The 211,457-nt window shown below is 36.1% G+C and overlaps 5 protein-coding genes across 5 annotated transcripts; 3 read left to right on the forward strand and 2 right to left on the reverse strand.

The window, feature by feature from the left end:
- The first annotated feature begins 3,592 nt into the window (after window positions 1–3,592).
- On the forward strand, window positions 3,593–4,478 carry LOC150095033 (proteasome subunit beta type-4-like). The gene has a single exon (XM_090411107.1). The coding sequence runs from the start codon at window positions 3,605–3,607 to the stop codon at window positions 4,370–4,372; it is 768 nt and encodes a 255-aa protein (XP_090267233.1). The 5' UTR covers window positions 3,593–3,604; the 3' UTR covers window positions 4,373–4,478.
- Window positions 4,479–27,156: 22,678 nt separating this feature from the next.
- LOC150095034 (succinate dehydrogenase cytochrome b560 subunit, mitochondrial-like) lies at window positions 27,157–27,951 on the reverse strand. The gene has a single exon (XM_090411332.1). The coding sequence runs from the start codon at window positions 27,905–27,907 to the stop codon at window positions 27,389–27,391; it is 519 nt and encodes a 172-aa protein (XP_090267458.1). The 5' UTR covers window positions 27,908–27,951; the 3' UTR covers window positions 27,157–27,388.
- An 8,758-nt stretch (window positions 27,952–36,709) lies between these two features.
- On the forward strand, window positions 36,710–39,268 carry LOC150095035 (lysosomal cholesterol signaling protein-like). Its single transcript, XM_090411178.1, has one exon. The coding sequence runs from the start codon at window positions 36,710–36,712 to the stop codon at window positions 39,266–39,268; it is 2,559 nt and encodes an 852-aa protein (XP_090267304.1).
- Window positions 39,269–50,874: 11,606 nt separating this feature from the next.
- Window positions 50,875–146,787, reverse strand: Arl6IP1 (ADP-ribosylation factor-like 6 interacting protein 1). The gene is made up of 6 exons (XM_090410873.1): window positions 146,551–146,787; window positions 128,043–128,173; window positions 100,789–100,908; window positions 79,484–79,601; window positions 66,223–66,307; window positions 50,875–55,111 (listed from the first exon to the last, which is right to left on the reverse strand). Exons 1-6 carry the CDS (start codon window positions 146,599–146,601, stop codon window positions 54,996–54,998), a joined length of 621 nt encoding a protein of 206 aa, XP_090266999.1. The 5' UTR covers window positions 146,602–146,787; the 3' UTR covers window positions 50,875–54,995.
- Window positions 146,788–146,867: 80 nt separating this feature from the next.
- LOC150095037 (ubiquitin-conjugating enzyme E2 S) lies at window positions 146,868–205,787 on the forward strand. Its single transcript, XM_090410872.1, has 4 exons — window positions 146,868–147,025; window positions 162,590–162,737; window positions 191,740–191,930; window positions 204,772–205,787. Exons 1-4 carry the CDS (start codon window positions 147,017–147,019, stop codon window positions 205,078–205,080), a joined length of 657 nt encoding a protein of 218 aa, XP_090266998.1. The 5' UTR covers window positions 146,868–147,016; the 3' UTR covers window positions 205,081–205,787.
- Window positions 205,788–211,457: the final 5,670 nt, after the last annotated feature.

Here is a 211,457-nt window from a genome sequence, read left to right on the forward strand (position 1 = left end):
TCAGCATTCCAAAATATAGCTATGAACAATTTCGAACTGTATTATTTTGTTTGTAAACAAATATATTAGTTATGTTATAATAAAGTTTATTTAGCCAAATGCATTCGATTCAGTGTGTACAATTTTCGTTTTCAAGGCATTTACAACAAAACTTGCAGATGCATTTTGATGATGACCATGCCATTTAAACGACTGAATCTCTATAGGAATTTGACATATTAATGCAGCCAGCTTGTAATTATTCTGTAGCAAGAAATAAGTGCATTATGTGTTTATATACTCTGCATTCTCTGGCTGGTTAATCTACGATGTAATCGGTGAAAATCGGGAGAAAAATTTTCATCAGTAATCTTCAATATCAATATTAGTTTATATTGATATTGTCAATAATTGCATGTCAATTAAGAAGATTGCACAGGCTATTTGGTAGCTGTGTGTTTTTACATGGATTTTCGTCATTCCTTTAGTAGTATTTTAGCATTAATTTATAAATATATATAATAAGTGTTTGTTCTATAATTACAAGTGCTTTCGGAGAACCGTGAATAGTTCGAATAAATCCATAAGATTCTTCGTTTTAAGCGTAGAACTTATCGCTCAGCAAGTCGCGTTTTTGGTGGTGTGATATGGGTTGTCGCAATTACTGTAGATTGCTATAAATATATAACATACATTATCTACCAATAATTGTTCCGACACTTTATAACTGATACCAGCAGGCGATCACCAGGAGGTGATCAAAGCCATTCGGCTTTGATCACCTCCTGCACCTTTTGAGGGAGGCTTTCCACCAATATACGACAGACATCAGATGGAATTTGTCTCCGTTCCTCTATCAAAGCAGCACAGAGTTTAGTGACAGATGGATCTGAACCTCAATTGCCGCTCCAATTCGTCCCACACTATTCGATAGGGTTAAGGTCAGGTCTCTATGCAGGCCAAGACAGTCGTTTAACACCCATCCCTTCATATCATTCCATAACAGCTGCAGCTTTGTGACATGGGACATTGTTATCTTGATAGTAACAAGAGTTAGTTCCATAAAAGCTGCACAGTGTAGTCAGCACTTGATTATCCAGAATATCATGGTACTGAGCTATCTTCATGGAACTACAGACAACGACCAGTGGTCTTACTCCAAACCAACTGAATGCACTCCACACTATCATTCCACCACCAACAAACTTTACTGTAGGTAAAAAACACTGTGGTAACAAGCGTTCACCAGGTTGCCTCCATGCTCACAACCTGCCATCAGATTGGAAACAGGTGAACCTTGATTCATCGCTCCAGAGTATCGTTTTCCACTGGTGAATTGTCCAGTTCACATGTATTTTTCCCAGGCCAGAAGAGCTGCCTTGTTCGTTATTGCGATGTTCGACTTGTGAGCTGCTGCGCTTCCGTGGAAACCCAGTAAATGAAGTTCTTTCGTACAGTATTAGTGCTCACTATGTTGTTATTAGCGCTTTGGAACTCATCACCAGGGATAGTCTGTGATGATTGTAACCCGTTTTTACATGCCACCAGTTTTAATACCCCCCTGTCACTTGGCGGCCCCCTGGGTGGTTTTCTGCACTAGTGATGCCAGATCGTCTCCAATTGTTGATCACATCGCCAGCAGTTGATTTTGGATGCGCCAGTTGAGCGGCAATGGCGCGTATGGACATGTCACTAATGTGACAGCCCATGATGACACCTCTCTCGAAGTCACTGAGTTCACGTCGTTTGGCCATACCACCTGTATGCAACTGCTACGATGAAATACTTCTTCCCGCTATCTGTAGACCGGCTTTTATGTTATTAACAAACTGAAGTGTTCCATAACTTCAAATAACAGGGTATCCAGACAATTATTGGTAGATCGCGTATATTCATATGAAGTAAATAGCTGGATGTAGTTCATAAAAATGGGAACGCAATAAATTTGTTTAAAATGGAACGATCACTCGGACAATATCTTAACTGCTTTGTGTCAACTGGTTTCTAGTACATGCACACACAGACACACATAGGAAAAGAGAGAGAGCGAGAGAGAGAGAGCGATACTCAGCAAAGTCTTCAGTAGAGTGACTTGCATGACTAAGATAAAATCAGAATACGATAGGGTTGGCCGTGTCTTTGATCACATTGTTTAATTTGATTCTTAGCCGTAGCAGAGTCCAAGGGAGTGGAAAAGTGGAAATATTTTCGTTGCACAAAGGAGACTTGAAGACAGAAATAGCTAGATATCGGCCAGGCGGCATTTCAGAAGTGATAGTGAAGGTATGGAGAAGTTGGTTAAAAACAAAATTCAGGAATGGAAGGAATAAGATACTGCATTGGAAAGTGTAGTTTTCTGATGCTGGATCATCCTGGTAAATTAACAAAACTAAGTTTGATAAGAGGAATGGCGATATTTCTGTAATTTGCAGGTGCGTTTTACAAGATACAACGAATTTTGTTGCATAAATTTGAGCAATTAGAGCTGTTGAGGTGGATATGATGGTGTCCCCCAGGAGTGTACATGCTTTCTCCTAGATTCTGCTTTTCCATCAGAGAGTATTCTAGTTTATTGAGAAGGCTCATAATTAGCGAACTCAGTCTCCAAAAGTTAGATAGGATAAACGACCCCGCCTACTCCCTATACGGGAACAAATAGGCGTTAGCTTATCATAATTAGCGTTGTATCAGAGGGCTAAGTATCCAAGGCGTTACTAATTTGTACATTACTTATTTAGAAAGTGGTCCGAGGGAAAACATTCGGTTATTTGCTGGTGATGTGAAGTTAGAGCAATAGTTAATAAAGATAATATTGGGATCTTGTAGAGTGATTTAAATAGACTGACCGTGTGGACAAGAGAGGGTGACTTATCTACACAAATCTTCAATCTATTCTTATGAGGAAAGATTGAAGATATCCGGGTTCAAGTTTTGGTAGATAAGCGGAAAAGGAGAGTGGGACATGATAGAGATATATGTTTTATAGGATTGATTCAAAGAAAATTTTTCACTGCTTGACTGATGTGAGAGAATTAGGAGTAATCCCTAGAAATTGAATAAGATTGTAGATATAAAAAAAATCAACTAACGCCTTTTATTCCTTTATAGGGAGTGTGGCTATTTATTTATTTATTTTTATTTATTTTATTTTATTTGGAGAGTGGTGAATCACTGGAATGGATTCCCAGAGTCAGCTGTGAGTGCTTTGTCGATCAGTGAGTTCAAGGTTAAGAATGACAGGTACTGTGCTAATCATGGTTGGTTCTTGGTGAAATTTTAGTAGTCCTACTTTGATATTAATCTACGGACTCCACGTGGAGGTGCTCGTATAATATTAATCGTAATGATAAGAATGATTTAAAAAATCGAGGGCTAATTTTTGCAACTGTTGATATGGATGCAAAAATATAAGATTATAATTGTTTCGATAAATTCTTGGATTTTGATTTCAATGAAAATTTTTTGTGTAATACGATGATCTGTTAACGAAAAGTAGGATATAATTGAAATTTTCTAATATGACATTTTGTGCGAATTTGGCGAATTTATATTCCAGATTTTAATGTTGAGGGCGTTAAAGCACCTCAAACGAAAAGAGCATCATCATCTTCATTATTGTGTCAAAATGGCGTTTGTCAGTGGTAGTAGCGTTTTGTTGGATAATGTTACAAAAGATGTTTTTCCAGCGAGTAGTGATTCAAAGTGGTCTTTTTTAAATGCAGATAAACAAAGAACTTTGCAACCAATTTCCACAGGCACTTCTGTCTTGGGAATAATATTTGACGGTGGAGTAATGATTGCAGCTGATATGTTGGCATCTTATGGATCTATGGCTCGTTTTCGTGAATGTCCTCGAGTTATGAAAGTTAATAACAACACGATTCTTGGTGCTGGAGGTGATTATGCAGATTATCAGTTTCTTTCTGCTATTATTGAACAAAAAGTGATTGATGAAGAGTGCTTAAATGACGGCTTTAATCTCAAGCCCAAATCATTATACTGCTGGCTTACTAGAGTTCTTTACAATCGACGCTCCAAGTTCGATCCTTACTGGAATACTTTTGTTGTAGGTGGTCTTCACGATGGTATACCGTTTCTTGGCCATGTGGATAAGATTGGTACGGCATTTGAAGCTCCAACTATAGCTACCGGCTATGGCGGTTATATTGCTCAACCTCTTCTGAGAGAAGCACACGAAAAGAATCCCAATATAGCGCATTCGGAAGCAAGAGAATTGCTGATTCAGTGTATGCGAATTCTTTATTATCGTGATGCACGTTCGTTTTATAAATACCAGATAGCAACAGTTACTAAGGATGGAGCTGTAGTTGAAGGACCACTTGAATTAGACACTAATTGGGATGTGGGTTTAGCTGTTTCTGGTTATGAATGAAAATTGTAAGCACCTAAACTAGTTTTGGCATAATATACATGACATGATTATGTTATGATGTGAATTGTCATGCTTCTCAAATTTTAATAAATTGATTTTAATTTTAGTTACTGCTCCTTAAAATTCTGTTACTGTAAATCAGCTTTCTAGCCAAAATGTTCTGTTATGTGCAAGTTGAAAAAAAAAAAAAACTTCAAAAAAAATCTTGCTTTGTTTTCATCACAGATAAATAGCTGGTAGAGTTTTTAGATTGTTTAACTTGTGTTGGGGCACCAACTTTCAGATAATTTCTTTCTCATAAGTTTCTTTAATAGTAATTATTATATTATTTTATCTCAGTTTTTAAATTCCAGTTTTGGCATTGGTAAATGTCACAGATAAAGAAAATAAAACGTTTGATTTGATAAAGACCTTAACACTTAATCATTAAAATATTAGTAACACTAAAGATTGATAGGAATGGCATTTTCCATAAAGTGTTTTGAAAAATTCCAATATATATTCTTTTAGCAATATATTGCTTTTATGGTTAATCCTTTTTATATATAAATTATAAAAACTGCATGTTGTATGCTTGCCATATAGAACACCTTGCATCCATGTCCAAGTTACACATCAAATATTCTGAAGAGCTTAATTTCTGTAGTATTTAAAGATGCTCATTCATATGTATATCACCCACAGATGGCATTTATTTACTATAGGCCCTTCTTCCTTTTGTGTGAGGAATGTTTTTTTTTTTTTTAAATTAGAAGTATAGTGAATTTTTTATATGTTGTAATATGTATTCATATTACAACATATAAAAGCATACAAAAGTCACAGTGATACTCTCTTTTCATGTCTATATATGTTTCTTTCTCTTTTGCCTAACAGTTCTACTATAATATATTCCTTACCAACCATTTATCATGCAGTTCAGGATGCTTTTTATTTATGGTTATCATAAAGTACTTTTCTCAATGGATAAAAATACTATTCCTTTGACATTATCAACCATCTAATTTATTGCAGACTGTAATAAATAGTATTAAAATATTCAAGATTATTTATATTTACTCATTTATTTTGGAAAACCAAAATAGAACCACAAGGTAAATGAACTGACAGTGATGTGAAATGAATACAAGCTAGCCATGTCCTACTGTGGGTTCTATTGAGTTCCTTCTCTCTCCTCCTTTCTACATGTTTAAGATTGATATATAAAAAGTTCATTTGGGTTTTGTTCTGTTTCCTTTCTTCTTATTGCATCTTTGCTTTCTGCTACTGTATTTGTAAGTAAATGTAATAATTAATGTATTAGATTCCTAAAAACAGTTGCATATTCAAAATATAAATGTAATAATGCATGCATCAAAGTATGTCAAGTGTAGAGGTAGTGGACAGGCAAAAAATACATGATATTATAGAGACCTTTAAGTTGGTGAGGGAATTTTTACAGGATTAATATAGAAGGATTATATGTAATCGTCTAAGATGTGTGATAAAGAAAGGAGTAGGTAGAGAATGGTGTGTGAGTAGAATGTGGTGTCCTTATTGAGTGAGACATGCAGTATGCCATGGAAATTTGTTGTGAATAATAATGGTTTGCTGGGAATATAATTTCTTTAGATGTGTATAAACAAGTTTAAACATAAAGCCAGCGAATATATATAAAATAGAAAGAAGTCATGACCTTTATTAATGGAAATGTTATTTTTGGACCTCCTTACAACAAGCTTTCAGTGGGTCTATTGAGAGCAGATTCTTGTGGTACTCCTGTAATGTTTTCTCCTCCTTCTATATTGAATCCCATATTTTCAAATTTCATAGTATGGCAGTGGTATTACTGAAGTGTCATGCAATAACAATTTGTGTGTGCGCATGCATGAAAATCATGCAGAAAAGAAAAGTGATAAGTATGTAAAGATAATATTTTTTATGGATTAAAACTTAGTAATTATAATACAAAAGTGAAATTAACTATTCTGTGTGCATAAGAACTGTTAGTCAACCCGGTTGCTGAAAATGATGAGTGAAAATAAACCATTCACAAAGATTTATATATATTGGAATTTTTGACTTCATGTGTCACATTTTTTTGTTACCTAAATATTTGCGGAATTACCTGAATTGTCTGTTGGTAATGGGGTTAAGTTCCTCTGTTTATGCATTTTCTCCATCTTTATTAGTTCTTTCTTTCATGTTATAACTGTTTATATATCTTCAGTCTTACTCTATTATTATTTTTTTTTAGTATTAACCCCAAATACCGAGATATCCCAGAGGGTATAATACAAGTATTGTGCCAGCAGGAAGTCAAGGATAAAAAAGGAATCTATTAACAAGTTTCTTGAAAATTTGAATGTTATGTTAATTGAGAAAAGTAGTCTGTTCCAAAGAACAAAGGCAGACAGAATGAAAAAAGATGAGAATCTGGTTTGATGTTTGGAGTTGAATTGTGTAGGAATTTTGACCAGTGGTTGTTCATGTTCTTACATGAGTGGCCAGGGAGCAATGCCAATGAAAGTACCCATAAAAAAGCATGTTGAAGAAAAAGAGTGCCTACAGAAAGTACTGGAAGGAGTCTGTGTGTGTGTGGGGGGGAATCGGCTATTAGGCAGATTGTCTTCTTTATATAATCAAGAATTCTTAGTGAGGTTTAGGATGTACCACCCCAAATCTGAGAACAGTATGCTAATGTTGGTCGGATTTGGGATTTATAATGTGTTAGGAGCTGAGTAGAAGAGAGACAGTTTGAACAAAAAAAAAAAGTTTTTGAATCTGAGGAAGATATATATGAATATGTTATTTTATGCCAGGGTAAGCTAGTTGTCATGCAACTAGCTTAAAAGTTAGCCCAAAAAGAGATCTTGACTGGAAATCTGAACATTATAAAAACTAAGATGGCATGAAGTAGAATTCTTTTAGGTAATAAGACAGGACTGTGTTTTGATAGCATCAAAATTTCCTAGATTATCTTTCACCCCAATTAAGAATAGTGAGATCAGTATTTTAGACATTGTTTATGAAAGATCTTGAAGCTTGAATCATTTGAGTACTACAAGGTTACTTTAATGAAGTAAGGGAATGGAGATCAGCAAACATATAGACAGAATTTGAGATAGTCATTGATAATATATATATATATATGTATATATATATTGTTTTTTAACTTATTTTTTCCAGTCTTCTTGTAATTATTTACACACCTGAAGAAGTCGGCGTTTTGATGAAACTAGTCGTGTTTTATTAAAGTTTTTATCATACCTTTCTTGGTGTTCCTAGTCAGTATAATTATTTTTTTAAAATATCTACAAGCCGAGTGAATAGAAGTTATAATATATATATATATATATATATATATATATATATATATATATATATATATATGAGGAAGATTGTAGGGTACTCTCTGTCCATTTGAGATCTTCATTGTATTCATCTTTCTTTTCTTCCACTGAATGAACGCTTTTTTTTGGAAATAAATTCATATTACATAGCCAATTCATAGTTTTCATTGGTGATTTTTTTTTTTTTTTAAATCTCACATTTTGTGCTCTCTTTAGTTTGCTATTTTATTTTCCTTTGGCATTTTATCTCTAATCTCTTGCACAAATAAATAAAAAAATTGGAAATAAAAATATATCCAAAAAATCTTCCATGTCAACTTTACTAACATCAGTAATGAGTGCCACCACTTACAAACATCGAAACTTGATCTGTTATTCGTCACTGAACCTCATCATCATATATGACTACAAGCTACCTTAAACTTTCCACCATTATTGGTCTGCAAACATGGCATCCTATAACAACCTCTTTGAGACTCAGTCAGTTCCCTTGCAGCCATTTCACTCAGACACGGTTGCACTGATTTGAGAGCAATATTCCTCCAATTTATACAATACGTGATTCATTACATGGCATGATGCACCCTGTCCATTCACTTCTTTTCAAGCAGTGTATATTCACTGTTAATAACATTCTTTTTTTTTTTTTTTTCCAGATTATGCCATGCTAGGATGATTGTGAATGCTAGGTATTAGACGCATTTCATTGTTTGGAGTAAGACCATTGCCCTGTTTTATTCTGAAGGCCTTAGGCGGCTTGAAAAAAGTTCCATGTTTGATTTCTAGAGCAAGGTTTTTTGGATTGTGTAAAACTAATCCACAGTACTAATGTGGGTTATCTAGGCCAGATGGCTTGTTCAGTCTTGGTCTAACATTTTACAGATCTGCTTCTGTTTCTTCTTTACATGGTTTTACATTTGTTTCTTTGTTTTGTAATTCATCATCTTCCTGGGTATTCTTTCATATTTCATTTGTTCTAAGTGCTTTTCAGTTTAATATATACTAATTAAAATTGTAGAACTTATCTGAGGAAGAAGAGTTTCATCATTAAAAACCTTTACAAATCATTACTGTAATTTTTTAGTTGAATAACTTAACAAAGCAAAAGGGGCAGTTATATTAAATTCACCTATTCTGCCTAAATGCAAATTTCAGTTAGTACAGTGTAAGCATTATTTCATGAAACATCACTATCAATTATAAAATTATTGATCTTTAGGCATATTTCCCAACAATTCCATTCTGGCTGAAGGAATTTTGTGAAAATTTATGTTACTGACTAATATTTACTCTTTCATATGAGACAGTTTAATCTCCCACTTATATAAAATCTTGTACTTGATATGAAATTGGCCTATTTATGATATTCAGCAACTCAAGAAATGTAGAATTAGGTAGAAAAACTTGGTCCTACTAGGAAATGATATTTAAATAATGAACATTAAATAAGTCTAATGTATTTCAAAGGTTAGGAGGTTAAATAATGTGCTTGAAAAAAAAAGAATGAAGATTAAGCATGAAATTCTGGAAGAAAGTGATATATAATGTGTGAGAGGAAGCTAAGACTGAAACACAATTGATCAGGAAAGAGTGCATCCAGTAGTAACAGCCATTTTGTGAACAAAAAATCTCAGGGGGTTCTTTCACTATATGGCTGGGAAGGGGGAAAATTATGCAAGGATAATATTACTAGATGAAAAAAGTAGACAAATAACCATTGCAGAGAACATAGCAGAAGTATTTAATTGGCAGTTCATTATGGTTATTCTTGTAAATAAACTAATACATCCAAGTAATCCTTTGAGCTATTTTACCAATTTTTGCAATATGCCCTCTGAACTTCAACCCTCTGTCCACCATTATCCCCAAGTTTCTAGCCTCTATAATTTCCTCCAATCCAGTACTATCAATGTTACATTAAATTGACAGTCATTATCCTTTGCCCAATGCCAATTTATTCAAATTGCATTGCAGGATATCTCATCAACTATTGCCCTCCCCAATTTTGCTTCTTCAGCAACAACTGACTATCCCCTCTTAAATCTTTCCCTATTACAAATTAAAGAGTACTGGCCCTAGTACAGAGATACCTCCACTAATCATACTCATTCTTCTAGATTCCACTCCACCATATACTACTCTCTGGCATCTAAATGTCAGCCCCCCCCCCCCCCAACCATGCTATAAGCTTTGTATCCATTCCCATTTGCTTCAACTTTTGTAATAGTTTTGGCTGTATACTTCAATAATTTTAATATTTCCACTTTCACTTCAAAATGACAATACGAAAACACTTCATTAGATGTAAAAAATCAGAAAGTACTAATGCAGTTGCCATCCAAAGCACATTTCATATAAGAATTGAACACTAGTGGATAGCATTTAGAACGTATGCATGAATCACATTTTAAAACACGGGCTGACGAAAATATGGAACCTTCAAGTAGCTCAAAAGAATTAAGGTTGATTAGTCAATTTTAAACTTTTGTAAAACAAAATTAAGAGAAGATTGTATCTAGATTGACTGCTGAAGATGGAATCAAAAATTGAACAATTGTCAATAATTCTTTTATACATAAATCAATTTCTAAGTAGAATTATGTATTACCAAAAAACTAGTCAGGAATCCTTATACAGGCTTTTTCGATTGAAGGTGAGTTAGCTGATCCTGTGCAGAAGTAGCAAAGTTTTTCATCCTGCATACAGACAAATTGGCCTTCAGAATACACACAACTTACAACAAAAAATACTGTTGTTTGATGGTAGTAGTAGGAGAATTAATTAGTAATGGTGAAAGTGAGATGTATTTAGCGAAGTAGAATGCCCTCCTACAATGAGTCCTTGGACTCTGGAGGTGTCACGTAATAATAATATCTTAATTTAGGACATAAAAAAAAAGAAGAGTAATCAAAAATTAAAGAATTAGCAGAATCAAATCACTGTTTTAGTCTTCCTTTGGATGAGTGGACCAGTATTAGAAATAAAATACATTTCAGTACATGTTTTCTATTCAGATGATACAAAAAATTTTAATTTAGGATTAGTTCATTTATATATACAGTATATACCTGAAAAAATGTTTGTCAGTGGATATTCAAAATATTGTGGACTCATGAATGCAAGAATAGTTGTCATTAGGAAACTGTGTAGTCCTGGGAATATTTGGGGTGGATGTTTTGATTCCAGGGAACAGTAAAAGTAACCAAGACTTAGAAACACTAGTATTTATACTCTTTGCACAATTTACTGGTTTTTGACTCAAATATATAAGGTTGTCTTTGAATATTATGACACACACAGGGTTCTAGAATCATGGAAAGAGGGAGGAAATACCCTATTACACAAAGATGCCAAGATAGATACAAATTTTAGCTCATATAGAATGGGGAGGATATACAGAATTGATACTCTATATAAGGATCATAAAGGACGTCAGCGAATCTATTCGACTGCAAAAACAGAGGGTGAAAGAGATGATAATCGTGGCAGGAACGAATGATTTGAAACAGGACAAAATGGAAATGATAGAGGATGTGAGGGAGTTGTTTGAGGTAGCAAAAGGGAAGAGTGAGAGAGTTAGGATGGTGAGTATCTTACCGCGGTATGACAGTGAAGTGTTTAGAAGGAGGGCCATAATTGCCAATGACTTTATGCGTGGGTTATGCATGGAGAGTGGTGTGGAATTTGTGGATGTGTGGAATGAGTTCGATGGGTGAAAGGACTTATATAAGATGGATGGATTGCATTTGAATGGAGTTGGTGTACGGAGACTTGAAAGAGTGTTGATGAATGATGTGGAAGTGGATGTACAGACTCAGGGAAACTAGATTTATTAAGAGGGGGGGGAGTAGATATGCTGACTTTAGGGGGGCAGTTAAGTGTATGAATGAGTATATTATGTTATGCCTTAGCGAGTACGACGGACAACAAATCAGAATGGGATAGTTAGTATAAGGCATCAAAGTAAGGATGGGACAAATGGGCTTCTGCGATTCATGTACACTAATGCCAGGAGTATTAGGAACAAGAAGGAAGAGTTTTTGGCCATGGTTGGCACTTCCAGGCCAGAGGTTGTCGGTATTAGTGAAACATGGCTGACAGAAGATGATAAAGCTAGTGGGATTGAATGCGACGGGTATAGCGTGTTCAGGAGTGACAGGGTGAATAAAAAGGGGGGAGGAGTGTTATTGATGATAGCTGATGATCTTCAGCCAAGGAGTATAGAAGTTGAACTGCATGATGGGAAAAAAAGCGCATTTGAGGCTGTTTGGTGTGAGATACAATCCAGCAGAACAAAATATACAATTGGGTGCTGCTATAGACCGGGTGATGGAGTGGATGGTGGGGATAGTATGCATAAGCAAATAGAAGAAATGAGTGGAAGGAGGGTAATTATTATGGGTGATTTCAATTATGGTAACATTGACTGGAAAGAGGAGAGGGCACATGGGAGGAAGGAATTGGATTTTATGCGGTTATTAAGGGACAACTATCTACGGCAACATGTATTGGAAAATACCAGGGGGCAGAGAGTGCTGGACCTAGTAATTGCAACCGAGAATGTGGCTGTAATGAACATGACCATGTTGCCACCAATTGGTGAGAGTGACCATAAAGTCATGACTTGGGAGGTGGCTAAAGGAGTTGAATTTACAATTAAGACAGGGTACATGCGGAATTACCGGGCTGGTAAGTATGACAAGCTTAGGTGTGTGCTTGGCTCAATGCCATGGCATGTAAAACTGCAAGGGCTGGATGTTGATAGTGAATGGGAGGTGGTTAAGAACTGTTTGCAGGAGGCAATGGTTGACTGTATACCAAGAGTCCGAATAATAAATCAATTAGGGGTTAAATGGATGAATAACACTATTAAGCTTGAGCTGCAAAAAAAGAAACAATTGTGGAGGAATTTTAAGGAGAAGGGTGACCATCAGGTGCAGGAACAGTATACAGCTCAGGCCAGGATGGTAACAAGGGTGGTAAGAAAAGCAAAAGCAGATTACGAAAGGAAATTGGCCACGCAGGCTAAAGAGAATCCCAAACAGTTTTTTCAATATGTTGCAAGTAAAAGGAGAAATGCTCATGGTAGAATGATCTTAAAAAATGCTGAGGGTAGGGAGGTAACTGAATCAGTCGATATTGTGGAATTACTGAGCGAGCACTTTGCAAGAGTATATCATCCAGGTGGAGACTTTGCAGGAATGGAACCAACAGCTTATACTGGAATTGTGATGAATGAAGTAGAGGTAACTAGTCTATTACAGAACCTCAATGTCAATACATCTGTGGGATTGGATGGTATACCAGCTCGTGTCGTACGTGAAGCGGCCAAAGAATTGTCAGTGCCCTTGACCATTTTGTTTAATTTGAGCCTCAGGACTGGGTCAGTCCCAAGGGGGTGGAAAGAGGGGAAAATAGTTCCACTGCACAAAGGTGGTTCCAAGGCTGCTGTTGAAAATTACCGGCCAATCAGCATAACAGGAATCATTATCAAGGTCTTAGAGAAAATAGTCAAGAGGAAAATACAAGATTGGATAGAAGAAAATGGGATACTGTATCGGGGACAGCATGGTTTTGTGAAGGGTAGGTCATGCCTCAGTAACTTGCTCACGTATTATAACACAGTGACGGCTGAACTGGATAAGGGTAATGGGTTTACGGTGATTCTACTGGACCTTGCCAAGGCCTTTGACAGGATACCACATGGAATTCTAATCAGTAAATTGGGGCATATGGGGATGGACATAGGGTTGGTGAGATGGATAGGAGGGTGGTTGACGGAGAGATATCAGAGAGTGGTTTACTCAGGAGTAGAGTCCACAAGACGGCCTGTGACTAGTGGTGTGCCACAAGGATCTGTTCTTGGACCACTGCTGTTTAATTTGTTCATAAATGATATAGGAAAGGATCTGAGAGGAACAGTTCATTTGTTTGCGGATGATGCGAAGTTGGGTAGGGCAATAGTGAATGCAGATGACGTCAAAATTTTGCAGGATGATTTGGATAGATTGGAGGTCTGGGCTAAGGAGAATGGATGTCAGTTTAATGTGGCAAAATGTAAGGTTATGCATTTTGGGGTGAAAAGATTGGCGGCAGTTTACTGCATTGGTGGAACCGTGCTCCAGGAAATTGATGAGGCACGAGATTTAGGAGTGTTGGTAGATAAGGAATTGAAATTTAGGGGACACATTGCAAAAGTGGCCAAATCAGCTCATCAAATCACTTGGTTGCTGAAGAATACGTTGACAAGCAGGTTATTGTTCCTCTGTATCGAGCCTTGATAAGACCCCATCTAGACTACTGTGCTCAGATTTGGTCACCTAGGTTTCTTCTTGATGGGGAGGAGGTGGAGAGGATCCAGAGGCGAGTGACCAAGATGATAGCAGGTCTGTGGAATGAACCGTATGAGAACAGGTTGAGGATTTCTGGGTTGCAAAAATTGGTTGATAGGCGGAGGAGGGGAGATATGATTGAAACATTCAAATTACTGAAGGGTTTCTATAAAATTAATTCAGAAGATATTTTTGAGAATAGGGCTGGTTGTGGGAGGACTAGGGGACATCCATGGAAACTGGGCAAAAGTGTGGTTAGTAAAGGTGTTAGAGCTGGGTTCTTTACGTTTAGAGTAGTGAATGAGTGGAATGCGCTCCCTGAGTCTGTGGTGGATGCTGTGACAGTGAATGAGTTTAAGGCGAGGTATGATAGATACTGTATGCATGTCAAATAGTTGTGATGAACATGATTTGGGGCCTCCCTCGATGAGTCTAATGACTCCCTGGAGTTGCCCGTAATAATAGTAATAGTAATAAGACAATATGGTTTTGCTAAAGGAAGGTCTTGTCTCTAATTTCCTCACATTTTATAATAATTACATTCAATAATGGAAATACCATATCACTGGATTTTTCTGAAGTGTTTAACATGTATGATTTTTGTAATTAATAAATTTATTTATATTAATATCAGACCCCCACACAGTCAAAGACATTTTGGGAGATCTGCTGTCACAAAACTCATTGAACCATGCCTTACTCACTCACACTCAGCATATTCTTGGACAATGCTTTCCACTCTCCATGCTAATGACCTGCTCTCACATCCTCCACGGTGGCCTCTTGTTCTACTCTGCTCCTTCCTTGCTATGAAATCTCTTCCACATTAATTTGGTAATAATCTTTCACCTGTTAGTAAATGAGTTTTAGGCAAGGTATTAATATTAGACCTCCAGGTACTCACTGAGGGAGCATTCTATGAAAGAAAAATTGAACTCTCATCCTTTTCTTGATCGATTCATTTTCAACTTTTTGTAGAAGGCAGAGAGAGTATAAGAGGTCATCTTTACTCTCTCTGCCTTCTACAAAAAGAAAAATTCCATTTACCAGTATGCTATATGACCCTTTCAGAAGTTTGTCTATCACTCTTCTTTCTCATGTCTGCAAATTCACACAATTTCAATCTGTTCCCATAATTACACATCTTCCTTTACATCCTCTATGTATGCATCACCTAAAAAACCACAAGACTAGCACAAAATGCTTTCCTTAACCTTACAAGTCTTATGTTCATTTCAGCATTGCAATATATATCCTCTTGGTTATATATGCAATTTTTGTTATATCCTTGAACTTCAGCTTCCTATCTATCAAAACTCCAAGATACTTAGCTCGATTTATTATAAAATGATAACAATGTAATACACCATTGGAGATCTCATTACGCCTTAATGCATAATTCAACTAGCATCACATCATTTTTCAAGTGCTCCATGTCACTTGCATTTCTAATTCTTATTACATGATGCCTCCAAGGAGTCCACAGGCTCATTATGAGAGGTACTCTACTCCAAGCCACTCCATACATCTGACTGTCTCCCATACTATGCAACTCTCCCACTAGACACAACCACCATCAACTGCCCATCATCACCAACAACAGTATTTTTTGTCTGTAAATTGCATGTGTTATAATTACCCTGCCTGTTTGACAGGAGACAAACAGCTGTATGTCTCCTGTCAAAATCAGCTCCCATGTCATTAATGTACAAACTGAATAATAACAGACTAAGAACTGATCCCTGGGAGTGCACCACCACTGGTCACTTGAATTTTGCAGACTCTCACCCCAACACACCACTTTTTTGATATATGTCAATCACTCTTATGAACAATTTATGATCCAATTCCATATCCTCCAACTTATGCAATAGCCTTCTGTATTATATCCTGTCAAAACACTTATTAACCATAACTTTATTATAAAATGTAACCAAGCTCTTCCCTTAGTAAACTCGTGCCATTCATTGAAAACTATAGATTCTTTGTCAATCTATTTCTGTATGTGAGCTCTCACCAACTTTACCCATATCTTTGGTGCCACTCCAAAGATAATGATAGGCTGACAGTTACATATTTCAGCCTTTGCACCACCCATTGTGGAATTATCATACATTATTTCCACTCTTGTGGAATCTTCCCTATGTTGAGACTCAAGTTATACAGCCAGGTAAAGAGCACAGCTAGTTCTGCTGAACATAGCATCCGTGCTGAAATTCCATTAGCGCCTATAAAATGCTTATTTATGTAACAGCTCTAGTGTTTCTTCGTCATATGCGTAAGTCACATCATTCAATGAAGATGTAGCATTCAGCTCCAAATCACTTACTCCAGGTTGATATCTCTTAGCAAAGTGAACACTAAATGGCTGAACACTTCTACCACTGCATTCAATAGAGTTTCACAATCATTCTACTGAATGCAGTGGTAGAAATCACTTACAGCATAATGATATTATTCTTTTGAGCTTTCCTTTGCATGCAGAACCAGTTAACCTCTGTATTCAGACTTAGCTTTCCATACAATAATTATAGCTTTTTCCTGACCGAGCTTTGTAATTTTTGTAACTAACATCATCCCTTATGCATATGGTATTCCTACCACATATTTTTCTTGAGAAACTCTCCTAATAAGATTGCACATTCATTTCACACCAACCCAATTTATTCTTCCAACTCTATGAATGCATTCTGATATTGTACCATTTAAGTATTTTTAATGCTTCCTGTGCCAATATTCTTCCCAGTCAGCAACTGATACCATGGGATCAAACCATATTCCCCTCAGTTTGTCATAATTTTCTGCCTTGTAATTTAGCAAGTAATCTTGGGACATTCATATACTTGGCCACTTCCCAAGTAAGTACAGCATGGTCACTAACTAATGACAGAACAGTTGCAGTTTTAACTGAAAGCTCCTCTGACACATCAGATACAATACTTCCTGACCTCAACTTCTTACGAAATTTCTTCACTACACAATCAATATTTGGATAATTAAAGTCCTCCATGATAATTACTCATTTAACACCCATCACCAATAATTAGACAGTGCATTTCATCTTCACTAGCAACTCATCCAGTAGATCTCTACCAATACTGCACCTCATACACACACACACTAGAAAGCTTCAAACTCGCTGCTACATGGGATATTTGTTTTTAACATTGCATTCATAGCTTCAAATCCTGATATCATCAGCACATCCCCCTACTCTTTTATCATTTCTAAAAATACTGTATCATTTACACACAACTCCAGTTAACATATCTGCATCTCAAAGCCATCTTACTAATGCCCACAGTTTGTGGCTGAAACATAAACACCAAGGCAAGTTATTTCTGATGCTATTAGCATTTGTATACATTTGTAAGTTACGTTCCAGTCTCTTTGTATACTACTTCTGTAGCCTGCTTGGTTCAGTTTGACAACTTACAGATCTTTATTCATATTTAATATCTGACATATAAATTACAGATGCCAAAAAATTATATTCTTGATTTAATCTTTTATCCAAGTGTAAGCAAATAAAGTTTGCACATGAAATATCTTCATGACTGGGTTATTTGTATATAGAAGCTGATGACTTCACATCAATTGTCTTAATGTCCCATAATGCAAAGCACACCTCCTTTGGGACATGTATAACACTATACATTATGAGAGCGGCCATACCCAGACAGGTTTCAACTTTTATTGAGATCTCATTAGTGGGAGCCAGATTCACAAGAGATACCAAGGTTGAAGTAATGCAGAATCATATATTTTCTATATATACAAGTAGCAAAAAGGTGTTTCATCTTATTATTAAAATACTCTGGATCAGAGATGTTTTTTCACTTGGTTATCATCCTCACATATACCTAATAAGTCTGAACCTGGCAAGTCCACAATCATTCTTCATCAACTCCCTTACTGTGCACATTGATATCATTATCACATGATTAACTTATTACATAAGCTAATCATGCTTATGTATAGATACTCTCCAATCTTCCCAAACATGATATAATTTCTCTGACTCTTCATATTAGGATTCACACCAATGAGTAATTTATACAGACACCTAATAGCAAATTATTATTATTAGACACCTCCAGGAAGTCCAAGTACTCATCGAGGGAGGGCCCTGCTCTGCAACTCCGTCTCCACCATTCAACGTGCAGTTTTTTTTTCTTATACATCTCTAATCCAGGGTTTTCCAAATTGTGTGGAAAGTGAATAAATATTCCGTGAAAAATTATCCAAGTTAATATTCACATGAGCTTGGAATGATTTTAAATGCTGTGACTCTAACCAAGATGTTCCATTAAAATTTCAGGAATTTGTGAAGTGTTCTGTCTTAGGAAAAATTTAGGAAATGCTGCTCTAATCCATGGTAGGCATTGTGTAAATAATGATTATTGTGTGCCTCTTATGATGAGTCTTCAGACTCCACAGAGATGCCCGTGTAATAATAATGCAGAAGAAATAAGTCCTTCGTGTAGCCAATTAAATGTAGAATTAGTGGGTTTTGAACCATGCTTAACTTGATAAATCAACTCAGTAATAATGAGGATATTTTGTACTGTGAACCTGTTAAGAATTTGTTTTCCCATCTTCCACTATATGGTATAACACTCCAATAGGTTGCATAGAGATAGGATGACACTATTCTCAGTGCTGAGTCTGTCTTTAACTGAGAAGTGAAGATTGCATTAACATTGATGTTCTGTTAATATTTTCAATATGGAATTTCATTTAGTGTCACCTTCATTTTAGGTGACTGATTCAAACTGTAGGTAGTTCTGCCCATAACTGTTTTAACTGCAGATTTTATGAAGTGTTAATTCAAATCATATTTATGGTTTGAATTAACCCTTTGTTTGGATTTTTTTAAGTGCTGGATTGGTTGGCTGAGTGGATAGCATACCTTGTGTCCAATGCACAGGCTGTGGTTTCAAATCCTGTAAGTTATGGGCATTTGTGAAGGCCTGCTCTGGATGATCTTGTATAGTTAAGTTTATAAGGCATATGTTTTAATTTAAGTTTAAAAATGAAGAAAGGTTGTGGCATATGTTTAGTGTTGCCATCCTCAAAAATGAACTAATAAACTTAAATTAAAAACATATATATATATATATATATATATATATATATATAAGAAATGTTGGAAAGATAACAAACTTGCAAAATCCAATCATTACTTTAAGAACAGATTGGTCTTAAAAGTGAATTATTATCATCATCATCATTAGACTTCCATGGAGTCAAGAGAATCATACGGGGTCCCACTCTCTCTCACACACAGATCATCATACCATGGGTTAAATGTATTCACTGTTTCCATGCTCAAGGAATTTTCAGGCAATGCATTCCAATCATCCATTGCTCTCCACACAAAAAACTTACTCCTCACCTCCTTATATGGCTTCCAGGGATAGCCTCTTGTTCTCCACTGGAATTGTCTTATCATACTGATATCACCCAATACAAAAATAATAATACGTGGAATAAGAATAAAATTAATGTTTAAGGACTCATCCTTAAGTATTACTATATTTTATTTTAAAGTTTTCAGGCTCTCCTATCATGAGTCTCATGCAATAAGTCAATGTCAATAAAAATCAAGCATTGTGACTAATAGTCACCTGAAGAACAGGGAGTGACTACTTTTGGGTTTGATGCCTCTGCTTTGAGGGGATAGTGAATTACAAATGCAATGTTCTGATGGCTTTAAATATTCCTTCATGTTCACTAACTGAATTGGTACTACTAATATTGTAACAACAGTCTTTAGTTTTTTACTAAATAATTTAAGGAAATTATGTCAACTAGGATATACATTAAAATAAATTTTAATATACTTCAATATTTCGGCAATGTCATGTTGCCATTTTCAAGAAACTTAAGAACAAGACACGTGCACGCAGGCACAACAAACAGTAAGTGAGGAAGAAGCAGGAAGCTATTATTTCTCCTAAAGTCCTGATGGTGCCCCCTAGTGGGCAATGTTGGTATTCTTGGGCGATTGGGCTGAAGGTCTTCTGATGTAGGTTTCCCAAATTTGAGGCAGTCTCATGCAGCCAAATTTGTTGAGGTTTGGACTGTTTCTTAGAGCTGAAGCTGATTCCATGAAAAGCCTTTCATATTTGTATTTACTATGGTGTGTTATCGTGGCTTTCTTCCGCCGTATTCTATGGCAGGTATCCAGCGCATGGTCAGCAAGACCAGCTGGCTGTATTGGTGAAACTGGATGTAGTCCTTGTGTTTTGATATTTGCTGTCCTGCCTGTTTGGCCAAAGTAGGGCAGCTTACAGCTGCAAGGGACCTGGTATACACCAGGTAGGTCTGGGGGGGGGGGGGGAGGTTGGTCTTTAGTGCAGATAAGGGATGCCAATTTTTTATATGGTCTGTAACAAGAAGTCATGTTTTTTTAGGATTTTTGTAATTTTTTCTGTAGGGTATGGTGATGGATTTAGAGTAATCCTTGTTGTGAGGGGTGGGGGTTTACTGGTTTCAATATTTTTTGGATTTTTTTGGGAGAATAGCCATTGGCTGAGAAAGTGTTGAGAATGTGGTTTAGTTCTGTAGTTAGGGCACTGTCATTTGAACAGATAAGTTTAGTCCTGTTGTTTAGTGTCTTAATGACTCCATATTGTTGCAAGGAGGGGTGGTGAGATTGTTGGTGAATGTATCTGCCTGTATGGGTGGGTTTTCTATAGACTGAGAAAACCAAGGTTCCATCAGGCTGGCGGGTGACTAATGTGTCTAAGAAAGGAAGGCAGTTGTTTTTTCTTTTTCCAGGGTGAATTTGATTCTGGGGTGGTTGTTTAAGTGTGTTAGAAAAGAGAGGAGTGCATTGGAGCCATGTGGCCAAATAGTGAACACATCATCAACATAGCGAAGCCAAATGGTTGGTTTTTGCGGGGAAGAGTTTAAGGCTTTCTCTTCAAAAGTCTCCATATTAAAGTTGGCCAAGGGTGAGGAGAGTGGAGAACCCATGGCTGTCCCCTCTATTTGTTTGTAGAATTTTCCTTGCCAAACAAAATAGCCTGAGTTCATTGTGAACTGAAATAGGGCTGTGATATCAGGAGGAAATTTAGCTTGGATTAGCTCTAAGAATTCTTTGAGTGGGACATTTGTGAATAAGGAGGAGACATCAAAACTGACCATTATGTCAGTGTGTTTGAGTGTAAGGTTTTCTATGCTGGCTTTGAAGTGGGCTGAGTTTTTTATGTGTGAAGCTGTGGTGCCAGTATAGTGTGAGAGAGCTTTGGCCACATGTTCAGCTAGTGTTTGTATGTGGGGGAATCAATGCCATCCACTATGGGACGTTTTCCTTATGTATTTTTGGGAGTCCATAAATACGGGGGGGGGGGGGGGTATGGAGTTAAATAGTTTTAATTTGTTAGTGATTTCCACAGGCCAAGAAGTGACCTTCTTAAGGAGCCTGTGGAGTTCTCTAATTTGTGAGTTGGTGGGATTGTACTCGATAGGGAGGTAAGTAGACCGATCTAACAATAGAGCTTTCAGTTTACCTGTGTAATCCTTTTGGTTAAGCAATACTGTGGCATTCCCTTTATCAGCTTTGATGATTATTATTTTCTTGTTTTTCTTTAATTCTAGTAGAGATTTAATTTCTTTACTGGGCATGTTGGCTTTTGGTGGTTTAGCTCTGGTCAGAACACAAGCCGCATCCAGTCTAATATCGTTGGCGATGTGGTTTGGAAGGTGTCATATCCTGCGTTCAATTCGCATCATAATATCTTCAGCAGGTATTCTTCTGGGCAGAACGGCGAAGTTGTGGCCACGTGCGAGGGCGTCGAGTGCTTCAGATTTCACACTAAGTGACAAAAGGTTGACTACCGTTTCGGTAGGAAGTTTAATGTTTTTTAATGTTTAAGGAAGTTTAATAGCAGTCTTTAATGTTCCCCCATCATGGGGGAACATTAAAGCACATAGAGCATTTGGTAGCAGCATAACCTCATGATTCAGCATTTGGTGATAAAGTTTCAAGAAATCATTTTCAATACACTGATTCCTTGGTTACATGACTAATAAAAAATAGTCTCTTTCTTTCATACTTTAAACAATTTTAGGAGTATCAGGACTTCTTCAGAAATTTTACAGTATTAATATATATATAAGATATTTTTGAAATTATAAGACAATCAAATGCTAGGCTGGTTGGCTGAATGATTAGCATATCGTCTTTCAGCCAACAGGCTCTCAGTTCAAATCCCACAAAATGAAAGATTGCCACCTTGCTTAATAGAGATGTGAAAGTGGCTTGAAAACATTCCACAGAAGAGCAGGATTTCTGGATTATCTTACCATTAGCCCATCCACACTAATACTACACTATAGCTTAGCAGTTTTTCATGGACGAGATTCACATTAAAAAAATAATAATAAGCAGAGATGATGGTATCAAATTAAATTATCCTAGGAATGTCGTTGTAAATCCTCTCTCAGCAATGCTATCTTACCATCAACAATGAAATGTCAGAATTTGTGCTTCTAGAGAAGCAATGGCATTCAGTTCTATACTTTCCAGTTCATATAGATTTAAAATGTGTATTAACTTTGACACCAGAACTGTTAAGCAGTTCTGGAGGGTGCAGCCATTGTTTCAAAGCCCTTACGAGAGTCCACTATACTATGCACTGTTCCGTTTGTAGGTTCTTATTATACAACTGTAAACATTTCGGTACCAAATGGGATATTTGTAATTTATAAAAGCGTTATAACAGCAGCTTATAAATTATGTGGTTAATGACACTTAGCCTACAAAAGGTAAATTCTCTTAAGGATTATCTAATGGATTTTATGACTGCTCACTGACAATGTGAGATGAAAGAAAACAGATAAACTAACTACATTTTCTGTGCAAATGGAGGCAGTCTGAATACCTTCATGCTATCTACACTATATGCAATTTTAACTACTATATGATATATGATGTTTAACTTGCAATAAAGGTTAACTTTGATAAACTTCATTGGAGTCTTACTAAGTAATAATAAAAAAAAAATATTAAAAAACAAACAGCTTCACTAATTCCTGAATTAGTAACGACTTCATGAAAGGAATGTTTTTTTAACTGCAAACTAACATTTGATGACTGACTTAAATTATCTTTGTGGAATAGGAGAACAGATCCCCATCTAATGGAATGTATTGTGGTGAACTGCTCTTATGATTCTTGGTTAAGTATCAAGCAAACTTCCCAACTAGTACAATCTCTTCATATACTTCCCACTTTCATATCATTCCAGAATTTAAGTAGTTTACCTTTATGGCATATTAGAATAGGATCACATTGAAAGAACGACTTCTTGCTTTAAAACTAATGCACAAGGAATCTGCATCATAAATTATCCTGTTTCAGTATTGAGTACTGTATTGTAATATAAATAAAGGCATATAAAGTCCAAATTAATACATAATATGCAAGTGATGAAAGAAAATGAAAACTTTTTGGCCAACAGTCACTGGTTAAAACTTTCAGTGTAAAGTACAGTATGGGTAATAGATTGTGTACATAGCCATACTGTAGTATGATATAATATATATATATATATATATATATATATAAAATCTAAATATGGAGTAGTCGCAGATTCAGAATTCAGTTATGAGAGGGGTGACTGAAAATATTTAACTTCATTAGTATTTTATTTTAATTTCATCTAACATCTTCCATTTTCAAGTTTGTAGTATAATTCAAAAATATCATGTTATTTAATTGAAAACTTATTTTTTTTCAGATATATTAGTATCAGATATTGATGAACTTTAAGCCTCACTGTCAAAAACATTGCTGATCAAACCATATCTTAAAGTGGTTTACTGTTTCTGCAGCCCTCACACTTTCAGGTAATACATTCCACTCAACTCCCATCTCTCTCTCTCCAACCAAAAATCCTGCTCCTCATCCCCCCCTCCCTTGTACAACTTTCAAAGATGGTTCTATCATCATTATCACTTCACTTCCCTTTTTACCTTCATGGAAAACATCATACCCTTCTCTATTCCTGTCAGGATATCATCCTTATCCGACCATGTCTCGCTTATTCCAACAATTTTTTGGGTGAATGATCTTAATCAATGCAACCATTTAATTTCCCTTATTTCTGATACTTTTAGCATTCATATAGACATAACAGCTCATCTTTGAATCTATAATAAGTTTCGCTGGTACCACCTGAGCCATTCCTCTCCCTCTCTCTCTCTCATTATCCATCCGAGTATCCTTTTCAAACCCAACTGTTCCTCTTACATGCCAGGCCATCCCATTCCTGTTTTGTCTACTCATACTTTCACTTGCTCTATGAGCGCTGACTTTTCTCATGTGTTCCCCTGTCCACTCTGAGTCCTCCCTCTCCCATTTCCCTGTTAGTCTTGCACACTTGTTCTCTCATTCTCTACACTCATGCTACCCACTTCTCCATTCATGTACACCACTTCAATCCTTCCTTCTGCTCTTCCACATTGCTTCTTACTTGCTCAGCTCCATTCTCGGCACTAATTACTCTTCCTTCCAGCAGCAGTCTCTCCAAATGACTCGCATTCAAATGCAGTCCATCACTTTCATACAGTTCAATTCCCCTTTCAAACTCATTCCACACATTAACAAACTTCATTCCTTTCTCTTCATACATTTCCAGTAACATATCATTCATTATCCTTGCTCTCTGCCTCATCTCATCACTGTCATACCTGGGCAACACACTGACCTGTCTTTCTTATCACACTATTATGTTCTTATCCTTCTCAACAATCCCCTGATATCCAGTCTTACATTGTCATTCTCAGTCAAGTCATTTATTCCTACTACCAACCCTTTTGCCCACCCACATATACCTCATATCATGATTCAATCACTATTCATTTTACCTCCCAGAAAACAAACTTTGTGCATCTTCTCGTTCATCACACCTCTAATAATTGAATTACCCATACATTGCCACTTGTGAGTCTTTCATACCAACATCATTTCCGTCTTCTTCACTCTTCAATGCATATCTAGAATTCTCTTCATTTTAATCTGTATCCTCTTCATCCATTTGCAAAGTAGCAACGTATATTTTGTAAAAGAGTTTACGAATGGTTTTTAAACTGTGAGACATCCCCTCTGGGAAGGTACATTCATCAGTTTAGAGTATGCAGCCAAGTGATATTTTTGCATAACATAAGCTCAAGTCCCAAAAAGTGAAAATATTCATTGCTATTATACAAATGAATAATTTCAACTTTTGGTTCAGGCTCCTAATAACTTAGGTATTATACTGTAGTACTCAGTCCAGAAGTTACCAAGAAAAACAAGCCAAACCTATAAACTATATGCAAGAAATACATTAGCTTCAATGCACTATTGTTCAAAAAAAAAAAATAGGCACTGCCTAGGTTTTTATATCACATACCTAGTACTCTTACCAATACTGACAAAACTGTCAACATTTTTCTTAATTCTGTTGTAGTTTTCTTGGATCAGAAGACTGATAAAACTACAACTAAAACTATTATTCACTGACAAAATTTGCAATTATCTGACATCCTGAATTTAATTGCTAACCCTTATTAGCAAGCAGCGTATATCACAACAGTTATTTTGTACAATTGGGATATCATTTTCTGAAACTATTTATTTAACCAGTTGCTTTGATTAATGGAACTATTTAAATAATTTTAGAACAAGTTTACACTGGGTTTTTTTGACCAATAAATTGAATGATAAATTATGCCAACAAATTTCACCAACTGGGCTGTTTGGCTTCTTCAGGGCATACAAACGGTAAAGACAACTTAAACTCGCTAGGACCAATAAATTTATTAGTCCAAAAATATCCCAGTGTAATCTTATTCAAAAATTAATAAAGTTAGAGGCCAAAAAAATATACAAGAAACCATTTAAAGCAAACCAACATAAATATTTGAACTCCATATGCAATAACCCTATATATAAACAATTTGAGGCATTTTTACTCGATTTCATTGTTGCTCCCACCCACGAAAGGCCTAATGTGGGTAAGCTAAGGATTTGTTTTTCTAATCTTTTTTATCAATTTTATATTTCATTTTATTCAATAATTTTTTATTTATTTTTTTACATACTCTGAGAACCATGCTCTAGAGACATGGAACTTTTTAAAGCGACTTCAGGCCTTCAATAAACAGAATCTCACAATGGGGAATGAAATTCATCTCCCACTTAAAGAGAATCACAAACATCCATGTCTGTGGCAGGATTCACACATGCAGCCTATTGGTTGGAGAGTAGGTATGCTAACCACCCAGCCATCCCAGATTGATGGATAACTTTGATGTCATTAAAGAATTCGGTCTGTCAAAGACAGTTCCCAGATTATCTATATCCTTCACTAACCTATAGCACATTAGTACTATGTTAGTACTATGGGTTAATGAAGCGTGGACTGCGATAAAAAAAAAAAGGGGGGGGGTCAACTTGAATGAGGGTCCCAAGCATCGCACTTGGACATTTAAAGCCAGCACATACACATGGAAAGTTGCTCAACATCTTGGTGAGCCACTGGATGCTGTCTTAAAAAAAATTATTGAATAAATGAACCTTCATTCTATTTTGAAGAATGTTATTCAGAATTACAGCCAAAGCAACAAAGGTTATGATACTAGCATATTTATGTCTGTTGTGTTCTTACCAATTTGCATATATTTTTCCTGTAGGATAAAAAAAAAATTAGTTTTTTCTGAGTATTAACAAAAATGCCATCTCTGTACGGGTTTGGCTAACTCTCTGTCAGTTGCTATGTGGGGATGAAATAGTGGGCATAAGGTACAAAATTTGAATCATTAGTTCATAAGACAAGCTGCACACACATACTGAGTAGCTTGCATTTCTGATTGCTATCTGATAGCAATATAGGTGGGTACTTCCACTACTCCGTAGTTCCCACCCACGAAAGGTTATTGGTAAATCTATAGTACATTTGTACTGTTGGTGGACTAATAATCTTTCCCCAGTTTTATCAATTTCATATATATATTTGTAATTTCCCCAAAATGTTTTCCAGTAACAAGTTGTGATTCTTTCCTAATGATATATTGTAAAATCATGTTTATTTACTATGTATTAACTTTGTACAAAATCCACAACTTGAAAAGCTGGTAGCAAAAATTTATTGCCTTACAGAAAGTAAACACTCACTACATTCCTTGTCCTCCAAAATGTCTTTTGCATAAACAAACTGACTTCAATTAATTTATACTCCTAGGCTAGCATTCCTACTGAAAACTGTATAAATACATACAATTAAAGATGAATACTTAAAACTTTGAACATTTAAGTAAACATTATTGTTACTGTAGAAGTAATAATTTTATCATTATTACCAAAAGACAGCAAGACCGCCTAGTAATACCGATGCTGCTACAACTAAATATCCACTTGTATACAGATTTTTTAATTCAAATCCGTAACCAAGATCCCAGGCGAGATGTCTAATACCATTTAAAAAATGATAGAAGAATGTCCATGCTAAAGCAAACTTCACAGTACAAATGATCGGAGGTCCGATATGCATTGACTGCAACATGTCGACATAATGCGGAAAGTTACCTGGTAATATTAGCATTCCAAGAGATAAACCATACAATGCTGATGCCATTGTCATACCAGTAAATCTATGGGTTATAGACATAATCGATGTAATTTGGTACTTATATATAGTGAGATGTGGTGACATTGGCCGTTTAAGACGGCTGTTTTTATCCCAAAAATTTTCTTCCTTCTTTAACTTCAAAGGAGATGTTACTATGGACTGAGCACATTGTGTTACAGATGGATACAAACTTTTCCATAAATATGGCTTAGATGCAATCCTAAGGCTTCCAAAAAGATATGCCATTATAAATTTTGAAAAGCGACCTCAATTTACAACAATCTCTAAGAAGTTACGTTACTAACTCTCTATTACAAAGTTTCTCAATAGAGGCGCTCGATGAAACGAACATCTTTTTTTATTTTCTTCCTTTCTTTTTTATGGAAAATTTTTTGCCGTAGATAATAAGTTGATAATTTATTTTGAAATGATCTTTACTCATTTTAAAATCATATTTTGTTCATTTACTGATAGATTATTTTTAATTAATCATTATCAATTTAACGAATAAGATAGATCACTAGATTAAATGTTTCACATTTATTCTAGGATTTCGCAGATATATATTTTGAAATGATCTTTACTCATTTTAAAATCATATTTTGTTCATTTACTGATAGATTATTTTTAATTAATCATTACCAATTTAACGAATAAGACAGATCACTAGATTCAATGTTTCACATTTATTCTAGGATTTCGCAGATATATAGTATGCAATTACTGCGGCAACATTTATGATGCTAGACTGCCAGAAGATAAACTATTACAAATTCGATTCCATTACAAGTTCTAGTCACCAATTGATGATTATTATTATCATTATTACATGACACCTCCAGGGAGTTCAAAGACTCATCAACGGAGGGCACCTTCTCTATAACTCTGTTTCCATCACTCAATCCACCAACGTCACTACTGCCCACCACCACTAGTATTTTCAGACAATCACAAACATCCATGCCTACCACGAAATTCGAATCCTCAGCCTTTTGGCCGGGGAGAGGATTCGCTACCCACTTGACAACCAGGCTGGTGTGGTTAGATTAGATTAGATTAAAGGTACTTTCTTTGGGCATTTTTTCCATTCAGTTTCCAATCTCTGACAGGCAACTCTCTCTCACGGAAACTCGAGTTTTCGGCACAGCACGTGTTTAGACATTTATCTGCCTAGGATTTAGCAACATAAGATGAAGGCACTCTTCCGCACTCTGTTTCCAAACTCTTCGAAATCATTAGCCATGAACTGGTGAAGATTAAAAGTCGAAACTAGCTGCTTACCATTTTCCAAAAAAGGTAGGGCTAAAAGCTCTGCTTATCCCTTTTAAGGAACTAAAAGCGTAAGACGATTTATTTATTTATTTTTATACGGGTATCTCCACGAAGTTTAAAGACTCATCAAGCCGATTATTAATTACCTCATAAAATAGCTATTATACCTCTCGAACCCATTCATTGTTAGTGTACTCACAACAGCCTCTGGCACTCATTCATCCAAAAAATTCCTCATACGCCCTTACTAAGTACTCTCTTTACAGAACGTCCAGAGATGATCACTTCTCTCCTGGCTTGTCGTATGTTGAAACTTCCTTCTGCATAAATCTTATAACATTCATTTAGCTCCGTATTGTTTCTGTCATATATCCTCTTTACTGCATATACTTTGTGATCCCATAATCATCACATTGTCAAGCTGTCCTCATAGAGTGTATTCCACACGCCTATTACAAACCTTTTCACTAGCCTCCGGATCCTAGTATCACTCCAGTTTACTCAAGAAACCCAAGTGATCAAATCTGTGCACAGTAGACAAGATGTAGCCATATTATACATTAGAAACAGAGAAAATAGCTTATCTGTCTCTTTCAATATCCAAGTGATCATTTGAGCTGTTTGTTCCAAATTTTGCAATATATTGTCTGATTCCATCTATATAATCAAAATATATAATATTACACTTTGCTACATTAAAATACATTATTATCTGATTGCACTGCCAATCTATTTAAATCATCCTGAAGAACCTGCTTGGCTTTTATTATTGTCTTCCCCAATTTTCCAACATCTGCGAAAAAAGTGAATGTTTCCTCTCAAACCATTTCCTATATCATTAATATACAAAGTAAATAGCAACGCCGTCTTTACAGAGCAATGCAGTACACCATTCCTCTCCTCCTTCGTTATACGTATATTAGGCCTAGCGGCCTGTTACGTTCGTATTAGGCATGGCCTATTACTATTTTAATATTCGAAACCACGATTGCCTCGAGGATAAGTTGGTTAACCCTGTGCCTCCAGGTATGTCTGTAGATGCATGTGTTCAGGGGTGACGGTTTGACTGTTCTGGGGGACGAAAAACCTGAGTTTCCGGGTAAACAAAACCTTACCCCTATGAGACCGGCTAACTCACCTTTAGTGGAAAGAGACCAGATAAAGGTGTCTTGGACGGGAATCGAAGCCAAGTATTTCCGACCAAAGGGCTTCGTCTATACCGGCTGAGCTATGGAGGCTCCGCAGTACACCACTAGTTATCTGCATTCTTGGGGATTTTATTCTGCTATATAACTTCACTTTAATGTCTATCTGTAAACGACTCTCATACATTCATTAAGTTTTATATCCATTTCCATTTTCTCCGGAATAGAAATGGCTGTATCGTGTAGCCATTTCTTTATTCAACTCAACTGTCACTTTACCATAAAACGTGAGTAAATTACTAATGCAGTATCCACCCTTCACAAAGTCATTCTTCCTCCTCCAATGGAGTTTTATATTCCACATCTGACTTCCCATTTCCAAGCTCTTTGCTATTCTCCCATAGAATATCACATTCCTGACCATCCATTTCTGAATTCTGTCCCTAACCACAGTTACTGACCAGTCTATAATTTGCCATATCTGTTTTGAAGCTTCCTTTAGAAGTATTTTGTTCCCTTCCACTCCCTTGGACATTCCAGAGTGGAAACTTAAATTTAACAGCATGGTCGGAGATCGCTGACAGTTCTTTTGAACTTTCTCAAATACACCGGTCGACATCCCATCGAAATTCATCGTTGGATTCACACTGAGAGTTTAAAATATCTTTATCATCTCGAGTTCCTCTACCTTTATGGTCACATTAGTCCCCATGACATTAGCTACTTCATTATCTCCACCTGGATGATCATTCCAGGTGGAGATGATGAACCATTTTTCTTTCATATGCTTTGCACTCTCTTCCTGGACTTGCTGATCTTATTTTGCTTATTTTCTCTCCCCACAACACTGAACATTTCATTTATTATTATTATTATTTCAATCTTCTGCTTAATGATACAACATCCATTTCACTTCCAATTGATTTATCCTCCTGACCCTTGAGCATACATTCTCATAAATCACTTCCACTGCACTAATTACATCCTTCCCTTTCAGTTTCTTGTACCATGAATGGCTTCAAGCTACTTCCTAAATAAATCCCATATTGCCTTTTACTTCTTATAAGGAGGGTGCAAAGCATTTTAACTCTACTCTGGAGACTGAGAGTGGGGGGTTCAGTTTCCTCCAGTAGCCAATCAGAGATAACTCGCCCGGGGATGTCAATAATTATAAACTGCATCCGATGAAGAAAGGCAGACAAGTGCTGCCATCTTATGGTCCTAACAGAGTATATTATTTGTCTGAAATAGTCTGGGTTCTACAGTCGACTTTCTTGAGTTTATGGGACGAAAACCCCGATTTTGCAAGAGAAAAAACCTGCTTGGCCTAGCCCGAGATTGACTAACTTCGAGATGGGTCAAAGAAAGGGCTAGAAAAAAGTTCCTATAGTCAGCGGGTAGATTTGAACTGAGAATAGCTTTCTTCGATCAATCTAGCGCTATGGATATAAACGTTACTTTCACAGGCCTTACTTCCTCCTACGTTTGTTGTAATCACCCATTTTCTATACTTTCACATATATACCTTGTCAACAAAAAAACTTCACATGCTTAGAAATATCCTAGGTCGAGAATACATAAACGCTCTCAGTTTGGCGGAAGTGCCTAATGCACTACTAGTAGGGTGACCAACTTTTGAACATGAAAAATAAGGGAGACTGGGAATATTTTAAATTATATTTAAAATTTTAGCACATCAAAAGGATCAGTTATAGCTTCTATAACTGATGTTGTGTTTTACAGTGTAAAAAACTAATTAGCTCACCTACAGTGTTGTTTAAGTCCTTACTTGTGTTACTGAGAAACAGTTTCAACTTCGAAGAAGTCTTCACATCTTTCTCTCTCTCCCTTTATGTCCTTCAGTGGTAGAATGTTGCTCGCAGTCATTATTATCCCCATGGGCGATACTGGTCACGTTTATATAATATATAATTTGCTTTGTGAACGTTGGATGGCACGGGTTTTAGCCAAGAGTACTGTTCTTTCCATTTCTTCAGATAAACACACATATATTTACATTTCTTTCTTGGTGGCATTTTTACATTATTACTTTCCATTTCACCGTCACTATCCATCACGAAAATATACTATGGCACTTGATGTTCAAGAATACTGAAAATACTTTGAGAATGAATGCGGACACAACAGCTGGTAACAACGCAAGATAGGAAACAGACAAACAAAATCCGGAAGTGTGTATCGAAAATCGCTACCAGCGATTTGATTATTCCGAATGGGTATCGATTATTAAAAAGGCGCCAAAGGTGAAGATCAACGCAACGATATAAAATCTTTGCCAGAACACCCATGTTGACCGGAACAGAATTGTATCGATTAGAATTTTCCAAACTATCGATATTAGTGTCAAATTGTATTTGGTTGTTATAATATACATTGCAAAATTAACGACAATGATTGATTATGAAAAATACGGGAATATTTGAAGTTCAATACGGGTGCCGGGATGATCCAAAAAAAAATAGCTAAAATATGGGAGAGTTGGTCACCCCAACTACTACATACAACGCTTTCAAGCTTTAGCTTTCTTCTATCACCCACACTGAAGGCGAATTAGCCTGTCTCTTACAGAGTGGCAAGAATTTTCCTCACAGAAAGTTCGGGATTTTATGCCGCAAAGGCAATACAAGAGCCTTCAAAACAACTCAACCCAACCCTCCATCACATAATTATCTCTTATTAGCTGCATCAATTTAATTTCCTTCAGCTGTGATTTTTTTCTCGTTCCAATCTTTTTACCCACAAATGATATCCTCCAATAATTTCTCAGAATACTCGTGATAATCTGCTGATGCATCTACATTTATATCCTTCTTTGCAACCTATGAGCTGTAGCAGCTAACTAAACATTATGTTGTTGTGGGTCCCATCTCACACTATGTAGACCACAGTGCACTCCTTCATTTTATCAATAGTTGCATATCTTCTTTATCTTATCTGTCATCAGCAACAGTACCCCTTCCTCCATGCTGTTTTCTTTATCGCCCCTGAAACTAAATACATTTTATATATTCTATCCTGATAACTAAGTAATTTTCCATCAGCTAAGTCTTACTAACGCCGATAATTTTTTACCAAGTAGCTAACCAATGCCAAAAATGTCATTTTCTAATTTCTGACGCTTCAAGCATTAGTACATATAAATAAAATATCCACTCAAACTAGTACTTCTCAACAGCAATTCTTCACATTAATTGAGGAAGTCAGCAAGTTTTATCCATTATTAATGCGAAGAATTGATTCAAAACAAGATTAGGAATAGCTAAAACAACAGACTTGTCTAAAATCTAGAAGGATGGATCTATCTCCATGGGAACAAAGTTGAGGATTTTGGATGCAGTTGTTTTTCCAACAACGACTTATGGATGTGAGACTTGAAACCTAAAGAAATCAGATAAGAAAAGGATAACTGCTTTTAAGATGTGGTGTTAGCGAAGACTGTTGAGGATATCATATACTGAAAGGCATACAAATGAATGGGTGTTAGAAAAGATTAGTAGAACTTTAAGACTCCTTAAGGTTACTGACATTAAAATATTTTGAACACATTGAAAGGATGGAAGGAGGACTTCTCAGAACAGTAATAGAAGGTAATGTTCCTGGAAAAAGAGGAATAGGTAGACCGTCAATGAGATGGATGGTGTGGAGTGACTGCTCTTCAGAGATTTGAAGCCTCCAGAAAAGCATACGACAGAACTACATGGCGAGGACTGGTGTGGCACATCACCGACGTTAGTGTGACCATACGGCATCTGTGGATGCCCAATGAACAGATAACTTTCGAACACTGCATTTTCCCTTAATAGTCCTAGCTTTCCTGACTTTGCATTTCCAAACTATAACTAAAAAACACTTTCGGCGAGAAAGAGTTATTTAATTTTATTTAGTTGCTAATTTCACTCTACAAACCTTCATGTAAACTTCATACTATTCCTACAGAAACATCATATCATTCCTTCTACACTGCCTGCACATTGACTGATTTGCTGTCATAGTGCATCTTTTCGGTTTGTTCCTATCATATCTAACAGCAACTTACCGTCTTTTTTCTCTCACTCTCCTTTTTCTCTTCTTTCAATAACTTCCTCATACCACACATATCACCATCTAAATCATTTTTAGTTGCCAAAGGAATCATCTCCTGGTTTCCTGTTTTGCATTCTAATGGCGTCAAGAACATCCTTAATTTTTGCACCCTGAAAACACAATTTCATTCCTCTCTCTGAACAACTATTTATGATGAAAGGGGGGGGGGGTACTTAATTAATTACAAAACAACAGATTCCCAGGCCAGTATGGATGTTGTTTCTGTTGACTCTCTTTGTTCTTTTCGGCGTTTACCTGTTCTGCGGGATGAAAAGGTTTGTCCTCTCCATCTGAAATCTACTAACTTACTGTTAATGGAAGGCCTTTCTAAAGATTCCTTAGCGGGAAGAAAAAAATGGTCATCATTCATACTGAGTGAGCTATGGAAGCTCAGTTATTATCAAGGAATCACAATACAATCTCTTGTTATTTTTCATCTTGCTCTTTCATACTCTTCCATATCACGTCTTCTCTTTTTTCCACTCTCTACTGAATATAATACAGTATTTTGTCATAAATGTAAATTACATTTTGGCCAACCAAAATCAAATTTCAGTATAATATATCCGCTAATTAGTGCTGAGGCCCTAACGTTTGAAGAGTAGTAGGCATCCAGCCACTAAAAGTGAACCCTTAACCACGCAGATAGGCTATCCATGATTTTAATTTCTCCGAGAAGATGACACAACAGATATCTGCCGTCATCTCGTGGTTCCCAACCTTGATACTATATATTATTGTTCGAAATCGTGTGAATTCTACGATCAGTTTTCTTGATTTGTAGGATTAAAAACTTGATAGGAAAAAACCCTACTTGTCTTTTCCAGAGATTTCATCCCCTTTTCATTTCAGTGTATTTCTATGGCGTGGTAGACAGAATCTGTGTTTCTAATCCTAACTAGTATTCATTTGTACGCATTCGTTTTTGTTCTATAGCTGATTGTGCTGAATACCACTGGATTATTCCGGGAGTATGGAGGAAACACGTGCTCCAAAGATTGACTACTTCTGAAATCGACAGAAAAATCTCTGACCTGTAAACTATAATTAAACTTAGGTCTTTCTTCTGCAGGTCCAGTCATGAAATTATCATGAAACTTACCACGAGGCTATGCTGGAGTAATCATCATGACAATAACATAATTAATTTTTTTAAGTGAATCCAATCAGGAAAGTTTGCAAACCGATAGTATATGTAACAGCGCCGATGGATTAACGGTTCCATAAACCGGAAACTCCGCCCTAGAGACCAAATATGAAACTTCTCCAGCAAGCCACTTGCTGGCCTGGTTCGAAGAGTGATTATCGTATCCGCTCTCCATCCAAAACATTGCTGGTTCGAATCTCACAATGAGCATGGACGTTTGTGATTGTCCAACTAACTTTGTGTAGAAAGGGTATCTGTGACCTTCTTCTTCTAAAAAAAAAAGCAGCACTCTCAAAATGAGAGTGAAGATACAGTCATTCCCGTACCCTATGAGGTACGGGAATGACCATACGGCGTGAATTGATGTCAAATACCGACAGCGAGATAATTTGCTAACAAACCGTGAAGGTTCTTAATACATTATGATTAGAAACTACATTTATCTTTATAGGATTAACGTTTTGAAGATATTGAAGATATAATGGAATGGATCTTGAATTTTCATGATGCTCATCGTAACAAAAAACATCATTCATATTACATGACAAACTTTTGTAGAATCTAACCTTGATATTGAACTTTTCTGTATCCTCAGCATAATCTATTTAATGCTCTGTTGGTTGGCTATTTTGTATTTACAGACGATGCAACTTAGGATACTGTGCCATTGTGTTATGTTTGTTAGTTATGCATATTGTTAATGGCTGGTTTGCCTGTTTAGAGAAAATAAAAACTCGTTTCCAAGAGGAAAAATTCTGCTTCTCCATATGATACTGGCTAACTTGCGTTCAATTGTTAGCTTTGTGTATTCTGCAGCACCTTATGTAGGATAAACAATTTTCTATTTCTTTCATTAAGGATCATTCTTTAGATAATACTAACTTTCATATTCATCTCGGATGAAATTTTGCTATTCCAGTTGATAATTTTTTTTATTTATTTATTTTAGAACCATCGCAAATAATTTGTTTTTATGAAGATAACTCCAAGAATTCTGAATGTTTAAATATAATTTTTTAAGAGAAAATTTAGTCCTAGGTCTAGTCCTAATCGTTTTGGTTAATAATATCCAAAACAAGATCTAGTATTATGCACGAAAAGCTAACAGATCTCAATATCATCAGGACATCTTCACACAAATGGTGTTTTATTTATTTATTTATTTTTGTCAACAAAAATCAATGATTTAGTTTAATTTTTATCAGATTGTTGCTAATATATTTTTTCATTTTCTCTCAAGGTAAAAGAGGTTCGTATTTTATAAAGTGAAAGATGTGTTTGGAATGAAGAACGTGAACTAAGAAGTAGAAAGAGAACAGAGAAGAGAAGCATTACGAAAGATTAAGAACATTAATCAAAAGTGGAATATTAAGAAAGATTATGGTACTTTCCACTTCAACCCTTTTGCCATCTAGTAGCTACCCGATTCTTGATAATTTTCACATGACAACAAATGTAACATCATCTGCAACAAATTTAACGTCATCTGCAGAAAGTATTGCTTACAACAAACTGCTTCCGGTATTAGCGCAGTGTTTCTGTGTTATAATTACAGGTTATTTGGCTGCTAGATACGATGTAATATCCAGTAGAGAAGCACAAGGATTGAATGCTTTTGTCAGACACTTCTCCTTGCCTTCTTTAATTTTTCTCTCTGTATCAGAAACTAAGCTCTCTTGTGTTCATTGGAGTCTTTTAATTTGTTTAAGTTTAGGAAAACTATTCATATTCCTTATAGTTCTTTTTACAACTTTATTACTTACTAAGCCAACCAATACTGGAAAAGCTGGTCTTTATGCCATATTCTGTACGCAAAGTAATGACCTTTCTTTGGGACTACCATTAATTTCAGCAGTTTACGACCACCGTCCAGAATTTAAGTATTATTTGTATTTACTTGCTCCAATCCAATTTCTTATAATCAATCCAGTGGGATTTTTATTGATGGAATTACAGCGCCAGAAAGAAAAGGATCCAAACTATCAGAAGAAACTTAAAAAACAACTTCTGAATGCTCTTTGGAAAAGTATTTTTATTAATCCGTTAATTTTTATGACATTTTTTGGTATTGTTTTGAACGCGATATTTCATCATCGACTTCCGCTTGTTTTGCAAAAATTTGTAGAAGTCCTTGGATTAACTTTTCCCGGAACTGCTCTGTTCCTATTAGGACACAGTTTATCCGGTAAGTTTAGTGCCTTGAGAGGAGCAAAACTGCTTACTCCAGTTTTGCTAGTCATCATGAAGATCTTGGTATTGCCTCTTATCATACGAGAAATTGCTAATGCACTTGTCATAGGAACAAACTCAGAAGAAACCAAGGAGTTGAGTAGCTTTGGGTTTCTTTATGGAACTTTTCCGTCTTCGCCCACAGTATTCATCTTTGCATTGCAATTTGAAATGCCAACAGAAGTGGTGGCAGCTGGAATGATTGCTGCTACTTTTTTCTCAGCTCCTTTAATGTTTGTCTCTGCCAGCATGACCACTATTTCTGTTGCTGAAGCTTTGCAGTTGTTTCACTCTGATTTAATGAATACCATGATGTATACTAGTAGTGTCTCTTTGTTGTGTACTTTGTGGGTAATACTTATACTTGTAGTCGGCAAAAAATGGAGAAAAGTAACTCACGAGATTACCCTGTATCTAGCCATTGCACAGTTCTTTACGTGCATTGGTGGAATAATCACAACACTTAATTTAAAGGAAACATGGATGTTACGCTTCCAACATGTATTGACTCTGGGTAGTTTATTGGCTACACGCATATGGACTGCTTTTCTTGCTTTGCTTTTAGCAATTCTTCGTCGGCGAGGTTTGTGTTTTGCATTGAGAAAACGCTTTATAATCATTAGTGTTGGATATGGTACATCTTTAATCTTAATGACTGCTATTGCTACAAATAAAAATGCTCCTACAAAAGGGATTGGTGATCCTAATTTTCAGTTTGGATATATAGAAGCAATGCTTACACTAGTACTAGTCTTCACCTGTTTTGCGACAACTGTAATATGTCTAATGATTCAACAAATTACTCAGAATTCCTACTGGACAGCAGGTTACCAATCGTTACTTCTTGAGGGCGAAAGCTCCGACACAGATAGCAGCAACGTAGGGACATCTACCAATCCCCAGAAGTCTAGTATCAGTAACAATTGTCAGGAAAGCCAAGATATATCCGATATCGAAGATTCTCATCTAAGAAATGAAAATACCAAAAACAACTCATCTTCAAATATGCAGCCTACATTTTCATATTTCTGTTCTCCTAACGCTAAATGCACTCCAGAACAACGTTATTTCTGTGAGAAATTAGTTAAATCATATGCATGTAATGCAAAACAGCGAGTTCGAGATCTATCAATGTATGAAGATGGTGATAGTCATCAGATGATTCGACATATCACTCTTCTAATTTTATTATGTATCACTATGATAATTGAAATTGCCGTTTCCTTCTGGAGGTTAGTAATGGAGGCTAAAACAGGTATTTATGTAGAACTTGAATTCCTCGACGTCATCCTAAAATATGGCCAAGGTATTTTTACCTTTGCTCTTTTTGGTCTTGACCCAGGACTCATAATTACTGCTTGTAGGAGAACGTGGCAGCAAGTTTTTTATGGCAGCAACACTCTGGTTCTTCCGGAGTTTGAGGAATTGCCGCCAGCCAGCCGAGTTACGTGCCAACAGTTTCTGACCTATCACTACGATAAATGTGTGAAGGAATTGGTGCACAATAAAAGAATTGGAAGAAAAAAATATACCTCCGTTTTTTCAGGTAACGATTTTGTTGACTGGTTACTAGCAGTAGGATTAGCTCTCGATAGAAAAGAGGCAGTTGAATACGGGCAACATCTATTATTAGGAAGAATAATAGAACACGTGAAAAGGAAATTATATTTTCACGATGCACCTTATTTATACAAATTTAATCCAAAATAAATAGTTTGCTTTGTTATTATTATATACTCTGTTTAAATAATTCTAAAAATTTAATCCTCATTCAAATAAACATCGTTTAAGCAATTGTTTTCAAGGATTTTCTTTTCTTTGCACATCATCATCATCATCATAGTTTATTCACAATATGATACAGTGTGAAAAAGGAAAAGAGATTTATATTGAAAATTAAATATTGCAAATGATTGTCTTCCTAAGTGGTAGATGTCAGATGAAGTTTTACAGTTCATCTTACAGATGGTTTTACATATGTATTGCCAAAATTGTTTGCATGGCCTTCCTCTACTGCGTTTGCCATCTTCTGGTTTGTACAGGATGAGGGATTCCAAAACGGGTGAGATTTCAAGATGTCTGAGCTGATGTCCACGTCATCTGAGCTGTAGTTTTTTTGACTATTAATTCAATATTTCAGACGCGAGTGTAGATCGTGGTAAATTCTATGATTCTATGTCACGCGAAAGACCGTCTTCCCCCCCCCTCCCCGCGTATTCCAGAAATAGGTGACTTATCCAAAGCTAACTTTTTCTGACAAAATGGAAATCCTGGATTTTATTTTTACAAATCAACAAAATCGAGTCTATAAACACACACACACACACACGCGCACGCACGCACGCACACACACACACACACACACACACACACACACACACACACACACACACACACACACACACACACACACACACACACACACACACACACACACACACACACACACACACACACACACACACACAATATATATATATATATATAGAAATGTTAATCAGCACTTATAAGCTACATGTAATATAAGCATTGTATGCAATGGAGCATGTAGAAATAAATTACCTCCTGGTAGGGTTACTATTAGGAGGAAAACGCAAAACACACACACACACACACGCACGCACGCACACAGCGAGATGAAGAGACTGAGTTACTATCGATTTCCAAAACACCAGGTTATTTGGTGCTCTATTATTGTATAGATTGAACAATAATGGCCTGAGGACTGAAGCCCGAGGTACACCACTGGTTACCTTAAATCTGGCAGATTCACACCCAATGTATACCACTTTTTGATATCTGTCTGTCAACCATCCCCTGATCCAAGTCAATAGATCATATTCCAATCCCATATTCTTCAGTTTATGCAACAGCCTATCATGTGGTATCCTATCAAATGCCTTAGAAAAATCCCACATTATCATAGTGTATACATTTCCTTTATCAAACTCGGCTGTAACACTGTTATAAAATATGTATGAGCAAATTTCTAAACCATGACGTTCCTTTCGTAAACCCATACTGTTCCCTACAGAGTATAGAATGCTTGTCTACCCATTTCTGTATGTGAGTTCTTACTAACTTCTATAAAATCTTCACTATCACACCAGAGATACTAATTGGTCGATAGTTCGACACATCAGTTTTTGCACCACCCTTGTGCAATGGAACTATATTACATTCCTTCCATTCCTGTAGTATCATTCCTGAGCTGAGACTCAAGTTATACAAATGTGTGAAAGGTCTAGCTAATTCAGCTGAACATTCCTTTAGCAAACGGGCTGATATTCCATCTGTCCCTATTGACAAATTCTTATCCAGATTATGCAAGAGCTCTTCAACCTCATTTCCATAAACCTCTAACTCTTCATCTAATATAGCATTAGTACTGTGCATCATGCCACATACACCTAGTTGATATATCTTTGCTAAGATATATCAACTAGGTGTATGTAGCATGGTGCTAAGTGAGCACTCATTAACTGAACAATCTCCTTAGCTTCCGACACTCGTGTACCATCTACATTCAATAAAGTTATTTTTCCACATTTTTTCTTTTGCTTGCGGCTTAACGATAAAATTCTTTTGAATTGCCTTTAGCTTGCATGGCCAATGTCTTTTCATACTCCGTTTTAGCTTTTTTCACAATACTCGTTACTTTTCTGGCCTGGACTTTATATATTTCATAACTCTTCTCACTATTATTCTCACGATGTTCTTTCCACACCGTCTTCTTCTTGTGGATCGTTTGCTTAATAAGACTGCACATCCATTTCACTCCCAACCTATTTATTCTTCGAACACTAGGGATACATTCAGATACCGCCTCATTAACGGCTTTTTCAAAGATTCCCATGCATTGTTGACATATTTTCCATTCAGTAACTGGTACCATGGACCAAAGATAGTATTCTTCTAAGTCAATCATAATTTCCAGCTTTGTAGTTCAGCGTGAAGCCTGTTTTAATTGAAGCTTCAATACAAGTAGATACTTCCCAAGAAAGAAAAGCATGATTACTGTCACCATTTGGTGGTAAAATAGCCATATTCTTGACAGAGATCCCTTCTGACGCTATGATTAAATCTAACACTCTTTGACCTCGAGTTCCTTCTTTCATGCTACTTGAGAAAGTTGTCTCGCAACAACTGAATAAATTCCTGTTCTTTCTTATCATGAGATTTCTCTTCTACCCAATCGATGTTTGGAAAATTAAGGTCACCCATAATGTTCATTCACTTGGTACCCATCAGGCTAAACTGGCGATGCATTTCTTCGTCCCCTACAACTGAGTTGCCAGGTCTGTAGCAACACCCCACCATATATTTCACTCTGTTAACCTCCACTTCACACCAGATAGACTCAAACATATCGCTATATGGGGCATTGTTACCTTTATTGTTTTCTTGTATTTCTACCCTAACTGGACTTATGTCATCCGATATCATTATCAGTACTCCTCTTCCTCTCCTATCTTTCTGTCATTCCTAAAAATAGTATATCCGTTACACACGATCCCACTTACCATATCTGATTCTGATAGCCAGGTTTCACTAATGCCAACAATCTTAGGCCACGTCGTATTCAATAAAGCAACAAATTCAACTCCTTTGTTTCTAATGCATTTGTATATAGACATAATAAATTACGACCTAGCCTATTCTTATAATTAGATATGCAATGTATTTGGTCTTGTTCTAGAATTTTCTCTTTTCCCTCCCCAGACATACTTAAAACGTCCGAACCCAAAGAATATTTTCCCACTCCTTCGCCACATACATAACCATGTTCAAAGGCATTCATATCTTTATCACGTTTGTATACCATAGCTGAACTTTCACACATTTTTCCCATTTCTCCCTTGATGATCTAGTTTCCCTGATTTCTTCATTTGGTCTCATGATGACAAACAAAAAAAAAAAAAAAAAACGAACAAGAAAAACTTGATTACAGAAGTCTATCCAACGATGAAAACCAAATTGCTGAAAACCGGCGTTAAAATGCTGTGGAGAATTTGCCATTGTGCAGACTATGTAAGCGATCTGAGTTATTTTAACTGCAATCAATTCCACCATCATATATGAGACTGCAGGAAAAAAATCCATCTGCCCATTCTGCTCTAAAGAACATAAGTTCAGCCACTGCTCATGAAATAAGTTCGAGATGAACTGAATAAATTGCCAAAATAACAAGCATGTCAAAACCAAAAACAACTGGATACAGATACACATGGCACTAAGCAAAGACTGCCCGACATACTATTACTATATATAAACAGCTGAAAATTCAAAACATAGATAGAAAGCAATAATAAATCTAGCGGAAACAGCACTACTTCCTTGGCATGCCTTCAAATAAATCTTCAACGCTTTATCAAGGCTGTAAATAACTTAATATAACTCATAAATAGAAGAAAAAATGGACTGGCATTAATACAAGAACCCTACAACATGAACAACAAAGTATGCGGCTTTCCAACTAACTATAAAATATTTTCAAAAGAATCAGAAAGAAAGAGAGCTGCAATACTTGTATCATCCCTGAAGTCCAGGCAATATTAATTTCTCAACACAGCAACGAGGACTCGGTATTTATTTGAAATTACGTACAGAGGAATTAAAACTTTTGCTGCAAGTATGTATCTAAACTATCATGCTGACAATAAAATACGACTTAGAAAAAATGGACAACATCGTGGATTTTGCCATCAACCACGGCCTAATTCTTGTAATAGATAGTAACGTTCATTCGATTTTATGGTTTAATGAGTGTACAAACAATAGAGGTAAAAATTTGGAAGAGTTCTTAGCATCATATTCCCTACACATGTACTTAATGACGACTGTAACACTCCATCATTTGAAAATACCAGAAGAAGCAACTTCATTGATCTAACAATAGCAAACAACGCTATTTTACCCCGAGTTTTTGAATGGAGCGGAAACTTGTTCTGATCATGGCATATTAAGTTTCATTATCAGTAACACAAATTTAAACGGAATACACAACACAAACCATCGCATTAACATCAAGTATTTTATCAATAAAACTAATCGAGAGAAATTTGTAAAAGCATCAAAAAGAGGATTTTCACGCTTAGTCTCTGAACATCACTTTAATGCGAACAGTTTAGCTTAGACAAGAACCTATACATCTGGGCATCGGTACAAGTCGATATAGACTTTCTTCCTTCTGCGCTGGATTTTTTCATGTCTGAAAAAATCAAGCGACCAAACACTCAGAACAACCAAGAAGCTAAAAGCCAGTACCTTGGTGGAACAACGAACTAAGAGTCCTAAGAAAACGTGTCAACGCACTCAGACGACTATATCAAAGAACATACAATAACCAAGATTTAAGAAAGAATAGAAGACAGAACTACTATAAAGCCAAATACAGCTATCAGTCCAAAATTACAAAAGCGAAAACAGAATCATGGAAAAAATTCTGTACTGATTCAACCGTATCGAATCCTTGGAATTGCATATATAAATTAGCAGTAAGCAAGAATAAGATAACGCCTATATTATCAACTATTAAGAAAACAGGCACCTACACTAAAAACTTAGCAGGAACTGCAGCTATTATGATATAGCTGCAGTTCGCTCGAAATTTTCCAAATTCGCTCGAAAACCTAGAATATGGGAATGAGTCTGAGCAGATAGACACCGTAAAGGCCGCGTTTCAAGCCGCTATGCCTGATAGCATAACAGAAGTGGGGCTTAGCCCTCCAAACTCAGAAGTTTTGGCGCCTATCTTTCTGATAAAAACCAATAACTCATGGGAGAAACTTACACCCAGCAACACCAACAAGATCTACAGCACACTAACACAACAGTCGAACCAAAGCACTTTGTTGGAAAATCCTGCATCATCTGATCAAACACTATTTCAATGGGATCTACCATATCGCACAAGAGCCATCAAACCTGACGCAGATATTCAGTGGAGAATGTGGCATAATATATTACCCACTCCTACTATATTACGAAAATTTAACTCAAACGTCTCAGATAACTGCCTCTTCTGCTACCAATTAGGAACGGTCCGGCATATCTACTTGGAATGCCCAGTCAACACTAAATTAATCAGTTTGACTCGGGAAACGGCAGCTCTTACCTGTGGTAATCTTCATACAGAAGAGGAATATTTCAATCTCGTCCATGTGGAGTCAAATAACCATTCATTCTGCAATTACCTTTTCATCACCGCAAAAGCAGTAATATACAACTTCTACCTCAGACATACAAGACCAGACAGCACAGCAACTTCACAGAGAGAGGCAACTGACCAACTCACTGCAGCCTTCCAACAAAAGGTGAGATGTCGGATCCTACACGAGCATCACCACCATAGGCAAAACAACACCTTAGATCTTTTCCACCAAGAATGGAATCCACGGAATCAACTCCTGGCTGAGCAGGGCGACTGCATTATAATCCACTTTCCAGCATAGAAGTGACACCTTTACCCCCCCCCAAAAAAAGAAAGGGGGAAGAAAGAAGGACTGTTGTGCTTAACAGTGCGAAAGTTAATCAGCTGGCACCCTCATGATAATAGATAATATTGTGCAATAGTAACTTCTGTGTTCTTCCACATTTATGTTCTTATGTTAAAATAAGATCTTATGTTATCATGATAAAATAACTCTTAATGGCTTTAATTTATTTAAAAAAAAAAAAAATGTAATTAGCCTTATAAGTGACTTGGATGTAACATACCTCAACAAGAGTATGAGCATGTAACCTCTCTGTCTGACTGCAGAGAACCAAAAACCGGTTAATCCTGTATATAAGATTGTTATGTTTACAATAAAAAAAAAAAAAAAAAATATTATGATATAGTTCGCCCACCGATTAGAGGTCCCTCGACACTTCTGCGCATGTCAGAAAAAGGAGAATCCATTCCGATAATAGGGTAATCAATCTGTCTTCTGGGATGTGTTTGTTTATTATTACAGGTAGAAAAATTTAGCTTTTCTTTTACGAACATTGTAGTTTTTAAAGTGTAACTGTTTTGCTTGTATAACAGTTGGAAAAATGTACGTAGAGTATTAACAAAATTAAAAAAGTATAGCATAAAACAAAAATTTAACTAATTTTATTTTTAAGAAAGTTTTCTATAAAATAAAAAAAAATAAAAAAAAAATCAGCTAACGCCTTTTTATTCCCGTATACGGGGAATCGGCGAGGCCATTTATCCCTATCTAACTTTTGGAGACTGAGTGGGCAGTTCAATCTCCACTGGTACCAATCAGAGATAGATGGCCCAAGGCTATCACTAATTAAGCGGTACTAAGTGAAGAGAGACGGCTCAAATGTGCCGCCATCTCGTGGTCCCTAACACAATATACTTAATGTGTGAAATAATGTGGGTTCTACGGTCGATTTTCTTGAGTTTACAGGACGAAAAACCCGAGTTTCCGGGAGGTAAAACCTGCTTGCCCGTGCCAGAGATCGACTAACTCAGGAACCGGTCGAAAAAAGGCTTAGAAAAATTTCTAGTCGCCGACTAGACTCGAAACCAAGTCTTCCTTCGTGCGGCCAAGCGCCGTGGTTGGCAAACGCCACATCCACTGAGCTACACAGGCTCAAAAATAATAAAAAAATAAATAAAAATAAAAATTATTATACAGAAAAACAGAAATTTTTTCAAATGAACGTAGATATTCTAACCTTACAGTTGAGAGAACTGAGACACTTTAATGTCCTAAACCGATTAATTATTTATGACTTGTTGTGACTCTTTTAACAAACCCATGCAAAAAAAAGGTTGGAAAAAAATACCATTATCAAATCCTTTTAATCTTCATAGTCATTTGAATCGGTATCCGAATCGCCATCAGTTTCACTTAAACTGATCATCAAAGGTTCGCATAATTCTTCGATAATTCCGTCTCTGTCCCAATACATATTTTCCAGTGAGGTGTCATGAAAGCAACATTTTCCCGTCTTGAACTCTAATACTTTCAATCGCCTGTTCTGAAAGCTTAAAAAGTTTCGACATTTCAATATCTCAAGCAGTGGCGCACCCAGAGGGGGCCAGGGGGCCCGGGCACCCCCCAAAGAAAAGGAAAAAACACTAGAAAAATTTCCAAAAATCTTTTCCTAATTAAAATTCATTTTTTTTATTTATGTTGTGTGCTACTTATGAATTAGCGATCACTGCAGATGCTCAGTTATAGGTCGTATGCGATGTGTAGTGTATTCGCAAAACGTCTACTCAACTCTCCCCCCAAGGTTAAATCCTGAGCTCTCGGCCCCCTCCAAGATTAAATCCTGAGTGCGCCACTGATCTCCAGTTACGTTGCGATGGCGAATGAAACTTTTCACTTCTGCCCAAACATACTCAATAGTATTAATATCGCAATGATATGGTGGTAGCCTCAAAGCTAGAAATCCATGCTTTTTGAGCATCGTGTCGAATTTAAATAGTTTAGTTGTGGGCGAGTTTCTTTTGACTAAATTAAGCAATTCAATTTTCCGCATATCTGGGGAATTAGAAATGTTATTTGCAGAGAGCCAATCCATAAGAACTTGCTTCTTATTAGACCAATTTGGAACTTTGTTTGATCGAATAGAGTGATATGAAGTGTTATCAATTATAACAACAGCATTTTTAGGAAGGTTTGGAATCAGTTTTTCTTCTGCCAACTTTTCGAAGATCGTAGAATTAATTTGCCTATGGTAATTGGCTTTGTATAGTAAGTTTGAATTCGGTAAAAAAAAACATTTCTCCACCCGCAGACAAAATTATGCGCCACGAGGCATTTCCGGTTTGTAGCACTCCACATTCTTCTTTAGACTGCCAACATTTTCCATAAGTTAAATTACTATCAATCCAAGTTTCATCTAGATACACAATCGGTTTTTTCTCCTCCCTGAAACGTCTTATTGCTTTCAAATACTGCGTTCTAGATAAAACAATGTCACTTCGCTCCATGATAAGTTTCCTTTTGTTCTGGGACTTTTTGAAACAAAATCCGATTTCATGAAATATTTTCCTTAAAGTTTCTCTTTTCCAAGGAAAATTATTTTTTTTCTTTAAGCACAGGAATCAATTTCGGAACAGTTGGCACTCTTTTCTCGACCATGTAAAATTCGTGAATAGTTCTTATAACGTCTACATCAAAATCATTCAAAGCTACGGTTTCGATGGTTTTCTTTACTTTGGCGGTTTTTTTTTTTTTTTTTTTTTTTTCAGGAGATTAAAATTTTGGCTTACCTTCACCTTTTGATTCCCTACGAATTCTTTTAACAGTCGACCCCGATACGCCCGCAATTGCACTTGCACGTTTTATGACTTGAGAAAGCGGAACAAGAAGACGGCCTTCTGACGATTCTTTTTCGCAGAATATCAGCACATTATTCAATATTCTTTTGCAAGAGCTACTGAAACGTTTAACAACAGAACTTGTTGACTGTACTGGATCCGTCATACAAATTAATAATAAAAAAATAATGCAAAAAAAGCGACAACAAAAATCAAGCTAGTACTAGTACAGCGACAGACAAGAAAGCACGTGATTTCGCATGTTGGCGACCAATTCGTACATCCTTCATTTTTTTCTCCCCTTCAGCATGAATCGACTATTCTTGGTAAAATGCCAAGGAGAAATCTACAAACGGTGAGCGAACTATAAACAAATTTATTCCCGATGACGATGAATTAACAGGTGAAAAAATCCACGAAACTTTCAGACAAAGAAAGAAAACAGATATAGACACTCCTAACGACGACTTATTTACAACAATTGAAATTGAGTCAGTATTAAGATCAATGGATTTAAGAAAAACTTCCGGAGAGGACGGAATAAAAGCGATATACTCCTAAGAGCGTTTGTCAAATTCCCTGAATTCATAACACCAGTTTACAACGAATGCCTAAAAAGGCGATTTCCACTAGTATGGAAACGCCCTAAAATTATAGCCATAATCAAACCAGGAAAAGAAGATCCGACGAAATTACAAATACAGGCCAATCAGTCTCAAACGTTGCCAGTAAGGTGCTAGAAAAACTGATAAACTGAATAATGTCCTTTGTCTACTCATGAAACCTATTAAGCAGCAATCAACATGCATTTGGACTTCAATCAAGCACAATAGACACAATTATGGAGGCTAAAGAGTTCACAGACGACAGTCTACAGAAAAAAAAAAAAAAAAAAACCCGTACTATTGATCTCACTCGATGTACAAGGAGCCTTCGTGCTGCGTGGTAGCCAGCCATAATCAATCAATTAAGAGATTTATAATGTCCAAAAAAAAATATTTTACAGACAGAAGAGCAACCATTACAATGAAAACCACAGCTGTAACGAAAGAAGTGAAACAAGGCTGTCTGCAAGGTTCCTGCTGTGGACCAGGCTTCAGGAACATCCAGAACGACTCACTATTAAGACTTCATTTCACTAATGAAACAAAAGTCATAGTTTTCGTCGATGATAATGATTCGGGGACGCGACGGCTTGGAGTTAGAAGTAACGGCCAACGAAGAGCTGTTTAAAATTGCAGAGTGGGCATGACAAGAAAGTTACCTTTAATAGCACCAAGTCTAAAGTGCTCCACTTCTCACGTAAAAAATCAAACAACCTGTAACGGTGTTCCTACACAGGGAAGTTCTCGAGGTAGCCAGTGACCTAAAATATTAGGGGTAACAATAGATGAAAAATTTACGTTCAACAAGCATATCATATGTTGCCGAAAAAGGATCACAAATAGTAAACCAATCAAAAATAGTAAGCAGTCAGCAAGAATTAAGTGGGGATTAGGCCGAGCGCTGAAAAAAATATATACCGCAGCTATACTTCCGTTGATATCTTAAGCTGCACCTGCCTGGAAACATACACTAAAATCAAAGAAAAACCGAAAAAAGCTAGGCAACTTGCGTCATTGCATCTCTAACACTGATCTGCCTGAAAATACAATTCTTTCTTATGTATGGTCACTTCCGCAAGATATAACTAAATTACAACATTGATCCAAATTGCTACGAACGTCCGCTGCACTACAGTACTCGTATAAATAAAATATAAATCAGTTAACACCTTTTATTCCCTTATAGGGAGTATGCAAGACCTTTTAACCCTATCTAGCTTTTGGAGACTGAGTGGTCAGTTCAATCTCCACTGGTAGCCAATCACATAGCTTGCTCAAGACTATCACTAAATATATATGCTGCAACCGATGAAGAGACAGGAAAACAAGTGTTGTCATCTTAAGTTTACAAGAAGAAAAACCTGATTTTACAGGAAAAAAAAACACCTTGCAGGTACCAGAGATCTATTAACTTGGGAACCAGTTGAAGTAAACTTCCTCGCTTCGGTGACTAGAATTGATCTTGAGATGCTCTTATTTCTGGTGATCTAGAGTTGTGGACAGCACACACACACTTCTGCTGAGCTACACAAACGACGACGACGAACCAAATTTTATTAATCGTCTGCACAAGCCTTATAGTCACTTTACACCTAGATGATGTATTATATTATACATTATATTATATGTATACTGTATGAATTTTTGCGCTGGGTTTTTCTTGACACTTCGGATCTCTTAAAACATATTCCTGACATACTATTCATCCACCTCGGTGATTCCTCGTTTCTTATACCTTTTATGATTGTTTTGAGAAATCAACCTTCCATTCTTTCTATATGTTCAAAGTATTTCTTAAGGAATCTTAGTTAGAAATGCTTAAAAAAGTTTCTCCAGTCGGCGACTAGACTTGAACTTAAATCTATCTTGGGGCGGCCTAGCGCAGAGGATGCAAGTGTCACTTCCACTGAACTACTACACAGGCCTCAGATTTGTTTTATGTATAATTTCTAGGCAAATTTAATTTAATTTGATCTGGGATGTACTTGAAATTTTACACAAGGATCCCAAGGTTACTTTGTTGGGTTTGGTTCTATGCAAGTACATGTTTTTCGTCATTATCCGCTGTTTAATAATTATTTTCTTTATTTACATATTATTTCCCCCAGATAGACGTAAACTATTGAAAAGATGCTATAAAATGGTGCTTGTATGATATAAACAAAACTATAGTGCCATTATATCAGTGTCCAATTATTCCTAATCCTTACCAGAGGGGAACAGAGTTTGGCTGGTAGTTAGGAATAACTAGAACATTAAGATGAAAAACACGAGAAAGATCAACAGGATAACAAGCCTATTTCAATACGAGATTGTAAGCTGAGTAGATAACAGGAAGAATGAGATCAGATATCATTCAACTCACAACATGCTAGTATGCTTAATATACTTCTTTAGCCTTTGTGCTACATGAGATTAAACAAATGAGACACACAAAGAAAAACATTCACAAGATTCTTATTTATTATCAGCATAAAATAATGATACATGAAAAGCATCTCTGAACAAAGTGTTAATGGATAAATAATGGGGATAGTGAAATGAATTACAGGGCGAAACTTCACACTACAATCAGGAATTCACCGCATTTCCATTTTATCAGGATAACTGCTAAGGAACTAAACGTAGATACAAAATAGATATAATTGAACAAACATTACCTACAACATCACACATAACATAACACTGCTTTATTCTTTCTCAGCTAAAGAAAACTGATGCCAAAAAAGCTGGACTAGTTAAGGTGCAGTCTTCTCTTTCTTATTAAATGCCTTCACACCAATTATGTATATTTTTAAAATCACTTCTTATAGTAGAACATAATTATAGCACAACCACTTTTTGTGAATGCAATAAACTTTTAAATTTCTCCCATTAAAAAAAAAAAAAAAAATCGACATGTACAGAAAATTAAGATTAAACCCAGATCAATAACTGAAATCAATTTAAAATTAAATAAAATTATAATTTTTGTATTAATTTCAAAACTAAAAAATTCTCCTTTACTCAGGGGGGAAAAAAAACCGATAATACAAAAAGAACACATTCATGCAAAATTAGTTAAATAGATCCTGACAGTTTTGTATGTGCGAAATCTTCCATCTCACTCATAATTTATATTCAAATATTTCAAATAATGCACATTTCAAAAATTTGAATATATTTCTTTAAATTACAAAGTTATATGCTTTTGGTGTTTATTGAAATACTGGGGCTTAAAATCCCAACACTATTTCAATCAAAGGAAATGTAAATGAAGTATCTGAATGTAAACTTTCATCAAAAGAAACATCCAATTAAAATCCAATCACTCTGGGTTAAAACTAACAGAGAAAGCTGAATCAATTCCTGACTGAGAATTTTTTTAAATTCTTCATTCACAAAGCCAAGTTATAACACAAGCTAAGTGGTTGTCAAAGTGTTTATAAAGCACTTTCAAAGTAGAAAATCAGTACACAGAAAGGAATGACAGTAATTCACCTATAACAGAATATTCTCAATACCTGCAATAAAAATCACGAATGACAGGTTAAGTTGAAATACACTGGTGAGATCAGCTGATGTACGAGGTGTAGGGTGAAGGCATGATAAATGCTGGGGGTAAAAACCACATTTGATGGTACAAGAAATTAGAAATCTTAAACAAAAATTTAGCTTAATAGCCTTTTATAAAATCTTCTTGAAGTATTACTTATTTTATACAGGATCTTTAATTTGCATAACATGGGACAAAATTCTCTTCCAATCATCACCAGCACTTAAATTCACTTGTGATCTGCATACATTAACATAACCATTTTCAAGCAGTTTTCAGTATTCTTACTTCATGACTGTATCCATTTCTTTTTCTGACTTCTCTGAATTAATACTTTTCATGAAATGCACTTTTTGTGTCTGTATCAGCTTCAGTGCACTTCAATTGATTACTAGGTGAAGACCCGGTCATCAATTTGTTATCAGTGTCAAGCAATCACTACAAATGTATCATAGTTAATAACTAACTTTCAACCATCATTATCAACAAATACAGAGTTGTAGCTGAAGGTTGTTTCCATGCATATGTCAAGAATGAGTTTTATTAATGACATTTGTTCTGCAAAATACTTGGGTCTGGATCATGTCAAGCTACAACAAACCTTTATAAGTGTTTTTTTTTTGTTGAAGGCATTCACTGGTCTCATAGACAGGCAACATGGCTTTCTTCCTGTAAAGCAGCCAGAAAACACAAGTAATAGGCATAATATAATAGCTCCATAACCAAAGTTGCTTCAGCATAATTCTAGCAATAAACACTATACAGATGGCCTTAAATTTCTCAAAAACCACCTCAAAGTTACATGCCTTCAACTTCCCCCCCATACAATAAATGTTTTGGATAAGAGAAATACAGTTAGGAGGCCAACAGGTAACAAAATATATGATAACTTGTAAAACTCTTTGCTTCTGGAGACAATGTTTAGGTACTTGCATCTCTAGCAAAAATGTGATCAACAAAGAATTCACGTTTATTGCATCCTGGTAACCAACAGATGGCTGCTATGTATGATGGCGATGCAAATGGATCTACATAATAGGTGAATTACTGGATTACAGTTCCTGAGTAAACTCTTAGAATTCTGCAATTAATTAGGGTACTGAATTAATTCCATTATCAGACTTACACCTTAATTTCTTTTTGACAAAAACTATGAGATTTCTGCTAATATCTTACTGTGTGTATATATATATTATCACAGACACACATGGCAACTATCAAAAACAAAGAACTAAATCATAAACAATAAAGAATGTCTTTGTTTCAATTATTTTTATGTATTAGAAACTCATTTCAGGTATGATTCACTCCTTATTTGCAAAGTAATTCAATTACATTTAAGAATCTTAACTGTCCTCTGTAACCAATTAAAACATTTCAAAGATCTTAATATATGTATAAGAAAAAGCAACAAAAACAACTGAAATATCACATAACTATTCCTCTAGTTAGTCTCTGCACAGTCTTAGTTTAGGTAGTTTCAAAATCATAATGAATAAGTTATAGGCATTTTTCAAAAAATGATAAAACAGGCAGGGATAATTTAATATTTTGAATAATTGAAAACCAATTGGTGAAACTGTTTTTACAAAAATAAATTTCAACAAAATAAAATGTGGTTTTCCAACATTTTTATATTACGAAATCATATCTTCCATTAAGTTATTCTCTTTTCTGCATTAACAACTGACAAAGGATCCCTAACCCACTCTGTCCATCACAAAAAATCTTTTTTAAGAATTGTTCATTCATTAAAGATTAACTTGTCTAATATCAATTCTAAACAAAACACTTGTAATTTCTACCCTTACTATATTTAAATTGTGATTGACTGGCTGTAAGATTAATAAATTTTTCTCACATCTTGAGAATGCAAAAGCAAATTGAAAATAAATGCAAAGAGACCAGAAAGTTCAAGCAAGTTACAATGAGGAAACATAATATAAGCTATTTTAAAATGTGAAGATGTTATTTCTTTCAAGATTAAATCTTGAAGAAAGTAGTTTTGTAACTTTGATTATTTTAACTGCTCACTATAAAAAGAAAACAAACAATATACTTTGAAATATAAATATGTAATGCATATTGTTATCTGGAGATAAAATTGTTAGTTAATTATCTCCAGTTTATTTGGCATTATACTTTGAAATATGAGTCATGCTGACCTTAAAATTCAGTCTTTTCCTGGCTAGCACCAGGATATCAAATGATGTGCATAGTTATTGAGAGGCAGAGAAATGAATTATTTTAATAAGTTTAAGACACAAAATAAACAGAAAAACAGTTCTACTCTGGATTAATGTGCTTAGCAAAATAAGTATACAAAAATAGGCATATTATGCAAAACAGATTATGATAAAAAAAATGAGGTTAACAATGAAACTTCTAATATATGAATATTGTGATATACTGATAATTGTATTCCTTCTATTAATTTGAAGTAAAGAAAAAACTTTTTTTTTTTCTTTTTTTAGAAAAATGTTTAGTGAACAAGGCACATCAAATTCCAGAGTGAAGGATATATTTTGATAGTTATGCATGTTTTTATTCATTTATTTTAGAGGTGAAAGCTTTATTTATATTAAGTATTCTAGTTGGATGTGGTACAAAGCATAAGTAGACTAAAAGTGCTCCCAGTTGATATCTGTTCTTTTCTTTCTTTAATATGGAACACACTTTCACATTAACAAAGACAACTGAAACCAAACATAGTATACATAAACATAAATAAAACATCACAATGACCAGATGAGGAACCTATTTTCTAAAAAAAAAAATTATATTCTACTTACATATCAAAATTTAATTTAAGAACACAATAAATATAGAATTCCATATTAGACACAAGCTATACAAATTTTCCAGCAAATCCTGCAAATTTCATAATGAAGAATTCTGGTGCATAAGTCAGTAGGTAATTTTTCACAACCACACATCTGCATTGGTGTTTGTAGCCAATTATTACTGAAAGTTGAGCTATCATGAAATTTATCTAAAAATATTTGCATGGCACAATATGGACTGTAACTAATTCTTTTTCTCTTTCTGTCCCACAGCATTTTTTATAGCAAGGACTGTTTTCGTGACATACTGTTGGAGGATGCCATTGTGCTTCATACCCGGGAGGAGTACCAACAGAAGGACTAAAAAAAAATAAAAATAAAAATAAATAAAATAATAATAAACAAGCAAACTAAGGTTATTAATATCTGAACTATCATAAATTTTATCAAAAACATACTAATTTCCATACAAAGAAATCAAATTTCTGACCTCTAAAAATTTGCTCTAAATTATCTCTTATTGCTGCTAAAATATTCAAATGGTTATCTGAGGAATCATGACTGTTGAATCATTTGTTTTTTGCCATCAGTGATAAAAAAAACTATCATTATATCATTTTGAGTGAGAAAACAAAAAAGAAATACATGTCATACAAAGTTTCAACACAAGGAAATGAGTTTCTATTGGTTTTTGATTATAAATTTCATTGAGGCTTTCATAGATAATGGATGTTGTCATACTGATTTATTTGCCGATACAGTCAGCAACCTATGGTCACATGTGGTACTAGAATCTATTTATGGAACCTAAGTGAAATCTTGCAATGTTCCACATGAAGTCAAATATGAAACCTGTCCTCTCCCCCACTCCTTTAACCACCCAACTGGCTTAGATATGCATATTAAACTTGTAATACTACTGATATAACATTGTGGACATCAGAAGTGATATGTATTTCATCCATAACGACATCGATGTGGTTAATACTTAACATGTAGATTAGATTATTTTTGGTATTTTAAAAACAAAAATTTTTTCGTATTATGGCTCAGTTTTTATAAATGTTTGCTGATTTACTGTTGAGTTGCATAAAAGGAGTTGATGGGATCACATAGGGAAAAAAAAAAAATTTTGATCTGCTGTAGAAATGATGGGTTAATTGTCAAACCTACAAAATTCCACAAATCTGTGGATACAGCAGTAAGCCAGATTAAAAGTCATTCTAGCCATTTTGTGTAAAGTGATGTTTTCACAAGATCTACTATTATTACTGAACTATGGAATTGAACAATCAAAATGATGATGAAGATATCTAAATAAATAAAGTCAAAGCAGGCAAATCCAGGGATGCAGATGCTTACTTATTTATACAGTAGAACAACAACAAAAACCAGAAAGCCCTTTATCTGATTCTGAATCTTTATTAGTTGTGGCTGAACAAGTCTGTGTTCACATAGGAAAGAAACAAAAACCAGACAAATTTTATGTATATGTGCAAGAAGAAGAATTAAAGATCAAATTTTATTTGAACAAGCATGAAAACAAAGGAACACACACACACATGTTCATCCATTCATCAGTGGTTCTAACAGCCACTTAAGTGCCCACGACCTTCCAACTATTCTTGGATTTCTTAACCTTAATACAAGGATAAGGTGGTTAAGTCCTATACCTCCCAGAGTGTCCTTGTCTGTAGATGCACGTGTTCACAGGACCAATTTGCATGTTCTGAGGGACGAAAAACCAGAGTTTGGGTGACCCCCCTCCATATGAGACCAGCTAACTCACCTTGAGTCAAAAGAGACCAGTTAAAGGTCCCTCACGTCAAGGACAGGAAACCAACACAGGTCTTTTTAACCAAAGGGCTTGGTCTATACTGACTGAGCTACGGAGGGTTATATATATAATTTTTAAATTGTATACTCTAAAATACACAGATAAATAACCTTTATAATCAGCACATCAATAACTGATATATAGAGGATACTATGACATAAGTTTACCTTATCACTAGTTTCTTATGAATAAATTTTCTTTCAAATTAAACCGTTATTTGTCATGTTTCCAATATTTTCAATTTTACAATGTAGTCTTGTAAGGTATATTAAATACATCAATTCACCTAGATCATGGTCTTTCTCTGGACCTTTCCCTTGCTCAATTCTAGCATAAAAAAATGTTTTGCTAACCTTTTTTTTTCATTTTTTTAAATGAACTGCTCACACATTCTTGAATACTGATGATTTCTAGTAATCAATTAAAAAAAAAAAAAAGATTCTACTACCGATGTCACCCATTTAATTCCCTAATTTTTCTCAGAACTCTCATATCAGTTATCTCTAAGTCTTCTAATGAATGTTTTATTTTTAACCCAACTCATTCAGTTAAAAAAACTCTCTTGAATAATGAGTTCAGTGTCTTGGATTATTCTCTTTTTAATTCGATATAACTTTATTCATTTGATTTTCCCACATCACCTTTGCTTATTCTATTATTTCTATATTTAATTTTCCATCATCATAATGAAAACACATTAAATAAGTAAAATACTTTAACTTGTTCCATAGATTTTCAACTGAGAACACAATGTTTTCCATATTCCTACCTATTTTCATAGTTTGTCTTTTTGTTGATTTTTAAGTAAAATATGTGATTGAGTACTGGATTTATTTAGGATATAACATCATGCACATAGAATAAAGAGTTGAATTTAATAGCTCCCAATTTTGATAACAGGTTTAATGTAATTTTCTTTCAAAACATGATACAAAAAAATGATGAGTAATAAGGAAATGGTTATTACCCTGGTCTTACATCTGTAAGACCAGGGTATTATTAATTCTACTGTTTTGAATGGCATTTCTATCACACATTATACCTATTCCCAAATTCACAAAAAACTTAAATTATAAATTATATTCCAGATTTCTTGACTTGATTTGAGGTAAAAATTTGATCCCTAGTAGCTATGTGGCCTGAATTCAGCTAACTAAGACTATGAAGCCAATGTATCATCATCATCATGACATGTACCTTCAGGGAATGTACAGGAAATTATGATAGTGCTAAATGAAAAACTTACAACATTATTCACCATCATCAGATGCCATATGGTCACTCTGTTGCTTGGTGATCTGCCACACCAGTCTTTGCCATGTGGTCCTGTTGTATGCTTTTATAGAGGCTTCAACTCTCTTGAAGATCAGTCACTCCAGAAGCACACCATCTGTCCATCTCAATGATAGCACAACCTTTCCTTTTTCCTCCCAAGGAACTTTATCTTCTATTACTGTTTTGAGAAGTCCTTCTATCCTTTCAATGTGTCCAAAATATTTCAACTTTCTTCTGTCAATATCCTTTAGAGGCCTTAAAGTTCCATTGATCCTTTCTTTAGATTCCAAGTCAAATCTATAAGTCGCTGTTATATCCAGAATACTCGACTTTGTTCCTGTGGAAATAGATCCATCCTTCCAGATTTTAGATTCCGTTTATTAGCCATTCCTAATCTTCTGATATCTTGTGAACAGCAATTTTTCACATTAATAATGGATCCCAGGTACTGGCACCTCCTTCTCAGTGTTGGCCGGTAAAAATTTTAAGTGGGTGTGCTGCAGATACAAAATAAAATTAAAAAAAAATTCTTCTTTCCTAATCAGTAACCAATTTATTAATAATTAAATTTACATGTTAAAAATTGCTTTATGACCTAGCTAATCCTTCTGCCTGCTATCTCCACTTGGGCCTGGCTCCCACTGAAGAGATCTCAATAAAGGTCGAAACTAGTCTGGGTAGTGGCCCTTCCCTTAATGCATAACATTATACATATCCGCAAGGAGATGTGTTTTGCATTATGGGAGATACTGAGAGAGGAGTGAGGTTAGCTTGCTCTGCCTTTGCAACGAGTTGCCCTGTGTTGTACCACCTTACCCCAGTCCTGAAGATACTTTCAGGTGCAAACTTTGTTTGCTCACACCTGGATAAAGGATTAAACTAAATTTATTATAGTCTAACCAAGTGAAAAATAAACTTTCAACATCTTTCTCTAAATCCAGAGTAATTTAATAAAAAGGTGGCACACCGTTTGGCAACTCCTACAGATGACCTTGCTAATGCTTCTGCCTGGTATCTCCACTTGGGACTGGCTCCCACTGAAGAGACCTCAATAAAGGTCGAAACTAGTCTGGGTAGCGGCCCTTCCCTTAATGCTTTTTTTTTTTTTTTGCATTATGGAAGATACTGAGAAAGGAGTGATGTTAGCTTGCTCCACCTTCCGGTGTTGTACAACCTTACCCCAGTCTTGAAGATACTTTCAGGCACAAACTTTGTTTGCTCACACTTGGATAAAGGTTTAAACTAAATTTATTATAGTCTAACCAAGGGGTGCTTAAGGGTCAAAGCCGTATAACTGAGAGAAGACCTCCACATAGCCTTTAAAAGAAATCGGAGAACCGAACAGAGCTTTTGACCAATTGTCCAATCCTCATCTTCTCGTGGTACACCCTGTTGGGTATCTACCTGGATACTGAACGAACGAGGATGGGCTGGAAATTTGGGATTTAGCCGACCAAATTGTATTCTTATTGGCTTAAACCAATATAGAAATTGATGGTACAACATGACAAAATTTCATGCCGGCTGGGGCGTTGCCCGGTTAAACAAGGCCCCCATTGTTTTCGCAAGGGAACCAGAACGAACATCGAAAAGTCAGCTACTGGAACAAATCTGAAAGCACACCCCAACTCAACATCACCAGAGTTAAAGATCGGTACTATCAACATAAGAAACCTGAATGGCAAAGTAAGGGAGCTAGCTGAAGAATTAGATAAGTACCAGATCGACATAACAAGGGTGACTGAAAAAAGACAAAAACTGGTGAGATCTTTCTGAGCAATAAATACAAAATGTTATATTCAGGAAATGACAATCAAGGAAAAGAAGGAGTAGCCATAGTATTCAACACAAAATACGAGGCTAATCTTCTTGAATGGCAAATTGGACAATGAGACTTATTTGTGCCTATGGTCCCACAAAAGGTTCTACTATGGTAGAAATGGAAGAATTTTTTGATGCTTTAGAAAAAGCAACTGACACAATGAAAAAGGAAAAGTTGGTCCTTGTTGGGGATCTAAATAGCAGAGTAGGAAATGATTGTGAGACATACAAAAATATTTTGGGAAAATTTGGAGAAAAGAGCAAAGCTAATAAAAATATGCACAAATTCACATGGAGAGAAGAGGCAAGGAATAAGAAAAGTCTCATTGACTATGTAATTGTTGATAGTGATGTTTTCTCTCTGGTGCAAGACACCAGAGTGTACACAGGATTTGAAATTAAAAGCGATCACTAATTAGTCTTGAGCAGGATAAAATTGAATTTCGTATTGAAAAGAATAACATGTAAGAAAGTTTTAAAGCGAATAAAAGTTGAGCAGCTCTCAGATCTGAACTATAGACTAAAATACACAAAGATTATTGAAGAAAAAATGAAACAGTTTGAGAACAGGAACCAAACCTTGGAGATTCAGTGGCAAGCCTCGAAGAAAAGAAAACCCTGATTGATTCAGCCAGAGAGGCATGTGGTGAGATTGTCCGCAAGGATAGAAAAATCAGAACCCATTGTGGACACAGGAAGTTATAGAGGTAGTGAAGGAAAAGAAAAAAGCATATCAAACGTTCCAGGCAAATAAGTCAGCTTGTGCTCTTAGAGAATACAGAGACAAATGTAAGAAAGCTAAACACTGTAAAACTAGCTAAACAAAAGTCATAGGAAGACTTTGGTAAGAACATAGAAAATAAATATCAAGAAGGTGGCAAGATATTCTGGAGGTTGTTGAAGAAGCTCAGAAATGGAGAAAAGAGTGCTGTAAAAGAAGTTACAGATGATAAAAGTGACATGAAAACGAGAGAAAAAGATATCCTTGAAGTATGGAGTAATTACTTCGAAAAATTGCTAAATGAAACAAGCAGTGAGAACACAGTGGTAAAAAACACTCAACAGGCATACAGTCAGGAATACATATCCATACTTGAAGTAGAAAAAGCCATCAAAGGCTTGAAATGTGGAAAGGCAGCAGGAGTAGATAATATTCGACCAGAAATGCTGAAGTATGGTAGTATAAAAGTCTTACAGTGGCTGCACTGCATAGTTCAGAAAGCCTGGACAGAGGGACGAATTCCCGACGATTGGAGAAGAGCTCTAATAGTACCCATATATAAAAAGGAAAATAAAACTAAATGTGAGAATTACAGAGGTATTTCCTTACTGAGTGTTCCTGGCAAGAGCTATGCAAGTATACTTGAGAAACGGTTGAGAAGAATTGTGGAAGAAAAGCTGGATTCAGGCCAAATAGAGGCTGTCAGGATCAGATTTTCACTTTATGACAAATAGTTGAGAAATCATGGGAATATAACAAAGATCTGTATTTAAGTTTTGTCGATCTGGAAAAGGCATATGACAAGGTACCAAGAGAGAAGCTATTCAATATGCTAGAGTTATATGGTGTCAATGGGGCATTATATCAAGCAATACTTAGTCTTTATTTGAGTTGTAAGTCAGCAGTTAGAATTGAAGTACAGGAAGATGGTTTAAAGTTAAATCTGGTGTGAGACAAGGATGTACATTATCCCCCCTGTTATTCATTATCTATATGGATCACATTATGAAGGAAAGTGGTATTAAACGTGATATCAGAATTGGAGATGTTAATATCAGCTCTTTGCTTTATGCGGACGATGTTATACTTCTAAATAAATCCACTACAAGTTTGCAAGATTCCCTGACTAAATTGAATAACTGTTGTAATAGATATGGTATGAAGGTCAGCATTAAAAAGACAAAGACAATGAAAATAGGTAGAATTGTTGGAAATGTCAACTGTGTTGTGAATGGGGAACCTGTGAAACAAGTAAAACATTTCAGCTACTTAAGCACGATTTTTACTGAAGATGGTAAATTAAATATGGAAATAGACAGCAGAATCAACAAAGCTGGTATGGTATGCAGTTGATTGAATAAATTCATATGGAATAAGAGAGAAATTAGTTGGAACACTAAATTAGCTGTTGTTTAAACAACAGCTAATTTAATTTTGCTGGTTTGAACAAGACAGTGTTCAAACCAGTTTTAACTTATGGATCTGAGAGCTGGGTCAGAAGTAAAACACTTGACCAAAGACTAGAAAACGCAGATATGAGAGTCCTGAGAAAGATTAGAGGCATCAACAGATACCATATTAAAAATGAGGATATTAGGAAAGAACTTGACATTGTCAACATCCAGGAATGCGTTAGCAGAGCTAATCTCAGGTGGTATGGTCACTTAAACAGAATGGGCGAGGAAAGATTAGCAAAACAAGTGTTCTCTGCCAGGTTGGCTGGAAAATGATCCAGAGGAAGACCAAGATATAGGTGGATTGATACGGTATAAAGTGCCTTAGACGATAGAAATATAAGATCTGATAATGTTGGAGTAACAGACTGATTTGGAGGAAAATTGTAGATAGGAAGTTGGTAATGATGTAAAATTTTCATGTATTGCTATCATATCCTGTACACCCCTTGAGGGTACATGTCAGGAATTTGATGATGATGATGATGAGGTACTTAAAATTGCTGACTTTCTCAATTCTTTCTCCATTTGGTACACTTGTTTCTCAGGAGCTTCCCTGTCTGTACTTCCTTTGAGAACCCAATCTTTGTCTTGCTTGGACTGAGTTGAAGTCCTCTGTTCTTACTGATCTCATTAACTTTTTCAAGGATTTGTCCTAGTACTTCCTTATCATTACAAAGGAGTACAAATTTTAATAATTCTAAAATACTAAGTTTCGTTAAATTTCATTATGACAGTGGGAAATCATTAACATAAATTTAAATTGTCAACTAGTTAGAGCACCATTATTGCAATATACAATTCTGACAAATTTTGATACATGGTATCCTCATAAAACTGGTGCTATCAAAATGAAAACTGGAATGAGTCAAATTTTCTAAGAATTCCAAATGCAAATCTGAATAAAATATCCATCTGATCAGCCATAGAATAACTTGCCTTCATATGGAGGAAGAAAATTCTCTTATAAGTGGTTACACATTTCGCAAAACATTTCTAAAATGAGGTGTGTGTGTGTTAATGTGAATTCTGCCACACACAAGATTGTAAACCTAACTTAAGCATTATGGGCTGAGGATCACAGTCTACAAATCCAGTCCTGTATTCAAAAATGTATAAACAGAATTAAGTCAACACAGTTACCTATTCAGTATAAGAGATGAAAGATTTGCAAAACAAGCATTTGAAGCTAAATTGGCAGGAAAATGACTAAGAGGTTGATCCAGATCTACAGCGATTCATACAGTTTGGCATGTCTTAGAAGACAACAGATCATTATTGAGAAGTGATAGGAAACAGAAGCAAAACCTTAACTGTGCTATCCCCCCCCCCCACACACATGGCTACATTCCATTAAATTATTATGATGAACGAAGGTTTTATTGTTTCAGGCTTTATGATGAAGAATGTCATTAGTTTTGCCAGACAGCTGAGCTCAAAAGAGAAGATAGACTACCAAGAGTCCTAGTGCTCCTACTGTGAAGTTCATGGTTAATCTTTCAGAAAATGCAGTATATCACATGAAATGCTCAAATGTAAACACTAAATGTATATAGTTTCATGCAAAATTCCTTTATTTCAGAAGTTTAATTTTCAAAGGACGGTTTTAAAAAGACTATCCCCCCCTTTTACACTGCCATTTTTTCCCCTCCTTTATGTTGAATAAGACTAAGCTGTTTTTACTTGTCAACTAAATATTTATAATTTTAAACAAACAATACACAGCCAGGGTGTGACAAAGTCCGACAACCTTTTTCAGGGAATTACAGGAAAAGAAAGTGCCTAACAACAATAAGCATACCAGATAAATACAATATTACATAAAAGCCAAATTGCACCTGGCAAACATAACAGATGTAATATAAACTTGATATCTTTAAAGTGATGGCATCTAATTCACTGTTGCCTGTAACATAAAATGCATCGCTTACTTGTTCTGTTAGAAAAAGACAAAGTAGATGAACAAATGATGACAAATGCTTAATTCAACGTCCTACTTTTATTATTTTTTTTTTTTCAATACTAAAATGGTTATCTTAAAAAGACATTAATACAGTCTTCTTTCTCCTCTCAGCTTTATGAATAGTTAAAGATACAAAACTTTCTAGAAACTTGAATATTTACGGGTCTGCGCAGTTAGCCTAGTGGCTGGGTGCTTCGCAACTGTTACATCCTGAATGACGAACTTAAAAAAAAAAAAGAAACAATTCATTCAGGATTTAACAAGTCAGAAAAATCAGCTGAGAGAAAAAACTTGTACTCGAGCAGAAGAAATAAAGTACTAGCTGTAAATAGAAATACTTCCTTTTAGTAGAATTGTAATACCATGTAAAGAACTTTGAGTATAAATTAGTATTATATGAATGCATCATGTATACAATGAATGGGTAAATTAGATGTAAACAGTAGTCCAAAGGTCACGGGCAGGCCTGAGGCATTGGCAATCTTGGAAAGCGACGCACATTCGTTTTCCGGAAGGCGCTGCCAGAGATCTCGTGATGTGTCGAAATTCCCACGGGCGGAAAAAAGATCGCAAAAAGTAAGAGGGCGCTATCGCAGCTAATAACAGGGTGCTAAAAGGAGGGGAGTAAAGGGAGAATAAAAAGTGTTTTCACCCCTTTCTCAAGGCTTTTTTTTGGCCTATTGGATGATGATTCAACTTCTCCCGTAGACCGGTAGTTCCTGATGGCGTTTCTTGGCGATTGTACAATGCGCCTTTCCCTCCGATGTCTGAATTTTTGCCGGTAAAGCGTGAGATGGCGGCATATGCGATCTTCGCTGAAAGTTCCGATGGAATAATATTGCGCACATGTCCTATGAAACCGGCAGCAGAAACGACGATGGCCTGAAACAGATCTAGAATAGACAAAGGAAAAATGCCAGTTGCAGAGCATAGCTTAATCTGATGACCATAGTGACCCACCATGTGGACGCAGGCTTATGGAAGTATCGAGAGGTAATACAAACAAAGAAGGATAGTTCAGACGGACCTGAAGATCCTGCCCCAAGAAATGGTAAAGTACAGATTTTGTTGTATAATTACCCAGTCGGTAAAAGGAAAAGATCATAGTAGTGTAATAATCGAGTATGGATAGTATTTTTAAGAACTTTAAGTGATTATTTAGCAGTGGCTAATGTCCATAAGACAAATTGTCTGGAATGATTATAGATGACTGTAACTAGTTTAATATGCAAGACTAACATAGTAGGTAGAATATTGATTAGAAGTGTATAATGTGTATATTATGTGTGTTTAATCTCTAACTTAAAAGAAGGATTTATTGTTCATGCATTAGAGTATTAATCAGTTTGATTTAGCATGTCATTGAACTAATTGAAAGTGAGATTTGTCTAAGTGTATATATATTATGTCTTTAGATTCCAATAAATGTTTTTTCTTCTATACCTGAGTTTTGCCTGTGATAAGAACCAAAACTACCACTCATTAATCTGAACCATAGGGGGGGGGGGGGGTTTGAAAGAAAGGTATAACATGTTGTTATAGAGGTTACGACTGCAAACCAGAATTTCCTTAGCCACAGTAAAGCATTTTATTTATGAGTATAAGCTGAAGAGGAGACGGCCCCAGAAAGAAATTAGAGGATTCGTTTCTTTTAGCAAGGAATAACCTTTAACAGTCAGGGTAAGCACGGGAGTAAAATTAGGAATCGGCTAGAGATATAGAATTTGCTTTCCTTATAGAATGAACATGTAAGAAGTGATACAGATATTAGAGTCAGGGAAATTTTGTAAGTCTTGTAGTTATTGTAGAGAGGTAAATTCATAAAGGAAGTAAAATTATTATAGAAAAAAAAGTAACGACATGACAATGGCAGAGAGCAGATAAAATATAACACAACCATATGCCTGGGTCAGTGACATGAGGAGCTGAAGGATCTTCCTCAGCCATAGCCAAGTTAGCCGGTCTTGGGCGTGGACAGTAGGGTTTTTTCCCAAGTTTATCCTAGGGTTTTTCATCCTACAAAGGGGTAAACCGGCCTTGAGAACTCAACACTACAGACATAGGATACACCGCGGAGTATGGCTGACCACGTTATCCTGTGAACGGTTTGAGGTCCGATGATTAATAAACCCTTGACACTGCAAGGTAAAAGAGAGAAAGGAAGACGAGACGAGGAGGAGAATATTTACGGAAAGTTTGCAAACACAGAATACTTTTTAATTAGACTTTTCCATATAACATTTCAAGCAATGGCAGTCACCTAAAACTATGGTATTGTAATTCTATTATATATCAGATGACAATAGTCTTCAAAAATGTACAAAAACATGTGCAATGACAATATAAATTTTCTTATATCCAGTAATACATAGTTACAAAACTGACTACAAAAGAACTTACCTACAAGATATGTTAAGAAAAGATTATCTACCACATTTCCAATCCATGCCATCATTATTAGTGTAGCCAACACAATCACAAAGTACTTGAAAGAACAAATTAAAGGAAAAATAATTTCATTATTGACAAGTAAAGTTCATCTCCCCCACCCCAAGAATAACATGTACAGTAAATCTTTCAAATCAAAATCATCCTTCAATAGTTTTATTATGAAAAGAAGATCTTGCAACTCAAACACTATAAAAATGCAGGGTTACCCCCCCCCACACACACAAGTGATTTGAAAGTTTGATAATAGCTAAAAATATGCACAAAATTATTTCATATCTATATTTTATAAAATTCTTCAAAAAAACAGTAAACTAGTTCTGAAATGAGTTTAACAGTATTTAGAAAATTTAAAATTTTTTCATAACATTAGAGATTTTGAAAAGGCTATTGCCATTTAGCTGAGTGATTTTCAGAATTAATAATAACCCAGCAAAAAATTGTCCACAAAAATGGCATCTTGATTCCTGATCTGCTGTCCACTAGCTCAAATGTTTGATAATATTTTAGGACTAAAATTTAAAATCAAAACTTGTTCAACATTTTTTTTGCTATTTTCTTTAATGCATACATTTCTCACATGTTTTTATTTTCAATGTGAATCTAATTTTTATCCTATTCAACACACGGCTGTAGAAGATGAAGACATCACTATCAATACATTGTTGAGACTTTTATGCTCATTTAATGTGAATTTATGCTCATTTTTATGTTGGGCAAGAAATTATTAATACCATGCCACATCATATCTTGAACAAATACCTAGCAGGTACTTGCCATTATTATTATTATTAGCACTGCCTTTTTCTAAATTTTTTACAAAGCACTTCTGTGCTATCCAGGAGTGATTTCGTACTCTGCTGCTTGTCTCTAACAAGAACTAGTTTTTCTTTTATATTAGCTGCCTTCTCAAATGACGCAAAGAAAAAACAATTTTTTTTTTCTTCCTTTCCTGAACAATTGTCTGATCACAGATGATAGTATCATTGTCCAATTTTCCATTTGAAAAATTTGCCTGCACCATAGCAGGAAGTTGTTAAATTTGTACACATCAATAAACCAAAATCCAGATGTACAATATTTGTTATCAAGTATGAGACCACCAACTTTCTTAGTGGAGGTGTGAAAGCACTTTGAGAACAAGGAACAACTTCCTGCTTCAAACTTTTAAAAGTTTGATTTAACAGATTAAATAATCTAACAGGGTTGCTGAATCATTTAATCCATAGCCCACACACAGAACTAAACTGTACGATAAGCAGTTATAATCTTTTATAAGTGGGATTGACATTTAAAAATAATGAATTCTGAAAACGAAGCCAGAAACTAAAAATTAAGACACAACAGAAAACTTTGACATTTAATGTCAAAACATTTAAAAGCATTCATAACAAATATTCATGCTCCCCACATTTATGTACCACTGTATGTTCTTGACATCAGATATTAAACAAATCACTATATTATGCTCCTGCTTAAAATCCATATTATTAAAATTTTTATTATTATTATTTTTTTTTCTTTATGTGACTCTTACCACAAAGGTTCTAAACCTATATACATTAGTACCATGGGCAGGTTAGAGATTTTTTTCTTTTCTATTTTTATTAATTTATTTTATTCCTAATCCAAGACAAATCACAAACATTCATGCCCATGTCAGGATTCAAACCTACACCTTGTTGGGTGGAGGACAGATATGCTAACCACTCAGCCAATCGACACCTTTTGATAGTTGATCACAAAGCTGGCTAGTCTCTTACATAATAGGTGCCTGTACTGCCCACAGTACTAGATTGCCCAAAGAAAGAGCATCGTAAGTTCAATTCTAGTTGCTAACCAAAAGAAACTTTTACAAAGCATTTTTTAGACTGGTTGCTGAGTTTGTCGATCTCTGGCACAGACAAGTGTTTTTTTTTCTCTCCCAGAAACTCAGGTTTTTTGCCACACAAACTCAAGAAAATCGACCATAGAATCCATACTATTTTCAGAAAGTAAGCAGTGTTAGGATTAATAATCACAATATGGTAGGACTTGTCAGCCAACTCTCTTCACCAGATGCCATGTATAATTAGTGATTATCTTGGGTCAGCTATGTCTGCTTGGCTACAATTGGAGATTGAACTGCCCCCTCAGTCTCTGAAAGTTAGATAGGGCTGAAACGGCCTCACCTACTCCTCTATAGGAGGGAGAATAAAAGGCATTGGTTCATTTATTTTTTTCTTTCTCTCTCTTACACATGCAACCAAAGCTATATGAATGTCTTTCACATTAGCTACTAGCAGGTTATTTCAGACAATCTGTGAGTGTATACATGTAATTTGATTATTATTATTATCATCATTGTCTTTGGACAGTGAAGAATTAATATCTCCTTTACTTTCATTTCTCAAACTTAGCCAAACTCTCTTTATATTAAAAACTACCCATAGAGACATGTTTCATAATAGCATTCATTCATTGATTATAAGATCCTGATCACAGCAAGTGAACCAAAAGCTTTCTGGTTTATGCACTGTAGACTTGGCAAAGCCATGTCAGGCCAGTGAGCCTAATAAAGCCTGCAAGAGCAAGAGTAGAATTCTGTTTAGAAAAATATTACCAATTAGATCAATTGGATTGTAATTAGAATGGGGTGCTTAAGGATCAAAGCTGTGTAACTGAGATGAGACCTCCACATAGCCTTGAAAGGAATGCAGAGAACCGACCAGGGAATCTGATCTAATGTCCAATCCTAACCTTCTCGTGGTGCACCCTGTTGGTTATCTACCTGGATACTGAACGAACGAGGATGGGCTGGCAATTTGGGATTTAGCCAACCAAATTGCATTCTTATTGGTTTAAATCAAAATACAAAATGATGGTATAACAAAAAAATTTCATGCCAGCTGGGGCATCGCTTGGTTAAACAAGGCCCCCTGTTGTTTTTGTCATGGAACCTAGGAGAACAGTGAAAAGTCAGCTACTGGAACAAATCTGAAAACACACCCCAACTCAATATCGCCAGAGTTAAAGATCGGTACTATCAACATAAGAATCTTGAATGGCAAAGAAATGGTGCTAGCTGAGGAATTAGATAAGTACCAGATCGACATAATAGGGGTGACTGAAACAAAAACTGGTGAGATCTTTCTGAGCAATAAATATAATGTTATATTCAGGCAATGACAATCAAGGAAAAGGAGTAGCCATAGAATACAACACTAAATACGAGGCAAATCTTTTTTGAATGGCAAGCAGTTTCAAATAATGTGGGCAAATATGAGAATGGGGAACTGGACAATGACCTATATTTGTGCCTATGATCCCACAGAAGATTCTACTAAGGTAGAAGTGGAGGAATTTTTTGGGACTTTAGAGAAAGCAACTGACACAATGAAAAAAGAAAAGTCCTTGTTAGGAATGTAAATAGCAGAGTAGGAAATGATTGTGAGACATACAAAAATATTTTGGGAAAATTTGGAGAAAAGAGCAAAGCTAATAATAATGGCAAATAACTGTTGGATTTCTGCTCAGGACATGAACTGGTTATTACTAACACCGTGTTCCAACATAAAAATGTGCACAAATTCATATGGAGAGAAGAGGCAAGGAATAAGAAAAGTCTCATTGACTATGTTATTGTTGATAGTGATGTTTTCTCTCTGGTGCAAGACACCAGAGTGTACACAGGATTTGAAATTAAAAGCGATCACTAATTAGTTTTGAGCAGGATAAAATTGAATTTCGTATTGAAAAGAATAACATGTAAGAAAGTTTTAAAGCGAATAAAAGTTGAGCAGCTCTCAGATCTGAACTATAGACTAAAATACACAAAGATTATTGAAGAAAAAATGAAAGAGTTTGAGAACAGGAACCAAACCTTGGAGATTCAGTGGCAAGCCTTCAAGAAAAGCTCGATTGATTCAGCCAGAGAGCCATGTGGTGAGGTTGTCTGCAAGGATAGAAAAATGAGAACTCCATGGTGGACACAGGAAGTTAAAGAGGTAGTGAAGGAAAAGAAGAAAGCATTTCAAAAGTTCCTGGCAAATAAGTAAGCTTGTGCTCTTAGAGAATATAGAGACAAATGCAAGAATGCTAAACACTGTGTAAAACTAGCTAAACAAAAGTCATGGGAGGACTTTGGCAAGAACATAGAAAATAAAAATCAAGAAGGTGGCAAAATATTCTAGAGGTTGTTGAAGAAGTTTAGAAATGGAGGAAAGAGTGCTGTAAAAGGAGTTAGAGATGATAAATGTGACATGAAAACAGGAGAAAAAGATATCCTTGAAGTATTGAGTAATTACTTCGAAAAATTGCAAAATGAAACAAGCAGTGAGAGCACAGTGGTAAAAAACACTCAACAGGCATAGTCAGGAATACATATCCATACTTGAAGTAGAAAAAGCCATCAAAGGCTTGAAATATGGAAAGGCAGCAGGAGCAGATGATATTCGACCAGAAATGCTGAAGTATGGTAATATAAGTCTTACAGTGGCTGCACTGCATAGTTCAGAAGGCCTGGACAGAGGGACGAATTCCTGATGATTGGAGCAGAGCTCTCATAGTACCCATATATAAAAAGGGAAATAAAACAGAATGTGAGAATTACAGAGGTATTTCCATACTGAGTGTTGGATTCGGGCCAAAGAGAGGCTGTCAAGATCAGATCTTCTTTACGACAAATAGTAGAGAAAGCATGGGAATATAACAAAGATCTGTATTTAAGTTTTGTCGATCTGGAAAAGGCATACGAGAAGATGCCAAGAGAGAGAAGCTATTCAAAACGCTACTGTCATATGGTGTCAATGGGGCATTATATCAAGCAATACTTAGTCTTTATTTGAGTTGTAAGTCAGCAGTTAGAATTGAAAGAAGCATAGGAAGATGGTTCAATGTTAAATCTGGTGTCAGACAAGGATGTACATTATCCCCCCTGTTATTCATTATCTATATGGATCACATTATGAGGAAAGTGGTATTAAACCTGATATCAAAATTGCAGATGTTAATATCAGCTGTTTGCTTTATGCGGATGATGTTATACTTCTAAATAAATCTGCTACAAGTCTGCAAGATTCCCTGACTAAATTGAATAACTGTTGTAACAGATATGGTATGAAGGTCAGCAATAAAAAGACAAAGACAGTGGAATAAGAGAGAAATAAGTCAGAACATTAAATTAGCTGTATACAAGACAGTGTTTAAATCAGTTTTAACTTATGGATCTGAGAGCTTGGTCAGAAGTAAAACACTTGACCAAACTAAAGACCGCAGATATGAGAGTCCTGAGAAAGATTAGAGGCATCAACAGACAGCATCAATGGCAATATCATATTAAATACGATGATATTAGGAAGGGGTGCTTAAGGGTCAAAGCTGTATAACTGAGAGGAGACCTCCACATAGCCTTTAAAGGAATGCGGAGAACCGATCAGGGCTTCTGACCTAATGTCCAATCCTCACCTTCTCGTGGTGCACCCTGTTGGGTATCTACTTGGATAGTGAATGGACGAGGATGGGCTGGCAATTTGGGATTTAGCCGACCAAATTGTATTCTTATTGGTTAAACCAAAATATAGAATGATGGTACAACATGACAAAATTTCATGCCGGCTGGGGCGTCGCCCGGTTAAACAAGGCCCCCGTTGTTTTCGCCAGGGAACCAGGGAGAACAGCGAAAAGCCAGCTACTGGAACAAATCTGAAAATAAACCCCAACTCAACATCACCAGAGTTAAAGATCGGTACTATCAACGTAAGAAGCCTGAATGGCAAAGAAATAGAGCTAGCTGAGGAATTAGATAAGTACCAGATCGACATAATAGGGGTGACTGAAACAAAAAAGTCCAAAACTGGTGAGATCTTTCTGAGCAATAAATACAAAATGTTATATTCAGGCAATGACAATCAAGGAAAAGAAGGAGTAGCCATAGTATTCAACACAAAATACGAGGCTAATCTTCTTGAATGGCAGTCAGTCTCAAGTAGAGTAATGTGGGCAAATATGAGAATGGGGAACTGGACAATGAGACTTATTTGTGCCTATGGTCCCACAGAAGGTTCTACTAAGGTAGAAGTGGAGGAATTTTTTGAGGCTTTAGAAAAAGCAACTGACACAATGAAAAAGGAAAAGTTGGTCCTTGTTGGGGATCTAAATAGCAGAGTAGGAAATGATTGTGAGACATACAAAAATATTTTGGGAAAATTTGGAGAAAAGAGCAAAGCTAATAATAATGGCAAATATCTGTTAGATTTCTGCTCAGGACATGGACTTGTTATTACTAACACCATGTTCCAACATAAAAATGTGCACAAATTCACATGGAGAGAAGAGGCTAGGAATAAGAAAAGTCTCATTGACTATGTTATTGTTGATAGTGATGTTTTCTTCCTGGTGCAGGACACCAGAGTGTACAGAGGATTTGAAATTGGAAGTGATCACTATTTAGTCTTGAGCAGGATAAAATTGAATTTCATATTGAAAAGAATAACATGTAAGAAAGTTTTAAAGCGAATAAAAGTTGAGCAGGTCTCAGATGTGAGCTGTGGACTAAAATATACAAAGATTATTGAAGGAAAAATGAAAGAGTTTGAGAACAGGAATCAAACCTTGGAGATTCATTGGCAAACTCTGAAGAATAACATTGATTGATTCTGCCAGAGAGGCATGTGGTGAGGTTTTTTGTAAGGATAAAAAACTCAGAACTCCCTGGTGGACACAGGAGGTTAAAGAGGCAGTGAAGGAAAAGAAGAAAGCATACCAAAAGTTCCTGGCAAATAAGTCAGCTTGTGCTGTTAGAGAATATAGAGACAAATGCAAGAATGCTAAACACTGTGTAAAACTAGCTAAACAAAAGTCATGGGAGGACTTTGGCAAGAATATAGAAAATAAATATCAAGAAGGTGGCAAAATATTCTGAAGGTTGTTGAAGAAGCTTAAGAATGCAGGAAAGAGTGCTATAAAAGGAATTAGAGATGATAAAGGTGACATGAAAACGGGAGAAAAAGATATCCTTGAAGTATGGAGTAATTACTTTGAAAAACTGCTAAATGAAACAAGCAGTGATGACAGCACAGTGGTAAAAAACACTGACCAGGCATGCAGTCAGGAATACATATCCATACTTGAAGTAGAAAAAGCCATCAAAGGCTTGAAATGTGGAAAGGCAGCAGGAGTACATGATATTCGACCAGAAATGCTGAAGTATGGTGGTACAAGAGTCTTACAGTGGCTGCACTGCATAGTTCAGAAAGCCTGGACAGAGGGACGAATTCCCGATGATTGGAGTAGAGCTCTCATAGTACCCGTATATAAAAAGGGAAATAAAACTGCATGTGAGAATTACAGAGGTATTTCCCCACTGAGTGTTCCTGGCAAGATCTATGCAAGTATACTTGAGAAACAGTTGAGAAGAATTGTGGAAGAAAAGCTTGGTGAAGAACAAGCTGGATTCAGGCCAAATAGAGGCTGTCAGGATCAGATCTTCACTTTACGACAAATAGTCGAGAAAGCATGGGAATATAACAAAGATCTGTATTTAAGTTTTGTCGATCTGGAAAAGGCATATGACAAGGTGCCAAGAGAGAAGCTATTCAATACGCTGCAGTTATATGGTGTCAATGGGACATTATATCAAGCAATACTTAGTCTTTATTTGAGGTGTAAGTCAGCAGTTAGAATTGAAGGAAGTACAGGATGATGGTTTAATGTTAAATCTGGTGTGAGACAAGGATGTACATTATCCCCTCTGTTATTCATTATCTATATGGATCGCATTATGAAGGAAAGTGTTATTAAACATGATATCGAAATTGGAGATGTTAATGTCAGCTCTTTGCTTTATGCGGATGATGTTATACTTCTAAATAAATACACTACAAGTCTGCAAGATTCTCTGACTAAATTGAATAGCTCTTGTAATAGATATGGTATGAAGGTCAGCAATAAAAAGACAAAGAAAATAGGCAGAATCATTGAAAATGTCAACTGTGTTGTGAATGGAGAACCTGTGGAACAAGTAAAACATTTCAGCTATTTAGGCACGATTTTTACTGAAGATGGCAAATTAAATATAGAAATAGACAACAGAATCAGTAAAGCTGGTATGGTGGGAAGTCAATTGAATAAATTCATATGGAATAAGAGAAATTAGTCGCAACACTAAATTAGCTGTATACAAGACAGTGTTCAAACCAGTTTTAACTTATTGATCTGAGAGCTGGGTCAGAAGTAAAACACTTGACCAAAGACTAGAGACTTCAGATATGAGAGTCCTGAGAAAGATTATAGGCGTGAACAGATGGCATCAATGGCAGTATCATATTAAAAACGAGGATATTAGGAAAGAACTTGACATTGTCAGCATCCAGGAATGCATTAGCATAGCTAATCTCAGGTGGCATGGTCACTTAAACAGAATGGGCGAGGAAAGATTAGCAAAACAAGTGTTCTCTGCCAGGTTGGCAGGAAAACGACCCAGAGGAAGACCAAGATATAGGTGGATTGATACGGTACAAAGTGCTTTAGACGATAGAAATATAAGAGCTGATAATATTGGAGTGTTGACAAGTAACAGACTGATTTGGAGGAAAATTGTAGATAGGAAATTAATAATGATGTAATTTTTTTCATGTAGTACTATCATATCCTGTACACCCCTTGAGGGTACATGGCAGGAATTTGATGATGATGATGATATTAGGAAAGAACTTGACATTGTCAGCATCCAAGAATGCATTAGCAGAGCTAATCTCAGGTGGTATGGTCACTTAAACAGAATGGGAGAGGAAAGATTAGCAAAACAAGTATTCTCTGACAGGTCAGCAGAAAAAAATGACCCAGAGGAAGACCAAGATATAGGTGGATTGATATGGTACAAAGTGCCTTAGACGATAGAAATATTAGATCTGATAATGTTGGAGTCTTGGCAAGTAACAGACTGATTTGGAGGAAAATTGTAGACAGGTAGTTAGTAATGATGTAAATTTTTCATGTAGTACTATCATATGCTGTACACCCCTTGAGGGTACATGGCAGGAATTTGATGATGATAAAATAGAATTGAGGACACATTTCAGAGTACATACATATAAATACCAAATTAATTAAATTTCTTCTAGCTAGAGTGGTGTTACTACTTTGGCACTGGAAATGTGTTGCCTAATTTTGCCCTTGGAAGCAGTCTGAGTGAAACTAAAATTTTGAGTGACCGACTGATGATGTTTCTAAGTATTCCAAATACTAAATTCTAATAAAATCTGTTCAGCTGATAAAAGAGTAATTTGTGTGTGGATGGATGGATGAATAAACCAAAAAAATCTAATAAGATGCTTATGCATTTTGCCATGCATTTTCATGCATCTAAAAATGTATGAAAATACATGAACTATATTTTCCTTTTTTAATTCAGAAAAAAGACAAAATATATTGACAAATAGAAAGCATTTTTTTTCTTTTTTTTGATAAGTTAACCTTTTGTTTCTGAAAAACAGTCACCAAAACATTTTTACTGTAAAACAGCTCTCACACTGCATAAAAGCCAGGTAGATTTCTTCCTGTTTTATTCTCCCCCACCCTTCCTATCTAAAGATTCATTTCTTTTATGTGATGAGGCTTAAGCGCTGAAGAATTGTTGTTAGAGGTTTAATGGAAAACAGCACTGAGAAAGGATTAAAACTAATTTTAATACTTCCAATATTTCGTCTCTGTCAGAGAGACATCTTCAGGGATTACAAAAACTTTTTGTAACAACACACACACAAATACAATACAAAGTGAAACTAAAGTCCTATCTAGGTGGTGCGCCCTCTATAGGTGGCCTGGGATGTAAAGAAGGATCTCTGATAATTAAAGTTTCCCAAATTTTGGAAAGTTTAATGCAACCGTATTTGTTTAAATTAGGTTTATTCCTGAGTGCAGATGCAGATTCAAAGAATAGTCTTTCTTTTTTGAATTTAGTATGGTGGAGCATGGTAGTTTTTTTCCAGGAGATCCTGTGGAATGTATCCAAAACATAGTCTGCAAGGCCAGACTGACCATAATCATGTTTGCAGATGTAAGAACTGCGTTCTTCTAACCCGATGGATGCTGACCTGCCTGTTTGTCCAGAGTAGGCAAGTTTACAGGAATAAGGTATTCTATATATAGACAAGGCACTGAAAGAGAAGGGAGCTGGTCTTTAGTGGAGCAGATAAGGGTGGGAAGTTTATGGTGGAGCTTAAAAGCTGTATGGACAGCGGCGGCGCCTAGTCTTTTTCTTGTGTGCACGATTAATGTTTGGCACCTTTCCAAAAAAGTTTTTTTTGAATAAAGTGTGAATAAAAAGAACAGGAAATGAAAAACAAATGAAAACCGCTTTACAGTATAATGTTACCTACGGATTAGACCTGCTTATACAAATGTTTTTTTACATGGAACTCAACAATTAATCATAAGTTGATTTATGATACATCAAAAAATAAAAAAGAACTATTTTAGGTATATTTTCATAAATTTTAATAAAAAATCACAGTGATATAATCGGGTCTCCCGGATACAATTTCAGAATTTATTTGTTCATTTCTGGGAAGATCTGAAGGGGCCCGAATGGAAAACGACGTACATTCATAATTATATGTACCATTCTGTACCATTCATTGTTCGTTTAAACTCTTATCTCATATTTTTTGACATCTTTTAAGCGCCTTTTCTTCTGCGGTGTCTGTGTATATTGCACACTTCGAACATGCCACCAGCCGGCCCTGTGTATGGAGGTTGTACTTTTTTAATGATCTGGCTATTTTTTCTGAAGTACCACGGATGTAAGGAATGGTGATGGCATTTCTGAAGTCCTTCTGAAGAGATGGTCGGGGAATGGGGAAGGACTTAATTATTTTTTTAATTCTGTAGTCATTATAGCCATTGGTAAGGAAGGTGTTGTGTATGTGTTTGAGTTCGGTTGAAAGCTCAGTTTTACTGGAACAAAGATTGTGGGCCCTATTGGTCAGAGTTTTAATAATGCCATATTGCTGGGAGGGGTGGTGGTGGGAGAGTTTGAATGTATCTGCCTGTATGAGTAGGTTTTCTATATACAGAGAAAGAAAGGTTACCATTAGGAAGGCGTGTTACTAAGGTGTCTAGGAAGGGTAAACTATTGTTATTTTCCTTTTCCATCGTAAACTGGATTCTTGGATGTACACTATTGAGGTGACTGAGGAAGGAATCTAATGTGTCTGGGCCATGAGGCCAAATAGAGAACACATCATCTACATATCTTAGCCAGATAGAAGTTTTTAGAGGGGAAGAGTCAATGGCTCATTTTTCAAAATTTTCCATGTAATAATTGGCAAGAGGTGGTGAGAAGGGAGAACCCATGGCAGTTCCCTCTATCTGTCAATAGATTTTGTTCTTCCACGAGAAATAACCAGAGTTGATGGCAAAGGAAAAGAGTCTAAGATATCAGAAGGAAAAACGTATTCCCGTATTACAAAAAATCCCCTAATTGACACCTTAACACTTTTAAGAGTGTTAAGGTGTCAATTAGGGGAATATTTGTAAACAAAGAGATGATGTCAAAGTGACCAATATATCTGTATTATTTAAAGTAAGATTTTCGATTAAGTTTTTAAAATGGGTGGAGTTTTTTTACATAAGATGAGGTAAGACCAGTGATGGGGAAGGGGTCAAAGAGTTAGCTAGCTTCTTTGATAATTTGTAGCAAGGTGCATTCGTGGCATCTACTAAAGATCTTAGGGGAGAATTAGGTTTGTGGATTTTGGGTAAACCACATATCCAGGGGGGGGGAGGAAGGGCAAGAACAGAATGGTTTGAGTTTTTTTGTAATGTCAGGAGGCCAGGAAGAAACATTTTTAAGTAGGTTTTTTAATTTTTTTAACTTGAGTTTTTGTGGGATTGTGTTCCAGTGGCATATAGGTAGTGCGATCACGGAGAATAATATCAATTTTCCGATTATATTCTGAGGCATTGAGAACAACAGTGGCATTACCCTTATCAGCTCTGGTGATGACAATACTTTTTTCTTTCCGTAATTTTTTGAGGGCAGAGAGTTGACTGGAAGATAAATTAACTTTAGGAGGTGAAGAACGGGAGAGAATGTAAGTTAGTCTGATGTTATTGGCTGTTTCTGGAGCTAAGTGACAAATTCTGCATTCGATGTTGTACATAATATCAAATACCAGAACTTCAATAGGCGCGATGGCAAAATTGTTTGAGGCTTAGAGCACTAATGGTATCTTAGCTAAGTCTTTTAGAAGATAGGTTGACTACTGTATGGAACGGTTGAACTCCAGGAAGCGGTTTAGATTTGCAAAGGTTATTGAACTTTTTGATGTGCTTATTTTTTATTTTCTGGAATTCTTTTTGAGAGGAAGCTTCTGAAATGCAACAAATATAGTTGCATTAAACTTCCCAAAATTTGGAAAACTTTAATTTTCAGAGATCCTTCTTTATATCTGAGGCCACCTGCAAATGCCCATAGAGGGTGCACCATCTAGATAGGACTTCAGTTTCACTTTGTATTGTATTTGTGTGTTGTTACAAAAAGTTTTTGTAATCCCCGAAGATGTCTCTGTGACGGAGACGAAATATTGGAAGTATTAAAATTAGTTTTAATACTTTCTCAGTGCTGTTAATATTCCATTAAACCTCTAACATGAATTCATTTCTTTTCCTGATTATTCAAATACTTATATCATGTGACATGCAACACAGACTCTTCACATCTGATTTTTATTCTTGGTTGCTTATTTATCCCATCAGTTTCAAAAACACAATATACTCAAAACAGCTTAATGTTCTGTTCTTACTTAGGAGGGATTTTTGGTCCAAACAGTGTGTGGTTTTCCTCTAAACAAAATGTGGAAGCCATGCAGATTTAATAGTGGTAGGCAGTTCAAATTTGCATAGCAGACAAGTCAACATAAAAAATTTATTTTTATATATGTCATTTATTCTAGAATACTGCTTGGTGAGAAAAACGTTACCCTTCCATCTAACTCAATAAAAGATATGATTTTACTGAAATGATTTGAAATAAAAATGATTTTACTAAATTCAAATCTAGATGCTTTCTAGATTTGAATTTTAAGTGGTTTTGAGTTGCAAAAATTGTCATACTTCTGGCAATTTAGAATTAAGGTAATAAAGCAAGTTATATTTTTAAGGTACACTAGATGATCATTCAGTTAGTTATAGAATAACACTATTCATGCCATATTAAAATAACTATGCTCACCACTTTTGGTTTTGTATCTTTCAGATGGTTCATGGAATCCCAAGTGAACAGAATATACAAATACGTACGGACAACACCTTTGCATATTTCTTCATAACCACGTTCCTGAGTACCAGTCCTAAAGAAATTATAGTTATTACAAATATATTAATCTCTTTTACTTAAAGTGAATCTATAAAAAGAATATGGAGCATTTTTAGCATTCAAGCTTGTGGGACCAGTTTAATATGGAACAGTCATTAAAACAGATCCAATTAAGAATTTCTTTGAAGTGACAGGCTGACCAAATATAAAACTCTAACAAATAATAAACCAATTCAGAATGAAAAACTGTCATTAGGAACTAATAATGAAATCTGCTTAAGGCTCACAGTATCATGTATATGTTTGAGGATATACATTTCAAGAAATGATTTATGACAGCAGTTAATTTTCATTAGCAAGTTCACAGGATTCAAAGAAATAGTTTGCAGCAAATTTCTTTAAACTTCATTAACAAATAATATCCCATTTAACAAAAAAAAAAATGCAATATTTCTGAAATGCTTTAAAACAACAGTCATTGTTATTCTGAGGAACTCATTTTTTGTATCGTAGGAAATTACAAAACAAAAGATGATGATAAAAGAATGATTGACTAATTTTGCTACTAGATAAATAATTCAGCTGGTAGCTTCCAAGGGTCTAATTAAGTATATATATACACGAAATACATACAATATAGCTTAATCTGAAATGAAACCTATGTTGTAAACAAGGGGTCTTCAATGCATGGACCACAGGCCACCTGTGGTCTGCCAGCCATTTTGAAAAAATAAATACTTAACATTAAAACATGATTAAATAAAAAATAATTTCAATGAGCCCGCAGACCACTAAGCTATACTGTGGTATTTAGAATTGTAAGATGCTTTCTAGATTCACAAGAAATGCTATGCATGTGATACTTTACATAAAATCCTATAAAAATAAATATTAAATAGACATGCTTCTTCAGCCATCTACCAGTGGTGGTGGTACTTAAGTACTAGTACTAACGTCGCAGGTAGATGGCCGAAGCAGTAGTTCATTCAAGTGCGCTGTCTAGTGCCTTCCAGATACATCTCGAAAGTTCTCGATACTTCATTATTTTCATATAAATACAAGAAGATCTCATCCATATTCAGTCAGTCAGTCGTGAACAGTGCGATATTTGTGCATAAGTGGATGCAGGTTCGTCATGTCACCCATAGCCTATTGTGGTTTTATATTGCCAGACTTTTTTCATTAGTGTGAGACATATGATGCAGTGGATAATAACCATTACATGGCCATTTTGGATCCACCTTCCATCACTATGGTGTCTATGAGTAAAAAGCATAAATCAAGTGAATCTTGTCAGGTTTTTTAATGAAAAGTGAACCAATCTGTACTTTTTTGTGTCGATAGACGATAAGCCAATGTGTTTCATTTGTCTTGAGTCAGCATCAGTATCAAAAGAATACAATATAAATCGACACTATGAAACAAAGCACAAGACCAATTTCAATCACCTTCGTGTGGACAAAGTGAACCATCTCCAAATTGATTTAAAATGCCAGCAGGGTACGTTTAAAAGGCAGAGGGAAGAGAGCAAAGCGCACGTCAAAGTAAGTTATGTTATAACAGCTGAAAAAATTGCTAAAAAAATCAAAAGCCTTCTTGGACGGCGAGTTTGTGAAAGAGTGTCTCATCGCTGCTGGGGAAATTCTGTGCCCAATTAATAAGGAAGAGTTTAAAAAAACGAGTTTGTCTGGGGTAACTGTAGCAAGACATGTTGAAAAACTTGCCAATGACATTGAAGGAACTTTAAAACTGCCAAGGAAATGCCCAGCGTTTCAACCTCAGCTTAACCAACCTCGAGGGCGTGGTAACTGATGGTGCCCCTGCTATGGTGGGAAAGAATGAAGAATTTGTTGCGATGCTATGGAAAGAACCAGAACTAAAAGGAAAAGATTTCATCCAATACCACTGTTTAATCCACCAGGAGAATTTGTGCCCAAAAACTATTGGATCTGAGAATGTCATGAAAGTTATTGCGACTGTCGTCAACATTATTAGGGCAAGAGGATTGAATCATAGTCAATTCCAAGAATTTTTGACCGAAGAATGCGAAGTGGATCACAGCGATGTGGTTTATTATAGTGATGTGCATTGGTTGAGCAGAGGGAAGGTTCTTAAAAGTGTCTTTGACTTAAGAAGCGAAATACAGCAGTTCATGCAAACCAAGGGGAAGCCGATTGCAGAATTCAACGATCCGAAGTGGATGACAGACTTTGCCTTTGTGACCGACATCTAGTTGCATATGAATGACCTAAATATGCACCAAAGATCAACTGGTGCACACTCTGTTTGATCATATCAAAGCTTTTGTGGCCAAGCTCAAACTTTGGGAGGCACAACTCGCAAAAAAAGACAACTCATTTCAAGCTTCTTGCTGAGTTCAACTGTTCGTCTCTTGATGAATACGCTACAAAATTAGCGTGTTGCAAAGAGAGATTTATTGATTTTCATCACCAACAGCAAGGAGTCCTTAGACTCATCGAGGGAGGCCCAACATCATGTCGAGAACAACTATTCAACATTCACACAGTATGTATCATACTTCACCTTGAACTTATTTAGAGTCATGGCACCCACAACAGACTCTGGCAGCTTATTCCACTCATTTACCACCCTCCAAGTAAAAAACCTAGCTCTAACACCCTTGCTAACCACACTCTTACCAAGCTTCCATGGATGGCCCCTAGTCCTTCCACTACCAGTTCTATTCTCAAAAATATCTTCTGCATTAATCTTATAGAAACCCTTCAGTAATTTGAATGTCTTAATCATACCACCCCTTTTCCGCCTATCAACCAATTTCTGCAGCCCACAAATCTTCAACCTGTTCTCATAAGGTTCATTCCATAGTCTTGCTATTATCGTTGTCACTTGTCTCTGGATCCTCTCCACCTCCTCCCCATGAAGAAGAAACCCTGGCACCCATATCTGGGCACAGTAGTCAAGATGGGGTTTTATCAAGGCTCGATATAGAGGAACAATAAAAAAACACTTTAATTAACTGTCTGTCTCAGTTAATTAAAGTGTTTTTCAGCAACCAAGTGATTTGATAAGCTGATTTTGCCACTTTTACGATGTGTCCCCTAAACTTCAACTCCCTATCCACCAACACACCCAAATCCCTGGGTGTGTCGGTGGTAATCTTTTCACCACAAAATGCAAAACCTTACATTTTTCCACATTAAATAGACATCCATTCTTCTTAGCCCAGTCCTCCAAACTATCCAAATCATCCTGCAAAATTTTGACATCCTGAGCATTCACTATTGCTCTACCCAACTTTGCATCATCTGCAAACAGATGCACAGTTCTTCTCAGATCCTTTCCTATATCGTTAATGAACAAATTAAACAGTAGTGGTCCAAGAACAGAACCCTGCAGCACACCACTTGTCACAGACCATCTTTTGGACTCTACTCCCGAATAAACCACTCTCTGATGTCTCTCCATCAACCATCCTCTTATCCATCTCACCAACCCTATATCCATTCTCATATGCTGCAGTTTACTGATTAGAATTCCATGTGGTATCCTATCAAAGGCTTTAGCAAGGCCCAGTAGAATCACTGTAAACCCGTTACCCTTATCCAGTTCAGCCGTCACTGTGTTATAGAATGTTAGCAAGTTACTGAGGCATGATCTACCCTTCACAAAACCATGCTGTCCCTATACAGTATTTTCACCTATCCAATCTTGTATTTTCCTTTTGACTATTTTCTTCAAGACCTTGACAACAATTCCCGATATGCTGATCTGCCGGAAATTTTTAACAGCAGTCTTGGAACCTCCTTTATGCAGTGGAACTATTTTCCCCTCTTTCCACCCCACTGGGACTAACCCAGACCCGAGACTCAAATTAAACAAAATAGTCAAAGGCACTGACAATTCTTTAGCCACTTCTCAAATGACACAAGCTGGTATACCATCCAATCCCGCAGATGAATTGACACTGAGGTTTTGTAATATAAACTATTCACCTCCACTTCATTCGCCACAATTCCTGTTTAAGCTGTTTGTTCTTCCATTTCTGCAATGTCACCACCTCGATGATATACTCTTGCAAATTGCTCACTCAGTAATTCTACTATATCAACTGATTCGGTTACCTCCCTACCATCAGCATTCTTTAAAATCAATCTGCCGTATACATTTTTTCTTTTACTTGCAACATATCAAAAAAACTGTTTGGGATTCTCTTTAGCCTGCATGGCTAATGTTCTTTCATAATCCGCTTTCGCTTTTCTTACCACACTTGTTACCCTTCTGGCCTGGACTTTATACCGTTCATGTGCTTGCAGGTCACCTTTCTCCTTAAATTCCCTCCACAGTTGTTTCTTTTTTTGCAGCTCAAGCTTAATGGTGTTATTCATCCATTTAATCCCTACTTGATTTATTATTCGGACTCTAGGTATACAATCAGCCATTGCCTCCTGCAAACACTTTTTAACCACCTCCCATGCACTATCAACATCCAGCCCTTGTAGTTTTACGTGCCATGGCAATGAGCCAATCAATCTCCTAAGCTTGTCATACTTACCAGCCCAATAATTCCACATGTACCCTGTCTTAATTGTAAATTCCACACCTTTAGCCACCTCACAAGTCAAGATCCTATGATCACTCTCACCAATTGGTGGCAATGTGGTCATATTCGTTACAATCAAATCCTCAGATGCAATTACTAGGTCAAGCACTCTCTGACCCCTAGTATTTTCCATTACATGCTGTTGCAGATAGTTATCCCTTAATAACTGCATAAAATCCAATTCCTTCCACTCATTTCTTCTATTTGCTTATGCATACTATCTCCATCACCTGGTCTATAGCAGCACCCAATTGTATATTTTGTTCTGCTAGCCTCAATCTCACACCAAATAGCCTCAAATGTGCTCTTTTCTCTATCCTGCAATTCAACTTCTGTTCTCTTTGGCTGCAGCTCATCGGCTATCATCAATAATACTTCTCCCCCCAGCATGCTGAAATGCTAGGCTCGGTACAAATGGAGCTGCTTGAACTCCAAAACAACTCTTCTTTGATAGAAAAATGATTCAACGTGCCCTTGCTTACGTTTTACAAAGACTACATTTCTGAGGACGCATTCCCTAATCTTCGCCAGCATGCTTTGAAGATGTGTGTTTTGTTAGGAAGCACATACTTATGTGAGCAGTTCTCCAGAATGAAGCATCTGAAGTCCAAGACAAGAACTCAGATTATGGACCAACATCTCGAGAAAACTTTGCACATAGCAACTTCCAACATTGATGCCAACATCGATGTATGGTATACAAATGGAGCTGCTTGAACTCCAAAACAACTCTTCTTTGATAGAAAAATGATTCAACGTGCCCTTGCTTACATTTTACAAAGACTACATTTCTGAGGATGCATTCCCTAATCTTCGCCGGCATGCTTTGAAGATGTGTGCTTTGTTAGGAAGCACATGTGAGCAGTTCTCCAGAATGAAGCATCTGAAGTCCAAGACAAGAACTCAGATTATGGACCAACATCTCGAGAAAACTTTGCACATAGCAACTTCCAACATTGATGCCAACATCGACAAGCTGGTCAAGGAAAAGCATTGCCAACTTTCCCACTGACATTGTAAAAAATGAATGTTTTCTTCATTAAATTATCTTTTTTCAAGTATTGATTGTATTTACTTATCATGAACCTGACTCCTACCTATGCTCTTAAAGCTGACTTTGTTTATTTTTATAGGATTTTATGTAAAGTATCAAATGCACAGCATTCCTTGTGAATCTGGAAAGTATCTTACAATTCTAAGATAAGCAGTATAGCTCAGTGGCCCTCGGGCCTCATTGAACTGTTTAATGCAGCCCGCACTGTCTGAAAGGTTGAAGACCCTGTTGTAAACAGTGTACATGATATCTGCTTTGTTTACAACATAGGTTTCAATTTCAGATTTGGTCCGTATTAGATATCCACATTTGGGTGCGGAACGAGCAGAGGAATATTTGGCATTGGTTGGCTCATCTTGACCAAAGGTTATTGACATTAATGAGACATGGCTAACAGAAGGTGAGATAGAATGTGAAGGATATAGTGTGTTCAGGGAGGACAAAGAGAAAAGAATAGGGGAAGGGGAAGTGTTATTGATGATAGCCAATGAACTACAACCAAAGAGAGTAGAAGTTCAAATGCAGGCAGTGAAAATAGCACATTTGAGGATATCTGGTGTGAGATTGAGCCAAGCAGAACAAAATAAACAGTTGGATGCTGCTATAGACGAAGGGATGGAAAAGATAGTATGTATCGGCAAATAGACTCAATGAATAGTGGACAGGTAATTATTATGGGTGATTTCAACTATGGGAATATAGATTGGAAGGAGGAGAGGACACATGGGAGGAAGGAAATGGAATTTCTGTAGTTACTAAGGGATAATTACCTAAGACATCATGTGATGGAATACACTAGGGGGTTTGAGAGTGCTCAATTTAGTAACTGCATCTGAGAATTTGTCTATAACAAATATGACCACATTGCACCAGTTAGTGAGAGCAATAATATGGCTTTGACCTGGGAGGTGGCTAAATGTGTGGAATTTAAAGTTAAGATGGGATATATGTAGAATTACAGGTTTGATAAGTATGACAAGAAGATTGCTTGGATCAGTGCCATGGCATGTGAAACTGCAAGAGCTGGATGTTGATAGTGCATGGAAAGTGGTAAAGGGGTGTTTGAGAGAGGTAATGGCAGACTGCATAGCCTGCGTCAGAAGAGTAAATCAAGTGAGAGTTAAATGGAATGAATATCATCAAGCTGAAGCTGCAAAAAAAGAAACAATTGCAGAGGGAATTTAAGGAGAAAGGTGACTTGCAGGCACAAAAACAGTACAAGGCACAGGCCAGAAGGATAACTAGTGTGGTAAGAAAGGCAAAAGCAGATTATGAAAGGAAGTTAGAAAAGTAGGCTAAAGATAATCCCAAACAGTGCTTTCGATATGCTGCTAGTAAAAGAAAGAATGTATATAGCAGAATGATTTTAATGAATGCCAATGGTAGGGAGGTAACTGAATCAGTCAAAATAATAGAATCACTAAGTGAACACTTTGCAAGAGTATATACTGCAGGAACGAGAGAGTCAAAGGCTTATGTGGGAAATCAGGTAAATGAAATGGAGGTGCATTGCATATTACATAACCTCAATGTGAATACAGTAGTGGGATTGGATGGTATACCAGCTCGAGTTTTTACGTGAAGCGATGAGGGAATTGTCAGTGCCCTTGACCATATTGTTTAATCTAAGTCTCAGCTCTGGGTAGGTCCTGAGGGGATGAAAAGAGAGAGAGAGAGAGAGGGGGGGAAATAGTTCCATTGCATAAAGGAGGTTCCTAGACTGATGTAGCAAATTACCAACTGATTAGCACATCAGGAGTCAAAGTATTGAAGTTGGTCAAGAGCAAAATACAGAAATGGATAGATGGAAATTGGATACTGTATGGGGGACAGCATGGTTTTGTGAAGGGTAGGTCATGCCTCAGTAATTTGCTCACGTTTTATAATACAGTGACAGCTGAGTTGGATAAAGGTAATGGGTTCACAGTGATAACGTTGGATTTTGCAAAGGCCTCTGACAGGATACCACATGGAATTCTAATCAGTAAACTGCAGAATATGGGGATGGATATAGAGTTGGTGAGATGGATAGGAGAGATATCAGAGAGTAGTTTATTCAAGAGTAGAATTCAAACGAAGGCCTGTGACTAGTGTTGTGCTGCAGGGTTCTGTTCTTGGACTGCTACTGTTTAATTTGTCCATTAACAATATAGGAAAGTATCTGAAAGAACTGTTCAGTTATTTGCCAATAATGCAAAGTTGAATAGAGCAATAGTTAATACAGATTATGTCAAAATTTTGCAGGATGATTTGAATAGTTTGGCAGACTGGGCAAAGGAGAATGAATGTCAGTTTAATGTGGCAAAGTGTAAGGTTATGCATTTTGGGGTGAAAAAGATTACCAGCTGAGTGGAACTGTGCTCCAGGAAATTGACAAAGCCAGAGACTTGAGTGTTAGTGGATAGGGAGTTAAAGTTTAGGAATCATATAGCAAAAGTGGCTAAAACAGCTCATCAGATCACTTGAAGAATACTTTGACAAGCAGGTTATTGTTCCTCTTTATCAAGCCTTGATAAGACCCAATCTTGACTAATGCATGGCAAGGTTTCTTGGTGATGAGAAGGAGGCTGAGAGGATACAGAGGTGAGTGACCACTCACCTCTGGATCTATGGAATGAACCTTGTGAGAACAGGTTGAAGATGTGTAGGTTACAGAAACTGGTTGATAGGCAGAAAAGGGGTGATTATGACTGAGACATACAAATTACTGAATGTTTTTTTTTTTTTTTTAACAAGATTAATTCAGAGGAAAATTTTCAGAACAAGTCTGGTGATGGGAGAACTAGGGACCATCCATGGAAATTGAGTAAGAGTAGTTAACAAGGGTGCTGTTAGGAGGAGGTTTTTGCTTGGAGGGTAGTGAATGAGTGGAATAGGTTGCCAGAGTCTGTTGTGGGTACCATGACTGTAAATGAGTTCAAAGCTAAGTATGATAGATACTGTGCAAATGTTGGATAATTCTTGACATGATGTTTAGGGCTTCTCTCTCGATGAGTCTAAGGACTCCTTGGAGTTGCCTGTAATAATAATAATGCATGATGTGGACAGTCTACCAACATACGGAATATATACGAAGTCTGTATTAGATATCCATATTGGGCAAGGAGTTTTTTTTTTTTTTTTTTTTAATCACAAAGAGTAATTCTATAGCCTGAAGTTTATGAATAAATATTAAGGATGAAATGACAGAATAATAACTCTAGCTCTTTTTCTTTATTTTTATTATCTTTTATAACAGCTTTATGCTTTCTTTTTTTTTTAAAGATGTTTGTAATGTCAAATTTCTTTGAAGAGTGATGAAAGGATGATTGGAAACAAGTGTATCCAAACATCAAAATGGGGTGCTTAAGGGTCAAAGCTGTATAACTGAGAGGAGACCTCCACATAGCCTTTAAAGGAATGCGGAGAACCGACCAGGACTTCTGACCTAATGTCCAATCCTCACCTTCTCGTGGTGCACTCTGTTGGGTATCTTTGATACCCAACTAACGAGGATGGGCTGGCAATTTGGGATTTAGCCGACCAAATTGTATTCTTATTGGTTAAACCAAAATAAAAAACGATGGTACAACATGACAAAATTTCATGCCGGCTGGGGCGTCGCCCGGTTAAACAAGGCCCCCGTTGTTTTCGCCAGGGAACCAGGGCGAACAGCGAAAAGTCAGCTACTGGAACAAATCTGAAAACAAACCCCAACTCAACATCACCAGAGTTAAAGATCGGTACTATCAACATAAGAAGCCTGAATGGCAAAGAAATGGAGCTAGCTGAGGAATTAGATAAGTACCAGATCGACATAATAGGGGTAACTGAAACAAAAAAGACCAAAACTGGTGAGATCTTTCTGAGCAATAAATACAAAATGTTATATTCAGGCAATGACAATCAAGGAAAAGAAGGAGTAGCCATAGTATTCAACACAAAATATGAGGCTAATCTTCTTGAATGGCAGCCAGTCTCAAGTAGAGTAATGTGGGCAAATATGAGAATGGGGAACTGGACAATGAGACTTATTTGTGCCTATGGTCCCACAGAAGGTTCTACTAAGGTAGAAGTGGAGGAATTTTTTGAGGCTTTAGAAAAAGCAACTGACACAATGAAAAAGGAAAAGTTGGTCCTTGTTAGGGATCTAAATAGCAGAGTAGGAAATGATTGTCAGACATACAAAAATATTTTGGGAAAATTTGGAGAAAAGAGCAAAGCTAATAATAATGGCAAATATCTGTTGGATTTCTGCTCAGGACATGGACTGGTTATTACTAACACCGTGTTCCAACATAAAAATGTGCACAAATTCACATGGAGAGAAGAGGCTAGGAATAAGAAAAGTCTCATTGACTATGTTATTGTTGATAGTGATGTTTTCTCCCTGGTGCAGGACACCAGAGTGTACAGAGGATCTGAAATTGGAAGTGATCACTATTTAGTCTTGAGCAGGATAAAATTGAATTTCATATTGAAAAGAATAACATGTAAGAAAGTTTTAAAGCGAATAAAAGTTGAGCAGCTCTCAGATGTGAACTGTAGACTAAAATACAGAAAGATTATTGAAAAGAAAATGAAAGAGTTTGAGAACAGGAATCAAACCTTGGAGATTCATTGGCAAACTCTGAAGAATAACATTGATTGATTCTGCCAGAGAGGCATGTGGTGAGGTTTTTTGTAAGGATAAAAAACTCAGAACTCCCTGGTGGACACAGGAAATTAAAGAGGCAGTGAAGGAAAAGATGAAAGCATATCAAAAGTTCCTGGCAAATAAGTCAGCTTTTACTCTTACAGAATACAGAGACAAATGTAAGAAAGCTAAACAGTGTGTAAAACTAGCTAAACAAAAGTCATGGGAGGACTTTGGCAAGAATATAGAAAATAAATGTCAAGAAGGTGGCAAAATATTCTGGAGGTTGTTGAAGAAGCTTAGGAATGGAGGAAAGATTGCTGTAAAAGGAGTTAGAGATGATAAAAACGTGACATGAAAACAGGAGAAAAAGCTATCAAAGGTTTGAAATATGGAAAGGCAGCAGGAGTAGATGATATTCGACCAGAAATGCTGAAGTATGGTGGTATAAAAGTCTTACAGTGGCTGCACTGCATAGTTCAGAAAGCCTGGACAGAGTGACCAATTCCCGACTATTGGAGAAGAGCTCTCATAGTACCCATATATAAAAAGGGAAATAAAACTGAATGTGAGAATTACCGAGGTATTTCCCTACTGAGTGTTCCTGGCAAGATCTATGCAAGTATACTTGAGAAACGGTTGATAAGAATTTTGGAAGAAAAGCTTGCTGAAGAACAAGCTGGATTCAGGGCAAATAGAGGCTGTCAGGATCAGATCTTCACTTTACGACAAATAGTTGAGAAAGCATGGGAATACAACAAAGATCTGTATTTAAGTTTTGTCGATTTGGAAAAGGCATATGAAAAGGTGCCAAGAGAGAAGCTATTCAATACGCTGCAGTTATATGGTGTCAATGGGGCATTATATCAAGCAATACTTAGTCTTTATTTGAGTTGTAAGTCAGCAATTAGAATTGAAGTACAGGAAGATGGTTTAATGTTAAATCTGGTGTGAGACAAGGATGTACATTATCCCCTCTGTTATTCATTATCTATATGGATCACATTATGAAGGAATGCTGAAGGAATTATGAAGGAATTTTAATATGTGGTATTAAACCTGATATCAAAATTGGAGATGTTAATGTCAGCTCTTTGCTTTATGCAGATGATGTTATACTTCTAAATAAATCCGCTACAAGTCTGCAAGATTCTCTGACTAAATTGAGTAGCTGTTGTAACAGATATGGTATGAAGGTCAGCAATAAAAAGACAAAGACAATGAAAATAGGCAGAATCATTGAAAATGTCAACTGTGTTGTCAATGGAGAACCTGTGGAACAAATTAAACAATTCAGCTACTTAGGCACGATTTTTACTGAAGATGGTAAATTAAATATAGAAATAGACAACAGAATCAGCAAAGCTGGTATGGTGGGAAGTCAATTGAATAAATTCATATGGAATAAGAAAGAAATTAGTCGGAACACTAAATTAGCTGTATACAAGATAGTGTTCAAACCAGTTTTAACTTATGGATCTGAGAGCTGGGTCAGAAGTAAAACACTTGACCAAAGACTAGAGACCGCAGATATGAGGGTCCTGAGAAAGATTAGAGGCGTGAACAGATGGCATCAATGGCAATATCATATTAAAAATGAGGATATTAGGAAAGAACTTGACATTGTCGGCATCCAGGAATGAGTTAGCAGAGCTAATCTCAGATGGTATGGTCACTTAAATAGAATGGGAGAGGAAAGATTAGCAAAACAAGTGTTCTCTGCCAGGTTGGCAGGAAAACAACCCAGAGGAAGACCAAGATATAGGTGGATTGATACGGTACAAAGTGCCTTAGACGATAGAAATATAAGATCTGATAATGTTGGAGTCTTGACAAGTAACAGACTGATTTGGAGGAAAATTGTAGATAGGAAGTTAGTAATGATGTAATTTTTTCATGTAGTAATGTCATATCCTGTACACCCCTTGAGGGTACATGGCAGGAATTTGATGGTGATGATGATGAAACATCAAAATTGCTTGCATACAAATCCAGGATATGAATAAACTTTTACAATCTCTGAAAGGCAACAATCCTTTTCAAAAGTACCTAGGAGTTTATAAAAATTGTCACTGTAGATTACCCCACACCAGTTGGATTGGCAGAAATTTTGGGATAAAAAAGAAGGAAAAATCAGGCCTAATAGTAAATATTTCTCTTTTATAACCATGGAAAATGGGATAAAGCCATGATGCCCACTTAAAAATTTATTTCTTATTGTGAAATACCAAAGAATCTACAGAGGTTATCCACATGGTTCTCTTGAAAGGAACGAAAAATTTGCATGGAAGTTTCTCATACTATCTCAAAATACCAGAGACTTCAGTCATGACAACACTCATCTGAAGATACTATGACAGAAGAGATGATATATGTCCTGTTTAAAACATAGGTCTTATTTCTTTCCATGTAACGACTTAGTTACATTGTGTGCACTTTGTATCGCGTTTTTAAACTGTATTAGGCTCAATGGCTGTCAGTCAAGTAACCATGATAGGGCAGTTAATCTGATCTGCATTGTCTGAATATCTGTACATAGTGTTTTCATGGCTGGTTTGCTGTTTTATGGGCAAAACAGGCAAACCTGATGAAAAAACCCTTGATAAAAGTTCAAGTCTTACATGAGATTCAATGAGAGGTCCTGTTAACCAAAAGTGCATGATCAATACTGACTTAAGAAAGCTCATGATATTTTGTTTATATATATGTATTAAAATTAGACTTTCAGGAAGCAACCAGCTATGAGTAACAAAATTAATCATTCATTGTATTGTAACAAAATAACTCACCTCATGCTTTATAATTTCTAACAATACAAATAAACTCTCGTTAATTTTAGAATATCATATGTAACATTAGTTATGGACAGATGAAGTTCACAGCTTATATTTAATTAATTTCAAAATATTTAATGAAAATAAAAGCATTAACATAAAAATAATTTATATTCATCAGATTACTAACACATCCATAACTGGCATATTTCCTGCCTTTCTCAACAATTTGTAAATTTATAAAAATGCAATACATCTTAAGGATTCATACTGCATTTTGTCTTATGTTTCCATTTTATTTCCTGAAGATGTTTTAATTCCATTAAAAACAAATTCTATACCAACTACCAAACTTTAAACCAACTAGATAGGAATCATAAATAATTCAAGACTGCTTACTAATAAATAAATTTAGTTTAATCCTTTATCCAAGTGTAAGCAAACAAAGTTTTCACCTGAAGAATCTTCTGGACTAAGGCAACTTGTGATAAAGGTGGACCAAGCTCTCATCACTCCTTGTCTCGGTATCTCCCATAATGCAAAGCACATCTCCTTGCAGACATGTATAATGCTATGCATTAAGGAGAAGAGCCACTACCCAGACCAGTTTCGACCTTTATTGAGGTCAAAACCAGTCTGGGTAGTGGCCCTTCCCTTAATGCATAACATTATACATGTCTGCAAGGAGATGTGCTTTGCATTATGGGAGATACCGAGACAAGGAGTGATGAGAGCTTGGTCCACCTTTATCACGAGTTGCCTTAGTCCTGAAGATACTTCAGGTGCAAACTTTGTTTGCTTACACTTGGATAAAGGATGAAACTAAATTTATTATAGTCTAACCAGGTGAGAAAAAATTTCCAACATGATTTTCTAAATCCAGAGTAATTTAATAATAAGGTGAGACACCTTTTGGCAACTTGTATAGGTAAACATGACTTCTCCATTGCTTCCACCCATCACCACCTCTGGGTCTGGCTCTCACTGATGAGACCTCAATAAAGGTCGAAACTGGTATGGGTAGTGGCCCTTCCCTTAATGCATAGTATTATACTTATTCGCAGATGTGCTTTGCATTATGGGAGATACTAAGACAAGGAGTGATGAGAGCTTGGTCCACCTTTACCACGAGTTGTCTTATTCCTGAAGATACTTCAGGTGCAAACTTTGTTTGCTTACACTTGGATAAAGGATTAAACTAAATTTATTATAAGTCTAACCAAGTGGAAAAAATCTTCCAACTGCTTACTAATATCAAGTCGATCAGTTTAACTATTTGGGCTCATCTTTGCTAATGGAATCATATGGAGAAAGAAAGAAGACAAATTACAATGGGAAGATCTACAATGACTCAGCTCATTCTGGAAAAATATCTATCAGCACAAAGATCAGACTGGCTAGATTCTTGGTATTCTTTATGGTTCAGAGTTTTGGATACTGAACAAGGCAATTAAGAAGATCAATATTTTTGAAATGTAGGCATGGAGTAGGATGCTTCAAGTTCCTTGGATAAAGATCCTCAGATATTTTGGACACATCTCGAGAAGGGAGGGATAGAATGCTGAAAAACTCTGCAGGGTAACATGTCAGGAGCTAGAAGCAGATCCCCCATCGGAGATGGCTGGATCAAATTCCTGTTCCAATTGAACTAAGATTGGAGGTTGTGCTCACAAGGGGAGATCTGGAAAGTTCAGATAAACACCTAGAACAAAAGTGATATTAAAGCAACTGATGTACCACAAGAAAGAACATATGAGGTTATAAGAATATAAGAACATAAGTTACCTTCATAACTGTTACAAGTATGTTCTTTCTTGTGATATTATCAGTTGCTTTAATATCATTTTTGTCTAGATATTTATCAGACCTTTCCAGACCCCACCCCCCCTTGAAGAATAAAGAGATATGAAGAAAACTAAAACATTGGATCACAAGTATTCAGCCATGGGGAAATTGGTAATTTCTGATATATACTGCACTACTACTTGGAGCTCTTTAGAGAAAGTTCTTTCTTTCTCTAAAGCAGTGAGTAATATGCTGGGGCAGAGAGGATTATTGGCTAGTATTTCTAAGACAAAGCTTATTTCAAAAATGGCAACCAGCAGTAGAAATACTAACATTCTGAACTTTTTTTTAAGAAAAAAAAAGTACATTCAAAAGTAAACTATTTTTTATGACATAAATATAAATGAATTTCATATAGTGAAAATGCATTTGTAAAACTGAGAATAATTTTGGCACCTGAACAGATGGAAAAGAAGGTAGTGAATGGAAGAGATTGCAAAGAAACAGTTCCAAATTTTGAAATACATGCTTCGGCTACAGAGCATTATTATTCTTTTATTTCTTTCTTCAAAGCAGCAAAACGAAATAACAGTTTTAAAATACTCCTCATGCAATTAGAGTAGTTAATAATTCAGCTCATGGAGGATGCAACTGGAATTCTTAAAAATGAGCATTTTTTTTTTTTTTTAATCAGTCTGTATAGGATATGTTTCAGATATTTCAGCAGTTAAGCATATTATTAATCAAATACTGAAATAAGCAACAATCATAAAAACTGTTGTAATTTTAAGCTAAAGGACCAAGGTTCTGAAATATTACTGGATATAATTTTTGGATATTAAGAAAAAAGTTTCACAATTGGAAAGTGAATAATGGAATTTAACAACATTTGTTCAAACAAAGGAACCACTCATATCTAAAATTGCAAGCAAGATAGTTGATATAATGGAGGGGGGGGGGGATGTTCATATCTTATTTCAACAAACTATTTGAAAACACATTATTTGTATTATTTAAATTAAGGGGATATTAAATCCCACATTGTTTTAAAACCAAATAAGAAACTCAAAGATCGAAATCAAAGAGTTTCATGCCGAATATAGTAACTATAAAAGTATCGACGACTACTAGTGTAAGCTGAAGCACGTAGTCCAAGTACGTAGTACAAACTAGGGCAACTCGTACCAAAGGTGGGAAAAGTTCTTATTGCTATTCTTAGTATGTCCCATAATGTAAAACCCATCTCCTAGGAGATGTATCATGTTGTACATTACGGTGGGAGGTCACTACCCAGACCAAAATAATACCAAGGGTATAGCGAAAAGAACTTATGTATTCTGCTATATGAGTTGTCAAAAATGTGCACCCATAAATTATTTAAAATAAAGAGCCAATAGGCTTCATTTCGGCGAGGCAAAACATTATTTAAATTAGTTTGTACTACGTACTTGGACTACATGCTTCAGCTTACGCTAGTAGTCGCCGATAATTCTATAGTTACTATATTCGTCACGAAACCGTTTGATTCCGATCTTTGATTTTCTTATTCGGTTTTAAAACAATGTGGGATTTAATATCCCCTTAATTTAAATAATGTTTTATATCACCGAAATGAAGCCTATTGGCTCTTTATTTTAAATACATTATTTATAAATATTATTTAACAAAGAGTTTCAACGCAAGGATTTGAAAATAGCAAATTTCTACATTGTAAATGAAATGAAAGAAGAAATAAATTATGTTGTTCCACTCTAATACGAAAAATACAAAACAAGTAGGGAGCTTAATCTGGAAAACATAGTTATGTACACTCATGTTCATAGAAACTATATCACTTTACATAAATATAGTTTTTGGTTTATTTACTTTATTATGGCAAAAGCAACTCACGAACTATGAGGCCAGTGTATGACATACGTTAATTAATTGCATGTATTCTAATGGCTGGTTTGACTTCTAATGGACGAAAAACCTGAGTTTCCGAGAGGGGAAAAAAACCTACCTCCGTATGAGACAGGCTAACTCACCTTCAAAAAGGTTCTTTGAGTTCTATCATCATCAAATTCCTGACATTTATCCCCAAGGGTTGTACAGGATATGATAGTACAACATGAAAAATTTACATCATTACTAACTTTTCTACAATAACTTTACTACAATTTTCCTCCAAATCACTCTTACTTGTCAAGACTCCAACATTGTCAGATGTTATATTTCTATCTTCTAAGGCACTTTTTACTGTATCAATCCACCCATATCTTGGTCTTGGTATGGGTCTATTTTCTGCCAACCTGGCAGAGAACACATGTTTTGCTAATCTTTCCTCTCCCATTCTGTTTAAGTGACCATTCCACCTGAGATTAGCTCTGCTAATGCATTCCTGGATGCTAACAATGTCAAGTTCTTTCCTAATATCCTCGTTTTTAATACGATATTGCCATTGATGCCACCTGTTCATGCCCCTAATCTTTCTCATATCTGCAGTCTCTAGTCTTTGGTCAAGTGTTTTACTTCTGACCCAGTTCTCAGATCCATAAGTTAAAATTGGTTTGAACACTGTCTTGCATACAGCTAATTTAGTGTTTTGACTAATTTCTCTCTTATTCCATATAAATTTATTCAATTGACTTCCTACCATACCAGCTTTGTTGATTCTGTTGTCTATTTCCATATTTAATTTACCATCTTCACTAAAAAATTGTGCCTAAGTAGCTGAAATGTTTTACTTGTTCAGGTTCTTCATTCAAAATACAGTTGATATTTTAAATGCTTCTGCCTATTTTCATTGTCTTGTTATTGCTGACCTTCATACCATATCTATTACAGCAGTTATTCAATTTAGTCAGGGAATCTTACAAACTTGTAGCAGATTTATTTAGAAGTATAACATCATCCGCATAAAGCAAAGAACTGATATTAACATCTCCAATTTTGATATCAGGTTTAATACCACTTTCCTTCATAATGTGATCCATATAGATAATGAATAACAGAGGGGATAATGTACATCCTTGTCTCACACCAGATTTAACATTAAACCATCTTCCTATGCTTCTTTCAATTCTAACTGCTGACTTACAACTCAAATAAAGACTAAGTATTGCTTGATATAATGCCCCATTGACACCATATAATGGTAGCATTTTGAATAGCTTCTCTCTTGGCACCTTGTCATATGCTTTCTCCAGATCTACAAAACTTAAATAGCGATCTTTGTTATATTCCCATGATTTCTCAACTATTTGTCATAAAGTGAAAATCTGATCCTGACAGACTCTATTTGGCCTGAATCCAGCTTGTTCTTCACCAAGCTTCTCTTCCACAATCCTTCTCAACCGTTTCTCAAGTATACTGGCAAAATCTTACCAGGAACACTCAGTAGAGATATACCTCTGTAATTCTCATAATCAGTTTTATTTCCCTTTTTATACATGGGTACCATGAGAGCTCTATTCCAATCATCTGGTTTTCGTCCCTCTGTCCAGGCATTCTGAACTATGCAGTGCAGCCACTGTAAGACTTTTATACCACCATACTTCAGCATTTCTGGTCGAATATCATCTACTCCTGCTGCCTTTCCACATTTCAAGCCTTTGATGGCTTTTTCTACTTCTAGTATGGATTCCTGACTGCATGCCTGGTCAGTGTTTTTTAGCACTGTGCTGTCATCACTGTTTGTTTCATTTAGCAAATTTTCAAAGTAATTACTCCATACTTCAAGGATATCTTTTTCTCCAGTTTTCATATCACCTTTATCATCTCTACTTCCTTTTACAGCACTCTTTACTCCATTTCTGAGCTTCTTCAACAACCTCCATAATATCTTGCCACCTTCTTGATATTTATGTTCTATGTTCTTACCAAAGTCTTCCTATAACTTTTGTTTAGCTAGTTTTAGTGTTTAGCTTTCTTACATTTGTCTCTGTATTCTCTAAGAGCACAAGCTGACTTATTTGCCAGGAACGTTTGATATGCTTTCTTCTTTGCTTTCACTGCCTCTTTAACTTCCTGTGTTCATCATGGAGTTCTGATTTTTCTATCCTTACAGACAACCTCACCACATGCCTCTCTGGCTTAATCGATCAATGTTTTCTTCAGAGCTCGGGATTCAAGCCCCAAGTCCTTTCGACAATGTCCTTTCCAACTAAAAGACATTGCCGAAACTGACTGAGCTATGGAGGCTATAGTTTTTTAGTAATGAAATGGTCATTTTCGTTTGTTTATCATTAGATATCTCATTATATTACATCATCTATCATTCCCATGGGTTTCTGTATAATGTAATAGTTGCTGCTATTGTATTAGAATTATTTATGCTATAAATCGACAGCAAGAGCTACTTTGCCTTTTTGTGCCGAGATCACTATTTCCAGTTACATGCAGTCAACACCTCGCAGAAAAAAGTGTGATTCAAGCTTTGAATAGAGAAAGCATTCCTTTTGTGAAAAAGCTAAAAAAGTGTCCTGTAGTCAATCTACTGTAGTCAATTCTGCTGTCAAAAGTGAACATAAATGGATCTGCTGAAAGGAAGAAGAGGACAGGAAAAAGGCACAAGTTCTAAAGCGGTTCTGCTTCAGAATTCCTGTGCATCATCCAGAGAGCTGAAATGGGACTGGGAAGAACAATGGGAGTTGTGGCAAGCTCTGTAACTGTCAAGAGAAGACTCATTCGACAGGGACTGATAGTCAGGCACCCTAAAAAGAAGTCCTTTAAAAAAAAGATTGGCTCAGGTTTCAAAACAGACCCCTGATCAGTGGAGAAGAATAATTTTTTCTGATGAGAAAAAGTATAACCTGCAGGGCACCGATGGCAGACAGACAGTTTGAAGACGATGCGGGGAAAAATTCAACCGACTGTCTGGTGTCAACAGTGAAATTCTCTGACAGTCAGATGATCTGTCTGCATGTTGAATCATGGTGTTGGTCGCTTGCATTTCACAAAAGGTTCAGTGAATGCACAAATTTACCAAAAAATTTAGAACTGCTGCCTACTATCAGAGAACACTTTACCATAATGATGAACAACATTTTTCAGGAAGATTCTGCCCCTTGTCATATGGCAAGAATTGTAAGTAATGCTACTGTAACTCTAAAATGTACCATACAAGTTAAGTTTAGTAATTAAAAAAGCTTTAGTTTTTGTTGGTGGTTAATAAGTGGCTCGATGAACACTTGATTCAGCACCTACCATGGCCAGGAAACAACTTAGATCACAATCCCATTGAGAATTTGTGGTAACAAATGAAGACTGAAATACACAAGAAGAAAAGTTAAAAACATTTTGGGGCTCCAAGAAGCAATTATAAGGGTATGGAACCATGAAATGACAGTTGCATCCATTAGGAAATTTTTTTTTGTCAGTGTCCCACTGATGCCAATCAGTAATAAAGGCAGAGGAGGCCCCACGAAGTACTAAACAGCAAAAAGTGAATGTTTAGCTTTGAATGTCAGTAAAACTGTGTAGTCAAACTAAATTTTGATACTGGTATTTGTTTTTCCAGTAAAAAGATCACTGTCCACTCCATTTTGAAATATTTGCAAAGTTGTCAAGTTTGTCGTCATTTCCTAATTATGTTACATCTTGTACTAAAAAGAGCCAAATATTAATCAAAATAAAAATTACCTTCTTCATTATTTGTGACAATTATTGTGTTATTATCCATTTTCAAATAGGCATTCAAATTTAATTACCAAAAAAAAACATGGTTACAGCAGGTGATGCCGTTTCTATGAACACGAGCACATTTTGAGGATTTAAGCTACACATATTGAGAAACTGTATTGTAGGAAAGTGATAAAACTAGGCATCTGGGGGGGGGGGGGGCATTAGCAGATAGAGTAGAAGTTTGGAGGGCATATCGCAAAGGTGGCCATTCAATAAATTATTACATTAAATATAAACAAAATTGGATACAACAACATCTAAATAGAATGGATAATAGCATACTTTCAAAATTATTATTGTATACTTATATAATTAACAGGAAAAGAAATGGAAGAACAAGAAATCAACAGCACAAGACTAGAATAGGCCACCTGGCCTAAAATCCATATTTGGATGGAGAATTCCTTCAAGATTATGAAATCGGTTTATCTTTAGTTAAATATATGTACTGGTAAGTCTCAACGATTAGTAATTTCCATTCTTATAGTAATTCTTATCTTGAAGTAGCTAACCAAAGAGTAGGAGAAACTAATAGAACTATAATAAAAGAAACGTTGGCTTACATAGCAAACCACTGAAAAATCCTGACCAAAGCCCATAAGTACAACAAATATTATAATAAAAGAAATTCATTACAGTAAATTCTTCCTGTGGTCCCCAGGCATTTTTGCTATGAGTCAACTGTACGTGTAGTGATGGTTACATCACTACACGTAAATGGTGTGTATTCAAAAAAAACAAACTTACCATTTGTTAGGATCAAAGAAACTTGAACTGAGCATTGGTACAAAATAGTCCAGTAAGCAAGCAACAATGCCTAACAAGGACACTGTTGTCAGCACAGATGGTTCAGTACACCAAAGTATGCTGTAAAGATAACAATGAACATTTAGTCATTCTGAAACAAGAGTAATAATATTTTATTTATCAAATTGTATTATTTATAAAATAAAAGGAAAACTAGCTTTCCCAGCAGTGAATAATGACATGCATCCTGATTAAAGAATTCATGTCCATTCTTTCACTATCTTGTATTATTACAAAATGGAGAAAGACACGCTATGGGAATAGAAATAGCCTTTTATTTAAAAAAAAAATATATACATACATACATACATAACAATTCTGTACTCAAGAATATATCGATAAAGTAAAAATTGGCAGCATATGCTACTCCACTAATTGCAAGTATGTTTTTAGTTAAAAATGAAAACCATTTGAACAAAGAAGTCTTTGTTCAAATAGCTTCATGTATATAAATAATATAATATAAATAAATGCTTAAAAGAGAAAGAATGGAAAATTCCCCTTCTACTTCTGTTTATGGCAATCAAAATTCAACACTTCTATAACAAAGGAAATTTAGTAATTCATAACTGTTGTCATTTGATTACCTAAATGCAGTTCTGGTAAGAAATGTGCCAATGCATATAACACAGATGCAAATACAAGGCTGCTAACTATGGCTCAAAATATTTAACCTCGGTATTAATTCCATGAATTTATGCAAATCTCACCCATGTAAGGTCGTAAACCCATTATGCACTAATACAGTTGCTAGGGCTTGGTACTGATAGATAAATCAGAAATCCTGCTCTAGAAACCATACACTTTTCAAGTCACTTTAGGCTTTCAACCTGTGACTGGTTGGAAAGCAGAAGTGTTACCAAATTGGTCAACTAAGCTAGCATACTTAACCTTGCCAATTATATATGTTATCAATGAATCCTAGAATAAAAGTTGTCCTGCTAATTTAGGATGAACAATAATATATCTAGAGTATATGATAGAAAATAAGCATAAAAGGAATAATTAATCGTATAAAGTAGCAAATTCTCCATAAGGAAAACGATGCTCACTATTAGCAATTTAACACACATGCACTCACTATATGTGAGTATATCTGAATCATATTGCTGGCTATGTTGGCCGAGTAGGTAGTGTATCCACTCTCAAACTAACAGGCTGTGGGTCTGAATCCTGAGGTGGGCATGAATGTTTGTGTACCAAACATTCATGTCTTTAGGTGAGAGATGAATTTCACTGCCTAGTGTGAGGCAACTGTCCACAAACTCTATGGTACAAATGTACGTAGGCTATTCAATAAGTTATAAGACTATATTTATACAGAAACAGATTACCTTTAATCGTCATCATTTACATGGTCTTTTTCGAAGTAACTACCTTGAGACACGATGCATTTGTCCCAACGTTGCATCCACTTCTTAAACACATGTGAAAGTCTTTTTTTGAGAGTTCTTTCAAAACCGCCTCCGCAGCTTTTACACATGCTTTGTTGCTTTCGAAATGGCAGCCTCTTAGTGGTTTCTTGAGCTGAGGAAACAGCCAGAAATCGCACGGTGCGAGATCAGGACTGTATGGAGGGTGTGGTAGGATATCTATGTTGTTCTTCTGCAAAACATCCACTACACAACCAGCAATATGTGGCCTTGCATTATCGTGGTGCAATAAGAAGCCATTTTTCAGCAATGGACACTTCCTTTTGACGTGCTGTACCATTGTCAGTAAAACATCCGCATAGTATGAGCCGTTTACAGTATTCGCGGGTTCTACAGCGTGTTGGTAAACAATGCCTTCGTAGTAAAAAAACATTACGGTCATAACTTTACCAGCCGATTTTACAGTTTTTGCTTTCTTGGGGGTAGGCGAAGACAGATGCTTCCATTCACTGCTTTGATGTTTCATTGTAGGGTCTTAGTGATACAACCAAGCTTCATCTGCTGTAATGATGCGTTTTAAGAAGTTGTCGCCCTCTTGTTCCAGTCTTTCTTTCCATTTTGTGCACACATCCACTCGATGCTGCATTTGCTCTGGTGTCAAGAGTTTGGGAATCCATCGGGTGCAAACACGTTTCAGTCCCAAATGTTCAGCCATGATTGAGTGAATACTTCCCACAGAAATATTCAGGACAACATGCAGCTGGCATACTGTAATTCTGCGATCCTCCTTGATGATAATCGCTGCTGTGTTGATAATCCCTCACGTTCGAGATCTTCCACATTTTGCCTTCCTTCCTTAAAAGTTTTACACCAGCAAAAAACACTTGCCCTTGACATTGCTTCATTGTGGAAAGCTTCACGTATCATGTTAAAAGTATCCAATGCTGATTTTTGCAAATGCACACAAAATTTAATTGCATAACGCTGTTCCAAGGACGCTTTCATTTCGACGACTGGTCGCGGCTCGTAGGCATGCCAAAACAAGCTTGCATTTAGTCACGTGACACTCGGCACATCAGCCCATATACGCCATTTATCACCTTCTTTTGTTAATACAGACAGCAACGTTTCTTTATTCCACAGAAATTAATATTGTGATGAGTGGTTTCGCGACAGTAAAATTAGTCTTATTACTTATTGAACAGCCCTCGTACTATAGGTTTAGAGAAATCTTTTATGGAGGAAAGCACAGCACATAGAACACACGAAACATTATTGAAAACTAATTATTATTATTAAAAGAGACCTTCAGGGACTCATCGAGAGAGAGGCCACATACTACATGTACCAACTATCAATACTTATTCTTGAATTTATTCACACTGCTTGCACTCATAACATCCAATGGCAATCTGTTCCAATCACACACATCATCCTATGAGAGAAAAATCTAGCTCTTATCCCCTTCTTAGCAGCATCCATTTTCAGCTTCCAATGATGATCCCCTGTCCTTTCCACACTCTCCATAAGATGAAAAATCCTGTATGACCCTTTCAGAAGTTTGTAAGTCTCAATCATATTACCCCTCTTTCTCCTGTTTGCTAGTATCTGCAGTCTACAAATTCTCAATCTGTCTTCATAATCAATATTCCACATTCCTGATATCATATTTAGCACTCTCTATACTATACATCAGAATCACAATGGAAACCAGGAGACCACACCTGTGCACAATAGTCCTAGTGAGGTCTTATCAACGCCTTGTAAAGAGGCAAAATGACATCCTTATCTTTACATGTGAATGTTCGTTTCAGCATCGCAATTATTTTTTGAGTTGTATTTGCAATCTTTGCTATATGGTCCCTAAATTTCAACTTCCTATCCAGTAACACTCCAAGATCCCTAGCCTCATCAGTTTTCTTCAGGCATAATCCCTCCAATATAACATGACACTGGATATTTAATAATGCCAACGTGCATGACTTTACATTTACTGACATTGAACTGACATCCATTTTCCCATGCCAAAATTCCAGCCTATTCAAATCATTCTGCAAGTACTGCATATCAACAGCATTCCTAATTACCCTACCTATCTTTGCATCATCAGCAAATAGCTGTATGTTGCTTGTCAACTCCATCCCAATATCATTAATGTATAGATTGAATAAAAGTGGACTAAGCACTGATCCATGTGATACACCACTGGTTACCTTAACTCTTGTAGACTTGTACCCCCATATACCACTTTATGATATCTGTCAGTCATCAAATATTCTATAATCCAAACCCATATTCTCCAATTTATGCAACAGTCTACCATTCTGTCAAAAGCTTTAACAAAATCCAAAAGTATTACGGTATATCCATTCCCCTTGTCTTCTTCAATGATAACATTGTCATAGAATGTGAGCAAGTTGCTAAAACACGACCTTCCCTTAGTAAACCCATGTTCCTCAATGCAAAGTAGAGATTCAGTGTCAACCCATTTCTGAATGCGAGCCCTAACCAATTTTTCCAAAATCTTCACCACTACTCCTGAGATACTAATTGGTCGATAGTTAGATACATCGATCTTTGCACCCCCCCTTATGCAATGGAATGGAATTACCATATATTCTTTCCATTCCTATGGAATCTTCCCTGTTCTGACTCATATTAAACAGCCTGGTGAAAGGAATAGCCAGTTCAGCAGAACACTCTTTTAGCACACGTGCTAATATCACATCAGTCTGTATTGCTGAATTCTTATTCAGTTTGTGCAAAAGCTCTTATACCTCATCCTCATACACATGAATTTCTTCATCCAATGAAGCAGTAGCAGTGAGCTCAATGTCACTTACACCAGGTTGATAGCTTTTAACAAAATAGGCACTCATTAGTTGAACAACCTCTTCTGCATCTGTAACCTTCACGCCATCTGCATTTAGAAGTTATTCTTTCATTTATTTGCAGCATATCAACAGAATTTTTGTGGGTCGTCTTTAGTACAAAGAGCCAGTTTCTTTTCATACTCAGACTTTGCTTTCTGTACGACAGTTGTGACTATTGTAGCCTGTTGCTTATAATTTTCATAATGCACACCATCCTTATGCACACAGTATTCCTTCCACATCATCTTTTTCTTATGAATCTCTTGCTTAATAAGATTACAAATCCATTTATCCTACCGTATTTATTCTTCAAACTTTCGGGACACTCTGATATTCACCATTTAAGTATTGTTTAAATGCTTCCCATGTACTGTCGAGATTCTTCCTATCCATCAAACTGTCCCATTTTACTGAACTGGGTATATTCCTCAGTTGGTCATAATTTCCTGCTTTGTAGTTCAAGCATGTAACCTTTTCTAAATGGAACATTCATAAACTAGTGATGCATTTCTTCATCACTAGTCACTTCAGAGTGGGTACTACATGATCACTCATACCAACCAGAGGCAGAATAGTTACATCTTTAACTGACTATAATCAAATCACTCTTTGACCTAGAGTTCCTTCAGTCACATGCTGCTTGAGGAAGTTGTCCCACAACAGCTCAAAAAATGCATTTTCATTCTTCTCATGTGTTCTGCTACCCAATCAATATTTGGATAATTAAAGTCTCCCATTACGATTACTCTTTTCTCACTCATCTTGTGTATTTAGTGATGCATTTCTTCATCACTAGCAACCGATCCACTAGGTCTGTAACAACTACCTACTATGCAATTGATCTAGTTGGATTCCACCTCCCATCAGATAGCTTCAAACTCATTGCCACATGAAATACTGTTAATAGTAGTACTACAATCATAGGTCTCAATAAGTTTTAAAAGAGGTATACCGTGAGTAGACATATCGATACAAAATTAATAACGGAAAAAACTCACGTACAAAGATTATTTAATAGTATAATTTTCGCCTGTGTGTCACAGGCATCTTCAGTACATTAAGCTCAAATTAAACAATAACTGACAATTCCAAAAAGCACCACCTAAGTAGCTGGTGTAAGATAACTAAAAAGGTCAATAACTTTCCTAAAATTAAATAAATAAAAAAAAAATCAATACAATAAAAAGTTAGGAAAGATTAGCTGATTTGTAAAGTACTATCGCCCATAAAGGGGATAGACATAAGCCGTCGGATCTGTTTAAGTTAGGAGAATGAAGTAGAGTTTCACATGTTTCTTTATAAAGGCATTCCATGAGAAACTGACTTTTGTGAAGAACTCGTCTTTCTCCAATGAACTCTGTGTCTAGTGAAGATGGCATGTTCTGCAAGTCCAGACTTTTCAGGTTTAAAGTATTCAATATAAGGTTGGTGTTCTTCTAGCCGAATAGAGGCAGATCTTCCCGTTTGTCCGAAATAAGATAATCCACAAGAGCACGGAATCTGGTAGACACCTGGATGATTAAGATGTGGAAGCTTGTCCTTAGGAGAAGTGAGAATGGTGGAGATTTTTCTAAACGGTTGAAAGGCAACAAAAATTTCCAGTGGTTTTAAAACTTTTGCTATACGTTCACTGATGCCTTGTACATAAGGGATAGTAATGCGCATTATTTCTTCTGTGTTTGAAGAGGAAGACATATTAAAACTACTCAAAATTCTTTTAATGAAGCAATTCTTATAACCATTAGATAGAAAGGAAGAAGTTATATATTATAGTTCTTTCTGTAAAAGATCGTCTGAAAAACAAAAGGAGTGGGCCCGATGAACCAGTGTTTTAATAGTTCCTGCCTTTTGACTGGGATGGTGATGAGATTCTGCATTGCATGGATATAATCGCCTGTATGAGTCTTCTTTCTGATTTTCCATCTGGTTGGCAAAGAATTAGAAGATCTAAAAAGGCTAACTGCTTATTTGATTCTACTTCTAGGGTAAACTTGCTGAAGTTCATCCTAAGAGCCATTCCATACAGCAAAAATGTTCATCGACATATCTGAACCAATGAGTACGTCTGGGAGAAATGTTGTCAAAGATACATTGTTCAAAATGTTCCATAAAGAAATTGGAGATAGCAGGAGAAAGAGGATTACCCATTGCTGTTCCTTCAATTTGTTGATACAACTTATTTTTAAAGGAAAAATAACCAGAATTTATTACAAAATCAAATACGTTTACAATGTCTGAAGGAAATTCCTGTTGTGGTAATTCAATGCTTTCCGAAATAGGCACATTTGTAAATAAAGAAACAACATCTAAATTGATCATGATATCAGAAACGTCCAAATGAAGATCTGAAATTTTATTTTTGAAATCCAAAGTATTTTTTATATAAGTATCAGTTCTTCTAGTTGAAGAGAGTAAATTTGATAAAAATTTTGAGATTTTGTAAATGGGGGCAACCTATACAATCTACGACTGGTCTTAACGGAATGCCTGGTTGAGACCTATAATCATAGGTCTCAACTCTGACTGGATTCAAGTCATCCAATATCATTAGCAGCATGTTCTCTCCTCTCCTATCCTTCCTAAAAATAGTGTACCCTTTTTATACTCGATACCAGTTAGTATGTCTGATTCTGATAGCTAGGTCTCACTAATGGCTACAACCTGAGGTCCCAACATATTGACTAAGGCAACAAAATCCAGCCCTTTGTTTCTGATACTCCTAGCATTCGTGTACAGACATAATAATCTACTTGCATGTTCTTTTTGTATGCTCTTGTCTAAAGTCTGCATGACACAGTTGGACAGATCTCTATTCTTCTCTAGTGCCTTATACATACAGACATCTTTGTACACATTTGATGGGTCCAATCTAGACAAAACCAAAGTCAAAATCTTTCTCTCCTAGTCAACATTTCCATGACAAAGCCCATTCCCATCATTAACACAGTTATATAACAGTGTCGCTCTAACACTCACATTCTCACTATTCCTTTCTTTACAATTTAGTTTCCTCGACTCTCTCTGTTAGGTCTTGTACCAGTTATTAGTTTTTCTAGACTCCTGATACCAAACGCATTCAGGTGTAGGCTGTCCCTCTTATACAATACAAATCCAATCTACCTCAAACTCACTCAACACATTCAAAAACTTGCATCCATTCCTTCTGCACAGCATACGCATCGAATCGTTAGCCATCATAGCCTTTCTTCTTAATTCATTTTTATCATATCGAGGTAAAATACTGATGATTTTCACTTTCTCACTCTTCTCTCTTGCCTCTTCCAAAACCCCTTTCATGTCCTCTCTCATACTGAACTTATCGCTGGTTAAGTCGTTAGTACCTACAACAATTACGATCTCATTTACTTTTCTTTTCTGTTTTTGAATTGTCTTCCTTCATATTCTTAATTTTTGCTTTGGGAAAACTCAAAGTTATAACCTGCTCATCAATAGCGTGTTTTATTATATCATACCAAATAACTTTTTTCTTTTTACTAACAACGTCATTTACCCGATTTCCGTTACTTTCTGACTTACCTGTTTCCGTGCTTTGTTGTTTCTTATTTTGCTGCTTATTTTTCATTTTCTCCCTATGCTCATTTAAACGTCTCTTGACTTTTTGTAATTCTCGCATCATTTCTCTGATGATCTGCTTTAATAAATTTAGTTTAATCCTTTATCCAAGTGTGAACAAACAAAGTTTGTGCCTGAAGTATCTTCAGGAGTGAGGCAGCTCGCAGTAAAGGTGGACCAAGCTCTCATCACTCCTTGTCTCAGTACCTCCCATAATGCGAAGTACATCTCCTTGCAGACATGTATAATGCTATGCATTAAAGGAAGGACCACTACCCAGACCCAGAAGTGGTGATACTAAGGCAGAAGCAATAGAGAGGTCATATTTACCTATACGAGTTGCCAAAAGGTGTACCACCTTATTATTAAATTACTCTGGAAATTTAGAGAAAGATGTTGGAAGTTTATTTTCCACTTGGTTAGATTATAATAAATTTAGTTTAATATTATAAAATAATTAGTATTAAATTAATACTAAATCCAGGAATTAAACTAAATTTATTATAGTCTAACCAAGTGGAAAATTAACTTCCAACATCTTTCTCTAAATCCAGAGTAATTTAATAATAAGGTGGTACACCTTTTGGCAACTCGTATAAGTAAATATGACCTCGCCATTGCTTCTGCTTTAGTATCACCACTTCTAGATCTGGTTCCCACTGACGAGAGCTCAATAATGGTCGAAACCGGTCTGGATAGTGGCCCTTCCCTTAATGCATAGCATTATACATGTCCGCAAGGAGTGAGAGCTTGGTCCACCTTTACTACGAGTTGCCTCAGTTCTGAAGATACTTTCAGGTGCAAACTTTGTTTGCTCACACTTGGATAAAGGATTAAACTAAATTTATTATAGTCTAACCAAGCAGAAAATAAACTTCCATGATCTGCTTTAATTTTGCTATTTTGGAGGTTAATTAATTTTCATTAACCTCCTCCACAACTCCAATACCCTCATAAGCAGGGCTAGTCTTCTTGTTCTCACCTGCAGGGCTCTTTTTAGCATTACTTTCCTTCTGTATTTTTGGTGCCATTTTAAACTTACACTTATTGTTGAAATATCTTAATAAAAAATATTTTATAAAATACTAGGTTTTATTGTGTTAAAAAAACACAATGAAAACAGATAAAAATCACAAATTTTACAGCAGTGCTAAATTCACTGACTAACCGCAATGTATCCTCGAATCAAAAATCCATGAGCTTTTTTTATTACATAAAATACTAACAAAGAGTATAAATTTAGAACCTGTAACTGATGATAGACTCAGGAAATGTTATGAGAAAGTGTTTGTTGGCAAGCAGAAAGCATGTCAACAAACGCTTTCTCATAACAAGTAACAGGATGACTTTGATAAGAATACATAAAATAAATATCAGGAAGATAGCAAAATGTCCTAGAGGCTACTGAAAAAGCATAGAGATGGAGGAAAATACTGTTAAAGAAATTAGAGATGACAAATTCAACATGATATTCTAAGCAATATCATGTTATCATATCATGTTTCAAAGTAATTACTCCATATGTCTGGAGTAATTACTATGAAAGATTGCTAAATGAAACAAGAAGTGACAGAACAATGGTAGAAAACATTCAAAAGGAAAGGATTATCATCTGCATAAAGCAAAGAGCTAAGCTGTTTGACATCAGCAATTCTAATATTCAGGCCTAATGCACTTTCATAATGTGATTCATATAGATGATGAATAAGAGTGGAGGTGCATCCTTGTCTTACCTCTGATTTCACATCAAATCATCTTCCTGTATTTCTTTCAATTCTAGCCATTGACTTACAGCTTTCCAGGCAAACTTAAGTACAGATCCTTGTTATATTTCCATGATTTCTCCACTATTTGTCGTAAAGTGAAATCCTGCGACAACCTCTATTTTGCACGAACCTGGTTTATCCTTCTCCAAGTTTCTCTTCCACAATCTGACCTGGCCACTTAGAAGAGAAATTCCTCAATTCTCACATTCAGCTTCACCCCCCCCCCCCCCATATATATATATATATATATATATATATATATATATATATATATGGGAGATATGAGAGCTCTATTCCAGTCATCTGGAATTTAACCTTCTGACCAGACCCTCCAAGTTTTGATGGCTTTTTCTGCCTCAAGTATTGATATGTACTCCTCTTTGCATTCCTCTTGAAAATTTTCTAGTGCAGTTATCACTGCTTGTTTCATTTAAATCTTTCAAAGTAATTACTCCAAACATATAGGATATCCTTTTCTTTAGTTTCCATGTCAACTTTATCATCTTTGATTTATTTCACAGTACTTCTAAGCTTTTTCAATAGCTTTTAGAACATTTTGCCACCCTCTGGCTATTTCTTCTTTATTCTTCCCATGATTTTTGTTTAGATACTTTTACACTGCTTCGCTGTCTTACATTTTTCTCTATATTCTTTTAGGGAATCTGCCAACTTATTTGCAAGGAACTTTTGGTGTGCTTTCTTCTTTTCAAGGACTGCTTCTTTAACTTCTTGTGTCAGCCATGAGATTCTTATTTGGTATCCTTCTAGAGAACTTCACCACAAAGTGCCCTAGCCTAAACAGTCAATGTCTTCAGAATTTGCCAGTGAGCCTCCAGGTTTCATTCTTTGGTATAAAAAGGACATTATAATGAGCAACACAATCTATGTTTGAGTTGTAACTAAGCACTTAGAATTGAAGGAAGTATATAGGAAGATGGTTTAATGTTAAATCAGGTGTAAGAAACAGGTACATGAAAACTGAAGAAAAGGATCTTACATGTTTGGAGTAAAATTACTTTGAAAAATTGTTAAATGAAAAAAAAAAGTAGTGACCGAACAGCACTAAAAATTTTTCAAGAGGAATGCAAAGAGGAGTACATATCAACACTTGAGGTAGAAAAACTCAGATCCATATGTTCAAATTGGTTTGAACACCATCTTGTATACAGTTAGTTTACTGTTTTGATTAATTTCTCTCTTATTCCACATAAATTTATTCAGTTGACTTCCTACCATACCAGCTTTGCTAATTTATTGTCCATTTCCAAATTTAATTTGCTATCTCTACTAAATATTTTGTCTAAATACCTGATACGTTTTACTTGTTCTATAGGTTCTCCATTCAGGATGCAATTGATGTTTTTTCATTGTGTTTGTTTTTTTTTAATTTTGATTTTTTTAGTCAACGGAATCATAGTCATAGTAGGTAAAAACGATTTAACTGGCGATAAGTTCAGTATGAGAGAGGACATGAAAGGGTTGCTGGAAGAGGCGAGAGTGAAAAGCGGGAAAGTGAAAATCGTTAGTATTTTACCTAGCTATGATAAAAATGAATTAAAAAGAAGGGCTATGATGGCAAATGATTCAATGCATAGGCTATGTAAAAGGAATGGATGAGAGCTTTTGGATGTGTGGAGTGAGTTTGAGAGAATACTGGATTTGTATAAGAGGGATAGTCTACACCTGAATGTGCTTGGTATTAGGAGTCTGGAAAAACTAATAACTGGTATGAGACCTAACACAGAGAGTCAGGGAGACTAAATCATAAAGGTAGGAATGGGTGTGAATGTGAGTGTAAGAGCGACAATGGGATATAACTGTGTTAATGACAGGAATGGGCTTTGTCATGGAAATGTTGACGAGGCAAGAATGATTTCAGGTTTGTGTTCGTCTGGTTCAGACCCATCATATGTGTGCAAAGATGTTTACATGTGTAAGGCATCAGACAAGAATAGAGATCTGCAAGATGTCCAACTGTGTCAGGCAGAGTGCAAACAAGAGTATACAAAAGAACATGCAGGTAGATTATTATGTCTGTACACGAATGCTAGGAGTATCAGAAACAAAGGGGTAGCATTTGTTGCCTTAGTCAATATGTTGCGACCTCAGATTGTAGGAATTAGTGAGAATCAGAATCAGACCTGGCTATCAGAATCAGACCTACTAACTGGTATCGAGTGCCATGGTTACAGTATTTTTAGGAAGGACAGAGTGGATAGGAGGGGAGGTGGGGGGATGTGCTGCTAATGATATTGGATGACTTAAATCCAGTTAGAGTTGAGACCTACGAATATAGTAATACTACTAACAATATTTTATGTGGCAGTGAGTTTGAAGCCATCTGGTGTGAGGTGGAATCTAACAAGACAAATTACATAGTGGGGTGTTGTTACAGACCTGGTGGATCAGTTGCTGGTGATGAAGAAATGCATCACCAAATAGAAAAGGTGAGCGCAAAAAGAGTAATCATAATGGGAGAATACTGATTGGGTAACAGTAGAATCTCATGAGAAGAATGAAAATGCACTTGTTGAGCTGTTGCAGGACAACTTCCTCAAGCAGCATGTGACAGAAGGAACTCTAGGTCAAAGAGTGTTAGATTTGATTATAGTGTCAGAGGGCATTTCAGTTAAAGACGTAACTATTTTGCCTGCAGTTGCTGACAGTGATCATGCAGTATTCACTTGGGAAGTGACTAAGTTTATGAATGTTCCATTCAGAAAAGGTTACATGTTGAACTACAAAGCAGGAAATTATGACCAACTGTGGAGTATACTGAGTTCAGTGAAATGGGACAGTTTGATGGATAGGAAGAATATCGACAATGCATGGGAAGCATTTAAACAATACTTAAATGATGCGATATCAGAATGTGTTCCGAGAGTTCGAAGAATAAATAGAGTAGGAGTCAAATACATGGGTAAGCTTATTAAGCAAGAGATTCATAAGAAAAGGATGATGTGGAAGGAACACCCTTTGCATAAGGATGGTGTACTATGAATGTTATAAGCAGCAGACTAGATTAGTCACAATTGTTGTATGAAAAGCAAAGTCTGATTATGAAAAGGAACTGGCTCTGTGTGCTAAAGACAACCCACAAGAATTTTATCGGTATGCTGCAAGTAAAAGAAAGAATGAATATGAAAGAATAACTCTTCTAAATCCAGACGGCATGCGGATTATAGATGTAGAAGAGATTGCTCAGTTAATTAGTGCCCATTTTGTTAAAGTTATCAACCTGATGAACGCAACAATGAGCTCACTGTTACCTTTCACTAGATGAAGAAATGCAGGTGTGTGAGGCTGAGGTATTAGAGATGTTGCACAAACTGAATAAGAATTCAGCAGTAGGGACTGATGGAATATCAGCATGTGCTAAAAGAGTTCAGCTGAACTGGCTATTCCTTTCACCAGACTGTTTAATATGAGTCAGAACAGGGAAGATTCCATAGGAATGGAAAGAATGTATGGTAATTCCATTCCATTGCATAAGGGTGGCGCAAAGATCGATGTATCTAACTATCGACCATTAGTATCTCAAGAGTAGTGGTGAAGATTTTGGAAAAAATTGGTTAGGTTCCGCATTCAGAAATGGGTTGACAGTGAATCTTTACTTTGCAATGAACAACATGGGTTTACTAAGGGAAGGTAATGTTTAGCAACTTGCTCACATTCTATAACATTGTTACCACTGAAGTAGACAAGGGGAATGGATACACCATGATAATTCTGGATTTTGCTAAGGCTTTTGACAGAATACAGCATGGCAGACTGCTGCATAAATTGGAGAAAATGGGTTTGGGTTATACAATATCATCATCATCATCATCAAATTCCTGCCATGTACCCTCAAGGGGTGTACAGGATATGACATTACTACATGAAAAAATTACATCATTACTAACTTCCTATCTACAATTTTCCTCCAAATCAGTCTGTTACTTGTCAAGACTCCAACATTATCAGATCTTATATTTCTATCGTCTAAGGCACTTTGTACCGTATCAATCCACCTATATCTTGGTCTTCCTCTGGGTCGTTTTCCTGCCAACCTGGCAGAGAACACTTGTTTTGCTAATCTTTCCTCTCCCATTCTATTTAAGTGACCATACCATCTGAGATTAGCTCTGCTAACGCATTCCTGGATGCCAACAATGTCAAGTTCTTTCCTAATATCCTCATTTTTAATATGATATTGTCATTGATGCCATCTGTTCACGCGTATAATCTTTCTCAGAACTCTCATATCTGCGGTCTCTAGTCTTTGGTCAAGTGTTTTACTTCTGACCCAGCTCTCAGATCCATAAGTTAAAATTGGTTTGAACACAGTCTTGTATACAGCTAATTTAGTGTTCCGACTAATTTCTTTCTTATTCCATATGAATTTATTCAATTGACTTCCCACGATACCAGCTTTGCTGATTCTGTTGTCTATTTCTATATTTAGTTTACCATCTTCAGTAAAAATTGTGCCTAAGTAGCTGAAATGTTTTACTTGTTCCACAGGTTCTCCATTCACAACACAGTTGACATTTTCAATGATTCTGCCTATTTTCATTATCTTTGTCTTTTTATTGCTGACCTTCATACCATATCTATTACAACAGCTATTCAATTTAGTCAGAGAATCTTGCAGACTTGTAGCGGATTTATTTAGAAGTATAACATCATCTGCATAAAGCAAACAGCTGACATTAACATCTCCAATTTTGATATCAGGTTTAATACCACATTCCTTCATAATGTGATCCATATAGATAATGAATAACAGAGGGGATAATGTACATTCTTGTCTCACACCAGATTTAACATTAAACCATCTTCCTGTACTTCCTTCAATTCTAACTGCTGACTCACAACTCAAATAAAGACTAAGTATTGCTTGATATAATGCCCCATTGACACCATATAACTGCAGCGTATTGAATAGCTTCTCTCTTGGCACCTTGTCATATGCCTTTTCCAGATCGACAAAACTTAAATACAGATCTTTGTTATATTCCCATGCTTTCTCGACTATTTGTCGTAAAGTGAAGATCTGATCCTGACAGCCTCTATTTGGCCTGAATCCAGCTTGTTCTTCACCAAGCTTTTCTTCCACAATTCTTCTCAACCGTTTCTCAAGTATACTTGCATAGATCTTGCCAGGAACACTCAGTAGGGAAATACCTCTGTAATTCTCACATTCAGTTTTATTTCCCTTTTTATATATGGGTACTATGAGAGCTCTACTCCAATCATCGGGAATTCGTCCCTCTGTCCAGGCTTTCTGAACTATGCAGTGCAGCCACTGTAAGACTCTTATACCACCATACTTCAGCATTTCTGGTTAAATATCATCTACTCCTGCTGCCTTTCCACATTTCAAGCCTTTGATGGCTTTTTCTACTTCAAATATGGATATGTATTCCTGACTGCATGCCTGGTCAGTGTTTTTTACCACTGTGCTGTCATCACTGCTTGTTTCATTTAGCAGTTTTTCAAAGTAATTACTCCATACTTCAAGGATATCTTTTTCTCCTGTTTTCATTTCACCTTTATCATCTCTAATTCCTTTTACAGCACTCTTTCCATTCCTAAGCTTCTTCAACAACCTCCAGAATATTTTGCCACCTTCTTGATATTTATTTTCTATATTCTTGCCAAAGTCCTCCCATGACTTTTGTTTAGCTAGTTTTACACACTGTTTAGCTTTCTTACATTTGTCTCTGTATTCTGTAAGAGTAAAAGCTGACTTATTTGCCAGGAACTTTTGATATGCTTTCTTCTTTTCCTTCACTGCCTCTTTAACTTCCTGTGTCCACCAGGGAGTTCTGATTTTTTTATCTTTGCACACAACCTCACCACATGCCTCTCTGGCAGAATCAATCAATGTTTCCTTCAGAGTTTGCCACTGAATCTCCAAGGTTTGATTCCTGTTCTCAAACTCTTTCATTTTCTTTTCAATAATATTTCTGTATTTTAGTCTACAGTTTACATCTGAGAGCTGCTCAACTTTTATTCGCTTTAAAACTTTCTTACATGTTATTCTTTTCAATATGAAATTCAATTTTATCCTGCTCAAGACTAAATAGTGATCACTTCCAATTTCAAATCCTCTGTACACTCTGGTGTCCTGCACCAGGGAGAAAACATCACTATCAACAATAACATAGTCAATGAGACTTTTCTTATTCCTAGCCTCTTCTCTCCATGTGAATTTGTGCACATTTTTATGTTGGAACATGGTGTTAGTAATAACCAGTCCATGTCCTGAGCAGAAATCCAACAGATATTTGCCATTATTATTAGCTTTGCTCTTTTCTCCAAATTTTCCCCAAATATTTTTGTATGTCTCACAATCATTTCCTACTCTGCTATTTAGATCCCATACAAGGACCAACTTTTCCTTTTTCATTGTGTCAGTTGCTTTTTCTAAAGCCTCAAAAAATTCCTCCACTTCTACCTTAGTAGAACCTTCTGTGGGACCATAGGCACAAATAAGTCTCATTGTCCAGTTCTCCATTCTCATATTTGCCCACATCACTCTACTTGAGACTGACTGCCATTCAAGAAGATTAGCCTCGTATTTTGTGTTGAATACTATGGCTACTCCTTCTTTTCCTTGATTGTTATTGCCTGAATATAACATTTTGTATTTATTGCTCAGAAAGATCTCACCAGTTTTGGTCTTTTTTGTTTCAGTCACCCCTATTATGTCGATCTGGTACTTATCTAATTCCTCAGCTAGCTCCATTTCTTTGCCATTCAGGCTTCTTACGTTGACAGTACCGATCTTTAACTCTGGTGATGTTGAGTTGGGGTTTGTTTTCAGATTTGTTCCAGTAGCTGACTTTTCGCTGTTCGCCCTGGTTCCCTGGCGAAAACAACGGGGGCCTTGTTTAACCGGGCGACGCCCCAGCCGGCATGAAATTTTGTCATGTTGTACCATCGTTTTTTATTTTGGTTTAACCAATAAGAATACAATTTGGTCGGCTAAATCCCAAATTGCCAGCCCATCCTCGTTCGTTCAGTATCAAAGTAGATACCCAACAGGGTGCACCACGAGAAGGTGAGGATTGGACATTAGGTCAGAAGCCCTGGTCGGTTCTCCGCATTCCTTTAAAGGCTATGTGGAGGTCTCCTCTCAGTTATACAGCTTTGACCCTTAAGCACCCCGATATGACAGATATCAAAAAGTGGTATACGGGGAATCTGAGTGTTGTTGTCTCGGCTTGAACATCCCCTGAGACACTTCGCAAGTGCAACAGTAGGCAGCCTCCTAGGGGCGATTCCTGGACACCTTCGGGTGACTGACTGGCCTGCTACGCTATTGCTCCCTTACAGGGTTAGCAGCCCTGGTTATACAATATTAGCATGGATAAGAGGATGGCTGACTGACAGATATCAAAAAGTGGTATACGGGGAATCTGAGTGTTGTTGTCTCGGCTTGAACATCCCCTGAGACACTTCGCAAGTGCAACAGTAGGCAGCCTCCTAGGGGCGATTCCTGGACACCTTCGGGTGACTGACTGGCCCGCTACACTATTGCTCCCTTACAGGGTTAGCAGCCCTGGTTAAGTTTCCTCGCTTGCAATAACTCATCAGATGAAGGCTCTGACTCTTATAGGTCGGAGCCAGGAAACTCGTCAAGTGTGAACCCAGATGTCTCTTTCTTGTTTGGAGATGATCCTGCCACCCGTCCCAACGGTGTCCTCAAGAAGAAAATTTAAGAAAGCTCTGCAAAGACTGTCAACAACCCATTTATTCAAGTTCTCATCATGCTTGTTCTGGCGGTCAAGGAGTTCCCAATCTCAGACACTTCATATGTCAGGTCTGCGATCGTGCATTCTCTACTGCAGTTGGCCTTGGCATGCATCGCACGGAAACATCCAGCCGAAGCCAACGCTGCAATAAGAACAGAGCACGTTGGACTGCCAAAAAAGAAAAGATCCTCGCCACTCATGAGATCAAGTTGACGGCTCAAGGGATAAAGAAAATCAATGAGGCTTTATTTGAGGCGTTCCCATTAAGATCCTTGGATGCCATCAAGTGTCATAGATGGAAAGCCAGTTACAAAGCCTTACTTCAAGAATTGGCAGCCCATCCGCCACAGGTAAGGACAGGTAATATCTCCGTATCTCCTGTCCCTGCCTTTCCCTCTTCCGGCCACCATCCTGCTGTAGAAGAAGAGGCTTTGATTCTCAGACTGACAACATCTCTCTAGATGATGCTCCTCTTCCAGAATATAACCATTAAATTGTTAAATATCTCACCCGTGCAACTTCTATTCCCGCAGTGCAGGGTGTTCGCAAGGGTGATCCTCTATCTCCCCTTTTCTTTAACTGCATCATAGATGGGTTTCTTCATTGTCTTTCTAGCCATATAGGCTACTCGCTAGGCGCTTCTTCCTTTATTGCTATGGCTTTTGCGGACGATCCTATTCTCGTAGCCTCTACTAAGATAGGCTTGCAGGAACTCCTTGACCGGGCAGTTGACTTCTTCTCTATTCGAGGCCTTTCTATTAATGTAGAGAAGTCCTGCTCTTTAGCTCTTGTCCCCTCTGGTCGTGACAAGAAGCTTAAGGTTGAGACTATAGAGTTGTCCCTGCATGGGAGGCCGTTGCATACTTTGACCATCCTGGAAGAGTGGAGATACCTCGGTATCATGTTCACCCCAAAGGGAAGGTCTTCTGTCCCTTCTATCTCAGAAGATGGGATCGCTTCTTTGAGGAAAGCTCCTCTCAAGCCCCAGCAAAGACTATTTCTCCTTTCCTACTATCTCCTACCTTACTTTTACAAGTTGGTGCTTGGTAGGACATATACCTCGGTACTGTCCCAAATGGACAGGGCTATCCGTTCAGCCATGAGATCATAGCTCCAACTGCCACTTGACACTCCTACTGCATATTTCCATGCGAGGGTGAAGGATGGTGGGCTTGGGATTCCATCACTTAGATGGCTGATCCCACGCCTGCGGCTGTCAAGAATCGCGCAGTCAGAACCATCTTCTTCTCCCATATGCAGAGAGGCTTTCTATAGCCCATTAATACAAGAAGACTTTAGGCGGGCTAAAGTCCCATTCTCGAGGTACTTTAATCAAGTCAGCACCCGCAGAACACAAGAGATGAGGTGCTCCTTTAAAAGTCATTTCTGATGCCTCCCCAGCATGATTGGGTAAGGGATGCACCAGACTCCTCCCTGGGTTCGAGTATATTGACCTTATCAGGATGAGGGTCAATGCCCTGCCTACCCGAGCCCGCACAGCTCAATGGGATAGTGACAACTCCAACTGTAGGGCTGGTTGCCATTACAGTGAGACATTGTCTCATATAGCCCAGTGTTGCTTCCGCACCCATGGGGTCCACGTGAGGAGGCATGATTCCATGGTCTCCATTCTGAACAACAGCTTTAAGAACAAAGGTTGGGAGACTGCAGTGGAACCACATTATAGGCCCACTGCGGATTTGTGTAAGCAAGACTTAGTGATTAAAAGAGATGGTGACGTTTGGGTAGTTGATGCTCAGGTGGCGGGAACAGAGCGTCCACTAGCCTATAACCATAATAATAAAGTAAATTATTATAAAAATAATCAAGATCTAGTTAGTAAGATACGGGAGGAGCATGGGGCAACTCCGAGGTTTACCAGTGCCACCATCTCTTTACATGGCGTATAGAGTGCAGATAGTTATAAGGACAAAACAGCTTGGGCTTACGCAAAGGGATATAAAAGTTTTTTCTTTGAGGGCCCTACAGGGCACACTGGTGACATGGCGTTGTCACCAGAGAATGACTACAATGATAACTCAAACAGGCATAGGGTAAAACACTTGTAAAGGCTTAGGCCTATATCAAGTCTGGACATGATGTAAGGGTAATACTGCCCGTAACCAGTACAAAAAAAAAAGGTGTACCACAAGGATCAGTGCTTGGGCCACTGTTATTCAATCTGTACATTAACGATATTGGGAAGGATTTGACAAGTGACATACAGTTAATTGCTGATGACACAAAGATAGGTAGGGTAATCAGGAATGCTGCTGATATGCAGTCTTTGCAGAATGATTTGAATAGGCTGGAATTGTGGGCATGGGAAAATGGGTATCAGTTTAATGTCAGTAAATGTAGTTATTCACTTCAGCACGATTAGATATCCAATGTCGTATTATATTAGTGGGATTAGGCTAGAAGAAACTGATGAGGCTAGGGATCTTGGAGCGTTAATAGATAGGAAGTTGTAATTTAGGGGCCATGTGGCAAAGATTGCAAATACAACTCAAAAGATAATTGCAATGCTGAAACAAACATTCACATATAAAGATAAGGATGTTATTTTGCCTCTTTACAAGGCCTTGATAAGACCTCACTTGGACTATTGTGTGCAAGTCTGGTCTCCTGTTTTCTGCTGTGATTCTGATATATTGGAGAGAGTACAAAGGAGAGTGTTAAAAATGATATCAGGATTGTGGAATACTAATTATGAAGACAGATTGAGAATTTGTAGACTGCAGACAGCAGCAAACAGGAGAAAGAGGGGTGATATGATATGATTGAGACTTACAAACTTCTGAAAGGGTCATACAGGATTTCAGTTGGAGGGTAGGGAAAGGACGAGAGGGCACCCTTGGAAGCTGAGAATGAAGGCTGCCAAGAAGGGTGTGAGGGCTAGATTTTTCTCTCTCAGGGTAGTGCATGATTGGAATGGATTGCCATTAGATGTTGTGAGTGCAAGCAGTGCAAATGAATTCAAGAATAAGTATGATAGCTGGTGTGTGTAGTATGTGGCCTCCCTCGATGAGTCTGACTGCCTGGAGGTCTCTCTTAATAATAATAATTTTCATAACAAATTTATTACCACAGTTATTTAGTTTAGTGAGGGAATCCTGCAGACTTGCACTGGGTTTATTTAGAAATATAACATCTGCATGTAAAGAACTGAGATTAACATCTCCAATTTTGATATCAGGCCTGATGCCACTTTGCTTCATAATGTGATCCATATAGGTAATGAATAATAGTGGAGATAATGTGCACCTGATTTAACATGAAACCATCTTCCTATACCTCCTTCAATTCTAAGTGCTGAGTTCCAACTCAAATATAGACTGTGTAGCTCAGTATAACGTTCCATTTACATCACATAACTGTAGCATTTTGAGCAGCTTTTCTTTTGCCAAATTGACAAATGATATTCATTTTCAAAATCTACAAAACTAAAATATGATCATTGTAATACTTGTACATGATTTTACAACTATTTGTCTTCAAGTGAATCTATGTGGCCAGAACCCAGATGTCATACTCTTAAGATCAGTACAAATTTGCCGGATTCCTTAACAAAACTGGACAACTACTGTAATGAATTCTCCATCTTTCTATGGGATTGGCTAAGTCTTCTTAAACTGGCTAATCAGCAATCTCAATTATGTTGAAATATCAACTGAAATGTGTTAGATGGCACTGAAACTAATTTTAACGTACTCTGAGAGTCAGGATACTGGCAGTTACAAGGAGAAACAAATTTGTCGTTATTAGTATTCGCAAAAGCATTAGAACAACCAATATAATGGTATAGTCCACTGAACAAAACAGAAAAGTTTTTTTTTAAAAGCAAAAAAGGGAAAAGATCCAGATGTGCAGCCTTTTGCAGGAATGTTAAATTTATAATATTCAAATTTTAACAAATCCCAAATAAATAAATAAAACGAAAAATAAAATGGCTTGTCTGTAGTAGACAATCAGTCAACCCCCCCCCCTCCATATTCCAAAAAATTTGGTATTTTAACTCTACAACAAAAAAAAATTAAAAAAACCTTGAATATTTTTTCAAACAATAATGCAAATAGGGATTTAAGATGACAAGATAACAACAGTTTTCTGTAATCTTGCCTTCAATTATCAATCCATGAGTTCAACTAGTATTAATAAAGTTTAGATCAAATCAGAGACCTTACAGAAAAAAAAAAAAAAAGTTTTAGGAAACTGAAACTTGGATCTTATAGTATCTTACATCCACTAAGTATACACACAAGCACACATAGGAAAGTTTTTTTCACTTGTTGCAAATCAGATTAAACTTGCCAAAAAAATTATATTCATGTTCTATTCTTGATCCAAGCGTATGCAAACAGAGTTTGGGCATGAATTACATTCATGACTATGCTACTTGTATACAGAAACTAACGATTTCATGTTAATTTCCTTTGTATCCAATAATTATGGGAAGGGCCACTATCTAGAAGAGATACTGAGGTTGAATTAATGAAGATGCGATTTAGATAGTGAACAGTTGTCAAACAAGAAAGAAAAATGTAATGTATTATCATTAAACAAAACCTTCCTGGAAAGGATTTGCAGTCAAGTGAATCAATGATACACAAGAAGGAAGAGGATGGGCAAAGGAAAAAACAAGCGAGTTATACTTCAGCATTAGTTGGCAATTTTTTTTTTTTAAATTATTTATAGGGATATTTCATGGAGTCAAAAGACTCATCACACTATCAATTAACACAATATCTATCATACATCTCCAACTTATTCACTTGTTGAAGCACTGACAACCACCTTTGGCAATCCATTCCACTCATTCACCACTCTCCAAATAAAGAATCTAGTCCACACACCATTACTAACAACGCTTTGAGACAACGTCCTAGTGTAATCCCTTGTTTTCCCCTACTCTTCACATATCGAAAAATTTCTTTTTTGTTAATTTTAAAGAATCTCTTTAGTAACTTATCAGTTTATATCAAATACCCTCTCCTCCACTTGCAACCCATACATCTTCAATCTATCTTCATAGGGAACATTCTAAAAACATGTCACGAGCTTGATCACTCATCTCCGAATCCTTTCCACTACCTTCCGGTACCCTAGAAATGCAGGTGACAAAATTTGTGCACAGTAGTCAACATGTGGCCAAATCACAGCCTTATAAAGAGGGATAATAACCTCTTTATCTTTACTTGTCATCGATGTGTTCTCCAACACATCCAAGTAACCTTCTAAGCCAGGGGCGGCCACCTTTTACATTCCATGCAACAATTATTTCAAGTTCAGATGCACCATACAGCTCTTGTATCCTTAAAAACTCCCAGTAAAAATATGTTGATATAGACGTGATATATTGATTTAATATAAAAACAAGATAAACATTACTTACCTGAAGACTTTTGAGTCTGTTTTGATTTTGCCAATCTTTTAATGTTTAGAGTTAGTTACTGATAGCAGCAGAGAATTCTTCAAATCTGAATCAGTGAATTGTGACCTCATTTTGTTTTTAATCATTTTAATGGCTGAAAATGCTTGTTTATATCTTTATTCCGAAACGACAGATATAACTCTGGGCAACTTTTCTTAATTCTGGAAAATATTTGCCAGAAATTGTTGGAAGCATTTGAGATTGAGGGAAGCTCATCAAATTTCATGTTTGATAATGATTTGTTTTCAAGTCAATAAGTTCCATTTGTATGTTACTAGGCATCTTCATGATTTTTTGCATTTACTTGCATTTATAAACCCATTTTCACTAAGTGAAAATGGGTTTATAAATGCAAGTATGTGGTCCTCTTCTTTAGCAAAATCATGAAAATTACTTTCAACTGACTCTTGCAATAACCTGATTTTTGCAATATATTTTCTAAAATTGCCCATTATCTTCAGTTCATTCACTCTGCTCTTTTTAAGTGTGGTAACTGGCACAAATCCTCATTTTCTAACTGAGAGGTAAACAGTTTTAACTCCATCTTGAATGTATTGATATCATTTACTAAGCTAAGAAATAATTTGTTCTTGCTTTGCAGTTCCAAATTTAGATCACTGAGACGGCTGGTAACGAACTAAAAATGCTAAATCAAACAGCCAATTGTTATCACATTAAAAAGGCTCTTTCCTCAGGCAGCTCATTTTTCTCTTCTAGAAAATTATGAACAGTATTTTCCAGTTTCCAAATCTACTTAAAACCTGTCCTCTAGAAAACCAACCCACCTCACAATGAAGAACGAGATCACCATATTCCAAATCCAACATTTCATGATATTCTTTGAATTCTCTTCTGTTTAATCCTCTTGCTTTAATTTTATTTACGCATTTCACAACCAGTAATATAACATAACATGCTGCAAATTTAACATTTTTTCACACAGTGACTCTTGGTGTATAATGCAGTGATATTTTATTAAAGAATGACAGAAAGTTTTCAAGCAAAGTTGTAGTCCAAGCAGCTTTACCTATCCTTGACAGTGCTTTGCCAGTACAAACACTAATGAGTTTGGTAGAATCAAATCTACTTGTAAATTTTCTAGGCATGATTTTACTTTCTCAAATATGTCTGTTCCTCTTGTTTTTCCATGAAGCGATTCAAGACCGATAAGTTCTTCAAAAACATTAAAATTATCAATTCCTCTTATAAAAATGCTTATCTGGACTACATCATATATACTAGTAGATTCATCCAAAGCAATGGACAAGGTCTTTCAGTTGCTCAGAAACATCATGAGAGAGTTTCTCAGTGTGTCTTGTAACTGTTTGCTTTGAGAGATCAATCTCATCTACTTTCCTTTCAATATTTTTATCACCAAGACATCTTGCAAATATTTGAAGCTTAACAAATTCAATTTTTTGGCCAATGCTAAAGCCATTTTGTAGGATGCTTCTGTCATCGCCAAACTTTCAAAACTTTTTTTAACAACATATTTCATCTTCTATTGAATTCTTCCTTCATCATCACATATTCTCTCCATAACTCAGACCCAAATACTATCTTCAGTTTTCCTTCTATTTCAGTCTGATGTTTTATATTTGAGAAAGTGTTTTCACAAACAATACACAACAGTTTTCCTTATCGATTCGCTATAAATAAGAACTAATTTTCCCACTATTGACTAAATTCAAGCTTACTATCACCTTGTTTTTCTTTTGCACTGTGATGAATAACTGAACAAAATAAAAAAGAAGGCTTAATTTTTGAAAAAGTACAAAAACTGCAAATGTTCACAAAGGACGAACAAAGAATAACTTCGTAGCACACGAGTATCAATTGTAAGCCGACAGACAAAAACCTGCAACGCACCACTATTGCTAACACTTGGTACCTCAGGATCAAACAAGTGAATGAGCAAAAGATGTGCACGAAACAATAAAATTGCTAAATATAACTATTAAGTTTTAGCTCCCCCCCCCATAAAAATTCAGTTTTTGATTAATACAGTTTGCATAAATAAGCTCTTTTTTATCATCATCATTGGAGTCCAATGTGCCACTTTTGGTGCATGTGCCAAAAGTGGCACATTGGTTGGCCATCCCTGCTCTAAGCTATTTTGCCAACTCTTGCAATATAGCTTCTGAATTTCACTCTATCTACCATCACTCCCAGATTCCCCATCCTCATCAATTTCCTGTAATCTAGCACCATCAATATGATACAAAGTATGTAATCCTTTCATACCAAAGTGCATTACCTTACATTTTACAATATTAAATTGACAACCATTGTTCTTTGCTCACACTGCCAATTTATTTAAATCATCCTGCAACATATTATTTACATCACCATTGCTGACTATTGCCCTTCCCAGTTTTGCATCATTAGCATACAACTGCAACTCCCCCCTCCCCCCCAAAAAACTTCCATTATATCTTTAACACTTTCATTGCCAAGCTGAAAATTGGAATTTCGTGTGGTGGCCAAATTTATTATTATTATTTTTTTATTTAGTTAGCGACGTCCACGCGATAACGCTTGATCGGCCATTTGGTGAGAGCTCGCATCGCGCGATATCGCGTGTTTGGCAATGAACATGTTAATGAAAAATTAGAGTAGTGGTCCTAGTACCGAGTCCTCGGGTACTCAACTAGTCACCATCATTTGGTTTGATTCTGAGTGAAATTGAAGTGAATTTGTGACTAGTGTGAACCACCCACTGATGTCTACCAGTCACCCCTGTCCATGCCACCAACCTCATATCCATTTTCCCATTTGCTTCAACTTATGTAATAATTTATGTGGTATTCTGTCAAATACTTTTGCAAAGTCCAGCAGTATCATCATATAACCATTTCCTTGATCCAATTCCACTGGAACTTTATTATAAAATTGAATAAATTACTGAGGTAGGACCTCCTTTTTACAAAACTATGCTGCCCTCTAGAGCATCATATTCCTATCCACCCATTTCTGAATGTTACTTTTAACAACTTTTCCAATACTTCAACCACCACTCCAGAGATACTAATTTGTTACTTCTGTATTGGAGCAACATTTATGTAATAGAACTATCTTATATCCTCTTTCCATTCCCTTGGAATCTTGTCAAAGCTGAGATTAAACAACTTCATCAGAGGTACTGTCAGTTCACTTGCACATTCTTGTAGCACACAAGCTGAATATACCACCCAGGCACAATAATTTCAATCCTTTATCCTCAAATTCAATTTGAGGATAAAGATCTATTTAACAATAACATTTAACTGCAATCAGAGAGAAAGCTGGCAACACACATCATAAGCTGAGGGCTTGCTTAGGCCTTCAAAATATCAAATACTTGAGTTTCAAATTTTTCTGTTGTATTTGTCTAAAGATAGGTAACACACACAATTCGCTTTGTTGATCCAGTGTCACGGAATTCACACTAGCGATCATTTATTAACTGAGAATATTTCAAGTAACACATGATAAATACTAATGGGAAAACAGAGTATAAAAGGAACTTTTAGAACCAAAGAAATGCCAAATTCTTCGAATCTCTTTCAAGTGAAAAATCAGAAAGAACTGAATGTTGTGTTTTTGGAATGTTAGAAAGAATTTATTAGGATTGTCAATACAAGAATTCCAAGAAAAATTAAGAGGCCAGGAAATTAACTTTTTCCATAGGTAATGATGCAATACGCAATGAAAGATTACTTCTTTTGGTCCTTTCAAAATATTTTGGATGTGTGGATAATTTGCTTGCAAATATTTCAAGCTAGTAAGGTAGAAAGTACTGGTAGGAAAGAAGACAGATTTTAATGAAAGCCCACTACCTATCTTACAACAGCCTTGGCACTCTTTTAGGAGAAACAAAAGTTAAGGAGAAGAATTTAAAGTGAAATTTAAATGAATCTTTCCATACCTACAAGAATTATTTCAATGGAGCATTCAGCCAAAATGTGTGGATCAGAAAACTAGAAACAATAACCCAATTCAGGAAATGAAACTAAGAAATCATGAAAATATGATAAGATAATCTTCATGATTTCTTTGCTTCATGAGAAAATAAATAAATTTTTCTCCATGAGATAATATATCAATGCTAGATTGTGATGTGAAGTGCCTAAAGGACAAACAACATCTATGGTACAGTTAGGATTGATGGCAAGGAAGTGACCAAAAGTGCTTGTAGTGGAGCAGTAGGATTATCTGGTATCAATGTGACCAAATGTGTAGACTTAATTATTTTTTATAGCTGGTCACTATAAGGAAGGACATTCATTGAATCTTCTGCTTTCCTTTTTGAATAGAACTAACAGAATACTCAAGGGGTTTACCCAGAAAAGTCTAATCAAGTATTTTCAAATTCTTCAAGCAATCTAATTTCAGATAAGTAATAAAAATATTTTTAATTAGCATTTTAAAAAGATAGACAATTTACTTACATAAAAAAGAAAGTGACTCCAGCTGCCAATATCCATGGATAGAAAGATTTCTCCCACATAAGCACCGAGTTAATAGGTAATAAAACTTCTCTCCATCCTTCCAAGTTTCTCTTAACTTGTTTTACTATTTCCTAAAATAATAAATAAATTATATATTATTAATATCATTAAAAAGTTTTAATGACTGATACTGAGAGATGACATGGTTTATTTCAAAAGATACTACTAGTTTACTAGTTTTGTTGAACTGATCAACATCTTCAGGTATCACAATCAAAGTAATATATAAAAAATTACAGAGACTTAAAATTGCATAAACAGAACAAGTACAAAAGACAGTAGCACGTTTGAAAACAAAATGCGAGCTGGAGTTCCAAATAAATAGACTAAGCGCTGTCACGAGTGCGCCAATACTGAACAGAGGCAACGTGTGCGTCTGTTGTCCCATATCAACAACAGTCTTAGGCTGTTGCTGATATGGGAAGAATTTCTCTAGATTCGACAATCTTTCTCTCAAGCTCATCATAGCACACATGGATGTTAGAAGTTTGAGTCCAATTCACAATGTGTTGGCGGCCTTCGTCTGAGTTAACTGAAAAGAGAACGTGGCTAGAGAGAGAGAGAGAGCACTGGCTCTAGTCCTGTTGTAGGAGATATCTCTACAGTGTTCTTCAAAACGTAGAAGGATGGATTTTAGTAGTCTGGCCAGAGTATGGCTTTCCACAATCATATCAAATCTTGTACACTCCTAGAAACTGAGTTGGAAGATATTTCTCTTTAGGTTTACTAAGTATTGAATGAAGTTTTGGGACCATATATACATATACACACACATATATATATATATATAAAAAAAGATTACTTCATATAAACACGAATCTCCCTCAAGAAAAGTTGAAAAACTATAGTACATAAGTACAAAGGACGGTATAAAAGTATATAATCCAGAAACCCAGCTTTAAAGAACAAACATGAGCTTTTTTTCAAGACACTTCAGATGTATAGTAAGAAGAGTGGTGGTATTAAACTAGAAAATTAAATTATACCACTGAAAGCCCTCCATTTCCACAATGGGTATTCAAACCAACAACAGTCTGTCTGTCAACCAGGATAATAACAGAAATATTTAAACATCTCCTCATCTGAAACAGCACAACTATAAAATTCTTGGGTCACTTTCTCCCAGATGGGGAAAGGAACTGAAAAGATAAGATTTGTCCATCAAAATTACAGGTTTTGCAATTCTAAAAGGGGTTTTAAGGGTCAAAGTCAAATAACTGGGAGGAAACCTCCAAATCACCTTTAAGGAATGTAGAAAACCGACTGAGACTTCTGACCTAATGTTGTTGTGTCCTGAATAATCAAAAAAATAAGTAGGGCAAAACATTAATTTATTCAGGAACAACTGACCTTGACTGTAGGTAGAGAATATGGTGTTTTGACAATGAACGGCGTGTATATATATGTATAAATAACACTAAGATAGAAGTGAAGAAATATTTAACATGTGAGGCTTTGCAGGAAGTCTAATAAAGAAATCTATTTAGGGTATTAATTTATTCAAAGCAATTTGTTCATGTATTATAAGAAAGCAAAATGTATAAGCTAGGGTCCAAGGGTCACATTTTAGCCGTCCAGAATAACACATGGCTGGAGGGAAAGTGAAGTTATATGAAAAAGAAGCTGGAACGCTTTCTAAGAAAACATGGCATGTGCACGTGGAGGTGTGCGATAAACAACATGGCGAAGTGCATGAATCTCCGAGATTGAAGCGGGCAATGTAAACGCCCCCCCCCCACATACACACCACAACTCACCCACCCACCCACCCACACACACACACGAGGCTTTTTGGTTCCTGTTTCCTGACCTCGTGGATGTTGGTTCTCGGTCTCCGCCAGCGGAGAAGATTCTAGGCTGGCCGTGGAAGTTATGAGTCATCTGCCGTAGCATGCGAGTTAGGGCTAGCAATTTCCTCAGACCAGGATAGCTATGCTATATCGTGCATCGGTAATCCAGATGTGTGTCTGCGATACTAGTGAAAGTCCTGAGCGGCACATAGCCTTTCCAATTCAGAGAATCTGGCCATGCAGCTATCGTGTGTGTGACCCAGGGAATTATAGACCTTAAAGGAGCCTTGATGTCCAGACAAGGCTGAAGAAAGAACTGAAAGTCATTCTAGGAACAGTAATGTAGATTGTCATATTCTGTTTTCCAGTTGAAGATTTATGTGCGAAATCTTTAGGATATTTTGTGTAATGGACTTATTGTAAGAAACTTTAGGAACCATCCCTAATTTAGCATTGAACTGTCCCTGTTAGAGAAATGTTTCCCTAGAAGAGATGATTGTGATATGTTGAGAAATATAACAAGTGACCACTTGAGTGATAAAGGATAGGCTACATAAGCTAGAAGTTTGTTAAATTATACATAGAAGTGGTCCAAGTAATTTGTTCATGTAATGTAATGTTAATATTGAAATTGAGGTCTTGCTAGCAACACAATATAGTTAACCATGCATTTATGTTTTCTCATGTATAATTTCTTGATTTAATAAATGTTTCATAGCATTTGCCTGTGTCCAGCTTGTTATTTAAATTCAAATAGCCACTCATAAAATTACCATCGAACCTAGCGGGAGGGACCCGCGAGTATAATTTGATATCTAGAGCCACGACTGCATGCTAAGATAAAGAGAACAGGAATTAGTTTATTTATTGTTGGAAGTTTATTATTGTGTATCACTCTCAGAGTGATACACAATAATAAACCTTGGATAAGAACCTCGTCTATCCTCAGTATTGGCTGGCGCAGTTAAAATATAAATTTGTCAATATTTATCAGGTGAACTGTCTCAGAGGATATGTTTAAGAGCAGTGTAATTTAATTTAATCATAAATTAAATTACACGTGACTAAATTTAAGAATGGCCTAAATTTAGCTTGTTTAAAGAAGGGGAAATTTGTATGAGTGCGTAGGGTATATATAACTAACAAGATCAGATAAAGATATAAAGGTAATATAGTTAAAGAATATGCAAACCATATAAAGAATTGGTACACAACCATGTCCAATCCTCACATTCATATGGTGCATACCATTAGTAGAGGGATAAATTATACACTCTATTTTCTTAAACTACAAATAATATGATGTAACATTATGAGATTTCATGCTGGCTGGGGACTTGCCTAGTTAACAAGGTCCCCACTGTTTTCACCATGGAACCATAGTGGGTAGTGAAAAGTCAGCTACTGGAACAGACTCAAGACATCCAGAAGAAGAAGAATAAACCCAATGTCAGAAGAACTGAAGATAGCAACAATCAATATAAGTAGTATTAATGGAAAGGAAACCAAGCTTGCAGAAGAACTGGAAAAGTACCACACAGATATAATTGGCATCACAGAAACAAAGAAGACAAAAAACAGGTGAGATCTTACTAAATCATAAGTATAGGATGTTATATTTGGGCAATAATGATCAAGGAAAAGAAGTAGTGATAGCATTCAACACCAAACATGAATTCTTGATTGGAAGGCAGTTTCAAGTAGAGTTTTGTGAGCAAACTCCAAAATGAGAAAACGGGCAATGAAACTTATTTGTGCCACAAAAGGTTCGCCTAAGGAAGAACTGGAGGAATTGTTTAAGTCACTAGCAGCAATTGACAAAGAAAATGGAAAAAAAGTGGTACTTGTTGGAGATCTAAATAGCAGAGCAGGAATACAGAAATGTTTTGGGAACATTTGGAGTAAAGGGCAAGGGTAATAATAATGGTAAGTATCTGCTGGATTTTTGCACAAAATATAGACTAGCCATTGCTAACACCAGTTTTTTGGTTACTGAGGAGGCTACTGATGTAATGCGTTTATGCCAGGAGAGACGAGGTAAGCATCAGTCCAAACAGATATCTGATCTTGTCTGGTGATTTGTGTATTATTGAAGGTAAGGAAGCTGCAATTTCTTAAACATTGATCTGCATACTATCCTTCAGTGGGGCAAGGACAACCTTATGTTCAGTGCCACCAAAACAGTCTCACCTTTTCTAGTGGTTAGTGGTGGCACTGAACATAAGGTTGTCCTTGCCCCACTGAAGGATAGTATGCAGATCAATGTTTAAGGCACTAGTTGTAGACAATCTTGTAGTCTGGGATGTCAGAGTATTGCATGGTTTGTTTAATGGCTATGTGAGTAGGCGATTTATGTACAGGAGAAAGAGAGTAGTCCAGAATGGGTCGTGAAGCTTGAAGAGAGGGAGCCATTTACCATGACATGAAGAGAATGACCATACAGAAAGCTGGCTAGCCAATTATAGAGGGTGGCAGGGAGACCAAAAGATGGCAATTTGTTTAGTAGGCTTTGATGTCAGAGTCCAAGGCTTTGGAAATGTCGAGGGCGACAGTAAGTTTCTCCGTACCTTTCTATGGTACATGTCCAGTGGCAAGTGATATAAGCTATGGATCTTAAATGGCAGAATACGTCTGGTGGTCACTGATTAATTGGTAGAAGTAGCAGAGGAGTTGTCTATTGATAACATTCTCCATTATTTTACAGAATAGTTTGACAGCAGACTTCTATTGCTTTTTTTTTTGGAATAGGATGGATATAAGATTGCTTTCATCCATTGGGTTAAGTACCAGATATATAATAAATTATAGAGATGATGCAGGATGGGTGTTAGCTCTGGAGCACAATGTTTGAGAACTGGAGAGATGCCATCAAGACCCAAAGACTTTTTTAGTATCCAAGTTATTTAGTAGTTTTCTGATGACTTTTTTTTGTTGAAAAACTACAGGAGATATACGGTGCTTGAATTCCAGTATGGTAGGAGATGATTTCCCTTGCTCATCTACATGCAGTAGTTTGAGGAAAAGTGATGCCAGGAGGTCAGCTGAGTTAAGTAACAGTGGTGCCAGTAGGATGAGAGAGAAATGAAAGTGCAGGAGAGCAGAAGTTCTGTCCAACAGCATTAGCAAGTAACCAAAAGGCACGACTTCCATCTGGACAGGAGACAAGTTTCTGCTGGTAGCCTTTAAAGATCAGACTTGGATTTGTTGATAACTGATTATAGGCAGAGGCAAGTTGAATTTTTTTGTTTCAACTGGTCTGACACATTTTTGGTTGAACCAAGGCTTGGAAAGTGGATGTGGATTATGGGTTGAATAGGGGATGAAAGCATTCATACCAGTGAGAATAATTTCTATGAATCGCTTACAGCAGATGTTAGGATCAGGTGAGTAGAAGCAATAGTCAGATCAAGGAAAGGAGGAGTAGAAATTTCAGTCCATCCCAAGTGGCTCCTTTGTAGTGCCAGGAGGTGTGAGGGCAGAGTGGTTGGAGAAGGGACTTGTACAAGTTTGTGGTCTGAGTTGCTGAGAGGAGAGGTGAGTTCTATGGTGTATCTGGGAAGTGAAGAAGGTTACAGAGATTCTAGTAGGTAAATGTGCAATTTGTGCTAGGTCATTACTAATAGCAGAGACCTGCTTCACGTCCTGCTTGGTCAGTGGCATCAGAGTAGGGAAGCCAGCTGGAATTGTGGATGTTGAGGTTGCCCAAGAAGATGACCTCATTATTTGGATAGCTGGATTGCATGTGGTCAATCATTTGTGAGATGCAGATGGGAGAAATCCAAGTGGTTACCAGTGTTTGGAGACTGGTAAATGCAACAAATGAAAGTTATTAAATGGAGGCAAGGAAGCCTTGAGCCGAGAAGGTTAAAAGCAGGGTATTCGAAATGAGTCATTCTCTAGCATGCTATGCCAGATTTCACAAAGGCACAGGTTGTAGCCCTTGTGGTGAAAGAAACTGTGAAGAATGTAGTTTGCACTGAAAGTGGACAGCAGTAGATGCAACTGAAATCTGGGCTTCCATCAAGAATAAGATGTCTGGTCTGGAAGGATGAAAGTGATGGTGGATGTCATTTATATTTGTGCTAATGCTATGAATGTTAGCAAAGTGGATGTGAAAGTCAGTTCATAATGAAGAGATTCTGGCTTGGTTGTATGTTGTGATCAGACATTTTTGATAGGATTAGTGTACGAGGGGATTTGCTTTTGTTGCAGTGTCACTGTTATTGTTTCTGTGAGTCTTCATAAGTGATAGAAGATACTCTTGGATTTGACTTCTATAAAGAGAAACCAGTCTCCATGCCATGACCTTGACAGTGACCCCCCCCCCTGACATACCACTACTCGGACTTCTTCTCTAGACACGACCTGGCAGAGCAGGTGACAGCAGATTACACACCAGTTGATCGGGAATCCTTCAGACTCATTACTGACAGGTTTGGGCACATGAAGTAACTGGTGCCATCGTGTACCACCATTTTAACTGATGTATCCTCAAAATAGAGGATGTTAACTACTAAATTTATTTAGCTAAGTAGATTATAAAGTCAATACTTTGTCACCATGGCATCTTCATAGGCAGACAGAAATATATTAAATACATGCATGCAGATAGGATATTGCAGTATTAACCAGCATCCTCTATGGGTGTGCTGATGGAATCCTGCTGAAGGTCTCAATATGATGGTTCTCCCCATCACCATAGGATCCTGCCTTTCACATGCTGTTTGCCTTTATGTGATATGCCTGCATGTGTTTAGTATATTTCTTAGTGCCCACAAAGATACCTTGGTGATCAATGCAAATTATTGGCTTAATAATCTAATTAGCTAAATAAATTTACCTAGGTAATTATCTCTAGCATGCATGCTCTCTCCACTAAACATCAACATGAGTGATAATCAAATAGTATACCTAATTAAAACTCTTTACTGTTTCTTGGAAATGTTAATAGAAATCAGTGGCAACTATAGCAGCCTTTCAAAATAGAAACCGCCATGTATCAAGACTCCATACTTTTGCTGATGCTTTTTATCCTATATATGGAATATATTATAAACTTAGTCTTGGAAAACAGTTGGTGGGGGGAAAAAATCAGATTTGCTGATGACTGACCTAGTAGCAAAGAATGAACATCAGTTACAAGAATTAACAGAGTTTCTAAGGCATTTAGTGATTAGAGATTAAAGATCAGTATTCACAAATCAAAAATAATGTCTTCAAGCCTATGAAAATTTAAAAAATTTCACTAACTTTGGAAGCAATAAACATACAACACAGATGGCCAGTCTAAACATGATATTAAAGCATGCATTACTAAAGCAACTAATGCCCATTAGAGGTTACAGCTGCTTTGGAAGGACAATAAGATACAGCTAACGGCAAGACTATATCATTAATAACCTTGTTAACTCTGTCTTACTATATGGATGTGAGAGTTGAACATTGCTAAAGGCAGATGAGAAAAGACTATTGACCTTCAAGATAAAGTGCTACAAAAACTTTTGAAGATGCCATAAACTGCACACATAACAAATGACAAGGTTAGAAGGAAAATATTATTGCTAAAATACATAGGAAACAGCTCTTGCAGCTAGGCCACTGGTTAAAACAGATAGTTTACCTAAAATAGCACTAGAGTGCTTGAATGCTAGTATTAAAAAAAAAAAAACAAAACAATTGAGGTGACCAAGAATTACTTGGATAGATAATATTAGAAAATGGACTAATTTTTAATTTTCCACCTAGTTAGGAGATCTCAACACGTGGAGAGAGTATGTTAGGACTGTAACCTAACTGTTAGTATCCCACATATATAGACCAACAGTATTCAAACTGTTTTCCCCAGAATCCCACGGAAAATCCTAGGTTTCTGTGGGATTAATTTGAATTCAAGAATATAAATAAATGTGTTTTTACATTATGGAAAATACCAAGATCAGCGATCAAAACTTTTCCCACCTTTGCAACGAGTTGCCTGAGATTGTACTACGTACTAGGACTACTTGCATTAGCTCACGCTAGTAACTGCCAATACTTTTATAGTTTACTATATTCGGCATGAAACTCTCTGATTCCAATCTTTGAGTTTCTTATTCGGTTTTAAAACAATGTGGGATTTAATATTCCCTTAATTTGAATAATGTTTATATCGCCGAAATAAAGCCTATTGGCTCTTTATATTTAAATATAAATAGATCATTTTTATTGCATCAAATAATTTATCATTTTTGAATTGAAGTGCAAGGCATCTGTCCCCATTCCCAAAAGTGTAATACCTAGGTGAGTGGTTTGCCCATTCCTAAGTCAGCCAATCATAATTGGATGACACAATTCAAAATAATGAGTTATTATTAATTCAAAAAAGTGACTTAGTTGAGTGTTGAATGAAATAAACATAGCATAATAGGAACACAATTTGTATTTCAAGTCCAGATATTGCTCCCTATATGTTTTTATTTTATTTTTTAGCAGTTGTTAATTAGCTACACATGACAGTTTACATGATCACAGTGAAAGTGTAAGATCTTCATTCATATTACTTATCAAATGGAAATTAGATAAGTAATGAAATGACTGTTTGGCACATCAAGGTTCTGGAAGTGGATTCTAAATAAATTGCAGAAGAATGTTCATGTTTTTCTTTTGTTTGTTCAGCTTTCTGTTTAAGATTTCTAGTTTTTAACCAAAGATACCATAGTTGAAGGACAAATATTAATTAAAATTCTTTAATTCATTTTTTAATTATCATCGATCACAAAATCTATTGTGATCATGAAAATTCTTCAGCATCATCTGCAACTGATTCACAATCCACTTCCAGAACCTTGACAAGCCAAACAACCATTTCAGTAAAGCCTGAAGGGTCTCTTAAAACAAGAAATTAAATGAAGATGGTCCTAAAAAAAGGAAATATGATGAAAGCTATTTAAGTTTTGGACTGTAAATGAAGATGAGTCAAATGTGAAGAATTCCAGCAAAATTAAGAAGACACGTGGAGAATAGACACCCACATTTGATAGGCAAAAACATTGAATATTTTAAGTGTAAATATGAAGAGCTCAATAAAATAATTTCAAAATTTATTTAAGCGATAACGAAAAATCACTTAGGTTTTCTAACTCATCCTTGCTTACGCTTGGAATCGCCGAACTTTATATAGTTTCTATATTCGGCTAAGAAACAATATGGGATGTAATATCCCTTAAATTAAATAAGTTCATGTCGCTGAATTGAATCCTTTGGCTCTTCATATAATTAGTAATTTATTAGGACACCTTCTTGGCAATTCTCATAGAAGGGATGTAAATTCTCTTCGCTACAAACTTGATATTAACTAGGTCTACCTACTCACTGATGAGATCTCAATAAAGGTTGAAACCAGTCTGGGTAGTGACCTTCTCTCATAATGTTGAACAATAATACAGCTCCCAGGAGTTAAGTTCACATTATGGGTAAATATCAAGAATAGTGATCAGATCTTGCTCCACCCTTTCGATGAGTTGCCTCAGCTTGCACTACCTTCACGGGTCAGTTGCTGCTCTATCCAGGTATTTGCTTACGCTTGGAATCGCCGAACTTTATATAGTTTCTATATTCGGCATGAAACTCTTTGAGTTTCTTATTCGGCTAAGAAACAATATGGGATGCAACATCCCTTAACTTAGATAAGTTCATGTCGCCGAATTGAAGCCTTTGGCTCTTCATATAATTAGTAAACTTTTGAGTTTAATTTTTTTAGAGAAAAGGGTGGCCTTTGTAAAATATCTCGAGAAATAAGTTTTGTTTAACGGATTTTCGCTAATTATTTTACAATTAGATTTTTGTCTAGAATAATAAAATATAAGAATGTACTAAGTAGTTGCAATAATAAAAGAATTGTAAAGATGTATATGCTGCTAAAAGGGCACATGCATTAAAGAAATGTTACTAAGAGCTTAAAAAGACATGTCGGATTAGCGCCGAGCGCCGCAAAGATCGTAAGGTCAAACGGCCTGCGACGACGTAGGTTCATTCATTGCTCGTGGCTAATCCTGGAATGTTCCGAATTGAGAACAAAGAACTATGATTTGAGTAAAACGGCAATACAGCACATGGTTCAATGATTTTTTTCGACCTGCGGTTGACCTTTCCTGGACTTTAGAGCAGCACCTACAAGGGCTCCGTCCGGAATAGAAGGATTGTTTTTCCCGCCGCTGATGCCTGATGTACTTTTGACGCCCACTGGCTCTAGGCTGCAGATAGCCAAGGCAGAACTCCAGTGCATAATTCGAAGGAAGACTATCGAGGATTTGACCTGATAGAAGTGGCCACATGTATCATTAAGGAATCGAACTTTCCTCTCGGGAAATTGTTAACAAGCAAGCCCTCGTTTTGTTTTGCAGTATGCGATACGATTGTGTCTAGAAATCGTAAACAGAAAGAAAGAGGCTAATTGTTAACTGGCGGCTATATGTGAACTGAATGTTTTATTAATGTTGTCTGATTCTCGGGATGCTTGATACAATATCTGAATTAGCCTTAATTAAGAAGAAAATGTAATGAAAGAGAATTAACTGTGATAACGTTCTTATAACAATTATGTATGCTTACGAGTTATATTTGTCCCATAGAGGATATTCTGTGTAAGTAAAATTGAGTAATTTTGCTAATAAAAGTGTTATAATCTATGATGTTCAGATAGTGAGTTAATGTGTGATATATGGTGCATTTTGTTTAAGTTAGTATTTAATCATTCTTTCTATGCTTTGTATCATGTCTTTGAAGTCAAAATAAATGTTTTGTTTTTACAATTGCCTGATTCTAATTCCTAAGCCAATGTACTATCCCGAAAATAATTAACGAACGCATAATGCATAACGGTACTGACTTGATGGGTGAAGCATAAATGCTTTTCATATTCCCCTTCATCTGAAAAAGAAAGTTCTTTGGGTGGAGAATTATTGAGCTTTAAGCTCGCCCTGAAAGGGCAGCAAGATTAATGTTTTCAGCCGAGCATAGAATTGACTTGGGTCTCTTGTATTTGTAGAAATCTGCTTCGTTGTAGTCTGATGCTTGTTTGATCAGTGGTTTCGGATGATTGATCGTCTTATTGAAGAACTTTTCAGCTAGGTCATGAAGAAGAGTTGTGATGTAGGGAATGTTGACGTCTCTGTGAATTTGGGAGTTTCTGATAAACCATGGAGCATCTAAACTCATTCTCAGATATTTGTTTTGCAATCTCTGCAGCTTCTGAATATTTGCCTTCGAAGTGTGACTCCATGCAGGAGATGCATAAGTTATGGCTGGGCGTATTACCATCTTGTATATGAGCAGTTTGTTCTGAGTATCTAATTTACTTTTACTGTTGATCATAGGGTAGAGCTGCGCTATTGCTTTAGACGTCTTTGAACTTATGTGTTCTATATGGTTGGTGAATTGTAGTTTTTTATCCAGAATTACTCCAAGATATTTGACTGTATTCTGCCATGGGATTTTAACACCTAGTAAATGTATATCTTCCTTGATTTGAGGCTTTTTTCTGGTGAACAGTATGGCTGATCTCTTCTGTGGATTGGCTTGAATTCTCCAGTCCATTAGCCATCTTTCCAGTGTGTGAATGCTGCTTTGGAGTCTCTTAATAGCCAGTTTTGGGCTGAGAGATCTAGCTAATAATGCAGTGTCATCAGCATATAATGCAGTGATTGTTGAGCTTGGGTTTTGAGGGATATCAGCAATAACAGCAAGGGGGCCAAGAGTGAGCCCTGCGGTACTCCTGCCAGAACCTTGCGTCTGGTTGATACAGTTTCATTTATTTTGACTTGCATGTATCTGTCTTTAAGGTAAGAGTGAATTATTTTAACTAGCTGAATAGGTATATTGAATGCGATAAGCTTGTAGAGAAGACCTTGGTGCCACACCTTATCAAAAGCCTTTGCAGCATCTAAAAAGACTGCAGCTGTATGAAGATTCCGATTGAAGCCTTCGGAAATGTACTCGATCAACCTGTGGATCTGCTGAACGGTGGAATGGTTTTTTCCGAATCCAAATTGCTCATTTGGGATTATATGTAGTTGGTCCGTTTGTGATTGAAGTCTAGTAAGCACTACTTTTTCTGCTATCTTTCCAAGGTTAGACAAAAGACTAATAGGTCTGTAGTTTTCAGGGAGTTGAGTGTTTTTTCCACTCTTTTTAATTGGTGTGACATCTGCTATTTTCCATATTAAAGGGAAATACTGGAGTCTGAGGATGGCATTAATTATGTTGACTAGATGTACAATGGCTTTTCTGGGGAGTAGTTTGATTATTCTGTTCGTAATTCCATCTGGGCCTGGAGCTTTATTGTTGTTCAGGTGGGTTATAATATTTATAACTTCTGTTGGAGAAGTGGGTGTGAGAGATTCTAGATCATCTTTTTGTTCTGTTATGGCCTGCCTGACTCGGCTGTGAATCTTGTAGATGAGATTGATGTTCAAATTTTCATATGAGGGGTTGCATTGACTTTCCAAGCTGTCGGCTAGAGCCTCTGCTTTTTCCCCATCATTGTGAGCTATTCCTTTCGAGGTTTGAATTGGGGTTGGAAAAGTTGCCTTTTGGTGCAGAAGGTTCTCATAAACTTCCATATGGAGTTGTCCTCAGGGTTTAAATTTGTCAGCTTAGATTCCCACTGTTGGTTTCGATGTGTCTGGAGGGCTTCCCGTACTTGTCTGTTTAATTTGTTCAAGTTTGCTTTATCTTGAGGGGCTCTTGTGTTATGATACCGCTTTCTGGCTTTGTTTTTCAGTCTAATTAAATCCATAATTTCTTCGGGGATCCGTCCACTAGGGTGAAAAACTGTGGTTTGGGTAACTGCCTTTATTGCATTTTTGATTTGGATGGTAAAGTTGTTTACAGCCATTTCTATCTCCTCTTTAGTGTGAATAGTTGGAACTGGGCCAATGTGATCAGGTAAGATTCTGGTGAGTTTGTCCCAAGATATGAAAGAGTGGGGAGGGGAGAATTGTTCTTGTGTGCCAAGTTTAAGCAGAATAAGGTTGTGATCTGATGAAAGTTCATTTATTGCTTACAGCTGGTATTGGTATCTGATGTTTTTGAGGACAACTATGTCAAGTACATCTGAACTTCCAGTTGGGCTATGATGGGTGGGCTCTGTAGGTTCGGTTACAACAATAGAATTTTGTGTTGCATAATGGTTTAGAATTCGACCTTTATCATTAATTATGGAGCTATGCCAGGCTGTATGTTTGGCATTAAAGTCACCAGCCATGATGATGGAATCGGAGAAGCCAAGAATGGGGTCCAAATCGGATACCAGCAATGGAATGCTGGGTGGATTATATACAGCGTAGATTTTGATATTTCCAGCGTTGTTGGTATTAACTTCTATGCCAGTTATCTCTAGGTTCTTGGTTTGGGGATTGGTCAGAACATTGTGGCTTAGATAGTTTTTAACATATATAGCAGTTCCTCCTCCACTTCCAGTTAGTTTATCTGTTTTATACATGGTATAGTTCCGTAATTTGGGATTGTTAGCTGGCCTGAGATGTGTTTCGTTTACCAGTATTATGCCTGTGAGAGAACTCTTGTAGTTCTAGGATTTTATTGCCGAGTCCGTTGGCATTCCATGCCGTGATCATGAGAGAGTTGGGATGGAGTTTTCTTCTATTCATTACTGAGGGCTGTCAGAATTGAATGGGTACCTTGTAGGAATCTTTTCGTGGAGGAAGGTGAAGGATTCGTCAAACTGAATTCTTGTAACATGGTAGCTAGTGAGGCAGTTAGTACTGAAGTAAGATTTGAGCCTACATGGTCATGAGTTGGAGTAGTCTTTGTTCGTGCTGCCTCTGCATAAGTTTTAGGCATTTGTTTCCTTTCTTGAGTTGTTGGGTTACTGATGGTTTGAGCTGGGGTATAACTAGCACGGCTGGCTTGAGCATCGCTGAATTGTGTTGGAGGGGTAGTTTTTTGTAACCCTCGGTTATTTGGATGTGTAATGCATCCCTTGTAGTTTGCAGGGTGAGGTCCTCCACAATTTGCGCATTTAGCTGGAGCGGATCTTGGTTTTTTGCACATGACTGTCTGGTGGCCTTCGCCACATTTTAAACATCTGTAATTTGCTTTGCAGAGTTTTTGGGCATGGCCAAATCTTTGACACCTATGGCACTGCCCAGCCACCGACTTCCTCCTCAGTGGCTCAGTAGAAATTCTGAGGCCACATATCGTTGTTAATTCATATATCTCTTTCTGTGTCTTATCAATTTCTACGAGTATTAGTGGCATTGGTCTTTTATCTGTTCTGAGCATCCTGCTCACTTTCACTGGTGTTAGGTTCCGACTCATGAGATCAGTGGTGACTTCTTCACAGGTGACCCCCTCGGTCACTCCGCGAAGCACAACCTTGAGATTTTTCTCGCTGGGTAAAGCAAAAGTATGATATGGGAGACTTTTGTTATCCATTAATCTTGTTAGCTGTCTGCAGTCAGTGACTGAGGCTGGTTGGATTTTGACACCATCTTGATTTTTGGCCCAGGAATATGCAATTTTGTGTTCTCTAAGGGCTGTGGTGACAGTGGTCCATTTGTCCTTGTCCCTAAGTACTACTGGTGGTACCTTTTCGGTGTTCTTTGGGACTTCTAATGTACTTAATTATTATTTGGTCGTCAGCAAAGAGGAGAGTGTTTAAGTTTACTGTAGGAGAAAGTTTAATTCCTTGATGTAAATTTTTATTCCATTTTATTATTATTTCATTTAAGTAAATATTAAAAAGAATTGCTGAGAGGGGATATCCTTGTCGGACCCCTTGGTTTATCAGTGCAAAATATTAGAACTCGTAAATGATAGCTAGTGATTTAATCTTATTTGTATTTGATTATGTTCATATATACTTGTGATAGCTTTTAGGATATTATTTGGTATTTGTCTTTCTTTTAATATGTTAAATAATATGTTTCTTTTAACTTTGTCAAATGAGAGATTCTTTTATAACTCATTTAAACAGACAATACATTGATAAAACCCTAAAATACAGTTCACATTAGAAAAAATTAAATAACTGTTTGCCCTTTCTCAACCCACAAATACATTCATATGCATTCTCAAAAAAATGGAATGGGAGTCCAAAGCATGTAAAAATTACAGAAAAAAAAATTATACCAAAGAATAGATGGATCAAAATGTTACTTTGCATCCTCCATTTTGGTTCATTTGCAAAAACAACTCAATTTTTTTTTTTTATTGCACTGCATAAAATTCCCTGAAAAATTTGGAAAAAAAAAACCAAAATGAAAGAGGGGTACAAAGTAACATTTCCAATCACCTACTCGCCAGTGTTCAACAATAATTCAAATCTACGCTCCTGACCGGTCACATGAAGAAATTGACACTTTTTATGATGAGTTGCAAGATTTAATAAGAAAGATATATTCATCGTGATGGGAGATTTTAATGCCAAAATTGGGAAGTTCACCCCAGGCTTGGAAGATGTGATGGGCAGGTTTGGAGTTGATAACAGAAATGAAAGAGGAGAAAGATTATTAGAATTCTGTAAAGCAAATAATCTATTTATCTGTAATACTTTTTTTTTTTTCCATAGACCTTCGCACAAATACACATGGACCTCACCATATGGTGCAATAAAGAACTGCATTGATTACATTTTAATCAAATGCAATTGGAAATCATCAGTGCAAAATGTTAGAACTTTAAAAACTCCAGACTTCGACACTGACCATGAACTGCTTGTGGCAAAAATTAAATTAAAATTCAAGTACTGCAAATCATGAGCTCTTATCAAAAAATGGACCTGTCAAAACTGAAAGAGAAATTTATGCAAGACAACTATCCAATACTATCAAATAGGTAATGAGCTTACACGATTAACCTATGATGATATAGAAAATACATGGAATCAAGGTAAAAAAATTGTTACAAGTACTGCAAGAAACATACTTGGTACAACATCAAGGCCAAATCATGAATGGATAACCCCTGAAATTTTAATTACTTTAGAAGAAAAAAGAGAAGCAAAGCATATTTTAAATATAAAAAATACATAAGAAAATAAACAACATTATAAGAATCTTAAAAACAAAATTGATAAAATGTGCATATTTGCTAAAAAATAATTGGTTGGAGGAAAAAGCAAAACTGTGTGAAGAAGCTAATAAAAGTTTTGCTTTTTCCTCCAAAAAATATTAAAACAATTGGGAATAACTACTATCAAATATTATTTCAAAAAGAATATGAGGAGGAAAGTATAACAGAAGAGATGATATATTGCTGAGACCACCCATAACTGTAGCAGAAATTATAAATGCACTAAACCAAATGAAACTTTCGAAAGCTATGGGCAAAGATGAAATATCTATAGAACTCTGGAAATATGGTGGCAAGGAAGTCATTAACTTCTTAATGAAATTATTTAATCAAATTCTTTATACTGGAGTAATTTCAACTGACTGGAAAACAGGAGTTATTATACCAATTCACAAAAAAAGAGAAAAGAATATGTGAAAATTATAGACCCATAACACTCTTAAGTCATAGTTATAAACTATTCATCTGAATTAGACAAAAGAGAACACAGGTGCTTACAGAAAAAATCATAGAGGAAAACCAAGCAGGATTCAGGCCACATAGATCCACTATAGACCACATTTCCCACCATTAATAATATAGCAGAAAAATATTGAGAATACAACCTGACCATATACTGTTGTTTTATAGATTTCTAGCAAGTGTTTGATTCAGTTAATAGAAACAAATTGATCACTATTTTAAAAAACGATTCGGATATTTCAACATTTATTACAAATTATTATGGAGACACCAAAGCTTTTGTTAAAACAAACAACATTAAAACCGAGGATTTCAGAGTTGAGAAAGGTGTAATGCAGGGTTGTCCTCTCTCACCTCAACTCTTTATCCTAGAAGTCTGTAAAACCATAGCTGATGAACCACGTGTAAAAATCAATGGAGCAACATTAATCACATTAAATATGCTGATGATATCATTATCCTAGCAGATTCTAAATCAGAAAAAACTATTAATATTCTAAATGACTCCTGTAAAACTTATGGTATGAAAATAAATCTTCATAAAACAAAAATAATGATGATAGGTAGAGAAGAAGAAAATATTTCCATAAATCTCGAAAATCACCCATTGGAACAAGTTAATAAATATGTTTATCTTGGTAGTCTCATTTCTAGTAACCTCAACAATATGGAAACAGTCAAACACAGGCTAAACCTAAGATGGAGCAGCATGAATAAACTAAATAAAATCCCAACAAGTCTAAAATTAAAATTATATAAAACAATTATCATCCCCTCGGCTACTTATGCTTCAGAAGCCTGGAGATTAACTCAGCTACCAATCAAGAAACTTCAAGCATTTGAAATGAAATGCCTCAGAAAAATTAATAACACCCACTGGATGCAACATAAGACTAATGATCAAGTCAGAATAGATTTAAACTTCCCAGATGACATAATAGATACAATCATTAAACATCAACTGAGATGGTTTGGTCACTTCCAGAGAATTGCCCCTCATAGACTGCCATATTTAGCTCTGAATGGATATATAGGAAGTAAAAGACCTAGAAGCAGACCAAGAAGTACTTGGATCAGTGGCATAGCTAGAGCTGTTGCCGCCCCTCTCAACTAGTAACCAAAAATACTACAAAAAGTCAAAACGATGTATAGGGAAATAAATTAAAACACTATGTTTATTTTTTAAGTAAAACTTTAATTTCAACATTCTAAAATGTTATTTTCTTGCTTTTCTGTTAGCAAAATCGTCGATGATATTGGAGAAGTCTATTTCATAGTAATGTACGTAATTCTTAATCAAATTTTATTTAGAAAAACTTCTCTCACAAGTGGCAACACTTACAGCAATTGTGAGGAAAATTCACAGTAGTATTACAATATTTGGAACTGAGTTCTCGAGACTGTATTTGATAATTAACTGCAAAAGTTCAAAAAGGTTGAAAGTGCCGCCCCCTCCTAGCTACGCTACTGACTTGGATAAAGTTGCTGAAAGAACATTCCCATCTGCCCAGCTATGGAGTCATGACCGAGATGGCTAAAGATCGCGATAAGTAGAGAACCTTTCTTCTTAGTGGACTCAATTATCAAGCGGATGAGATGATGACTCGTCGGTATCAGTTTCCCCCCCTATAATTGTACAAAGAAAAGGAATTCGATGCGAAATTTGCGGGTTTCCAGGGGAAATAATCTATTTTACACATATATCTATTCGTCGACTGGGTCATGTAAACAATGAATCAAATACTAGATAGGAGGTCGATTGCAATTTAGAAAAAAAAAATTACTTGGCTGACACAAATTTAATTGTAGAAGATATACAGTAAATCTGAAATTCCAGACCGCAAAAATGTCACAAATAAACACGCTAGCAAGAACATTGTTTACCAGCAGCAGCTATTTCCTTCATTTTATCTTTTCCCACAAGGTATCTTTTTTTTTTTTTTTTTTTTTTTTTTAAAGGAATAAAAATAATATACAGCTTTATTTCACATGAAGTGGTCATATTCACACAAGGAAGCAAGTTGAAACCTTCACTGATGCAGAGCCAAATAAGCTATCTCAGACTGATAAATAAAATATATGTACTACAAAGTACATTCAAAATTTAGAATTTTGACATTATATACCTGTTCATTCCGGGAAACACCTTCACCACCTATTCCAATGTCTTCCGCCATAGTTGAAATTACCCAGATAGTCTCGTTACTTGGTGGAGTGAACTACATCATAATAATCGCAGCCGTACTATCTATGCAGTTCTATTAACTTTTCATCGTTTCATGAAAAATATATCCAAAGCACAATATCATCTTATCAGATTTCAAAAGGATTTATTTTGCATATTTCAGAAAATTCATAATCTGAAAACCATACAGGTCCATTCTGAATTTGCTATTAGTATTATGTAATCGCTTTTTGCATGTGAGTTCGAGATTACAGTTGTGATTTGTCAGTTTTGAAGTATGAGATGTTAACGGTTTGCGAAAGTTGTGGTAGGCTTAGGTGTATGTGCTTCATTTGACTTATTTTTTTATTTTTCATATATTTGTTAACAGCTCGCCTTCAATACATTTTACTTGATAAGCGAAGAAAATGTCAAGTGTGAGTATGTTTATAAAAATATCAAATGAATTCATTAGTAATAGATGAAACTTTTTTAATGCAGTTGGTTAACTGATTACACATCATCAGTCCATTAGTTTGTGTTTACATTTTATTTCTTTACATTTATGGCACAGCAAGTAATCATATGGGGTAAGATGATTCATGCTATTAGTATCATAATAAATTTATTAATCGTGATGCAGGGTGAAATATGCTTATCCTTTGCCTGTTACACACGCCATCTTTAGGAAGTTCAATCTCATTATTGTAAAATCCATAGCATATTTCTCAATAAATCTCTTCTGTCCGAATCTTTATGTATTTATTGATATGGTCAAAAGGCTGTTAGCTACTTTGTGGACTTGCCGTTGTATCGTTTGTTGAGAATAGAAAATTAAATATTTAACAGTCGAAATAAATCATTTCGGCATTTAGCTTTAATTATAATCAGCAATCAAGATTTTTCTGTAAGAAAATCTTGCATACTAAAATCTTCTAATTTTTTAAGTGAGTTAAAATTTAATTTTTTTCCTACTAATATTCTCATTGACAATAAACAGAAATTGTATAAAGCAATTAGGAAATTCATCAAAATATTGATTATGCTGATTTTTAGATAGGTATTTTCAACGCAATTCTATTCCAGATCCTAGAATAGAAAACAAACACTTGAACTCTGAGATGCAGGGTTACCAAGGGCCTTTTATTATTGTATGGAGTTAAAGGATTTGTTGTTGTTGGAGGGCACTCTAGTCCACCTGACAACCTTTGTTTGGCCTGAACCCAGCTTGTTCTTCTCTGAGCTTCACCACCACAAATTTTCTTAGCTGTTTCTCAAGAATACTTGCATAGATTTTACCAGGAACACTCAGTAGGGAAATTCCTCTGAAATTCTCACATTCAGTTTTATTCCCTTTTTTTATAGATGGATACTATGAGTGCTCTACTCCAATCATCTGGAATTCAATCCTCCAACAAAGCCTATGAATTACAGTGTAGCCACTGTAGAATTTTTATACCTCCCATATTTTAGCATTTCTGCTTGAATATCTACTTAAGCTGCCTTTCTGCATTTCAGGTTTGCGATAGCTTTTTCTACTTCAAGAACAGATATATATTCTAGATGGCATTCCTGTTGAGTGTTTTCTACCACAATTCTGTCACTACTTGTTTCATTTAACAATCTTTTAAAGTATATCAAAAATATATCAAATCCATATATCAAAAACTTTATCTTCAGTTTTCATGTCTCCCCCTTTGTTATCTCAAATTCCTTTTACAGTACTCTCCATCATTTCTGAGCTTTTTCAGTAGCCTCCAGAATATTTCTCCATCTTCCTGATATTTATTTTCTGTGTTCTTACCAAACCCTTCCCATGACTTTTTTTTTGGCTAATTCTACAAAATGTTTTTTTTTTTTAACATTTTTCGCTGTATTCCCTAAAAGCACAAGATGACTTACTTGCCAGGAACGTTCAGTGTGCTTTCTTCTTTTCCTTGGCTACCTCTTTAAGTTCCTGAGTTCACCATGGAGTTCTGATTTTTTAAGGCGGTGAAATATACATAGAAGTTAGTTAATAATCTCATCTTCCCTAATTCTATATATCAACCCTTACTAATTTTTCACAGAAGCACAAGAAAAATGCAAACTGGTTAGTTTGCTTCCATTTGACTACCAACCTTATGCAGTTGAACTATAATACTCTTCATTCCTCAGGAATTCTGCCATTTGCAAGAGTTCAGCTGATTGTATTGGAGTTTCTTAGTCTGCATCATTGCAGATATTCTTGAAATATGTACTGAAATCACATTCATTCTCACTGTTTTTGTTGAAGTCTAGAGCAGTTATTCTAAATATTTTCTTATTTTCATTCATTACCATCCAGATTATTGCAAATTAGTTTTTATGCTCTTCAAGGTGAATAGCAGATTTACTGGTCTTTCCAAATACTTTTTAAGTTGCAGGTATAAGTAACCTTAGCTCCAGGATGTGCAAAAGGATCAGACTGATCCTTGGAAGAATAGATGAAGGTTGCTAGCTATGCAATTTCAGTGGCATGGAGGTTATAGTAATAAATAACATTAGTTGTTTTTTAGATGTATCCTGGATATAGGGAATGGAATTAGTTTTAAGATTTGTGTGCATCAGGTGTGGAAGGAATAGTGACACATATAGTAATGTTGTCTATTTCATGGGGATTGTAACCATTGGCTTAAAAAATGTTGCAGAAATAAGAATCCTGTAAAAAGGACTATCATTGAAATAAATAGCTCTGGCTTTATGCATGTTTTGAGCTTACTGCACTGTTGGAATAAATGGCATTGTAACAGCTTATGAGGTGTGGCTATTAAATAATGAGACTGGTTCGCAAAAATGTGGTTTTTTATTACAATTGTACAACTTAATTGTTATCTCCTTCAACATACCCCCCCCCCTCCTATCTATACACAGATACATACAAATTTTTCACTGCTGGAAGCAGTGCTGCAAGTCATCAGGTGTTATCTGCTTCAGTAGGGCTGCTATTTTCTCCTTGACATCATGGAACAGCTGACAGCAGAGCTGGACTTGCAGAAGATCATCACATATGATGAGACATGGATTTTCAAGTATGATCCAGAAACAAAGAGACAATCGCTACACTGGAAAACTCCCACACATCACAGAGAATGAAAAAAGCAAGACTGAGCAAGTCAAAACTGAAAGCAATGTTGATTTTTTTGATTTATATTTATTTATTTTATATATATATATATATATATATATATATATATATATATATATATATATATATATATATATATATATATCAATGGCATGGTAATGGTTGAATGGGTACTAGAGGGTCACACAGTTAACCAACATTATTACCTTGAGGTTCTGGCCAAGCTGAGAGAACGAGTGAGGATGAAGAGACCCAATCTGTGGAAGAACAATGCTTGGATTCTCCATCAGGACAATACTCCAGCCCACAGTGCACTGTCTGTAAAGCAGTATCTGACTGATAAGATCCCAGTGTTGACCATCCACCTTACTCGCTGGACTTAGCTCCATGTGACTTTTACCTTTTTCCAAAGTTGAAATCTGCATTGAAGGGCACCCATTTTCAGTCAGTGGATGAGGTAAAGGAGAAAATGGCACTACTGAAGCAGATAACACCTGATGACTTGCAGCACTGCTTCCAACAATGGAAAATTCGTATGCTGTATAGATGAAGAGTGTATGTACATATATGTACAGTATATAGATAGAGGGAGTGTGTTAAAGGAGATAACAATTAAATTTTACGATTGTAATAATAAATCGCATTTTTTTGCAACTAGTCTCGTTATTTAATAGCCACACCTCGTATAAGTCAGCTGACAAATAATCATACTGTTACTTACTCTATCAGATTGTGCCTGGATGGAGTCTGAGTATACAGCTAGTAGGTACACTGTTGAGGCCACATTTGGATTGTGGAATCATGTTCAAGTTATTCATCCCTCCTGGATGTCTGTTCCACATATTTTAACAGTATTTTGACAATGAAAGACTAGTGTAAAAATTATTTCTATTGCAGTTAAAAAAAAATCAATTTCCAAAATATCAAAAATACAACAAAATGTTTTTAAAAAACTTACTTTACCAGTGTGTAATGACTTAATACTAACTTCAGCGATGTACACTACCACTTACCAAACATCTAAACTCAGTGTGTTATCACTGAGCTGTCACTGGCATCCTCTACTATTACAGCTCACCAGAACTTTCCACAGTACATCATACATATCCTTTTTATAAAAAGGGTGAAGCATGCACTTACATCAGATCTGATATTCCATGCTCGAGTGTATTAGAATCTCCTTTATATGATCTACTTGGATTCAAGGTTTCCTTACCTCATTATTTGCTGCATTTACCTTCTCTGAAAATTCATTACATATAAACTAACTCCCAAAGAGTAAGAATCTTTCTTGAAGATTTCAACATCCACATGTCGGATCCACTCTCCTCTAACTTGATGTGCTAACCTGCAAGAGAAGCTGAATTGTTTTCTGCAATAATTCTGACCTAATTCAAGTAAATAATCTACCTACCAGAATTCCTAACAATCTTCATCATTCTCCTAACACTGGACCTTTTCTTAACTAGTTCTTCAAATACACTGCTGCTGTTAGCTCTTGTCTTGGCAACTCTTAACCTTGTCCATGTTTCTTTTCTACATATAATCCTTCTCCCACCCTTTCTCAGCTTCATATTGTAAATCACTATAGTCATTCCAACTGGGATGGCTTTGGGATTTCTGTCTCTTTTGGCCGAGTAGTTAGCACACCTGTTCTCCAACCAACAGGTCATGGGTTCATATCTCACTACGAGCATGGATGTTTGTGATTGTCTTTAGGTAGGAGATGAATATCATCACCCCAGTGTAAGATCATTGCCTTGCTTATTGGAGGCCTAAAGTAGCTTGGAAAAGTTTCATGTTTAGTCTCTAGAGCAGAATTTCTAGACTATATAAAAAAATTGATAAAAATGGGGGGGGGGGAATTGGAGCCTACCTATGGTACAAATGCGCCGGCATGCAAATCTGCATTCATAGCCGTTGTCAATTACATGCCCAAAGTACTGTCAGTTTTCCCCATTCAGTTCTTGAAAAATTAATGGAAGACCTATCAATACTCAACTCCTATGCTGTCTTGAAGACATTTTAATAAATGACCATCAGAATGATTTTTGTCCCTATCAATCAACATGAAATCTCTGATTTCTATGAAAGAGGATTAGGAATCACTTTCTATAGAAAGCAGTCCTCTAATTTATTGAATCTCAGTTGGTTTCCCTTGATAGCTCCAATGCTTTTGACTAGGTCTACCACAGAGGTCTATTAAATATGCTCCCATGTGTTGAGGCTAAAGGGCTGAGAGAAACCCATGTTAGAGGCTTAATGGAGTGAAACAGCCCTCTGAAAGGATTAAAAATATTATTTAATTCTTCCAATATTTCATCTCAGTCAAGAAGGAAGTACAATATGAGACTTGTAACATGCATACAAAGGCAGCATAAAACATTGAAACAGATGAAAGACTAAGAGTCCTAACTAGGTGGCATGCCCTCTTTGGGCACCTGTTGGCAGCCTTGGATGTAAACTGAGATCTCGACGTATTAGTGTTTCCAATATTTTTGGAAGTTTGATGCAACATATTTATTTAAATTAGGTTGATTTCTGAGAACAGCTGCAGATTCCAAAAATAGTCTTTCTCTTCTAATATTTACTGCAATTGATCATGGTGGTCTTTTTCCAAATTATTCTGAGCCATATCTAAAGCATGGTTTGCAAGGTCCAATTTACCATAGTCATGACTGCAGATCTATTTTTTGTGTTCTTCCATGCAGATGTTTGCTGATCTTCCTGTCTGACCATAGTAGGCCAACTTGCAGGCACAGAGAGAGGAGGGAACTGATCTTTTGCAGAATGTGTAAGGGTAGCAAGTTTTTGATAGGGCTTGAAAGGCACACAGAGATTGTATTTCTTTACTGGCTGTTTTTTCTGAAGTGCCTCAGACATAGGGAATGATGATAGCATTACTAAAATCTTTCTGAAGAGAAGGTTGAGAATTGTGAAAAAGATTGATTATTTTTTGGTAATCTGGGAATTGTAGCTATTAGACATAAAGCTGTGAAGTATATAAAGTTCTCTGTTCTTGCAAGTTGGCCTACTATGGACAGATGGGAAGATCAGGCAACCATGCATGGAAGAACCAAAGTAATAAACCAAATTTTCATAAAATATATTAAGCTAAATTCTAGGAATGACTTGAAAATGGAAAGAAAGAATGAACATATGAATGCTTGTGTACATTGCTAATATATTAGCTTCCATTCCCATTATTACTTTCTGTCTCTATTCTGCTGTGTGATATAGCTCCATCTTCTCTTCAAATTTCAATTCTTTACATCAGGTTATCTCTTCTACTTTCTGCTCTAGCAACTCTTGTTTTCCTGCATCATCACTCACTCACTTTCTCATGAACTGCAAAATGTCTACATCCTTCTTCTTCACAAATGTCCACCTATTCTAAACATCTATATTTTTCTTTTTGCTATGTCATTGATTATGAAATTTATTCTGAGCTTGTAAATTATCTTACCAATATAATTCCTAAACTTAAATTTATTAAGCCTACCCACTCACCTTTACCCATCACTGGCTTGATCTGTCTAGTGGATAACATTTCCATTATTTTGGCATAGATGTGTGCAGAAGTCTTTAGGTAGTAGCTGACAATTTTTAATATTGGTTAAATACTGAAATGGCTTGAAAAAAGTTGTATGGTGCTAGTCCCTTAAGTGTGAGTATCATTGAAAAAAGTGTAGCATACAATCTTAATTTCAATAAAAGAAAAGTATTTTACTGAAGTAAAATACATCTCAAGTGGACTCTTTATAGCCAGTTTCAGCCTTCATCCTTTCTGCTTCTTGTTATGAAACAAGGTGGTGTAGAAAAGGTAAGCATGTAAAAAAAAAAATAAATAAATAACCTGCTTACATAATGAATTGTAGTTGTCATGTTGCAAAAGTGCCTGCTTTTTCTATTCCCCAAAAAAGTACAAATGATTAAAACAGTTTTTAATAGTGATTATTATCATCAAATTCCTGATGTATAACCTTAAAGGATATATAGGATATTCATAAACATTATAAGGAACAGTCCCTGTCACTATGGAGAGTTCCCTCTTCCAGGCGATCTTATTTCCAGCTTTTTTCTTTAGTAATTTATAACCTCTTTCAATTAATTACTGTTTTGTCTATCTTATAAACCTGCTACCATTATTTTAGTTTTTGCTGCATTTATTTTAAGCAGCACTTCATCTATCCTAGATAATATTTGATTTAAATTCTGATTTTCAGCTAATAAAGTATATCACCAGCAAAGCATATATGTATCTGCACTCCACCTACTGTCACCCTGTTCATTCCTTCTTTTATTAATTTCATTGCATTATTTACATAGAGGTTGAAATCTAAGAGTGACAGAATGCACAACCTTGACCTTGTTTTATACCTTTTCTTTCTGCAGTTGCTTCATTTTCCTGTATTGACATCTTTATTTTCTGGCTGGTAAACAATTTCTTATCTCTCCGGTCTATTCCAATTTCCTTCATTATTTGAAAAAGCTTATTCCGTTTAATACATTTTTCAATACTTTTCTAAATCTATACAAGCAATGTAGCTTTATTTACTTCACTTCTTTGGTTTATTATTTTTCTGATTGCTAGTATTGCTTCTCTAGTTCCTTTATCATTCTAGAATCCAAACCGATCATCTCAATAACATTCATTTTTGATTTTATTCTATGCTTCACCATATTTAGCATGTTCTTTGAGGCATGATTTGAGTAAACTTAATGTTTGATAATTGTTCATCTGTGGCATTTCCTCTTGGATACTGTGATGGTGACAATGTTCATTCTTCAAAGGCACTTCTAACTGCCTTCGAAGGACACCTACATCAGGTCTTTTTCCTGTCATCTTGGCATCAAACACTTGTTTTGTTAATCTTTCCTTTCCCATTCTGTTTAAGCAACCATACTAAGTGTGATGACTCTGCTCACATTCCTGAATGGTAAGTGTAGTTCATTCTTAATATTCTTCATTTTTAATGATTATCATTAATGTTATCCATTCACTTCCCTAATTTTTTTCAGAACTCTCAATTCTTATATTTCTAACCTATCTCTTAGATCTATAAGTTAAAACTGGTTTGAATAATGTCTTGTATATAGATAGTTCAGTGTTGTGACTAATTTCTCTCTTATTCCATATAAATTAATTTCCTAGCATATCAGCTTTACTAATTCTCTTGTCTCTTTCCATCTTTAATTTGCCATTTTCAATAAAAATTGGCCCTAAATAGCTGATGTGTTGTACTATAGGCTCTCCATTTACGAATTTGTTTAATGTTTTCAGTGTTCCTGCCTATTTTGATAGTGTTTATCTTTTTTTTATTGCTGATGTTCATGCCACATTTGTTACAGCACTTATTCAATTTAGAAAAGGGAATCAGTTTATATTGCATTTATTTATGAGTATAACATATGCATAAAAAGTAGAGATTAACATTTCCAATTTTGATATCAGGTTTAATGCCACTATCCTTCATAATGTGATCCATATAGATGATGAACAACAGTGGTGATGGTGTGCATCCTTGTCTCACACCTGATTTTACATCAGACCATCTTCCTGTACCTCCTACAGTTTTAACTGCTGACTTAAAACTTAAATGTAGACTGTGTACTGTTGGGTACAGTATTCCATTTACACCAAAAAAATAGTGTTTTGTCTAGCTCTCTTTTTGGCACCTTGTTATGTGTCTTTTACAGATCTGTATACCTTAAATACAAATCTAAGTACAAATCTTAAAGAGAAATTATTATATTTTAATGATTTCTTAGCTTCCTGTCATGAAGTGAAAGTGATCCTGACAGCCTTTGTTTGGCCTGAACTCAACTTATTCTTCTCCATTTTTCTCTTTAAGTTTTCTTAACCTCCTCCACTGAAACACTCAGTAGGGAAATTCTGCTGTAATTCTCACATTCAGTTTTATTTCAGTTTTTATAGATAGGTATTATGAGACCTCTATTCTGGTCATCTGGAATTTGAACTTCTGACTACACCTTCTGAATTATGCAGTACAGCCCACTGTAATACCTCTATACCTCCATACTTGAGCATTTCCAGAGGAATATCATCCACTCAACCTGCCTTCCCACATTTCAGGTTTGTAATTGCTTTTTGTACATAAATATTGATATGTATTCCTGATTGCTTTTCTTTTGAATATTTTCTACCACTGCTGTGTCACTTATTTCCGTTAGTAGTCTTTCAAATCAATTATTGCAGACATCTAGAATATATTTATCTTCAAATTTCATGTCACCTTTATCATCTCTGATCCTTGTAACTGTATTTTCCTTTATTTCTAAATGTTTTCCATAGCCTCCTGAACATTTTGCTACCTTCCTGAGTCTTACCAAGATTTTTATGTGGCTACTTTTACATTTCATTCCTACAATTTTCTCTCTATTCTCTTAGGGCATCTGCTGACTTGCTAACTGTAGATATACCTTCTTCTTCTTCTCTAGGAAAGCCTTTTCACTTGTGACCTAGCAATCTTCACTACATGCCTCTGGTTGAATCAGTATTTTCTTCAATCTACCACTGAGTCTCCAAGGATCGATTGTTTTCAAACTCCTTCATTTGACTCATGGAGTCAAAGGACTCATTGCAAGGTCTATACTCTTATCATGCAAGAAGATTATCGAATCGTATCTATATAGACTTAAGTAAACCTCTGAATTTTTATTCTTCTTTCTTTCACACATGATGATTTTCTTTTTGGTGTGAAATTCTATTCTATTTAAAACTAAATAAATGAGCACCTTCCTATTTCAAATCTCTCATATATTCTTATGTCCTGAATTAGTGTGCCGATATCACTATACACAATAACATAAGTCAGTGAGACATCTTATGTTGGAACATAGTACTAGTGATGACTAATCCATTCCTGAAAAGAAATCATTATGTTTTTCCAATTTCTCCAAATTTTTGAAACATGCTTTTATGTCTTGCATTTCATTTCCTACTCTGTTGTTTAGATCTCCAACTTTTTTATCAGCTGCTTCCTCTAATAATTCAAAAAATTTCTCCAGTTCTTTCTTCATAGAACCTTCTGTTGGACCATAGTCAAATAATCTCATTGTCCATCCCTATTTAGATGTATGCCCATATCACTCTACTTGATATTGAAAATTATAGCTATTCTTTTCTTTCCCTGAATAGGTGAGAAGAATCTCACCATTTTAGTAATACCAGTTATGTTGATGTGTTGACTTCTTTAATTCTTATGCCATTTCTTTTTCATTTTTTCGGTATCCTGGTGGATACCTACTATAGTTTGTAGATCTCTGCTTGGCGTCTTGCCAAGAATAGTTGATTCATGCTGAAGAGGAGAAAGAAATGAAGGACGTACGAATTGGTCGCCAACATGCGAAATCATGTGCTTTATAGGTAAAATTTTCCAACTTTTATACAGGCAACATAGTTAACTACAATTATCATAAAAGAGAAGTTAATTTTCCGACGTGTAATAATAAACAACTCATCCCACATAATGACTGATTACCCTATTATCAGAATGGATTCTCCTCCTCCTGTTGACATGTGCAGAAGTGTTGAATGGTTTCGAATCTGTGGGCGTACTATAACAAGATAAAGTGAGATTGGATGTTCACTCAGAAGCACTGATCAGTTTTCTGCATTTCTTAAAAAGCTATATGGAGGTCTCCTCCCAGTTATATTCTAGCCTTGACCCTTATCACTAGGGTTGCTAACTGGCAACCCTAGTGATTTTTGTCTGGTAATATATGTGATGACATTAGTTAATTAAATAATGCAATTTCTGAAGTAGTAATTTTAGAAACATATAAAACGTTAATACTGTTACTTTGAGAAAGGAATCATCTGAGCAAGTGCAGTTTTTGATGTTCTGTATAGGGACTAGTTAACCATTTTAGTAACATTTCACAGTTTTTATTTTACTGGGTTAGAAAAATATACAATTTGAAGCAGTTATAGCTTTTAACACGCTACCGGCCAGGACGTATACATACGTCCAAGTTTCCATGGATGTGAGGGGGGGCGCACATGCCAGAACACTCTCCCCCCCCCCCCAAAAAAAAATACTCGACACTCGGGAGTTATCCCGAGTGTCGAGTCATCAGAATTCAAGGAGAACCGGCCTACCAGTCCGGAACACAGGGGTTGGGCGCCAGGGGACTGAGCTCCTAGTTTTAATATAAGTTTGTGTCGTGTCCTGTCACCAGATTAGTCACTCACCTTTTAATCTTCTCTACCACCTCCTGGTCCCCCAAGAAACTCAGGTGACCAAATTTGTGCATAGTAGTCAAGATGTGACTTTTTCAGCATCCAAGTAATCCTTTAAGCCTGTTTACCAACTTTTGCGATATGCCCTCTGAACTTCAAATCTCTGTCTATCATTATCCTTAAGTCCCTAGCCTCATCAATTTCCTGTAATCCGATACCATCAGTATGATGGTATCAGATTGTAGGAATTTTGCAACATTAAATTGATAATCATTATCCTATGCCTAGAATGCCAATTTATTTAAATCATCCAGCAGGATAACTGCATCACCTTTATCAACTATTGCTCACCCTAGCTTTGTTTCATTAGTAAACAACTGAATATCCCTTCTTAAATCTTTCCCTATATCATTGATATACAAATTAATCAGTGCTCTAGTACAGAACCCTGAGGTATTCCACTAGTCATCCACATTCGCCTAGATTCCACTCCAACATATACTACTCTCTGGTGGCTATTTGTCAGCACCCCCCCCTCTCCCTCCCCATCCATTTGCACCAGCTTCTGTAATAGTATGTTCTGTCAAATGCATTTGCAAAGTCCACTCAGTATCACGGTATGGTCATTTCCTTTATCCAATTCTGCTTTCACATTTTTTATAAAATGTGAATAAATTACCAAGATAGGACTAACTCTTTACAAAGGTGTGCTGTCCATTATAGAGTATCATATCTGCTATCTATGTGCTGTTGGATTTTACCTTTAACCAATTTTTCCAGTACTTTAACAACCACTTGTGATATATTAATTGGCTTGTAGTTTGCTACCTCTGTCTTGCAGCCATCTTACCCTCTTTCCACTCTCCTGGAACACTGCCAGTGACACTCAGATTGAATAACTTCATCAGAGGCAATGCCAATTCTCTTCACATTCACATAGTGCTCAGGCTGACATGCTATTCATTTTCGGTATGCTGAACACTTCATGTACCTCAATTTTGATATGCATCTCTGTGACATCTGCACCTGGATATTTATTATTTATTTATATTTCCTTCTCTCTCCTCCGTGCTACATTGTTTAAAGTCATCCTATTATGGCCATTTTCCCATTTACTTGCTATGATATGAATAAACTGTTATTAATCTTAAATTTCATTTCTGTTTTTCATTATATATAAAGATTAAAATAACTGACTGCTCCTGATTCAGTAAAAGTTAAAATATTTTTATTGAATCAAGAGCAGATCAACAAAGTGAATCTACACTTGAATATGAAACTCTTTAAAAAAAAAAAAAAAAGCTGAAACATTTAAGTTAATGTGTTATCTAGCTATGACAAGTGAAAGCACATTATTATTTTGGTTCCTGTATGGAATCATAGGTATCATCTCAGGAAGCTTCGTAGAGGTCATACATATCCTATGTGTCACACTATGCCTATCATAGTACTCCTTAAATTCTTTCACCATGCATTGATTACTATTCAGGCAGTGTATTTCACTCGCCCAACTACCCACCATTTTTTTAGTAAACATCTGAAAGTTGAGAAAAATTTGCTCAACTTTTTTTTTTTTTTTTTTGATGACCACATTCCTCAACCTTAAAAGTAATTCTCCCTTTCTCTTTTGAACTGGAAATTTTCTTTTGTCAGTCCTAAAATGATCTCTCTCTCGCCATCATGAGATTTTATCCTCATGTTGGAGGTTTAATGGAGTTGACAGCACTAGAAAAGGATTAAAAACTAATTTTGATGCTTCCAATATTTCATCTCCATCACTGAGACATCTTCAAGGAATATAAATAATATTTACGATGGAAAATAACAATAGCTTACCCTTCCTAGACACCTTAGTAACACACCTTCTGAATGGTAACCTCTCCTAACTGTACATAGAAAACCATTCACACGGGCAGATACATTCACAAACTTTCCCACCACCACTCCTCTCAACAATATGGCATCATTAAAACAAACTCTAACCAATAGAGCCTATAATCTTTGTTCCAGTGGAACCTTTCTTTCAACTGAACTCAACCATATATACACACCTTCCTATCCAATGGCTACAGTGATCATGGAATTTAAAAAATAATAATAATGATCAGTTCCTCCCTCATTCCTCAGCCATCAATTCAAAAGGATTTCAGAAATGCCATCTCCCTATGTCTGTGGCACATCAGAAAAAATAGCCAAGTCCTTAAAAAAATATAACCTCTACACAGCTTTTAAGCTCCATGAGAAACTTGCTACCCTTATCCGTTCTACCAAAGTCAGTTCCTTTCTCTCTCTTAGTGCCTGGAGTATATAAATTACCCTGTTCCTGCAAGTTGGCTTACTTCGGACAGACAGGGAGATCAGCCACTATCTTTTTTAGATGAACACAAATCGGATAACTATAATCATGACTATAGTCATTCTGGCCTTGAAGACCATGGTGGAAGAAAACCATCATTCTCCCACCATAGTAAATACTTGAGCATTTCTGATTGAATATCATCTACTCTAGCTGCCTTTCCACATTTCAGGCTTTTGATGGCTTTTTCTACTTCAAATATGGAAATATGTTCCTGATTTCATACCTGTTGAGTGTTTTATACCACTGTGCTTTCATTGATTATTTCATTTAGCAATTTTTCAAATTAATTACTCTATATATCAAGTATATCTTTTTCTCCAGTTTTCATGTCATCTTTATCATCTCTGATTCCTTTTACAGCACTCTTTCCTTCATTTCTGAGCTTTTTCAACAACCTCCAGAATATTTTGCCACCTTCTTGATATTTATTTTCTATGTTCTTACCAAAGTCTTCCTATGACTTTTGTTTAGCTTTCTTACATTTGTCCCTGTATTCTCTAAGAGCACAAGCTGACTTATTTGCCAGGAACTTTTGATATGCGTTATTCTTTTCCTTCACTGGTTCTTTAGCTTCTTGTGTCCGCCAAGGAGTTTTGATTTTTCTATCCTTGCAGACAACCTCACAACATGCCTCTCTGGCTGAATCAATCAATGTTTTCTTCAGTGCTTGCCACGGAATCTCCAAGATTTAGTTTCTGTTCTCAAACTCTTTCATTTTTTCTTGAATAATGTTTGTGTATTTTAGTCTACGGTTCATATCTGAGAACTGCTCAACTTTTATTCAGTTGTTTGCTGAATTTTATTTAGCAATTTTTTGCAGTAATTACTCCATACATCAAAAGAGTATCTTTTTCTCCAGTTTTCATGTCATCTTTATCATCTCTAATTATTTTTCTCTTTCATCTGCTTCTGAGATTTTCAACAACCTTTAGAATATTTTGCACCTTTCTGATATTTATTTTCTATGTTCTTATCAAAGTCTTTCCATGACTTGTTTAGCTAGTTTTACACAGTGTTTGCAAACCTACAGAGACAAAAGCAGCGAAGATCACCATCCATATATAAAATAAGCCTAGAAAAGTATGAAATGCCAGATCCTTAAAACAAAAGTATGAACTAAGTTTCTTATATACAAGAGAACAGCAGAGATATAGCTCCATGAACATATGGATTATGTCTTCTTACCCAACACATTGCATTGATGTGTTATATTTTTTATCTCTTATGTTGGTACAATATTAAAAGAAATCCATTATGTCAAGAAATGTCAGCACCTCTAGACTATGCCATTAATAGGTATCATAAAATCCATTAGAAAGAATAAGAATCATCCTCCATACTTAATTCTGCTTTTAAAGATTATTTTCTTTAATCATAAGTCTTACAGTGACAATCTGTTTTCAGTTATACTTTTTTGCTTATCCCAATGTTGCCAGCATTTCTCCCACTTAGTATACTTTACTCTGAAAACTCTGGGCTGTTCTGTGGCCTGCAAATGGAGTTCCAATCCTGTGGCACGGATGTTTATATCTTATAATTCATTATCAATTTCCTAATATGTACTCTCAAGGGGTGTTCAGGTTACAATGACAGCACTACATGATTAAGTTTACATTATTATTAATCTGCTATCAATATCCAGTGGAAATATTCTGTACTCAACATTCCAGAATCCAGTTTTCCATTGTGAAGGATTGAGTAATTTCAAATTTAATTCAACAAGAACTGGTTCTTATAAAGGACTTCAGAAAAATAGACATACATGCAAACCCACAGAGACAAAAGCAACAAAGATCACCTTCAATATATAAATAATCCTAGAAAAGTAAGAATAATTTCTGCATGCTATTTGCATATTATTACGTCTCCATGGAGTTCCAGGGTGTAGAGCACGAGGTTATTTGCTATATATATTACACAATCCACCAACGATCTATGCTTCATAATCCACATTACACAATTCACTGTAGTACTCCACCCTGTATAGTATTTTTTTAACAGCACGTGTTATCTGGCTAGTTTGTTTTTCTGGAGCAAAACCTGAATTCATGGGATTCAAAAAAAAAAACTATTATATTTGTATGAGATCAGTTACCTCATTTTCATTTGAAAAGTCCAAAGATTTCTCACATTGTGCAAGAATCAAACCCACGTCTTTTTTTTACTCGAATGGTGCATGTCTCATCCTTCCAACTAAAGTTGGAAGGATGAAACATACACCGATAGCACAGTAAAGTTTTGCATCATAACATTTCCTAATTATTAATATTCTTGCTCTTTATAGCAATTAAAAATTTTTAAGTGTGGTAATTTTTTTCCCCTTCTTTTAGAGCTCCAATGTGGAGAACCTTTCTCCTCAAGTGATTCGACAGGTCACTAAGGAGCTCTCAGAGCTTTCTTCCACTCCTCCTGAAGGGATAAAAGTGCGCATAAATGAAGAAGATGTGACAGATATTCAAGCCACTATAGAGGGACCAGGTAAGATAACTTTGAAAAAAAAAATTTTTTCATGTCTAATTAAGAATCATCTATAGCATTTACAGCTTTCAAAAAATCTTGCATTCTCTTTTGTTATTAGCATTATACCACCTTGTATACTGCTGCTGACTTTCTGCAAGCTTCACATTTGACCTGACCTGAAATATTCTCTTGAGAATACTTGGGATTGTGAACTAAAGATTGCACCAAAAATCTTTGATACATTAAAGAAGCAAAGGCTAGCTAATTGACCTATTACAGCCTTTTTCTTTTCTGTTACAGGCATGTTTCTTCTTTATGCTTTTTTTTTATTTTTTTAAATATCTTTTCTTAACCTTTTCTCTTTAATGTATTAAAGATTCTGCAACTAGGGGGTTGCTTAAGGATCAAAGCCAAATAACTGAGAGGCGATCTCCATATCACCTTTAAGGAATATGGAGAACCGACTGAGACTTCTAACCTAATGTCCAGTCCTCACCTTCATGTCATGTACCCCTGTTATTAGATATCCACTGGGCACTGAACAAACAAGCATGTGCTGGCAATTTGACCAAATTGTACTCTGTTGGCTTAAACCACAAATAATATGATGATGCAACATGATGAGATTTCATGCTGGCTGGAGTGTGGTCCACAAGACCAATACTGTTTTAACCAGGGAACTGGCAAGCAGTGAAAAGTCATCTACTGTAACAGACCCATGCTCAACATCCAGAAGAAGATGAACAAACCCAATGTCAAAAGAACTGAAGATAGCAACCATCAATATAAGGAATGTTAATGGAAAGGAAATCGAGCTTGCAGAAGAACTAGAAAAGTACACATGGACATAATTCACACCACAGAAACAAAGAAGACAAAAATAGGTGAAATCTTATTAAATGAGTATAGGATGTTATATTTAGGAAATAATAATCAAGCAAAGGTAGGGGTAGTAGTGATAGCATTCAACACCAAACATGAATCAGCTTCTTGACTTCAAAATGAGAAAATGGACAATGAAAGTTATTTGTGTGTAAGATCCCTCAGAAGGTTCTAAAGAAGAAGGGGAGGAATTTTTTTTTAGTCACTAGAGCAGGCAGCTGATATAAAGAAAATGGAAAGAGTTGTACTTGTTGGTAATCTAAATAACAGAGTAGGAAGTGAATACCACCAGACATATAGATGTTTTGGGAACATTTGGAGAAAAGGGCAAATGGCAAGTATCTACTAGATTTCTGCACAAAATATAGACTAGTCATTGCTAAAGCCATGTCCCAACATAAAGCTGTCCAGAAGTTTATGTGGAGGGGAGACACAATAAGAAAAACCTCATTGACTGTTATTGTGGATCATGATATCTTCATGCTTGTTTAGGATAGAGTATACAGAAGATTTGATACTGGAAGTAACCAACACCACTTTTTAAGTAGGATGAAACTGAATAACTCATGGTTGGCCACTAAGACTCCAAACCTTGGTGGCCAACATTCATCTAAGGAGGCATGTGGTGAAATTGTCTGCAAGGATAGAAAAATAAGACTGCCATGGTGGGCAAAAGAAGCAGCCCTGGAAAAGAAAGCATACCAAAAGTTCCTAATTAATAAGTTGGCAGTTGCTCTAAGAGAATACAGAGAAAAATGTAAGATTGCTAAGCCAAGTGTGAAAGTAGCTAAACAAAAATCATGGGAAGCCTTCAGTAAGAATATAGAAGGTAAATATCAGGAGGGTGGCAAAATGTTATGTAGATTGCTGAAAAAGCTTAGAAATGGAGGAAAGAGTTAATCAAAAATGATAAATGTGACATGAAAATTGAAGACAGCAACATCCTAGATGTCTGGATAAAAGCATATATCTCCCATAATGCAAAACACATATCCACAAGGAGATGTGTTTTGCATTATGGGAGATACTGGGATAGGAGTGTTGGTATCTTGCTCTACCGTTGCTACGAGTTGCCCTGGTGTTGCACTACTTACCCAGGTAAGATAGTACAACACTATATTCCGTCCTGAAGATATTTTCAGGTGCAAACTTTGTTTGCTCTCACTGGGATAAAGGATTAAACTAAATTTATTATAGTCTAACCTAGTGAAAAATAAACTTTCAGCTTTGAAAGATTGTTAAATGAAACAAGCAGTGATAGAACTGTAATAGAAAATTTTCAGAAGAATGCAAACAGGGGTCATATTAGTACTTGAGGTAGAGAAAGCTTTCATAAACATGAAATGTGGACAGGAGTTGGAGTAAATATTATTTATGCAGGTAGTCTGTGGAGTCAGAAGACTCATCATGGTAGACTCATAGTATCTATCATACATCTTAAACTTATTCACTGTTGCAGCACTTACAACCACTTCTGGCAATCCATTCTACTCATTCATGACTCTTGAAATAATGAATTTAGTCCACATACCATTACTAACCACTCTGAGATAACTTCCAAGTGTGATCCCATATTTTCTCCCTATTCCCCATGTATGGAAAAATTTCTTTTATGTCAGTCTTATGGAATCCCTTTAGTAACTTATAAGTTTCTATCATGTCCTCTTCTCCACCTGTCAGCTAAACTCTGTCGTTTCTAAATCCTCCCCTCCTAGTGATGGTAGGGGAGGATTTCCCTTTCATTCTTTCTCTTTTTATTTGCTTTTCTTCCTGTATTCTATGCTGTATTTATCCTTTCTTCAAGTCCACCGTCACTGGGATCCTACACCCTGTTGCTGTGTTTGTGTGCAATTTGTGGACATCTGGAAAGGAGGGGAATCCTGGTAGTTGTCCACTACTTTAGCCTCTGCTTCATCCCGAAGACAGGATCCTGGATGGTCTGTTCAGGATCACTTAATTAGTGGGCTTGTGTGCAAGGATCAACGGTGTTGCAGTAAGTCTCTCATTCCATGGTCTGGGGGTCAGGGTCCAATGCTTGCTGTGGTTCTTGTATAGATGGTAGCCCTGCTGTTCACTCCCAAGTGCAGTGATTGCTTGCCATCAAGTGGCATCTATGCATGGATCTGTGATGGGTGGGGAGCTCTGGCACTTAACCAAAAACCACTTGAGCATGAATTCTTCATCCTCAAACATTTCAGGGGCCCAACCAAGTACTGATGTTATAGATACAGCATTTGGTAATAGAAGTAAGAAACAAAAGATATATGAAACTAGTATAAATGTCCCATTGCTTTTGAACATCCATGCAACAGGTGAAAAGCCAATTGGAAACATATCATCCTTCTTTATTCAAAAGGATTTAGATGGAGTGGCAAGATATCTCAAAACTGTTAATTTATGTTCTGATGATTTCCTTCTGAAAACATGTCAGTAACAGTGAGAAACTACTAGGAACAACATTGATGGGTCGAATACAACTCATAGCAACAACTCATAAACTTGTAGGTGAGTAATATCAGAATGAGATCTCCTGATGAGGAGATATGTTCAGAGCTTTGATATCAGGGACTTAATGTGTGTTGTGCATCGTGATATGTAGGGATGGTCATCTAGTTCCAACCACGAGCATCTTCTTTAATTTTGATACACTAAGCCTCCAACATCTGTAAAAGCAAAGTATCTCAACTCTCCTGTTAAAGCATATGTTCCTAAATGGGAACATCAAGGAGATCCCATTCTGATATCACTCTTCTACAAGATGCTTTAAATACAGGCATGCCCAAACCACATGTCATGGCTCTACCACCTGTGTCCAATGTGGTAGTAGGGAGCATAGTAAAAAACATTTTCTGCAAAAAAAAACTAAATGTGCCAACTGTCAGGTTGTGTCAACTCAACAATCATCCAGCCTACTCTCATGCATGTCAGAAGTTGAAAAATGAAAAAGAAATACAAAAAATTAAAACAGAACAAAATATATTATTATTAAGAGAGACCTCCAGGGAGTCAGTTACTCATCAAAGGAAGCCACATGTTGCACTCAGCAGCTATCATACTTATTCTTGAATTCATTCATACTTGCACACACAACATCCAATGGCAATCCATTGGATGTTGTGTGTGCAAGCCAATCATGCACCACCCTATGAAAGAAAAATCTAGTCCTCACCCCCTTCTTAGCAACATTCATTCTTAGCTTCCAAGGATGCCCTCTTGTCCTTTTTAGACCCTCCATAAAATGAAAGCAAGAGGATGGAAATCAATATTAGATTACTTCATATTAATTGAAAATACATCAAAATTTTCACTAGATGTTAGAGTTCACAGAGGATATGAAATAAGCAGTGACCACTTCCTTGTTAAAATAAAATTAAGATTACCACCTAAATGGCTACAAGTAACAAGAACAGAAAGAAAAATTGAAACATTTGTTTATAAAACTAGGCTATTGAATGACACAAATGTACAATGGCTATATGAACAAAGAATTAACCAACATCTAGATAAAATAAAACAAAATGAAGAAATAGAATGGCTTAATATAAAATCGATACTAAATGCAGCAGCAAATGAAAGCTTAGGAAAGGCCAAAAAATTCAATAAAAGGAAAAAACTGAAGATCTGGGATGATACAATCAAAGAAATAATCAAAAAGAAAAAAGAAGCCTCTCACAAATGGTTAAGCAGTAAAAGATTAGAAGATGAAATAGAATATAAAAGAATAAGAGCCATAGCTAAAAGAGTAGTCAGAAAAAGACAGAGAATCATGGAACAAATTTGTTTCTAATTTAGAACATGATTTATATAAAATAAGACCCAATGTATATAAGATGTATATATAAGTGCAAGGATAAAAAAATCAGAACTCCCTGGTGGACACAGGAAGTTAAAGAGGCAGTGAAGGAAAAGAAGAAAGCATATCAAAAGTTCCTGGCAAATAAGTCAGCTTTTACTCTTACAGAATACAGAGACAAATGTAAGAAAGCTAAACACTGTGTAAAACTAGCTAAACAAAAGTCATGGGAGGACTTTGGCAAGAATATAGAAAATAAATATCAAGAAGGTGGCAAAATATTCTGGAGGTTGTTGAAGAAGCTTAGGAATGGAGGAAAGATTGCTGTAAAAGAGTTAGAGATGATAAAGGTGACATGAAAACAGGAGAAAAAGATATCCTTGAAGTATGGAGTAATTACTTTGAAAAACTGCTAAATGAAACAAGCAGTGATGACAGCACAGTGATAAAAAAACACTGACCAGGCATGCAGTCAGGAATACATATCCATACTTGAAGTAGAAAAAGCCATCAAAGGCTTGAAATGTGGAAAGGCAGCAGGAGTTGATGATATTCGACCAGAAATGCTGAAGTATGGTGGTATAAAAGTCTTACAGTGGCTGCACTGCATAGTTCAGAAAGCCTGGAGAGAGGGACAAATTCCCGATGATTGGAGTAGAGCTCTCATAGTACCCATATATAAAAAGGGAAATAAAACTGAATGTGAGAATTACAGAGATATTTCCCTACTGAGTGTTCCTGGCAAGATCTATGCAAGTATACTTGAGAAACGGTTGAGAAGAATTGTGGAAGAAAAGCTTGCTGAAGAACAAGCTGGATTCAGGCCAAATAGAGGCTGTCAGGATCAGATCTTCACTTTACGACAAATAGTCGAGAAAGCATGGGAATATAACAAAGATCTGTATTTAAGTTTTGTCGATCTGGAAAAGGCATATGACAAGGTGCCAAGAGAGAAGCTATTCAATACGCTGCAGTTATATGGCGTCAATGGGGCATTATATCAAGCAATACTTAGTCTTTATTTGAGTTGTAAGTCTGCAGTTAGAATTGAAGGAAGTACAGGAAGATGGTTTAATGTTAAATCTGGTGTGAGACAAGGATGTACATTATCACCTCTGTTATTCATCATCTATATGAATCACATTATGAAGGAAAGTGGTATTAAACCTGATATCAAAATTGGAGATGTTAATATCAGCTCTTTGCTTTATGGGGATGATGTTATACTTCTAAATAAATCCGCTACAAGTCTGCAAGATTCTCTGACTAAATTTAGTTGCTGTTGTAATAGATATGGTATGAAGGTCAGCATTAAAAAGACAAAGACAATGAAAATAGGCAGAATCATTGAAAATGTCAACTGTGTTGTCAATGGAGAACCTGTGGAACAAGTAAAACATTTCAGCTACTTAGGCACGATTTTTACTGAAGATGGTAAATTAAATATAGAAATAGACAACAGAATCAGCAAAGCTGGTATGGTGGGAAGTCAATTGAATAAATTCATATGGAATAAGAGAGAAATTAGTCGGAACACTAAATTAGCTGTATACAAGACAGTGTTCAAACCAGTTTTAACTTATGGATCTGAGAGCTGGGTCAGAAGTAAAACACTTGACCAAAGACTATAGACCGTAGATATGAGAGTCCTGAGAAAGATTAGAGGCATGAACAGATGGCATCAATGGCAATATCATATTAAAAATGAGGATATTAGGAAAGAACTTGACATTGTCAGCATCCAGGAATGCGTTAGCAGAGCTAATCTCAGGTGGTATGGTCACTTAAATAGAATGGGAGAGGAAAGATTAGCAAAACAAGTGTTCTTTGCCAGGTTTGCAGGAAAACGACCCAGAGGAAGACCAAGATGTAGGTGGATTGATACGGTACAAAGTGCCTTAGATGATAGAAATATAAGATCCGATAATGTTGGAGTCTTGACAAGTAACAGACTGATTTGGAGGAAAATTGTAGATAGGAAGTTAGTAATGATGTAATTTTTTCATGTAGTACTGTCATATCCTGTACACCCCTTGAGGGTACATGGCAGGAATTTGATGATGATGTATATAAGATTTTGAAACACTTAAAAATCAGATACCAAAGAAAACATAAAATTAAACACTGAATTGAAATTAGAAGAATTTCTAAATTACTACACAGAACTGTGGACAGACAAATATTTTAAAAAAATCAACTGGCAAACAATTAATGAAAAGGAAATAACTAAAGAAGAATTAGAAATCGGCCTGAAAGAAACAAGAAACGGAAAATCAACTGGAGAAGATAAGCTAGGCGATTCCTATCTTTAAAAAAGGTAATAGAGATGACCCTAAAAACTATAGAGGTATGAGTATACTAAATTCCTGTTACAAAATATATAGCAGAATCTTAAATAGCAAACTAATGAAATATTCTGAAAACTTTATTTTAGAAGTACAGAATGGATTTAGAAAAGGATAAGAAAAGAAATTAGAGAAAAGAAGAAAATACAATTTAGAAACACATATTGCATTTATTGACTTTGAAAAAGCATTTGACTTAGTTAAAAGAAATATATTATTTAACATATTAAAAGAAAGACAAATACCAAATAATATCCTAAAAGCTATCACAAGTATATATGAAAATAATCAAATACAAATAAGATTAAATCACGAGCTATCATATACGAAAGAGATAAACCAAGGGATCCAACAGGGATGTCCCCTCTCAGCAACTCTTTTTAATATCTACTTAAATGAAATAATAATAAAATGGAATAAAAATTTACATCAAGGAATTAAACTTTCTCCTACAGTAAACTTAAACACTCTCCTCTTTGCCAACGACCAAATAATAATTACAAATTCTGAAGATAACTTACAGAAAACTATTTTAGATCTAAATGAGATATCCAATGATTATGGTATGATAATATCAACAGAAAAATCAAAAACTATGGTCTTTAAAGGACAAGATCCAGCAAGAACTAAAATAGTAATAGATAACAAGATCTTAGAACAGGTGAATTCATTTAACTACCTAGGATGTATGATCACATATGAAAAAGATATAAACGTAAAAATTGCAAAATATTTAAAAATAACAGGTGTAATTAACTCTATATTTAAACCAAACCTAGTTCAAAAATAAACCAGACTAAAAGTATACAATACATTAGCCCTACCAGTCTTAATGTATGGAAGCAAAATCTGGACAATAAAACAAAAAAGATTAACAACAGCAGAAATGAAGTTTATGAGAAAAACTGCAACGTATACCCTATTTGGTCACAAAAGAAACGAAGAAATTATGAAAGAATTAAACCAAGAACCAGTAATAGAAAAAATTAAAAAATATAAACATAAATGGATGGAACACGTTCAAAGAATGAAAACAGAAAGATTACCAAAACAAGCCTTAAAGTACAAGCCATTAGGAAAAAAAAAACAAGGACATCCTATAAAACGATTCAACGATGACTTCTAAGGCTGCTCAGGCCATGCTAGGCCTAAATCCTTGATACTCATGATGATGATAAAATGAAAAAATTTTTGGCATTTGTGTATAGACATAACAATTTGCCTGAATGTTTTTTATACTCTTGTCTGTAGTGTATGACACAGTTGGACAACCTGCAGATTTCTATTCTTCTCTAGTGCCTTATGCACATAGACATCTTTGCACATGTTTGATGGGTCCGAACCGGATGAACACAAAGTCAAAATAGTTCTCTCCTGATAAAAATTTCCTTGATAATGCCCATTAGCACCATTATATGACATTGTCACTCTTACTCATATTCTCACCATTCCTCCCATTATAATTTAGTTTCCCTGAGACTCCTGATACTAAATGCATTCAGATGTAGACCGTCCTTCTTATACAAATCTAATCTTCCCTCAAACTCCACACATCCAAAAACTCGCATCCATTCCCATTACTTCTACACAAGCTATGCATCGAATTGTCACCATCATAGCCCTTTTTAATTCATTTTTATCATATCGAGATAATATGCTTACTATTTTCACTTTCTCACTCTTCTCTCTTGCTTCTCCGACAACCGTTTCATGCCCTCTCTCATACTGAACTTATCACTAGTTAAGTCGTTAGTACTTACTACAATTATGATCTTGTTTACTTTTCTCTGAATTGCATGTGCTATATTTTTAATTTGAGCTCTCCTGGAAAACTCGACATTGTAACCCGCTTATCAACAATGTTTTATGATAGTCTCCATACCAAATAACATCCTTTTTACAAACAACATAACTTACCTGATTCTGTGCTTTGTTGTTTCTTATTTTGCTGCTTAACTTTTTTTTTCCTTTTTGTGCTCATTCAAACATCTCTCGACTTTCTGTAATTCCCACATCTCTCTTATAATCTGCTTTTATTTTGCTATTTTGGAGATTAATTCATTTTCAATAACCTCCTTAGTGGAGTAAAGCCTTCTTTTTCTCGATACGCTAAAAACACAAATCTACACTAATATATTGTACTATAAAACAATTTTCTAAGAATAAAACGCCACTTTTACATCAGCTCTAAATTCACCAACCAATTACAATGTAGCTTCCTTATATCAGGATGCAAAAAGGAAGTTTTTCACTACACCTGTTTTGAGATCCTCTTTTCCTAAGATGTCAACAGCATCTCAAACATGAATGTATGTTCCACCATTTGATAATTTATACATACCTGAACTTAATGATCATCAGTGCTTCATTGAGCGCATCAAATGACCTATAGTCTTACTATGGAGACAACTCCAAAAATGGTTCCATTTGATGAGAACCCAATTGTCAAAAAAATTATGGCAAAGATATCACTTAAAGATAAACCACCAGACATCCTTTACAAAAAACAATGGATACTTCGGTATCCACTGAAAGTAAATTAATACACTTGCCAACTAACCCTGACACATCAGATATATTGAATATTTTACCTGAGTGATGAACACTGGCTATCCATACTTCCCCAAAATAATTGATAAATATAAATCTGATAAGGGTAAGCCCTCAACTTCCTGAAAAAAATCAGACAAATCTATAAAGCCAAAACAATAGGTAAATTTTTACAAATAAATGAGGTTGTGTCATTGAACGAATCCTTGACAATAATGACTTCTCCCTTTTGAATAATATACTCAATACTTTCCTCCATATGCTTGCCTGCTCATATTCTGCAATTGATCTCACAATCTGCTTCCCTTCCATTCTTCCACTGCTCACATGGAATGTTGAAGATGAGAGAGAACATTTATGGAAGTAGTCACTTTCCTGTTTTCTTTGCATGATGTCTTCACAGGTGAAAATCCTTATAATATAGAATCTTTCCTCTCCGTGGTGATTATTGCATAATGTGGGTGATCTACATCACCTATCCGAAAATTCAGCATCTCCTAGAATGCTTCTTCCTTTAACCTTTATGGAGGTCTCATCATTAGGTGACAGACCCAAGAAACCACGAAGTTTGAATCAGTGCACAAGTTATATTTTCTGTATGCAAGTAATGAAAAGGTGTATCACCTTATTAAAATACTGTGGATAAGAGATAGTTGTAAAAAGTATTTTTGCCAGTAAAATTATATTTGAGAAGAAAATATATTGTTTCAAGTGTAAGCAAAGTTTGTGTGTAAAAGATCTTCCTGGATCTGGCTTCCACTGTTGAGACTTCAATAATTCTTGTAGATAAACTTATACTATATGTTGGTTACACATGACTTTACATTTTTCAGGAAATTACAACGTATACTATAATAAAATATTAATTAAAAAACTTTAATCAATACCTTCCAATATTTCGGCAATGTTACATTACCATCTTTTGGGAACATAAAAACTATGATATGTGCATGCAGGCACTAATAACAAGCAAACGAGGCTGAAGAAGACAACTTATAACCTCATTAGCTTCGCTCTGATATGTGAACAGATCACTACCACCCGCATTCTCTTGGCCGACACAAATGAGGCTATTCGTGCATTAGAGGAAGAGCTTGCTACTACGCTGAACGACGACCTTTGAATGATCCTCTCAGATGTCTCGCGTACTTCAGAAGAGAAAGAATTTATTAAAATACAATGTCGGCACATTAAAAAGTTTGAAAATCTAAAAAAGAACTCTGCCTCTGAACCTCAAATACTGCTCAACATGGTAATTACCTTTTCTTCTGTTACCCTGAAGCACTCGTCACACTTGCACGTGGCCACAACTTCACCATAACTCCAAAAACAATACCATCTGAAGAAATGATACAAGTAGAATGTGGTATCTGCAACCTTCGATTCATATTGCTAACAATATCAGACTGGATGTAGCCAGAGTTCTTAATAAAGCTAAACCGCCAAAAACCAACCCATCTAAAGAAGAACTAAAAGCTCTACAAGAAATGAAGAACAACAGCAAAATAGTAATCACCAAAGTGGATAAGGGAAATGCCACTGTGGTTCTCAACCAAACGGACTACACATGTAAACTTTCAACTTTACTGTTAGATCGTTCTACCTATCTCCCCCATTGAATATGATCTCACCAGCTCCCAAATCAGAACACTCCAAAGACTCCTTAAGAAGGTTACTTCTTGGCCTACGGAAGTGACTAGTAGACTAAAACTCTTCAACTCTAGATCCCCCCCAAATTAAAAAAAAATATATATATATACTACTAAAAATCCATAAGCAGAATGTGCCATTACGTCCCATTGTGAATGGCGTCGATTCCCCCACATACAAATTAGCCAAAGTGCTCACACATTATACTGGCAACACACCATCACATATAAAAAAACTCAGCCAACTTTAAAGCTAGCGTAGAAAACCTCTCACTCCAACATACTGACATGATGATCGGTTTTGATGTCTCCTCCTTATTCACAAATGTTCCACTCGATGATACCGTGGATCTCATCCAAGCCAAATCTCCTCCTGATATCTCAGCCCTGTTTCATTCCACCATGAACTCAGTTCGTTTGGCAGAGAAAATTCTACAAACAGAGGGTACAGCCATGGGTTCTCCACCTCTGGCAGACTTCTTTATGGAGACTTTTGAAAAAAAAGACTTAAACTCTGCCCCACAAAAACCCACTGTCTGGCTACGCTACGTGGATGATGTGTTCACTATTTGACTACATGGCTTAGACGCTCCACAACTGCCTGACACATTTAAACAATCAACACCCCAGAATCCAGTTCCCCTTGGGAAAAGAAAACAATAACAGTCTCCCTTTTCTAGACACTCTGATTACATGCCAGCCTGATGGGTCTCTGGCTTTCTCTGTTTACAGAAAACCGACCCATATAGGTAGATACATTCACCAGCAAACAATATGGGATTATAAAAACATGTATAATAGGGCTAAATTAATCTTTTCAGACAACAATGCCCTAACTACTGAACTTAACCACATCCTTAACACCTTCTTAGTGAATGGCTACAACCAACAAAAAATATTAAAACTAGTTAACCACAACCCCCATTCTTAACAGAGATTACACTAAATCTATCACCATTCCGTATATCCGGGGCAAGTCTGAAAAGATCACAAAAATCCTAAAAAAATATTACCTGACTACCAGTTACAAACCCCATAAGAAATTGGCATCTCTTATCTACTCCACCAAAGACCAGCCACTTCCCCTAGAACTACCTGGAGTATACTAGGTCCCCTGCAGCTGTAAACTGTCCTACTACAGCCGAACAGGCAGGACAGCTAATATCAGGATATCCAAACACAAAGACTACATCCGGTTTCACCAATACAGCCACTCAGGACTTGTGGACCATGCACTATATACCTACCACAAAATACGCTGGAAGAAAGCCACTACTACATCATAGCAAATATAATAATGAAAGCTTGTTCCTGGAATCAGCCTCAGCTCTAAAGAACTTCCCAAATCTCAACAAATTTGGGTGCATGAGACTGCCCCAAATTTGGGAAACTTTCCTCCTTAGAACATCAGCCCAACAGCCAAGACAACCCAATTTAGCCCACTAAGGGGCACTTTTAGGACTCTATGACCAACACCAATTGCCTTCTTCAGCCTCATTTGCTCGTTGTTCGTGCCTGTGTGAACATATCATAGTTTTATATTCCCAGAAGATGGCAATGTAACATTCCGAAATCTTGGTTCAAAATATTAATTTAAAAAACTTTAATTAAAGTTTTTAATTAATATTTTAGCATATGTTGTCATTTTTTGAAAAATTTAAAGTCATGAGACTTCAGTAAAAGTCAAAACTGGTCTGGGGGAGGGTACTAGAAAGTTCTGATAAACATCTAGAACAAAAATGATATTTAAAGTAAACTTTAAACTAATATAACCACAAGAAAGAACATACTAGAAGCAGAGTTATGAAGGTAATTTATCTTCATAACTCTGCTACTAGTATGTTCTTTCTCGTGGTTATATCAGTTGCTTTAATATCATTTTTGTTCTAGGTGTTCTGATAAACACCTAAAACAAACTATAATTGATGTCAAGTCAACAGCCTCTACATAACAGGGTTTATGTAGAGGCTGTTGACTTCCATGAATTAAGCTCGATTTAAATTTTATATATATACACCCTCTGTCCAAAAAGAAACCAAACTTTTGATAGAAAATAGAACACAGGCTAATTATAATTATTCAAATGATTTATTTCAATCAATATACTCTCCCTCAGCTTCGATACTGCGTTTAGCATGATCAATTAATTCGTTAAATGAGTTTTTTATATCGTTTTTGGGATACTGTTGAGGGTCGTGATTACTGCCGCTTGAACGTTTTCAATGGTGTCATATCGCTTTCCTTTCATCGACAAAAGAAATTGGGGGGAAGAGAAAGAAGTCACAGGATGCTAAATCAGGTGAATACGGTGAGTGATTCAACACACAAACTTGGTTTTTGCTGAAACACTGTCTCACGATGTTCGAACGATGAGATGGTGTATTATCGTGCGAAACTGACCAACTATCTGTATCACAATATTCGTGCCGTATGCGATGAATTCTCACTATCATTCGCTTCAAAACTTGGAGATAAAACTCTATTGACCATTTGGCCAGGTAGAACGAATTCTTTGTGGATAATGCCCTTGGACTCGTAGAAACAAATCAGCATTGTCTTTAGTTATGACTTCTCCAAACGACTTTTTTTCGGATGCCTCTCTTCTGTTGTCTCCACTCAACACTCTGGCACTGAGTGGAGACCACCTTTGTTTCGGGCTCATACTGAAACACCGCAATCAATGTAAGTCAACATGGGTTTAAATTTTGTGTGTGTGTGTGTGTGTATACACCTTCTGTCCAAAAAGAAACCGAACTTTTGATAGAAAATAAAACACAGGCCAATTATAATTATTAAAATCATTTATTTCAATTAATATATTCTCCCTCAGCTTCGATACAGCATTTGGCAGTCAATTAATTCATTAAATGAGTTTTTTTATATCGTTTCGATTGTAAAGAGTCCTTACAAGCGGTTTTAATAAAGTCCTTGCAGTGTTCAATTCGATACATTTTTGGTCGTCAGCCAACTTGTGGGGAACAAATCGCGAATTCAATTTTCGAAGGCCCAAAATCTTGGTCAAAATGTTGTGCACAGTTGATTTAGGAATCCCCAATTCATCTTCAATCAATCTCATGGACGATTTCAGGTTTTCTTTGATGAATTCACACACTTTTTGGATCTTAACTTTGCTCAGTTTAGCTTTTCGTTGTCATCAAGTGTCTCACGACCACTTTGAAATCGCTTAAACCACTCGTATACTTGAGTACATATGCTTTTTGTGTTAATTTAAGTTTAACATAAAAGTCAATCGCAGCTCTCTGAAACTCATTTTCTGACCATTCGTCAAAACACACTGTCACTTTGCACTATAACTCAGCTTCTAATGAAACAAATGTCATAAACAGTTTACACAACACTAATGAAGGTTGCCACTTTGGACAACAAAAAGATACAACTGGTGGCACCATTAGTTTCCTCTATTTTCGAAAAGTTCGGTTTCTTTTTGGACAGAGGATGTATATATATATATCCAGCCCTGTGAACACACAATATATATATATATATATATTGTGTGTTCACAGGGCTGGTTTTCCTGCTTGTGGGAGAAAAACCCTGCTTTCCTGCCCAAGACCGGCTAACTTGGTTATGTCTGAGCAAGATCCTCAAGCTGCTCACGTCAGCGACAGGAATCGAACCTAGGACACTCCTTTTCCAGGCACATGGTTGCGAAGCGCATAGCCACTAGGCTAATCGCGCAGACCTATATATACAGGGTGTTTGAAAGAGAATAACCCGATTTCAAATAATTATATTTAATAATGAAAACGCCTTCTGTTAACTAGATGCCATCTTCTCGTTAACTAAGCATAGCAGCTAATTGGGTGCTAGAAGTGGCATCTAGCGGTTGTCATACCAAACTCTGGGCCAAGGCCGTTCACATGGTACAAGTCGCATTCATTTGTAGTTCATGGTTGCAGATATATACAATTTTCAAATTGGGACATTCTTTTTTAAACACCCTATATATATATTTTATTTAAAATTTTTTTTTTTTTTTTGTTATAATGAAATATTAGATCTGGAGTTTTTTTTATTAGTAATGAAAAACTACTTATTTTAAATCCCTTCGTCACTTATGAAGATACTACATGTGCAAACTTTGTTTGCTTACACTTGGGTAAAGGATTAAACAAAAACAATCAGCTAATACATATTATTTGCTTATAGGGAGTAGGGGAGGCTGTTTTAGTTCTAACTTTTGGAAACTAATCGGACAGTTCAATCTCCAGCAGCAGCAGCCATTTATACTATCACTAAATATAGGCAATATCTGATGAAGAGGCGACTGACGTGCCACTATTTCGTGGTCCTAGCCCTAATATAATATGTATAGTCTGAAATAATGTTGGTTCTACAGTTAATTTTCTTGAATTTACTGTTTACATGATGAAAAACCCAAATTTCCAGGGGGGGGGGGAATCTTGCCCGTTCCGGAGATCAACTAACTTTTGAACCAGTTGAACAAAGGCTTAGAAAAAGTTCCTCTTCTCGCCAACTAGATTGGAACTTGTCATTCTTCAGGTGGCCTAGCACAGGGAATACAAATGCCACTACCGCTGACCTACACAGGACTACAAAAATAAACAATAATATACAATTTAATATAGCCGTAAAAGTAATACAATTTAATATAATTTAAAAGAAATTAGGACTAGGAAGGCAGAGAACTGACCTACGGATTTGGACATAATATCCATTCCTCACCTTCTCTTAGTGCATTTCATTAGTAGGTATTTACCTGGATGCTGAACAAATGAGGATGGGCTGGCAGCTTGGAATTTAGCTGATCAAATTGTATTATTTGCTTAATCCAAAATGACAACAGGAGAGAATTTCATGCCAGCTGGGCATCACCTGGTTAAACAAGGCCCTCTCCCTGTTGTTTTAGTTGGTAAATCAGGGCAACAGCAAAATGACAGCTACTAGAACAAATCCCTACTGAACATCAGCAGAGTTCGATTGGCACTATTTACATAATAAGCATCAGTGGAAACATGGAACTTGCAGAATTGGATAAGTCCAGATTTACATAATAGGTGTTACTGAATTAAAGAAGACAAAAGCAGGTGAAATTTATCTCAGCAACAAATACAATGTTTCATATTCAGACAATCAGGATAAGTGTAAAGGATTAGCTGTAGTATTCAACACTAAATATGACGATAATATGAATGGCAAGTAGTATCAAACAGTGATTATCAGAAATGGGGTACTGGACAATCAGACTTTTTTTGTACTTATGGTTCCACAGAAGATTCTGTGAGGGATTTCTGAAAAGTAAGGTAACATTTTTTTTTTTCTCGAGGATGTTTATTGATAGGAAGTGAAATTATACAACAAAAAATAAGTAAACATGCACTTCTCTGCAAAGTCTCCAAATTTATTGATGCACTTGTCCCAATGATCATTTTATGAATACCAGTACTGAAGAAGTCCATGTCCACACCTAGTGACCAGTGGCAGCTCGTGGCTTGAAATTGTGGGAGTGCTGCAACTTTCGAAATATACATACACACTGTAAGTACAGTGTATACATGTTTGGATAAAATATCAAAATTATGGTAAAAATTTAAAAAAAAATTAAACACAGAAAAATATTGTTTATTATCGATAAAATTATACAGTTTAGTATAATTCGAATTTACTATAACAAACGTTATGTCTTTAATTGTAATGTCCAAATATTTAAAGAGATGGAGTAAACACGATAAGCACTACGAACGCTCTACTACTCGCATCTCACTATGATGTGCATATGCTTGCATGCATAGCAATATGGCACTGTGGAAAACACAGTGCTGCTACCTTCTTTCGTCCTCCTAAGTGTTACAAGATGGATTTTTATTTTTTTTTTTACAAAATAGGATAATTGTTTAGGATTGTTGATGATAAAATTAAATATTACAAGCAAATATGAATAATAAATATATTTATATATCGAGAAAAATTGGGAGTGCTGCAGTTCCGCAGTACCTATGCATGAGCCGTCCTTGCTAGTGACCAACATCACATCACCTGATAAACTTCCCCATCCATAATGAAGGTGCTAAGTCTGAGCTGTGTGTGGAGGGGGGGGGGGGTCGAGTGTTTCGACACAGCATTGAGTCGAAACACTCAATGCTGTGTCGAACATAGCATTGAGTGTTTCGACAGAAAGAGATTGGAAAAAATTTGCTCATATTGGATACCAAAAAGTCTCCTGGCCTTGTGCTCCACAGTTCACTCCCACTCTGTGCCACCTATTTATGCTTTCTTATTCCACTGGTATCTATCCTATAGTCTGGAAATTATCCCATATACAACCTATTTCTAAGAAGGTGACAAATGTTTTCCTTTAAATTAACGTCCAATTTCTGTAATATGTTGACGACTCATCTAATAAATGGTAGATTGTATGGATTCTGTCACTGCTGATCAACAAGGGATCAGTTAGCCTGGTTGGCTGAGTGGTTAGCATATCTGCTCTCCAGCCAAGAGTCTGCAGGTTCAATTCCTGCCAATGGCATGGATGTTTGTGATTGTTCTACTAACCAATAACCTGGTGCAATATGACCTTTGATGTCTTTGCACCATCAAAATCAAATTAAAAAAAAAAAAATGCTAACCAATGTCATCCATCTCTGGACAAATACCATGGAAAGGTTTGCCAAATTTCAGTTAGTTATCCTTGATATCTCCAAGGCTTTTGATCTAGTCTGGCACAAAGGTTATTAAGTGAACTCTCGTTTGGTGTACACCCTAACTTCTGCAATTGAATAGCCAGCTTTCTGACTGGATGCTCATTTTAGGTGATGGTGGATGGCTCCTCATCTTCTAACTATACAAGTAATGCTAGTCCCACAGGGCTCTATTCTTTCCCCCCACCCTCTTCCTTCTAAATATAAAAGATCTCCTCCAGCTGAACATTAATCCAGTACATGGTTTTGCTGATGACTGCATTCTGCAGTCTTCATTTAACAAATCTTGCAAACCACAACCTGCAGAACTCTAACTTCTACTACCTTAAATTCTGATTTTCAAAACATTCATTAATGGAATTTGGATAACCTTGTTGACTTCAATGAATGCTAGCAAAACACAGCTCTGCATTATTTCCCACGAAAAAAAAAAAAAAAAAAACTTTCTGTTTTATTTATCCTTGCCCAAATAGCTAGGATAACTCGAACTTGAAATCTCTCTTAGCACAAACATATTTTAAAATTAGGTTTTCTATTTTGCTGGAGACATTACTTTAACTCAGTGGGTCTTAACCTTTTTAGTGATCGGTACCCCCCTTGAATCCAAAAATAAGTTCTTGCACCCCCTTGAAAAATATGTTTCTATTTCTTTATTTAGGAAATTACATCTATTGCAAGACAATTCATTTATTGAAAATTAAACACATACATTTACATATACATACAAAACAATATCTCAATTTTTAATGGCTATGTTGTTGTTGTTTATTCATAATAATACTTTTGAAGCAAGGCTCTTTTTTGAAAGAGCCACACGTAAGTCATCACTTGCATTTAAGAGATTTCTGGATTTTGTTTTTATGTGCAAAAGTGATGAAAATCCCATTTAACACAAGTAGGTGGTGGCAAATGGTAAAAGTGTGCAATGCTGCTTTTGCCAGCTGTGGATAAGGTTCTAACTGTGTACACCAGAATTGTTCCAAGTTCAGTTTTTCAAATTCCATTTGAATACATGCATTGGCTCGTATTTCAATAAGATTGTCTTTTATTAAATAGCTGTCGTTCATCGAATCTGGATCAAATAGAAATGGATCCAGTATCCATCTCTGAACTTTGCTAATATTTCCCGTCGTAAAGTATCCATGAAATGATTCACTCAATTGTTGTAGGTGTATTGCAATTTCAGGTATAATTATTATTTTCTCATTTTCCAGAACGATTGAATCAAGCAAAGGAAAGTTTACAAAATTCCCATTTTCAACTGGACGTTTCCAAATTTTTAGTTTTTGAATAAATAAAGATAATTTTTCACTAGCTGTTATTATGTTCATAACAAATCCTTGCATTGATGTGTTTAATTCATTTAGGTGGCTAAATATATCTGCTAAGTAGGCTAGTCGAAGTATTGCTTCTCTTTTTTCAAAAGCTTTAAATCACAATTTTGGTTAGTAAGAAACTGTATAATTTCCTTGCACAACTCAAAAACCCTGCTTAGCATGCGGGCTTGGAGAGCCACTGTACTTCAGTGTGATAAAGAAGCACAGTACGAACAGCCGATTTCTTCACGCAAAGCATGAAAGATACTATGATTAAGCGCTCGTCCTTGGATATACTTGACTACATTTACTGCAGTAGTTAAGTGTTGTTTTAAATTCTCTGGCAAAGCTTTCGATGCAAGTGCATGATGGTGCAACATGCAATGCGTTATTGTAACTTGCGGTATTTCTGTCTTGATGCATGAAAAAAATCCAAAATTTTTGCCCAACATTGCAGGGGCACCATCAGTGCAAATCGAGCCTATCACATTCATGGGTATTTGATGTTTCAAAAAAAAAGTTTTTAATATGATTGAAAACATCATTTCCTTTTGTCAATTCCAGTGGCTCACAAATAAAAATTCTTCCAACATTTCTTTTTCCTTAATATATCACACAAATGCCAACAACTGACTGCTATTATCAACATCAGTTGAATACTCACTTTTAGAGGGACTGGCTTTGATATCTTCTACTACTTGCAGTAAAATATAAACACTAAGATGATGAATGCGCGATCGAATCACATTGTTCGATAACGGAATCTGCAGAATTTTCCTTTGTGCTTCAGAACCCATTACAATTTTTGCAATTTCAAGTGCACATGGTTTTACTAATTCATCAGCTATTGTGACCTTTTCTTTTCTTAGCACACAGATATGCCACTTGATAAGAAGCTTCTAACAAGGGCTTTTGAACTTCCGCAACATCAAATTTTGTGATAGTACCGCTGGTATCAAATCTTTGATACCAGCGGTACTATCTTGCCTACTTATAGTTCAAGATGTTAAGAGTATAGGTTTAAGATTGGAGTTTGAAAATATTTTGCAACATAAAATGCATTGTGGTTGTTGCATACCATCTTTTTCTGTTGTACAAGTGAATCCATAAGCAACATAATCGTCTTTCCATTTGCATTTTTTCGACATAACGAGGGTTACTACAATCAATAAAATAATAATTATAATTTTTCAAAATTTGCAGAAAACCTTTATGTAATCAATTGATGGTATCCGGTATGGGCTTTAGTAACTGATTAATGTTGGTAAATTAAAGAAAATTAGTATTCGTTTCTGCATCAAACCACCTCATTAACATTTGTACTCAGATTATGTGAACACGTGCGTATCAACCAGTTTCTTATTGTATTCCATGTGCTGGTAGGAGTAGGAGTGGTAGGAGTGGGGTCCCAAAAGCCTGAGAGAAACTTAGCATTCGGTAGTTTCCATCAAAAATTTAGAAACTTCTCTCGCACCCCCAGGGGTGCACACACACCCCAGGTTAAGAACCACTGCTTTAATTCAACCCTATACAAATTACAAATCCCCCTTACTTTTGAATACTACACTGATATTTGATGTACGACATTCAATTCAATAATATTTGATGACATTCAATTTAGACTTAAACTTGTGCTTTAAGTCATGAACTAAATGAAACAACCTTTTATAATTGTGCCTCCTCATCTAAAACTATCTCTTTTCATTTATTAGTATAGAACTTTTCCTTGTCCTGCTTGATGGCTTTTCTCACTTCTCTATGTAATCTCTTATATTCTTTGGTCCCTGTGTCTTTGTTTTTCCAACTGCCTTCTTTCGATTAGTTCCCATGTTAAATCTGATATTCATGGGGCTTTCAGTCTTCTTAATCAGTTGAGATACTTCTTGGCTTTATCTTGTATTATCACCTTGACTCCTTCCCAAAGCATATCTCCGAGTTCTCACCAGTCTCCAAAAAACTTTCCAACTGAGTTGATGTTTCTTCTTTGAATCCATTAGGAATTACTTTACCATCCAATCTAGTTGGTAATTTTAGATTTTCAATTGACTCTGAGGCATTTCAAAGCAGACAAAACTTGTTGTTAACATCAGTTTAGCACATTAACTATAATAAATTTCTACAAAAGCATTCGTGTGAATACCATCATACAGGTGATAAGTTGCTCTAGCATACTAAGCTATACTGACATAACTATTAGTAAGTCTTGCTTATTATTGTATTACGGCATCTCCATGGAGTCTGGAGACTCAAATTAACCATTAAACACACAAATCCTTTCATACCTCTTCTTGAATCCATTTACTGTCAGGGAAACTCGTAACCAATTCTGGCAATCCATTGCATTCACTCACCACACAAAAATCCTTGTCCGTATGCCATTACTAACCACACTCTTACACAACTTTCATGGATGACCCCTAGTTCTCTATTTGTCATATTGAAAAAATTTCACTTGCTTCAGTGTTTATAAATCCCCTTTAATATCGTCATCATCATCATCATCAAATTCCTGCCATGTACCTTCAAAGGGTGTACCGGATATGATAGTACTACATGAAAATATTACATCATTACTAACTTCCTATCTACAATTTTTCTCCAAATCAGTCTGTTATTTGTCAAGACTCCAACATTATCAGATCTTATATTTCTATCGTCTAAGGCACTTTGTACCGTATTAATCCACCTATATTTTGGTCTTCCTCTGGGTCTTGCTGCCAACCTGGCAGAGAACACTTGTTTTGCTAATCTTTCTTCGCCTATTCTGTTTAAGTGACCATACCACCTGAGATTAGCTCTGCTAATGCATTCCTGGATGCTGATAATGTCAGGTTCTTTCCTGATATCCTTGTTTTTAATATGATATTGCCATTGATGGCATCTGTTCATGCCTATAATCTTTCTCAGGACTCTCATATCTGCAATCTCTCGCCTTTGGTCAAGTGTTTTTACCATCTTCACTAAAAATTGTGCCTAAGTAGCTGAAATGTTTTACTTGTTCCGCATGTTCTCCATTCACAACACAGTTGACATTTTCAATGATTCTGCCGATTTTCATTGTCTTTGTCTTTTTATTGCTGACCTTCATACCATATCTATTACAACAGTTATTCAATTTAGTCAGAGAATCTTGCAGACTTGTTGTAGATTTATTTAGAAGTATAACATCGTCTGCATAGAGCTGACATTAACATCTCCAATTTTGATATCATATTTAATACCACTTTCCTTCATAATGTGATCCATATAGATAATAAACAACAGAGGGGATAATGTACATCCTTGTCTCACACCAGATTTAATATTAAACCATCTTCCTGTACTTCCTTCAATTCTAACTGCTGATTTACAAGTCAAATAAAGACTAAGTATTGCTTGATATAATGCCCCATTGACACCATATAACTGCAGCGTATTGAATAGCTTCTCTCTTGGCACCTTGTCATATGCCTTTTCCAGATCGACAAAACTTAAATACAGATCTTTGTTATATTCCCATGTTTTCTCGACTATTTGTCGTAAAGTGAAGATCTGATCCTGACAGCCTCTATTTGGCCTGAATCCAGCTTGTTCTTCACCAAGCTTTTCTTCCACAATTCTTCTCAACTGTACTTGCATAGATCTTGCCAGGAACACTCAGTAGGGAAATACCCCTGTAATTCTCACATTCAGTTTTATTTCCCTTTTTATATATGGGTACTATGAGAGCTCTACTCCAATTGTCTGGAATTTGTCCCTCTGTCCAGGCTTTCTGAACTATGCAGTGCAGCCACTGTAAGACTTTTATACCACCATACTGCAGCATTTCTGGTCAAATATCATCTACTCCTGCTGCCTTTCCACATTTCAAGCCTTTGATTGCTTTTTCTACTTCAAGTATGTATTCCTGACAGTATTCTTATTGAGTGTTTTTTACCACTGTGCTATCATCACTGTTTGTTTCATTTAGCAGTTTTTCAAAGTAATTGCTCCATACTTCAAGGATATCTTTTTCTCCCATTTTCATGTCACCTTTATCATCTGTAACTCCTTTTACAGCACTCTTTCCTTCATTCCTAAGCTTCTTCAACAACCTCCAGAATATTTTGCCACCTTCTTGATATTTATTTTCTATATTCTTGCCAAAGTCCTCCCATGACTTTTGTTTAGCTAGTTTTACACAGTGTTTAGCATTCTTGCATTTGTCTCTATATTCTCTAAGAGCACAAGCTGACTTATTTGCCAGGAACTTTTGATGTGCTTACTTCTTTTCCTTCACTGCCTCTTTAACTTCCTGTGTCCACCATGGAGTTCTAATTTTTCTATCATGGCAGACAACTTCACCACATGCCTCTCTAACTGAATCAATCAGGGCTTTCTTCATGGCTTGCCATGAAGAAAGCCCTGACTGATTCCTGTTCTCAAACTCTTTCATTTTTTTTTTTTTCAATAATCTTTGAGTCTACAGTTCACATCTGAGAGCTGCTCAACTTTTATTCGCTTTAAAACTTTCTTACATGTTATTCTTTTCTATATAAAATTCAATTTTATCCTGCTCAAGACTAAATAGTGATCACTTCCAATTTCAAATCCTCTGTACACTCTGGTGTACTGCACCAGGGAGAAAACATCACTATCAGCAATAACATAGTCAATGAGCCTCTTCTCTCCATGTGAATTTGTGCACATTTTTATGTTGGAACATGGTGTTAGTAATTACCAGTCCATGTACTGAGCAGAAATCCAACAGATATTTGCCATTATTATTAGCTTTGCTCTTTTCTCCAAATTTTCCCAAAATATTTTTGTATGTCTCACAATCATTTCCTACTCTGCTATTTAGATCCCCAACAAGGACCAACTTTTCCTTTTTCATTGTGTCAGTTGCTTTTTCTGAAGCATTAAAAAATTCCTCCACTTCTACCTTAGTAGAACCTTCTGTGGGACCATAGGCACAAATAAGTGTCATTGTCCAGTTACCCATTCTCATATTTTCCCACATTACTCTACTTGACACTGCCTGCCATTCAAGAAGATTAGCCTTGTATTTTGTGTTGAATACTATGGCTACTCCTTCTTTTCCTTGATTGTCATTGCCTGAATATAACATTTTGTATTTATTGCTCAGAAAGATTTCACCAGTTTTTGTCTTTTTTGTTTCAGTCATCCCTATAATGTCGATCTGGTACTTTTCTAATTCCTCAGCTAGCTCCATTTCTTTGCCATTCAGGCTTCTTATGTTGATAGTACCAATCTTTAACTCTGGGGATGTTTAGTTGGGGTGTGTTTTCAGATTTGTTCCAGTAGCTGACTTTTCGCTGTTTGCCCTGGTTCCCTGGCGAAAACAATGGGGGTCTTGTTTAACTGGGCGACGTCCCAGCCGGCATGAAATTTTGTCATGTTGTACCATCATTTTTTATTTTGGTTTAACCAATAAGAATACAATTTGGTCGGCTAAATCCCAAATTGCCAGCCCATTCTCGTTCGTTCAGTATCAGGTAGATACCCAACAGGGTGCACCACGAGAAGGTTAGGATTGGACATTAGGTTAGAAGCCCGGGTTGGTTCTCCGCATTCCTTTAAAGGCTATATGGAGGTCTCCTCTCAGTTATACAACTTTAACCCTTAAGCACCCCTCTAATATTTTAAGTTTCTATCATGTTCTCTCTTTTCTGGCTGTAAACTAATAAACGTTCAACCAATCCTCGTAGGGAGTACTCCACAGACCTGTCACCATCTTGGTCACTTATCTCTGAATCCCCTCTACCACCTCAAGGTGACCAAATCTGTGCGCAGTAGTTAAGATGTAACCAAATCATAGCCCTATAAAGAGGGATAATAACTTCGCTATCTTTAGTTGTTAGTGTTTTTCAACATCCAAGTAATCCTTTGAGCCTGTTTGTCAACTTTTGCAATATGCCCTCTAAACTTCAGCTCTTTGTCCATCATTATCCCCAAATCTCTAGCCTCATCAATTTCCTGCAATCCAGTACCATCAGTATGATACACCATATGCAACTCTTTCAACCCGAAGTGCATAACTTTACATTTTGCAACATTAAATTGACAATTATTATCCATTGCCCATAATGCCAATTTATTAAATCATCCTGCAGGGTATCTACATCACATTTATCAACTATTGCTCTCCCCAGTTTTGCATCATCATCAAACAGCCGAATATTCATACGAATTTGAGAGTAGTGGGCCTAGTACCAAACCTTGAGGTATTCCACTAGTTACCATCATTCTGCTAGATTCCACTCCACCACACTCTGTCAGCCACCCCCTATCCATGCTAATAACCTCATATCCATTCCCATTTGCTCCATCTTTTGTAATAGTTTTCTATGTGGTATTCTGTCAAATGCCTTGGTGAAGTTGAGCAGTATCATGGTGTAGTCATTATCTTTATCCAATTCTGTTGTTAATCTTATCCACTCATTGTTGTATTTTGCATTTCATCAACTTTTCCAATACTTGAACCACTCCTGATTTAATAATTTGTCGAATTTGCAAACTCTGTCTTGGAGCCACCTTTACATAATGGTATTATCTTACCCCCTTTCCACTGCCATAGCTGAGACTAAGATTAAACAACTTCATCAGAGGCAATGCCAATTCTCTTGCGCATTCATGTAGTACACTGCTGTGTTCACATTCAAATTTTTTAATATGCTGAACACCTGTTCAGCTACCTCAATTTTGATATGCCTCTAACATCAGAAACTGTAAAATCTCCACCTAGATGATATGCAAAATGATCACTCAGCAACTCAACTATTTCTTTTGGCTCAGTCACCTTTCTACAATGAGCATTGCTTAAAGTCATCGTATCGTAGTTCCATTTTTCCACTTTTGCCTGTTTAGCTAATTTTTTCTCATTATCTGATTTGGCCTTTCTTACCATATTTAGTCACCCCATCTTGCTTGCGCTTTGTACTACTCATGAGTATGCAGATCACTTTTTTCTTTATATTCTCTCCACAATGTTTTCATTTTGCAGCTCTTTATATCCCTACTCATCCACTTAATTCCAACTTGGTTTATCCTCCTGACCTTGGGTATATAGTGTGATCCTGATACTCTCAGGCAATCTCTGATAGCTTATGCACTATTGACATTCTTTCCTTGAAGCTTCTCAAACTACATTCTCACAATCTTTACTTTCTTACTCTTAATTTTTTATTCTACTAATAACTTTTATATCTTCTCTGATTGCATATTTCTCGCATTTCAAATCATTTGTGCCTGCCAAAGCAGTTAACTCATTCGCTTCTTTCTTCTGCATACATACAGCTTCATTAACATCCTTTATCTTTGCACCTGAAGTTATAGTTCTCTATGGTGTAGCATATTATTATTATTATCTGAGACCTCCAGAGAGTCAAGGACTCATTGAGGGGGGGGGGGGAATGAATCACCCAAACTAGCTATCATGTCTTCCTTTAAATTCATTCACACTAGATGCACTCACTACCCATAAGGGCAAATTATTCCACTCGCTGCTCTCTGAGAGAAAAACCTATCTCTTCTCTTACTCCTTTCTTCACTGTGAACAAACTGAACTTCCATGAATGCTTCTGTGTTCTCTCACCACCTCCCATATAATGAAAAATTTCATCAGCTAATATCTTATAACACCCATTCAAAAGTTTATTGACCTGGCATATCCCTCTTTCTCCTGTTAACTGGAGTCTGCAATCCCCATACTTGCAATCTGTCCTTATAATCTGGATGTAATCTTTGTAACTCTTCTTTGCACCCTTTCCCCAGCTCCTTTATCCCCTTGGAACCTGATAAGACCAAATCTGCACACATATAGGTGTGTCTTATCAAAGCCTTACAAAGAGACAAAATGACTTTCTTATCCTTACATGTCAAGGTTCGCTTCAACATCGCAATTATCCTCTGAGTTGTATTTGCAACTTTTGCTATGTGACCTTTCAACTTTAAATTCCTATCCACCAATATGCCAAGATCCCTTGCCTCTTCAGTTTCAGATAGCATAACCCTGCTAATATAAGCTGCTGGAACTCTAATCATGCCAAAGTACATAACTTCACACTTACTAACATTAAACTGACAGCCATTTTCATTTGCCCAAATTTCCAGTCTATTCAAATCATTTTGTAATTGCTGAATATCAGTAGCATCCCTGATTGCCCTGCCTATCTTGGTATCATCAGTAAACAATGATACCAAGATAGGCAGGTGTTACATCTGATGTTAGACCCTGCCTGGTGTTGTTAATGTATAGATTGAGCAATAATGGCCTAAGTACTCAACCTTGAGGTACACCACTGGTTACCTTAAATCTGGCAGATTCGCACCCACTGTATACCACTTTTTGATATGTTTGTCAACCATCCCCTGATCCAAGTCAAGAGTTTATATTCCAATCCCATATTCTCCAGTTTATGCAACAGCCTTTCATGTGGTATCCTATCAAATGCCTTAAAAAAATCCAACATTATCATAGTGTATCCATTCCCTTTATCCAACTTGGCCATAACATTGTTATAAAATATGAGCAAATTGCTAAAACATGACCTTCCTTTAGTAAATCCATACTGTTCCTTGCAGAGTATAGCATGTTTGTCTACCCATTTCTGTATATGAGTTCTTACAAACTTCTCTAAAATCTTCACTACCACACCAGAGATAATGATAGGTCACTATTTGCTTGCAGCATTAAGATAAAATTCTTTTGGATTGCCTTTAGCTTGTATGGCCAATTTCTTTTCATATTCCAATTTAGCTTTCTTCACAATACTTGTTACTTTTCTGGACTGAGCTTTATATATTTCATAACTTCTCTCACTGTTATTCTCATGATATTCTTTCACATCTTTTTCTTGTGGATCTCTTGCTTAATAAGGTTGCACATACATTTCACTCCCAACCTATTTATTCTTCAAACACTAGGGATACATACAGATACTGCTTCATTTAAGCATTTTTTTCAAAAATTCCCATGCTTTGCTACATTTTTCCCATTCAGTAACTGATACCATGGGACCAAAGATAGTATTCTTCTAGGTTTATCATAATTTCCAGCTTGTAGTTTAGCATGTAACCTCAGAGCATCAATACAATTAGATACTTCCCAAGAAAGTTCAGCATGATCGCTGTCACCAATCGGTTTGAAAATAGCCATATTCTTGACAGAAACCTCTTCTCATGCAATGAGCAAATCCAACACTCTTTCACTTTGTTCCTTCTTTCACATGCTGCTTGAGAAAGTTGTCTCACAACAATTCAATAAATTCCTCTTCTTTCTTATCATGAGATTTCTCTTCTACCCAATCAATGTTTGGAAAATTGGTCACCCATAATGATCATTCGTTTGGTATCCATAAGGCTAAATTGGGAATGCATTTCTTTGTGCCCTGCAATTGAACTGCCAGATCTGTAGCAACACCCACCATATATTTCATTCTGTTAACCTCCACTACACCCCAGATACTCAAACTCCCTGCTACATGGGATATTGTTACCATCATTGTTTTGTTTTGTTTCTACTCTAACTGGACTTAAGTCATCTGATATATGTTCAAGTCTATTTTCCAAATAACTGAGTTATTTTATTTCCCTAAATTTATGGGATGTGTATTAAAGGATAATTCTACTCTTAGTTTTGTTTCATTGGATATGCCTAAAATCTTCTATCTTTCTTATCAGGACTTCAGTTTCTTTTGAATATGGTATAATATTAGGAAAATCATTTGGCTATCCTCATAATTTTGAGATTTTTACAATTTATCATTATTATTTTGTAATATAAACTGTTTCGCATATTGATTTTCTCTCTCCCTTCATGTAGCTGGAACACCATATGCTGGAGGTGTGTTTAGAGTAAAATTAGTTTTGGGTAAAGATTTTCCTTCAGCACCACCTAAAGGATATTTTGTGACCAAGATTTTTCATCCCAATGTAGCCAGGAATGGAGAAATTTGTGTGAACACATTGAAAAAGGACTGGAAATCAGATCTTGGATTAAAACATATCCTCTTGGTAAGATTTTCATGTTTACTTATTGGTGATTAATTTCTACCTGTTATTCAGATTTGAATATTATTTAGAAATGAATCATCAATTGGAAGTTTGTATTTATTCATTTCGAATAATTTATACCATGTTTTTTTTTTTTTTTTATTATTATAATCAGTTGCCATGGCACATTATAGACTAGATTACTGCTGGTGTGCCAGAAAAAAATGACACAGCAACATCAAGGATGAAATGCTTCTGATGGTTTCATACATTTAATAGTACATATACACACTATATTCTCAGAAAAGATTGCATCTGAATAAACATTTGTTAACCATATTTAATAAAACTAGCATGTATAAGCACAGATTACTGAGAATACCGGTTTACCATAAATTCTTTCCAAAAAGCAAGAAGATTGTTATCTAGTTCACGATTTATGTGATAATGTAAATATATCTCCATAATTTAACATGTTCATTTCATTTTAACAGCTTGGGTCAAATTTTCTCTTCTTTGTCATATTATTTATTTTCTTCATAAGAAAAACTATTCATTCCAGATATTAATTCGGTTGCTCTCCTCTATCTTCTCCAGCATCTTTTTTTACATTGGAACTCCAAACTTGAATACAGTATTATGAGGCTTAACAATTGTTTTGTATAGGGAAATAATTATGTCTTTGTGTATGATAATTTTTCTGAAGAAATCTTTTACTGTTATGACTTTATCCTTACCCAAATAACAAGTTACACTTGGATTTCTGTCACATAAGAAAAGGACTCGACATTTTAAACTGTAAAATATTAATTTCCATTGTCAGGACTAACATTATATATTTAATTCAGCTTAATCAATAGCCCTTGATCATCATTATTAACTACCCATCCTACTCTAGTGTCATCTGCAAGATTTGACACATTCAACTTTTAATTCCATGATCAATATCACTGATAAAAAATTAAGAAATAGCAGACTCATTGATCCCTGAGACATTTTCATAATCTTCATAGAGCAAAAGAACACTTGTAACACACACAAAGGATAAATGAAACATGGAATCTGATCCTGAAGTCTTATCTATGTGGAGTGGCCTCCCTGGGCATTTGCCGGCAGCCTAGGTTGTGAATTCTCCAAGACTGCACTACTACATCCCTCTGGAGTACAATCCCACCAAAACGGAGGTTAAAAAAAAATAAAAAGCCTACATAAAGTATTCTTCCTAACCTCCTGACATCACAAAAAAAAGCCCAAACACTTCCCTCCCCACAGATATATGGTTTACCAAAAATCCATAAACCCAAGACCTATAGTAGCTGCCACTGATTTCCCATGCTATAAATGATCAAAACAACTAGCAAACTGTCTTAATCCCCCCCCCCCCCTCACTTGTCACACTATATCCTATATAAAAACGTTACTCATTTTAAAACCTCTATTAAAAATCTAACTTTAAATAATACAGATATATTGGTAAGTTGACATATCCTTGAATGACTCCTTAAAGCTCTTAAAATGTTTCTCCTTCTGATATCGTAGATCTCTTTTCCTTTGCTATCAATTATGGATATTTTTCTTAAAAGAACAAAATCTACAAACAGAGTGAACTGCTATGAGTTCCCAAAAATTTTGGAAAAAGAGCCATAGAAATCTGTCCCACTCAAGCCTTCTATCTGGCTAAGATATGTAGATGATGTGTTCTCTGTTTGGCCTTATAGTCTACATCCAAGAACCTAGTTTACAATGGAAAAGGAAACCAACAATAGTTTATCCTTCCTAGATACCTTAGTGACATGCCTTCTGAATAGTAACCTCTTTCACTGTATAATACAGTAAACTCACTCACAAGGCTGATAAATTCACAAACTTTCACATCACCACAATCCCTCTTAACAATATGTTATCATTAAAACTCTGACCAATAAAGCGCACAATCTTTGTTTGTGAACCTCTTTCAACAGAGCTCAACCATATATACACCTTCCTATCCAATGGTTCAGTTCATACAGAATTAAAAAAATAATCCATCCTCCCCCAATCCTTGGCCTTCTCTTCAGAAGGATTTCAGGAATGGTATTGCCATCCTCTTCATCTGAGGTACATAGACCTCTATGTACAAAAAAATAACCAGCTCCTTGGGGGGGGGGGGGGCTGGTTATTTAATAACCCCCCAACTTTTAAGCTCCATTAAACTTTTCGCTCTCATCCATTTCACTAAAGATCATCTCCCTCCTCTCAGTGCCTAGAGTATATAAAGTTACTCTATTCCTGCAAGTTGGCATACTTTGGAGATGCAGGTAGATCAGCCACCATTAACATAGATGAACACAAAACATACATCTGCAATCATGACTGGTTAGTCTGGTCTTGCAGAACATGTATTGGATGACATTTACCAAGACTGTTTTTGGAATCTGCAGCAGCACCCAGAAATCAACCAAATTTAAATAAATATAGATGCAAGAAACTTCCTGAAATTTGGGAAAAATGTTATACTTCCGAGTAAATCCAGTATGTCTCCAAGCCTCCCTGACTAAATTGAATAACTATTGTAATAAATTTGGTATGAAAATTCAGTAATAAAAAGACAAAGGCAACGATTAGATGGAAACATTGATAATGGTAATGAAACATTTATAAATTGTAGGAAAAATGTTGATTGGAAGTTTGTAATGGTTTTACATAGTACTATCATAATGTTCTGTATGACCCCTGAGGCTACATATCAGGAATTTGATGATAAAAATAGCTTTAACAATGATTTAATTATATATCAGGGACAAATATTCCAGATGTGCAGTGCACATCCATGGAATAGCAACATCCTTGATATTCTTGTTAAAGACTCCCCTGTTTCCTGGCTTTGTGCGATTCCTAAATTAAACACAATATACTAATGCTTCATGAAGAGGACACTTTTCGATGTGTAAATATTACATCGCATTCATGTTAATAGCCTGTGTAGGCGGTCACAAATACATACACCTTTTGAGCCCTTTGAACAGACATATAGATGGCGCAGCGGGTCAAAATCATAGTGTTCCAGTGTTTTTAAACCACCCAGAAGGCAAGGTGAGTGCTGAGACAACAGCACCTAGAAATCAGCAGTCGTGATTGGTTATTATGCCAACCAGTCCAATTGAATGTTGTCATTTGTCATGAGTTGCTGGGGTTTTTTCTGAGTTTCATCAGTTTTGTGTATATGAAGTGTGAACTGATGTATGCATGCATTATAGATGTGGTGGGATAACTGATGTGGGAGTGGAGTTTTTTCCCATTAAGTTTGTGGTTCAGGTTGTCTCTGATTACACTAATTGTCCTTAAATATAGTACATAGATGTAACATGTCTGTTTACTGTATTTTGTGATAAACGAAGCTACTTTTTCTTGCTTGTGCAGTATAGCATCTGTTGAGGTTGGAAAGTTTTTTAATGGTATAGGGATATTTTTATTCTAGTCTTTAGAAACAAACAAGATGTAGTAAAATTTATCTATTCTAGAATAAAAACGAATACTTCTGTGTATTATAGGTAGTTTATCTACAACAAAATACTAGCATATGTGAGATATCTATTATCGATAAGATAGAAGAGCCACTGACACCAAAAAAAAAAATAAAGTAGGATTCCTGACAGTATAGATAATTCTGATGATGATTGAATATTATTGCATAAAATGTATATTGAATAAACAAAAGAAAATTCTTAGAAAATGAAGCGAAATATGCATAAACCAGAGAAATACAAATAACATGCACAACAAATTTTACAAGATGATTTGCTGCTCTATCAAACCACATGTATTCCTGCCATGCCTTATTAGTTTTTTTTTTTTTTAAATTATGCCATCATAAATTCAATTATTCATGTCTAAACATGACTCATAGGATCACATATTCATTCTACCCAGCAAACTTATAGGACACACATATCACACATATGGCAAACGAATTATTAATAATTTGTTTGCCATTAATGAAAGTATTTCTGACACTTGCTCTTTCCTTTACATTTCCCATTCTCACATAACTTATTAATGATAGTTCACATATTTATACCGTTGAGTAATTCAAATATACCAACCAAATATGGCATTCTCTTTCATTATTATTTTCTAATATATCCTAAAACAAACACATTGTCCCCACTATGCAGATTTGGTTATAATTGATAAATTAAAGTTCTTCTACAGTTAATTGCGCTGGACCAATTAAGATGAGCTATACACTCTTACAACTTTCATACATCAATAAAAATGTGGTCAAATTGATGTGAATTCTGTAGTGCGGGTTGCACAAGCCACACAACAGCACACCCAACCGAAATGGACATAATGCCACTGTTTTTATATATTTATATATATATATAATTAATTTTAAGTTAATTCTGGAATTTGTAAAAATGAACTATTATTCTCATAAGAGGATAATTTAAGTACATTGTTTCTATTTAGATTTGGTCAATGTAGCAAGGTCTCACAACTCTTTGTATAAATGTTGCAAGAGATTATTACTTTTATGGAGATCCTTGACTTTCTTATAAAGAACTGTGTCTAGTAGTGATAGCATGCTCCATAGTTCTGTTTACTGTGGTTCATGGAACAACATTAACTTTTCATCATGATATGGTTGATGATTTACCTGTTTGGCCAAAATACAATAATCCATGCTGGCAAGGAATCTAATATAATCTACGGTGGGCTAAAGGCAAATTTATCTTTAGCCGAGCCTAGAAAAGTAGATATCTTGTTTATAGGATGGAAGGACACTTATAGGCTAATAGATCTAAGTAGTTTGGCTATACCTACTGAGATGCCTTCAACATAGGGAGTGGTGACACGATGGACCACTTCTGTATCACTATTACGATGAGAGGCAGGTGATAATAAAACTATAATTATTAATTTTGTTGCCATATAATTCAGTGAAGCCATTAGTAAGGAAGATCAACGTAATGTGATTTATTTCTTAGGAGAGTAGCAATTCAGTAGAGCAAAGAAAATGTATTCAGTCTACCAAAGTCTTAATTGTGCCAGATTTTTGACAGTTGATGGTGTGAAAGAGGATGAATGTCAAGTCTAGTATGTGTTTTCTTTCTGAATGCTGAGAAATGAAGGCTATCATCTGGTTGATCAACTAATAGCAGCTCTAAAATGGCAATCCACTTCTAACTCAAGAATGAACTGGATATAATGGTGAAAGGTGCTGATCTTATTGACGAACTCTAGTAGGTATCCAGAAAGAAAACACATACTGGACTTTTAATGGACTCTGACTTGAATTTCTAGCCTTTCCCGATACATCACATCTTATAGCTTCTTCTGTATCCATAAACTTGGCTTTTCGTGGACATCTGGAAAGGGGCAGCCTAGTAGCCTTGCACTGCTTTGGCCTCTGCTTCTGCAAGATAGCTAAGCCAGGATCAGTGATATTATAGTAAATATCTTTCCCTGTAGTCCATGGACATGGCTAACCAAGGCTTCTTGCTATGGTGTTTGTGTTAGCTTTTGCAGAGGCCCACTTCCACTAAGTGCAGTCATTACTTGCCAGCAAGTGGATGCTGGTGCTTTTTTGGGGGGGGGGGGTAGCAATCATGACACCACAGTGTAACATTGCCTTACTAGTGAACTAGACTTAGCAATTTTGTAATATTAATTTTTTTTTTTTATATGTTTACTATGCAGATAAGCTTAGAAATTTTACATTTTTCACTACATCTATTAAGATATTTGCTATTTAAAATTTTTATTAAAATTATCATATGCATATTATATTTACGGCTATTTTGCCTGCTTCTGTTTAGGAGTGCCCCTGTTTAGTCATTGGCTTTTTACTCACGGATTCTTAGGGTATTGTAGATGTATATTTACCAATAAATATATGTAGCATAAAGGAAGAGAAATTTACACATACCTTTTTCCTGGGGCTTGTCTTCTTTTTTCTGCGATGTGCAAACTACTGCAGTTATGGTGTTTTGGAAGGAAGTGTTGTAATATTTGGGGAAAAAGGACTGTTCTCTATATATAATATTTTATATCTTAGCTTATGTTTCTTTTCCTTAATATTCGTTTTCTATTATTTCCCTTCTTTAGTGTTCTACCTTAAGTATAATTTTTCTTCCCTGGGATCTCTAGATATTTATTTGATTGAAGACTGTGCCTCTGAAATTCCCCTATATATAGGCAAAAGAAAGTTTTTATACCCTAGTAGATCAATTAATCACTTATATCCTATTTTAGCCAAGGTTTGCAGTCATGGCAAAATTTACTCATGAATCACTACTAATCATTGGGGTTCCGCCATCAGGTCCGAAATAGTATTTTTTGAATCAGTGCATTGCAAAAAGATTGAATCGGAGAACTATTGCTATCAACAATAACATTTCTTTTAATTTCTGATCAAATAATCATACATACCACATGGAATCATAAGATTCATTTATGAAAGGTAATTCTTAGTCTTTCTCAATCACTCAACTTGGTTTCTATTGAATTCTCTCGCACTTAGTTAGACCTTCAACAATCATACTTTATATTACAAATATTAGGAAGTTATACATATAGCTTGAAATCGTTAGTTGTGCTTGACATTCCTAATTTAGCATCAATCAAAATACACCATACATGTTTACAAATATATCTCTCAGAATCTCATTCCTTTCAAACTCTTAATCATAATCTAGCCAAATATATTTATACAATCCACCTCATTGAGTTTCAAACATTCCAATGGTATGATATCAGGAACATACTCTATCATAAGATTCAATTATAAGTACACATATAATCAATCAAAGAAATTTCAATAGCTCAATCTTTTCTCCAAGGGAAATTAACTGTGCTCATGCTTCACTCATTTGCGATTACACACACATTTACGAGAAATATTAACACTCTAAATACTGTCTCCTTAAACTAGACAATTTAGCAGTTCAATAGGGAATTCTTTCTTTATTCACAAACAATAAATGAATGTATAGACTAACATGGGTCTCTTCCTATCTTACATGTGTAATTCAATCGTAAGTACACCTATAATTCATTAAAGAAATTTCAGCAGCTCAACATTTTCTCCAAGGGAAATTAACTGCGCTCATGCTTCACTCATTTTGCGATTACACACATTTGCTCTAAATACTATCTTTAAACTAGACAATTTAACAGTGCGATAGGGAATTCTTTCTTAATTCATAGACAATAAATGAATATGTAGACTCACATGGGTCTCTTCCTATCTTGTATGTGTCGTCCATCCTTCTTTCCTTATTCTGGCGCTTGAGTGGGGTTTCTCTCCTCCGTTCCATGTTTTGGAATTCTCCTCGAAGCATCTCCAGGCACCGATGAATAGTCGTAGCAGCAAGCAGGATATAGGGTAGGCGTTCCGGCGTCTTGAACTGCCTGGCAAAAGATTTCTGCATAGGCCTGGTCGCACTTGTTCGACTACAGGACCTTTACGGCAAGATTTCTCCTTAACTATCGCCTCCAGATATCTTTGGCTGTCACTGGAACGACGTCGGTGGATGGGTTTCTCCACCCTCCCCTCCGGAATTTACACCTCGGGTCCTCTCTCGTGGATGGTTCACTCATCCACGAGAGAGGACCACTCAGGTCCTCAGGATGAAGAAAAGGAAGCCTTTCTCATCTTCGAACCAACTCTTTTATACACCAGAGTCCCTGCACCTTTAAGTTTTTTTAGCGTCCCCGTGTGAGTCTTGCTAGTAGTTTGGAGAACCCTCTATAATGTTTCTCGAAAATTCGCTGACAATCTTACTTCCTGCCCTAATCTTGCCTACGGGCCTTTCTTTTTGATTCATGCCGTGCCCTTTCAATATTGACCTTGAAGGTCACCTGCGACGGGTCTTGCAAACAATCTTCAAAAGACATGCCGAATTTCGGGCGATGCTCTTGGTTTCGATACTTCTACATCCCTTCTTAAACAATGAGCGAGTTAATTCCCTTTGGGCTTATTTTGCTCTTTATACAGATAGCTTTACATAGAGAACTAAGATATACATTTTTACAAGAAAATTTAGGTGAATTCCTACTATAAAAAGTCGATGTTTTTGGATAATTTATTTTGGCAACATCGAATTTTTACCGTGTGTGTGTGTGGGGGGTATGCAATATGGGAGAATTAAAATAGAAAATACTTTTTTTTTTTGTATAATATATATTATTATTATTATTATTATTATTATTACGGATGGGCGGAGCGTTTTTTTATATAGGGTGAAAGGGGTTAAGAACGGTAACTGATTTTTTGAGGGGGGAAGGGGGTTGACGGAGTGCTGTCCATTCCGACTATGCTTGGTCGTCGTCTGAACTCGTGGAGGAAGCAATGCCTCCCCCCCACACACACACCCTTCCAAAACACCACAACTGCAGTAGTTTGCACATCGCAGAAAAAAGAAGACAAACCACAACACCCAGGAAAAAGGTATGTGTAAATTTCTCTTCCTTTATGCTACATATATTTATTGGTAAATATATATATTGGTAGTGACTACAAATGCCCTAAGAATCCATGAGTAAAAAGCTAATGACATTTAAACAGGGGCACTCCTAAACAGAAGCAGGCAAAATAGACTTAAATATAATAGTTTGTTAAGAGGAGGAAGATGCTGAAGGAAGAGTATTATGGAGGGATGTGGACATAAGAAACAGATGGAGAATATACTTTTAGGGACTTTTGAATGAGGAAAATGCAAGGTCTCACAGAGAAGATGGGCAGCCTTCTAAGGGGATGGTGCAGAACATCAGTAGAATGGAAGTGACAGAGGCCATGAAGAGGATGAGGAATGGAAAATCGGTGGGCCCCGACAGGATTCCAGTGGAGACATGGAAGGCACTGGGGGAAGAGGGAATTGATCTGCTGTGGGACCTGTTCATGAAAGTTTACCAACAGGAAAATATACCTGAGGAATGGAGGGAGAGTACTCTTGTCCCCATCTACAAGAGTAAAGGGGATGCACAAGACTGTAAAAATTACAGAGGAATAAAGTTGATGTCCCACACAATGAAAATCCTAGAAAGGGTTCTTGATGGAAGATTGAGGAAGGAGGTGGAGATTGCAAAGGAACAATTTGGTTTCATGCCTGGTAGATCAACAACAGATGCTATCTTTGGGGTACGGCACATGATGAAAAAGTTTCGAGAGAAACAACGGGAGCGACATCTGGCATTTATTGATCTGGAGAAAGCATACAATAGAGTGCCAAAGCAAGACGTCTGGAGGTGTCTGAGGGAGAAGAAGGTTCCGGAGAAATATGTCAGGTTGGTGCGAGAGATGTACAGAAATGTGAAGACAAGTGTTCGGATCTGTCTGGGACAGACAGAAAGTTTTCAAGTAACAGTTGGCTTGCATCAAGGGTCAGCATTAAGTCCATTTCTGTTTAACATTGTGATGGAGGTGGTGAGAGAAGATGCACCTTGGACAATGTTGTATGCAGATGACATCTTGCTGTGTGCAGATTCAAGAGAAGAAGCGGGAACTAAACTGGAAAGATGGAGAAAAGTACTGGAAGAGAGAGGTATGAGACTGAGCAGAAGTAAGACAGAGTATATGTGTTGTACAGTGGGTGGCAGCCAGGAGACAGATCTGGAGCTGGAAGGAAATGTCATCAGGAAGGTAAGGGACTTTAGATATTTAGGTTCAACAGTGGAAGAAGATGGAGGAGCTGAGAAGGAAGTGTGATGCAGGATACAAGCGGGTTGGAGGAACTGGAGGGAGATGGCTGGAGTGTTATGCGATAAGAGGGTGTCGATCAATCTGAAAGGCAAAATCTATAGGACAGTAGTGAGGCCAGCTATGACGTATGCTATAGAAACTGTGGCCCTGAAGAAAAATAACATCAGCAGGATGGAAATAGCAGAGAGGAGAATGCTTAGGTGGATGTGCAGTGTAACCAGAAAGGATTGTCTGAGAAATGACTATGTAAGGAGAACAGTGAAAGTGACAAACTTAGAAGCGAAGATACAGGAGGCAAGGTTGAGATGGTTTGGTCATGTGATGAGGAGGGAGGACCAATATGTGGGAAGAAGGGTCATGCAGATGGATTTGCAAGGAAGGATGAAGCATGGGCAGCTAAAGAAGAGATAGAGAGAGCTGGTAGAAGAGGACTTGAGGATGAAGAACTTGGATGTGGTGACAGTCCAAGACAGGAGGATGTAGAGGAGACTCATCATCAACAGTGACCCCACTTAAGTAGGAGAAGCTGCAGAAGAAGAAGAGTTAAGAGGAGTAACATGGGAGTTTTCCCAGAAATATTATCCATCATTTATCATATACATTTTACTTATTTTTTTATATTTGTGTACAATAAATTTATGCTTAATAAACTATTATATTATTAATTTGCTGTTCTTATTCCAAAACCTCATATTATGAAGTAAAAATCAGTAAGTGATGTTTTCTTTTGATTTTCTATTTTTGCTGTTGGTAAGAGTATTAGCAAATCTGTGCGGTTAGCCGAGTGGTTATGTACTCTGCAACCATATGCCTAGGAAAGGAGTGTCCTGCGTTCGATTCTCATCGTTGAAGTGAGGAGCTAAGGATCCTTCTCAGACATAGCCAAGTTAGCCAGTCTTCGGTGTGGACTGCAGGGTTTTTCTCCCCAGTTTATCTGGGATTTTTCCTCCCGTAAAGCAGGCAAACCGGTCTTAAGAACACAACGCTTCACAAATAATTACACATGGTTGAGCATGGGGGTAATGACCCCGCCTCGTAGTGAGTTATGAAACCCATAAATGGGAGGCGAAGGCCCTGCGTGGGGCTGCAATGCCAAAGAAGAAGAAGAAGAGTATTAGCACCTGTTTTACAACCTAAAAAAAAAAAAGCATCCATGAGAGGCTCCTTGGTGGGACGGAGCTATGGTGCCATTGGCAACATTGACATCGGAAGCTGCATCAAACATAGCACTATTCTTAATCCTGCATTTAAGGGGGAACATCCAGTTGAGGAAATGTTGTCCTCCTTCATCCAGAAAGGTTAACAGGATCTCCAAAATCTGTAAAGAAACTGTTCAGGAGATATTCTTATTGAAGCAGCCACAGTGACACAATCCAAAAATCTTACTTTGTGCAATATCGGGAGAATATCAGTTACTCCCCCCCCACACACAAAACGTTACTCTTCTAGAGGCATAATATCAAGTAGATCTGCTCTAAACTGAAGGGAATAACTAGTTAGGAACAATGATTACTGCCTAACCTGTATTTTAGTGATACCATATTACTGTGAGAGGGAGTGTAATAGAATTGTTCATGAATGTTTGCCTGTGTGATTGGTTTTTTCTTTGTTCTGTGAAAGATAGCATGCTGTTAAAGAAATGTTTAAGTACACACATATATACCCTTTCTAGAGAGAGCATATGTATGTTCTTTTTCTGTAGAGAATAAAAAAATTTGATTTTGGGATGTTTGTTTACATTTAAAATAGTTTTCTTAAGAAGAGCACAGCATTATCCTCTCTGTTTCCCATAGAAATTAACTGAAGTGGTATAGTGCTTTCTATTACACCATGACCCTCCCTACATGGAATGCCTTGATTTGTGTGTGTAATTTACCATTTGCTTTATCAATTTTATCTGGTTGGCAGTCTTAATTTATTACTTTGTAAGAGTGCAGTTTGTTAGAATGCAGCACCTAAGAAAGATGCACTTTTTTTGCAGGATTTTTTTATTTATTAATATTACCTTTTCTCATGATAGCTGCCCTTTGATTTTCTGAGGTAAGTTGGCTGCTTTTATTTTATTTTATTCGTGTGTCCCCGATCCTTGACTGGTTGAGTCTTCCTAATGAGGGATTAAGTATATATATATATATATATATATATATATATATATATTGGCTGTAGCAGCATGTGTTCAGGGGGGGCTGTTTGCCTGTTCTGAGGGAGAACCCCTCACTTCCATATGAGACTGGCTAACTTACCTTTAATCAAAAGAGACCAGATAAAGGTTCCTCATGTCATGGACGGGAATCGAACCCAGGTCTTTCCAACCAAAGGGTTCAATTCCCGTCTATACCCACTGAGCTATGGAGGCTCAATTGGCTGGTGATAGGTTCTGTTTTGGAGGTGTGGATGGCATAAAGATGTTTGCAATGTGGCCTGTTGCTCATAATCAAGTTAGCTACTCTTAATTGCTTTCTTAGTGAATGTCTGCCTCTCAATCTGGGAGTAGGGAGGATATACTGAGCAGAGAGTAAAAACATCCAAACATATCTAAATTTATTAGGTTAGCTAAACCTAATAAATTTAGATATTATGGAGACATAGTTACCCATATAATGAGGTAGGGGAGAAAAAAAAAACTACAGCTTCATCATAGCCAATTTAATAAAATAGATATATTTTGTAGAATTTGAAAATGTTCTTAAAAATCACCCTAACCTAAATAAATAGATATGAAAAACTGATTTTAAGGTTTCCCATCCAACAACAACAAGGGCCCACCAACTAGTATTTGTAGTGAACTGAGCACCCTTTCTAGTGGATTCTAACATTTCCATCTTCAGCTTGCATTGTTTTCCTGATGATATCTCCAACTTTAAACATTAAAAGTAATGTTTAATTTCTTTTCTCATTGCGATGTTATTTTCATCAAACCTGCATAATGAATACAGAAATTCTATTATGCTTGCATGAAGACTATATTTATCTTTACTTCCTGTCCTATCTCCCTACTACAGTTAAGACAAAATGGTAGGCTGACTTTTAACATGAACTTTATAAATTATCACAAACATACTGGAACAGCTATATTTAACACCTTATTTATTTTTAGAAAATATATTTATGAATATGCTATGCTACATTACTGTAAATAAATATATCTAAAAGAAATTTTTGGTAATTTAATTTCAGACTGTCAAGTGCTTGTTAATAGTTCCCAATCCAGAGTCTGCCTTAAATGAAGAAGCAGGCAAATTGCTTCTTGATCACTATGATGACTATTGTCAGAGAGCCCGTATGATGACTGAAATTCATGCTCAACCCCCAAAACCAACAAAGGAGGGACTAGAAGCTGATCCTACATCATCTAATTCGACCACACTGCTTAAAGCAGATGGTCCAATGGCCAAAAAACATGCTGGAGATAAAAATAAAAGTAATACAGATAAAAAAAATACAAAAACAATGAAAGATAAAAAGAGGACTCTCAAGCGATTATGATGATCATTGTAGCATTATTACCTATTGTTACAATGATGAAAACCAGTGCAGTTACAGAACAGATGTATTTAAGTGGCTGCATGTGGTTTTGTATTTTGTGCAGCATTTGTACACATGTGTAAAAAAAAAAAAGTGAATGTGGATTTTTCTGATGTACAGTTTGTTTGCATGAAACAGTTGTGATAGTTGCCCTTATGTCCCAGACAAATAAAAGGAAAAATAAAATAAGCAACCACTGGGTCCTAGAGTGCCTTTCTAGTCCAGGGAGTTAACTTTGTCACCAAGCAGATTAATGTCTACCTATTTACCATGTATATTGAAATCTTGAATCCTTTGAAATAATTAACTGCAAACTATCAGTCTTGTGTTCTGGAATTCATCTTGAAAGCTGTAAGATCTGTGTATTGGTTCCACTCTTGGTTGTATAGATATTTTTTATCAGTAAATTTTAATTGTACATATTGTGTATCTACACTAAATTTCTTGACATACTTTCTACTTTTTTATGTTGTGGAATTCTTTTGGGTGTAATTGTCTAAGGCAATCTTTAGAATGTTGATTTAAAAATGTAGTGAAAATTTTAACTAATTGCAAATATTTAACAATTGCCTTATGACTTGTGCAATACGTAATACCTGTAGTTTAGCCTATGCTATATATGGCAGGAATAAAAAAAAAAATAAAATAATTGTGATTTTTCCCCCCTCCTCCCTCTTCAGTCTCATCTATTGACTTTATTTTCTTATTGCACTTTTGTGCTCTGCAAAAATTGACTTGCTGTTTTTTTTTTTTTTACACTGCCAGTTCCATTTAGTTTTAAAGAAACCATTTAATATATATATATATTTTTTTTTAATTTTAAAAATGCATTTTCATGAAGTCAAGAGTTTTTGTCATAAATATCCATTGCTTGATGTATTTTTCAACAAATTATAAGATGAAATAAAGATGCTAAGAAATCATATTCTTGTTTAATGAAGCGTAAGCAACAAGGTTTGCGTGTGAATTATCTTTACTACTAAGCTTGTATATAGAGGCCAATGACTTCACATTAATTGGTTTAGTATCCCACAGTGCAAAACAAATATTCTTTTAGGTATGTATAATGCTCTTCATTATGCAATGGGACATTACCCAGACTGGTTTTGACCTTAATTGAGGTCTCATCAGTGGAAGCTAGACCCAGTAGGGTCTGTACAAGTAATGAAAAGGTGTAACACCTTATTAAAATACTCTGGATTAGAGCTGGTTGTTACTAATGCAATTAATGTCAAGTCATTAGCTTCTATATACAAGAAGCCTAGTTGTGAAGATACTTCACACACTGTTTGCTTGCAGTTGGATAAAGGATCAGGTATACAAATTTCAACTAGCTCTGATCCATAGTATTTTAATAAGGGTTATGCCTTTTCTCTACTTATGTATGGTAAATATATCTGCATTACTTTGACCTTGGTATTTCTTCTGGCTAGTGATCCTTTCCATAATGCATAAACTTACACATGTGAAAGGATGTGTGCTTTGCATTATGCTATACTAAGGTAATTAATGTGATGTCATTAGCCTCTAGAAGCTCTAGGTGTGAAGATACTTCACATGCAGACTGTTTGCTTACACTTTGATAAAGGATTAAATAAGAGTATAAATTCTTGGTACCTTTAATTTATAACCAAGGAAAAAGAATGTTCAAATTGAATAAGGCTACAGCCGAGGACGACAAATCATTTCCCACCTAAACCGAGATTAGAAAACCTATACTACACAGAAGCAAAATGTACGCGCAATTTTTTAAAAAAATTAAAATATGCTTAATAAATAAAATATCCAACTAAACTAATACTATTTACAAATGTTAGAGCTTTTGAAATAAAACTAATATTTGAGCTCTTTGCAGGGTTGCAAAGAGTGAAATGAAATTATTAAATTTGGACAGGAAAATGTAGAATAGAAATGGAAGTCCTGATAATTAAAATTCAAATACTGAGCACATTGTCATGTGCCCAGTATTTTATAATTCATGTAAGTGCATTTTGGACATTTTATTACAAGCACAAGATCTGTCCAAGTGTCGGGCTTGCCACTTGGACAGAGCTGTATTCTGGAAGCTTCACATAATCTCTCCAATACTATGCTTGGAAAATGCAATGTACACATCACAATCAGTTTCTCATAAATTTACCAGTTCTATATAGGATGGAAGCACATCTAAAAGGATTCTTGTACTTTAAGATGCTGCCAATCACTCACTCTTAACATGCTTTTCAAATTAGTAGCATAACACTAACTGATGTTACTTTATATAGCTAATCTAAATATAGTATATGCACTAAAATACTAAAGGAATTGCATTTAATTGCAATAAAAATGAAACATCTTGCAACTAATGCAGGTGTTCCTCAGGACTTGTTTAATCTTTCTTCTTCACTTACCAATCTCATCCTGTTCAGTTTTTTGATAGTGCAGTGTGCAAACACCTCGCACTTTAAAATCTACAATAAGATTCATAAATATCTCCACATACTCCTTTAGTGGGATAACCTAGTCACTTTCAGTGCTTCAAATACAGTTGTCTTTTTTTTTTTACTAACAAAAATAAAATAAAGCCCTCATTTTTTCACTCCTTAATTTGGAAAATACTCAACCAAGACCAGGCATTTTCTCAGACTGGCCTCTTACTACCTTTCTTAACATAATCTCTCCTATACTATTCTTGGCATTCAAAAAACTTGCATCTTTTTTTACTTCCAATGTTATTTTTCATCTGTCCAGCTTTGTACTAATTACAAATCTGCCTAGTCTTGGAACTCTGAGTTGCATTTGGGGGTGGCACACTTAAAATCTAAAAATTCTTGATGCTTAGGAGTGAGCAGTTTGGTTAATTGACGACTGACCTCATATATATAAAGGACACCAGGATAGAAATGGGGCTGTAGAATGGAAACAACTATGGATAGAAAGGAGCAGTATATAGGCTTACAGCAATACTATAGAGCAGTGCGTAACAACAGAAGAATAAAAAAAAGGAGAGAACAGGGAGTTCTTGGAACTTTACTCTCTCAGGTAATCAGTTTCCTTAAGAGTGACATATACAGAAAGTGCTGTTCTGCTTAAATACAGAGACCACACTACATCTATTTGCTACATAGCAAATACATGCAATCGTTGCTAAGTAGGTAGCTGGATAGATGCATTTTAGAACCATTTGAACTATTCAAAACTTTTTAATTCAACCGATTCTTGTTTCCTGAATCTGCACTTAGGCAAGAAGTTTTCTATGCTGCCTTCTGTTTTTTTTCTCTCTCTCTCCTACAAACAGCTGTATATCCTGGCAACTACATTTTATGCAGACCCTGATTGGCAGCTTTTTATACAAGGTGTGTCAAATTTTACTACTTGTAAGAATTCACAGGAGTGTTTGAGCACATTGGCTGGGTTCTAACATATATGTATATATATACACTGACATTGAGTGGTGCGACAACGAAGTATCACATGATATCAATGCCACATGCAACTTTTATAAATAAATATACATATATACACACTGACTTAACTTTACATTAGGAACATCCTCCCAATTTACATATTCGGCACTACAACGAAGTATCACGTGATATCAACGCGACGTGCGACTTCTATAGGCACACATATCCTCGGTATGTAATCAGTCAACGTTTGCCAGTAATGGAGAAACATGGCAACGTAAACCAATTTGACTGCGGGCAGATAGTTGTAGCTCAGGTGACAGGTACCAGTATTTTGGAGCAACTTGTTGGTTGCTCCTGTACTACTGTATCAAGGGTGTACCAGGACTGGATTTACCATGAACAGACATTCGGCAACAGGACTAACACTGGTCAACCACACGTGGGTGAGCATCAGGTGTCACAAGTGGTATATCAGCAACAACATACAACACCTCACCCACCAGTACATCAGTGGGACAGGTCGACCCATTTCCACATGCACCATGTGCCATACCTTGCTTTGCCTGGGTATGTAAAGTTAAGTCAGTGATGGCAGCCAGGTATCGCATTGGCTTTCATGGGCCAAGGAATGTTGGCAATGGACCCTCAACAGATGGAAGCAGGTCGTCTGGAGTGATGAGTTCCATTTCCTGCTACATCATGCTGATGGTTGGATTTGCATTTGGCATAAAGCCCTATGTCCCTGGTTGTACAGTTGGGGGTTCAATAGGACAGTGGAAGAGGTAGTATGGTCTGGGCAGCTTTTTCCTGGCAAGCCCTATGTTCGATGGTTATCACCCCACAAACAATGGTAAACGCTATAGGGACCTTTAAGACAACCATCTGCATCTATATCTACAGGTGGTCTACCCCGACCACAGTGCCGCCATCTTTCAACAGGACAACACACCTTATCATGAAGCTTGTACAACTAAGTGGTTGGAAGAACACAACAATGAATTCTCCACATTGCCTTTCTGACTGTAACCCAATCAAACGTGTGGATATGCTAGATCTGCCAAGGAATGAGTGAACTGATGAAGTTACTGCAGAAGACATGGGTCGAGTTATGCATGGAGGATGTACAACACCTTGTGGAATTTGTTCCTAGGCATCCTGGCCGTGACTGCACAGAGAGAGAGATGGGCCGATACAAGGAAACTTTGCATTCTTAATGCAAAGCTGTGTGTGTATATGTATATATATATATATACACGCATGTTTACACACACACAATGTTGATAAAAGTTTGGACATATAATTAAATTTAAATATACATTGATCTTTAATTGACCATGATTTATAAACATCTAATACCAACAAGTTTCACTTTCACCGACAGAGCTGTCCGGCTTCTTCAGGACTTATAACAGTAAGAGAAAAAACTCAAAGTGGCTAGTACAGAGAAAATGGAGTAACACCATATAAATGAAACATTAAAACAGAACACGTAACATTACACACGTGGAGTGTGTTGTGTTAGTCACTGTTATGAGAGCACGTTCTGTAGTTTTGAGCAAAATTAAATTCTGGCAGGCTGAGTGGTGCTATTAAAGTTTTCCATATATCAGCTATTATCATTCTCTGGTTTTTGTTAAGATTTTCTCCATAATGGAGGATATAATGGATTCTTTGAAATTTCTACAACAGAAATCATCTAGGTAAGGCATGGAGCTGCTATCCCAATCAATGGTATGGTTAGTAATTGCAAAATGATGGGCTAGACCTGAGTTGTCTGCTCTGTTATTAATATCTATATGTTCTTTTTTTTTTTCAGATTTTGAGGCTTCTCAACATACATCTGTCCTATCCTATATAGTTTAGACCACAAGCACATGGGATGTTGTACACTCCAGCATGTTTGAAAAAAGGATTAATGTCTTGGCAATCTTAAAATGTGACGGACAGTCTAGACTGGTTTGAATGCAACTCTGATGTTGAAAGGTTTAAAAAGTTTTGCGATTTTCTCGGATACTGTACCTGCATAAGGAATAACTAAGGATGAACTGTATTGAGTGATGGTAAGTAATTGTTGTGGGGGATTTCTATGAAGAATCTTGATTAGATTCTTTGGATAGCCATTTTTTATTAATGTCTCTGATATATATATAAGTAATTTCATCATAGAGTTCTTTTTCTTCTGAGATGATGGTCGTAGCTCTATTTTAGAGTATATGTATTATGCTGAGCTTCTGGGAAATATGGTGGATTGACTTGAAATGAAGATAGTGTCCAGTGTGTGTTGGTTTGCGGTAGACTGTTAGTTTGATATATCCATCTGCTAGTTTCTTGATTAGGGTATCCAAATATGGTAGTTGATTATCTTTTTTAATTTCAAAGTGAATTGTATTTTTTGATGACAAGAATTAATTTTGGTTAAAAAGTCCAAAAGAGCTGTTTTTGTGTCCCTCCAAATTATGAAGACATCATCTACATACCTCCACAATACTACAGGTTTTGGGTCTAATTTTGAGAGAATGTCTGTTTCTAGCTTTTCCATGAACAAATTTGCACAGGGTGGCGAAAGGGGACTGCCCATAGTTAAGCCATTTAGTTGCTCATATATATTGTTTCATTCCATTTGAAATAATTAGATTTAAGGCAGTGACGAAAAAGGTGAGCCGTATTTTCAGAGAAGAGATTGTATAGAATACTGATAACTTCTACTGGGATGTTGGTAAATAAAGATTGAGATGTTTTGCAATAAAGTGCTTTGAATTCTTAATGTAAGTGTCCAATTTTCTGATATGTCCTTTTAGAAGGGGTATTTGGACAAATATGTGGGAACATTTCTTCCGTCGACGATCGGGTGTAGTGGAATTCCACTTTTGTGGACTTTCAGGGCTCCATACAATCATGGTGTCAATGGGTGTAGTGACTTCAGATTCCATTGCAAATCTCGACCAACTA

The sequence above is a fragment of the Typopeltis vanoorti genome, chromosome 21, assembly GCF_054136105.1.
Source record: "Typopeltis vanoorti isolate ZY-2024b chromosome 21, IOZ_Tvanoo_1.0, whole genome shotgun sequence".
NCBI classification, from domain to species: domain Eukaryota; kingdom Metazoa; phylum Arthropoda; class Arachnida; order Uropygi; family Thelyphonidae; genus Typopeltis; species Typopeltis vanoorti.

What these genes read in the sequence shown, in the direction of transcription:
- Arl6IP1 (XM_090410873.1), bottom strand. Translation starts at nt 146,601, where the DNA reads ATGGCGGAAGACATTGGAATAGGTGGTGAAGGTGTTTCCCGGAATGAA. An exon ending in GGAGTCACTTTCTTTTTTAT is followed by an intron (nt 100,909 to 128,042) that starts GTAAGTAAATTG and finishes TTATCTTTACAG; the next exon opens with CATACTTTGGTGTACTGAAC. An exon ending in TTCTTTGATCCTAACAAATG is followed by an intron (nt 79,602 to 100,788) that starts GTAAGTTTGTTT and finishes TAATTTCTTTAG; the next exon opens with GACTGGTACTCAGGAACGTG.
- LOC150095034 (XM_090411332.1), bottom strand. Translation starts at nt 27,907, where the DNA reads ATGGCATATCTTTTTGGAAGCCTTAGGATTGCATCTAAGCCATATTTA.
- LOC150095035 (XM_090411178.1), top strand. Translation starts at nt 36,710, where the DNA reads ATGGTACTTTCCACTTCAACCCTTTTGCCATCTAGTAGCTACCCGATT.
- LOC150095037 (XM_090410872.1), top strand. An exon ending in AGCCACTATAGAGGGACCAG is followed by an intron (nt 162,738 to 191,739) that starts GTAAGATAACTT and finishes CCCTTCATGTAG; the next exon opens with CTGGAACACCATATGCTGGA. An exon ending in GATTAAAACATATCCTCTTG is followed by an intron (nt 191,931 to 204,771) that starts GTAAGATTTTCA and finishes ATTTAATTTCAG; the next exon opens with ACTGTCAAGTGCTTGTTAAT.
- LOC150095033 (XM_090411107.1), top strand. Translation starts at nt 3,605, where the DNA reads ATGGCGTTTGTCAGTGGTAGTAGCGTTTTGTTGGATAATGTTACAAAA.